This window comes from Gadus macrocephalus, chromosome 7, assembly GCF_031168955.1.
Source record: "Gadus macrocephalus chromosome 7, ASM3116895v1".
NCBI lineage: Eukaryota > Metazoa > Chordata > Actinopteri > Gadiformes > Gadidae > Gadus > Gadus macrocephalus.
Window position 1 is genome coordinate 2,640,080 of NC_082388.1, and position 288,358 is coordinate 2,928,437.

At 43.8% G+C, this 288,358-nt stretch overlaps 7 protein-coding genes, 5 long non-coding RNA genes and 5 other non-coding genes across 27 annotated transcripts in view; 5 read left to right on the plus strand and 12 right to left on the minus strand.

Annotated features, from left to right (window-relative positions):
* Positions 1–4,893: 4,893 nt before the first annotated feature.
* On the minus strand, positions 4,894–4,999 carry LOC132462191 (U6 spliceosomal RNA). The gene has a single exon (XR_009526752.1). It is a non-coding gene; the product is annotated as a U6 spliceosomal RNA (small nuclear RNA).
* A 5,125-nt stretch (positions 5,000–10,124) lies between these two features.
* On the minus strand, positions 10,125–10,230 carry LOC132462192 (U6 spliceosomal RNA). The gene has a single exon (XR_009526753.1). It is a non-coding gene; the product is annotated as a U6 spliceosomal RNA (small nuclear RNA).
* A 5,125-nt stretch (positions 10,231–15,355) lies between these two features.
* Positions 15,356–15,462, minus strand: LOC132462218 (U6 spliceosomal RNA). Its single transcript, XR_009526778.1, has one exon. It is a non-coding gene; the product is annotated as a U6 spliceosomal RNA (small nuclear RNA).
* Positions 15,463–17,844: 2,382 nt separating this feature from the next.
* Positions 17,845–17,951, minus strand: LOC132462211 (U6 spliceosomal RNA). Its single transcript, XR_009526771.1, has one exon. It is a non-coding gene; the product is annotated as a U6 spliceosomal RNA (small nuclear RNA).
* A 5,137-nt stretch (positions 17,952–23,088) lies between these two features.
* Positions 23,089–23,195, minus strand: LOC132462212 (U6 spliceosomal RNA). The gene has a single exon (XR_009526772.1). It is a non-coding gene; the product is annotated as a U6 spliceosomal RNA (small nuclear RNA).
* Positions 23,196–38,291: 15,096 nt separating this feature from the next.
* Positions 38,292–40,097, plus strand: LOC132460763 (uncharacterized). The gene is made up of 2 exons (XR_009526416.1): positions 38,292–38,520; positions 39,258–40,097. It is a non-coding gene; the product is annotated as an uncharacterized LOC132460763 (long non-coding RNA).
* Positions 40,098–52,750: 12,653 nt separating this feature from the next.
* LOC132460631 (zinc finger protein 431-like) lies at positions 52,751–206,640 on the minus strand. Of its 10 annotated transcripts, XM_060055371.1 has the most exons (19): positions 206,517–206,640; positions 205,543–205,676; positions 202,092–202,375; positions 200,377–200,440; positions 199,491–199,774; positions 199,199–199,265; positions 186,987–187,270; positions 172,421–172,487; positions 166,615–166,898; positions 163,673–163,736; positions 162,956–163,068; positions 162,612–162,678; positions 159,760–159,872; positions 159,416–159,482; positions 84,375–84,658; positions 60,140–60,203; positions 58,346–58,629; positions 57,569–57,632; positions 52,751–54,574 (listed from the first exon to the last, which is right to left on the minus strand). In XM_060055371.1, the coding sequence occupies exons 1-19, from the start codon at positions 206,534–206,536 to the stop codon at positions 52,830–52,832; spliced, it is 4,353 nt and encodes a 1,450-aa protein (XP_059911354.1). In that variant the 5' UTR covers positions 206,537–206,640; the 3' UTR covers positions 52,751–52,829. The 10 variants fall into 10 exon arrangements, with proteins under 10 accessions (XP_059911354.1, XP_059911357.1, XP_059911356.1 ...); XM_060055374.1 differs by lacking the exons at positions 84,375–84,658; positions 159,416–159,482; positions 159,760–159,872; ... (10 more) ...; positions 205,543–205,676; positions 206,517–206,640 and adding exons at positions 64,525–64,549; positions 67,652–67,790; XM_060055373.1 differs by lacking the exons at positions 84,375–84,658; positions 159,416–159,482; positions 159,760–159,872; ... (10 more) ...; positions 205,543–205,676; positions 206,517–206,640 and adding exons at positions 64,525–64,549; positions 67,652–67,790 and having other exon boundaries at positions 60,140–60,206.
* On the minus strand, positions 65,184–67,649 carry LOC132460769 (uncharacterized). Of its 2 annotated transcripts, XR_009526425.1 has the most exons (4): positions 67,524–67,649; positions 66,701–66,758; positions 65,946–66,429; positions 65,184–65,731 (listed from the first exon to the last, which is right to left on the minus strand). It is a non-coding gene; the product is annotated as an uncharacterized LOC132460769 (long non-coding RNA). The 2 variants fall into 2 exon arrangements; XR_009526424.1 differs by lacking the exon at positions 65,184–65,731 and having other exon boundaries at positions 65,756–66,429.
* Positions 80,317–83,329, minus strand: LOC132460748 (zinc finger protein 271-like). Its single transcript, XM_060055634.1, has 2 exons — positions 81,751–83,329; positions 80,317–81,277 (listed from the first exon to the last, which is right to left on the minus strand). The coding sequence occupies exons 1-2, from the start codon at positions 83,240–83,242 to the stop codon at positions 80,460–80,462; spliced, it is 2,310 nt and encodes a 769-aa protein (XP_059911617.1). The 5' UTR covers positions 83,243–83,329; the 3' UTR covers positions 80,317–80,459.
* Positions 126,764–131,128, minus strand: LOC132460772 (uncharacterized). The gene is made up of 5 exons (XR_009526428.1): positions 130,737–131,128; positions 128,726–128,936; positions 127,928–128,376; positions 127,522–127,654; positions 126,764–127,400 (listed from the first exon to the last, which is right to left on the minus strand). It is a non-coding gene; the product is annotated as an uncharacterized LOC132460772 (long non-coding RNA).
* Positions 148,208–149,902, plus strand: LOC132460775 (uncharacterized). The gene is made up of 7 exons (XR_009526431.1): positions 148,208–148,448; positions 148,659–148,793; positions 148,888–149,022; positions 149,126–149,194; positions 149,297–149,391; positions 149,522–149,648; positions 149,787–149,902. It is a non-coding gene; the product is annotated as an uncharacterized LOC132460775 (long non-coding RNA).
* LOC132460690 (zinc finger protein 431-like) lies at positions 170,501–172,137 on the minus strand. Its single transcript, XM_060055535.1, has one exon. It carries the CDS (start codon positions 171,807–171,809, stop codon positions 170,580–170,582), a length of 1,230 nt encoding a protein of 409 aa, XP_059911518.1. The 5' UTR covers positions 171,810–172,137; the 3' UTR covers positions 170,501–170,579.
* Positions 206,641–209,661: 3,021 nt separating the features above from the next.
* On the minus strand, positions 209,662–210,811 carry LOC132460726 (zinc finger protein 782-like). Its single transcript, XM_060055597.1, is given in 2 exon segments — positions 209,662–210,637; positions 210,640–210,811. Coding segments are annotated over 2 exon segments (627 nt in total). The 3' UTR covers positions 209,662–210,182.
* Positions 210,812–210,819: 8 nt separating this feature from the next.
* Positions 210,820–211,541, minus strand: LOC132460721 (gastrula zinc finger protein XlCGF49.1-like). The gene has a single exon (XM_060055588.1). It carries the CDS (start codon positions 211,468–211,470, stop codon positions 210,820–210,822), a length of 651 nt encoding a protein of 216 aa, XP_059911571.1. The 5' UTR covers positions 211,471–211,541.
* A 23,482-nt stretch (positions 211,542–235,023) lies between these two features.
* LOC132460751 (uncharacterized) lies at positions 235,024–236,820 on the plus strand. Its single transcript, XR_009526403.1, has 3 exons — positions 235,024–235,179; positions 235,708–235,785; positions 235,935–236,820. It is a non-coding gene; the product is annotated as an uncharacterized LOC132460751 (long non-coding RNA).
* A 30,028-nt stretch (positions 236,821–266,848) lies between these two features.
* The window catches only part of LOC132461143 (NACHT, LRR and PYD domains-containing protein 12-like), a 22,060-nt gene continuing 550 nt past the window's right edge, over positions 266,849–288,358 (plus strand). Inside the window, exons 1-8 of the mRNA XM_060056189.1 lie at positions 266,849–266,870; positions 267,716–268,442; positions 280,295–280,468; positions 281,685–281,858; positions 283,135–283,308; positions 283,449–283,622; positions 283,799–283,851; positions 286,570–287,214. Of these exons, the coding sequence (XP_059912172.1) occupies positions 266,849–266,870; positions 267,716–268,442; positions 280,295–280,468; positions 281,685–281,858; positions 283,135–283,308; positions 283,449–283,622; positions 283,799–283,851; positions 286,570–287,214 (2,143 nt within the window). The remainder of the gene's footprint in view (positions 266,871–267,715; positions 268,443–280,294; positions 280,469–281,684; positions 281,859–283,134; positions 283,309–283,448; positions 283,623–283,798; positions 283,852–286,569; positions 287,215–288,358) is intronic.
* LOC132461116 (uncharacterized) lies at positions 272,438–275,503 on the plus strand. Its single transcript, XM_060056162.1, has 7 exons — positions 272,438–272,662; positions 272,761–273,091; positions 273,412–274,157; positions 274,285–274,370; positions 274,462–274,566; positions 274,796–274,989; positions 275,287–275,503. The coding sequence occupies exons 3-7, from the start codon at positions 273,935–273,937 to the stop codon at positions 275,501–275,503; spliced, it is 825 nt and encodes a 274-aa protein (XP_059912145.1). The 5' UTR covers positions 272,438–272,662; positions 272,761–273,091; positions 273,412–273,934.

Below are 288,358 nucleotides of genomic sequence, written 5' to 3' on the forward strand. Positions count from 1 at the left end.
TGGTTTAATATAGGACCGACCAAGCGTTGAGTTAGGATAACCCAACCAAATGGGTCGACGTTTTAACCAAACATGTTGGGTTAAAACAAAGCTTTTGGTTATATTTACACCACAGTTGAGTTACTTTGCTAACCCAGTATTTTTGTTGTATTGACTACAGAATTGGGTTAACTAGTCAACAAGGTTGGGTTAAATTAATTGAATTTATGAGTTAAAACAAATTGGCTATTTCTTCTTTATTTAATGTTATCACAATTCAGTGATGATCCTGAATACACTTATTTAATTTACCAAATATGAAATATATTCTTAATATTTCATATTCTTTTTTAATCTGGCCTATGCACAGGTATGGAGCAATGAATAATGATCAGACCAAAAGATGGGGAAAACATTTTTTTTTAATAACAAAAGTGCAATGATCATGTGCAAAGCGCAATAGTAACAATAGCAATATCAATAGCAACAATAACTGAACAAATATAGCTGCGAGCAGTAACGTTGGTGGCAAGCATAATGGGACTCGATAAACTAATTCTGCCGGACGGACGTAATCGGCCAGGGGGCAACATGACGACCGTCTCGGTAATCGGTAATACCGACAGCTGGTGGGATGAGCATTATGCGAGTACGCGTCAATGTTTACCAAATGGGAAAATGACCCCCCCTAGAGGTAAGGGCGCAATACAGTCTGCCTGACAGAACAAATGTCACAAATACATAGGGGTATTCGGAACATCTCATCTCATCTCATTTTCTTCCGCTTATCCGGGGTCGGGTCGCGGGGGGAGCAGCTCAAGCAGGGGGCCCCAGACTTCCCTTTCCCGGGCCACATTGACCAACTCTGACGGGGGGATCCCGAGGCGTTCCCAGGCCAGTGTTGAGATATAATCTCTCCACCTAGTCCTGGGTCTTCCCCGAGGTCTCCTCCCCACTGGACGTGCCTGAAACACCTCCCAAGGAAGGCGCCCAGTGGGCATCCTTACCAGATGCCCGAACCACCTCAGCTGACTCCTTTCTAAGTAAAGGAGCAGCGGCTCTAATCCGAGTTCCTCACGGATGGCTGAGCTTCTCACCCTATCCCTAAGGGAGACGCCCACCACCCTTCTGAGAAAACTCATCTCGGCCGCTTGTACCCGCGATCTCGTCCTTTCGGTCATCACCCAGCCCTCATGACCATAGGTGAGGATAGGAACGAAGATCGACCGGTAGATCGAGAGCTTTGCCTTGCGGCTCAGCTCTCTTTTCGTTACAACGGTGCGGTAAAGCGAACGCAATACCGCCCCCGCTGCTCCGATTCTCCGGCCAATCTCACGTTCCATAGTACCCTCACTCGCGAAACAGACCCCGAGGTACTTGAACTCCTTCACTTGGGCTAAGGACTCATTTCCTACCCGGAGTAAGCAATCCATCGGTTTCCTGCTAAGAGTCATGGCCTCAGATTTAGCGGTGCTGATCCTCATCCCAGCCGCTTCACACTCGGCCGCCAGCCGATCCAGTGAGTGCTGAAGGTCACAGGCCGATGATCCCATGAGGACCACATCATCTGCAAAAAGCAGTGACGAGATCCTCAGACCACCGAACTGCAACCCCTCCCCACCACGACTACGCCTCGATATCCTGTCCATGTATATCACAAACAGGATTGGTGACAAGGCGCAGCCCTGGCGGAGCCCAGCACCCACCGAGAACGAAACTGACTGGCTGCCGAGGACGCAAACACAGCTCTCGCTTTGGGAGTACAGGGATTGGATGGCCCTGAGGATAGGCCCCCTTATCCCATACTCCCGCAGCACCTCCCACAGTTTCTCCCGGGGGACCCGGTCATACGCCTTCTCCAGATCCACAAAACACATGTAGACCGGATGGGCATACTCCCAGGCCCCCTCCAGGATCCTTGCGAGAGTGAAGAGCTGGTCCGTAGTTCCACGTCCGGGGCGAAAACCGCATTGTTCCTCTTCAATCTGAGGTTCGACGATCGGCCGAACCCTCCTTTCCAGCACCTTGGAGTAGACTTTACCAGGGAGGCTGAGAAGTGTGATACCCCGGTAATTGGCACACACTCTCTGGTCCCCCTTTTTGAACAGGGGAACCACCACCCCGGTTTGCCACTCCTTTGGCACTGTACCCGACTCCCACGCGATGTTGAATAGGCGTGTCAACCATGACAGCCCCTCAACACCCAGAGCCTTTAGCATTTCTGGCTGGATCTCATCAATCCCTGGGGCTTTGCCACTGCGGAGATGTTTGACTACCTCAGTGACCTCCACCAGGGAAATTGACGACGAAACACCATCAACCTCGAGCTCTGCCTCCAACATAGAGGGCGTGTTATTCGGATTCAGGAGTTCCTCAAAGTGTTCCTTCCAACGTCCGACGACCTCCTCAGTTGAGGTCAACAGAGTCCCATCCTTACTGTACACAGCTTGGACGGTTCCCCGTTTCCCCCTCCTGAGGTGCCGGATAGTCTTCCAGAAACACTTTGGTGCCGACCGAAAGTCCTTCTCCATGGCCTCTCCGAACTTCTCCCACACCCGCTGCTTAGCCTCCGACACGGCAGCAGCTGCAGCCCTTCGGGCCTGTCGGTACCCTGCAACCGAGTCAGGAGTCCTCCAGGATATCATATCCCGGAAGGCCTCCTTCTTCAATCGGACGGCTTCCCTGACCACCGGTGTCCACCACGGTGTCCGAGGGTTACCGCCCCTTGAGGAGCCTAAGACCCTGAGGCCACAGCTAGCCACCGCAGCTTCAGCAATGGAGGCTTTGAACACCGCCCACTCCGGCTCAATGCCCCCAACCTCCACAGGAATGCTAGAAAAACTCCGCCGGAAGTGTGAGTTGAAGATACCTAGGATGGGGGCCTCCTCCAGACGTTCCCAGTTCACCCGCACTACGCGTTTGGGCTTACCAGGTCTATCCGGAAATTTCCCCCATTCCCTGATCCAACTCACAACCAGATGGTGGTCGGTTGACAGTTCCGCCCCTCTCTTTACCCGAGTGTCCAAAACATGCGGCCTCAGATCAGATGACACGATCACAAAATCGATCATTGATCTTCGGCCTAGGGTACTCTGGTACCAGGTACACTTATGAGCACCCTTATGTTCGAACATGGTGTTTGTTATGGATAATCCATGACTAGCACAGAAGTCCAATAACAAACGACCGCTCGGGTTTAGATCAGGGAGGCCGTTCCTCCCCACCACGCCTCTCCAGGTGTCTCCATCGTTGCCCACGTGGGCGTTGAAGTCACCCAGCAGAACTACGGAGTCCCCTACTGGAGCCCCATACAGGACTCCATTCAGGGTCTCCAAGAAGGCCGAGTACTCTGAGCTGCTGTTTGGTGCATACGCACAAACAACAGTCAGAGTTTTCCCCCCTACAACCCTTAGGCGCAGGGAGGCGACCCTCTCGTCTACCGGGGTAAACTCCAACACTGCGGCACTCAGCCGGGGATTTATGAGTATCCCCACACCCGCCCGGCGCCTCACGCCCTTGGCAACTCCGGAGAAGAATAGAGTCCAACCCTTATCCAGGAGTACGGTACCAGAGCTGAGACTGTGCGTGGAGGTAAGCCCCACCAGATCTAACTGATAGCGCTCCACCTCCCTCACAAGCTCTGGTTCCTTTCCCCACAGCGAGGTGACGTTCCACGTCCCCAGAGCCAGCTTCTGCCGCCCGGGTCTGGTCCGTCGAGACCCCTGACCTTCGCTGCCACCCATGTGGCTGCGCACCCGACCCCAACGGGTCTTCCCACAGGTGGTGGGCCCATGAGATGACGAGAGGGGGGGTGCCACGTACTTTGTTCGGGCTTTGCCCGACCGGGCTCCGTGGCAAACCCGGCCACCGGGCGCTCGCCATCGAGCCCTCCGTCTGGGCCTAGCTCCAGACGGGGGCCCCGGGCTTCCTCCGGGCCGGGTCACATCTCCTCTATTTCCGTTATTCATTGAGGATTTTTGAACCATTCTTAGTCTGGCCCCTCGCCTGAGACCACTCTGCCATGAGAGACCCTACCAGGAGCACAAGGCTCCAGACAACACAGCCCTCAGGTTCACAGGGACACGCAAACCTCTCCACCACGATAAGGTGACGGTTCCAGGAGAGGACTTTGCGGTCGATTATCCTTGGCTGTCGCGGATATTTCTGCAGGAAATAATATACTAGCTATATGGGGAGGTCTGATAGTATCACCTGACATTGAAAGTAAGTTTTAAATATACTCATGTGAAGAGAGAGGAGTCAAAACACATCGACATTAATAACAGTGCCCCTTAAAGGTCAAAGGTCACCAGATTCATTCAGTGTCACCATGATGGGGTCATGGGTCTATGTACCAAGGTTGGTTTTAATATGGCAAAGGGCTGCTGAGATATGGGCTTACTTCCTGATTGGCGACTTGGCTGTCAAATTTGATTGGCTTTAGCGGGCAAACGGTTTTGAATTTGAAAAGTCTATTCAATGTTTTTTATCAAGCATGGGCTGAAGATCTAAATGAAACTAAAACTGTGATTCTGAATAAAGTTTAAAGGATATCGAGGCAGAGGACCTCACCCTCCACGTTCCTGGCGACCTTGCGCTGGGACACCAGAGGTTGATGGCCCGGGCGCCCAGCTCTATGAGTTGAACAGCAGGACACTCTCGCTGTGGTATGTTTGATGCTTTGGACAGTGTTACGGTGACATGCTTGAATCCCACGCTCTCAATGGTGTACATGGAACTAAAATACTATCTCGTAATCCGTTCTCGGGTTCACCAGGACGCAGCGAGAGAAGGAGAGGACTGTGTTGGCTGCATCGCACAACTCCGCCACTAGGGGGCGGTGTCTCAACAGAAAGAATACCCAACCCATGAGTTATTATTAAAATTATTAGAATAGAGATATTAATAAGAAACTAAAATTTAGAACGCTTCACGAGTTTGCGTGTCATCTCTGCGCGAGGGCCATGCTAATCTTCTCTGTATCGTTCCAATTTTAGTATATGTGAAACACGAGAAACACATTTACGGAATGATCCTGGTTTTTATATGTACCTCTACTCACACAATGAATCTCTCTCTAATGGTTCGGTTTAATAAAAAACACTGCAATACAATAAAATACATAGCAATAATAGATCAATACACCGGTCCAGTTATGGTGTCATTAGGATATTATGTACAAGAAATGCTCCGTTAAAAACAACCCAATCTTAAACCAACTGCTGGTTTAATATAGGACCGACCAAGCGTTGAGTTAGGATAACCCAACCAAATGGGTCGACGTTTTAACCAAACATGTTGGGTTACCCGTTTACCCAGACTGCTGGGTTATTTAAAACAAAGCTTTTGGTTATATTTACACCACAGTTGAGTTACTTTGCTAACCCAGTATTTTTGTTGTATTGACTACAGAATTGGGTTAACTAGTCAACAAGGTTGGGTTAAATTAATTGAATATATGAGTTAAAACAAATTGGCTATTTCTTCTTTATTTAATGTTATCACAATTCAGTGATGATCCTGAATACACTTATTTAATTTACCAAATATGAAATATATTCTTAATATTTCATATTCTTTTTTAATCTGGCCTATGCACAGGTATGGAGCAATGAATAATGATCAGACCAAAAGATGGGGAAAACATTTTTTTTTAATAACAAAAGTGCAATGATCATGTGCAAAGCGCAATAGTAACAATAGCAATATCAATAGCAACAATAACTGAACAAATATAGCTGCGAGCAGTAACGTTGGTGGCAAGCATAATGGGACTCGATAAACTAATTCTGCCGGACGGACGTAATCGGCCAGGGGGCAACATGACGACCGTCTCGGTAATCGGTAATACCGACAGCTGGTGGGATGAGCATTATGCGAGTACGCGTCAATGTTTACCAAATGGGAAAATGACCCCCCCTAGAGGTAAGGGCGCAATACAGTCTGCCTGACAGAACAAATGTCACAAATACATAGGGGTATTCGGAACATCTCATCTCATCTAATTTTCTTCCGCTTATCCGGGGTCGGGTCGCGGGGGGAGCAGCTCAAGCAGGGGGCCCCAGACTTCCCTTTCCCGGGCCACATTGACCAACTCTGACGGGGGGATCCCGAGGCGTTCCCAGGCCAGTGTTGAGATATAATCTCTCCACCTAGTCCTGGGTCTTCCCCGAGGTCTCCTCCCCACTGGACGTGCCTGAAACACCTCCCAAGGAAGGCGCCCAGTGGGCATCCTTACCAGATGCCCGAACCACCTCAGCTGACTCCTTTCTAAGTAAAGGAGCAGCGGCTCTAATCCGAGTTCCTCACGGATGGCTGAGCTTCTCACCCTATCCCTAAGGGAGACGCCAACCACCCTTCTGAGAAAACTCATCTCGGCCGCTTGTACCCGCAATCTCGTCCTTTCGGTCATCACCCAGCCCTCATGACCATAGGTGAGGATAGGAACGAAGATCGACCGGTAGATCGAGAGCTTTGCCTTGCGGCTCAGCTCTCTTTTCGTTACAACGGTGCGGTAAAGCGAACGCAATACCGCCCCCGCTGCTCCGATTCTCCGGCCAATCTCACGTTCCATAGTACCCTCACTCGCGAAACAGACCCCGAGGTACTTGAACTCCTTCACTTGGGCTAAGGACTCATTTCCTACCCGGAGTAAGCAATCCATCGGTTTCCTGCTAAGAGTCATGGCCTCAGATTTAGCGGTGCTGATCCTCATCCCAGCCGCTTCACACTCGGCCGCCAGCCGATCCAGTGAGTGCTGAAGGTCACAGGCCGATGATCCCATGAGGACCACATCATCTGCAAAAAGCAGTGACGAGATCCTCAGACCACCGAACTGCAACCCCTCCCCACCACGACTACGCCTCGATATCCTGTCCATGTATATCACAAACAGGATTGGTGACAAGGCGCAGCCCTGGCGGAGCCCAGCACCCACCGAGAACGAAACTGACTGGCTGCCGAGGACGCGAACACAGCTCTCGCTTTGGGAGTACAGGGATTGGATGGCCCTGAGGATAGGCCCCCTTATCCCATACTCCCGCAGCACCTCCCACAGTTTCTCCCGGGGGACCCGGTCATACGCCTTCTCCAGATCCACAAAACACATGTAGACCGGATGGGCATACTCCCAGGCCCCCTCCAGGATCCTTGCGAGAGTGAAGAGCTGGTCCGTAGTTCCACGTCCGGGGCGAAAACCGCATTGTTCCTCTTCAATCTGAGGTTCGACGATCGGCCGAACCCTCCTTTCCAGCACCTTGGAGTAGACTTTACCAGGGAGGCTGAGAAGTGTGATACCCCGGTAATTGGCACACACTCTCTGGTCCCCCTTTTTGAACAGGGGAACCACCACCCCGGTTTGCCACTCCTTTGGCACTGTACCCGACTCCCACGCGATGTTGAATAGGCGTGTCAACCATGACAGCCCCTCAACACCCAGAGCCTTTAGCATTTCTGGCTGGATCTCATCAATCCCTGGGGCTTTGCCACTGCGGAGATGTTTGACTACCTCAGTGACCTCCACCAGGGAAATTGACGACGAAACACCATCAACCTCGAGCTCTGCCTCCAACATAGAGGGCGTGTTATTCGGATTCAGGAGTTCCTCAAAGTGTTCCTTCCAACGTCCGACGACCTCCTCAGTTGAGGTCAACAGAGTCCCATCCTTACTGTACACAGCTTGGACGGTTCCCCGTTTCCCCCTCCTGAGGTGCCGGATAGTCTTCCAGAAACACTTTGGTGCCGACCGAAAGTCCTTCTCCATGGCCTCTCCGAACTTCTCCCACACCCGCTGCTTAGCCTCCGACACGGCAGCAGCTGCAGCCCTTCGGGCCTGTCGGTACCCTGCAACCGAGTCAGGAGTCCTCCAGGATATCATATCCCGGAAGGCCTCCTTCTTCAATCGGACGGCTTCCCTGACCACCGGTGTCCACCACGGTGTCCGAGGGTTACCGCCCCTTGAGGAGCCTAAGACCCTGAGGCCACAGCTAGCCACCGCAGCTTCAGCAATGGAGGCTTTGAACACCGCCCACTCCGGCTCAATGCCCCCAACCTCCACAGGAATGCTAGAAAAACTCCGCCGGAAGTGTGAGTTGAAGATACCTAGGATGGGGGCCTCCTCCAGACGTTCCCAGTTCACCCGCACTACGCGTTTGGGCTTACCAGGTCTATCCGGAAATTTCCCCCATTCCCTGATCCAACTCACAACCAGATGGTGGTCGGTTGACAGTTCCGCCCCTCTCTTTACCCGAGTGTCCAAAACATGCGGCCTCAGATCAGATGACACGATCACAAAATCGATCATTGATCTTCGGCCTAGGGTACTCTGGTACCAGGTACACTTATGAGCACCCTTATGTTCGAACATGGTGTTTGTTATGGATAATCCATGACTAGCACAGAAGTCCAATAACAAACGACCGCTCGGGTTTAGATCAGGGAGGCCGTTCCTCCCCACCACGCCTCTCCAGGTGTCTCCATCGTTGCCCACGTGGGCGTTGAAGTCACCCAGCAGAACTACGGAGTCCCCTACTGGAGCCCCATACAGGACTCCATTCAGGGTCTCCAAGAAGGCCGAGTACTCTGAGCTGCTGTTTGGTGCATACGCACAAACAACAGTCAGAGTTTTCCCCCCTACAACCCTTAGGCGCAGGGAGGCGACCCTCTCGTCTACCGGGGTAAACTCCAACACTGCGGCACTCAGCCGGGGATTTATGAGTATCCCCACACCCGCCCGGCGCCTCACGCCCTTGGCAACTCCGGAGAAGAATAGAGTCCAACCCTTATCCAGGAGTACGGTACCAGAGCTGAGACTGTGCGTGGAGGTAAGCCCCACCAGATCTAACTGATAGCGCTCCACCTCCCTCACAAGCTCTGGTTCCTTTCCCCACAGCGAGGTGACGTTCCACGTCCCCAGAGCCAGCTTCTGCCGCCCGGGTCTGGTCCGTCGAGACCCCTGACCTTCGCTGCCACCCATGTGGCTGCGCACCCGACCCCAACGGGTCTTCCCACAGGTGGTGGGCCCATGAGATGACGAGAGGGGGGGTGCCACGTACTTTGTTCGGGCTTTGCCCGACCGGGCTCCGTGGCAAACCCGGCCACCGGGCGCTCGCCATCGAGCCCTCCGTCTGGGCCTAGCTCCAGACGGGGGCCCCGGGCTTCCTCCGGGCCGGGTCACATCTCCTCTATTTCCGTTATTCATTGAGGATTTTTGAACCATTCTTAGTCTGGCCCCTCGCCTGAGACCACTCTGCCATGAGAGACCCTACCAGGAGCACAAGGCTCCAGACAACACAGCCCTCAGGTTCACAGGGACACGCAAACCTCTCCACCACGATAAGGTGACGGTTCCAGGAGAGGACTTTGCGGTCGATTATCCTTGGCTGTCGCGGATATTTCTGCAGGAAATAATATACTAGCTATATGGGGAGGTCTGATAGTATCACCTGACATTGAAAGTAAGTTTTAAATATACTCATGTGAAGAGAGAGGAGTCAAAACACATCGACATTAATAACAGTGCCCCTTAAAGGTCAAAGGTCACCAGATTCATTCAGTGTCACCATGATGGGGTCATGGGTCTATGTACCAAGGTTGGTTTTAATATGGCAAAGGGCTGCTGAGATATGGGCTTACTTCCTGATTGGCGACTTGGCTGTCAAATTTGATTGGCTTTAGCGGGCAAACGGTTTTGAATTTGAAAAGTCTATTCAATGTTTTTTATCAAGCATGGGCTGAAGATCTAAATGAAACTAAAACTGTGATTCTGAATAAAGTTTAAAGGATATCGAGGCAGAGGACCTCACCCTCCACGTTCCTGGCGACCTTGCGCTGGGACACCAGAGGTTGATGGCCCGGGCGCCCAGCTCTATGAGTTGAACAGCAGGACACTCTCGCTGTGGTATGTTTGATGCTTTGGACAGTGTTACGGTGACATGCTTGAATCCCACGCTCTCAATGGTGTACATGGAACTAAAATACTATCTCGTAATCCGTTCTCGGGTTCACCAGGACGCAGCGAGAGAAGGAGAGGACTGTGTTGGCTGCATCGCACAACTCCGCCACTAGGGGGCGGTGTCTCAACAGAAAGAATACCCAACCCATGAGTTATTATTAAAATTATTAGAATAGAGATATTAATAAGAAACTAAAATTTAGAACGCTTCACGAGTTTGCGTGTCATCTCTGCGCGAGGGCCATGCTAATCTTCTCTGTATCGTTCCAATTTTAGTATATGTGAAACACGAGAAACACATTTACGGAATGATCCTGGTTTTTATATGTACCTCTACTCACACAATGAATCTCTCTCTAATGGTTCGGTTTAATAAAAAACACTGCAATACAATAAAATACATAGCAATAATAGATCAATACACCGGTCCAGTTATGGTGTCATTAGGATATTATGTACAAGAAATGCTCCGTTAAAAACAACCCAATCTTAAACCAACTGCTGGTTTAATATAGGACCGACCAAGCGTTGAGTTAGGATAACCCAACCAAATGGGTCGACGTTTTAACCAAACATGTTGGGTTACCCGTTTACCCAGACTGCTGGGTTATTTAAAACAAAGCTTTTGGTTATATTTACACCACAGTTGAGTTACTTTGCTAACCCAGTATTTTTGTTGTATTGACTACAGAATTGGGTTAACTAGTCAACAAGGTTGGGTTAAATTAATTGAATATATGAGTTAAAACAAATTGGCTATTTCTTCTTTATTTAATGTTATCACAATTCAGTGATGATCCTGAATACACTTATTTAATTTACCAAATATGAAATATATTCTTAATATTTCATATTCTTTTTTAATCTGGCCTATGCACAGGTATGGAGCAATGAATAATGATCAGACCAAAAGATGGGGAAAACATTTTTTTTTAATAACAAAAGTGCAATGATCATGTGCAAAGCGCAATAGTAACAATAGCAATATCAATAGCAACAATAACTGAACAAATATAGCTGCGAGCAGTAACGTTGGTGGCAAGCATAATGGGACTCGATAAACTAATTCTGCCGGACGGACGTAATCGGCCAGGGGGCAACATGACGACCGTCTCGGTAATCGGTAATACCGACAGCTGGTGGGATGAGCATTATGCGAGTACGCGTCAATGTTTACCAAATGGGAAAATGACCCCCCCTAGAGGTAAGGGCGCAATACAGTCTGCCTGACAGAACAAATGTCACAAATACATAGGGGTATTCGGAACATCTCATCTCATCTAATTTTCTTCCGCTTATCCGGGGTCGGGTCGCGGGGGGAGCAGCTCAAGCAGGGGGCCCCAGACTTCCCTTTCCCGGGCCACATTGACCAACTCTGACGGGGGGATCCCGAGGCGTTCCCAGGCCAGTGTTGAGATATAATCTCTCCACCTAGTCCTGGGTCTTCCCCGAGGTCTCCTCCCCACTGGACGTGCCTGAAACACCTCCCAAGGAAGGCGCCCAGTGGGCATCCTTACCAGATGCCCGAACCACCTCAGCTGACTCCTTTCTAAGTAAAGGAGCAGCGGCTCTAATCCGAGTTCCTCACGGATGGCTGAGCTTCTCACCCTATCCCTAAGGGAGACGCCAACCACCCTTCTGAGAAAACTCATCTCGGCCGCTTGTACCTGCAATCTCGTCCTTTCGGTCATCACCCAGCCCTCATGACCATAGGTGAGGATAGGAACGAAGATCGACCGGTAGATCGAGAGCTTTGCCTTGCGGCTCAGCTCTCTTTTCGTTACAACGGTGCGGTAAAGCGAACGCAATACCGCCCCCGCTGCTCCGATTCTCCGGCCAATCTCACGTTCCATAGTACCCTCACTCGCGAAACAGACCCCGAGGTACTTGAACTCCTTCACTTGGGCTAAGGACTCATTTCCTACCCGGAGTAAGCAATCCATCGGTTTCCTGCTAAGAGTCATGGCCTCAGATTTAGCGGTGCTGATCCTCATCCCAGCCGCTTCACACTCGGCCGCCAGCCGATCCAGTGAGTGCTGAAGGTCACAGGCCGATGATCCCATGAGGACCACATCATCTGCAAAAAGCAGTGACGAGATCCTCAGACCACCGAACTGCAACCCCTCCCCACCACGACTACGCCTCGATATCCTGTCCATGTATATCACAAACAGGATTGGTGACAAGGCGCAGCCCTGGCGGAGCCCAGCACCCACCGAGAACGAAACTGACTGGCTGCCGAGGACGCGAACACAGCTCTCGCTTTGGGAGTACAGGGATTGGATGGCCCTGAGGATAGGCCCCCTTATCCCATACTCCCGCAGCACCTCCCACAGTTTCTCCCGGGGGACCCGGTCATACGCCTTCTCCAGATCCACAAAACACATGTAGACCGGATGGGCATACTCCCAGGCCCCCTCCAGGATCCTTGCGAGAGTGAAGAGCTGGTCCGTAGTTCCACGTCCGGGGCGAAAACCGCATTGTTCCTCTTCAATCTGAGGTTCGACGATCGGCCGAACCCTCCTTTCCAGCACCTTGGAGTAGACTTTACCAGGGAGGCTGAGAAGTGTGATACCCCGGTAATTGGCACACACTCTCTGGTCCCCCTTTTTGAACAGGGGAACCACCACCCCGGTTTGCCACTCCTTTGGCACTGTACCCGACTCCCACGCGATGTTGAATAGGCGTGTCAACCATGACAGCCCCTCAACACCCAGAGCCTTTAGCATTTCTGGCTGGATCTCATCAATCCCTGGGGCTTTGCCACTGCGGAGATGTTTGACTACCTCAGTGACCTCCACCAGGGAAATTGACGACGAAACACCATCAACCTCGAGCTCTGCCTCCAACATAGAGGGCGTGTTATTCGGATTCAGGAGTTCCTCAAAGTGTTCCTTCCAACGTCCGACGACCTCCTCAGTTGAGGTCAACAGAGTCCCATCCTTACTGTACACAGCTTGGACGGTTCCCCGTTTCCCCCTCCTGAGGTGCCGGATAGTCTTCCAGAAACACTTTGGTGCCGACCGAAAGTCCTTCTCCATGGCCTCTCCGAACTTCTCCCACACCCGCTGCTTAGCCTCCGACACGGCAGCAGCTGCAGCCCTTCGGGCCTGTCGGTACCCTGCAACCGAGTCAGGAGTCCTCCAGGATATCATATCCCGGAAGGCCTCCTTCTTCAATCGGACGGCTTCCCTGACCACCGGTGTCCACCACGGTGTCCGAGGGTTACCGCCCCTTGAGGAGCCTAAGACCCTGAGGCCACAGCTAGCCACCGCAGCTTCAGCAATGGAGGCTTTGAACACCGCCCACTCCGGCTCAATGCCCCCAACCTCCACAGGAATGCTAGAAAAACTCCGCCGGAAGTGTGAGTTGAAGATACCTAGGATGGGGGCCTCCTCCAGACGTTCCCAGTTCACCCGCACTACGCGTTTGGGCTTACCAGGTCTATCCGGAAATTTCCCCCATTCCCTGATCCAACTCACAACCAGATGGTGGTCGGTTGACAGTTCCGCCCCTCTCTTTACCCGAGTGTCCAAAACATGCGGCCTCAGATCAGATGACACGATCACAAAATCGATCATTGATCTTCGGCCTAGGGTACTCTGGTACCAGGTACACTTATGAGCACCCTTATGTTCGAACATGGTGTTTGTTATGGATAATCCATGACTAGCACAGAAGTCCAATAACAAACGACCGCTCGGGTTTAGATCAGGGAGGCCGTTCCTCCCCACCACGCCTCTCCAGGTGTCTCCATCGTTGCCCACGTGGGCGTTGAAGTCACCCAGCAGAACTACGGAGTCCCCTACTGGAGCCCCATACAGGACTCCATTCAGGGTCTCCAAGAAGGCCGAGTACTCTGAGCTGCTGTTTGGTGCATACGCACAAACAACAGTCAGAGTTTTCCCCCCTACAACCCTTAGGCGCAGGGAGGCGACCCTCTCGTCTACCGGGGTAAACTCCAACACTGCGGCACTCAGCCGGGGATTTATGAGTATCCCCACACCCGCCCGGCGCCTCACGCCCTTGGCAACTCCGGAGAAGAATAGAGTCCAACCCTTATCCAGGAGTACGGTACCAGAGCTGAGACTGTGCGTGGAGGTAAGCCCCACCAGATCTAACTGATAGCGCTCCACCTCCCTCACAAGCTCTGGTTCCTTTCCCCACAGCGAGGTGACGTTCCACGTCCCCAGAGCCAGCTTCTGCCGCCCGGGTCTGGTCCGTCGAGACCCCTGACCTTCGCTGCCACCCATGTGGCTGCGCACCCGACCCCAACGGGTCTTCCCACAGGTGGTGGGCCCATGAGATGACGAGAGGGGGGGTGCCACGTACTTTGTTCGGGCTTTGCCCGACCGGGCTCCGTGGCAAACCCGGCCACCGGGCGCTCGCCATCGAGCCCTCCGTCTGGGCCTAGCTCCAGACGGGGGCCCCGGGCTTCCTCCGGGCCGGGTCACATCTCCTCTATTTCCGTTATTCATTGAGGATTTTTGAACCATTCTTAGTCTGGCCCCTCGCCTGAGACCACTCTGCCATGAGAGACCCTACCAGGAGCACAAGGCTCCAGACAACACAGCCCTCAGGTTCACAGGGACACGCAAACCTCTCCACCACGATAAGGTGACGGTTCCAGGAGAGGACTTTGCGGTCGATTATCCTTGGCTGTCGCGGATATTTCTGCAGGAAATAATATACTAGCTATATGGGGAGGTCTGATAGTATCACCTGACATTGAAAGTAAGTTTTAAATATACTCATGTGAAGAGAGAGGAGTCAAAACACATCGACATTAATAACAGTGCCCCTTAAAGGTCAAAGGTCACCAGATTCATTCAGTGTCACCATGATGGGGTCATGGGTCTATGTACCAAGGTTGGTTTTAATATGGCAAAGGGCTGCTGAGATATGGGCTTACTTCCTGATTGGCGACTTGGCTGTCAAATTTGATTGGCTTTAGCGGGCAAACGGTTTTGAATTTGAAAAGTCTATTCAATGTTTTTTATCAAGCATGGGCTGAAGATCTAAATGAAACTAAAACTGTGATTCTGAATAAAGTTTAAAGGATATCGAGGCAGAGGACCTCACCCTCCACGTTCCTGGCGACCTTGCGCTGGGACACCAGAGGTTGATGGCCCGGGCGCCCAGCTCTATGAGTTGAACAGCAGGACACTCTCGCTGTGGTATGTTTGATGCTTTGGACAGTGTTACGGTGACATGCTTGAATCCCACGCTCTCAATGGTGTACATGGAACTAAAATACTATCTCGTAATCCGTTCTCGGGTTCACCAGGACGCAGCGAGAGAAGGAGAGGACTGTGTTGGCTGCATCGCACAACTCCGCCACTAGGGGGCGGTGTCTCAACAGAAAGAATACCCAACCCATGAGTTATTATTACAATTATTAGAATAGAGATATTAATAAGAAACTAAAATTTAGAACGCTTCACGAGTTTGCGTGTCATCTCTGCGCGAGGGCCATACTAATCTTCTCTGTATCGTTCCAATTTTAGTATATGTGAAACACGAGGTAACACATTTACGGAATGATCCTGGTTTTTATATGTACCTCTACTCACACAATGAATCTCTCTCTAATGGTTCGGTTTAATAAAAAACACTGCAATACAATAAAATACATAGCAATAATAGATCAATACACCGGTCCAGTTATGGTGTCATTAGGATATTATGTACAAGAAATGCTCGGTTAAAAACAACCCAATCTTAAACCAACTGCTGGTTTAATATAGGACCGACCAAGCGTTGAGTTAGGATAACCCAACCAAATGGGTCGACGTTTTAACCAAACATGTTGGGTTACCCGTTTACCCAGACTGCTGGGTTATTTAAAACAAAGCTTTTGGTTATATTTACACCACAGTTGAGTTACTTTGCTAACCCAGTATTTTTGTTGTATTGACTACAGAATTGGGTTAACTAGTCAACAAGGTTGGGTTAAATTAATTGAATATATGAGTTAAAACAAATTGGCTATTTCTTCTTTATTTAATGTTATCACAATTCAGTGATGATCCTGAATACACTTATTTAATTTACCAAATATGAAATATATTCTTAATATTTCATATTCTTTTTTAATCTGGCCTATGCACAGGTATGGAGCAATGAATAATGATCAGACCAAAAGATGGGGAAAACCTTTTTTTTTAATAACAAAAGTGCAATGATCATGTGCAAAGCGCAATAGTAACAATAGCAATATCAATAGCAACAATAACTGAACAAATATAGCTGCGAGCAGTAACGTGGGTGGCAAGCATAATGGGACTCGATAAACTAATTCTGCCGGACGGACGTAATCGGCCAGGGGGCAACATGACGACCGTCTCGGTAATCGGTAATACCGACAGCTGGTGGGATGAGCATTATGCGAGTACGCGTCAATGTTTACCAAATGGGAAAATGACCCCCCCTAGAGGTAAGGGCGCAATACAGTCTGCCTGACAGAACAAATGTCACAAATACATAGGGGTATTCGGAACAATATCCCTAAAAGAGACACAATATAAACAAGCATCCGTTCTGGAGGTGGTTCGTGAAGCATCTAATCCAGTGGGAATTGCAGTTAATATTGTAAGTGGGCGGAATGGTAAATATAGTCATTGTTGCATTATACATTAAGTACCGCTTATCGCCACACGAGTGCAGTGTCTACCCATTAATGAGCGCCGCCATGTTTGATTGGCTGTCACGGCCAAACGGTTTTGAATTTGAGAAAGCTGCTTGACGTATTTGTTCAACTTGGTTTGAAGATCATATCTGCCAAGTTTCATGAAGATTGGACATAATTTGTGGCCTGTGGAAATGTACAACTGATTTTGACAACTTTCAACATGGTGGCCAAGTTCTGATGTTGCCATGAGAAATAATTTATAAGCTATATGGGGAGGTCTGACAGTATCATCAGACATTGAAAATAAGTTTGAAATGTACTCATGTGAAGAGAAAGGAGTTAAAACACGTCTTCATTAATTATAGCGCCCCCTAGAGGTCAATGGTCACCAAATTCATTGAGTGTCCCCATGATGATGTTGTGGGTCTATTTATCAAGATTGGTTATGATATGTCAAAGTGCTGCAGAGATATTGGTGTGTTTCAGGTTTGGCGGCTTTGCAGTCGATTATCCTTGGCTGTCGCGGATATTTCTGCAGAAAATAATATACTAGCTATATGGGGAGGTCTGATAGTATCACCTGACATTGAAAGTAAGTTTTAAATATACTCATGTGAAGAGAGAGGAGTCAAAACACATCGACATTAATAACAGTGCCCCTTAAAGGTCAAAGGTCACCAGATTCATTCAGTGTCACCATGATGGGGTCATGGGTCTATGTACCAAGGTTGGTTTTAATATGGCAAAGGGCTGCTGAGATATGGGCTTACTTCCTGATTGGCGACTTGGCTGTCAAATTTGATTGGCTTTAGCGGGCAAACGGTTTTGAAATTGAAAAGTCTATTCAATGTTTTTTATCAAGCATGGGCTGAAGATCTAAATGAAACTAAAACTGTGATTCTGAATAAAGTTTAAAGGATATCGAGGCAGAGGACCTCACCCTCCACGTTCCTGGCGACCTTGCGCTGGGACACCAGAGGTTGATGGCCCGGGCGCCCAGCTCTATGAGTTGAACAGCAGGACACTCTCGCTGTGGTATGTTTGATGCTTTGGACAGTGTTACGGTGACATGCTTGAATCCCACGCTCTCAATGGTGTACATGGAACTAAAATACTATCTCGTAATCCGTTCTCGGGTTCACCAGGACGCAGCGAGAGAAGGAGAGGACTGTGTTGGCTGCATCGCACAACTCCGCCACTAGGGGGCGGTGTCTCAACAGAAAGAATACCCAACCCATGAGTTATTATTACAATTATTAGAATAGAGATATTAATAAGAAACTAAAATTTAGAACGCTTCACGAGTTTGCGTGTCATCTCTGCGCGAGGGCCATGCTAATCTTCTCTGTATCGTTCCAATTTTAGTATATGTGAAACACGAGGTAACACAATTACGGAATGATCCTGGTTTTTATATTTACCTCTACTCACACAATGAATCTCTCTCTAATGGTTCGGTTTAATAAAAAACACTGCAATACAATAAAATACATAGCAATAATAGATCAATACACCGGTCAATACACCGGTCCAGTTATGGTGTCATTAGGATATTATGTACAAGAAATGCTTGGTTAAAAACAACCCAATCTTAAACCAACTGCTGGTTTAATATAGGACCGACCAAGCGTTGAGTTAGGATAACCCCACCAAATGGGTCGACGTTTTAACCAAACATGTTGGGTTACCCGTTTACCCAGACTGCTGGGTTATTTAAAACAAAGCTTTTGGTTATATTTACACCACAGTTGAGTTACTTTGCTAACCCAGTATTTTTGTTGTATTGACTACAGAATTGGGTTAACTAGTCAACAAGGTTTGGTTAAATTAATTGAATATATGAGTTAAAACAAATTGGCTATTTCTTCTTTATTTAATGTTATCACAATTCAGTGATGATCCTGAATACACTTATTTAATTTACCAAATATGAAATATATTCTTAATATTTCATATTCTTTTTTAATCTGGCCTATGCACAGGTATGGAGCAATGAATAATGATCAGACCAAAAGATGGGGAAAACATTTTTTTTTAATAACAAAAGTGCAATGATCATGTGCAAAGCGCAATAGTAACAATAGCAATATCAATAGCAACAATAACTGAACAAATATAGCTGCGAGCAGTAACGTTGGTGGCAAGCATAATGGGACTCGATAAACTAATTCTGCCGGACGGACGTAATCGGCCAGGGGGCAACATGACGACCGTCTCGGTAATCGGTAATACCGACAGCTGGTGGGATGAGCATTATGCGAGTACGCGTCAATGTTTACCAAATGGGAAAATGACCCCCCCTAGAGGTAAGGGCGCAATACAGTCTGCCTGACAGAACAAATGTCACAAATACATAGGGGTATTCGGAACATCTCATCTCATCTCATTTTCTTCCGCTTATCCGGGGTCGGGTCGCGGGGGGAGCAGCTCAAGCAGGGGGCCCCAGACTTCCCTTTCCCGGGCCACATTGACCAACTCTGACGGGGGGATCCCGAGGCGTTCCCAGGCCAGTGTTGAGATATAATCTCTCCACCTAGTCCTGGGTCTTCCCCGAGGTCTCCTCCCCACTGGACGTGCCTGAAACACCTCCCAAGGAAGGCGCCCAGTGGGCATCCTTACCAGATGCCCGAACCACCTCAGCTGACTCCTTTCTAAGTAAAGGAGCAGCGGCTCTATTCCGAGTTCCTCACGGATGGCTGAGCTTCTCACCCTATCCCTAAGGGAGACGCCAACCACCCTTCTGAGAAAACTCATCTCGGCCGCTTGTACCCGCAATCTCGTCCTTTCGGTCATCACCCAGCCCTCATGACCATAGGTGAGGATAGGAACGAAGATCGACCGGTAGATCGAGAGCTTTGCCTTGCGGCTCAGCTCTCTTTTCGTTACAACGGTGCGGTAAAGCGAACGCAATACCGCCCCCGCTGCTCCGATTCTCCGGCCAATCTCACGTTCCATAGTACCCTCACTCGCGAAACAGACCCCGAGGTACTTGAACTCCTTCACTTGGGCTAAGGACTCATTTCCTACCCGGAGTAAGCAATCCATCGGTTTCCTGCTAAGAGTCATGGCCTCAGATTTAGCGGTGCTGATCCTCATCCCAGCCGCTTCACACTCGGCCGCCAGCCGATCCAGTGAGTGCTGAAGGTCACAGGCCGATGATCCCATGAGGACCACATCATCTGCAAAAAGCAGTGACGAGATCCTCAGACCACCGAACTGCAACCCCTCCCCACCACGACTACGCCTCGATATCCTGTCCATGTATATCACAAACAGGATTGGTGACAAGGCGCAGCCCTGGCGGAGCCCAGCACCCACCGAGAACGAAACTGACTGGCTGCCGAGGACGCGAACACAGCTCTCGCTTTGGGAGTACAGGGATTGGATGGCCCTGAGGATAGGCCCCCTTATCCCATACTCCCGCAGCACCTCCCACAGTTTCTCCCGGGGGACCCGGTCATACGCCTTCTCCAGATCCACAAAACACATGTAGACCGGATGGGCATACTCCCAGGCCCCCTCCAGGATCCTTGCGAGAGTGAAGAGCTGGTCCGTAGTTCCACGTCCGGGGCGAAAACCGCATTGTTCCTCTTCAATCTGAGGTTCGACGATCGGCCGAACCCTCCTTTCCAGCACCTTGGAGTAGACTTTACCAGGGAGGCTGAGAAGTGTGATACCCCGGTAATTGGCACACACTCTCTGGTCCCCCTTTTTGAACAGGGGAACCACCACCCCGGTTTGCCACTCCTTTGGCACTGTACCCGACTCCCACGCGATGTTGAATAGGCGTGTCAACCATGACAGCCCCTCAACACCCAGAGCCTTTAGCATTTCTGGCTGGATCTCATCAATCCCTGGGGCTTTGCCACTGCGGAGATGTTTGACTACCTCAGTGACCTCCACCAGGGAAATTGACGACGAAACACCATCAACCTCGAGCTCTGCCTCCAACATAGAGGGCGTGTTATTCGGATTCAGGAGTTCCTCAAAGTGTTCCTTCCAACGTCCGACGACCTCCTCAGTTGAGGTCAACAGAGTCCCGTCCTTACTGTACACAGCTTGGACGGTTCCCCGTTTCCCCCTCCTGAGGTGCCGGATAGTCTTCCAGAAACACTTTGGTGCCGACCGAAAGTCCTTCTCCATGGCCTCTCCGAACTTCTCCCACACCCGCTGCTTAGCCTCCGACACGGCAGCAGCTGCAGCCCTTCGGGCCTGTCGGTACCCTGCAACCGAGTCAGGAGTCCTCCAGGATATCATATCCCGGAAGGCCTCCTTCTTCAATCGGACGGCTTCCCTGACCACCGGTGTCCACCACGGTGTCCGAGGGTTACCGCCCCTTGAGGAGCCTAAGACCCTGAGGCCACAGCTAGCCACCGCAGCTTCAGCAATGGAGGCTTTGAACACCGCCCACTCCGGCTCAATGCCCCCAACCTCCACAGGAATGCTAGAAAAACTCCGCCGGAAGTGTGAGTTGAAGATACCTAGGATGGGGGCCTCCTCCAGACGTTCCCAGTTCACCCGCACTACGCGTTTGGGCTTACCAGGTCTATCCGGAAATTTCCCCCATTCCCTGATCCAACTCACAACCAGATGGTGGTCGGTTGACAGTTCCGCCCCTCTCTTTACCCGAGTGTCCAAAACATGCGGCCTCAGATCAGATGACACGATCACAAAATCGATCATTGATCTTCGGCCTAGGGTACTCTGGTACCAGGTACACTTATGAGCACCCTTATGTTCGAACATGGTGTTTGTTATGGATAATCCATGACTAGCACAGAAGTCCAATAACAAACGACCGCTCGGGTTTAGATCAGGGAGGCCGTTCCTCCCCACCACGCCTCTCCAGGTGTCTCCATCGTTGCCCACGTGGGCGTTGAAGTCACCCAGCAGAACTACGGAGTCCCCTACTGGAGCCCCATACAGGACTCCATTCAGGGTCTCCAAGAAGGCCGAGTACTCTGAGCTGCTGTTTGGTGCATACGCACAAACAACAGTCAGAGTTTTCCCCCCTACAACCCTTAGGCGCAGGGAGGCGACCCTCTCGTCTACCGGGGTAAACTCCAACACTGCGGCACTCAGCCGGGGATTTATGAGTATCCCCACACCCGCCCGGCGCCTCACGCCCTTGGCAACTCCGGAGAAGAATAGAGTCCAACCCTTATCCAGGAGTACGGTACCAGAGCTGAGACTGTGCGTGGAGGTAAGCCCCACCAGATCTAACTGATAGCGCTCCACCTCCCTCACAAGCTCTGGTTCCTTTCCCCACAGCGAGGTGACGTTCCACGTCCCCAGAGCCAGCTTCTGCCGCCCGGGTCTGGTCCGTCGAGACCCCTGACCTTCGCTGCCACCCATGTGGCTGCGCACCCGACCCCAACGGGTCTTCCCACAGGTGGTGGGCCCACGAGATGACAAGGGGGGGGGTGCCACGTACTTTGTTCGGGCTTTGCCCGACCGGGCTCCGTGGCAAACCCGGCCACCGGGCGCTCGCCATCGAGCCCTCCGTCTGGGCCTAGCTCCAGACGGGGGCCCCGGGCTTCCTCCGGGCCGGGTCACATCTCCTCTATTTCCGTTATTCATTGAGGATTTTTGAACCATTCTTAGTCTGGCCCCTCGCCTGAGACCACTCTGCCATGAGAGACCCTACCAGGAGCACAAGGCTCCAGACAACACAGCCCTCAGGTTCACAGGGACATGCAAACCTCTCCACCACGATAAGGTGACGGTTCCAGGAGAGGACTTTGCGGTCGATTATCCTTGGCTGTCGCGGATATTTCTGCAGGAAATAATATACTAGCTATATGGGGAGGTCTGATAGTATCACCTGACATTGAAAGTAAGTTTTAAATATACTCATGTGAAGAGAGAGGAGTCAAAACACATCGACATTAATAACAGTGCCCCTTAAAGGTCAAAGGTCACCAGATTCATTCAGTGTCACCATGATGGGGTCATGGGTCTATGTACCAAGGTTGGTTTTAATATGGCAAAGGGCTGCTGAGATATGGGCTTACTTCCTGATTGGCGACTTGGCTGTCAAATTTGATTGGCTTTAGCGGGCAAACGGTTTTGAATTTGAAAAGTCTATTCAATGTTTTTTATCAAGCATGGGCTGAAGATCTAAATGAAACTAAAACTGTGATTCTGAATAAAGTTTAAAGGATATCGAGGCAGAGGACCTCACCCTCCACGTTCCTGGCGACCTTGCGCTGGGACACCAGAGGTTGATGGCCCGGGCGCCCAGCTCTATGAGTTGAACAGCAGGACACTCTCGCTGTGGTATGTTTGATGCTTTGGACAGTGTTACGGTGACATGCTTGAATCCCACGCTCTCAATGGTGTACATGGAACTAAAATACTATCTCGTAATCCGTTCTCGGGTTCACCAGGACGCAGCGAGAGAAGGAGAGGACTGTGTTGGCTGCATCGCACAACTCCGCCACTAGGGGGCGGTGTCTCAACAGAAAGAATACCCAACCCATGAGTTATTATTAAAATTATTAGAATAGAGATATTAATAAGAAACTAAAATTTAGAACGCTTCACGAGTTTGCGTGTCATCTCTGCGCGAGGGCCATGCTAATCTTCTCTGTATCGTTCCAATTTTAGTATATGTGAAACACGAGGTAACACAATTACGGAATGATCCTGGTTTTTATATGTACCTCTACTCACACAATGAATCTCTCTCTAATGGTTCGGTTTAATAAAAAACACTGCAATACAATAAAATACATAGCAATAATAGATCAATACACCGGTCCAGTTATGGTGTCATTAGGATATTATGTACAAGAAATGCTCGGTTAAAAACAACCCAATCTTAAACCAACTGCTGGTTTAATATAGGACCGACCAAGTGTTGAGTTAGGATAACCCAACCAAATGGGTCGACGTTTTAACCAAACATGTTGGGTTACCCATTTACCCAGACTGCTGGGTTATTTTAACAAAGCTTTTGGTTATATTTACACCACAGTTGAGTTACTTTGCTAACCCAGTATTGTTGTTGTATTGACTACAGAATTGGGTTAACTAGTCAACAAGGTTGGGTTAAATTAATTGAATTTATGAGTTAAAACAAATTGGCTATTTCTTCTTTATTTAATGTTATCACAATTCAGTGATGATCCTGAATACACTTATTTAATTTACCAAATATGAAATATATTCTTAATATTTCATATTCTTTTTTTAATCTGGCCTATGCACAGGTATGGAGCAATGAATAATGATCAGACCAAAAGATGGGGAATTTTTTTTTTTTTAATAACAAAAGTGCAATGATCATGTGCAAATCGCAATAGTAACAATAGCAATATCAATAGCAACAATAACTGAACAAATATAGCTGCGAGCAGTAACGTGGGTGTCAAGCATAATGGAACTCGATAAACTAATTCTGCCGGACGGACGTAATCGGCCAGGGGGCAACATGACGACCGTCTCGGTAATCGGTAATACCGACAGCTGGTGGGATGAGCATTATGCGAGTACGCGTCAATGTTTACCAAATGGGAAAATGACCCCCCCTAGAGGTAAGGGCGCAATACAGTCTGCCTGACAGAACAAATGTCACAAACGCATAGGGGTATTCTGAACAATATCCCTAAAAGAGACACAATATGAACAAGCATCCGTTCTGGAGGTGGTTCGTGAAGCATCTAATCCAGTGGGAATTGCAGTTTATATTGTAAGTGGGCGGAATGGTAAATATAGTCATTGTTGCATTGTACATTAAGTACCGCTTATCGCCACACGAGTGCAGTGTCTACCCATTAATGAGCGCCGTCATGTTTGATTGGCTGTCACGGCCAAACGGTTTTGAATTTGAGAAAGCTGTTTGAAGAATTTGTTCAACTTGGTTTGAAGTTCATATCTGCCAAGTTTCATGAAGATTGGACATAATTTGTGGCCTGTGGAAATGTACAACTGATTTTGACAACTTTCAACATGGTGGCCAAGTTCTGATGTTGCCATGAGAAATAATTTATAAGCTATATGGGGAGGTCTGACAGTATCATCAGACATTGAAAATAAGTTTGAAATGTACTCATGTGAAGAGAAAGGAGTTAAAACACGTCTTCATTAATTATAGCGCCCCCTAGAGGTCAATGGTCACCAAATTCATTGAGTGTCCCCATGATGATGTTATGGGTCTATTTATCAAGGTTGGTTATGATATGTCAAAGTGCTGCAGAGATATTGGTGTGTTTCCGGTTTGGCGGCTTCGCGGTCGATTATCATTGGCTGTCGCGGATATTTCTGCAGGAAATAATATACTTGCTATATGGGGAGGTCTGATAGTATCACCTGACATTGAAAGTAAGTTTTAAATATACTCATGTGAAGAGAGAGGAGTCAAAACACATCGACATTAATAACAGTGCCCCTTAAAGGTCAAAGGTCACCAGATTCATTCAGTGTCACCATGATGGGGTCATGGGTCTATGTACCAAGGTTGGTTTTAATATGGCAAAGGGCTGCTGAGATATGGGCTTACTTCCTGTTTGGCGACTTGGCGGTCAAATTTGATTGGCTTTAGCGGGCAAACGGTTTTGAATTTGAAAAGTCTATTCAATGTTTTTTATCAAGCATGGGCTGAAGATCTAAATGAAACTAAAACTGTGATTCTGAATAAAGTTTAAAGGATATCGAGGCAGAGGACCTCACCCTCCACGTTCCTGGCGACCTTGCGCTGGGACACCAGAGGTTGATGGCCCGGGCGCCCAGCTCTATGAGTTGAACAGCAGGACACTCTCGCTGTGGTATGTTTGATGCTTTGGACAGTGTTATGGTGACATGCTTGAATCCCACGCTCTCAATGGTGTACATGGAACTAAAATACTATCTCGTAATCCGTTCTCGGGTTCACCAGGACGCAGCGAGAGAAGGAGAGGACTGTGTTGGCTGCATCGCACAACTCCACCACTAGGGGGCGGTGTCTCAACAGAAAGAATACCCAACCCATAAGTTATTATTACAATTATTAGAATAGAGATATTAATAAGAAACTAAAATTTAGAACGCTTCACGAGTTTGCGTGTCATCTCTGCGCCACCGGAATGCTGTTGTGCTCTACACCTGTGTTTCACTTGTTTCACTTGCTCCCCCGCCCTCCCCCGCCCTGGCAGAAAAAACACTCCTGTCTGATTTGTCTGTTTCATTTACTGGGCCAAAACCACGCATGGTTTGATTGGACTGTTTCACTTGAGTGTTGAGACGTTATTGGCTGCCGGCGGGGAGCGCAAGTTATCATAAGCTCCTCCAGCCGAAAAATGCCCACTACTTTGAAAGTTTTCAACCGTCACTAGTGTTCTACCATCACGTAAGTAAATGACTAGAATCGTGGAAACTGCATTAAAATGCGATCAGACGCCTCGGTTATATGCTAATCGGTAACACCGACAGCTGGTGGGATGAGCATTATATAGTACGCGTCAATGTTTACCAAATGGGAAAATGACCCCCCCTAGAGGTAAGGGCGCAATACAGTCTGCCTGACAGAACAAATGTCACAAATACATAGGGGTATTCGGAACAATATCCCTAAAAGACACACAATATAAACAAGCATCCGTTCTGGGGTTCCCAGTTGAAAAACTCCGGTTGACCGTGAATAATCCCCGAATCTCTTATGTTCAACAGTGTCTCTCGGTCATATGTATTACAGCCCGCAACTTTACAGGGTAAAATCACGCATAAAAACACTAAAATAAGTCAAATACTGCTATGTTGTTGAGGAGTCCCCTTAACCGGCGCCGCCACCATGACAACCCATATATATATATATATATATATATATATATATATACTATATATTTAAGCAATAGATCACGCCAGGCTGTGGTATGGCTGTGGTATTATACCACTGTTAAGGGGCGTTGTCCGGCCCCGACGCGCAGCGGAGGGCCGGCGACCCCCTTCACAGTGGTATAATGAGCACATGCCACTGACTGAAGTGATCTATTGCTTTTATACAACGGTTACTGTTATGGCGAAACGAAAGTCATAGACACACTACATTTAAAAAGAAACCAAGAAAGTCAAAGTAGCCGTTTTATTAAAGACTGCCAAAAAGTAGTCCCTCCTGGCTGCCTTCAAAATGCACGACGGTCGCTATGCAACACACTTTAGCGTCCCTCCGAGAGAACGGTTGTAACGGTTTCCACTTCAAGGCGCGGAGTGATACTTTCACAAAATGATCGGGCGTCATAGCAGTTATGAATACGCTCATTATACAACAGTTAGGAACCAATCAGATCGCTGGATTTAGGCCCCCCGTTGTATAAATATATATATATGTATAGTAGATATATATACTATATATATAACTAGTCAACAAGGTTGGGTTAAATTAATTTAATTCATGAGTTAAAACAAATTGGCTATTTCTTCTTTATTTAATGTTATCACAATTCAGTGATGATCCTGAATACACTTATTTAATTTATCAAATATTAAATATATTCTTAATATTTCATATTATTTTTTAATCTGGCCTGTGCACAGGTATGGAGCAATGAATAATGATCTGACCAAAAGATGGGGAAAACAATTTTTTTTAATAAAAAAAGTGCAATGATCATGTGCAAATCACAATAGTAACAATAGCAATATCAATAGCAACAATAACTGAACAATAACTCAAAAATCCCCAAATCTATAACATTTTCTAAATTTGCCCAAACGGGCACATTTGGACCAGTATGTAGGGGTATGCCCTCGCTGCCCCAGCGTCCAATAAATAGTCGGCCACGTTCGTTCCAATCTAGAGTAAAGAAAAGAATGGGGGAAAGGCCTCATATTAAAAAAGTGTGTGTGTGTGTGTGTGTGTGTGTGTGTGTGTGTGTGTGTGTGTGTGTGTGTGTGTGTGTGTGTGTGTCTCACCCTCCACGTTCCTGGCGACCTTGTGCTGGGACACCAGAGGTTGATGGCCCGGGCGCCCAGCTCTATGAGTTGAACAGCAGGACACTCTCGCTGTGGTATGTTTGATGCTTTGGACAGTGTTACGGTGACACGTATATACACGATGAATTTCTCTCTAATGGTTCGGTTTAATAAAAAAAGCACTGCAATACAATAAAATACATAGCAGTATTAGATCAATACACCGGTCCAGTTATGGTGTCATTAGGGTATTATGTATATTTTCTATTAAACTATTCTGTAATACCATCGCTAGGACTTCTGGGTAGAGCAGGGCTTTCTCTCTCCGGCGTGGGAATGGTGGAGCCCATAGATATATACATCTATGGTAACCAGAGTGCCCACAGAAAATCTGTTCACAGACGCTGCCCCTATCGTTATGATTATGAAGGTATAAACACTGCCTCCCTGATAATCTCACCTGTCAATCAAACAGACTAGGGCCTTTGTTTAATAATAAAATAATCAAACATCCCAAACAACTAATGTTTTTTCCTCAAATAGAATCTCTACTAGATCTGCATTAATGTTGTACTGCTCTCATTATAAAGGAGGAATACAGTAAGATAATAACCCTGACCCTAAATATAAACCAGGATACATATATAACATATTCTCTATTCCATATTTTTTATTTCAATAAAAATTTACAAAAAGTAGAATGGTGTCATTTCTGTGGAATAGGTATATTCTAAGGACAATATATATTCTGCAGAATAGCTACATTCTCCCCCTCTCGCTCTCTCTCTCACGCTTTGTCCTCCCCTCTCCCTTGTGTCTCATACAGTAGGAAGTGGTCTTCTGTCTCCCTCTCCTGGGTACAGAATGGACCCAGCCGGTCTCCTCTGGGCAGCCAGCTCTGCCTGTGACGGCCTGGCTCTACGGCCAGGCTGTGTCCACTGTGCCTGGACGTTGGCACTGTCATTCTTTGTGTCTCTCATGTCCTCCCTCTCCCTTGTGTCTCCTGTGTTCCCTGCTGTCTTCCTCTCTCTGTGTGTGTGTGTGTGTGTGTGTGTGTGTGTGTGTGTGTGTGTGTGTGTGTGTGTGTGTGTGTGTGTGTGTGTGTTGGGTGTAACAATCCATTAATTCCCCCAGCTCCCTGAATGCTATCACTCCCCTTCACCGGCTCCAAGCCCCCCCACCCCCACCTGCTATCCACCCCCATCTCATCAGCTCTGCAGTACATCCACCCTGGTTCTTCACTCTCTCACCCCCAGATCGGTGTTTCAACCACTGTGGTTCGATCCTTAGCACCGGCTCCTTGACTTCTGCACTCAGGTTGGTTTCTTACAATGTTTCCCCCGACGGCGACTACCTATGTGGTTGGAGTCTCCAGTCTAACCTCCGTTTGTCTAGCGTTTATGTGCAACAACACACAGCAGCGTTTAGCCCTCTGAGCCGCCTTGGCCCAGGTTCCGTCGCCGATGCGTCTGCAGACTGACGTAGTGAGATCCACCAGTGTGCTCTCTGCGCTGGTGATCTCTGTTGTCTCTTGATAGTGAACACATCGGTCTGGTTTCCACCAGTGTGCTCTCTGCGCTGGTGATCTCCGTTGTCTCTTGATAGTGAACACATCGGTCTGGTTTCCACCAGTGTGCTCTCTGTGCTGGTGATCTCCGTTGTCTCTTGATAGTGAACGCATTGGTCTGGTTTGGCAGTCCCACCCCGAGTCACATGACGGTTGAGCTGCCCCGTTTTTGAAAAATAATGGGATACCCTGACAGTGTTATTTTTATTTCAATGTTGATTGCTCAACGTTATTGACCAATCAGGATCAAGTATTTCACAATGCTGTGGTATAAGACCATATTGTGTTACAGTCTTTGGCCGGGGTCAGCAGCCTTTTCAACATGCAGTCCCAGTTTGACATCTCGTTAATGAGTGTGTCTTAAGCAACAATATGTTAAAAATTAAGCTGACTTATGCACTGCGACCAAAAACATTTCCAGAAGACCTGGAATTGCACTATTTCCATATAGTCCACAATCATGCATTAACATTTTAATATTTTTTTGGTTGTTATGTTTGCAACATGGGCTTACAAATTATAATTACTTATTACACGGGTCTTTTCAACGTTCCGTTCACTTGCATGGGCACTTCACAACTTCCAGCGGTCAATTATTTACTTAGGCGGACTATTTCTTTGCTGATCAACACTATGAATGCTGGTAACAAATACATTGTAAATAAATTGTTTCGTTTTGGCAAGTAGCCGTGTAATAAGCGGGATAATGTATGGAACTTTGCCGGTCAATATCGTAAAATAAGCCCGTTCATGGCGAAGCAAGACACCTCCGCTGCTCGTCGGTGTCCTGTTCGCCCTGTCGGGGCTTATTTTCTCGATAATGACCGGCGTTCTATACATTATCCCTTACATATGTCCCATCTTAAAACACCATTTTCAGAAACTCATTCAAAAATATATTTGCACTGTGAGAAATGTAAAAAACGAGAATATATGGGAATTTTGGAAACATCCACATATCTTAAAGACATGTACTGCGTAGCAATACCATGTGAAGGAGATGCATACAGGCCACTTGCAACAATATTTGAAATATTTTCTTCTCTATTACACACACCATAGGTTTAAAAACTATAAATTGATCCCATTTCAGAACACTGCTTTCTGTAACTAATTTAAACATATTTGCACTAAAAAAATCGGTAGTAATGATTATGCTGCCGCATAGTGCTGTGAATTTTTTTAATAATAATAATACAATTAAAATATACATATACCGTATATATTAATTTTTTTAAAGTGTGTCAATGATTATGCTGCCCCGTGCCGTGCCAAGGGTTGCCGACCCCTGGTCTATGGGTTCTAGCTGATAGGTGTTCATGGTTCTTCATGCTCTAGAACAGTGGATCACAGCCTTTGATTTGAGGTGTACCAGTAAATGTTCATCAAGGCCTTTCTTCTTATACAAACAGTAAAAAACGGATAAATATACATGCAGTGGCTGAGCCAAGAGTGCCAGTGAACCCTTTATCTATATATATATATATATATATATAGGCCTATATATATATATATATATATTCACATGCACACACACACAGACTCACATGGCCAGTGGCAAACAGTGGAAAGAAAGTCAGCAGCCCTGCTTAACCAGTAACCAGTGTGGTTATTTAGTCAACACAACGTTAACTTAAGTGTATTCCTTAAAGCACAGGAATTGAGACTGAACCTCGATTTGAATAAAAATGATTTATTCAGTAATCGTTGATTCATATAAACTCTTCATGTACTTTTAATGACAACAATATTCTTCATTCCTTTACGCATCACGTCTGTCTGCGCTCTGACGTCATCTATTGCCCTCCTCCCGTGACGTCTCTCCTGAAAGTTGTGCAGAAAACCATCATTGACACCCTCCACAAGAAGGGAAAGCCTCAGAAGGTAATTGCAAAAGAAGTTGGATGTTCGCCAAGTGCTGTATCAAAGCACATTAATAGAAAGTTAAGTGGAAGAGCAAAGTGTGGAAGAAAAAGGTGCACAAGCAGCAGGGATGACCGCAGCCTGGAGAGGATTGTGCGCAAAAGGCCTTTCAAAAGTGTTGGAGAGCTTCACAAGGACTGGACTGAGGCTGGGGTGACTGCATCAAAAGCCACCACACACAGACGAATCTGTGAAATGGGCTTTAAATGTCATATTCCTCTTGTCAAGCCGCTCCTGAACAAAAAACAACGTCAGAAGCGTCTTACCTGGGCTAAAGAAAAAAATAACTGATCTGTTGCTCAATGGTCCAAAGTCCTCTTTTCGGAAACCAAGGTCCCAGAGTCTGGAGAAAGATTGGAGAGGCACAGAATGCAAGATGCTTGAAGTCCAGTGTGAAGTTTCCACTGTCTGTTGGTTTGGGGAGCCATGTCATCTGCTGGTGTTGGTCAACTGTGCTTTATTAAGACCGGAGTCAACGCAGCCGTCTTCCAGGACATTTTAGAGCACCTCATGCTTTCTTCAGCGGACCATCTTTATGGGGATGCTGACTTCATTTCCCAGCAGGACTTGGCACCTGCCCACACTGCCAAAACTACAAAAACCTGGTTCAATGACCATGGGATTACTGTCCTTGATTGGCCAGCAAACTCGCCTGACCTGAACCCCATAGAGAATCTATGGGGCATTGCCAAGAGAAAGATGAAAGACACGAGACCGAACAATGCCAAAGAGCTGAAGGCCGCTATTGAAGCACCCTGGTCTTCCATAACACCTCAGCAGTGCCACAGGCTGATAGCATCCATGCCACGCCGCATTAGTAATTCATGCAAAAGGGGCCCAAACCAAGTACTGAGTACATATGCATGATTATACTTTTCATAGGGCCAACATTTCCTTATTTAAAATCCTTTTTTTATTGATTGCATGTAATATTCTAATTTTCTAAGATTTTGAATTTTGGGTTTTCATAAGGTGGAAGCCATAATCTTAAAAATTTTAACAAATAAAGGCTTGGAATATCTCACTTGACATGTAATGAGTCTACATAAAGTATTAGTATGACCTTTTAAGTTGAATTACTGAAATAAATGAACTTTTGCACGATATTCAGATTTTCTGAGTATGACCTGTACACTTTACACTGACTTTTCCTCCAAGCTAGTTCATACAACCGATGGAAAGTTAATGCACATAACGATTGGTTACCAGACATAACAGTAAACATAATTTTTATCGGTTTTGCGGTGGTATCTGAGCATACAAGACTCTTCTCTCTTCCTTTTTAACTATTCCTGAATGTGTCGGGCTGGATTGTCCTGTGTTTCTCTTACGCTTCCTTCAGTACCAGCTCCTGATTCCTGGCTGTTCCAGGTCTGTGTTGTCTCTGTAGTTTCATCCTTCCTCAGGATCTGTCCATGAGCCAGCGGAATCTGGCCCAACCCGTCAGGGCTGGACTGGCCATCGGGCGTACCGGGCAATGCCCGGTGGGCTGACAGGCCTTTTTGGGTCGACGAGGTTTACTTGAGGTTTACTTTTTATTTATTTTTTATTTATTTTTTTAATGGACCCGGCCCGGCCCAGCCATGTCACACAGCTGAGGGCCGAGGTCCGTTCCTTCCCTCTTGGTCGTGCGGGCTGTCAACTTAACCTGAAAGTTCAATAAAACTTTGGCCCAGGCCATAACTCATTATGATTGGTTCTGGGCTGGCCCTGGCCCTATCACACACACAGCAGAGGGCCGAGGTCCCGCCCCTTGGGCCTCGGCTGTCAATCAGTCACGTCACTAACTGACAGAAAAATGGAGAAGAAACGTAAATCAATCTCTCAATCTCTCTCTCAATCTCTCTCTCAATCTCTCTCTCTCTCTCTCTCTCTCTCTCTCTCTCTCTCTCTCTCTCTCTCTCTCTCTCTCTCTCTCTCTCTCTCTCTCTCTCTCTCTCTCTCTCTCTCTCTCTCTCTCTCTCTCTCTCTCTCTCTCTCTCTCTCTCTCTCTCTCTCTCTCTCTCTCTCTCTCTCTCTCTCTCTCTCTCATAATCATAGTGGGCTGCCATGGCCAAAAATGCCAGGGCCATTTTTTGGTCCCAGTCCAGCCCTGCAACCCGTAGAGGGTCAGGAGTAGGCTCGCCATTTTCAGCATTGTCGTGTGTCTGTTGCTCCTTGCTCGGCTGGGTCTGGTCCTAGGGTAGTTGGTCAGCCCCAGGCGTGTCTGCATCTGGCTCCTCCTCACGCTCTTCCCTTGTTTAAGGTTGAGCGGCTTTTGTGCAGTGGTTGAGGTGATACCAGGTGGCACTGCCTTCCACCTGGATGGCTGTTGGTGTTGCGTTGGTGACTTTGTATGGTCCTTCTCTCCTGGGCTGGTTCCACCCCCTCCTGAACTCCCCTTAGGTACACCTGGTCACCTGGCTCCGACTCTCTTGGTGCTCCTACTCCTACTCTGGAATTCAGCCTTTTTCCTGTTGAAATATAAGCCTGTGTATGCCAGTTAGCTGTCCTATATACCGTCTTAATTCCGTTTCCAGCTGTTCTAATGGAGGTCCCTTATGGGGCCCTCGAATGATAGGTGAAGGCATGGGTCGACCCGTAAGCATTTCATGCGGTGTATGATGCGTCGTTCTGTTAGCTTGCATTCGATTGCTCATTAGTGCCAGTGGTAGTGCATCAATCCAATTCAATTTAGATCTTGCACAAATTTTTATGGATTTTTGTCTTGAGCGTCCCATTCACTCTTTCCACCATACCTTATGATTGAGGATGCTAGACGCAAACTAGTCTTTGTTTGACATGCAAATGCTGAATCCCTTGTTTGAGTGTTTTCTGAATAAACGCTGTCCCATTGTCTCACTTCTCTAGTCAGAAACTTAGATTACTGTAGCTGCACTTTGGTCTTTTGATGGGACTGCTTCTACCCATCTGCTGAACCTGTCAATGATATCTAAAATGTACCTTTTACCACCTACACTTTTAATCATGTCAACATAGTCCATGACCAAATGTCTAAGTGGTCATTCAGGTGTGGGAATGTGTCCCAATGGAGTACTGATTATTTTTTCCTACATTGTTTTTTGCACATACCTCACTAATTTAGCTGGTTATCAATCATTGTTTGCAAGTATGGTGAAGAAAAACCTTGTTTTCTAATTCTCCTCAATAATAGCAATGGTTGGTGGAACGACCCTAAAATGGCCATAAAGTAGTTCTGTATATGCAGTGTAAGCTTGTCCAGGCCCTGCAAGTCAGGATGTAGGCTATGAGTCTGAATGATTTTTTAGCTATTGGGCATCCCAGAAATGCACCAGAATACAGGAAATCAAAATTGCCTACCCCGTTCATTACTGCACCCATCCCACAAATTTGATCACCAGCCGCCACGGCAAACAAGGAGTGAAGGGGGACCAATGCTAGGAATCTTCTGACTCTGTCCCCTGAGAATAATGAACTGATGAACTGACTCAAGCATCACTGAGATCTAGACATTTAACCAGGGACCGTTTTAAGTGGATCCTCTTCAACCACGATTGCCTATTGTGATAAAAGCCTAGGTATGAACTAGAAAATAATGGCAGTAGAAAGACAGCAATTAGAAAGTCAAAACAAGAGGTAGTTGGCATTAATGACATGCCAAAAGGTAAGTGAAACTAACACAATCATGTGGGGTTTAATTGCAGTCTATTTCACAAGTAAACTTTGCAGGCTTTTCTAATAGCAAAGGAGGGAATGACAAAGTTGTGGAAATATCGAACGTAACTCCAATATACAATTGTATACAAATGATATAAACCCTGTTTATATAATTAGTCAATTTAAAGTAATTTATATACATTCTCCTTGGACCTAGAGCTACCTTCCGTCCCCTTTAATTGAAAGAAAATGAAATCAAATGTTTTGCAGTCAGAAGTGTCCTAGAACTAAGTCATTCGTCATCACGCAGATATAATTTCTCAAAAATAAAAACATGGCGAATCAAAAGTTGGAAAGCGTTTAATCATGATGAAAAAAAAAAGCAGCACCTGGATACAGGTGTCAAAGCATCCCTTTAAAGGGGTAGTTCAGAATTTTGCACAAAGGGCCTGATTCTCATAATGTTAGAAATAAAACTGACCTTGCGTTAGAAATTAAACTTCTCGCCGGTGTGAGTCTTCATGTGGATCTTCAGCTTGCCTTTCGAACTGAAGCGCTTCGTGCATTGGTCACACCGGTAGGGCTTCTCCCCGGTGTGAGTCCTCATGTGGCTCTTCAGGTGTTCACTTTGACTGAAGCTCTTCGTGCATTGGTCACACCTGTAGGGCTTCTCCCCGGAGTGCGTTCTCATGTGGATCTTCAGACAGGAGCTCTGACTGAAGCTCTTCGTGCATTGGTCACACCTGTAGGGCTTCTCCCCGGTGTGAGTCCTCATGTGTTTCTTCAGTTCGTTTTGCTGACTGAAGCTCTTCGTGCATTGGTCACAGCTGTAGGGCTTCTCCCCGGTGTGAGTCCTCATGTGGCTCTTCAGGCGTTCACTTTGACTGAAGCTCTTCGTGCATTGGTCACACCTGTAGGGCTTCCCCCCAGAGCAAGTCCTCATGTGGATCTTCAGGAAGTCTTCCCGTATGTAGCGCTTCTTGCATTGGTCGCACCCGTACGGCTTCTCGTTTGGTCGGGTCCTCATGTGGACGATCATATTGGTATTGTTGGGAGAAACCTTCCACCAACCATCCACCGCCAGTGGGCCCTCCCCTTTTCCGTAGACGCTCAGGATCCGCAGCTCCCCGTTGTGACTGGCCATGTGGGAGGAGCCAGGGGCGTCCACGCGCAGACTCTCTGAGGCGTCGCCGTGCTGCGTGCTACAGTCTCTGATGTCATTGCCGTCTTCTTCAGAGAGGAAAACAAAGACAGAGAAAGTAATGGTATTAATTAATTATTTGCACAAAGGGATACAGCATGTACTTGCACACACTGTATATTTTGTAAGTATATTTTGACACTTTCTTCCTAACGTCTTTTTGTTTATTATGCATTTCCCTTGTTCCCCTTGGGGGGGTCAAGGGTCAAAGGCTCCAGCTGAAAAGACACCGCTACGTCTCCGCCTTTTAAGGATGTGGGGAGGTCATAAAGACACAACCCAGGTCATCTGTTGTTTCCGATCACCTGCTTTACCAATACTGTAGTTATACTGGGAATCAGAGCAGATTCAGCATTCCTGACACCTGCCATGAAGAAGATGTAAATCATTCTACTATAAACTGTATAGTAGTCCTTGTGTTTTTGCAGGGTGCCGGTCATGATGCTTTTCAAAAGAGGACCAACACAGTTAGAATCGAATACATTCTCAGTTGGTAGGTCAGTTTGCTTGCATGGATGCAATGTGTATTACTAACCTACAGCGGGAATGCCTCTGTCACGTTAAAATTGTACCGGGGGCGAAAATTGTACCGGCCTACGTCATCTGTTGTTTACATCTTGACAACCTGCCTGGTAACAGACGACGCGATCGTCTGTTCCCGGGAAACGGGCGATCGCGTCAAATGACGTAGGAAGGTTCTTGAACATTCGCAAACTTTCATGCTCGTTCATTGCACTCCTTCATTGAGCGTGACAAGACAGAACACTTATTTTACCATTAACATTCATTGGCGTTGCTAACTTTATATTTGTATTGTATTTAATTGTTTAATCGCATTTATGAATGTTCAAGAACCTTCCTACATTTGACGCGATCGCCCGTTTCCCGGCAACAGACGATCGCGTCGTCTTTTGCTATTCGATTAAACAATTAAATACAATACAAATATAAAGTAAAAACAAGTGTTATCTAGCGATCCGTTATCTGTATTATGTTATTTCGTCTTTTGGAAACATGAGCCGAATGTTTTTTGCAACCTGCCCGGCAACAGACGATCGCGTCGTCTGTTACCAGGCAGGTTGTCAAGATGTAAACAACAGATGATGTAGGCCGGTACAATTTTCGCCCCCGGTACAATTTTAACGTGACACTTCCACCAATATCCTCTTCAACCTTGATTGAAATTGTGTCTGGGGTCTCCTGATTTCCACATAAAGAGGGAAACACATTTTCATTTCCTTTCATTTGCACAGAATAGTTGTAAATCCCCCCTTACGATAGACTGGGTTCCCCCAACCTGTTCTGACGGCGATTTGAATTCGCCCCGTAGAAGGGTCTGGAGAAGAGCAATTCATATCTTTCTGCTTCCGATACGTTTTTGGAGAAGCTGTCACACCTAAATTGTGTCAGGGGCAAAACTTGTAGCGCCTACGTAATCTGCGTTCGAAATTTCCAAACCTGCCTGGCAACGGACAATCGCGTCGAACGTTGCCTTGCAACGGATGATCGCGTCGAACGATGACGTAGGAAGGTTCATGAATATTCATAAACATTTGCGCTCATTCATTGAGCGTCACAAGACGAAATAACATTAAGCAGATAACACTTATTTTACAAATGAAATTTATTAGCGTTGCTAACTTTATATTTGCATTGGATGTAATTGTTTAATGGCATTTAGCTAGTAAACTGAGTGTATTAACAAAAGCTAGCTAGACTATGATACACTTTAAAACACTCAATTTACTAGCTATATTCAATACAATACAAAAAAAAAAAGTGTTGGCTGTATTATTTACTGTATTATTATACTGTTATTTCTTCTTTGGCAACATCAGCGCAAACGTTTTTTGAAACCTGCCCAGCAACGGACAATCGTGTCGAACGATGACGTAATGTTTCGAACACGAATTACGTAGGTGGTACCATTTTCGCCCCCGGTACAATTTTGGTGCGACAGCGGCAATCACCAAGTTGGCCTCTCCCCCTGGCACCCTATTGGCTGGTTAAACACAATGACGACAGGGAAGCGACGGCAAGCAGCAATTTGCGTACAGAGTCAGTTGAACTAGGCCCGTTGATCAAGCCTCTTGTGCTGAAGGACCAACGAGTCTGGCAATAGCCAGGCTACACTTACGACCAGGGGCGGACTGGCCGTCGGGCATACCGGGCGTTTGCCCGGTGGGCCGAGGTGCAATATGGGCCGATAGTCCAGATTTTTTATTTTTTATTTTATTTTTATTTTTTATTTTTTATTTTTTTCATATAATGGTCTGACCGGCTGGCCCACGAAAGTAGTTCATCAGCGGCCCTATTGACACTGGGCTGGCCCAATCACATCCCCTGGGCTGACCCAACACCAACCCCTTTCGATTTGGACCTGCCTACATAATGCATTAGGACGGTAAACAAACTCAGCGTGGCCCATGGCCTTGACATTCTTGACACGCGCACGCTAGTCTGTGGCCCATTGGCTGTCTTCTGTACTGACTAGGGGCTCTTCCAATCATATCACAAAACACCCTCTACCTTTAGCTTGGTCGGTGCACAGAAACGCACGTTTCGTGAGAATCCTCCAGTCCAAAATGGAGAGAAAGAGAAAAGGGGGTGCAGAGAAACTGCGAGACAAGAAGAGGCTTGCTCTTCAAGCCAATGCTGCCAAATGTGGCAAAATATCAGAAATGTTTGCCACGGCAGGGCCATCCTCAGCTCCCGTGGATGACAGTGATGCTGGTGGCGATACGATACAACGACCTACGGTAAGCTTACTGATCATGAATTAAAACGTCTCTAAAATATGTTTGACTTAGGACCTATGTTCTATGGCCAAGTTCGTTTGCATTGTAAATACAAGACAAGTCTGTAGCTGTTGCTAGCCCTCAGCCTACTCTACTCTGAAACAGCCAGCCGTTAGCCTACACTCTAATGTTGTGTGTTTGAGTGGTGGGCTAGCCCGTTAGCCTATTGGTGCGCGGTCCAGATACCGAATTATGATAGCCCTATACTCCGTCCAGGGGTATTTTTCGGTAAATCACATTCAATAGTTTAATATTATAAATGAGATTCACACTGTCATAATTTAGCCTTGCACATATCCAGTCTATGGTAGCCTGTGAAGTGCTAATGTTAATGCATTGCGCCCTAACGTCATGCCATGCATTATTCAGAATGTACAGTCCCGTGCGTGAAGTTGACAAGCATTTGCAGTTAAGCATAGCCTCTGTGTACTTTTGAAGTTAAATTGAAAAAATAGTCTAATGGTGGTCGCTGGGACAAAACCAGTTGAAAACCCCTGTGCTAGAGAATAGCTTCTAACGCCAAATGCCAACCCTATGTTTGTGGGATGAGTAGTAGGCTCCCTTTTGACTGGGTAAGTTCACAATTTAGTGGGTACTACTCTTGATACAGTAGAGTAACATCTGATCCATCATTTATTCTCTTCTCTATTCTTTGTCTTTGTCTTCTATTTTTCGTCTTTGTCTTCTATTAAACGCAGGTACACACCCAGTCGGATGAACTCTACCCATTACTGTGATGGACGTGGAGTATACTTTTTTTGTTAATAAATAACACCTTTTGGAAGTGTATAATGCGTCCACTCTCACTGATTGATTTTAACTCATTGCATGGCTTAAGGTATGTGGAAAATAGTTGCACAGTTGGAGTCAGGCTTTTAGCTAGGATTTTTTGTACAGCACTTGATAGTTTTTAGGTAATATTACAATTACACTGATTTATTTATATGTTTAGTAATTTAATACATAATAACAGTGAGTGTAACTGAAACTAGGCAACAAGGTACAAAATTCAAGTAACAACTTTAACAAAAAGAAACAACTTTCTACACAACTTTAAAGTGTATGATGTATATTGTATTGTATTGAATTTAGATTAACTAAGACCACCACCTTAACACACAAACTCTTGTTGAACTCATAAAGTAGTAGGTTCAGTGACGTGCGGTGAGACAGCTGTCTTCTGTAGCTTATGCGAGCCCGTGAATCAATGTTTCGTTGGAATCATGATGTAACGTTGTTGTAGCGGGAATACAGCAATGCTATTTTCTAATTGGCAGGGCATATGTATGATTCTAGACTTCGCTAGGGCACTGAAGCGACTGAAACGGTGAACTTTGATCACATTCAGCCAAGTTAACAGGTAAAACGGGAGAAAAATAGGGCGTCTTTAGGCCGTCCTGCCTAAAAGTAGGGCGTCCCATTTCTTCTTATTTTTTAGTAGACTATAGGGCAGACGCCCTGCTAGCTAAAAGCCTGGTTGGTGTAGACATTCGAGAGACCAAAAAGACTGAAAAGGTGTGTTATCGAATTTAGTGGGCCGGTCTGGTTCAAATTGCCCGGGCCGATTTTTTGTCCCAGTCCGCCCCTGCTTACGACTCATTGAATCATAAAGGAGTGTGCTTTATAAGGGTGTGTGCTGGAGTTGTAGCAGAGGAAGACTCTCATTTGGATGCTGAATAAGAAGATGATTTCCAACCTGCACACTCAGCTCCTCGTGGCAGACCAGCCGCTCGCCGCACTCCAGGCTCTTGGCCACGCTGTGGTCCGCAGACTGCGAGTTCAGGGCCTCCACTTCTGACGCGGTGAAGAGGGTGTCATGGCCGTCCACCGCCAGTGGGCCCTCCCCTTTACCGTAGACGCTCAGAATCTTCAGCTCCTCGCTGTGACTGGACATGTGGGAGGAGCCAGGGCCGCCCACACCCAGACTCTCCGAGGTGGCGCCGCACTGTGTGCTACGGTCTCCAAAGGCATCACAGTCTTCTGCAGAGGGAGAAAAGACAGTAGGTAATTGTCTTAATACACTGTTTGCATAAAAGGAGGAAGTGTGTATTTGTACACATGAAAGAAACTCTTTAAATGTATATAACTTTGACACAGAGGGTTTAAAATGTGTACTGCAGACGAAGATTCAGTTTTCGGGAGAGGGATGTTTCCTCCAGCACCCTCCCCCCTAGACTCAAAGCTCAAGCGAGGGCCAGGTGGAGGACACTGAACGAACACCAGCGCATAATGATCTGAGCACAACATGACATGCGAGACAAGCGCAATTATTCTATTTTGACAATAACAAGTGACAACGTGTCCTTCCCTGTAAGCTGATCAGCTAACATTTATACATTTTGAATTCATTGATGTTTGAGAATAATAAACCACCTCATGTGATATCGGTCATGAAACCCTTCTGGGCTCTTGACTGATTCCATCTTTGAAATACAACTCCCAAGTTTGACTCGTGTTTAACAGGGCGCTGGTCATGATGCTTTTCCAAAGAGGACCAGGCTTTTCAGCACAGTTAGAATCTAGTACATTCTCAGTTGGTAGGTCGTTTGCTTCCATGGATGCAATGTGTATCACTAACCTACAGCGGACATGCCTCCACCAATATCCTCTTCAACCTTGATTGAAATGGTGTCCGGGGTCTGCTGCTTTCCACATAAAGAAGGAAACACACACAAGACATATTCTTTCATTTGCACAGAATAGTTGTCAATCCCCACTAAGGACACATCATGCATTTTTACTCTGCCAAGCCGCTTTGTTCGCGGCTTTGCATGCCCTGCAAATTCATTGTCTTGCCTGTGTAAAACCGAGGGGGTAAAATCCCCCTTCGTCACGGAGCCAGCTTTCTTGGTTCACTGGAGATGGCGGGGCTATGCACGGAGAGTACACGTCTTATCAATAAATTTCATTCTCCGAATGTCTTTTTTCTTTCGATTCACTCATTCTCGCATGCAAGAATAAGTTGACATCTGAGTGTACACTAAAACGCGATTCACTATTTACAAGCGCAAAATAAACAACATATTCTTTATTTGGCTGACCACTTTGCTGACCAAGCATCGTAAGGAAAGTTCTTCTGGTATTTTCTCGTAGATCGCACTCTCTCCCCGTCTTTGTTAAATGCGACTGCATCACCTTCCCCCCCATGACGGTCAGCAGCTTGCAGATATCAGTATCCCTCCAGTTATAACTACTCATGTGGAAATCACTGCGTTGTCTCTGTTGTAGAGACAATGCAGCAACACCTCTACCTAAGTCCCTTCCCTGGAACCGCAAAGCGTTCTAATCACATTTACCGTAATTTTCGGACTGTAAGCCGCGCCTTTTTTTTCCCATTTTTCGATTCTGCGGCTTATATAACGGTGCGGTAATCTATGGATTTTTACATATAACGGCCACTCGGAAAATTAGTATTCGAAACTTAAATCAGTATTCGGAGCTTCGTTGTTTTTTTCCCACGTACGTGACGTTACCAGAGCGAGGGAGGCAAACTATAAGCGTCAGCGACACCAAGCAGAGAAGCGAGAGAGGTGGAGGAAAAATAGATATCTTGTTTCCCTTTACTTTATAACACAACATTAGCGGGAACTCGGGAGGAAAAGTAATACTTTCCCAAATGGGGGTCATCCCTATGTTCCCCGGGTCACATGTTCCCCTGTAGCCATACATACCAGGGGACCCTTTTTGGGAAAAGGGGGGAACATAGGACCCTTTTCTGGGAAAAGGGTCCTATGTTCCCCGCAATCTATCAATCTTTAAAAATATTTAAACTTTGACGCGACATTCGCGTGATGACAGCCAATCGGCGTTCAACAGCGTGGCCACTGAGTGACATGTGTAACGTAACAGCCAATCAGCGTTCAACCGGCCAACTCAGTGCAATGCAGTCCGGGGTGAACTAAAAAAGCAATGTCCAAACATGATCCAGTTTAAAAAAAGGTTAAAAGCAAGGATTTTCAAAAGGTACAGGGATGAGGGACAGAAGTAAGAAGGAAAATATAAAAAAATAAATAATAATAATAATATTAATATATATATGAAATAATATATCAAATATAGTACAAAGAGAGATCATGAGGAATACAGGAAGTATATACAGTATTAAATAAATATTAATTATTGAACTGTGGAAAAGGGGTAGGATTAAATAAGTGTTACACTTCTTCCTACTCCTTTTCAGACATATCAATTGAATGTATGCAATTTTTTTCTTTAGTGAAATAATTGGCACATCGCTTTTGTTTATTGTAGTGTCATGCTTTTTATTTTGTTTGGTGTTATTTGCGATGCTTGATTTGTATTTTGATGTGTCTGAAATAAATGAAATCAATCAATCAATCAAATCAAAACTGCAGCATGGAGGAGAAAGTTATTGTTGCCGTTTGCGACTCCCGGAGCTCTTTATATAATAGTAGGCCTATATAATATTATATAATTGTATAATAATATCACGGCCAAAAGCTCTGTGCGCCTCCGGATGGCCGTAGCGCGGGGAGCTCTCGTAAGGATTGGGCTTCTCGGGGTTTGTTTACCGGCGTATGAATAGACTGCGTCAGGTTCTCCGACGTCTCTCCCTCTTCCACAAAAGGTAAAGACATGCAATGGTAGTTATCTCGGCCGGAATTTGGAAGTAATGGTGGAAAAAGTAACAGACCGGGGAACATAGAACCCTTTTTTGGAAAAAGGGTCCTGGTCACATACATATCGGGGAACATAGGACCCTTTTTGGGAAAAGCGGGGAACATAGGACCCTTTTTTTTAAAAAAGGGTCCTATGTTCCCCAGTCTCATACAAAGAGGGGAACATAGGACCCGGGGAACATAGACACGCTTCCACGAAATGCTAACCTTAGCTTAGTTGTTTGTTTACGTTCGCTGTACAGCGCCGCGCCAATCAACTGTGACTGGCTTGCTGCAGACCGTGAGCGCCTTGGGAATACCCAGGACAATATAATGGATATAATATGGACACATAAGACAATCAATATTTTGTATTTGTTATGGATTTATTCGAAAAATTCCCTGAAAAGTTGCACGTTCCAGGATGAATTGAAAAGCTCCCGTAAGGGCTGAGATGGCAGAGGACAGCTGATTTGGAACGGAACAACAGCTGTTCGCTTTCACAGGGAAAAACTAAGGAACTCCAACCTACTTAGGCCTACTAATTAACGTTCAAAAGCTATTAAATATTCAACAAAATATGCAGATACTGTCAAAATCGGTTCCGGGGAGTATATAGGGATTATTAATGTTGTTTTTGATGGTGTTTTTTTCTGGAACGAGTATTCGAATATTCGCTTGGAAAAACCAACAAGTATTCAAAGCCAGAAAAATGGCATTCGGGCCAGCCCTAATGGTAATTAAACATTAAAACACCTGTGGCTTATAGTCCAGTGCGGCTTATATATGTACACATCATTCAATTTAGCTGCTGCGGCTTATACTCCGGTGCGCCTTATAGTGCGGAAAATACGGTACATGAAAAGCGCCAATATGTGTAGGGTCTGAGAGGGTAAATTGGGGTGCGAAATCAAGCCGGTAAAATTACCACAGTCAGTGTAAACGCGCGGACCATGCAAGGAAAAAGGTGGGCATAATACGGGCATATTTGGCAGCGTTTACTGAATCATAAAGGGGTGCGCTTTCTAAGGGACTCTCTAAATCGACGCCACTTCGACCTGGGCGGGACTTTACGTCCTACGTCACTCGCTATGGGTTTGCATGTGTGCGCGTAGCCGTTTGTCTCAGGGATCTGTGCACGAACTCCCTTGCACTACAGATTACGAGCGTCAGTGTCGTACGCGATGGAGGGTGGGTGACATTCCTACAGTCTGTGATGATAGGCTATATTTCTACAAATGACTTACTATTACCAGCGATTAACATGACGAAACAACACGAACTAAGCTAACATTAGACTACAGCCATACCAGATAACGCCATACCAGCTAACCCTAACTATTTCTATTAAACTGAACCATTTTGCAACAGGCAACTGTGTGTTGGTGCGTCTTATTGCTTCCCACGTCTGCGTCTGCGTCTGCATCTTTCCCACTCCTGGCTAATAGTTTCAGCTTTTGTACTGTATATCAGAAATGATCACCCTGTACCACACTGCTGACTTGATGATGTTTTGTGAGCACTCACGCAAGTTTCCTACTGGAGTCATCAAAACTTTGGACTTTGTACGACCGCTGGACAACTTCTGGGACTATATACTATATATAAGAAATATTGTGTTGCAAAAACACTTTGTGTCTTACCCTTAGCGTTACCCTAACCTTAACCCCAGTAACATTTCTTCATCATAAACTACAAGTTACGCAAAATGGCATACAAACATCCAGTCCAATATGAAAGAAAAAAGCTAGCTTCATTAAGGATTCGAACCCCTTATCCCCGCGTTGATGAGTTGCTCTCTGACCACTAACCCATCAGGTCTTAGTACATGCGATTCAAGAGTTAACCACTTGACAATCTTTAAACTTCGGTTGCCTAGAAATTGTAAAGACAGTGATGTGTGTACATTGTGCGAGTATCCGTCACTCGCGATGTGTGTGCAGTCCAAAATGAAAGAAAAAACCTTGCATCACTAGGGAATCGAACCCCCAATCATCAGTTGGTCGTTGGTAACTGTCAACAAAGAGATCGCATTTTGTTTAACTGCTAACTAACAAACGGGTTTATGCGTTCACTGAACAAAGATTATGGAAATAAAAGACCACTTTTCCATCAGAAAAATCATCAGAACCGTTATTACCAACCCATAGACAGGCTCTTGGCCACGCTGTGGTCCGCAGACAGCGAGTTCAGGGCCTCCACTTCTGACGCGGTGAAGAGGGTGTCATGGCCGCCCACCGTGAGTGGGCCCTCCCCTTTCCCGTAGACGCTCAGGATCTTCAGCTCCCCACTGTGACTGGACATGTGGTAGGAGCCAGGGCCGTCCACACCCAGACTCTCCGAGGTGGCGTCGCGCTGCGTGCTACGGTCTCCAAAGGCATCACTGTCTTCTGCAGAGGGAGAAAAAAAAAGACAAAAAGTAATTGTTTCGGTACACTGTTTGCATAAAAGGAGGAAGTGTGTATTTGTACGTTTGAAACTATTTAAATGTATGTGTATGTACCATTGACACAGAGGGTTTAAAATGTGTACTGCAGACAACGATTCAGAGTTTTGGAGAGGGATGTCTCCTCCAGCACCCTCCCCCCTCGACTCAAAGCTCAAGCTGGAGGACACTGAACGAACACCAGCGCCAAATTATCGGAGCACAACATGAGAGACAAGCCCAATCATTCTATTTTTGACAATAACAAGCGACAACGTGTCCTTTCCTTTAAGCTAATCAGCTAACATTTATACATTTTTAATTCATTGATGATTGATGATTCATTGACAATGATAAACAGCTCATGTGATATCGGTCTTGAAACCCTTCTGGGTTCTTTACTGATTCCATCTTTGAAATACAACTCCCAAGTTTGTCTTGTGTTTTGGCAGGGCGCTGGTCATGATGCTTTTCCAAAGAGGACCAGGCTTTTTAGGTAGGATCTAGCATCAGCCTAGAGTCTATGCAGCCTAGAATCTACTACATCAAAAGTAAATGTACTCAAGGTGGAAAGTACATACCTTTACTTGTGAAGTAAGTCTTTAAGGATAGCCGTGTGGCTACAATATGTGTTTCCAGGTAGTCTGTATGGTAGGCAACTTCCCTTGAGAGAAGAGGCTGAATGTTACCAATTGATGGGCTGGCCTGTGTAGAGACAACAAGGTCAAATTAGTACTCAATGTATTGCTTTAAATGTATTCCAGGTGCAAGTTGTAAGAACATATAAGGTACGCATGTTTAGTTAATTACATTAGCCACATACTTAAAATTAGATCTATGAAGAGATCAAATGATGTTACATTCATTTGTTTGTATATTTCATGCAACTTAAAAGATCATCTCATCATCTCAATACAATTACATCAAGCTCTGCAGAAACCTGTAAATAACCCATTGATTTGAATCAGTTGCGAAGGGGAAAATATGAGTGGGCCCTGGAATGGCAGTCGAACCCGCAACTCACTACCTGTGAACTCGTACCAGATCGATGTATAACATTATGCTGCGTTCCGGGGACATATTTTAGTCCGTAAGTTACGAGCTGTAACAAGGTCATAGATCTGGTAGAGGGTTGTGAAAACACGGGTTACGGGTTGCCTGGAACGCACCATATGTATGATTATCTCCTCATCAGTAAAACGCTAGAACTACTGCGGTCACGTCGCTGGTAAAATACAGCTGTATTAGTTTGTAGTATGGTGACGAGTGTAGTAGAAAATAACCAAATTCTATCACTTCAACTAAATAAGAGCGCTTGAGGAATCGAGGAGTCCTGAGCAAGTATGACAGAAGACTTTATTGTTACCAGTGAATAGTGTTGACTCGTTCGCGAACAAATCAGTTTGAATGAACAAATCTTTAAGACGATCGAACCAAACTGATTCCACTCACTCGTTCGTCTCGTTCGTCTCATTTGACTCGTTCGTTCTCAGACTCGATTCCTCCCAGACCCACTAGTCGCTGACTCGCTGACAGTTTTACCTTTTCATCGGCCCACACGTAAGCTATCTATTATTTATTCACATTGGCCATCTGTTGCATGGACGAATTTGAAGGATACATTGTACATATTTATAATTCGAAATTCGTCCCTGCCTGTATACCAGATACTCTAGGGCAGGCATATCCAAACGGCGGACCGCGTTAAGGGTCCGGACCAAGTGACGGTCCTATCCGTACCCATGACCAATTTAAAATAGTAATAATAAAATAAAAAAAGCATGATTTGGAATGAGAAAATGGCTTGCTCGAAAACAAGGAAAGTTTATCCCGAAAACAGACATTTTAAAGATGAATGGACTGACCAATACATGTTCATTCTCCCGCAAGGCAATACTTCACCTTTGTTGTGTCTTTTATGTGTCGAAACCTAGGCGCTGATAAAAAGCGGGAATATTAAGCGGCACTACGAATCCAAACACAGATCCTTCGAGGAAAAGTATCCCCAGAAGTCAGAAGTAAGAGTGTGGAAAATATCCTAGCTGAGAGCTCAGTATGAGAGGTCTTCACACACTAATTTACAGGCCAGCAACTTGCAAATGAATGCTCACTAAGCTCACTTAAGATTGCATGGATTTTGGGGCAACATCAAAAAAACTTTCAGTGACACGACTGTTGTGAAGGAGTGCTTGAACGCCGCTGCCGATACGTTACTTGAAGGTAAACAAAGGGATGAATTGCGAGAAAAAATAAAGCAAATCCCAATGTGAGCTGCAACGACAACCAGAAAATCTGAAATGTTTTCAGATGACGCACTGTCACAGCTTGATGCGGCTGTTCAGAGTGCCCCATCCTTAGCCATTGATGAGTCTTCAGATGTAATGGATCATGCCCAGCTTTTGGTTTATGTGCGATTGTTTCATCAAGACAAGAAAGAGATCTGTGAGGACCTGTTGGGTCTAACACTACTTGAGACACACACAAGACGAGAAGATATTTATAAGGCTATTAAGGAGATGCTGTCAAAGAGGGAGATTGATCTAACAAAGGTTGTCTCAGTCACTACAGATGGGGTACCTGGTTTGCTTGCTTGAAATGTAGGCCTGGTGTACCTGTTTTGCTTACTTGAAATGAAGGCCTAATGCTCTTTTTGTGTTTATTTGAAGTGTAGGCCTAGTGTTCCTGTTCTGCTTACTTGACATGTAGGCCTTATGCACTTTTTATGTTTACTTGAAATGCAGGCCTAATGTACCTGTTTTGTTTACTTGAAATGTTAATATGGGTTACTTTGTCTTACTAGTTTCATGGTTAAAAGTAAGCTATTTGGAAATGGAAAACAATACATCTGAAATTATAAGGTAATATGCCGTGTTGATTGTATTTGACAAAAGAAGGCTATTAGGACGTGGTAGGTTCGGACCTTTCTTGGAAGGAATTTTTAGTTACTGGACCTTTTTATAGGAGCGTTTTCTTTTTACAGTTTAATAACATTTTTACAACCCGCCAGCTCTCGTTGTAAAGACAAGTCACCATGCCATTCATTTCAATGGGAATAGTGACGGTCTATAATTTCAATATAAAGTGTACACATTTGTAATTTGAAAGTCGTACCAGCCTTAATACCACAGAAACGATAGGGTCTATAGCATATAACCCCGTTTTCCAGTTTAATGCATTTTTCACAATTGACCAGCTCTCATTTTGAAGGCAGTGTTAATTTTGGCATCCATTGTAGATTTTGTCTTGGGCTGCACAGGGTTGTTTATGAGAGCCTAAAACACCCGGGACCCCCACCATCATTGCTAAATCAAGTCTATTATCTTGCTGATATGTTAAACATTCAATAATCAACTACACTCCCAATCCCGCTGTGTTTGGTTAAAGTTATAATGTTGACGATTGAGAATGAGAACGAGGGAGGAGCTGAGTTTGAGAACCGTGCATTCCATGATCGATTCACCGCTACCGGAAACTCGACTGAACGAACAAACGATTCCCGATCGACTCGTCTTGGCGAACAGACCGAAGCGAACTGAATCACGAAAACGAATCAATACAAAATCCCCCACTACCCGTGAACAGGCAGGCACCACAAAGCCTCCGAGTGGTTTGCAAATTCACTGCCGATGTTCTCAACTTCGGCTCCTTATATATCCAATCCTTACATAACATATTGATTTACAGAACATGATTTTTTCCAGGTCAGAGCGTACATTGATCCCAATGCATACAGAACACACGAACAGCGTTGGTGTGTAGTGTGTGCTTGTCAGCACATTTTTCAAAGTGCAGCCGAAGTTTGACGTCTATTTGGATTCCTCTTTGGATTCCTCTTTGGATTCCGTTTTGGATTCCGTTTTGCGGATTGAAATGTCATTTGAATATCGCAACACACAGAGCGTGGCGAAGTGGATTGCAATCACGGGGACGCTATAGCTTTTCAATTTGTATAAAGGATCTCAAAGAATTTGACAAAATGTTATTCTATTTGTATTGTTATAACTTTTGCAAATTTAATTGAGGATTGCATTGTCACTTTGCATGTTAAAATACACTTTGAATAACGTATTTACAAATTACATTATAAAATTGCATCATGAATTGTCAAATGCATAATGTAATTCCAAATTGCATTGCCATTTGAATTTTGCTACATATATGCTTCCATACGACTTCGCCATGTGAAGGTATCTACACCAACAATTACGAAGTTCAGTAGTGAATCTAACTTAACTTATTTAGTTAGTTATTTATGTTGGATTACTAAGATCATTTAGGTTGATTTAAGGGTGTGGTAGAAATTAATGATTATATTCTATGGTAAACTATGATTATTATTAGGCCTGTATATCTAATGGTAGAAAACATGTAAAGCGTCTTGGATTCTTATCCAGGGCTGGCCACGAGGCCTGGGAGTCTTGGGTCAGAGCAGGGGGTTGGGGCCCAACCCCCCAGGAGCAGGAAGCTACTGAGACAATGCATGCTGACTCCACTTCCTGGGTCCTAGACTATCTCAGTGACCATCTGTTTAGAAGAATTTGTGTTTGATTATGTGTGGACACCTAAAAAACAAGAAACTGCTGAGTACTGTGCTATTGTGTGTTTAAGAAGAGGCTGGAATCTGTTGACGAGAAGTGACTCTGCAGACCCACCCGGCTGTTATCGTTGTTGTTGTACTTCACGATAAAGTATTTTGTCAATACTTGCTCCGGACCCCTCGATTTATTTTAATCTCTCTCTCTTGAATTAGTCTAAGTGTTTTATATCTCAGTTATAATCTACTACAAGGACGGGTTTTATGATGCGATAGCTAGTAGAAATAACAGTGTTTGTTTAATTATATCCTGGAAAGGGTGATGTTCAGCACATTAAGCCCTACATATGCCGCCGCTTCAACAATTCTGATTATGATGGGCGGTGAATTGAACCTGTATGGCTTTTTCGTTTAACTTCTTGTTGACTGAATTGTTTCTCTTTCTTTGTGCCAAATTGATTATTTTTTGTTTTACAAGAGCCCTCTCTGCTCTCCTTCTCATTAATTTTTCATTTTCTAGTTGCCTTATTAGGTCCTCCACAGTTGCCCCATCAGTCCCTAGCAGTCTGGTCCCTGGAGCAGCTGGCCCTGAAACACCTGCCCCAGGCAAAATGGCCTCTTGATTGCTCTCTCCGTCTGCTGTCATGTCCTTTTCATCGCTCTTGAAATCCACCGCAATTTCTCCCTCAATCTCTGTAATAATCACAAGGTAATGTTGCTGTTATATGTAAACTGCTCAAAAAAATAAAGGGAACACTAAAATAACACATCCTAGAACTGAATGAATGAAATATTTTTATTAAATACTTTGTTCTTTACATAGTTGAATGTGCTGACAACAAAATCACACAAAAAATATCAATGGAAATCAAATTCATTAACCCATGGAGGTCTGGATTTGGAGTCACACTCAAAATTAAAGTGGAAAAACACACTACAGGCTGATCCAACTTTGATGTAATGTCCTTAAAACAAAATGAGGCTCAGTAGTGTGTGTGGCCTCCACGTGCCCGTATGACCTCCCTACAACGCCTGGGCATGCTCCTGATGAGGTGGTGGATAGTCTCCTGAGGGATCTCCTCCCAGACCTGGACTAAAGCATCCGCCAACTCCTGGACAGTCTGTGGTGCGACGTGGCGTTGGTGGATGGAGCGAGACATGGTGTCCCAGATGTGCTCAATTGGATTCAGGTCTGGAGAACGGGCGGGCCAGTCCATAGCATCAATGCCTTCATCTTGCAGGAACTGCAGACACACTCCAGCCACATGAGGTCTAGCATTGTCTTGCATTAGGAGGAACCCAGGGCCAACCGCACCAGCAAATGGTCTCACAAGGGGTCTGAAGATCTCTTCTCGGTACCTAATGGCAGTCATGGTACCTCTTGCGAGCACATGGAGGGCTGTGCGGCCCCCCAAAGAAATGCCACCCCACACCATTACTGACCCACCGCCAAACCGGTCGTGCTGGAGGATGTTGCAGGCAGCAGAACGTTCTCCACGGCGTCTCCAGACTGTCGCGTCTGTCACATGTGCTCAGTGTGAACCTGCTTTCATCTGTGAAGAGCACGGGGCGCCAGTGGCGAATTTGCCAATCTTGGTGTTCTCTGGCAAATGCCAAACGTCCTGCACGGTGTTGGGCTGTAAGCACAACCCCCACCTGTGGACGTCGGGCCCTCATACCACCCTCATGGAGTCTGTTTCTGACCGTTTGAGCAGACACATGCACATTTGTGGCCTGCTGGAGGTCATTTTGCAGGGCTCTGGCAGTGCTCCTCCTGTTCCTCCTTGCACAAAGGTGGAGGTAGCGGTCCTGCTGCTGGGTTGTTGCCCTCCTACGGCCTCCTCCACGTCTCCTGATGTACTGGCCTGTCTCCTGGTAGCGCCTCCATGCTCTGGACACTACGCTGACAGACACAGCAAACCTTCTTGCCACAGCTCGTATTGATGTGCCATCCTGGATGAGCTGCACTATCTGAGCCACTTGTGTGGGTTGTAGACTCCGTCTCATGCTACCACTAGAGTGAAAGCACCGCCAGCATTCAAAAGTGACCAAAACATCAGCCAGAAAGCATAGGAACTGAGAAGTGGTCTGTGGTCACCACCTGCAGAACCACTCCTTTATTGGGGGTGTCTTTCTAATTGCCTATCATTTCCAACTGTTGTCTATTCCAGTTGCACAATCTGGCAATCAGTGTTGCTTCCTAAGTGGACAGTTTGATTTCACAGAAGTGTGATTGACTTGGAGTTACATTGTGTTGTTTAAGTGTTGCCTTTATTTTTTTGAGCAGTGTATTTTGCCTTTGCAACTACTGTCATCTCCAATGTAAGGCAATGTAAGAAAATTAATTAAAGCAAAACATTTCTGTAATGTGAATTAAATCATCTGCCACAATCAGAAACCAATAAAATTTATAAATGGATCTACCGGCAATTGTTAATTGGGTAGAAATGTGTTGATTATCTACATTGTGTGCAAATCCTCAGAGAAACCCTGACCGCTGGTTGTTTTTTTAAACTGAATGTACAAATATGAATTATGTTATCTCAATAGGAGTGTAGTCTATCCTTGAATTACATGAAATGGGGAATATTGCTAGCTGCATGGATCATACCATCCTGCTCCCTTGTGGCTGTGTGGGGGTAATGCAGCTTTTGTGTTCGATCCTGCTTCCTAGTGGCTATGTGGGGGCAGCTTATGTGCTTAAAATACATAACACATGTGGTCCTCCAGGCGCCTTTTCTGACTGAAGAGCTTCGTGCATTTGTTCAGACCTGTAGGGCTTCTCTCCGGTGTGAGTCTTCATGTGGCTCTTCAGGCAGGCTTTATAAATGAAGCGCTCCGTGCATTGGTCACACTTGTAGGGCTTCTCCCCGGTGTGAGTCCTCATGTGGATCTTCAGGTCGTTACTTTGACTGAAGCGCTTTGCGCATTGGTCACACTTGTAGGGCTTCTCCCCGGTGTGAGTCCTCATGTGGATCTTCAGCTTGTCTTTCCGAATGAAGAGCTTCGTACATTGGTCACACTTGTAGAGCTTCTCCCCGGTGTGAGACCTCATGTGGATCTGGATCTGAAGGGTGCTTGTCTGTTCGAAGCGCATTGCGCATTTGTCACACTTGTAGGGCTTCTCCCTGGTATGAGTCCACATGTGGCTCTTAAGGTGGCTTGTCGTTAAGAAGCGCTTTGCGCATTGGTCACACTTGTAGGGCTTCTCCCCGGTGTGAGTCCACATGTGACTCTTAAGCTGGCTTGACTCTCTGAAGCGCTCTGCGCATTGGTCACACTTGTAGGGTATCTCGCCGGTGTGAGTCCTTATGTGGCTCTTAAGATGGCATGTCTGCCCGAAGCTCTTTGCGCAATGGTCACACTTGTAGGGCTTCTCCCCAGTGTGAGTCCACATGTGCCTCTTAAGCTGGCTTGGCTGTCCGAAGCGCTTTGCGCATTGGTCACACTTGTAGGGCATCTCGCCGGTGTGAGTCCTCATGTGGCTCTTAAGATGGCTTGAATGTCCAAAGCCCTTTGCGCAATGGTCACACTTGTAGGGCTTCTCCCCGGTGTGAGTCCTCATGTGGCCCGTAAGCTGGCTTGTCTGTCTGAAGCGCTTTGCGCAATGGTCACACTTGTAGGGCTTCTCCCCGGTGTGAGTCCTAATATGGATCTGAAGGGCGTATGTTTGTCCAAAGCACTTTGCGCAATGGTCACACTTGTAGGGCTTGCAGGGCTTCACCCCGGTGTGAGTCCACATGTGGCTCTTCAAGTGCGTTTTCGATATGAAGAGCTTCATGCATTGGTCGCACCTGTAGGGCTTCTCCCCGGTGTGAGTCCTCATGTGGCTCTTCAAGTGACAGTTCAGACTGAAGAGCTTCATGCATTGGTCGCACTTGTAGGGTTTCTCGCCGGTGTGAGTCCTCATGTGTCTCTTCAGGTGTCCACTTTGACTGAAGCACTTTGCGCATTGGTCACACTTGTAGGGCTTCTCTCCGGTGTGAGTCCTCATGTGGATCTCCAAGTGTACTTTCCCAATGAAGCTCTTCGTGCATTGGTCACACCCGTACGGCTTCTCGTCTGGTTTTGTCCTCATGGGAACGATCATATTCTCATTATTGGGAAAAACCTTGCCACACAAGACCCCGGGCCGGCCCTTGCGGCCGCCCCGATGCCAGGTCAGTTCCTCGAGGCGGACCAACCGCACGCTGCAGTTCAGGCTCTTGGCCACGCTGCAGTCCGCCGACAGCGAGCTCAAGGCCTCCACTTCTGACGTGGTGAAGAGGGTGTCATGGCCGTACACCGCCAGTGGGCCCTCCCCTTTTCCGTAGACGCTCAGGATCCGCAGCTCCCCGTTGTGACTGGCCATGTGGGAGGAGCCAGGGGCGTCCACACGCAGACTCTCTGAGGTGTCGCCGCGCTGCGTGCTACGGTCTCTGATGTCATTGCCGTCTTCTTCAGAGAGGAAAAACAAAGACAGAGAAAGTAATGGTTTGAATTCATTATTTGCACAAAGGGATACAGCATGTACTTTTACACACTGATGTATTGGAAGAAGTATATTTTGACACTTTCTTTCTGATGTCTTTTTGTTTATTATGCATTTCCCTTGTTCCCCTCGGGGGGGGTCAAGGATCAAAGGCTCCAGCTGAGAAGGCACCGCTACGTCTCCGCCGTTTAAGGATGTGGGGAGGTCATCAAGACACAACCCAGGTCAACTGTTGTTTCCGATCACCTGCTTTACCAATACTGTAGTTATACTGGGAATCAGAGCGGATTAAGCATTCCTGACATCTGCCATGAAGAAGATGTAAATCATTCGACGATAAACTGTATAATTGTCCTTGCGTTTTAGGAGGGCTTTGGTCATGATTATTTTCAAAAGAGGACCAGGCTTTTTAGCGTAGGTAGAATCGAGTACATTCTCAGTTGGTAGGTCGTTTGCTTGCATGGATGCAATGTGTATAACTAACCTACAGCGGGAATGCCTCCACCAATATCCTCTTCAATCTTGATTGAAATTGTGTCTGGGGTCTGCTGCTTTCCAAACAGAAGGAAACACACACAAGACAAAATTCTTTCATTTGCCCAGAATTGTTGTTAATCCCCACCTACGATAGAATGGGTGCCCCCAGCCTGTTCTGCCGGCGATTTGAATTTACCCTGTAGAAGGGTCTGGAGAAGAGCAATTAATTTCTTTCTGCTTCCGATATGTTTTTGGAGGAGCCAATCACCAAGTTGGTTAGTTCTCCCCCTGGCGCCCTATTGGCTGGTTTAACACAGTGACGACAGGGAAGCGACAGCAAGCAGCCATTTGCGTACAGAGTCAGTTTAACAAGTTGATCAAGCCTCTTGTGCTGAAGACAATGACAGCAGCTTCCCCAGACCAAAGTGCAATCTACGATTGAGCTTGGTCTGGCAATAGGCAGGCTACATTTACGGAACATTAAATCATAAAGGAGTGTGCTTTATAAGGGTGTGTGCTGGAGTTGTAGCAGAGGAAGCCTCTCATTAGGATGCTGAATAAGAAGATGATTTCCAACCTGCACACTCAGCTCCTCGTGGCAGAGCAGCCCCTCGCCGCACTCCAGGCTCTTGGCAGTGCTGTGGTCCGCAGACAGCGAGTTCAGGGCCTCCACTTCTGACGCCGTGAAGAGGGTGTCATGGCCGCCCACCGCCAGTGGGCCCTCCCCCTTACCGTAAACGCTCAGGATCTTCAGCTCCCCGCTGTGACTGGACATGTGGGAGGAGCCAGGGCCGTCCACACCCAGACTCTCCGAGGTGGAGCCGCGCTGCGTGCTACGGTCTCCAAAGGCATCGCAGTCTTCTGCAGAGGGTGAAAAAAAAGACAGTCATTGTTTTGATACACTGTTTGCATAGAAGGAGGAAGTGTGTATTTGTTAGGGCTGTAACGATACGCGTATCAAACCGAAAATCGCGATACTCAAAGCCACAAACCTGTCTCGCGGTGTGAGAAGGCAGAAGCGCGATATGCCCTTTCTCACTCTTCGGTCAAATTGTCCGATTGAAATTTGCTAATAATTTGTCTAAATAATAGTCTGCTGACAGCGCCCCCTCCTATCGATGCCGTAAATATGTGACGAGATGCCCTCTCTGTGATCACAGCTCTCCGTGGCTACGGAGGATTGCATTTCTCCACAGCCGTCGAAGTCCTCATATGCGATATGAACGACATTTCTCCAGAGTGGGCAAAGCGTGAAAAAAATTGCCTGTGTGATCCTGTCTCTATTGTTTTGTGTGATTTGACTGGCAGTTTGTCTGCTTATAGGTCGGAATGAAGCGGCCACCGATTATTGACAGGATGGGTACTTTATTCTACCGGACTCGTTCGCTTCTTCACTAGACACACGCGCTACCGCTCGCTCTCCTCGCTCGTCCACTCACTCGCTGACGTCACTCACACACGCATACGCACACTGCCATTCTCCCGCACACACATATGCTACTCGTAACACTATGCCTCGTTATTGCGACGTTCATGTTTTTCCTCATCTATTGAAAGTTAGGCTATTAAACATGTTGCATTCTATACGGCCTGATTATGTCATTATTTAAGCTACATAGCCTAATAAGAAGCGCTAATAAGGATATTTGAATAAACCAACCAAACAGTTAAAGGGGCCCTATTATGCCTACCAGCAAAAAGCATCCTCCAACTGCAATCTTTGGTTATTTCTTTATTAATTTAGCTATACTTTAATAGTATTCTTTCGGTTCAAATCTGTTCAGTGTTCCAAATTATTTGTTATTAAATGTTACATTAAGATAATTGGTATTTAAGTGTTGTTTAAATAAAATGCTTTTTAAATTTAAAAGAATCGTGGGATGTATCGAACCGTGGGTCAAAAATCGTGATACAAACCGAATCGTGAATTTGTGTATCGTTACAGCCCTAGTATTTGTACACATGAAATAAACTATTAAAATGTACCATTGACATAGAGGGTTTAAAATGTGTACTGCAGACAAAGATTCAGAGTTTTGGAGAGGGATGTCTCCTCCAGCACCCTCCCCCCTAGACTCAAAGCTCAAGCAGGGCCAGGTGGAGGACACTGAACGAACACCAGCGCAAAATGTTCTGAGCAGCACAACACGACATGCGAGAAAAGCGCAATTATTCTATTTTGACCATAACAAGCGACAACGTGTCCTTCCCTGTAAGCTGATCACCTAACATTTTAACATTTTGAATTCATTGATGTTTGAGAATGATAAACCAGCTTATGGGGAATCTGTCTTGAAACCCTTCTGGGTTCTTGACTGATTCCATCTTTGAAATGCTACTCCCAAATTTGACTCGTGTTTTAACAGGGCGATGGTATTGATGCTTTTCCCAAGAAGACCAGGTTTTTCAGCGCAGTTAACACCGAGTACATTCTCAGTTGATCCAGGTTGTTTGCTTGCATGGATGCAATGTGTATTACTAACCTACAGCGGGCATGCCTCCACCAATATCCTCTTCAACCTTGATTGAAATGGTGTCTGGGGTCTGCTGCTTTCCACATAAAGAAGGAAACACACACAAGACATATTCTTTCATTTGCACAGAATATTTGTCATTCCCCACTAAGGACACATTATGCATTTTTACACTGCCAAGCCGGTTCGTTCGCGGCTTTGCACGCCCTGCAAATTCATTGTCTTGCCTGTGTAAAACCGAGGGGGTAAAATCCCCCTTCATCACGGAGCCAGCTTTCTTGGTTCACTGGAGAAGGCGGGGCTATGCACGGAGAGTACACGTCTTATCAATAAATTGCATACTCCGAATGTTTTTTTTTTAATTCAAGACACTCATGCAAGAATGAGTTTACATCTTAGTGTAGGATAAAACAACAAGTGCAAAAACGACAACATATGCTTTATTTTGCTGACAAAGCATCGTTAGGAAAGTTCTACACCCCTAACCTCTACCCAAGTCCCTCCCCTGGAACCGCAAAGCTGTTGAATCACATTTACATCTGAATGAAAAGCAGCAATATGGGTAGGGTCTGAGAGGGTAAATTGGGGTGCGATATCAAGCCGGTAAATTACCACGGTCAGTGTAAACGCGCGGACCATGCAAGGAAAAAGGTGGGCGTAAGAAGGGCATATTTTACTTGCAGCTTTTACTGAATCATAAAGGGGTGTGCTTTCTATGGGTGTGTGCTGGAGATGTAACAGAGGAAGCCTCTCATTTGGATGCTGAATAAGAAGATGATTTCCAACCTGCACAATCAGCTCTTCAGGGCGGACCAGCCGCTCGCCGCGCTCCAGGCTCTTGGCTGCGCTGCGGTCCGCAGACATCGAGTTCAGGGCCTCCACTTCTGACGTGGTGAAGAGGGTGTCATGGCCGTCCAACGCCAGTGGGCCCTCCCCTTTACCGTAGACGCTCAGGATCTTCAGCTCCCCGCTGTGACTGGACATGTGGGAGGAGCCAGGGCCGTCCACACCCAGACTCTCCGAGGTGGCGCCGCGCTGCGTGCTACGGTCTCCAAAGGCATCACAGTCTTCTACAGAGGGAGAAAGAAAATGACATAAAGTAATTGTTTCAGAACACTGTTGGCATAAAAGGAGGAACTGTGTATTTGTGCATTTGAAACTATTTAAATGTATGTGTATGTACTAGAGCCCGACCGATATATCGGCAGGCCAATATTATCGACCGATATAAGGCATTTTTCAAACTATTCGGTATCGGCATGTATAATGGCAGATAAATGATTATTTTTTAAAAAAAAACACCAGAGGGCGCTCTAACGCCCCAAACCCGCTGATTCAGGCAGAGTGAATGACGGAGATCGACGGAGATCATCGGTGTTGTTCATAGCCGTGTTCGAAATAATTCACTATCACGGATATAGTGCACTATATAGGGTGCTCGCCATTTTGTAGTGGTGTTCGAATTCTCAGTGGTTAATTTCATGCACTATATAGTGCATGAAAGGGAGGTGTGCCCGGGGAGTGCCCGGTTTGTTTACATGATGTGGGCGCATCTGTCTGCGTCACATAAATACCCGGCGCATTTACTGACGCAAATGACATTTATGTTCAGCATAGTGTCCGAATTCTCGTTTGTTCGTTCCCTTTATAGTGCAATGTATCAAAAACACACTATATAGGGAATAGTGAGGGAGTGAATAGGGAATGATTTCGAACACAGCTCACATGTGCAAGTGTGTTCATGGTAAGTTGGCAATTGTCACGAGACATAGGCTACATTGCTTGAATAACAATTAAAAGAACATCCCTATCAATTCACTAAAGTCGATAAGCATGACTTAATTCATGACTACCATGTCCAGTTTTGCTGTTGTTACGTGTTAGCTGAGAGTGAATAGGATTTAAAGGATAACTACAAATAACCAATGTTAGGGAATTCTGTTTGTTTTGTTGCGCGTTTCTGGATTTTTTAAAAAAAATATATATCGGCCGATATATCGGCATATCGGATTTTTAAATCACAAAATATTCGTATCCGTATCGGCCTTATAAATCCTATATCGGTCGGGCTCTAGTATGTACCATTGACACAGAGGGTTTAAAATGTGTACTGCAGACAAAGATTCAGAGTTTTGGAGAGCGATGTCTCCTCCAACAAACTCCCCCCTAGACTCAAAGCTCAAGCGGGGGCCAGGTGGAGGACACACTGAACGAACACCAGCGCAAAATGATCTGATCACAACATGACATGCGAGACAGGGGCAATTATTCTATTTTTGACAATATCAAGCGACAATGTATCCTTCCCTGTAAGCTGATCAGCTAACATTTATACATTTTGAATTCATTGATGTTGGAGAATAATAAACCAGCTCATGTGGCATCCGTCTTGAAACCCTTCTGGGCTCTTTACTGATTCCATCTTTGAAATGCTACTCCCAAGTTTGACTCGTGTTTTAGCAGGGAGCCGGTCATGATGCTTTTCCAAAGAGGACCAGGCTTTTCAGCGCAGTTAGAATCGAGTACATTCTCAGTTGATCCAGGTCGTTTGCTTCCATGGATGCAATGTGTATTACTAACCTACAGCGGGCATGCCTCCACCAATATCCTCTTCAACCTTGATTGAAATGGTGTCCGGGGTCTGCTGCTTTCCACATAAAGAAGGAAACACACTCAAGACATATTCTTTCATTTGCACAGAATAGTTGTCAATCCCCACGAAGGACACATTATGCATTTTTATGTTTGTTTTTTTTAATTGAAGACACTCATGCAAGAATGAGTTTACATCTCAGTGTAGGATAAAACAACAAGTGCAAAAACGACAACATATGCTTTATTTTGCTGCAGTTCTTCTGGTACTTTCTCGTAGATCGTACCAGCTTTCCCCGTCTTCATTATTAGCAACTGCATCACCTTCTCTCCCATGATGGTCAGCTGCTTGCGGATATCAGTATCCCTCCAGTTAGAACAACTCATGTTGATATCGCTGCGTTGTCTCTGTTGTAGAGACAATGCAGCAGCACCTCTCTACTACGGGTGTAGCGGTACACGGATTTATACCGAACCTTCACGGTACAGGCACTTCGATGCGGTTACAGAGGTGTACCGCCAGGGACGGCTGGTATTAATGGGCTAACAGGGCTAAGCCCTCCCTAGCTTTTACAGTAAAAATGAAAAAATATTATTAAAAAACTTAGAACATATTGTTTAAATTTTGGTAGAACCTAAAGCAGCAACAGCAGCAAAAAGTGACAGAAAAACCCAGGATATATGACATATTGTCGGTTTTTTCCTGTGAACGGGCTAAATGTATTCAGCCCAAGCGGAGTAGTGTAAGCTTCCATTCAATTTTGATTGACAGGTATCGTGACACGCCCCCTTCATATGCTTCCCATTTGGGCTAGTCATTCAGCCCAAGCACAGTAGCGTAAGCGGCCATTTTATTGTGATTGACAGGTGTCGCGACACGCCCCCATTTGGGCTAATTTCATTGAGCCCAAGCGCAGTAGCATAAGCTTCCATTGACGTTTGATTGACAGGTGCCCTGACACGCCCCCTTCATATGCTTCCCATTTGGGCTAAATTAGTTTAGCCCAAAGGCTGACCTAGCACAGTAGCTACAGTACAGTGACCTTCGACCAATCACAGCACAGTAGCGCAAGTGCAGTATTGCGGGCGTTAGCATGAAAACGAACGAAGTGGATTATTTACTTTCTAATCGGTTTTCTTAAATGTCTTTGGAGGAAAAATTGGAAGTGAAGAGATTGGGGACACATCAACCAAACGATGTACAGATTTACTGTCAGGAGTGCGGTCAGAATATGGCCGGTAATAGTGCATTTGTAAGCGGGTCAACAACGTTTCGTATCGAAACATTAAAAAAGCTGTCTGAATAACCCAACATAACGTGACAAGTGTGTAGAGATAGTGGCCCCTCTCCCAGCTGCATTTCAGCGACAGGCAATAACAATAAGGTTCTCTAAGGAATCGGAAATGATCTAATTTAATGTTGCATACAACATTGCCAAAGAGGAGTTGCCATTCTCAATTTAAATCCGAAATTATTCTCATGAAGAAAAATGGATTAAACGTCAACCCGACGTATAGCAATGGGATGGCATGTGCACAATACATTGCAGTACTAGGCGACACCTTAAAGCAAAAGACAGCTGCGGACGTCGGAAACGCCCCATAGGCCTACATGTCCTTCATGATTGACGGCGACACAGACGTCTCTACCAAAGAGTGTGTGATCGTCTACAGCCGCATTTTACGCAAAGGGAGACCGGTCAACATTTTAATTGTGTAATACTTTAAAAACCAAAAAAGTCTTATTTTGCTTAATGGTTTAGTTCGAAATGTTCAATTACAGCTCAGTGAAGCACTTTAAACACCTTATTTTTCTTTTTATTTATAATTGTGCTTCAAATAAAGACACGCCTTATTCTTGTTTAAAAATCATTCACATTATATGAAAGTTATGAACAGAGATATAAAGGTGACCTCATGGCGTCTGGAGCCTTGTGAAGTATTGATAAATGTAATGCATTCGTTAGCCCACCCACCCAAAATCACCACCAGCCGTCACTGTGTACCGCGGTTTGTAAATGCGGCGTACATAGCGTGAATATGGTCGGAGTTCCACCCGGACCGTTTAGCCAAAGTATACAACTCCGACTCCGTAATACGACTCCGTAACTACGGAGACCCCTCAGCAGTTCTCCGTCGGGGTGTCGGATACGCAATGCAATACGCCGCCCAATCTATTTTATATGTTGACTACAGACCAGGTTAGGCCTAAAAAAAAATATTGTTTGGTTCCGGTTTCCGACCGACCCTGTCAATTTATGTGCGACCCAAATTATTTTATGAGCTTTAAAAAAAAAAAAAAAAACGTTTTGGTACAGCTCCCCTTCATTCTGTACAAGGATGAGCGAATTTTCTCGTTTTTAAATGAAAACAACCTACCTATCATTCGCTGCCGCTGGAAAAAATAAATAAATAATAATAATTAATTCCCTACCTACCCATGACCTCAACTGACAACCAACAGGATGTTTTTTTTAGGCCTAAGCAGTAACTTCTGACCTTTCTTGGAAGGAATTTTTAGTTACTGGACCTTGTTCAATTTTATAGGCGCGTTGTGTTCTTACAGTTTAATAACATTTTTACAACCTGCCAGCTCTCGCCATTCGTTCAAATGGGAATAGTGATGGTCTATAATTTCAACATAAAGTGTACATATTTGTAATTTCAAAGTCGTACCAGCCTTTATTCCACAGATACTATAGGGTCTACAGCATATAACCGCATTTTCTGATTACAGTTTAATGCATTTTTCACAATTTACCAGCTCTCATTTTGAAGGCAGTGTTAATTTTCGCATTGATGCGAAAATTAATAATCTACAATAGATCTATTGTAGATTTAGTCTTGGGCTGCACAGGGTTCTGTTTATGAGAGCCTAAAACACCCGGGACCCCCACCATCATTGCTAAATCAAGTCTATTATCTTGCTGATATGTTAAACATTCAATAATCAACTACACTCCCAATCCCGCTGTGTTTGGTTAAAGTTATAATGTTGACGATTAAGAATGAGAACGAGGGAGGAGCCGAGTTTGAGAACCGTGCATTCCTTGATTCGATTCACCACTACCGGAAACTCGACTGAACGACTGAACGATTCCCGATCGACTCGTCTTGGCGAACTGACCAAAGCGAACTGAATCACGGAAACGAATCAATACTAAATCCCCCACTACCCGTGAACAGGCAACACAAAGCCTGCCGATATTCTCGACTTCGGCTCCTTATATATCCAATCCTTACATAACATATTGATTTACATAACATGATTTTTTCCAGGTCAGAGCGTACATTGATCCCAATGCATACAGAACACACGAGGAGCGTTGGTGTGTGTAGTGTGTGCATGTCAGCACATTTTTCAAAGTGCAGCCGAAGTTTGACGTCTGTTCATCTTGACCCCTTGGACCCTACACCTGGCAGTACACAAGATACGAACAGAGGGACCCGACTCCGCTGCGCTGTGTCAAAACCTTGTTTCCACTGTTAATGTATTTATATGATATATAGGCCTGAAATAATCATAGTTTGTTAATTTCTTCCATATGAGCAGACATTCTTAAAGATTCTGGACATTCCCTTGGTATCCAAGCAGCAGAGATCATGATAGAAATTAACCTTACATTTTATGTTAAACTATGACTATTATTAGGCCTATATATCATATAGATACTTTAATGGTGGAAGATAGCTGATCACCTTTCACCTATATGTTAGGTGTTATGTGGCGCCAGTGAGTGGGTTCACGCTATTCTTATCTGATGTACTCTCTGAAGACAATGCTGACATTCACACATGTGCATCATCATCTGTTTGCATAGAGGTTAATATATGTTCAGAAGATACAGTATGACCCAAAAAAAAACATGCTATGCAAATCAATATTTGATGAAAGTCCAACTTTGTATTGTGTAATGATTGGGGATATAAGGAGCAGGACGTGAATCATTCTGCAGCGTCTTTTTCAAACCTCACTGGGCTTTGTTGTTGCTTGCTCAGGGGTAGCAATAAAGTCTCTGCCAATACTTGATCCGGACTCTCCGATTCCTCATGTTTTTAGTTAGTTGAAGTTAAAGTCGTTAATAGATTCCACGACAAAATCAGTGTCTGTACCCCCTTTGCTGAACTTTGCCCATTCTCGTGTGATCCCCCTGGTTTGCAGAGGTGCACGCTCAGTCAGAACGGTTATCCAAATAACAAAGAAGTGTACAACACTCGCATTACAGTGTGTGTATTCACACACATACCTGATGCCATCTACCTTTACGTTAGACACAGTAACTGGGCTGGTAGCTGTAGAGCAAATGCTAGGGTAACAACAAGGTAACCATAAACAGTAAAGCAACACAATGATATAGCGGTAGTTCACTTACTTGTCCGAGATTTGTCGCTGAGCCGAGGAGTGTCAATATCATCCGACTGCAGACACAAATGGGCGTTCCCGTTCACGCAGACTAAAACGCCCCCCCGGCGTTCTCGTTTACGCAGGCTGGAACGCCCAGTTCTTCTTCGTCGATCTAGTAGTATGGGCAGCATAGAACTGACGTTAGCACCCCCTTCTTCGATCTCGTAATACGGGTACGTTAGCCAGCTAGGCCTACAGAATGTTAACTTACATTTATGTGTCGGATCTCGACCCAAACTTTGCATCAAACTTGATGCAACACGATCATTACAGGGAGGCTCCATGATCTCATGTTCATTATCGTCTGGGTTAGTATAGGTAGGGTATTAGGTATAAGTGAGATGTTTGATATAGTTGTTTAAGAATATGCCCAAATTAAATAATGAATAGATTAAAATAACACTTGGGACATTATGCAGTTCAAATCCAGTTACCAGACACTATGAAGGCTCAAACAGTAGGCCATTTGACTCCAAGTGTTCACTTACTTTTCCAAATGAATGTTTTCAATAAAGACAAAAAAAACAGTAATTGCTCTGTAACAATTAACCTTACAACATACATCGTAGGCACAAATGCATGTTATACATAGTATAGCATTTGTCACAAAAACAAAAGAAAGGAGTAATAAAATACCAGCATTTCTGGGCAGATACATTTACTACAGTAGTATGCACATTTACAAATGAAAGGGATTGCAAAAAAAGACGTCCCAAATAAAACGAAAAAGGAGTAATAAAAGAACATTATCCTAGGCAGACATCTTTTATGACAAACCTGCCATATGCAACGTGCCTCAGTACCAGGGGTGCTCTTGGCCAATTCTTCTTTTTTAAGAAGCCTTTGAGGCGTAGCGCCACTGCCACAGCCTGCATTGTTGTAAATCTTTCTAACCGTTATGCATATGAGATTGTCTTTATTAAGCTTAATGTCCCCTGCCAAACTCATTTATATATATGGAAGGATGGAGAGGCTTGATTAGTTCTCGGAATGTGTTTGAAACCCTGTTGAACACGCCAAGCATCGCCATGTCCAGTCTCAGCGTCTCTTGAACAATTTGCTGAAGGACTTCGGGTGGTAAGAATGGCCTGTCCTCTGTTGTGCCAGATTGGAGCGTGTGGCTGAGATGGGGAGATAGAGAGGGTGAGCTTGGTGTGCCAGCTAGCCCTGCAGGGCTAGAGAGAGCGAGAGATCCGAAAAAGAGTGAAGGAGAGCGAGAGAGAGGGAGAGAAACAGGGATTATAATCAACCTTCAATTCAATCACACAAGCCCAGACCAACACTACCCACACCATTAAACAAAAAGGGAATCACTGATCGATCAAAAGTCTGAGAAAGAGCAAGAGAGAATATACGTAAATAGAAAAGTATGGACATAGTATGTAATACCTTTCACTGCTTAGTGATTGGAAGGTGTGACTGAGATGGGGAGATGGAGAGGGGGAGAAGGAGCCAGCTAGTTCTGCAGGGCTAGAGACAGAGAGACAAGTGTATTGGCTACGATCTTCGTGAGCACCAAAAATAAGTAAATAGCAACATGGACACAGTATATAAACCTTTCAAGCATAAAGGTCTCCAACAGCTGTCCAACCACCACCTCCTGATAGAGAGCATGTCCCCCTGAAAAGTAAAGTTATGCTTTAAATGACTTCATAGCCTAATACAAATCCATGTTACAGTACTGTTTAGCAGTGTACTATGGCACTGAAATCATATTGCTTTTGAGGGTAGAATACATTGCGTACTGAAATTAACATACAAATGAGTTAGTTGTTTTGCAAACTAGTCATCGGTCATCATTTCTGAAAATAATGCATCTCACCAGCAGCATAAACACCCCACAGCTGTTGCTCTGATACTGGTGAGGTGCGTCCTGTGGTGGTATAAGGGGAATGTGATTTGTCAATGATTCTTATTAGTACATAATGCCTAAAAACTATAAAGTGATATCCACCCTCATTTTGTAGCTACATACAAAAAGTGCACAATGCACTTTCAACAAGCATTTAGCAGCAACCAGGGCCCATCAGCGTCACATAGGAACACTTCATTAAATCATAATAAACAATCTAGAGGCCTGCCTGTCTACCAGTGAATGCTACTCTACTAGATGCAATGAATCGTGCGCCAGCCACACGTTTTACCACGTCAGCCAAGTAAAGTCCCTTCCATGGTCCATTGGACAAAGCATGTGCCAGGGTACTGAAAAGGTTTGGAAGACGTGTAAGTTGCAATTCATATGCATCATCATCAACACGCATTCAGTACACACTACGCTTCGATTTCACCCAAGGGTGAATTAAAAGTACATGTTTTCCTAAACGTTGGTCATCAGCGAGGTAATAAAGTAGTAACTTCGGGCACATCTGTCATCTGTTTTTCAGAGTGCTAACGATCTTTATTCATTCGTTGCGCAGCGACCGAACAGACAGAATTATCTGATATGCCATGCATGTAAACATACTAGTTAGTTAGACGTACTAGTACGATGCACAGTTTTATCAGATGTGTGTGTCACCACAACGAAGCAGAGTGGCCGCGATGTCATGCCTCTTACCATGCCAGGCTGCCAGCTGACACCTTAACATCCAACTTAACAATGTACTTTGGTAATGTTAACCTCACAGTAAAATAATCGGCAAAGCCTTCGCTGCAAACTTTACCCTCTACCTACAAACCGTCTTAAACGTTGCTGATTTCTGAATAGTATATGCAACGTTTATGGACGAGATAGCATAGCATTCGCTGCTACCGAACCATGCTTGTCACGAGTATTTATATCGGATTCGAATACAACGATACCACAGCTAAATCAGTGATTTAAATGAGAATACTTCACAGCCAATGTTGTCAAATAAACAATATCATACTTACTGACATAATCTCTCATCATAACTCTTTCGTTTTTCTGGAAAGTTACTACGAGGTAAAACCGCCAAAAAAGCAAGCCTTGCGAAACTCACTCACCTCTTCTTGATTGATCGATGAAACGCTACAGGAACGCCTGATGGGCGTTTTTGTGTCATGACGGGAACGCCCGATGGGCGTTTTTGTGTCATGACGGGAACGCCCAAGCCTGCAGCTGGACCCTTCTCAGGAGTGTTGGTACAGATCCAGACTCCATTTCAAGACGTTCCGCAAGTCCAGCTTTGTATTGGACCAAGTTGAGAAAGCAGTCGTCGGTGAAACTTACTATATGTAGTGATGTTATGGTTGGCGTCGAGGCATCGGGGCGTGTGTGTATGGCAAGCCGAATTGACATTTATTAACTAAGTTTGACTATCCGGAATTTACATTGTAGATATCAACAACTTCATTCAAGATATCTGTTACGTAGTTGTGACTAGTCGAAACGTATGGCAAGCCGAATTGTCATTTATTAACTAAGTTTGACTATCCGGAATTTACATTGTAGATATCAACAACTTCATTCAAGATATCTGTAATGTAGTTGTGACTAGTCGAAACGACAGTTAGTATGGCAAGCCGAATTGACATTTATTAACTAAGTTTGACTATCCGGAATTTACATTGTAGATATCAACAACTTCATTCAAGATATCTGTTACGTAGTTGTGACTAGTCTAAACGACAGTTAGAGATATCTGTGACGTAGTTTTGACTAGTCGAAATATGGCAAGCCGAATTGTCATTTATTAACTAAGTTTGACTATCCGGAATTTACATTGTAGATATCAACAACTTCATTCAAGATATCTGTAATGTAGTTGTGACTAGTCGAAACGACAGTTAGAGATATCTGTAATGTAGTTTTGACTAGTCGAAACGACTGTTAGAGATATCTGTAATTCAGTTTTGACTAGGCGAAACTGAATTACAGATATCTGCAATGACTTCACGGAAAACGACATTCAACTCGTCACACATTTTAAATGACAATTGCAGATATCTGTAATTCAGTTTCGCCTAGGCAGAATGAAAGTTAAAGATATCTCAAACGTCATTTGAGTGTTGGGCATTACGTTTTAGATATCCAGAAATACGTAATTTCCCCTTGCCGCCATAATCAAAGAAGAAGTGGGTTCATTTCCGAATGGAATAAGAAAGGAGCAGTCATGGCGTTGGCTGTGATCGAAAAGATCACGAGAAAATATGGAGCGATGTAATCAGTGAATTGTGTGAATGATGATTGAACAAGGAGCTGCTCCGCTCCCGCTTAAAGTAAACGGTCCTATAATTTGTCATTACAGATATCTGAAACGTCATTACAGATATCTGAAACGTCATTTCGCCTAGTCAAAACTCGAATTCAAGATATCTATAATTCAGTTTCGCCTAGGCAGAATGAAAGTTAAAGATATCTACAATTGTAGATATCTCTAATCAAAATTCCTTTCAAGATATCTATAACTTGATAATAGATATCTACAACGTCATTTTGACTAGTCGTAACTCCAGTTAGAGATATCTACAACGTCATTTTGACTAGTCGTAACTCCAGTTAGAGATATCTACAACTTCATTTCGCCTAGTCAAAACTTAATTTAAGATATCTGAAAAGGGACATGTAGATATCTTGAATTGAGGTGAATTAAAGATATCTTCAACTGGAATTATGACTAGTCAGAATCAAATTGTAGATATCTCAAACTAGAATTACAGATATCTACAATTCAGTTGCAGATATCGGTAATTCACAAAGTGGATATCCGCAACTGAATTGTAGATATCCGCAATGAGAAACCCCATAGACATGAATGGCGAAAATGACGTAATTTCACCTAGGAGGAATGTCTTTGTGGATATCTGAAATGACAATTGCGGATAGGAGGAATGTAGTTGCGGATATCCGAAATGTTAGTTTTGACTAGGCGAAACTGAATTGCAGATATCTGCAATGTAATTTCCGGATAGTCAAACTTAGTTAATAAATGACAATTCGGCTTGCCATAAATTAGAGATATCTGTAATGTAGTTTTGACTAGTCGAAACGACTGTTAGAGATATCTGTAATTCAGTTTTGACTAGGCGAAACGGAATTACAGATATCTGCAATGACTTCACGGAAAACGACATTCAACTCGTCACACATCTTAAATGACAATTGCAGATATCTGTAATTCAGTTTCGCCTAGGCAGAATGAAAGTTAGATATCTCAAACGTCATTTGAGTGTTGGGCATTACGTTTTAGATATCCAGAAATACGTAATTTCCCCTTGCCGCCATAATCAAAGAAGAAGTGGGTTCATTTCCGAATGGAATAAGAAAGGAGCAGTCATGGCGTTGGCTGTGATCGAAAAGATCACGAGAAAATATGGAGCGATGTAATCAGTGAATTGTGTGAATGATGATTGAACAAGGAGCTGCTCCGCTCCCGCTTAAAGTAAACGGTCCTATAATTTGTCATTACAGATATCTGAAACGTCATTACAGATATCTGAAACGTCATTTCGCCTAGTCAAAACTCGAATTCAAGATATCTATAATTCAGTTTCGCCTAGGCAGAATGAAAGTTAAAGATATCTACAATTGTAGATATCTCTAATCAAAATTCCTTTCAAGATATCTATAACTTGATAATAGATATCTACAACGTCATTTTGACTAGTCGTAACTCCAGTTAGAGATATCTACAACGTCATTTTGACTAGTCGTAACTCCAGTTAGACATATCTACAACTTCATTTTGCCTAGTCAAAACTTAATTTAAGATATCTGAAAAGGGACATGTAGATATCTTGAATTGAGGTGAATTAAAGATATCTTGAACTGGAATTATGACTAGTCAGAATCAAATTGTAGATATCTCAAACTGGAATTACAGATATCTACAATTCAGTTGCAGATATCCGTAATTCACAAAGTGGATATCCGCAACTGAATTGTAGATATCCGCAATGAGAAACCCCATAGACATGAATGGCGAAAATGACGCAATTTCGCCTAGGAGGAATGTCTTTGTGGATATCTGAAATGACAATTGCGGATAGGAGGAATGTAGTTGCGGATATCCGAAATGTTAGTTTTGACTAGGCGAAACTGAATTGCAGATATCTGCAATGTAAATTCCGGATAGTCAAACTTAGTTAATAAATGACAATTCGGCTTGCCATAGAAACGACAGTTAGAGATATCTGTGACGTAGTTTTGACTAGTCGAAACGATAGTTAGAGATATCTGTAATTCAGTTTTGACTAGGCGAAACTGAATTACAGATATCTGCAATGACTTCACGGAAAACGACATTCAACTCGTCACACATCTTAAATGACAATTGCAGATATCTATGGCAAGCCGAATTGACATTTATTAACTAAGTTTGACTATCCGGAATTTACATTGTAGATATCAACAACTTCATTCAAGATATCTGTTACGTAGTTGTGACTAGTCGAAACGACAGTTAGAGATATCTGTGACGTAGTTTTGACTAGTCGAAACGATAGTTAGAGATATCTGTAATTCAGTTTTGACTAGGCGAAACTGAATTACAGATATCTGCAATGACTTCACGGAAAACGACATTCAACACACATCTTAAATGACAATTGCAGATATCTATGGCAAGCCGAATTGTCATTTATTAACTAAGTTTGACTATCCGGAATTTACATTGCAGATATCTGCAATTCAGTTTCGCCTAGTCAAAACTAACATTTCGGATATCCGCAACTACATTCCTCCTATCCGCAATTGTCATTTCAGATATCCACAAAGACATTCCTCCTAGGCGAAATTACGTAATTTTCGCCATTCATGTCTATGGGGTTTCTCATTGCGGATATCTACAATTCAGTTGCGGATATCCACTTTGTGAATTACGGATATCTGCAACTGAATTGTAGATATCTGTAATTCCAGTTTGAGATATCTACAATTTGATTCTGACTAGTCATAATTCCAGTTCAAGATATCTTTAATTCACCTCAATTCAAGATATCTACATGTCCCTTTTCAGATATCTTAAATTAAGTTTTGACTAGGCGAAATGAAGTTGTAGATATCTCTAACTGGAGTTACGACTAGTCAAAATGACGTTGTAGATATCTCTAACTGGAGTTACGACTAGTCAAAATGACGTTGTAGATATCTATTATCAAGTTATAGATATCTTGAAAGGAATTTTGATTAGAGATATCTACAATTGTAGATATCTTTAACTTTCATTCTGCCTAGGCGAAACTGAATTATAGATATCTTGAATTCGAGTTTTGACTAGGCGAAATGACGTTTCAGATATCTGTAATGACGTTTCAGATATCTGTAATGACAAATTATAGGACCGTTTACTTTAAGCGGGAGCGCTCCATATTTTCTCGTGATCTTTTCGATCACAGCCAACGCCATGACTGCTCCTTTCTTATTCCATTCGGAAATGAACCCACTTCTTCTTTGATTATGGCGGCAAGGGGAAATTACGTATTTCTGGATATCTAAAACGTAATGCCCAACACTCAAATGACGTTTGAGATATCTTTAACTTTCATTCTGCCTAGGCGAAACTGAATTACAGATATCTGCAATTGTCATTTAAGATGTGTGACGAGTTGAATGTCGTTTTCCGTGAAGTCATTGCAGATATCTGTAATTCAGTTTCGCCTAGTCAAAACTGAATTACAGATATCTCTAACAGTCGTTTCGACTAGTCAAAACTACATTACAGATATCTCTAACTGTCGTTTCGACTAGTCACAACTACATTACAGATATCTTGAATGAAGTTGTTGATATCTACAATGTAAATTCCGGATAGTCAAACTTAGTTAATAAATGACAATTCGGCTTGCCATAGATATCTGTAATTCAGTTTCGCCTAGGCAGAATGAAAGTTAAAGATATCTCAAACGTCATTTGAGTGTTGGGCATTACGTTTTAGATATCCAGAAATACGTAATTTCCCCTTGCCGCCATAATCAAAGAAGAAGTGGGTTCATTTCCGAATGGAATAAGAAAGGAGCAGTCATGGCGTTGGCTGTGATCGAAAAGATCACGAGAAAATATGGAGCGATGTAATCAGTGAATTGTGTGAATGCTGATTGAACAAGGAGCTGCTCCGCTCCCGCTTAAAGTAAACGGTCCTATAATTTGTCATTACAGATATCTGAAACGTCATTACAGATATCTGAAACGTCATTTCGCCTAGTCAAAACTCGAATTCAAGATATCTATAATTCAGTTTCGCCTAGGCAGAATGAAAGTTAAAGATATCTACAATTGTAGATATCTCTAATCAAAATTCCTTTCAAGATATCTATAATTTGATAATAGATATCTACAACGTCATTTTGACTAGTCGTAACTCCAGTTAGAGATATCTACAACGTCATTTTGACTAGTCGTAACTCCAGTTAGACATATATACAACTTCATTTCGCCTAGTCAAAACTTAATTTAAGATATCTGAAAAGGGACATGTAGATATCTTGAATTGAGGTGAATTAAAGATATCTTGAACTGGAATTATGACTAGTCAGAATCAAATTGTAGATATCTCAAACTGGAATTACAGATATCTACAATTCAGTTGCAGATATCCGTAATTCACAAAGTGGATATCCGCAACTGAATTGTAGATATCCGCAATGAGAAACCCCATAGACATGAATGGCGAAAATGACTTAATTTCGCCTAGGAGGAATGTCTTTGTGGATATCTGAAATGACAATTGCGGATAGGAGGAATGTAGTTGCGGATATCCGAAATGTTAGTTTTGACTAGGCGAAACTGAATTGCAGATATCAGCAATGTAAATTCCGGATAGTCAAACTTAGTTAATAAATGACAATTCGGCTTGCCATAGATATCTGTAATTCAGTTTCGCCTAGGCAGAATGAAAGTTAAAGATATCTCAAACGTCATTTGAGTGTTGGGCATTACGTTTTAGATATCCAGAAATGTCATTTCCCCTTGCCGCCATAATCAAAGAAGAAGTGGGTTCATTTCCGAATGGAATAAGAAAGGAGCAGTCATGGCGTTGGCTGTGATCGAAAAGATCACGAGAAAATGCCATGAAATTGAACAAGCCCACACACAGGGGATGTGTGGAGAGAGAGCTGCTCCGCTCCCACCTAAAGTAAACGGTCCTATAATTTATGGCAAGCCGAATTGACATTTATTAACTAAGTTTGACTATCCGGAATTTACATTGTAGATATCAACAACTTCATTCAAGATATCTGTTACGTAGTTGTGACTAGTCGAAACGACAGTTAGAGATATCTGTGACGTAGTTTTGACTAGTCGAAACGATAGTTAGAGATATCTGTAATTCAGTTTTGACTAGGCGAAACTGAATTACAGATATCTGCAATGACTTCACGGAAAACGACATTCAACTCGTCACACATCTTAAATGACAATTGCAGATATCTGTAATTCAGTTTCGCCTAGGCAGAATGAAAGTTAAAGATATCTCAAACGTCATTTGAGTGTTGGGCATTACGTTTTAGATATCCAGAAATACGTAATTTCCCCTTGCCGCCATAATCAAAGAAGAAGTGGGTTCATTTCCGAATGGAATAAGAAAGGAGCAGTCATGGCGTTGGCTGTGATCGAAAAGATCACGAGAAAATATGGAGCGATGTAATCAGTGAATTGTGTGAATGATGATTGAACAAGGAGCTGCTCCGCTCCCGCTTAAAGTAAACGGTCCTATAATTTGCCATTACAGATATCTGAAACGTCATTACAGATATCTGAAACGTCATTTCGCCTAGTCAAAACTCGAATTCAAGATATCTTTAATTCAGTTTCGCCTAGGCAGAATGAAAGTTAAAGATATCTACAATTGTAGATATCTCTAATCAAAATTCCTTTCAAGATATCTATAACTTGATATTAGATATCTACAACGTCATTTCGCCTAGTCGTAACTCCAGTTAGAGATATCTACAACGTCATTTTGACTAGTCGTAACTCCAGTTAGAGATATCTACAACTTCATTTCGCCTAGTCAAAACTTAATTTAAGATATCTGAAAAGGGACATGTAGATATCTTGAATTGAGGTGAATTAAAGATATCTTGAACTGGAATTATGACTAGTCAGAATCAAATTGTAGATATCTCAAACTGGAATTACAGATATCTACAATTCAGTTGCAGATATCCGTAATTCACAAAGTGGATATCCGCAACTGAATTGTAGATATCCGCAATGAGAAACCCCATAGACATGAATGGCGAAAATGACGTCATTTCGCCTAGGAGGAATGTCTTTGTGGATATCTGAAATGACAATTGCGGATAGGAGGAATGTAGTTGCGGATATCCGAAATGTTAGTTTTGACTAGGCGAAACCGAATTGCAGATATCTGCAATGTAAATTCCGGATAGTCAAACTGAGTTAATAAATGACAATTCGGCTTGCCATATGTGTGTACCTCGGCTCCTCCCCCCAGCGAAGCTCCCTATCGAGTAGGCTTCACGTAGGCGAAATGACGTAGCGTGTGACGTTCGAGGCTTCATCTCGGGCTGTGCCGCGATATGGGTTCACAATTGGCAGAAAGAAGACACTACACTACCCAGTTCCAATATCACTTGAATGGCTATGTAGCCTAATTAATGACACTCATTCTCAGTCATCATGCAGTTCTATTATTACAATTATTAGTAGGCTACTGTAGACAGTTGATAAGACATTCTATTTTGCCCCGGATGACATAAAATCTTTGTCAAATGATTTGTTTTCTACCATGAGCTCGGGAGATATTTATGAACGGCACACTCACACGTAGGCAGTGTGAGTGAATTAAAGTCATTCAGTGAAATGACTTTAATTCTCAAATGTTTTGATGCTGTACGAAGCAAACATCACATCATCACAGGAAACTCTTTCTTTCATCAACATTTCATTCACCAATGTCCCTAGCGTACTCATTTGAAGCTTCGAGGTTGAACCACTTTGATGGTTCATCTGGCTGCGAGGCTTTGACGTTTCATGAGGCATCATCTCGGCACCACTAACTATATGTGCTGAGCTCACGTTGTCGTAGCTCATTTTCTCATGGGCGGTCGGGACAAAATCTCTGGGCGGGCAAAGTAGAGAAAGGGGAGGTAATCTCTCCCTGTATTTTTCTTATTCTTTTTTATTGAACATGTTTATAGATAATACAAACAAAAGAATGAGCGATAAAATGCAAGAAATAAAATAAAAACTAACAAATGAGATCCTCAGGATCCTTAGCTTAGGTAGCCTAATACAGTTCAAATATTACTTTCTTTTTTTCTCTTATTTCCTCTTTGAATAGTTTTGTTAGATTTGATATAGTGGTACATTTTAACCCTTGGCATTCGTTCTTATTGGTAGTTGGTTGAAGGAACCACTAGGGGGCACACACACACGTCTTGACAGAGGCATAGGCCGCGGCCGCTTGTGGCCCCGTAGTGGGGGGGGCCCTACCAACCTACCCCCCAAACAATACACAAACAGAGACAAAGCAAGACAAATCTAAATGCAAAATAAAATTAAGGTTTAGGAAAAGGGTTAGGAATTAAAGTTAACCTAAAAAGCTAAATAAGGCTGGTAAGTATTTGGCAACACAGCCAAAGATGACACAGTTCTACGGCTACTGTTGGGGATACAGACAGGAACAGCAACGTCCAAAGCGTTGAACATGCCGCTGCAGCAGCAGCAGCTAGCTGGGAAGTGGCGCTAGGTGAAGACCTGTAAGAAGACGTCAATAACATAGGACTCTGTGTTATTGGCGAAATTATTGGCGACCCCCTTCACAGTGGTATAATGAGCACATACCACAGACTGAAGTGAGCTATTGCTTTTATACAACGGTTACTATTATGGCAAAACGAAAGTGACACGGTACATTAAACCGCTTGGCTAGAGCGGTTCCCCGGCAATTTATCCTATGGAGCAGTTCCCTCGCCGTGAGCCTAAGCTTTCGTTAGTCTCTCCATCGCCTTGCTCACTCCCGGAGTAACAACATTTACATCCTCTCCATCATTCAACATATGTTTTACTTTGTAACTACTTCCAGGCGCGGAGTGATATGCAAACTTGCACAAAATGATTGGGCGTCATAGCAGTTATCCTATACGCTCATTACACAACAGTTAGGAACCAATCAGATCGCTGGATTTAAGCCACCCGTTGTATAAAGGCCTAATAATAATCGTAGTTAACCATAAAAGGTAGGGTTATATTCTTCCGTACTATTACCACAGTTATCTGTATTCACTGTCTAACCCCTACCTGCTGCTTAATCACATGGAGCTGTATTCACCGTCTATCCCCTACCTGCTCTTTGAATCACATGTATCTGTATTAACTGTCTACCCCTACCAACTGCTTCATCACATGTATCCTTATTCACCGTCTTATCCCTACCTACTGCTTCATCACATGTATCCTTATTCACTGTCTAACCCCTACCTACTCCTTGAATCACATGTATCTATGTAGTGTATGTAGTTTTATGGTGAACGGGTCTGAAGGGTATCAACCACCATAGAAACGATAGAAAACGTTAAATTCAAACAATTTTCTGTTGAGATCTGAAAGAAATTAACTGCCTATTGTGATTCAAGGTATGCACTAGAAAATAATGGCAATAGAAAGAGAGCAATTAGAAAGTCAAAAAATAGGTAGTTGGCATTAAGGACATGCCTAAAGTTAAGTGAAACAAACACAATCATGTATAATGTGGGGTTTAATTGCAGTCTATTTCACAGCTGTACTTTGCAGGCTTTTTCTAATAACAAAGGTAGAGGTAATGACAGTGTCGAAATATCAAGCGTAAGTTTAATATATACAATTTACAAATGATATAAACCCTGTTTTTAGAATAGAATACTTTGTTATTATACAATGTAGAACTATGGCTATGGCGTCCTCTGTTGAACGATAGGCAAACTGGTGGGGGTCGAAGCTGGGGGGGAGGCGGGCTATAAAGATGAACTGAACTGAGATCTGAAGTTTAGTTGATATAACAGATGTATTGTCTGCCTTCTCATTGGCACAATAAATAAAAAGGGCTGAACTTGCTAAAAGGGATTAAATTGTACGGTGAAGGGGTGAAAGTGTTACAGGGCGCCGCCATGTTGGATTTCAACAATCAGCTACGTCACTGGCATGGTAACCTACTCCTACTCTGTGGCTCTAACAGCCATAGCAGGTAATGAGTCAGGCTCTGAGGCTCGCTGAAATGGCTACGGAAAAGCAAAGAACCAGGTCTACAGGAGGATCATACTGCATTGCCCCTGGCTTCTTTAATGAATTATATAGGGCCAAGGCAGCTGGGGTATTCAAATATTTCCACAGGCTACCTTTGAATAGGAAACCAGCCCTAAATACATGGCTGGCAGCCTTAAAAATTACTAACCCTCCGATGTAAATCAGCCCCTGTCATGTCAATCTCCACAAGCTAGCACTCCGACCATAAAGTGAATAAACTATTACTCTGACGATATCACAGATCTATGTTTCCAAGCTGCTAATTAAACTACGGCGGGTAAGTAAACAGAAGTTCCACAAATGTCCCTTTCTACTCACCCTGTTGTTCGCCGACTACCCGATTGCCGATGCAGAGGGAGTTATACTCAAAGAAGTAGTTTCATAGTAAGATTTATCTGTGCAATATCCATCTGTGCAATACATCCATCAACATCAACCAGAAAGTAACCCTCCAACATCCACCTAAAGTAAACGTGACACTCGTGAATCCGCCTCGCATCTATGCTCATCCGCGGGTGTATCTCCCAAAGTGCATCTGACGTGTCTTTCGGGTCCCGTCCACCCGGAGCCGATATTTTTGTGAATCCATGTCTTTAATAATCATGTTATTAGGCAGATAATAAACCACGTTCTTTAATAGGTCCATGGTCCCATGGTGGTTTCAAATAAAACCGAACCTATGCGGTTTCGTGTTAGGATTCGTGTGGACGCCTGAAGCGACGTTAGAGTTGCGTGGAAAGTTCTTTTTTTTTTATTATTATTTTTGTAGCTTTAAATACAGCCCCTTGGTCAACTTAATTACTAACTGTACATTAAAAAGTATTTCTACTCAATCTAAAAGGCTAAACAACAACAACTATCTCTGCCTCGACTTTTATACAGCGCGCAGGCTGGATGCGCGCAGGCTTGATGCGCTCCTCTTATTTTTGTGGAGAACCAGCGCCTTGAATATGTAGGTACTACAGCGTTTGTACAGCTCGTTGCGTTTCCGCAATGAGTCCGTCTTTACGGAGATATTCCTGAAGCATCAAAGGAAAACGGAGGGGGAAAGATTGTTTTCGCCTTGCTACTTGGTTGCTATTTATGGGGCGCAACAGTGTCTCCGCTCGGACGTCCCGTAGAGAGAGCATGGCCACTTCCAAAACCTCTCTCGCCGCACAGCACCCGAAATGCCCGATGCATGGTTATGCAACCTAATCCAACGATTAGATGGTCAAGGTTGACCGGGACCTCTCGGCAGCAGACCGATTCAATGGCAGTGTCCATGCTCCGGCAGCACCCAAACGCACACCAGTCACACCCACACGATCCGAAGGTGGAGCTGGAGCCTGAAATTGATCCCTCTCCACCGGGTGGCAGTCGGACACTACAGGCATGTCCCTCACAGGCCCAAACTCGTAACCAGCCATATTAAAATCACTATTTTCAACAGTGGAGTGACATTCGCGAGTCTGCAGCAACGACCTAGTTCTTCCATAAAGACTTGATCACCGATAAGTATGAACAGGATTTATTTAAATAACGACATGGGAATATTTTGCATGGTAAATCTTTGGCATGAGCCCCGTCACTGATCCAGGATGACGTGCGGACCTGGTGGTGGTGGGGTGGATGGAGGTGCGTTGAACGAAGACCTGAGCAGCAAAAACATACATTAGACTGCTCTTTATAGAGCAGGTGTAGGAAGGTGATTGGTAGCTGGTGATTGGTGATTGGCGGCCAGCCGCGCGTGATTTGAGTCCTCATGGTAGAACTACCAGCAAGTTTAACATTTGTACCATGCAAGTGAGGTCATCGGCGCTCTAATACTAAAAGACGCATTATCTTTTGTTGCTAAAAAAAAGCTATATATTGACTTTTTAAATACTTTTTTTTGTGTCATTTTTTTATTTTTATAATGGTCATAACTAAAACGTTAACGATGTTTATTATTTCAGTTCAGTTCATCTTTAATGTGGTGAAAGACCAGCCTTTCAAAGCATTTCATGATCACAGGTGTTCAAGCTACTGGGCGGTAGTAGACACACGCAGGGCTTCTCCCCGGTTGTGAGTCCGGGGAGAAGCCCGGACTCACGCAGGGCTGTGAGTCCTCACGTGGATCTGCAGCTTGGAGCCATGACTGAAGCGCCTTGCGCATTGGTCACCCATGTAGGGCTTCTCCCCGGAGTGAGTCCTCATGTGGCAATTGTCGTGCTCTTGTTGAAAGTAGTATGAAACGGGTGGCTTTTAACTCACTTTATTTCTTTAAGTATTTCGGTATGGTAACTATGAATCAAAAGGGAGGGAATTGTATCCAACACTAGTAGAGAGTAATACCGTGGGCTACTTCGAGCCCCGGGCTTAGGCCCGAGGCTCTCTGCGGGGCGCCTATGATTCTCTGACCTCCGCTGGCTCCGGTCGCTGAAAATGGACCAAGTAGGCGTGGCTTATGTGAAGTGGGCAATGGTCTAGCTCTTAGCTGCAGCTTCCACGTCTGTCTTAAAGATGCTGCCTTCTGTGGCTGGGGTAGATATTACAGCTTGTGTGTTCGATCCTGCTTCCTAGTGGCTATGTGGGGGCAGCTTATGTGCTTAAAATACATAACACATGTGGTCCTCCAGGTGCCTTTTCTGACTGAAGAGCTTCGTGCATTTGTTCACACTTGTAGGGCTTCTCGCCGGTGTGAGTCCTCATGTGTCTCTTCAGGCTGCCTCTCTGTCTGAAGCGCTTTGCGCATTGGTCACACTTGAAGGGCTTCTCCCCGGTGTGAGACCTCATGTGGATCTGGATCTGAAGGGTACTCGTCTGTTCAAAGCGCATTGGTCACACTTGTAGGGCTTCTCCCTGGTGTGAGTCAACATGTGGGTCTTAAGGTGACTTGTCGTTAAGAAGCGCTTTGCGCATTGGTCACACTTGTAGGGCATCTCGCCGGTGTGAGTCCACATGTGACTCTTAAGCTGCCTTGACTCTCTGAAGCGCTCTGCGCATTGGTCACACTTGTAGGGCATCTCGCCGGTGTGAGTCCTCATGTGGCCCGTAAGCTGGCTTGTCTGTCTGAAGCGCTTTGCGCAATGGTCACACTTGTAGGGCTTGCAGGGCTTCTCCCCGGTGTGAGTCCACATGTGGCTCTTCAAGTGCGTTTTCGATATGAAGAGCTTCATGTATTGGTCGCACCTGTAGGGCTTCTCCCCGGTGTGAGTCCACATGTGGCTCTTCAAGTGCGTTTTCGATATGAAGAGCTTCATGCATTGGTCGCACCTGTAGGGCTTCTCCCCGGTGTGAGTCCTCATGTGGATCTTCAGGTGAAATTTCAGACTGAAGAGCTTCATGCATTGGTCGCACTTGTAGGGTTTCTCGCCGGTGTGAGTCCTCATGTGTCTCTTCAGGTGTCCACTTTGACTGAAGCACTTTGCGCATTGGTCACACTTGTAGGGCTTCTCTCTGGTGTGAGTCCTCATGTGGATCTCCAAGTTTACTTTCCCACTGAAGCGCTTCGTGCATTGGTCGCACCTGTAGGGCTTCTCCCCGGTGTGAGTCCTCATGTGGCTCTTCAGATAGCAGCTCTGACTGAAGCTCTTCGTGCATTGGTCACCCATGTAGGGCTTCTCCCCGGAGTGAGTCCTCATGTGGCAATTGTCGTGCTCCTAACTCTTTTAACTCATTTTATTTGTTTAAGTATTTCGGTATGGTAACTATGAAGCAAAAGGGAGGGAATTGTATCCAACACTAGTAGAGAGTAATACCGTGAGCTACTTCGAGCCCCGGGCTTAGGCCCGAGTCTCTCTGCGGGGCGCCTATGATTCTCTGACCTCCGCTGGCTCCGGTCGCTGAAATTGGACCAAGTAGGCCTGGCTTATGTGAAGTGGGCTTGGTCTAGCTCTCAAATGCAGCTTCCGCGTCTGTCTTAAAGATGCTGCCTTATGTAGCTGGGGTAGATATTACAGCTTGTGTGTTCGATCCTGCTTCCTAATTGCTATGTGGGGGCAGCTTATGTGCTTGAAATACATAACACATCTGGTCCTCCAGGTGCGCTTTCTGACTGAAGAGCTTCGTGCATTTGTTCAGACCTGTAGGGCTTCTCTCCGGTGTGAGTCTTCATGTGGCTCTTCAGGCAGGCTTTATAAATGAAGCGCTCCGTGCATTGGTCACACTTGTAGGGCTTCTCCCCGGTGTGAGTCCTCATGTGGACATTCAGGCTGCCTCTTTGTCTGAAGCGCTTTGCGCATCGGTCACACTTGAAGGGCTTCTCCCCGGTGTGAGTCCTCATGTGGATCTGAAGGGTGCTTGTCTGTTCGAAGCGCTTTGCGCATTGGTCACACTTGTAGGGCTTCTCCCCGGTGTGAGTCCACATGTGGCTCTTAAGCTGGCTTGTCTGTACGAAGCGCTTTGCGCATTGGTCACACTTGTAGGGCATCTCGCCGGTGTGAGTCCACATGTGCCTCTTAAGCTGGCTTGAATATCCGAAGCTCTTTGCGCAATGGTCACACTTGTAGGGCATTTCGCCGGTGTGAGTCCTCATGTGGCTCTTAAGATGGCTTGGCTGTCCGAAGCTCTTTGCGCAATGGTCACACTTGTAGGGCATTTCGCCGGTGTGAGTCCTCATGTGGCTCTTAAGATGGCTTGTCTGTCCGAAGCTCTTCGTGCATTGGTCACACTTGTAGGGCATTTCGCCGGTGTGAGTCCTCATGTGGTTCTTAAGATGGCTTGAATGTCCAAAGCCCTTTGCGCAATGGTCACACTTGTAGGGCTTCTCCCCGGTGTGAGTCCTCATGTGGCCCGTAAGCTGGCTTGTCTGTCTGAAGCGCTTTGCGCAATGGTCACACTTGTAGGGCTTTTCCCCGGTGTGAGTCCTAATGTGGATCTGAAGGGCGGCTGTTTGTCCAAAGCCCTTTGCGCAATGGTCACACTTGTAGGGCTTGCAGGGCTTCTCCCCGGTGTGAGTCCACATGTGGCTCTTCAAGTGCGTTTTCGATTTGAAGAGCTTCATGCATTGGTCGCACCTGTAGGGCTTCTCCCCGGTGTGATTCCTCATGTGGCTCTTCAAGTGACAGTTCAGACTGAAGAGCTTCATGCATTGGTCGCACTTGTAGGGTTTCTCGCCGGTGTGAGTCCTCATGTGGCTCTTCAGGTGTCCACTTTGACTGAAGCACTTTGCGCATTGGTCACACTTGTAGGGCTTCTCTCCGGTGTGAGTCCTCATGTGGATCTCCAAGTGTACTTTCCCAATGAAGCTCTTCGTGCATTGGTCACACCCGTACGGCTTCTCGTTGGGTTTTGTCCTCATGTGAACGATCATATTGTCATTATTGGGAAAAACCTTGCCACACAAGACCCCGGGCCGGCCCTTGCGGCGGCCCTGATGCCCAGTCAGCTCCTCAAGGCGGACCAACCACACGCTGCAGTTCAGGCCCTTGGCCACGCTGCGGTCCACGGACAGCGAGCTCAAGGCCTCCGGTTCTGACGTGGTGAAGAGGGCGTCATGGCCGTCCACCGCCAGTGGGCCCTCCCCTTTTCCGTAGACGCTCAGGATCCGCAGCTCCCCGTTGTGACTGGCCATGTGGGAGGAGCCAGGGGCGTCCACACCCAGACTCTCTGAGGTGTCGCCGTGCTGCGTGCTACAGTCTCTGATGTCATTGCCGTCTTCATCAGAGAGGAAAACAAAGACAGAGAAAGTAATGGTTTGAATTCATTATTTGCACATAGGGATACAGCCTGTACTTGCACACACTAATGTATTGGAAGAAGTATATTTTGACACTTTCTTTCTAACGTCTTTTTGTTTATTATGCATTTCCCTTGTTCCCCTTGGGGGGGGTCAAGGGTCAAAGGCTCCAGCTGAAAAGGCACCGCTACGTCTCCGCCTTTTAAGGATGTGGGGAGGTCATAAAGACACAACCCAGGTCATCTGTTGTTTCCGATCACCTGCCTTACCAATACTGTAGTTATACTGGGAATCAGAGCGGATTCAGCATTCCTGACACCTGCCATGAAGAAGATGTAAACCATTCTACTATAAACTGTATAATATTCCTTGTGTTTTAGGAGGGCTTTGGTCATGATTCTTTTCAAAAGAGGACCAGGCTTTTTAGCGTAGGTAGAATCGAGTACATTCTCAGTTGGTAGGTCGTTTGCTTGCATGGATGCAATGTGTATTACTAACCTACAGCGGGCATGCCTCCACCAATATCCTCTTCAACCTTTATTGAAATGGTGTCTGGGGTCTGCTGCTTTCCAAAAAGAGGGAAACACACGCAAGACAAATTCTTTCATTTGCACAGAATAGTTGTTAATCCCCACCTACGATAGACTGGGTGCCCCCAGCCTGTTCTGCCGGCGATTTGAATTCGCCCTGTAGAAGGGTCTGGAGAAGCGCAATTCAGTTCTTCCTGCTTCCGATACGTTTTTGGAGGAGCCAATCACCAAGTTGATTAGTTCTCCCCCTGGCGCCCTATTGGCTGGTTTAACACAATGACGACAGGGAAGCGACGGCAAGCAGCCATTTGGGTACAGAGTCAGTTGAACAAGTTGATCAAACCTCTTGTGCTGAAGACAATGACAGCAGCTTCCCCAGACCAAAGTACAATCTACGATTGAGCTTGGTCTGGCAGTGTGCTTTATAAGGGTGTGTGCTGGAGTTGTAGCAGAGGAAGCCTCTCATTTGGATGCTGAATAAGAAGATGATTTCCAACCTGCACACTCAGCTCCTCGTGGCAGACCAGCCGCTCGCCGCGCTCCAGGCTCTTGGCGGCGCTGTGGTCCGCAGACAGCGAGTTCAGGGCCTCCACTTCTGACGCGGTGAAGAGGGTGTCATGGCCGTCCACCGCCAGTGGGCCCTCCCCTTTACCGTAGACGCTCAGGATCTTCAGCTCCCCGCTGTGACTGGACATGTGGGAGGAGCCAGGGCCGTCCACACCCAGACTCTCCGAGGTGGCGACGCGCTGCGTGCTACGGTCTCCAAAGGCATCACAGTCTTCTGCAGAGGGAGAAAAAAAAGACCAAGTAATTGTTTTGATACACTGTTTGCATAAAAGGAGGAAGTGTGTTATTGTGGCATCCAACGCGATTTCGCATGGATCCACTTTGACGAGTGTAGATAGATGTTCAGTACGCAAGTTCAGTATTTCGAGTTTCAGCCTTTATTGTACACAACTTAGGGTTTGCAACAAACACGATATAGACCACGGTCAAAAACTGTGTCCTTCTACACCCGCCAACTCATTCAAACAACCCACCACCTGTTACCTGTAAGTAAAGGTGAATCACCAAAAAGGGCGAGGCTTAGACACCCAATCTGTGGCCAACACTAAGCACCCTGTGACACAGGCTACACCAAACATCACATCAGAGTCTAGATCGCGATACTTACAATATTCCAAAATAACAGAAATTACCAAACAATATAAATATCACAAATAAATCATAAACAGCAGAAATGGCTCCAACATCCCGGCCCCTAATTGTCCATAATATCCAATTGACAATTATACAATAATAAACATGGAGCATTTCGCAATTCTTAAATGTTAAGAGTCCACACATTTTGCATAATAAAGTCCAATGAAAAATTATTAATTCTTCTTCGAAAAAAGGCTTTCAAAATCCAAAAATAATGTTCATTTCCTGTAAAGTGCAAAGAAAAGATTAATTAAATGTCGGCGTCTACGTAAGGGTCAGTCAGAGTCAAATCAACTCAGGCCTCCAGGAGAAGGCATAGTTTAGTTATGGGCCTCTCCAAGATGTTGCTCTTTGTTTTGACCTTCACTCGTCTGACATGTCCTCTGCTGTCCGGGATTGTCTCTCCCCATAGGCCATGAATTGCGTGGTGATGTTTCATCCACAATCAGGACCAGGTCATCTGGCTTGAGATTCTTTCTGGCTACGTTCCACTTCTGTCTTTCCTGCATGAGAGAGAGGTACTCTTTGACAAAGCGTTTCCAGAACAGATCAGCAATGTACTGCACCTGTCTCCATCTCCGTCTGGAATAGCAGTCATCCTTCCACTTTATCCCTCTTGCTGACAAGCGCTGCTGGATCGTGTCATTATTCAAAAGAGCAAGTGACTCTCAGCTCACGTTCTGCTCCTACAAAGTTTGTGCCATTGTCGGAGAACATTTCTTTTACCTGACCCCTTCTGCACATGAATCTTCGGAGAGCACAGATACAAGAGTCAGTGTCCAAAGAATGTGCCAGCTCTAGATGGACGGCTCTACTGACAAGGCAGGTGAATATGACGCCGTACCTTTTCACCACACTCCGGCCCCTCTTTGCTTCTATTGGGCCAAAGTAATCAACGCCCACGTAGGTGAAGGGAGGGTGGTCCGGCTGTGTGCGGCTGAGAGGCAAGTCAGACATTTTCTGCACACTAGGGGGAGTGTGCCAACGTCTGCAGAATATGCAGTTTTTCATGATTGTTCTGGCGGCAGAATTGGCTTTTATGACCCAGTATTTCTGGTGAAGTTTTGAAAGCATCTGGTTTCTGCCACCATGGTCTACCGAAATATGGATGTGATGGAGGAGCAGTCTGGTCAGATGGCTGTCTTTGGGTAGAATGGCAGGATGCTTGAACTCTTCCGGCATTGCCATCCTACTCAGTCTTCCGCCTACTCTCAGTACTCCATCACAGAGGTAAGGGTCAAGTTTGAAAAGCTTGCTGCTAGCTTTAACAGTAATCTTTCCTGCTTCCAGTGCTGAGATCTCCTCCCGGAAGTGTAGTTGTTGAACACAGCACAAGAGAGTCTCTTCAGCACGTGCAAGATCTTCAACAGACAGATGTTCCGGTGTCTGTATCTTTGGATCTTTTCCAGATACCTCAGACTGTTGGTGAGCGAGTGCTGCGGCCTTTCTCTGTCTGCTCAAATGCATGAGCAGATCCCTGAATTGCAGGAGCCTTGCTGTTGCTCTTTTGAGGCGATCCCATGAAGAGAAGTGCTGTATGAATTCAATGACCGGATCTCGTGTTTCTGTTGCAGCTGTGCCAAAGACTGCAACAGTCTTTTTGATCTCCGGGTCATCAGCAGCAAGAGAGATGGAATTCTCTGGGTATTTGGGCCAGGTTTCCTCTGGCTGTTTCAGAAAGGCTGGACCATGTAGCCATTGTTCAGACTTCAGAAATGTTTCAGCCGTCAGGCCCCGAGAGGCGTCATCCGCCGGGTTGAGGACACTGCTCACGTATCGCCACTGAGACTTCTCTGACAGATCCCTGATGGTGGATACTCTGTTCGCCACATATGTCTGAAAGCGGATGGTGTCGCTGAAGATGTATTTCATGACAGTGGTGCTGTCAGTCCAGTAGACTGGTGGCTGAAGAGAGTATTCAAGCTCCTTTTCCAGCATTCTGTTAATTCGAACGGCCAGGACTGCGGCTGCTAGTTCCAGTCTGGGAATGGTGATCGGTTTCAGCGGGGCTACTCTTCCTTTGCCAATCACAAAGGCAATGTGAATGAGACCTCTGGTGTTGGTGAGTCTCAAGTAGCTCGCTGTGCCATATCCCACCTCACTGGCATCACAGAAATGATGTAGCTGGGCATCAGAAACTTCTCCGAAGTCCTGTGGCCGGTAACATCTTCTGATGTTATGGGTTGTCAACTGGCTCAGACCACCGATCCATGTCTCCCATCTCTTGGCAACGGCGGGCGGAATCTCTGGGCGGAGTCCCATCCATAGCTTCCTCTGCAGAGTTCTTGCATTATCCTCTATGCTGGAAGGACCATAGGTGCAAGAAATCCAAGAGGATCGAAAACAGAGTTGGCCACTGAGAGAATGCCCCACCGTGTGTAAGGCTGTTGTTTTAGAGAGAGATTAAAGCCAAAGGTGTCTGATGCAACGTTCCACTGCACACCAAGAGCGCGCTCTAATGGTAGCTCACTCTTCTCCAGGTTGACATCTGCAATTTCCTTCAAAGCTCGGTCTTCTTCTGGGATTGAGGCTAACACATATCTGCTGTTGCTCACCCACTTAGTTAGTTTAAAGCCTCCTGTTGCACATGCCGCTCTGAGTTCACTGACCATACGTATGGCTTGTCAGTCAGAGGTAACGGATTTAAGACAGTCGTCGACATAAAAGTTGTTTCTAATGGTATTTAGAACGTCTCTGTGCACCTGGCCCTCATTATCAATGGCAGTTCTCTTCAAAGCGTAGTTGGCGCAGCTTGGTGAGGAGACAGCGCCAAAAAGATGTACTACCATTCTGTACTCAACTAGGGGTTGGTCGACATTGCCGTGAGGCCACCATAGGAACCTCAAGAAGTCAGCATCATTTTCAGGGACTCGGACTTGATGAAACATCCCCTCAATATCTGCCATAATGGCCACTGGTTCCTGTCTAAATCTGAGTATGCCGCCCAGGAGTGTGTTTGTCAGATCAGGTCCTTGCAGTAACTGATGATTGAGTGAGGTGCCCTGAAATGATGCAGCGCAGTCGAATACTACACGGATTTTGTTTTTCTTCTTATGGTATACTCCATGGTGGGGTATGTACCACACCCTACCATCGCTTCTTGACAGTTGGTCATCTGGTACCTGCTCAGCATGGCCTTTGTCAAACATTGCATTCATGAACTTATTGTAGTCTGAACGAAATGACTCATTCTTCATGAGCTTCCTCCGCAGCGCCATGGCTCTGAGCTCTGCTACAGTCTTGTTGTTTGGCATGGTCAAGTTCTCATCCCGGAAGGGCAGTCGCATCATATAATGGCCATCTTTCTTCACAGTTGACTCATCAGCAATTTTCAAGAATTTCTTGTCTTCAAAAGACAGTTCAGGTTGCTCCTCACAAGCCCTTTCCGGGAAGTCCAGGTTGTACTGCTTGACCAGCAGTTCCTCTAATCTTGCCACAGAGATTCTGTTGGAAGAGACACACGGTCGGCCACGTTCATCAGTAAGTGCACCACCACTCAATGGTCCGTTGATGATCCATCCTAAGTGGGTCTTGACAGCATAAGGCCCGTCTCCTTGGCTGTGAATGATTCTCCAAGGCTCCAGTGCCCATGGGGCATTGGCACCGATAAGCAGACCTATATCTGCTTTAATGGCTGCAAGTTGAACGTCTTTTAAGTATGGCCACTTCTGCAAGTCCTTCTGTGCAACAATGTTCTCATGGCTCACTGGGATTCTGGATTGCGTGAATACTTCAGGTAAGTGCATAAAGTCTGTTCCATCAATGCTGCTCACCTCTAATCCATTCACATGGTAAGTATTCACAACTCTTTCTTGTCCCATTGTTCGTAGTAGGATTTCAGTTCTTCTGCCCTCAACATGCAGATCTTCCATCAGCTTCTCTGTGCAGAAACATGCATTGCTCCCAGGATCGAGGAATGCGTAGGTTTGTATGAATTGGTTGCTTTTCACACTCCACACATACCTTCACAGGCACAATGGCAAGCTTACAGTCAGACTTACCGGCCCCAGTATGCTTCGTAGCCAATGCAACAGCAACTGAATTACTTCTGGTTTTGGTGATGGTGGACTGCTCCACTTGGCCACTATGGCTAGTGTGGCCCCGATATGCAGAAGGCCTTTGGATTGAGGCTTGTTGTACATGGATATGCAGAATTGTCGGGTGTTTTTACTGAAATGTTTGGCAGGTCAGATGTTTCTTGCATGCGCTACTTGTGTGACCTTTAATAAGACAAGCAAAGTACATTCCATTTTCTTTTAAGAACTGAACCTTTTCTGTATGTTGCTTTGCTGCAATCTTGTGGCAGGATTCCATAAAGTGGTTTCCTTTGCAGAAGATGCATGGCTTTGTGAACGCCACTCTTGAGAGGTTCTCTGGTTCCCTCCTCGCTCAACGGTGCATGAGTTACTACTGGAGTGATTGTGGTAGCAAAACCTTTCCTGCTCACAGTCCTCCTCTGTTCAGGTGTTTTTATGCTTCTAGCAGGTGACTGTTGGAGAGAGCCGAACACTGGGTCCAACAACATTCTTGACTGCCTTTCAACAAATTCCACAACATGATAAAATCTTGCTCTTCTCTGCGTGTCTTCCTGTATGTTCCATGCTTTGACTCTCCATCTTTCCTGTAGCTTGAATGGTAATTTTGACAGGATCAGCTTTAATTTGGATGGGGTGTCAAGCTCAGACATCTCCGACAAGTCTCTGGCTATGTTACAACAGCTTCGTAAATACAGGGCATAGCTGTGCAGCTCTTTTCCGTCCTCAGCTCTAATGACATTCCATGCCAGGGCCTTCTCAATGTAGGCATTTGTGAGGCGATACGGATCTCCAAAGTGAGCATTCAGCAGACGCTTAGCTTCTACTAGGGCTGTCAACGAATATTCGAAGTTCGAATATTCGTTCGAAATGTATCCAAAAACGCGAATTCAAACGTGAAAATTAATATTCGAATGTGAAAAAACACTCCCGCGGTACAAGCACCTCTATCTGCTTTGTGAATGAGCCTCTGTCTGTTTGCGATGTCCCTCATAATATTTGAATGTGAAAAAACACTCCCGCGGTACAAGTGTAACAGACTAGTATTGTGAAGAGCGAATGTATTTTATCCCCTCGGGGTTTCCGTACTTGGATATAGGTATTCCAGCTCTCACGCTGTGACTGGGTGACTTCTGATATGTACTAAGTAAACAAGACTATTTTCCCTTCCACGCTTGTGTCATTCTTGTCATATAAATATCTAAGTGCCAACGCTCGGTTACACAAGCGCCTATCTGCTTTGTGAGTGAGCCTCTGTCTGTTCGCGATGTCCCTCATAATATTTGAATGTGAAAAAACACTCCCGCGGTACAAGCGCCTAACTGCTTTGTGAATGAGCCTCTGTCTGTTCGCGATGTCCCTCGTTTTAAAGTAAGGAAATGCCCAGCAGGAAGCCGCCGTCCTATAGATAGGATATATATATATCCCACTAATTTGAACCATGGTTTTGTCGCATTATTGACATATTGACGGCAACTACGTAAAATAGGCAACCAGATATTCGAATAGTTCGAATTCGTGATTTTTTTCCAAACGAACATTCAAATGTCATTTTTGAGCAATTTTGACAGCCGTACCCATAATTTGCATCCATATGTAGACAGCTACGTACAAGCTCTCTTGACTGACCAGATGTGTATTGCTCCAGGAAATAAAGACGGTCGAGGTCACTGTCTGTCTTTCTTTCCACACAATGTTCAAAAGCCTGAATAAATGGACCGTAGCTTAAAAGATCACCATTAAAAACAGGCATTTCTCTTATTGGCAGAGAGGCTTGTCTTTGTTGTTGAATGATTAAATTTGCAAGATAATTCTGTGTGTTTAGTGGACTGTGTGGCAGTCCAGGTTGCAGATCGAGAGGGGGGGGTCACATGTTCATGTTCTATCCGATTACGAATCCTTGCTGGCTGGTCCACATTAACGGTGGTTGAAGTCTGTGCTTGTGCTTCTGTTTGAACCGTTAATCCAGTATTGAGATACATTGCTTTTGGTGCCTCTTTAATCATTCTCTGGAGAGGTGTTTTAGGAACAGCACCCAGTCCTGTGAATTCAGCTGGAGATTTCTCCACATAGCTTTCCAAATATGCATTCATTCCGTCACCTGGAATGTGTGATGTAAAGTCACTAGTGGATTGAAGGTGAACACTTGAATCGTAACTTTCTAAAGCTTTCAATTTGGCATCAGCTGCAGCCATTTTAGTTTGAATATCGATCATCTCCATTCTGGTTTGGAGTAGGGATGTTAAACGACTTGTTTTCTGTGAGTCGACGTGTAGGAGGCATAAATCGAAAAATCGATAGATTTCTTCTCTTTTTTCGGCCCGCGGCTGCAGCAGTTGCAGAGCTCAAAGGATCTGCGCATTCCTTTAAGACAGCGGCCCAGTTGGCCCACCCGTCCTATTTCAAAGGTTGCTATCAGGAGCACACCAATAATGCATTTTTTTTATGAAGTTAAGTTGATATAAAAATGATGATAAACAAAATATCAAAGAGCAGGATTGTGAACCTGTAAATTCCCAATAGGCAAAATGTGTCAGCGTTGTTTTAATTAGGAACGGCAGTTGATGAAGCGCGCCTCCTCTTTGCAACAAAATTGTTTAAGTCGGACATAAAACCATTTAATTTAACAGAGGCTACACCCACTAAATCAGATATTTTCGTTTTCAAGTAAATATTTGTAAACGAAAATTCACGTATGAATCAGTCGTCAAAGCTGTCCAGGCATCAGTGTTGATAGCAACTTTGTCAGCTGAGGACAGGATCTCGCGGAGGGAGGCTGCTGCTTCACGGTACATTTTCTCCAGCCTCACAGTCATCGTTTGGCGACATGGCACTGTGTAGGTTGGCTCGAGAAATGAAATCAGATTGCGTAACCCAGTCCCCTCTACTACGCTCATGGGCAGCATATCTCCGGCTATCATCTTAGCTAGCAACCCGCTGATTCTTTCAGCCCGCCGGCTATCACAGGATCTCACCGTAAAGTTTGCGATGCTGCCTTGCTGGCTGGAAGGCTTGGGATGCCTCCTTGCCAGGTGATTCAACATCACGGTTGTGGACGAATGGTACGCAAACTTCATGAGGCATAATTTACACTGAACTGTTCCGTCATCAATCTTCATGAAACTAGCCCACACCGGACTTTTAAGTGAAGATGCCATTGTCATGAAAGGACAAAGGAAGAGATCGCTCTTGGGAGATGTAGCGGTGTAGCAGAACAGAAGTGACCGTTAGAAAAACAACACAGCTACGTCTCCCATTTGAAAAAAAAGAGAAGGATTTATTGTATTTTGATCATTTGAAAAAAAAGAAAAAAAAAAAGAACGATTCATCGATTTCTATTTTTAGAGTCGTTTAGAGCACGAGTCGAGAATCGACTGTTGAGTCGACACATTCTTCACATCCCTAGTTTGGAGTTGTGCTTGCTCAAGTTCGAGAGCGTGCTTTTGCTGCAGCCCTGCTGCACTGGCCGCAAGGGCTGCTTTCTCCGCAGCTGCTTGTGCGCGCATGGATGAGAGAGAGGAGGAGGAGGCCTTTGATCCAATCCTAGACGCACTGTCTCCGGGAGTAATTTCACTCCGTAGAGCGGTTTCTGTTTGTAAATCCAATCGTTGTGGTTCTACTTTAGAATGTGTCCACTCATCCATATGATTTACGTAGCTTTCAAAGTCATTTCTTTTAGGTTCATACCATTCAGTATGATCCGTCTCCTTCTCTTCCTCGGATATCAAAGCTTGAACGGATGCGTGCGCCTCCTTAAATCCACTCATTGCACATTTTAACGCAGCAATGCTCTCGCTTATTATTTCAACACCTGAATGTCCATCAAAAATAACCTTAGTTTCCTTCATTTTTCTCGTGCATATTCCCAGTTTTGCACGTCGGGACGCAATTAAATCCTTTAGTTGCTTCATTTTTCAATCTACGTCTTTTTCCAGGTTAAAGTTCCACAGTTAGATTTAACTCTGTTTTAGTTATTATTTGTCGCTACTTTCAGCGATCCATTTTCAGCATTTGCAGTCAGTTTGTTAGGACAATATTTACAATCTCCTTCGGAATAGTTGGCTGTGGTTTGAATAAGGTATTTTATTTCTCTGTAACAAACGTTTTACTCACGGACTGCTGTAGGATGCGTCAAACAATCCTTTTAATGCGTTGTCTTTGTATCGGCAATCCAAAATAGGCAAAGTCCTTTGTTTGCGAAAGTTTGTTTCCTTGGCTCAAATCCACAGACTGACACGGAGGCTTGTTGAATGAGTTGGCGGGTGTAGAAGGACACAGTTTTTGACTTATATTGTGGCATCCAACGTGATTTCGCATGGATCCACTTTGACGAGGGTAGATAGATGTTCAGTACGCGAGTTCAGTATTTCGAGTTTCAGCTTTTATTGTACACAACTTAGGGTTTACAACAAACACGATATAGACCACGGTCAAAAACTGTGTCCTTCTACACCCGCCAACTCATTCAAACAACCCACCACCTGTTACCTGTAAGTAAAGGTGAATCACCAAAAAGGGCGGGGCCCAACACTAAGCACCCTGTGACACAGGCTACACCAAACATCACATCAGAGTCTAGATCGCGATACTTACAATATTCCAAAATAACAGAAATTACCAAACAATATAAATATCACAAATAAATCATAAACAGCAGAAATGGCTCCAACATGTGTATTTGTACACGTGAAATAAACTTTTTAAATGCATGTTTATTAGGGCTGTAACGATATGCATATCGAAACCGGAATCACGACACTCAAAACCACAAACCTGTCTTGCGGTGTGAGAAGGCAGAAGCGCGATACGCCCTTTCTAACTCTCCGGTCAAATTGTCGGAAATTGGCCAGATGACGCGACACATGATTTTTTTTATAATTAGTCATAAATGTTCAATTAAATGCATTTTCCCATTAAACCATCAAATGGCAGTTTAACATATAACAGTATTTTACTTAAAAAATATGATTTTGAATGCAAAATTTGTTTTGTGTTTTTATTTGAAGGTGAACATGAAAAATGTCCTGCGGTGTGACAGTAACATTGATGACTCAAATGTAAATATTAATTAAATAAAGCAGAGACCTTTGGAGAAACTAATGAATGCCGTGGCATTATTTTGTATGTATTTACTTAATTAACTTAAGTTTTCAAAATGGTAAAAAGTACAAAAATAATATTTACAGTAAATTTAGTTTTGAAACACAAATGCCGTCCTGCGGTGTGACATAGGATATCAGTTTTTTTGACTGGCAGTTACTTGGACAGCCATAACCCCTTTGGTTAAACTTTTAGTCAAGCCCCCTACCAGGATATCCCCCAGAAGTTTGGATGTGGCAAGAAGGTCAAAGGTGAGTGTTAATCTCTTATCAATTTGATCAATTTCATAGTTTCTGTCAGAACATGAACGTGTCCATTTTTGATAGTCCTGTGGTGTGACGGCTTTAGTTCGAGAAAAAATCGAAATATTTTTAAAAATGAATCATATGTAGGTATAAAACAATGAACTTATTCAGTTACTGTAATGTAAAGTATATGTAAAATATATCTGACGTCATTGTTTGTTGTATGTGGTATGTTAACAGTCACCGATCATTAATCTGTGATTTTTGTCAGTTTTTAGGCATGAGCAAAGAAAGGACAAAGAGGTACCGGGAAAGGTTAGCGCAGGATGAAGCCAAACATAAGGAGATCCTTAGGGAGAGAAGAAAGTAAATACTTTTATAATAGGGAAATTAAGTTGGTTAAACATTCTCTAAGACGTACACTTGTGTAGAAAACATGTAAAAGCTGTCTCTGTTCCATCAACGGATATCAAAAAAGAAAGCTAAAGGAGAAATCCAACCAAGAAACATAACCAGCCTCCCAAAACAAAAGAGAGCAAAGCTTCGTGAGGAATGGAAGAATACAAAGACAAGGAACAGGAAGAAGAAGAAGGATCTGGCAGCCATTTTGGACATTACTCCCCCATCACATGAAGAACATGATGAGTCCTTTAGTCCATTTCATCTTTCTCCTGCTCATCTTACCCCAATTCCAAGTCCCCCCAAAAAGTTTTTTCAATCCAAGTTGACAGCCAAAATGAAGAGGCTTGAAGAGAAAACAAGGAGCTAAAAGCAATACTCGATGGCATGAAAAAAGCCAATAGTAAGATGAGGGTTCAAAAGCATCGCTGGAATAAAGCTAAGAAAGTACGTTAACCTACCATCAGACCTTCGCCGAAAAGAGCCGCGACACAAAAAAAACAGCAAGTCACCAACTTTCTTTCCAGGGATGAAAACAGCAGGCTCTTGGCAGGAAAAAGGGATACTGTAGGCCGGAAAAATAACAAAATGCAGCGGCGGGTTTTAACCAAAACCTTGAGTGAGCTACACTCCAAATACAACCAAGCATCTAGCGTCCCACAGCAAATGTCTTACCGGCAGTTAGCTCGCTACAGGCCCAAGCACATAACAGAGGCCAGGCCAAGAGATAGAAATACCTGTGCATGCTACCAGCATGACAACATGCGCCTGCTGATTGACTCTTTGGTTTTTAAAGGCATGATTTCAACCAAAAGTCTGTCTAATCTTCTTTCTTCCATTACTTGTAACACAGAGGAACAATAATGTATGCACAGGCAGTGCACCAACTGCTGCTTTGATGAGGTGCGTCTCAACACTCACGATCCTGTTGAATTCGCTAAGTGGGAGCAGTGGGAGCGGGTGAAGGTGACTGCAGTGGAAAAGGTGTTCACCAACTGGGCTAAGAAAGGGGTTGAGGGAACGCTGGGAGAGCTGGCCGAGACCTTCCAGCATCATCTGGAGACAATTGCATCCCATCAATTCAATTGGATGCACCAATCAGCCAAAATGAGGGAGTTAAAAGAGAAATTGAAAGAAAATGATTTGGTGTTGCATGTAGATTTCTCTGAAAATTATGGATGCAAACTGAATACCGAAATTCAATCTTTCCACTTTGGTGGAAATATAAACCATTCATACAGTGGTTGCCTACACCAAAACGGCCATTCAGAGTTTTGCAACCGTTTCAAAATCACTGAGGCATGATGAGCGTGCTGTATGGGCTCACTTACAGCCAGTCATTGAAGACCTCCAAATGCAGCACAACACACCGTTTGAGTCACTCCACCTTATCAGTGATGGTCCTGTGACACAGTATCGCAACAAGACAAATTGTTTCTTGTGTCTCACATGGAATTACAGTGAACGGGGCAATGGAAAAGGAGCTCCTAATGGGGTTGGAGCTTGTGTGAAGTGGATGGCAGATCAGGCTGTCCAAAGGGGAGCTGATCTGCAAACTGCAGAGGCCCTCTTTGACTTCTTGTCCAGCAAAGAGGAGATGAAAAACCAAATGAAATGGATAGAGGAAAAGGACATAGAAAAATTTGACAAACTGCTCCCAGCTGTGAAAGGCATACTAGGTACACACCAGATTTACTGTACAGCACCAGGGGAGGTGTTTCATAGAGCAGTAAGTTGCTTCTGCAGCTATCCAAAGGTCTGTGGCTGCTTCAAGGTCACAAAAGTCACAATGACCGCTGACAGTCCAGCTCAAGAGATGACCCCTATCCCGTCCTTAGATGAAGACATTGAAAGTGACCAAGACGTGTTGGAAGTGGGAAAGTTCATCATTGTGAAATATGATGAGAAGCAATGTGGGCCAAGTGCTGAATATTCAGGGAGACGAAATATAGGTAAACTGTATGGTTCAACACGGAAAGAATGCCTTTCAGTGGCCTGACAAAGAGGATAGCATTTACTACTCTCAGAGTGACATAATTGGTACAATTTCAGAGCCTGAGCCCTATGGTCGAGTGAGTTGCCAAATTAACCAAACTGGACTGGCTCATGTTTAACACATAAGTTTGCCATTTCTCCTAAATCATTCAAATAATTAAATCATTTCTACCTCCTATTTTAAATATTGGCTTATTGACAGTTTGTCATTATGGTCTGATCATTTGTTCTGTAAGTGATGCCTCCACAATGTCCAATTTCTCTTGTTGTTACAAAAATATAATACATTTCACGTTAAATGTTCATAGAGTGTCTCATTTCGTCCTGTGGTGTGACGGCACGTCCTGTGGTGTGACATTACTTCAAACACAATTAAATAACGTTTACTATGTTAACTAGCTTTAACAATTATGTTCATTGGAAAACATTGCATAATATAACTATCAAAAGAAAGAAAATCTACATTTTCAAATATCTTTTCTCATTTTACACAATATTTCCACGGGACCGAGTGATAAAAGATTGCACAAGTAAGGAATAGAATCCCAAAACAGCTGTGAAAATCATTCCTCAAGAAAAGTGTCGCGATTTCGGTTACCTTAAAACATACCTGATTTGTATTTGAAATCAATAATATTAAAATATTAGAATTGTATTGTAATGTCATGTCACACCGCAGGACATATTTTGTCTGGAGCTGTGAGAAAAGCTTAATAAATTACATAATGAGTAAAAAATCGGCTAGCCTCTAGCAGTTTCAAAAACTACAGTATTTGAACATTACAAATTCATACAATTCTCAAGAAATTTGGAACTTTGTTTTAAAAAATGCTGTTTCACCCCCATTTATCATCTACCCAATTTGCTAATAAACTGTCTAAATAATAGTCTGCTGACACCGCTCCTCTTATCGATGCCATAAATCTGCGACGCGATGCCCCATCTGTGATGACCGCTCTCCGTGGCTACGGAGGATTGCATTTCTCATTAGCCTACGAAGTCCTCATATGCGATATGAACGACATTTATCCAGAGTTGGACAAATGCGAAAAAATAGCCTGTGTGATCCCTGTCTCTAGTGTTTTGTGTGCTTTGAACGGCAGTTGGTCTGCTTATAGGTCGGAATGAAGCGGCCACCGATTGACAGGATGGGTACTTTATTCTACCGGACTTGTTTGTTTCTTCACTACACACACACACACACACACACACACACACACACACACACACACACACACACACACACACACACACACACACACACACACACACACACACACACACACACACACACACACACACACACACACACACACACACACACGCTACCGCTCGCTCTCCTCGCTCGTCCATTCACTCGCTGACGTCACTCACACACACATACATACGCTACTCGTAACACTGCCTCGTTATCGCGAATCAGACGTTCATGTTTTTTCCCCATCTATTTGAAAGTTAGGCTATTAAACATGTTGCATTCTATACGGCCTGATTATGTCATTATTTAAGCTACATAGCCTAATAAGAATCCATAATAGGATATTTGACTAAACCACAAAACTAGTTGAGGGTTTTTGCCTACCTGCAAGCATCCTCCAACTGCAATCTTTGGTTAATTATTTATTAATTTAGCGATACATTAATAATATTCTTTCTGTTCAAATCTGATAAGTGTTCCAAAATATTTTTTATTAAATGTTACATTAAGTTTGTTACATAAGTGATGTTTAAATAAAAAGCTTTTTAGATTAAAATAATCGTGGGATGTATCGAACCGTGGGTCAAAAATCTTGGCACAAACCGAATCGTGAGTTGGTTTATTGTTACAGCCCTAATGTTTATGTAATATTGAGACCGAGGGTTTAAAATGTGTACTGCAGACAAAGATTCAGAGTTCTGGAGAGGGATGTCTCTTCCAGCACACTCCCCCCTAGACTCAAAGCTCAAGCGGAGGCCAGGTGGAGGACACTGAACGAACACCAGCGCAAAATGATCTGAGCATGACATGCGAGAGAAGCGCAATTATTCTATCTTGACAATACCAAGTGACAACGTGTCCTTCCCTGTAAGCTGATCAGCTAACATTTATACATTTTGAGTTCATTGATCTTTGAGAATAATAAACCAGCTCATGTGATATTTATCTTGAAACCCTTCTGGGCCCCTGACTGATTCCAACTTTGAAATACAACTCCCAAGTTTGACTCGTGTTTTAACAGGGAGATGGTCATGATTCTTTTCCAAAGAGGACCAGGCTTTTCAGCGCAGTTAGAATCGAGTACATTCTCAGTTGATCCAGGTTCTTTGCTTGCATGGATGCAATGTGTATTACTAACCTACAGCGGGGATGCCTCCACCAATATCTTCTTCAACCTTGATTGAAATGGTGTCTGGGGTCTGTTGCTTTCCACATAGAGAAGGAAACACACACAAGACATTATTTCATTTGAACAGAATCGTTTTTAATCCCCACTTACGACTCATTAAATCATAAAGGAGTGTGCTTTCTATGGATGTGTGCTGGAGTTGTAGCAGAGTTAGCCTCTCATTTGGATGCTGAAAAAGAAGATGATTTCCAACCTGCACACTCAGCTCCTCGCGGCAGACCAGCCGCTCGCCGCGCTCCAGGCTCTTGGCCGCGCTGTGGTCCGCAGACAGCGAGTTCAGGGCCTCCACTTCTGACGCGGTGAAGAGGGTGCCATGGCCGTCTAACGCCAGTGGGCCCTCCCCTTTACCGTAGACGCTCAGGATCTTCAGCTCCCCGCTGTGACTGGACATGTGGGAGGAGCCAGGGGCGTCCACACCCAGACACTCCGAGGTGGCGCCGCGCTGCGTGCTACGGTCTCCAAAGGCTTCGCAATCTTCAGCAGAGGGAGAAAAAAAATTACAGAAAGTAATTGTTTCGGTACACTGTTTGCATAAAAGGAGGAACTGTGTATTTGTACATTTGAAACTATTTCAATGTATGTACCATTGACGCAGAGGGTTTAAAATGTGTACTGCAGACAAAGATTCAGAGTTTTGGAGAGGGATGTCTTCTCCAACACACTCCCCCCTAGACTCAAAGCTCAAGCGGGGGCCAGGTGGAGGACATTGAACGAAAACCAGAGCAAAATGATCTGATCACAACATTACATGCGAGACAAGCGCAATTATTCTATTTTTGACAATAACAAGCGACAACGTGTCCTTCCCTGTAAGCTGTTCAGCTAACATTTATACATTTTGAATTCATTGATGTTTGAGAATAATAAACCAGCTCATGTGGCATCCGTCTTGAAACCCTTCTGGGCTCTTGACTGATTCCATCTTTGAAATGCTACTCCCAAGTTTGACTCGTGTTTTAGCAGGGCACTTGTCATGATGCTTTTCCAAAGAGGACCAGGCTTTTCAGCGCAGTTAGAATCGAGTACATTCTCAGTTGATCCAGGTCGTTTGCTTCCATGGATGCAATGTGTATTACTAACCTACAGCGGGAATGCCTCCACCAATATCCTCTTCAACCTTGATTGAAATGGTGTCCGGGGTCTGCTGCTATCCACATAAAGAAGGAAACACACACAAGACATATTCTTTCATTTGCACAGAATAGTTGTCAATCCCCACTAAGGACACATTATGCATTGTTACACTGCCAAGCCGGTTCGTTCGCGGCTTTGCACGCCCTGCAAATTCATTGTCTTGCCTGTGTAAAACTGAGGGGGTAAAATCCCCCTTCATCACGGAGCCAGCTTTCTTGGTTCACTGGAGAAGGCGGGGCTATGCACGGAGAGTACACGTCTTATCAATAAATTGCATACTCCGAATGTTTTTTTTTTTTAATTCAAGACACTGATGCACGAATGAGTTTACATCTCAGTGCAGGGCTCCAGAGTGCGCCTAATTTGGGCGCACATGCAACTAGAATTCGGGGTAGTGCGACCAAATATTTTATTTGGGCGCACCGGTGCGACTGAAAATTTATCTGGTATAATTATTATTATTTATTTTTTTTACAGAGCAGTCTATTCATAATATTGTAATGACCACGGAAGAGGCAGTGAATGAAGTATTGGTTAGACAGGGATTTATTAGATACCTAATAAGACCGGTAACAATAGCAACGCTGGTAAACAAACCCGCGAAGCCCAATCCAGGGCCCTTTACTACGAAGCTCGATTAGAGGGTTAGCGAGGTATGTTGAGCTGAAAGCCTGGGTTAGCTGTTCCATGAAAGTCGATCTCTTTAAGCGTCGCTGTATCACCATGGTGACTTACGCTCGCAACCAAACCTGGTCGGGAGCAGCTTTTCAGCGAGTCTACCCGGAGATCGGCAGCTTCCTAGCCCCTCCTCCGATAATTGCGTCACCATTTGTGGGTGTTCCCATGGACCTCTGCGCACTTATCGTACAGGCGTCTCTCCGGAGACAGAGGGTTTTTCGGGACAGAACCGATCCCTTGGCATTGTTTGACGATATTCTTTAAGAGAGATACTGATTCGGCATTTATTTAATGGTCAAAATATTATTAATCAATGGCGTAAATATCGACGGTGCAACCGGTGCAGCTGCCCGGTTGCCCCCCCCCGTCAACAACTCAGTGCAAGGCAGGCACGGTCCAACGCCCCCCCCCCCCCCCCCCCCCCCCCCCAATAAACAACTCAAAACTTGGGTGCACCATAAATACGTGCTGGTGCACCCAAATTAAAAACTTAGGCGCACCAGTGCACCCAAGGAAAAAGTTAGTCTGGAGCCCTGCAGTGTAGGATAAAACAACAAGTGCAAAAACAACAACATATGCTTTATTTTGCTGACCATGCATCGTAAGAAAAGTTCTTCTGGTACTTTCCCGTAGATCGTACCAGCTTTCCCCGTCTTCATTAAATGCAACTGCATCACCTTCTCTCCCATGATGGTCAGCAGCTTGCGGATATTAGTATCCCTCTAGTTAGAACAACGCATGTTGATATCGCTGCATTGTCTCTGTTGTAGAGACAATGCAGCAACACCTCTCTAATACGGGTGTAGCGGTACATGTATTTGTACCGAACCGTCACGCTACAGGCACCTTACAGAGGTTTACTGCGGTTTGTTAATGCGGCGTACAGAGGTTTACTGCGGTTTGTTAATGCGGCGTACATAGCGTTAATATGGTCGGAGTTCCACCCGGACCGTTTAGCCAAAGTATACAACTCCGACTCCGTAACTACAGAGACCCCTCAGCAGTTCTCCGTCGGGAAGTCGGATACGCAATGCAATACGCCGCCCGATCCATCTTATATGTTGACTACAGACCATGTAAGCAGTAACTTCGGACCTTTCTTGGAAGGAATTTTTAGTTACTGGACCTTGTTCAATTTTATAGGCGCATTGTCTTTTTACAGTTTAATAACATTTTTACAACCCGCCAGCTCTTGTTGTGAAGACAAGTCACTAGGGCTGTAACGATACACAAATTCACGATTCGGTTTGTATCACGATTTTTGACCCACGGTTCGATACATCCCACGATTCTTTTAAATTTAAAAAGCATTTTATTTAAACAACACTTAAATACCAATTATCTTAATGTAACATTTAATAACAAATAATTTGGAACACTGAACAGATTTGAACCGAAAGAATACTATTAAAGTATAGCTAAATTAATAAAGAAATAACCAAAGATTGCAGTTGGAGGATGCTTTTTGCTGGTAGGCATAATAGGGCCCCTTTAACTGTTTGCTTGGTTTATTCAAATATCCTTATTAGCGCTTCTTATTAGGCTATGTAGCTTAAATAATGACATAATCAGGCCGTATAGAATGCAACATGTTCAGTGGCGTTTCTACATTAGGGGCAGGTGGGGCAGTGCCCCACCAGACCCACGAGATGGTGCTGATGAGCAGAAGGCTCAATCCATTCCTACTTCGTGGCAAACTATATATATTTTTTTATATGCAAAGTAGCGTACATATTTGTGTGAATAAACTTGACTCACAAGCATTATAGCCTTGTTTTGGAGTAATTTGATTTGTGTGTTCTACTGCCTGTGTGCTTGCTTGAATGAACGTTATGTCTATATTTCCGTTTCCTGTTTCCGGAGGGGCAAAGACCCACGCTGCCCCACCGTTACCATAGAAACACCAATGAGCGCGAACCACACCGGCCAAAGTTAACATTGAGGCTAGGGGCAATTTCAAATTTGCCCCTAGACGTTAACTGCGTAATCTACGTAATGTAGACTGGGATAATGCGAAACCCGCAAGAACTCTACCCCGAGGCTAAGCAAAAAAAACATACAGTGAGAGTGAGATCAGGAGTTACAGGAGACTTACAGAAGAGTTCTCTATCGGTAGATTTTACACAATTTTGAAAGAGTTTTTTAATTAATGAATAACAATGAATAACGTAGATTATTTGCTGAGGGTGCAATTCAGCACATTGCCGCAGGAAGAAAAATGAGAAATAAAACGTTTGGGACCACACAGACCAGACGACTTCATTCTGAACCAGCCTGGTGAGAAAACCAACCGAAAGTGGTTTGAAAGAAAGACATGGCTAACTGCGAGCACAACAAAAAGAGCACTGTTTTGCTTTCCATGCCTTCTTTTTGGAAATACCTCTAACGCAGACTCAGTTTGGACCACTGATGGCTTTAAAGACCTGAAGCATCTGGCGGAAAGAACGGTAAAGCATGAAAGTAGCAGGAGATGGAGCTGAAGGAGATCGTCTTTTTTGTTAAATAAATTATGGAAGTTATTGAAGCTATGTGTCTGTCTAATTGTTTTACTTTAATGCTATATTATAGTGCGTACCATGTTGGCGCTCTGAGATTCTTTGGAAGGAATAGTGCGTTTAAAATATAATGCAATATTATTATTATTATTATTATTACTATTATAGGCAACATCTTTGTGTCGTACTGAGCGCTAAAGCATGTGAAATGTATTTGAAATAGGATGTCTGCTCCCTGCTGGCACTCAAAATGCAGCCCATAGTATACCTGACTGGTCTACGTAGGCCTACTGTTATATTAATCAGCTCCCTCTGTTTTTGTGACGTAATATGACGTCATATAAATTTGCCCCACCAGAAATCGCAGGCTAAAATCGCCACTGAACATGTTTAATAGCCTAACTTTCAATAGATGAGGAAAAACATGAACGTCGCAATAACGAGGCATAGTGTTACGAGTAGCATATGTGTGTGCGGGAGAATGGCAGTGTGCGTATGCGTGTGTGAGTGACGTCAGCGAGTGAGTGGACGAGCGAGGAGAGTGAGCGGTAGCGCGTGTGTCTAGTGAAGAAGCGAACGAGTCCGGTAGAATAAAGTACCCATCCTGTCAATAATCGGTGGCCGCTTCATTCCGACCTATAAGCAGACAAACTGCCAGTCAAATCACACAAAACAATAGAGACAGGATCACACAGGCAATTTTTTTCACGCTTGGCCCTCTCTGGAGAAATGTCGTTCATATCGCATATGAGGACTTCGACGGCTGTGGAGAAATGCAATCCTCCGTAGCCACGGAGAGCTGTGATCACAGAGAGGGCATCTCGTCACATATTTACGGCATCGATAGGAGGGGGCGCTGTCAGCAGACTATTATTTAGACAAATTATTAGCAAATTTCAATCGGACAATTTGACCGAAGAGTTAGAAAGGGCATATCGCGCTTCTGCCTTCTCACACCGCGAGACAGGTTCGTGGCTTTGAGTATTGCGATTTTTCGGTTTTTTACAGCCCTACAAGTCACCACGCCATTCATTCCAATGGGAATAGTGACTGTCTATAATTTCAACATAAAGTGTACATATTTGTAATTTCCAAGTCGTACCAGCCTTTATACCACAGATACTATAGGGTCTATAGTAGGGCTTTAACGATGCGTATCGAAACCGAAATCGCGACACTCAAAGCCACAAACCTGTCTCGCGGTGTGAGAAGGCAGAAGCGCGATATGCCCTTTCTAACTCTCCGGTCAAATTGTCGGATTGAAATTTGCTAATAATTTGTCTAAATAATAGTCTGCTGACAGCGCCCCCTCCTATCGATGCCGTAAGTATGCGACGAGATGACCTCTCTGTGATGACAGCTCTCCGTGGCTACGGAGGATTGCATTTCTCCACAGCCGTCAAAGTCCTCATATGCGATATGAACGACATTTATCCAGAGTGGGCCAAGCGCGGAAAAAACTGCCTGTGTGATCCTGTCTCTATTGTTTTGTGTGATTTGACTGGCAGTTTGTCTGCTTATAGGTCGGAATGAAGCGGCCACCGATTATTGACAGGATGGGTACTTTATTCTACCGGACTCGTTCGCTTCTTCACTAGACACACGCGCTACCGCTCGCTCTCCTCGCTCGTCCACTCATTCGCTGACCGCACTCACACACGCATACGCACACTGCCATTCTCGCGCACACACGTATGCCACTCGTAACACTATGGGCCCTTACATAGTCGACGCAACGCTACGCTTACGCGTCCAAAAGGCTACGCGACGCGACGCTTCGGCCGCCATTAACCGTCGAAGCGTAGCAAAACGCGTCCTCCAAATTTTTGATACGCGACGCGCCGATCCATGCAATACCAAGCGTTGTCGGTGGGGGCGATACTGCAAATATTGTACATTATTACTACTATAGTTTATATTTACAGAAGAACATATGAGAGGATGCGGGAACGTGATAAGAATAAGAATCTCTTTTACTAATTATCTGTGCCAATTTATGCGAACCCTTCCACAGGGTCAAAGTGCTATTTTGATGCGCGACATCAGACAGCTGATGCGGGATTGTAAGCCATTTTAATGATCTTCTTGTCACCCGATATTCGTTCTATTGCTGGCCTTATTTGTTTTAGAATTAGCCTATTTGAATTAATTACGTAATGTTTTGTGTTCACGTTCTATGTGAAACATAAATGTTCATGTTCTGTGTGAAACATAAGTTCAGTAGCCTCTTTGAGTGAATGAAATTTGAAAGCGTGAGTGTGTAGTGAATGAAAAATTTGTGCGTGTATGGTGGGACTATTTTCTGTATTTGATAAATAAACCCCTTTTCTCTAATAATGTTGCCTACCATATAATTTCTGTGGACATTATGCGCTATAGCTTAAAGCCTTTGGCTGTAGGCCTACACTTAAATAATTCATTCATCTGTCAAGGCAATAGCTCGTTGTATAAACATTTTATATGGATATGAATTAATGAGTTTGACGTAAACCAAATTAGGTAACTTGTGTAACATGATAACTAATGAATCAAAAGTCATGCTTCCAAGTGACCAACGTCTATACATTTATTGGTCAGTGCGCATACCCAATCGTAGCACATTGTACTGGTGGGGAAACACGCCAGCATCTGACAAAAAATAATCTGCCAGCTGCTCCCTGACAAGGGCCGGTTTTGGTGAGTCGGGAAGATATCGGATGACTCGCGAAAGGAGATCATCAAACTTTGGCGCCGACATCCGAAAATACTGGAAATGCCTCTCCTCGTCCATGCTTCGCATTGGAAGCACCAGAGAAACAAATTCCCCATCATCATCTCGTGTGGTATTTAAAGGGCGCACATACCACCGCCTATCTCTGCGCTTCATCACTCTTCTTCCGTAGCCACTTTGATCGGAACGTCACCTGGAACGTCCCCCCGCGAAAACACCGGTGACTCTGCTGCCACCCATGGCGTGAGTGGTGTATTGCATGTCATGCATTGCCCGCGACGTTCGCGTATGCTGTGTAGACTATGAAAGGAAGCGCGACGCTCGCGTCACTCACGTCGTTTACGCGCGTCGCTCGCGTCGACTATGTAAGGGCCCTATGCCTCGTTATTGCGACGTTCATGTTTTTCCCCATTTATTGAAAGTTAGGCTATTAAACATGTTGCATTCTATACGGCCTGATTATGTCATTATTTAAGCTACATAGCCTAATAATAAGCCCTAATAAGGTTGGATATTCGCCGGATATTCAGTTTTGCAATCGGATTCATCCGGCTTAATCAACACAATTGCTCTATATTACGGGTGTGGTATGTTGAGGACAGTATAGGACAGCGTATTGACAAAGAATCACACCGAAATTAGTTGTTGCTATCGATATCTGTGCAAGAACAGCGCTGTAATCTACGGTACGGCTGCAATCTGTTTTAGGGGCCGTCCACAAATTACACCCCACGGACTGGTGACATAGACGTTACCATGGAATTGTTTCAGGAAAGAAAAGTAGTAAGTAAAAGCCCACCTTTGGCAAGTACTACAGCAATCAGAATCGGAAAATGTAGTTTTATTGATTTTTGGTGAACATTTTAAACTAATAATTGCATTGTGTTTCACTATTATGCAAGATGTCAACAAATAATGACCCGTAGTAAGTAAAAGCCAACCATTGGCAAGTAGGCTACTACAGCAATCAGAATGAGAAAATGTAGTTTTATTGATTTTTGGTGAATATTTTAAACTATTAATTGCATCTTGTTTCACTATTATGCAAAATATCAACAAATAATTACCAGTAGTAAGTAAAAGCCCACCATTGGCAAGTACTACAGCAATCAGAATGAGAAAATATGTTTCAAGTGATTTGTGGTGATTTCTTTCCTGAAACAATTCCATGGTTTCGTTTATGCCACCAGTCTGTGGGGTGTAATTTGTAGACGGTCCCTAAAACAGATAGCAGGCAGGACGTTGATTTAAGAGCATTTCTCCCACAGATATCATAGGAGAAACATGTCACTGTGATTTTTGTGTCCTATGCTGTCCTCAACATACTACAGCCGTAATGAAGTGCAAATGTGTTGATGAAGCCGATTGCGGGGTAAATGAAAACCGAATATCCAGCGAATATCGAACATGCGGCTGACTTGTACCCGCTGCATAACCGCGTTTTCTGATTACAGTTTAATGCATTTTTCCCAATTTACCAGCTACCGGAAACTCGACTGAACGAACGATTGCCGATCGACTCGTCTTGGCGAACTGACCGAAGCGAACTGAATCACGGAAACAAATCAATACTAAATCCCCCACTACCCGTGAACAGGCAACACAAAGCCTCCGAGTGGTTTACAAAGTCACTGCCGATGTTCTCGACTTTTGCTCCTTATATATCCAATCCTTACATAACATATTGATTTACATAACATGATTTTTTCCAGGTCAGAGCGTACATTGATCCCTATGCATACAGAACACACGAGCAGCGTTGGTGTGTGTAGTGTGTGCATGTCAGCACATTTTTCAAAGTGCAGCCGAAGTTTGACGTCTGTTCATCTTGACCCCTTGGACCCTACACCTGGCAGTACACAAGATAGGAACAGAGGGACCCGACTCCGCTGCGCCGTGTCAAAACCTTGTTTCCACTGTTAATGAATTTATATGATATATAGGCCTGAAATAATCATAGTTTGTTAATTTCTTCCATATGAGCAGACATTCTTAAAGATTCAGGGCATTCCCTTGGTATCTAAGCAGCAGAGATCATTGCCTGTACTGTACCCCCTTTGCTGAACTTTGCCCATTCTCGTGTGATCCCCCTGGTTTGCAGAGGTGCACGCTCAGTCAGAACGTTTATCCAAATAACAAAGAAGTGTACAACACTTGCATTACAGTGCGTGTATTCACACACATACCTGATACCATCTACCTTTACATTAGACACAGTAGCTGGGATGTTAGCTGTAGAGCTAATGCTACAGCAACATTATAAGGGTAACAACGTAACATACAGTAAAGCAACACAATGATATAGCGGTAGTTCACTTACTTGTCCGAGGTTTGTAGCTGAGCAGAGGAGAGTTGATACTGAACGGGACTCCATTTCCAGACGTTCCGCAAGTCCAGCTTTGTATTGGACCAAGTTGAGGAAGCACTCGTCGGTGAAACTTACTATATTATGTGCTGAGCTCACGCGGTCGTAGCTCATTTTCTCATGGGCGGTCGGGACAAATTCTCTGGGCGGGCAAAGTAGATAAAGGGGAGGTAACCTCTCCCCGTATATTTCTTTTCTTTTTTATTGAACATTTTTATGATAATACAAACAAAAGAATGAGCGATAAAATGCAAGAAATAAAATAACAAATGTAATGAGGATCAATGAGATCCTCAGGATCCTTAGCAACAAATATAGGGTTAGGTAATACAGTTCAAATAATACATTTCTCTTTCATTATTTCCTTTTTGATGAGTTTTGTTAAATTTGATATAGTGGTTGGTTGAAGCAACCAACCACATGACCAACCACCTACATATGGGGACGTGCCTTTCTGAAGGTTGTAGAGACAAGTTAAAAACAGTTTTCTTTTTTAAAAAAAATCCTTATAATAGCCATCTGTTTATATTTTACTTAAGTCCTTTTTTTCAATTAAATGAAATGTACCTACATATGGGGACATTGTCAGATTTATATGACTTTTTGGGACTAGCATACACACACACAATTTTTTCCTATTCAAACTAACAAATCAGGACAAAAATGAAATCTGGGTACTATGGGTAGAATTTAATCAAACCATGTCGCAAAGAGGTTAATCCCAATGAATGTTTTATTCAAGGTCTCATTTCATTTTGTGCTATGTATATAGCGGCTTTCAAGTTAATTATCTATACACTTGTATACATATACAAATGTATAAAAAGTCACGGTTGTCCGTGAATTAACCAAACTAATTTAGAACATAACATGCGTTGAGCAAAAAAAGAATGGCAAGAACAGCCTTGCTCTGCTCCGACCTACTGGCTCATTTTTCTTTTCAGGGCAACAATACGGTTGTTGACGTGATACTTTATGCTAGATCAATTCCGACATTTCAGTGCGACAGGTTCACTCAACAGACAAGACATGCAATGCCTCTTTCCAGGAACTTCACATCCCCTTATGTAGTCCATTAAATGTCTTTCCATTGTTTGGACTTCAGCTGTCTCCCACTTCCTCCTCAAGTTTACATTTGCACCTGGTAAGGAATATACATACAACAAACAAGAATGTTTTCACTGGAATTGTATAGATGCCTCAATTGACCATGATCATTCAAAGTCATAATATACAATTGACCTCTTTCAATTTCTAAATCAACTGTCACTGTTACTCTGAATGTATTTTATTACTTGGTTTTGTGTGGCTCATGGTGATTTGCAGGGTGGAATCAGGACTTTCCTCAAGTCTTTTCTGGGACCCTGTGAATAGATAAGGAAGTACATTTCCTTACCCTAAATATGGACCAGTTTCAATCTTTAACTGAAGATGTGCATTAGTGAATGTTAAACATACAATTGTTTCAACATAACTTTTGAACCTTGTACCCTGTTTGCATGTATATTCATGTTAGAAACACATGCAATAAAAATACAGAATACATCACAAATAATATATAAATACAAATATCAAGTATCAAACGGCCACAATGTTGGACAGAATGTGTCTAGGATCTAAGAATAACATGGGGGGAGCAGTGAAATAATGTGTGTACTCCTATATAGTCCTACTTATTAGGAGATCATACCTGTACATTTGCCGGAGGTTCACCGATCAGGGATCCATGGGTCTCGAAAGACGTGCTGGACGCAGGTTGAGGCCAAGGGCTTGGCAGCTTTTTGTGAGGAAAATATGATGATTTAGTGCAATAGACACCAGCTTTACACAGTTGATCATTGTGGACCAAGTGATTGGATTGTGTAATCTTTTCATCAACATTATTCAATGGAGGTTGCTCCTCTTTATAAAATCTTGTATTCCTTCACAAAATCCAGATCACTTCCACCATGTGATCCCACACACACTGATGAAGCCTGTATGCAATCTCAGCATCAAACACAAGATAGAGGCATCAAAATTAAGATGGCATTCAAACCACAGAACCACCATTCTCAAATCAATCCTTACCTGTACTTTCATGATGTGTGGTGTGCTAACGACTTCACAAAAAGAGGTACGATGCTCCTCTCCAACCTTGCTGTTGGCTGGATGAAGAGGGGAGCTTGCAATCTATTTAGCAAAAGATGAATCCAATTAAGGGAGTACACACCAACTATTCAAACAGCAAATACTCAGTTCAATAATAAATACACTTTTAAACTTGAAGTCAGACCAACGTGAATAACTAGGACTCCATGCCATAGACATTTCATGGCAAAACAATTTCAGGACATGAACTTGCATGCTCACACAATCCTTGAGGTAACAATATTTGGACATCAGAATCAAATTTGGCACCGGTAGCCGTAGTAGCAGTAACATCAAATGTAGTAGAAGTAGTAGGAACAGTAGTAGTATTAATAGCATAGCAGTAGAAGTACTACACTACTAGTTATTCACAGTAGTAGTAGTCAGGACAACGTGAATAACTAGGACTCTATGCCATAAACATTTGATGCCCAAATGATATGAGGCATAAACTTGCATATCTCACACTCACACAATCCTCGGTTGAACAATATTGGGACATGGAAGTGGAGTAGCAACAATATTAGTGCAGTATAGTAGAAGTATAGTAATAGTAGCAATAGTAGTAGTCAGACCATTGTGAATAACTAGGACTCCATGCCATAGACATTTCATTGCAAAACAATTTCAGGACATAAACATAAATATCTCACACTATCCTTGGTTAAACATTGCTGGAAAAATGTGTCTAGGATCTAAGAATAACATGGGGAGAGAAGTGAAATAATGTGTGTACTCCTATATAGTCCTACTTATTAGGAGATCATACCTGTACATTTGCTGGAGGTTCGGAGATCAGGGATCCATGGGTCTCGACAGACGGGCTGGACGCAGGTTGAGGCAAAGGGCTTGGCAGCTTTTGTGTGTTTAATTTATTGCCAAGTCCACTAGCATGCAAAAAATGCAGTCACAGTTTTATACTGTGAAAGTAGCTGTATTTAGGTTTTTGATAACAGCCCATCAACCCACTCTCTTTAACATTAACACTTCATTACACTTCAAACACTCACTTCAGTGAGTTCAATCTCAATATTAGGCCCTGCCAAGCCCTCCTTCTGGAGAACCACCATCCTTCAAATTCTCACTAGTGTTAGGGTTAGAGTGAAAACTAGCAGGATGGTGGCCCTCCAGAAGGGTAGCTCTAAGGCTGATCCCTAAAGATTGATATAATTCGAGAAATAGTCATATTTGTGTATAAATACAATTGCTGTATGTATATAACATTTACTTACAAGTGTACGCCATGGCCAGTTGCAATCCCCATAGCTATATCGGATCTCTGACCCTGAGGCTATATTGTCAATCGCAAATAAACAGAGATGAGGTTTGCCTCCAACAAGGATTATTCTCATTCTGCCATTGGGCGATTTATGGTCATCATTGAACAGCCGTCCCATTGATCCGTCTTCCTTTGATGCATCAATGCTAACAGGGAGATTATATATAGAAAAATGTTCAGTGAGACAAATTCCCTAAATGCCTGATAGAATACATATTGCCCTTTTTTGTATTCCCAAGGTCTAATGTAAGTCAATTCATCTTTCACGATCCATTCCAGGGCTCCAGACTAACTTTTTCACTAGTAGCACTGTAGCCCCTAACTGAATAATGTAGGGGCATTACCAGAAGTTTTAGGGGTACACACCATAAAACATCAATTTTTTTCACTGTATTACAAATAAATATTTTGATAATGAATGCAGACATTTCAATGTGCGGTTTCATATTCAGTGTTACATTTTATTGTGTTTCTCATCTATACCAACTGTTTCCACGTGTGCGCGCATATGCGTTCGACGAGTACGGAAGCGACAGTTTCACGGGAGTGCGCCCGCTTGCCATGCCGCTGGACGCTGCGCCTCCTCTCTGCCCACTCGCCTCTTCATTGAGAATGCCTTAGCAGGCGCCTCCCTTTATGGCACATGAAGTCCTGACCGGGTTCGGGTACCCGCTGGTAACCGACGGGTGACCCGCACAATTTGGATGAAATGGGTGAACGAATCAATAGTTTGCGTATTGTTCAAACACATGTAGCAGGTCTCACAGAGACTTTTAAGCGCGCTCGAAATTTAAGCCCTAGGACCCTCCCCCTTTAGCCACTAACGGTGGCAATTCCCTATCCTTCTCACACCCATTGGCCTGCCACAGATTCCGGATTCGTTGACGCGCCCCTTCCCCGTTTAACGTGTAAAATAAAAAAAAACTCTCAAATTGTGGTCGCAGTCTGGAGCCCTGATCACAGTTCTTCCTTCTAGGTAACATTTGAACATCAAAGTTATTGAAATTCTTGCGCTGTAGGCCTAATGGCTGCTCTACCAATTACAGAGGATAGGCCTATAAGATCTAACCTAATCTATTTCTTATATTTTCAGAAAATTGTTTTAGCTGATGATGTCCAACTTACCACCAGTAACCACCGTTCCACTGAAAATCAAACAAAAAGGTTTTCTCTTTGTCCGAGAATTTATTTTGTCTTGCACTGCACTCATGCTGTGAGATAAGTTCCCTTCGATATTCGGCTAGAAAACACCCACTTTCAATGGGTACACGTGCAAAAACACCTCTTCCTATTAAAAGGGCATACAAGTATTCACTAGTTTAGTATAAAACAAGTCCCTGACATGCACGTTTTTTATATCAAACCATTTTTAAATTTACATTTATGTTTACAAGTAATTGTCTGTTATGCACACAATGACTTGTTTTACAGATAATTTCCATGGCATTATAACTTCCCGAAATTCCTTACAATTGCTAAGGCTAAAATAGGATAAGGTATAGAGGATCTATAGATATATCAATAGGATATAGAGCACAGCTCAATAGCACAAGTACTGAAATCCATTTCTGATCCCTACAGATAAGAGAACAGTAATAGAAAATGTTAAATTATGAATGTCACCAACCTTTCTGGATGTCAATGAACCTCTCCTCCAAGAAAGGTTTATCAATGGCAGATCTGACATGTTCGGAAGCATCCTTCTCCGGAGTAAGACGTTGTCTTCTTTTTGCCATATTAGGTACAGAATTTCTAGCGGGAAGAAATAATATGCCAAATTAAATTGCAGAACAGGCAAAATATTCAGCCTAATATAATGTCACTATTTTTCTAACAATTAGGCCTACTTCGCAGCTACAAAGCGCTCGTTAGTATGATATACTATATATCATCTATTTATCAAGTCACCTATCAGCTACGACCCGAACTATAAGTAACGCAGAGTTTAGATCGCAGCCTACTCTCTGAGTAGTGTCCGATAAAACACCTTTTTATAATCAGACTATCGTCAAAATTGATTGGTTTAAGAGATATTTAATGTATCACATCCGTTAAAGAAAAAGGGAAGTTATAGGCCTACACATTATATCCGCAACGATTAATTGAGTTTGACGTTCAATATTCCCCTTTTATTTACCTCCTTAACTCAAAAGCTCATCAATTACTTACGACGGAGCATTAGGGCCACACATGAATGAAATAAAATATTTTTGCCGTGACGAGATTAAAGTAGACACGTCGACTTTAAAGTCAACATGTCAAGAATAAACTCGAAATGTCGAGAATAAAGTTGAAATCTCGACATAATCTCGATTTGTCGATTTTAAAGTCGACATTAAACTCGAAATGTCGAAATATCACAACCGCTCCACAGGGCCTGCACTGAATCCAATGGCTTGTGTGGATAATTTGGTAAAATTGTATTTCAGAATCGGGTTTAACAATAAAGAGATCCTCGCTGTTTTAGCGCAGAGGCACAGTATGGTGATTAGTGTAAGGACGCTGAAAAGGTTGTGCGGAAAAATTTGTGGTGCAGAGTTACAGCCACTCCGAGCCAGTCACACATTGAGCTTCCCCCAAATGCGCTATTTTGGTGTCTGTAGCTGTAATGCAAATGAGGAGGAGCGAGGCGGGACAAGGAGGAGGGTGGGGGTGTGGCCCTGAGCAGCTTGCAGCCACGGTGCATGCGCTCTGTTTACAGTGGATGTATCAGGCGCACACAGCCATTAGCCGTGTTCTGTAAATATTCTAGATATTCACACGTGAGTCCTGGAGCTCTATATCTAAATATTATCATATAGCCTACATAGATATCTATATCATATAATATATATTATCACGGCCAAAAGCTGTGTGCGCTAGGGCTGGGCGATATATCGATATTTAAAATATATCGATATTTTTTCAAACGCCATATGAAACGAGACCATATCGTCAATATCGATATTATTTAATTTGCGTTGAAATTACACAATAGTATCTGTCTGCGTCCTGCAAGACGGAGGCGTAACTTGTAGTAGGAGGCGTAACTTGTACTAGGAGGCGTAACTTGTTATTTTCTAAATCGCGGTAAACAAAAAGCATTGTAAATCATGGTTCACACGAGATCTTCATTGAAGTCGGGTCTTCCGATATTCATGACGGTAAGTAAATTTAAGGCCTAATATTTTAGGTCCGAGTTGCGGTCATTTATGTACCCGCGCACCACTGCTACATACAGATCACTTCCGCGATTTAGAAAAGTAGCCTACTAGACACGCCTCCGACTACAAGTTACGCCTCCGACTACATGTTACGCCTCCTAGTGCAAGTTACGCCTCCTCCGACTACATGTTACGCCTCCTACTACAAGTTACGCCTCCGTCTTGCAGGACGCAGACAGACCCACCTCAAATTACAGCACATTTGTTCCAAATAACACCAGTTTCGAACCGCGCCTGCCGCCTGCTATTTCGTTACTCTGCTTTATATGTCTCTCCCGCTCTGCCTCCGGCTCCCACACACAGTCTCTGCCTGCCCCCCCCCCCCCCTCCACTGACTCACGTCACTTTTTGAAATCGCGAAACATGAGCAGTGTTCGAAATCGTTCACTATTCATTGGGTATTTCAAGTGCATTATATTGTCCATGAAATTAACCACTGAGAATTCGAACTCACTACAAAATGGCGAGCACCCTATATTTAAGCAATAGATCACGCCAGGCTGTGGTATGTGCTCATTATACCACTGTTAAGGGGCGTTGTCCGGACCCGACGCGCAGCGGTTACAGCTCTCTGTAACCTTACAGAGAGACACAGCGGAATACAATGTGCCTATGGTACCCCAGTGGCTAAAACTTGCGTTTGGTGTAAAACGAGCCCTATAGCTGTTCTGCTCGCCTTTGAAAAAACGGAGGCTCAAGCCCGCTGATTTGGAATGTCTTTAGGTTAGTCACAAAGCATCTAAGCTCCTCCCCTTACTCTGCCTGGCCCGCCCAGAGACGTTGGCCCACCAATGAGACACGACCATGCGAGCACCACATGTGTGTGTGAATACACACACTGTAACGCAAGTGTTTTTTGTCGGTTCTTTGACGTCTCTTGTATTTCCACAACGAGACTGTAGTGGGGGTTATCTGAGCCATGGTTGAGAAGGAATTGGGGGAAAGGAACTTTGGCTTTGACTCGCTGAAGTAGGCTACATGAACTGCGACATGCCTCCCGTGTGTTCTAGAATATTTACAGAACACGGCTAAAGGCTGTGTGCGCCTCGCCATTGCGATACATCCACTGTAAACAGAGCGCATGGTACCGTGGCTGCAAGCTGCTCAGGGCCACACCGCCACCCGCCTCGCTCCTCCTCATTTGCATTATAGACACCAAAACAGCGCATTTGGGGGAAGCTCAATGTGCGACTGGCTCGGAGTGGCTGTAACTCTGCACCACGGCCGAATTTCGGGAACGTCTTTGAATACTGTGTTAGTTGCCCACTAATACCTATATTAAAGAATACATAAAATAGCATGTCATGGGACATGACATGCAACGCCCCCCCCGAACGCAGTCATTACGGTTCATAATATTTCGGAAGGCGCACAAAGCTTTTGGCCGTGATGTTATATGTTATAATGTTCTCAAATACGAGACGGAGGCACTGTCTAGTCCACGGTTTATTCAACCATCAAACTGAATTCAATTCCGAATGGTAGAAATAGTAATATCAAATCTACGCGCAGAGCGCGCCCCCCCCCCCCCCCCCCCCCCCGCGGCATGTCGCAGTTCATACGTCGTATATTAGATTATTCGTTCCCGAGTCAAGATCGATTTTTAACATTTGGACCGTCAACATTGTTTGTTTGACCGGTTGCCATGGTTATCTCTACGACGGAGTACGGAGTATTAGGGCCACACATGAAAAAAAAATATTTTTGCCGTGACGAGATTAATGTCGACACGTCGACTAGTTAATTATCACGTCTGTTCAGGTCCTCCTCCTGAACAGACGAATTTTTCCGCACCTTTTCAGCGTCCTTACACTAACCACCACAATGTGGCTCTGCGCCAAAACAGCGAGGATCTCTTTATTGTTAAACCCGATTCTGAAATACAATTTTACCAAATTATCCACACCAGCCATAGGATTCAGTGCATGCCCTGTGGAGCGGTTGCTATCTCTCCCAACTGATTTCAACTGTATCCTGAACATTTCGAGTTTAATGTCGACTTTGATCTGGCGTCTGCTTCTCCCCTAAGGCAAGGTCAAGGTGTAGTCTTGTCGTCTATGCGGCCCGGGAAATGTAAGGCAAGTCAATTTCCCCGCGAACATATTCCCGGGGAATTGTCCTAAAATCAGCCTCGCGCAAATGTGAAAATGCAAGACGCCTATGCGCGGGAATCAAACAGAATAATAATAATACATTTAATTTAGAGGCGCCTTTCAAGGCACCCAAGGTCACCTTACAGAGAGACATTTCGAGTTTAATGTCGACTTTAAAGTCGACAAATCAAGATTAAAGTCAACATAATATTTCGACTTTATTGTCGACATTTCGAGTTTAATGTCGACATGTTGACTTTAAAGTCGACGGGTCGACTTTAATCTCGTCACGGCAAAAAAAAAAAAAAGTTCTTCATGTGTGGCCCTAATAGCCTACTCGGTCGTATTATCTCCGTGTGGTTAATTTGCAGTTGCGGTTTTAATTACATTAAACTGTAATCAGAAAACGCGGTTATATGCTCTAGACCCATCTGCGGTATAACAGCTGGGACGAATTTCGAATTAGGCTATAATGTAGGCCTACACTTTATGTTGAAAGTATAGAACGTCGAGATTCCCATTGAAACGAATGGCGCGGTGACTATAGGCTACTTCACAACGAGAGCTGGTAGGCCTACATTGTGAAAAAATAATTAAACTGTAATCAGACAACGCGGTAGGCTAATACATACAAATTGCGGTTGAGGTGACGAAATATTGGACCAACGTATTGCTTGCATAGTTACATCAACACAAGTATAATGATAATAATAATAATAATAATAATAATAATAATAGGCTACATTTAATTTAGAGGCGCCTTTCAAGGCACCCAAAGTCACCTTACATACCTCCACTTGTTCTGGCGTCTGCTTCTCCCCTAAGGCAAGGTCAAGGTGTAGTCTTGTCGTCTATGCGGCCCGGGAAATGTAAGGCAAGTCAATTTCCCCGCGAACATATTCCCGGGGAATTTTCCTAAAATCAGCCTCGCGCAAATGTGAAAATGCAAGACGCCTATGCGCAGGAATCAAACAGAATAATAATAATAATAATAATAATAATACATTTAATTTAGAGGCGCCTTTCAAGGCACCCAAGGTCACCTTACAGAGAGACATTTCAAGTTTAATGTCGACTTTAAAGTCGACAAATCAAGATTAAAGTCGACATAATATTTCGACTTTATTGTCGACATTTCGAGTTTAATGTCGACATGTTGACTTTAAAGTCGACGGGTCGACTTTAATCTCGTCACGGCAAAAAAAAAAAAAGTTCTTCATGTGTGGCCCTAATAGCCTACTCGGTCGTATTATCTCCGTGTGGTTAATTTGCAGTTGCGGTTTTAATTACATTAAACTGTAATCAGAAAACGCGGTTATATGCTATAGACCCATCTGCGGTATAACAGCTGGGACGAATTTCGAATTAGGCTATAATGTAGGCCTACACTTTATGTTGAAAGTAGGCCTATAGAACGTCGAGATTCCCATTGAAACGAATGGCGCGGTGACTATACTTCACAACGAGAGCTGGTACATTGTGAAAGAATAATTAAACTGTAATCAGACAACGCGGTAATACATACAAATTGCGGTTGAGGTGACGAAATATTGGACCAACGTATTGCTTGCATAGTTACATCAACACAAGTATAATGATAATAATAATAATAATAATAATAATAATAATAATAATAATAATAATAATTAGGGCTGTAACGATACGCGTATCAAACCGAAAATCGCGATACTCAAAGCCACGAACCTGTCTCGCGGTGTGAGAAGGCAGAAGCGCGATATGCCCTTTCTAACTCTTCGGTCAAATTGTCCGATTGAAATTTGCTAATAATTTGTCTAAATAATAGTCTGCTGACAGCGCCCCCTCCTATCGATGCCGTAAATATGTGACGAGATGCCCTCTCTGTGATCACAGCTCTCCGTGGCTACGGAGGATTGCATTTCTCCACAGCCGTCGAAGTCCTCATATGCGATATGAACGACATTTCTCCAGAGTGGGCCAAGCGTGAAAAAAATTGCCTGTGTGATCCTGTCTCTATTGTTTTGTGTGATTTGACTGGCAGTTTGTCTGCTTATAGGTCGGAATGAAGCGGCCACCGATTATTGACAGGATGGGTACTTTATTCTACCGGACTCGTTCGCTTCTTCACTAGACACACGCGCTACCGCTCGCTCTCCTCGCTCGTCCACTCACTCGCTGACGTCACTCACACACGCATACGCACACTTGCATTCTCCCGCACACACATATGCTACTCGTAACACTATGCCTCGTTATTGCGACGTTCATGTTTTTCCTCATCTATTGAAAGTTAGGCTATTAAACATGTTGCATTCTATACGGCCTGATTATGTCATTATTTAAGCTACATACCCTAATAAGAAGCGCTAATAAGGATATTTGAATAAACCAACCAAACAGTTAAAGGGGCCCTATTATGCCTACCAGCAAAAAGCATCCTCCAACTGCAATCTTTGGTTATTTCTTTATTAATTTAGCTATACTTTAATAGTATTCTTTCGGTTCAAATCTGTTCAGTGTTCCAAATTATTTGTTATTAAATGTTACATTAAGATAATTGGTATTTAAGTGTTGTTTAAATAAAATGCTTTTTAAATTTAAAAGAATCGTGGGATGTATCGAACCGTGGGTCAAAAATCGTGATACAAACCGAATCGTGAATTTGTGTATCGTTACAGCCCTAATAATAATACATTTAATTTAGAGGCGCCTTTCAAGGCACCCAAAGTCACCTTACATACCTCCACTTGTTCTGGCGTCTGCTTCTCCCCAAAGGCAAAGTCAAGGATGCTAGTCTTGTCGTCTATGCGGCCCGGGAAATGTAAGGCAAGTCAATTTCCCCGCGAACATATTCCCGGGGAATTTTCCTAAAATCAGCCTCGCGCAAATGTGAAAATGCAAGACGCCTATGCGCGGGAATCAAACAGAATAATAATAATACATTTAATTTAGAGCCGCCTTTCAAGGCACCCAAGGTCACCTTACAGAGCATTAAGTCATCATAAATCGAGTAGCCGCGTTAACATGGACACATCTATTCCGCATAGATTTCTATGCGGAAGAGAAAATGATCATGTATACACCTCATTCGGAACACAATTATCTGTTCGGCATAGATTCTATGCCGAATAGAAGATGTGGTGTAGTCCGTTTTAATCGCCATATGGCCTACACTTATTCCGAATAGATTGGGGTTTAACTTAGAGCAGCCGCAGTAGTTCGCAATTGGTCCACTGAGCTCCGTCTGTACTTTTAAGCACACCGAACTTCACCGCTGTCAAGGAAAGTGGATTTATTGCCTGATTCACGTCTTTGTTATCACTCCGTAAAAGTAGTCCGGTAAGCGTGTCCGGTTGCTAAGCGACTGGACATGGGTGTTTATTAATGACGTGTCCGCGCGCGTCCGAGATAACTGTAAATGAGTCGGCTACTACTAGTACTTTTGCAGGCTGAACGTTCAAATACTTCTTAACTTAGAGAGATGGCAGCTGCAGTAGTGCGCAATTGGACCCTCGAGGACTCCTGGGGCCGTATTACAGAAACTTCCTATCTTAAGTCCTAAGTTAAGATAGGAGAAGTGGAGATAGGATTTTTCTCAATTTGGTATTACAGAAACATATCCTATCTTAATTTAGGAATCCTATCTTATCTCAGGTTAAGATATCCTAAGTAGGCGATCTAGCATCGACATCCAGCTTTTATGTCTGTTACCTAGCAACTTGTTGTCGGATCACATCACTTCACAGCTGACAGCTGTCATAATCCTAAAATATCCAAAGACAACTGCTAGCTATGGATGTGATTGGGAAAAAACAACGTTGTGCCGAAATTTTTAAAGTGGACGAAATAGAAAAGTTGGTGAGTTTAGTAGAAAGCTCAAAGGAAATATTGTATGGGAAATTTTCTATGAGTCTGACCAAAGAAAAGAAAGACCAAGAATGGCTGAAAATAGCCGAAAAGGTGAGCACCGTATCAGGGATCAGTAGAAACGTTGAAAACGTCAAGAAAAAAATGACCACACTGACAAGTGAGGTTAAGAAAAAAGCAACGTTCATTTATAAAGACCGGAGAATTACCGGTGGTGGCAACTCTTCCGCTACCCCCCTGACACCGGCGGAGGACCGGATTGTGGGACTCCTCAGCAAGGTAAGGCCAGTTTATAGACCTCCGTAAAGTGCTGTTGGTAGACACGGAGAGCCTGTGGAGATCTTTTTTTTTTTTTTTTTTTTTTCGGAATCACTTCTCCCGTTTGACTCTGCACATTGTTTACTTTGCACATTAAGGACCAATAAAACACCAAATAAGATTTGCAAAGCTTTGGAAGTTTATTTACAACCCTATTTACATGGTTTGTAGTCAACATATAAGATCGATCGGACGGCGAATTGCATTGCGTATCGGACATCCCGACGGAGAACTTCGAAGAGTGAAGCTTATGTCTATCTTATAATGTTTGACGTTCTCGTTCTCCCTGCTAGTGATTATGTTTCTTGACTTTATATTATAGCTGCTATGATATGATATAAGAAAGACATACTAGTTAACATTCTGGCTGTCCATGCAGGCATCGATGGAGGCTTTGAGACTGGGTTGCCAGTAGACTCCACTGGGTTGCCAGTGGACTTCAGTCAGTGAAGTTGTTGAAGTCGATGCTACACAACCGCCTCCTGGTAAGATGTTAGGCTACTTGTAAGACGTTGTGATGATGATGACTTGGGGTCATATGTCAGCTAAACTGTCATTGATCTCGTCATTCATAATCTGTTATCTTAAATTACATTACATGAATGTGCATACATACATCATCTAACATATCTGGCACCAGGATTATTTCCCTTTTATTGGTATGCTAATCAGAATTCTCATTTTTTTTGCAGAAAAGAAAACACGTCCGTTGAAGTCATCACCAGAAACCCTTGCTCTGCTAGAAATGGAGAGGGAGAAGCTTAAATTAGACAGAGAGAGAGTCGCCATTGAAAGAGAGCGACTCCTCATTGAGAGGGAAAAATTTGAATGGGAGAAGCGTAGGGCCAGAGTGTGCAAACAATGTTTAACTGAAATATAAATGAATGAATTGTAATCTTGACCATTGTGTTGCTTCTATTTTTAATTTAGGTTAAAAAAAATCTAATATTAGTCGATTTATTGTGTTAATTCCATTGAAATGGACATCCTGTGCCTCTTCGGGGTGCTCCATATCCTGATCTGGTATGTCTGGATCTGGGAGGTTTGCCAGTCTACAGATGTTGTGCAGCACAGCTGTCGCTTTGATGAACAGAACGACCTTCTCTGGAGAATATTGGAGATATCCACCACTCATGTCATGGCACCTCCATCTAACATGAGGAAAATATGCAGTTTTAGAAAGATCTTGCAATATGTCATTTTTTTAGACCCAAGTATGCCTTGAGCTAGAGGGCCTTACAATGCACTCACACCTTCCAAATGAAACACACCATGCACAGGCCTTTGAATACTTTATGAATATACCTGCTCTTCCAGACTCCGAACAGACGTTCCACTCTTGCCCTGCATTTTTTGTGTGCTTGGTTGTATCTGATAATACAAAGCAAATATCATAAACTGAGTGTCTTAACAACACAAATGTAAGAATACTTATATATAAGCTATGCTTTTTTATTTAGCATACCGCATGTCTTGTGGTGTGCGCTCACTGGCGTCAAAAGAAAGGGTTTTAATGGGTAGCCAGAATCCCCAAGCAGCCATCCACTCAAACCCCTTTCCTCCAGATACGTATTGATGTCACTGCAAATAGACTAGTTGTTACAACAAGTAAAACCACATTTCTAACAATATAGGCCTAGGGAAATAGTCTTAATCATATACGCCACCTTGTGTTGAAGACGAAGGTGTCATGACTTGGCCCAGGCCACTTCGCTACTGAATGTCGGATGAGCATGTTATGGTCTCCTATTGCCTGAATATTGATCGCATGGTATCCTTTACGGCAAACATAGGTAGCTTCATCCTCTTTGGGCGCTTTAATTGGAAATAAGGATCCGTCCACCAGTCCTATTACACCCGGCATCCTTGCGTGTTCATAGAAGGCTTCCTTGATGATGTTGAGTTCATCACCCGTTGGAAACTTAATGTAACGTCGGGCTAATCTGCCAATGGCTTTTGCCACCTCAGTTAAATTACGCGACACTGCAGGTTGTGAAAGTTTACCTATATCGGCTACTTCGCTCTGAAAGTCACCTTTTGCAAAAAGTCTCAGCGCATTTGTCAGCTGTACGACAACAGGCAGAGCCCCATGACGGCGTGTCGGTCTCTCCAGAAAAGATCGTAGCTCATCGGCCAAACCCAGGATCATGGCCCGGGGAAGCCTGTACCGGCTTCCCCGTGTGTTGTATCGCCGAAACGTAAAACATTGTTGGGATCACTCAAAAGCCTTTCCACAAACATATTTCGTAGATCCCCATTAGGCCTACGTCTACGATTTTGCTGCTCTATATGTAATAAAAGAGCAGCCATCTCGCTCATTTGTAACCGTAAATGACAGTTATGACAGTTGTGAGAGCTGATGGGTCATCCTAAAGTTAGGACCGTTTATTTGGGATTTTGGTGATTTAGGATATTTCTGTAATACACATTTCCTACCTGGAGTTAGGATAAGAACACTGACTTTAGGATCGGACGTTCTGCAATGACTTTTTTCCTAAATCCGATCCTAACCCTTGTTACCATAGTTACCAAACAGATAAGATAGGATTTACGAGTTAGGAAGTTTCTGTAATACGGCCCCGCCGGTCACTAAATTCAGACCACTCTCTCCCACCAGTCTATTCGGCTGTTAAGCGTGACGTAACACTCTTTCGAAATAAAACTTCCGGGTCCAACTGCTCCGTCGAACATCAAAACAAACGTATTTCTACAATGCCGCAGTGCTGTGTTCCCAGATCTTTGAACAGGTCTGATTCCAAAAAAACGACAGAATTGTCTTTTTACAGCTTTCCCATGGATGAAAAGGAGAAGAGGAAATTGCTGCAGTTGATACGGTAAGTTACACTTCCTAAACAAATGAAAAACTTTTAGCGCTATCTTATTTAACGTTAACGGCTTACTCTTGGCTGTTAAAGTTAACTGGAATTACTCGCAAAAGCTAAACCCGATGACATAGGCCTATAGGGGTTTATATTTATACTGTGTTTTTGTCCTAACCACCCAAGATCACAGTTGATCGGCTATTACTGTCTACAGCCAGCCAGTTAACTTCACCTGTGTACATTACACTCGGCGGCTCAGGTTACCGCAGTTCCATACCGTTTCTCATTATGCACACATGGGTCGTGAATCTTTATGCTCTCCGTGGCCTCATTTATCTTGTCCTCAATGGACATAACCTGCTTATATTGTGGTTTGTTATCACTACTCACATGCTACTACAGTAGGCCTAGGCTTTTATATTTTTACCATTTTATTATATTCTGATTGTGCACATGTCTTATGAAGAACTTAGGTAATGATGATCATTTTCTCTCTTTCCTTTTGTAAAATAGGCGCAAGAACTTCACCCCAAACTGCAACTCCAGGGTTTGCAGTTGGCATTTCCAATATGGCAAAGCTGCTGGGCCATCACGATTTGCTTGGAACGAGGGGAAGACTTTCCAAACAGAAAACCTCATCAATACCCGCAAACATAAGAAACAAATGGTTCCCACCAGTGATGAAACTGAAGCCACAGATCAGCCACACAATGCTAAAATTACAACTGCACAGACCCCTAGCACTTCTTAAAGTATTGTTGTGCTTGAAATAGAAAATGATATGCTGAGAAAAGAGAATGAGAAACTGAAAAAACAATTGGACATACAAAAGCAAACTTTCTCCTTCCATCAGATTTCATCCAACCCCCAGAGTTCAGTATTTCACCGGATTGCCCGATGCTGCCACTGTTCTGTTTTTGGAAGCACTTCTTTCTAAATTTGAGCTTCAATATCATTCTGATTGGACTGTCCAATTTATGCCCCTAATTGATCAGTTGTTCCTGACCTTAATAAAACTTTGACTTAATTCTGGCCATGAAGACCTTGCAACAAGATTCAATTGTAGCACAGCCACAGTAACAAATATCTTTACCACCATTGTTAGTGCGCTTTATCAAATTCTGTATGTCGGTATGCTTGAGAACAACATCCCCTCCACAGCAAAAAAATCAAACATCAATGCCAGTCTGCTTCAGACCCTTCCCAAATTGCAGAATAGTGCTTGACTGCACAGAGCAGTGTTGTTTTCGTCAGGCAAGACGAAAACGAAAATGACGTCGTCAGACCCCTTTTTTCCATGACGAAAATGAGACTAAGACGAACGTCACCAAAGCCATATAAAGACTAAAATGTGACGAAAAATGTAGACATTTTCGTCAGACGAGAACTAGACGAGACTAAATTGTTAGTGAGTGGACGAACAAAGTTTCAAAACATGCTTTTTTCCCGCCAACTATAATATGCGGAAAAGAAATGGAGAAATGGAGCCAGCTGCTTGTCCTAACAGTCACGCCCCCATCACACACTAAAAGCCTCGCTCGCGCGCAGCTGCGCCTGCACGCACACGGCACACACGAGTGTGCCGTGTGCGACGAGTGCGACAGTCCGACGAGTTTTCGTCGGACTAAAACTAGACTAAAACCTTTTGAGTTTTCGTCAGACTAAAACTAGACTAAAACTTTCAAAGATAGAAATGACTAAAATGGGACTAAAACTAAGAAGCATTTCGTCAAAAAGACTAAGACTAAAACTAAATCTAAAATGCCTGCCAAAAACAACACTGGCACAGAGGTTGCTGTCTCCAACACAGAGAGACTTGACACACAAAGTCATCTGTACAGCCAGTACAAAGGGCGGACCACACTGAAAGCCTTGATTGGTGTTGCTCCCAATGGATTCATTACCTTCACCAGTGACCTGTATGGTGGGAGTGCCTCAGACAAGGCAATAACAGCTGATTGTGGACTTCTCCAACATCTACAGCCAGGTGACATGGTTATGGCAGACAAGGGCTTCACCATACAAGACATTTTGCCGGAGGGAGTTCTGCTGAACATCCCATCTTTCCTTGTCAACGGACAGTTCACACATGAGGAAGCGAAGAACAACCGACTAATCTCCTGTGCAAGGATACATGTGGAGCGTTCTATCCAGAGACTGAAACTGTTTAACATTTTGCGACACATTCCACACCAGTTCAGACCAAACATCAACAAGGTACTGAAAGTATGTGTGTGTCTTACTAACCTGCAAACACCCATTCTCCGTGAAATTGAATGAGTCAATGTGTTAAAAAGAAAATGTGGATGACTATGCTGTATGGGTGTCAAACCCTGCTACTGCACTGAATGTTTTAGGTTGAGTTAAATATATCAATGTCTCAACTGAAAAAATCCTCCTGTTCTTGATTTTTGCTGTAATACAGTATACATTTTTTACTGTTTGTATAAATAAACATTTTATTTGTCAAACATATTGTGTTACTTAATTTATCATAACTGTACATAAGCATCAAATTAAGCTTCAGTAGTGAAAATGTAGATAAAATGTACGTACTATTTACAAATTATTAATTAATCTCTATACAAATTTAGAACTACAAATCATTAATGAACCCGTCATTGCTCTATATGTGATGGTTGACTTGACAGAACATATGGAAGGAAACACTCTTTATAAAATGTCTCCAGAGTGTTGATAACCCATAATGGGTCTTTGAGGATGGGAAGGATGACAAGATCCAAAGGAGTCCATACAATTAGGTGACAGCTGCTAGTTCCAGTCAGATGTAGGTTGCCCTGGATTTGATGCCAATAGTTGTGTCGGTTTTAGTGTCAGGGTATCAGTTACTTCGTCCAAGTAAAGATAAAAGTCCCTACTCTCTGCTGCCTGTCGGATAGTCTTTGTTCTGGCTGACCATGGACATTTCACTTCCACAATGCAGTTGTCAGACACTGCCCCATCTGGAGATCCACCAAGCATACCACTGTCCGAAAGGAACAAACCGCTCTCCTGGATAACGACACCAGTGCTCTCCGTATACTGCTGCTTTGCTCTTGGCTCATGGAGAATTCCCCAATCACATGCCTTGGAAAAGAAGAAACAAAAAAAACTATTATATAGTCACCAAACCTGCTGTTTTATTAAGTGTATTCTTAGGAACACAGATGCTGTCAATTTAAATAATCCCCTACTACCTAAAACTTACTTTCGATCCTTGTTTGAGGTTGTACTGGCCAAGCAGTGTTTTAAATAAGGATGGAGGGTAGGACTTCCGCTTGACTGCTGCCAACACCAAACCAAAGTTGCTTGCTGTGATCCTTTTTTGCCGATATGCTGACCTGTTATAAAGAAAAACAAAATAAGAGATAGTTCATGTAGACTGGGGTCTGTTTCAGAAAGCAGGTTATGTGGAAACTCTGAGTCAGTTACTGCAGCAACAGACTCAGCAAACCTAACCTGCTCGCTGGCAGGTTTGCTTCAACATACTCTGAGTATGTTTTCATCTTAATGTGAAGAGTGAATGAAGGAAGTGTCAGAACAGTGAGTTGTAAATAACTAGTTTTGTATTGTTTCAGGTTGTATCTCTTGTTTTTGTTAATGCAGTTTCATACCATAATGCATTCTTTGCTTGCCCAACAGTGGCTCTTTCGATCTGCTGCTTCTCCCTATTGGTGACCACAAATGATGACAGCAAATGAAGAGCCTTGTCCTCAGCTTCAGCGTAGTCGGGGTTGGTCACTAACCCCTCAAATGTCTTGATAGGGAGAGTCTAGATTCAAAGTAAAGTAAACAGTTTTAGGAATGCACATACTTTAATTCCTTTCTAGACAATTACCTTTCAGTAAGGTGGACATATGGATTGTGAACTCTATATCGCGAATCGAATTAAATTGTGAGTTCAGTGTATCATTCCATCCCTAAACAAACCACCTAACACATAAGTCTTACCCGAGGAGTTTCTGGACACAGAATCCATCCAATCCCGTTAAACGTCCAAGCTGGGACAGGGTTGCTTGCACCCAGTCTTTGTCTTCCTGAGTAACAGGCCTTTTGATTCCAGCTGAAATTAGAACATGACATGATAAAGCATGAGTGTAAGGTGGCACTGTTTGATAAATATGATTCATTGCATCAGAGAAGCCAGTTCGAAAGATATTTTTAAAGGAAAACTTAAAGGTACATCTTTAGCCTAGCATTTAAATAGCTTTGAAATGTTCTCTGCTGCTTTTAATTTGATAAATATAATTACCTTGTTTGACTGACATTTACCTTCTCATTGTTTTAATTGTTTTATTTACTTATTTATCAGTTTCTTTCTGCTCTCTGGTTTGAAAAGTGCTACACACATTATTATTAATATTACACCGCATAACGTAACAGAAAGCATCACTTGCAAATTAATGACTAACCTTGTGTTGTGGATGGTGTCATCTCAGACACTCTCTTTGCTGCTATCTGGTCGGTGCTCGGTGTCTTCGCCCTCTTCCAAGCACACTCTACGTCGGTGCGGGACACATTTTTCTCCACCCATATGAGCACTGCCGCCATATGGTGGCACTTGTCCCGACCGATCGGGCACTGGCAGCTGCTGTACTTCACTGTCTGTCCCTCAGCATGAACCTATATTGAACACAATTCGCTCCTCACACTAACTCATCTCAAAGATACTAATGTTAGCCTAACAATACTAGGGGCTGGCAGATTCATGTCAACTTTCCTAAATTACATTGCAAAACATGACATATATTTTTAGTTTCATCTTCATTTAAAGGCCCACTATGCAACTTTTTTAGCCAAAATTACATTAAGTATGCAGGTTGAGAGTTATGCTGATGGTTCTGCATCCATTTCTGGGTCGATTGGTGGGTGTGTCATTTTCACAAGTCGCCTCTACAGTGAAAAAGCGCATATGCAACTTGATCTGCTCGGACCGGGACATTCCGGATGTGACGCAGCGGAAGTATCCTCGAAAATGTAGTCAGATTGTAGTTTCGAAAATGCTTTACGGCACAGACACACACCCAAACATGGCACCGGCTAGATATAAACAGCCAGTTGCGAGGCAATTGTTGCATTCATCATGGATCAATCGACTGATAAGGAACCCAAGAGGCGACTGTCGGTGGAACAAAAGAAGAATGGACCAGAAAAGAGATCAGACACGAGTGAAAGGGGAACTATGCAACTTTTTTGGCTTGATTTACCTTAATATAACAGGCTAGGAGTCATTGCGATGGTTCCATTATACATTTTTGTTCGATTGTTCGTTGTTTCAACTCCCCCTTGCGCATCTTGGCGGAGAAAAGGAATATGTTTCTGCCGGCGACCCGCCGCCCACTCTCGCGGGAGTCTCGGGTCTCGCGAAGTAACGAATTGCTTTACGGCACAGACCCCCAAACACGGAACCGGCTCGATATAAACACAAGTAACTAAGGGATTGTTACATTCATCATAGATCAGCCGACTAAAAAGAGACAGAGAAACCCAATGTCGGAGGAACAGAAGAAGAGAAAGGGGAGACTGACCGACAGAGAGGCCAGACACGAGTAAACGTTGGGCAAGCTTTTCAGGAATAGCGTGAACTGAAAGAAAAAGACTGCAAATCAGACTCCGACTTGGCCGTGTTGCTTTTGAAATTGAAAGTACCCTTGGGTGAACTTTGTCCTCGTGGTATTCTTGATGTTGATAGTCTCTGTACACATGTGTTTGATCAAACCATTTTGTTGTGAGCCCTGTAAAAATTGTTTTCTCGACCGTTTTGTTGTGAGCCCTGTATGTTTCTAGCTTGCTTGGTTGCAACCATATAAACACCTTTGTTTCCATTGGTGTTTTGCTGTTCGTCTGTCTCGTCCCCCTGATACAGACTGAATCCCCGAATCCAGATTCTTGTTTATTTAGATTATTATGTTGGCCAACACTCTCACACTGATTGTTCTGTTCAACCTAAGATAAAACAATTATAATCTAGGATATAAATTCTCCCCGTCAACTATAAAAAAGGATGGCTTTATGTTTATTGCAATACAAATACACCATTTTAAAAATGTATAACCTTGCCTACACTTCATGAACATTTACTTCGGACATGGCTCCACGCATTCGCCGGCTTCTTTGAAAACAAATGCACATGGCTCGCGTAGAAGTGCATGTGGAAGGGTCGTCAACGAGTTGTTACGACAGTGTTGTAAAATATATACTACGAAGCTGTAGGGGGCGCTGTGTAGAGAAATGTGCGTGCCAAAACCAAGAAAACAGCGAAGAAATTCCCGAAGTTGCATAGTGGGCCTTTAAGTTCAACGTTTTACCAGTCCTGTAATGTTGTTGAGCATTACTTAATTTAGAACATGGAATAACGTATAATCTTTAACGTTAACTTAGATGTCAACTAGCCTAGATGTCAACGGCTAACTTCCAACTCACCTCAACCTCGTAAACTTTCTTTTTCTGTGATGCCTGGACCGGACGCTACCCTTGATAACTCCCCGAGGCGAAACAGCTACACTGACCACTCTGTTGGAGTGAAACGAATTCAACCCTTTCTTTACTCTTTCAGGTGTCTCACTGAAGAAAGAAGTAATCGTAAAAAGATTCACTGGTTCAGCCATTGTGGTTTGTTTTTATGTTCGACGGAGCGGTTGGACCCGGAAGTTTTATTTTGAAAGGGTGTTACGTCACGACTTAACAGCCGATATAACGTACACACAATAATATATAGCTTAGATATTGATAGACAATATAATCAATATAAATGTGTACACATCACTGTATTACAAAGTTAATTTAAAATTAATTAAACATAGATGGATAGACCAATAGGCATATTTAGCCTTTGTATAATTTGTAATATAATCTATCTATAATAGGGATGGGCGTGAGGAATCGATTACTCGAGTACTACTCGTTACAAATGAACTCGGTTGGTGGACAGGCAAACTCGAGTTTGCATATACACACACAAACAAAGTTTTCTGAAGCAAATGTATAAATTTTCTGTCGGCGCCACTAACGCATGACGTTGGCACAAAGAAAATTAAATGCATCCATTTCCATGGCGCGTTCCGTGGCGTGTGCAGGCACGCCAGAATTCAAAAAGTTAAGAGATGGCGGTTAAAGCAAACCGCAGCGAAGAATTGAAATACTTTAAAGAAATAGGAGATCATAAGGTGAAATGTAAAATATGCCAAGCGAAATCGAGCTACCAGAAAGTACTATGCGGCAACATATGCTCCTGAAACACAACAGTGAGTTCGGGAAAGCAGACCCGCAGCAACGGTGAAAGTGAAAGTGTGTCGGCTATATTTTCACCGCCGCAAGACGCAGCTGTAATCCCGGGCGTGTAGAGAAGATCACAACGCTGAGTATTTCCATAGTCCATTTGCTGCCGTTTTATTTGCAGCTTTAAGCATTTATTTGCAATGGTTAGGCTACTTGTTTCGTTTTTTTTAAACTGTTACAGGCCTTGGTTCGACGTGATTTAAATTGTGAGACGCATATTTATTTTTGTAAGGGAAATGTGTTTTGAACGTTTGCAAAAATAAATACTCTGATAACTCTGACTGTTTTGATGGAGAATAAGCATTAGGCCTACATGTTTGGTTGGTAATATTGCCGTTCATCATCAGGCCTATTCCTGCTGCAGATGCGTTGCATTCTAAAAATAGATTTGATTTAACGAGTACTCGATTGATCCTCGAGGAATTCCTTCGATCACTCGAGTTTGGAATTTACTACTCGTGCCCATCCCTAATGTATAATATATTATTTCATTTAATTTATATATATATATCTATATAGATATATATGTGACGGTTCTCCTGGAACCGTCACCTTATCGTGGTGGAGAGGTTTGCGTGTCCCTGTGAACCTGAGAGCTGTGTTGTCTGGAGCCTTGTGCTCCTGGTAGGGTCTCTCATGGCAGAGTGGTCTCAGGTGAGGGGCCAGACTAAGAATGGTTCACAAAACTCCAATGAAGAACGAAAAAAGAGGAGATGTGACCCGGCCCGGAGGAAGCCCGGGGCCCCCGTCTGGAGCCAGGCCCAGACGGAGGGCTCGATGGCGAGCGCCTGGTGGCCGGGTTTGCCACGGAGCCCGGTCGGGCACAGCCCGAACAAACTACGTGGCACCCCCCCTCTCTTCATCCCATGGGCCCACCACCTGTGGGAAGACCCGTTGGGGTCGGGTGCGCAGCCACATGGGTGGCAGCGAAGGTCAGGGGTCTCGACGGACCAGACCCGGGCGGCAGAAGCTGGCTCTGGGGACGTGGAACGTCACCTCGCTGTGGGGAAAGGAACCGGAGCTTGTGAGGGAGGTGGAGCGCTATCAGTTAGATCTGGTGGGGCTTACCTCCACGCACAGTCTCAGCTCTGGTACCGTACTCCTGGATAAGGGTTGGACTCTATTCTTCTCCGGAGTTGCCAAGGGCGTGAGGCGCCGGGCGGGTGTGGGGATACTCATAAATCCCCGGCTGAGCGCCGCGGTGTTGGAGTTTACCCCGGTAGACGAGAGGGTCGCCTCCCTGCGCCTAAGGGTTGTAGGGGGGAAAACTCTGACTGTTGTTTGTGCGTATGCACCAAACAGCAGCTCAGAGTACTCGGCCTTCTTGGAGACCCTGAATGGAGTCCTGTATGGGGCTCCAGTAGGGGACTCCGTAGTTCTGCTGGGAGACTTCAACGCCCACGTGGGCAACGATGGAGACACCTGGAGAGGCGTGGTGGGGAGGAACGGCCTCCCTGATCTAAACCCGAGCGGTCGTTTGTTATTGGACTTCTGTGCTAGTCATGGATTATCCATAACAAACACCATGTTCGAACATAAGGGTGCTCATAAGTGTACCTGGTACCAGAGTACCCTAGGCCGAAGATCGATGATCGATTTCGTGATCGTGTCATCTGATCTGAGGCCGCATGTTTTGGACACTCGGGTAAAGAGAGGGGCGGAACTGTCAACCGACCACCATCTGGTTGTGAGTTGGATCAGGGAATGGGGGAAATTTCCGGATAGACCTGGTAAGCCCAAACGAGTAGTGCGGGTGAACTGGGAACGTCTGGAGGAGGCCCCCGGAGGTATCTTCAACTCACACCTCCGGCGGAGCTTTTCTGGCATTCCTGTGGAGGTTGGGGGCATTGAGCCGGAGTGGGCGGTGTTCAAAGCCTCCATTGCTGAAGCTGCGGTGGCTAGCTGTGGCCTCAGGGTCTTAGGCTCCTCAAGGGGCGGTAACCCTCGGACACCGTGGTGGACTACGGTGGTCAGGGAAGCCGTCCGACTGAAGAAGGAGGCCTTCCGGGATATGATATCCTGGAGGACTCCTGACTCGGTTGCAGGGTACCGACAGGCTCGAAGGGCTGCAGCGGCTGCCGTGTCGGAGGCTAAGCAGCGGGTGTGGGAGAAGTTAGGAGAGGCCATGGAGAAGGACTTTCGGTCGGCACCAAAGTGTTTCTGGAAGACTATCCGGCACCTCAGGAGGGGGAAACGGGGAACCATCCAAGCTGTGTACAGTAAGGATGGGACTCTGTTGACCTCAACTGAGGAGGTCGTCGGACGTTGGAAGGAACACTTTGAGGAACTCCTGAATCCGAATAACACGCCCTCTATGTTGGAGGCAGAGCTCGAGGTTGATGGTGTTTCGTCGTCAATTTCCCTGGTGGAGGTCACTGAGGTAGTCAAACATCTCCGCAGTGGCAAAGCCCCAGGGATTGATGAGATCCAGCCAGAAATGCTAAAGGCTCTGGGTGTTGAGGGGCTGTCATGGTTGACACGCCTATTCAACATCGCGTGGGAGTCGGGTACAGTGCCAAAGGAGTGGCAAACCGGGGTGGTGGTTCCCCTGTTCAAAAAGGGGGACCAGAGAGTGTGTGCCAATTACCGGGGTATCACACTTCTCAGCCTCCCTGGTAAAGTCTACTCCAAGGTGCTGGAAAGGAGGGTTCGGCCGATCGTCGAACCTCAGATTGAAGAGGAACAATGCGGTTTTCGCCCCGGACGTGGAACTACGGACCAGCTCTTCACTCTCGCAAGGATCCTGGAGGGGGCCTGGGAGTATGCCCATCCGGTCTACATGTGTTTTGTGGATCTGGAGAAGGCGTATGACCGGGTCCCCCGGGAGAAACTGTGGGAGGTGCTGCGGGAGTATGGGGTAAGGGGGTCTATCCTCAGGGCCATCCAATCTTTGTACTCCCAAAGCGAGAGCTGTGTTCGTGTTCTCGGCAGCCAGTCAGTTTCGTTCTCAGTGGGTGCTGGTCTCCGCCAGGGCTGCGCCTTGTCACCAATCCTGTTTGTGATATACATGGACAGGATATCGAGGCGTAGTCGTGGTGGGGAGGGGTTGCAGTTCGGTGGTCTGAGGATCTCGTCACTGCTTTTTGCAGATGATGTGGTCCTCATTGGATCATCGGCCTGTGACCTTCAGCACTCACTTGATCGGCTGGCGGCCGAGTGTGAATCGGCTGGGATGAGGATCAGCACCGCTAAATCTGAGGCCATGACTCTTAGCAGGAAACCGGTGGATTGCTTACTCCGGGTAGGAAATGAGTCCTTAGCCCAAGTGAAGGAGTTGAAGTACCTCGGGGTCTTGTTCGCGAGTGAGGGTACTATGGAGCGTGAGATTGGCCGGAGAATCGGAGCAGCGGGGGCGGTATTGCGTTCGCTTTACCGCACCGTTGTAACGAAAAGAGAGCTGAGCCGCAAGGCAAAGCTCTCGATCTACCGGTCGATCTTCGTTCCTACCCTCACCTATGGTCATGAGGGCTGGGTGATGACCGAAAGGACGAGATCGCGGGTACAAGCGGCCGAGATGAGTTTTCTCAGAAGGGTGGCTGGCGTCTCCCTTAGGGATAGGGTGAGAAGCTCAGCCATCCGTGAGGAACTCGGATTAGAGCCGCTGCTCCTTTACTTAGAAAGGAGTCAGCTGAGGTGGTTCGGGCATCTGGTAAGGATGCCCACTGGGCGCCTTCCTTGGGAGGTGTTTCAGGCACGTCCAGTGGGGAGGAGACCTCGGGGAAGACCCAGGACTAGGTGGAGAGATTATATCTCAACACTGGCCTGGGAACGCCTCGGGATCCCCCCGTCAGAGCTGGTCAATGTGGCCCGGGAAAGGGAAGTCTGGGGCCCCCTGCTTGAGCTGCTCCCCCCGCGACCCAACCCCGGATAAGCGGATGACGATGAGGATGAGGATGAGGATCTATATATACAAATAAATTAAATGAAATAATAATAATAATAAATCTATTTATTATTATTATTATTATAAAAGGAGTGTGTGATCTGGAAAACATGAAATGGCAGGACATAAAGTCACGTGACCGCAAAGTGTTTGAAAGTTCTAAATGTCACCGCTAGTTGGTGTTCACACAGTTGAGCAAAAACCTACACACAATTACACAAATATTTCCGGAAATCATGAAAATTTAGGACAAGTGAGATTCTTACTCTAGATGCCTTATTTAAGAGTCTTAAATAATGCATCTAGTGTAAGAATCTCACTTGTCCTAAGTGTTCATGATTTCCGGAAATATTTTGTATCTGCAGTTGAAATTAAGACTGCAGATCACTTTAGCGTGGTCAGAAAAGTCAGGACCATGATTTTGTCCTGACTTTTCCACACGTCCTGACTTTGTTGGTGTTTGTCCAGACATTTGTCCCAACTTTTCATGGAAACACACACACACACACACACACACACACACACACACACACACACACACACACACACACACACACACACACACACACACACACACACACACACACACACACACACACACACTTTTTTGCCAAGCAGAGCCGGATGAGCCGACAGTCCTGGGCCCCGTTTCCTGATATCGATGGATCTTCGCTCGTAAGATGGTTCGAAAGATGGATCTTTCGAACCATCGATAATTTCTTTGGAGCGTTTCCCGAAACTCCTCTTAACGTGAACGCGCATTCGCTGCACTCAAGACGATCATACCTGTCCACTGACATGGTGCTGAAACGGGCAATGACGCAGGGGGAGACGCAGGAATGTCGGAGGAAAATGGGGTTAAAAAGGGTTAAAATATCTCCCCATCAAGGCCAACCGCAGATTAGCCTACGAAAATAATAGATTGCAATAATATGAATGCTAAAGATATTAAAACACAATTGATTAAGCCTAGGCCGACATTCGACATATATATCATACCTAATCCTGAGCGCACGATCGGGAGGTGGAAGTTCCGCTTTAGATGCCTTCACAAGTCCAGCGGAGGGCTCCAGTTTTCGCCGGCCAAGTCATGCGCTGTGATAAGTGTGACAGCTATGTTGCACAACATTGCAGCTAAGGCTGGGGTAGCTTTGGTTGAACCGGAGGACATTGAGGACGATGACGACGAGGAAGACCGGTGTAAGGACGGCCTCCCTAATAACTACGCGGCTGGTTTTCATGCACGTCGAAGAGTGATTGAGACTTTTTTTAACCCCCTCCACCCTCCCACATGTCACTAAACACTAAAATCACTTTTTATTTTATTTTTTTATTTTATTATTTTTTACATTATTTTATGCTACGTTTTATGAGTAGCCTATGTCAGTCTGCACAAATCCCCCCCACTTCCTCTCACACATTTTAAGTGCCCTGCCTGCTCAAACATTTCCTGGACTGTCTCTCTCAAACTAAGAACATAACGGCCCACATTAGGCTCAGACGCACGTGATACACCATTACCAATGTGTTATAATAAAATGCATCCAATACTAGGAATGTCCGCTGGTTACGCCACTGAGGCTATAGTAGGCTAACGAGGCTCTTAGCGTCCTACGAGTACCCTGGAGCACTCGTTAGCTACTCGTGAATCGTTTAACAGCTACTCGTGACTCGTGAGCGTTTTCAAGACGTTCGTTACCAAAGATGCTTTCGGGAAACGGTGTGAAAACTGTACGATGCTCGTACGACCCACTCTGCGATCCACTTAGGCTAAAGATGCTTTCGGGAAACGGGGCCCTGTGCTAGACTAGTATGCAAATTAGCCATGTGCGGCAAACAGAAGATAGATGCAATGTATAGAACTGATTGTTGTGCATTGTTGTGGATATGTAGGCTGTTTAGTTGTGGTTGTTTGTGGTCTTAGTGAAACAGCCTTGCCTTGGAGTTGGAGAAGTTGGAGTGATTGTGTGAATGTGCGAGAGAGAGCGCACCTGCCGTGGTGATGTTGGGCTTGTTGTGGGCTTATATGTGATCAATGATGTATCTGTCTGATCGTATTAGCTGTAGATGGATGGTTAAATAATGTCAAAAGATCCGTTATACTGCAGGCTCTCATTTGCAAGTGCACTGATTGTGTGCCTGTCTCCGATATGCTATATACCTGGCATTTATTCAGTTCATGTTCTTCTGAGTGCGCAAGAATGTTGCCAATTATTGTCGTGTTTGCATTGTAATGCACAACTTTGCCTCTCCCTGTGTTATAAAATAACGTGCATCCCAACAACTTTAGCCAATGCAGGCTCCTATTGCTTAACCAGTGTGTTTAAAGTCTGTGTGCGTGCGTGTGTTTAAAGTGTGTGCGTGTGCGCGTGCGTCTCCAAACTTGACTCCGATTATCTTGTTCGCCACCTACAGAGCTGCTATGTACGATGAGGGAACCGGAGCCTCGGATGCGGGACTTACTCTTCAGAGGTCTATTGTTTTTCATATTTTATTATCACCACATGATTGGACCATTCAGCGAATCAATCAAATAAGCTACCTCCCTCAGCAGCAATCGCGCGACACAACTGCATGCAGAGAAAAGAGATAGATAACTAGCAGAGAGTTGAAAATTACAACTCAGCTAGAGTTGTAGCAGAGAGTTGTAAATTCTCTGCAGGGTGGAAAGGAGCTTTTCCACCCATTTCAGTGGAGGAATTGGACTCCCAAAGCAATGTTGCACTTCAAACGGGCAAGTAAGTTACATATTAATTTAGTCTTTTGGCCCATAGCCTATAAACAAATGCCGCTTTTCCACCGCACATGTAGCTCGACTCGACTTGACTCGACACGGTAGCAGCACAGGTCGTTTTCCACCGCAAATAGTACCTCCTGGACGTGGGCGGGGTCGGCTGCGCGAAAGCGCCGTGACGTATTTTTGTACGCGACGCAAACAACACCTACGCAACCCACACATGGGCCGTGTTCCAATACCCGTACTGTCCGTACTGCGTACTCAAAATTAGAGTACGCAGTACGTTCCAATTCAGATCCGGCGAAAAGAAGTATACTTCAAGGACCCGGATGCCGTACTCAAAATGGGCTAATCGTGAAGTGTGGATCGAAGGACACTCTCCGTACTCAACGGCAGCCATCTTAGCTACGTAGCGGAAGAGGCGGAGCCAGGCTGAGCCAAAGTCGGCGCATTTATTGCGGGGGAGGAGCCGCGGCTCGACGATCACGAGGAGTCGTGATCGTCATTTCCGGTAAGTGCACCACAGAGTACTCGATTTGGAACAGCACTCACATCTGAAAAATTTGCGTACTCAAGTGAGTACGGATAGTGCAGATAGTGTACTTCCTTTAAGTGTACTCATGGAAGTACGGGTATTGGAACACAGCCATGGGCTGTGTCCCAATTCCTAGGACGCATCCTTCGAAGGCTGCATTCGAAGGATGCGTCGATGCCGATTGCGTCACAGCGACGCGCCAAGTGCTGTCCCAATTCCAAGGGTCCTTCAAATGCGGCCTACGAATGCAGCCTTCTTTTCCCGGATTTGAAGGATGCATCGGCTGTATCCTTCACGGCCCAACGTATCCCAAGATCCTTCACGGCCCAACGTATCCCTCCCAAGATTCATTGCGCACTCAATCAATGGAGTTGGCGGAGAATGGCGATTTAAGTTTTGCATTTAAATGTAAGTATTTGGTTTCTAGTTACTGGAGTATTTAACGATACAAATGTTAAAAAAAAAACAAGGGCCCTTAAAACTTTTTTCATTAAAGTAATAGGCAATATAAGTAAGGTAACGTTAGTTAGTGACGCTGTAACGTTAACTAAGAACACCCATTAATATCCCGAGCCAATACCCTGGTGTTTCCAACGCCGTTTTGCAAAACAAGCCAAAACACAAACTGTGGTTTTCAACTTTTATTGTACGAATAGGATTTTCATAGGGCTGGCCCGAATGCCATTTTTCAGGCTTCGAATACTCGTTGGTTTTTACGAGCGAATATTCGAATACTCGTTCCAGAAAAAAACACCATCAAAAACAACATTAATAATCCTTATATACTCCCTGGAACCGATTTTGACAGTATCTGCATATTTTGTTGAAGATTTAATAGCTTTTGAACATTAATTAGTAGGCCTAAGTAGGTTGAAGTTCCTTCGTTTTTCCCCGTGAAAGCGAACAGCTGTTGCTCCGTTACAAATCAGCTGTTCTCTGCCATCTCAGCCCTTACGGGAGCTTTTCAATTCATCCTGGAACGTGCATCTTTTCAGGGAATTTTTACAATAAATCCATAACAAATACCGAATATTGATTGTCTTATGTGTCCATATTATATCCATTATATTGACCGGGTATTCCCAAGACGCTCACGCTCTGCAGCAAGCCAGTCACAGTTGATTGGCGCGGCGCTGTACAGCGAACGTAAACAAGCGGGTAAAAGTTAGCAGCAGGTTGGATATTCGCCGGATATTCAGTTTTGCAATCTGATTAATCCAGCAATCGGCTTAATCAACACAATTGCACTATATTACGGGTGTAGTATGTTGAGGACAGTATAGGACAGCGTATTGACAAAAAATCACACCGAAATTAGTTGTTGCTATCGATATCTGTGCAAGAACAGCGCTGTAATCTACGGTCCGGCTGCAATCTGTTTTAGGGACCGTCCACAAATTACACCCCACGGACTGGTGACATAGACGTTAGCATGGAATTGTTTCAGGAAAGAAATCACCAATAATCAATAAAAACACATATTCTGATTCTGATTGCTGTAGTACTTGCCAGTGGGAGGCTTTTATTTACTACAGGTCATTATTTGTTGACATTTTTCATTATAGCGAATGAGGATGCAATTAATAGTTTCCAATATTCACCAAAAATCAATAGAAATACATTTTCTCATTCTGATTGCTGTAGTACTTGCCAATGGTGGGCTTTTACTTACTACGGGTCAGTATTTGTTCATATTTTACATAATAGTGAAACAGAATGCAATTAATAGTTTTAAATATTCACCAAAAATCAATAAGACTACATTTTTTCATTCTGATTGCAGTAGTACTTGCCAATGGTGGACTTTTACTTACTACGGGTCAGTATTTGTTCATATTTTACATAATAGTGAAACAGGATGCAATTAAAAGTTTCAAATATTCACCAAAAATCAATGGAAATACGTTTTCGCATTCTGATTGCTGTAGTACTTGCCGATGGTTGGCTTTTACTTACTACGGGTCATTATTTGTTGAAATTTTGCATTATAGCGAATGAGGATGTAATTAATAGTTTCAAATATTCACCAAAAATCAATGGAAATACATTTTTGCATTCTGATTGCTGTAGTACTTGCAAATGGTGGGCTTTTACTTACTACGGGTCATTATTTGTTGAAATTGTGCATTATAGCGAATGAGGATGTAATTAATAGTTTCAAATATTCACCAAAAATCAATGGAAATACATTTTTGCATTCAGATTGCTGAAGTACTTGCAAATGGTGGGCTTTTACTTACTACGGGTCATTATTTGTTGAAATTGTGCATTATAGCGAATGAGGATGTAATTAATAGTTTCAAATATTCACCAAAAATCAATGGAAATACATTTTTGCATTCTGATTGCTGTAGTACTTGCAAATGGTGGGCTTTTACTTACTACGGGTCATTATTTTTTGAAATTGTGCATTATAGCGAATGAGGATGTAATTAATAGTTTCAAATATTCACCAAAAATCAATAAAACTACATTTTTTCAATCTGATTGCTGTAGTACTTGCCGATGGTTGGCTTTTACTTACTACGGGTCATTCTTTGATGAAATTTTGCATTATAGCGAATGAGGATGCAATTAATAGTTTCAAATATTCACCAAAAATCAATGGAAATACATTTTCGCATTCTGATTGCTGTAGTACTTGCCAATGGTGGACTTTTACTTACTACGGGTCATTATTTGTTGAAATTTTGCATTATAGCGAATGAGGATGTAATTAATAGTTTCAAATATTCACCAAAAATCAATGGAAATACATTTTTGCATTCTGATTGCTGTAGTACTTGCAAATGGTGGGCTTTTATTTACTACGGGTCATTATTTGTTAAAATTGTGCATTATAGCGAATGAGGATGTAATTAATAGTTTCAAATATTCACCAAAAATCAATAAAACTAAATTTTTTCAATCTGATTGCTGTAGTACTTGCCGATGGTTGGCTTTTACTTACTACGGGTCATTATTTGTTGAAATTCTGCATTATAGCGAATGAGGATGCAATTAATAGTTTCAAATATTCACCAAAAATCAATGGAAATACATTTTCGCATTCTGATTGCTGTAGTACTTGCCAATGGTGGACTTTTACTTACTACGGGTCAGTATTTGTTCATATTTTACATAATAGTGAAACAGGATGCAATTAATAGTTTCAAATATTCACCAAAAATCAATGGAAATACATTTTCGCATTCTGATTGCTGTAGTACTTGCAAATGGTGGGCTTTTACTTACTACGGGTCATTATTTGTTGAAATTGTGCATTATAGCGAATGAGGATGTAATTAATAGTTTCAAATATTCACCAAAAATCAATGGAAATACATTTTTGCATTCTGATTGCTGTAGTACTTGCAAATGGTGGGCTTTTACTTACTACGGGTCATTAATTGTTGAGATTGTGCATTATAGCGAATGAGGATGTAATTAATAGTTTCAAATATTCACCAAAAATCAATAAAACTAAATTTTTTCAATCTGATTGCTGTAGTACTTGCCAATGGTGGACTTTTACTTACTACGGGTCAGTATTTTTTCATATTTTACATAATAGTGAAACAGGATGCAATTAATAGTTTCAAATATTCACCAAAAATCAATGGAAATACATTTTCGCATTCTGATTGCTGTAGTACTTGCCAATGGTGGACTTTTACTTACTACGGGTCAGTATTTGTTCATATTTTACATAATAGTGAAACAGGATGCAATTAATAGTTTCAAATATTCACCAAAAATCAATGGAAATACATTTTCGCATTCTGATTGCTGTAGTACTTGCAAATGGTGGGCTTTTACTTACTACGGGTCATTATTTGTTGAAATTGTGCATTATAGCGAATGAGGATGTAATTAATAGTTTCAAATATTCACCAAAAATCAATGGAAATACATTTTTGCATTCTGATTGCTGTAGTACTTGCAAATGGTGGGCTTTTACTTACTACGGGTCATTATTTGTTGAAATTGTGCATTATAGCGAATGAGGATGCAATTAATAGTTTCAAATATTCACCAAAAATCAATAAAACTACATTTTTTCAATCTGATTGCTGTAGTACTTGCCGATGGTTGGCTTTTACTTACTACGGGTCATTATTTGTTGAAATTTTGCATTATAGCAAATGAGGATGCAATTAATAGTTTCAAATATTCACCAAAAATCAATGGAAATACATTTTCGCATTCTGATTGCTGTAGTACTTGCCAATGGTGGACTTTTACTTACTACGGGTCAGTATTTGTTCATATTTTACAGAATAGTGAAACAGGATGCAATTAAAAGTTTCAAATATTCACCAAAAATCTATGGAAATACGTTTTCGCATTCTGATTGCTGTAGTACTTGCCGATGGTTGGCTTTTACTTACTACGGGTCATTATTTGTTGACATTTTGCATTATAGCGAATGAGGATGTAATGAATAGTTTCAAATATTCACCAAAAATCAATGGAAATACATTTTTGCATTCTGATTGCTGTAGTACTTGCAAATGGTGGGCTTTTACTTACTACGGGTCATTATTTGTTGAAATTGTGCATTATAGCGAATGAGGATGTAATTAATAGTTTCAAATATTCACCAAAAATCAATGGAAATACATTTTTGCATTCTGATTGCTGTAGTACTTGCAAATGGTGGGCTTTTATTTACTACAGGTCATTATTTGTTGAAATTGTGCATTATAGCGAATGAGGATGTAATTAATAGTTTCACATATTCACCAAAAATCAATAAAACTACATTTTTTCATTATGATCGCTGTAGTACTTGCCAATGGCGGGCTTTTACCTACTACGGGTCATTATTTGTTGACATTTGGCATTATAGCAAATGAGGATGAAATTAATAGTTTTGAATATTCACCAAATTTAATGATTCTAAACAATTAGTCAAGGGAATTTCAATAGAAAGATTAAAATACATCTGTCTTTGGAACGCATCATGATAGAGACATGCCGTTTTTTTGCGTTTCAAACCTCTAAAGAAAACTAGGGATAGGTTCAATCATAACCTTTGAAACCTACACCACATACCTGCATTTTGGAGCCCTATCAAGACTTCACCTTGAACAGCAACTCCAATTTGAGGGGAAAGAAGGTCATAGCTAAGGTAAGGACTTATATTGGATACTGTCATATCAGTGCCTTTGTTAATCTTTCAATGTGACTATTGTGTCTGTGTTTTTGAATTTTTTAACTCACTTGAGTCCAAGCTTGGTCAGGGATAACACAGATATTCATAAGTTGAATTTAATACCTTTTTAGGGAAGCTTATTGCATTCACTTGAGTGAAAAAAATATTAATTTTATCTCATAATTATGCGATACTTATCTTGTAATTACGAGAAAAGCATTGCATAATTACGTGATAGTATGTCATTATCATGAGATAGTACCTCATAATTACGAGAAAGTCACTCATAAATATCACTGCAAGATAATTACGTGATAATATAAATGACAAAATAGTATCTCGTTATTGTGAAATAATTACAAGATAATATTAATTATGACATGTTACCTCATTAGTATTTACGAGATAATAGTAATTATGAGATATTGTCTCATACTTATGAGATTATTATTAAATATTTGTTATACTCATGTGAATGCAATGAGCTTCCGTACCTTTTATTACCTTCACACCCCCCTCACCGCCCATCAGGACCACTTGTTTAGAGGGCCCAGAATTTGGTGTTACGGCCCTGCCCACGCATTGGTTAATTGACGACGGTTTTGGCGCGCCAACCCCAGGGCACATCGTTGGTTGTTGGTCTTCTTGTGGTTCTAGTCGTCGCTATGATTCATTACTCTAGCAAAATTCCGAGCAAAGAACATTACCTCCTCACTGCTAATCAATCAACCCAATCATAGCAAGTAAGTTTTCAACCAAGTTTGTTGTAGGGTGATTTTCAAACAGTGACGGATTGGGATTAAAAACGGCCCTGGCATTTTCACCCACCAGCGTGTGCCGTGTGGGCCCACACGACATGCACGGAAATAACACGCACTCTTGTAGCCCCATTGGTGATGAACCCTCTAACTTTAATATGCATGAAGACTGACTGTCCTCACTGTTTCTCACTGTCCTCCTGTCTTACTCCCTGCACTTGGCAGCTTAAAAAACAAATCGGTCAGTTTCGCGCATTTTTCACAGTCAGCAAACAGTAATTTCCTGGATTTCGCTCTCTTTTATCCGATCCTCCCTTCTGTCGCTTAATTCCTCGATTCATAGTTCATACTCATAGTAACCTCAGCAGACTGGTGGTATCTTCCAACTTTCAACAACCCCCTATACGCAGACGCGGTCTGATTCGGTTTTGAAATTCCTAGAAGTCATTGCTTCATATAACTTTTGTAAACCAATAATATATTTAAAAATACAGGCAGATTTGTTGTATTTCAATTTCAAACCATGCACTTTTTAAACATCCGATTGAATAAGGCTACAAAATAATGTAGACCGATGTAAATATTAAGGGCAACCATGACTGTAGTATATAGACACTCATATCTGGTATAAATACTGATTCGTTTCCTATTATATAGCATGGATAGGGATTTAGTGACAAAGGGCTAATTTGAAGCTTTGATAGTGGGCCAAGATAATGTGGGGCCGCGTTGCGACGAAGCGGACGCGCGAACACGACAAGCATGCCGCCCCGTGATTGGCCGGCCCGGCCCAAACGGCCAACGAGAGGCCGCGGCCCCTCTGGCATCTGCCCGAATGCCAGACCGTCCAGTCCGTCACTGGTGTCAAATGAGTGTTCTTAGGAAACTTGAAATAATTGATCATTGTTTTGCTTTAGGTAAAGGCGTCATGCAAATGAATAATCTTTAATAATGCAGTATTCTTTCAATTTAGAAAATGACGAAACAAAAAAAGAGAAAGATAGCATCCCAAAGAGACTTATGGGAGGTAGCAGGCGGCTTGGAGGCCGTGGTGAGTGAATTTTCCCTGGTTAACCTGCACGGGGCCACCTACAGTTCAGATGTTTGGTCAGAGTTATGCCTAACACTCTTTGGAAATGAAGATAAATCCCCAAAACACTGGTTGTGGGTGATATGGAACAACAATAGAAGGGGACTCAGAGATAGAGTCCGTGATCATACCAATATGAAAGGCCTAGATTCAACTGCCAAAGATCCAAAGACGGAAAACAAAGAGGTAGCATCACATGGGTCGCATGGGTTTGAGGCAGTGATTCAAACATCCAGGGCAATATCGGAATTGGACAATCTGGATGAGGCAATAGATCTGCCTGAGCCCAACCACAATATTTCCTCTCCGTCTGCCTCCCCATCCTCCAATCCAACGTCCCGATTTGACCATCCTGGGAGAGAAAGGGAAATCCAGTTTGTGGCCGAGATTTTTTCTGGTCATTCAGATACAGAAATGCACGGACACCTAGAAGACAGGATTGTAGGCAGTAATCATAGTTCAGAAGATTCTTCTGAGTCTGTGGTTAAAACATCAAAGGCAATGACTGACTTCAGCAATCTGGAAGAGGAGCCCAAATGCAATGCTGCCTCTCCATCGTCTTCTGAAAGACAGAGGAAAATCCGAAGGGTCGGCACTGTCCCGAGAAGATTTCGAATCTGTTTGGATAACAAATCCTGGAAAAAAATTAGACCACAGAAAGGGTATCACAAATTGAAACAGTCTTGGACACATGTCTTGTATGATAAATTCCACAAACAAAATCATTGCTGTGTACCTGCTTTCAAATACCAACACATTAGACCGGCAAATAGCAGAAAAATAAATTGTCCATACTTTCATGCAAAAGCGGTGTGCACATTTCCTTCCTGCAAAGCAGTTTATACTTTCACAATGGCTAAAAAACCCTCAATAAAAGAAAATAAAGTGTTTTTGACAGTGTGCCGCCATGGAAATGTGTGTCACCTGAAACAACACACCAGGAAAAGACAGGCGTCAAACGTTAGGAGAGGGAAAATTGCTCAAAAAATCAAAGGTGGGCTCAGTAACACCTATTACAAACTCCTTAGCCAAACCCCTCACGAGGATATAAGGGCTGGGAACATGACTAGATGTCTGAATAGAGGCATCTTAAATGCAATTTCTTGTGAAGTCAGGAAAAGTCTGACCTTACATGATAATGTTGTGATGGAGGTGCTTCTCACTCAGAACATTATGAGAGAATGTGACACAGACTTTGTTAATTTCCCTGGATACATCCAGAACTTTCAAGCCGACCCATTTGCCACTCATATGTACAGTGAGACAGGGTTAGGGATTTTGGTTGCACATATGAGGAGGAAGGAACCAGTAAAACTGTACCTGGACACCACAGGGAGTGTGGTATCCAAGATCCCAGACCAGAAGAAGCGTGTTTTATACTATGCACTTGTTTTACCTGGACATGGTCGTGGTGCACCCCCCTTGCCTGTGGCAGAGATGCTAAGCAACGACCACACTGTACCCTCGATTGCCTACTGGCTCTTGCAGTTTCTCCACACTGTTCGTAAATTCACTGTGCTGACAGTTCGCCAAGTGGAGACAGACTTCAGCTGGGCGCTGATGCAGGCTGTTCTCCTATCCTTTAACAAGGAAAATATTTGCACCTATTTGAGGAGATGCTTCGCCATCAGCCAGGGCAAACGGCAGATGAAGGCCATCCAGAAGTATACTGTGCTCCACCTTTGCTCGGCGCATGTGCTCAAGGCCATTAGTGGAATCATTGCTAAGCACGTGACTGATAGAGGTCACAGAGAATTTTTGACTTTTGTGTTTGCCAGGCTGCAGAACACACAAAGTCTGAATGAGGCCATCCAGGTTGAACACCTGGATGGCCCTGTGCATCATTTTGTTTGCAAAAAGGAATTTACCTGTTGTAATAAACAGTGTGGAGGAGCTGAAAGAGATGATAGTCAGTTAACTTTGATGTATTGTCAGAGGACCAGGTCGATGCAAAGACCTTCATGAACTTTGAAGACCTTGAAGCTGTCGATTCCAGGACGATTGTCGGCACGTCTCCGTTTTCGTCTGTCTTCCGACGCATCTCTGATGATGCTGCCGAAGCAGTGGATTCAGAGCCAAATGAAGAGGAGGACAATCTCTACTACTGCCCTGCCATAGTCCAAACACTCCTGGACAAATACATGTCCATATATCCACTCTGGAGTGGGCTGATGTTGGGGGATCTGTCACGCCATGCACCACTCCCAAACAATCCAGGGACAAAGGAGAAGGAGACGAGGGACACAAATTGCCACGTGGAGGCATGGTTCGGGATTGTGAAGAACCACATCCGCTTAAAAAAGAAACGAATGGGTCCTGGAGCGTTCCTCAGAAAAATGCACACATCCCTTCATGGCAGGTATGTGGAGCACAGGCTAGGAAATGAACTGCCAGATCAGCTGATTTCCATGAAGGGCAAAATAAACGACATCAGCCTTTCAGAAGAGGCATGGGCCAAAATAAATCACATGGAAGCAAGTACCAGCTCTAAATCCAGGTCAAAATATTATGCTGCCCCTACCTCAATGCCTACACCAAGAAAAACAAAAAAAAGAGGTTGCAGAATAGGTCCAGTTCCAGGAGGTCCAGTTCCAGGACCTGGTGAAAACTCGGACAAGGAACTCTCTGGCAATGCTGAGGAGCCATCAGAAGAGGCCAGTGAAGATGGTGATGGCAGTCATGAAGCCACATCAAGCACAAAAGCACAAGAGTCAGGGGTATGTTTTTAAAATATATGTATCTTTTTAAATCATCTTAATTTATATTTATTTTGATGTATTTCTCCACACTGTGTGTGTAATTTCCACTCATGAAGTAATTTGCTTCGTTGATTTTATGGGAGTAATTTGTGATTAGTGCTTGCAAAATAGTTTGATTGTATTTAATGAATAAGTGGTTTGTTGACATTGTCCTATTACCTGACCTAGACACAGACTCTTTGGAAAAGGAAGGGGACTGAGGTTGTCATTGCAACTGTTAGGACAAACAATGGTAACTCAATAATTTGCCTGAGGCATAATGACCTCATCTCACTAAGGCCACACAATCTGCTTAATGGTGAGGTAGGTGAACATGCTTTTTTCACACACATTAATATGCAAAAAAAATATTCCTACTGTCCATAAAAGGGAATTTATTTCTCAAATGCATTTCTAGGCAATGGAGTTTTTCATTCAAGCCACTCTTTCAAGGATGGGGGGTGTGCGCCGACTGTATGTGTTACATCACTTCGTCATTGGTGTAATTTTGTTCGGAGAAACCTCACAAATCTCAAGGCAAAGTTTAAAGACCGTAAGTACAGAATGACTATGAATATGTGAACTCAGAACAATGATAACATTGTTCTGAAGAATTTCAAAATTTGAAACTAATTTGTTATCAAATAATGTCATAGGTGGACTTTGATCAGTACGATGGTGTGATTGGATTTGTTAATGTAAACAACAACCACTGGAAGTTTGTGGTGAGTAAAATAAGTTGACAAACCAAAGTTAAATGTAATAGGCGGGTCATTCTTTCATCATGTATGTATTGTGAATGATTTTTTATGTGTATCCCTTGGCAGTACCTTCATGCTCCAACAAGCCAAATATTCATCATTGATCCTGCTGACCCTGGGATTGATCTGGAAGAGACCAGGAAAGCAGCAAAACGCTTCCGGTAAAATATTTGTATTTACATCTTCCTCTCTCCGTTGACAGTACCCATAGTATTATTTTCAGATAATTACGGCACCCATTTTATCAGTCACTATGGCCCACACAATGGTCACACTTCTGTTTTTTAACAGCAAATACTTTAGGACAAGGTTTAATCTAAACGGACAAAAGGATTGGTTGACCTTGGCATGGAAACCTGCCACCATTTCCCACACAACACAGAGAGATGGAACTAGCTGTGGAGTCTTTGTCATGGAGGTGAAGTAAACCATCTCAAACCACCACCTTTTGTTTTATCCCCATGAACCTTCATGTGTCAGATTCTTCCATTTCAATAATCATGACTGTCTTTAAAGGCTGTTAATATATTCACAAATATTGTTATTTTCTGTTAAGATGGCAAGACAAACAATCCATAGCTTTCCAGCAATTCCAGAGGAACTCAACATTGATTCTCAATGCAAAAACATTGCACGTTTAAGAGAAGATATGGCAGAGGAGATGCTTCTTGCCGCAGGTAATGTAAAGAAGTTGTTACTATACAATGTCTAATTGATGATACATTTAAAATGTATCAATGTGTAAATTACACACGCTATCTGTTCACATAGGTTAGTTTCTGCTCTTTTATAATGTGAAAAAAATGTCAGAGTCCAAAATGGATTTCTGCTGTCAATGCGGAATGAAAGTTCCTTCGGCCTTTGAAATCCAAACAAAAGACATTCTTTGGGTAAGTATCACAAGTTCAGTGATAAAATATCAATTGCATGAAAAAACCGTGGAGTTAATGTGACTGGGTTTGTGGTTTCTACAGATCGAATGCGGAAAATGCAACAGATGGTTCCATGCATCTTGCCTTGGAATGACAGCTGCCAGTGTTCCAGAGAAAGACACTGCATGGTATTGTGAAATTTGCCTCTAAGATAATAGGGGTATACATATTGGAATAGTCATGAATGTTTGAAGATTCAATCAAAAAAAGTCTATTGGTCATATGCTATTCATGACAGTTCTTGTTCTATATTGTTCATGTTTATCCTACAAAGTTGGATCATTTTGGGGCCATACTACCCTCTATGGTTTGAAAAAACGAAAGAAAGCGAATAAGAAAATTAAGCTCAACAAAATTAAAGGGGAAAAAATACAAAGTAAGGGGACATTATTTAACCACGGACATGGGGTTACCAAAACAGGGGAATGTCTATTTTGACAACGAATTTTTGAGAAATTATACCATAATGTTATAAGAAATACGGTCACTGGCAGCTACATCAAAGCATAAGAAAATGTATTTTTATTCATCACTGGGCTTTGTTTTTGTTTAAGAGATAGCCTACAGCCATATTTACTAATCTGTTATTAAAAAAATTCTTGTTAACAATGCCTTTTGTGTGTTATTATTAATAAACTATTAATTGCATCCTGTATCACTATTATGTAAAATATGAACAAATACTGACCCGTAGTAAGTAAAAGCCCACCATTGGCAAGTACTACAGCAATCAGAATGCGAAAATGTCGTTTTATTGATTTTTGGGGAATATTTGAAACAATTAATTACATCCTCATTCGCTATAATGCAAAATTTCAACAAATAATGACCCGTAGTAAGTAAAAGCCCACCATTTGCAAGTACTACAGCAATCAGAATGCGAAAATGTAGTTGTATTGATTTTTGGTGAATATTTGAAACTATTAATTACATCCTCATTCGCTATAATGCAAAATTTCAACATATAATGACCCGTAGTAAGTAAAAGTCCACCATTGGCAAGTACTACAGCAATCAGAATGCGAAAATGTATTTCCATTGATTTTTGGTGAATATTTGAAACTAGTAATTACATCCTCATTCGCTATAATGCACAATTTCAACAAATAATGACCCGTAGTAAGTAAAAGCCCACCATTTGCAAGTACTACAGCAATCAGAATGAAAAAATTTCGTTGTATTGATTTTTGGTGAATATTTGAAACTATTAATTACATCCTCATTCGCTATAATGCACAATTTCAACAAATAATGACCCGTAGTAAGTAAAAGCCAACCATTGGCAAGTACTACAGCATTCAGAATGAAAAAATGTCGTTTTATTGATTTTTGGTGAATATTTGAAACGATTAATTACATCCTCATTCGCTATAATGCACAATTTCAACAAATAATGACCCGTAGTAAGTAAAAGCCAACCATTTGCAAGTACTACAGCAATCAGATTGAAAAAAATGTACTTTTATTGATTTTTGGTGAATATTTGAAACTATTAATTACATCCTCATTCGCTATAATGCACAATTTCAACAAATAATGACCCGTAGTAAGTAAAAGCCCACCATTTGCAAGTACTACAGCAATCAGAATGCGAAAATGTATTTCCATAGATTTTTGGTGAATATTTGAAGCTATTAATTTCATCCTGTTCCACCATTATGCAAAATATCAACAAATAATGACCCGTAGTAAGCCCACCATTGGCAAGTACTACAGCAATCAGAATGAGAAAATATGTTTCAAGTGATTTGTGGTGATTTCTTTCCTGAAACAATTCCATGGAAACGTTTATGCCACCAGTCTGTGGGGTGTAATTTGTAGACGGTCCCTAAAACAGACAGCAGCCAGGACGTTGATTTAAGAGCTTTTCTCGCACAGATATCGATAGGAGCAACATGTCACTGTGATTTTTGTTGATACGGTGTCCTATGCTGTCCTCAACAAACTACAGCCGTAATGAAATGCAATTGGGTTGATTAAGCTGATTGCGGGGTAAATGAAAACCGAATATCGAACCTGCGGCTGACTTTTACCCGCTACGTAAACAAACAACTAAGGTTTTAAGTATTACTTTTCCTCCAGAGATCCCGCTAATGTTGTGTTATAAAGCAAAGGGAAACAAGATATCTATTCTTCCTCCACCTCTCTCGCTTCTCTTCTCTCTCGCTGGTAAAGTCACGTACGTGGAAAAAAATAAATAACGGAAGCTCCGAATACTGATTTAAGCTTCAAATAATAATTTTCCGAACCAGTATTTGAATAATTTCAACACCTGACAATACACTGTACAGCATATTGTAATGCAGCGTTGAATGGATGAATAGCTTACATAAGGGTACCCAGCACTTTTCAGACCACACTCAAGCTTATGGTTAGTGTCCCCACCACTTCTAAAAACAAACTGACGCCCTTGGGTCCATGGTATTTACACACATAACTGATGCTATCTACCGTAGCATTAGCGACAGTAGCTTGGCTGTTAGCTGTAGTGCTAATGCTAAAGCAACATTATAATGCTAACCAGGTAACCATATACAGTGCAGCAACACAATGATATGGCGTTAGTAAACTTACTTCTCGGAGGTTTTTTGTACATCCAAACACAGAGCAACTGCGATGCTTCGCTCGTTTGCAAACCACGGTGTCTCTCAAGGAAAGAACTATGTGTACACGTTCGTGACTCATTTTCTCATGGGCGGTCGGGACAAATTATCTGGGGAGGTAACCTTTCCCCGTCATTTTTATTTTTTTATAGGACTTGGTTAAAAATGATTCAAACCAAAATAACGAGCATTAAAAAAATCCTAAGCAATAAATTATACAGTTTAAATGATAGTTTTTTTTAATTATGATGATGATGTTCAGCTCGTATGTTAAAAGAAATCAAAGCTTTTTGGAGCAAACAATAACACAATATTTGAACAGATTAACCGAAACCATCAAACAAGAAAAGAAAAACAGAAATTCCCTGCAGCAGCTCATAACAATTCATTATTTTTTTTCTGAAGGTTCTTTTTAGTTTTGATATAGTGGTACATTTTAAGCCTTTTGCCTTGGTTCAAAGTTTCCCTCTGGCTTAGGAACTTTACACACACACACACACACACACACACACACACACACACACACACACACACACACACACACACACACACACACACACACACACACACACACAGTATACAGTATACAGAAAAAGAAGAGACCCACCCGACAGCCGACACAAACCCAACCCCTGTACATGACCACACGACATAAGGAACGATTAATCATGGTAGGTTTGTTATCCTACCAAGTGTATTAAAGAAACACTTGACACTACACTGTGTCTTGTGTTTCAACTCATTGTGGTAATTTGGAGCTGATTGGACAATTCAGCCAATGAATCTAATAGGCTACCTCCCTCAGCAGCATTCGTGCATTGCGCAACATGACTACATGCAGAGGGAAGTGATAGTTTGTTAATTAGCAGAGAGCCGTAAAAGCACTTTCTACCCATTTCAGTGGAGGAATTGGACTCCTCATGCAATGTTATACTTAAAAGGAACAAGTAAATTACATATTAATTAAGTCTTTTGGCATGTAGCATATAAAATATACATATACAACGGTCCCAAACTGCATTTGAAATAGACCTTGAGACTCCGGTAAAACACTATAGGACATTGATCATGATATGCCTCAATATCAGAATAACAACCATGGGTCAAATAGCAATGGCTAGTGGAATGAAAGTGAAAGCAGTGTAAGCTTGCCAGGCCCTGCAAGTCAGGATGTAGGCTATGAATCAGAATGCATTTTTAGCTAGTTGGCATCCCAGAAACCTATTCTATATTTTCTTGGGGAGGACCCCCGTCCATTACTGCACCCCATCCACGAATTGGATGACCAGCCACCGTTGCAAACAGAGAGTAAAGGGTGAAATGCTAGGAATCTTCTGACTTTGTCCCGTTAGAATAATGCTGCCTTCAGGAGGGAGGACCGGCCTAAACTGAGCATCACTGAGATCTAGACATTTAACCAGGGACCTTTTAAAATGGATCATCTTCAATCATCTTTGTCCTAGAAATAAGTTAACCATTAACCATTAACCAAGTAACCATTATCGCCCATTATGATACAATCCATCCAAGGTAGTTGGCATTAAGCGCACGGAATGGAAAGGTAAGTGGAATGAACACAATAATGTGGGTTTCAATCGCAGTCTATTTCACAAGTGAACTTTATAGGCTTTTTCTAATAACAAAAGGTAGAGGTAATGACATAGTTGTGGAAATATCAAGCGTAGCTTCAATATACAATTGTATACAAATGATATGAACCCTGTTTACATAATTTGTCAATTTGAAGTAATTTATATACATTCTCCTTGGCCCTAGAGATACCTCCTTGCATCCCTTTAAAGGGGTAGTTCGGAATTTTGGACAAAGGGCCTGATTCTCATAATGTTAGAAATAAAACAAACCTTGCGTTAGAAATTAAGCTTCTCGCCGGTGTGTGTCTTCATGTGGACGTTCAGGTTGCCATGCCGAGCGAAGCGCTTTGTGCAATGGTCGCAACTGTAGGGCTTTTCCCCCGTGTGAGTCTTCATGTGGCTCCTCAGGGACGAGCTCTGACCGAAGCGCTTCGTGCATTGGTCACACCTGTAGGGCTTCTCGCCGGTGTGGGTCCTCATGTGGCTCTTCAGGTGTCCACTTACACTGAAGCGCTTCGTGCATTGGTCACACCGGTAGGGCTTCTCGCCGGTGTGGGTCCTCATGTGGATCTTGAGGTTGGAGCTGTGACTGTAGCGCTTTGCGCATTGGTCACACCTGTAGGGCTTCTCCCCGGAGTGAATCCTCATGTGGATGTCCAGGTTGCCTTTGTGACTGTAGCGCTTGATGCATTGGTCGCACCCGTAGGGCTTCTCGCCGGTGTGAGTCCTCATGTGGATCTTCAGGGTAGAGCTGTTACAGAAGCGCTTTGTGCATTGGTCACACCTGTAGGGCTTCTCGCCGGTGTGAGTCCTCATGTGGTTCTTCAGCTTGCCTTTCTCACTGAAGCGCTTCGTGCATTGGTCACACCTGTAGGGCTTCTCCCCGGTGTGAGTCTTCATGTGGGTCTTCAGGTGTTCACTTTGACTGAAGCGCTTCGTGCATTGGTCACACCTGTAGGGCTTCCCCCCAGAGTGAGTCCTCATGTGGTTCTTCAGGATGTTATTCTGACTGAAGCGCTTCGTGCATTGGTCACACCTGTAGGGCTTCTCCCCGGAGTGAGTCCTCATGTGGACGATCATATTGGCATTGTTGGGAATAACCTTTCCACACAAGACACCGGGCCGGCCCTTGCGGCCGCCCTGATGCCCAGTCAGCTCCTCAAGGCGGACGAGCCTCACGCTGCAGTTCAGGCTCTTGGCCACGCTGTGGTCAGCGGACAGCGAGCTCAAGACCTCCAGTTCTGACGCGGCAAAGAGGGTGACATGGCCGTCCACCGCCAGTGGGCCCTCCCCTTGTCCGTAGACGCTCAGGTTGCGCAGCTCCCCGCTGTGACTTGACATGTGGGAGGAGCCAGGGGCGTCCACACGCAGACTCTCCGAGGTGGCGCCGCGCTGCGTGCTGCAGTCTCTGATGTCATTGTCTTCTTCAGAGAGGAAAACAGAGAAAGAGAGAAAGTAATGTTTTTAATAAATCATTTTCATAAAGGTATACAGTATGTACTTTGTACACACTTGTGTATTGGAAGAATTATATTTTGACATTCTATCCAACTTCTATTTGTTGATTATGCATTTTCGTTGTCGCCCCTTTGGATGGTCAAGGGTTAAAGGTCCCATGACATGCTATTTTATGTATTCTTTAATATAGGTATTAGTGGGCAACTAACACAGTATTCAAAGACGTTCCCTAAATTCAGCCGTGGTGCAGAGTTACAGCCACTCCGAGCCAGTCGCACATTGAGCTTCCCCCAAATGCGCTGTTTCGGTGGGCGTGTCAAGGAGGAGGGTGGGGGTGTGGCCCTGAGCAGCTTGCAGCCACCATGCGCTCTGTTTACAGTGGATGTATCGCAATGGCGAGGCGCACACAGCCTTTAGCCGTGTTCTGTAAATATTCTAGAACACACGGGAGTCCTGGAGCTCTATATCTAAATATTATCATATAGCCTACACAGATATCTATATCATATAATATATATTATCACGGCCAAAAGCTGTGTGAGCCGATATTATGAATCTCAAACGACCGCGTTGGGTTCTCCGACGTTCCTGGTTCTTCAACGTCCACATCAATGTGAATACACACACTGTAACGCAAGTGTTTCTTGTCGGTTCTTTGACGTGTCTTGTATTTCCACAACGAGACTGTCGTGGGGGTTATCTGAGCCATGGTTGAGAAGGAATTGGGGGAAAGGAACTTTGGTTTGACTCGCTGAAGTACATGAACTGCGACATGCCGCCGGTTGCCGCGAGGCACCATCGACGGCAGCGGGCAGCAGGCAGCGCGCGGTTCAGTCGACTTCAGGTTGATGTGAAAGTGGAAGAACCAGAGACGTCGCAGAACTCGACAAAGTCGTTTGTGATTCATAATATCGTCTGGAGGCGCACACAATGTTATATGATATAGATATCTATGTATATGATATTATTTAGATATAGAGCTCCAGGACTGTAACGCAAGTGTTGTACACTTCCTTGTTATTTGGATAACCGTTCTGCTGTTGGTGTGATGGCGCATAACATGTCGGACTCTCGTATCTGGTATTTCTACAACGAGACTCGTATTGGGGGTTATCTCAGCCAAGGTTGAGAATGAATTGGGGGGAAGGAACTTTGGCTTTGACTCCCTCAAGAACATGAACCACGACATGGAGGAGAAAGGGATTGTTGGCGGCGAATGTCTCCCGCTTGAGCCCCGCTGAGGGACCACCGCCGGAGGCGGAGGTGCATAAGCGCTGCCCAGCAAAGATCCCTTTCTCCTCCTTGTCGTGGTTCATGTTCTTGAGGGAGTCAAAGCCAAAGTTCCTTCCCCCCAATTCATTCAAACCTCCCAAAGTGAGATTTTCATGTCATGGGACCTTTAAAGGCTCCTACTGAGAAGGCAGAATCGAGTACATTCTCAGTTTATCACGGTTGTTTTCTTGCATAGATGCAATGTGTATTACTGACCTACAGCGGACATGCCTCCACCAATATCCTCTTCAACCTTGATTGAAATGGTTTCTGGTGTCTGCTGCTTTCCACATAAAGAAGGAAACACACACAAGACATTGTCTTTAATTTTTACAGAATAGTTGTTAATCCCCACCAACGACAGATTAGGCATTTTTACCTGCCAGCTGATAAAATCCCCCTTCGTCTCGGAGCTGGCTTTCTTGGTTCACAGGAGAAGGCGAGGCTACACACTGGAGGTCTTTTTACAATGAATTGCAAAAAAATATATACATAATTTTTTTGATTCAAGACCCTTGCATGCAAGAATGAGTTCACATCTGAGTGTAGGCTAAAACACGATTAACTATTTACAAGTGCAATAATCCCAACATATTCTTTATTTTGCCAACCACTTTGCTGACGAAGCATTGTAACAAACGTTTTTCTGGTACTTTCTCTTAGATCAACCATTTTTCGTCTTCTTTAAATGCGACTGCCTCACCTTCTCTCCCATGATTGTCAGCAGCTTGCGGATTTCACCTTCTCTCCAGTTACAACTATTCATGTTGATATCGCTGCATCGTCTCAGTTGTAGAGACAATGCAGCAACACCTCTACCCAAGCCTCGCCCCTAGAACCGCAAAGCTGTCTTATCGCATTTACATCAACATGAAACCGCCAATATGGGTAAGGTCAGAGAGGGTTAGTTACCTCGGTCAGTGTAAACGTGCGGATCACACAGGGGAAAAATTGTGCATAAGACGGGCATAATTGGCGGTGTAAAAACATTTACTGAATCATAAAGGTGTGGGCTTTCTATGGGTTTGTTTTAGAGTTGTAACAGAGGAAGCCTCTCTTTTGGATGGTGAATGATACGATGATTTCCAACCTGCACACTCAGCTCCTCGTGGCAGACCAGCCGCGCGCCGCGCTCCAGGCTCTTGGCCGCGCTGTGGTCCGCAGACAGCGAGTTCAGGGCCTCCACTTCTGACGCAGTGAAGAGGGTGTCATGGCCGTCCTCCGCCAGTGGGCCCTCCCCTTTTCCGTAGACGCTCAGAATCTTCAGCTCCTCGCTGTGACTGGACATGTGGGAGGAGCCAGGGGCGTCCACACCCAGACTCTCTGAGGTGGCCTTGCGCTGATTGCTACGGTCTCCAAAGGCATCACAGTCTTCTGCAGAGGGAGAAAAAAAAAGGTAAAAAAGTAATTGTTTTGATACATTATTTGCATAAAGGGAGGCATTGTGTATTTTTACACGTGAAAGAAACTTTTTAAATGCATGCAACATTGACACAGGGGGTTTAAAATGTGTACTGCTGACAAAGATTCACAGTTTTGGAGAGGGACGTCTCCTCCAGCACCCTCCTCCCTAGACTCAAAGCTCAAGTGGTTGGCCAGGTAAAGGACACTCAACGAACACCAGCGCAAAGTGATCTGAGCACAACATGACAAGCGAGGCAAGCACAATGTGGGGGGACGTGCGACGTCTGGCCTGCAGGGGGAGTATGGGCAGGTTGGGAGAGCACCGGATTGGCTGGGGGGATTGGACCTGAGTGGGGCAGGTGTCGGCACTCAGGCCAATCAGGGAGTGTTTGTACTTATGTGCCTGCTTTTGTCTTGTAGTGAGGGGGGGAATCCAGGAAGGATTGGCAGCAGAAAGGAGCCGATCGCCAACGGAGATCGCGTTGAGCAGAATATAATTTACATTTTGTCCAATTGTCTTTGGTTGCACGTTTTTGAAAGACAATAAAATAACTTCCTGGTGGAAGAAGCCAAGCCTGTGTCCAGCGCTCGTTGAACTTGTTACACACAATAATTCTATTTTGACACTAAAAAGCAACAACGTGTCCTTCCGTCTAAGCTGATCAACTAACATTCATACATTATGAATTTAGTGATGTTTGAGAATGATGAACCAGCACATGTGGAATCTGTCTTGAAACCCTTCTGGGCTCTTGACTGATTCCATCTTTGAAATGCAACCCCGAAGTTTGACTCGTGTTTTAGAAGGGCGCTGGTCATTATGCTTTTCAAAAGAGGACCAGGCATTTTAGCGCAGGTAGAATCAAGTACATTCTCAGTTGATCAAGGTTGTTTTCTTGCATAGATGCAATGTGTATTACTAACCTACGGCGGGCAAGCCTCCACCAATATCCTCTTCAACCTTGATTGAAATGGTGTCTGGGGTCTGCTGCTTTCCACATAAAGAAGGAAACACACACAAGACATATTCTTTCATTTTCACACAATAGTTGTCAATCCCCACTACCGACAGAATAGGCGTTTTCACACTGCCAAGCGGCTTGGCACGCCCTGCAATTTCAATGTCGTTGAAATTTCAACCTGCGTTTTTTTTTTTTTTTCATTCAAGACCCTCGCATGCAAGAATGAGTTCACATCTGAGTGTAGGCTAAAACGCGATTAACTATTTACAAGTGCGAAAGTGGCAACATATTCTTTATTTTGCTAACCACCAATTCCTCGCAGCGACTGGACCAGTGGGAGGAGCCAGGGGCGACAACACCCAGAATCTCTGAGGTGGCGCCACACTGAGTGCCACGGTCTCCAAAGGCATCGCAGTCTTCTGCAGAGGGAGAAAAAAAAGTAAAAAAGTAATTGTTTTGATACATTATTTGCATAAAGGGAGGCATTGTGTATTTGTACACGTGAAAGAAACTCTTTAAATGTATGTAACATTGACAGAGGGTTTAAAATGTGTACTGCTGACAAAGATTCACAGTTTTGGAGAGGGACGTCCCTCCTCCCTAGACTCAAAGCTCAAGTGGTTGGCCAAGTCAAGGACACTCAACGAACACCAGCGCAAAATGACCTGATCACAACATGACATGCCAGGCAAGCGCAATAATTCTATTGTGACACTAAAAAGCAACAATGTGTCCTTCCCTCTAAGCCAGTGCTTTCAAACTCACGGCCCGCGGGCCAATTGCGGCCCGCCGGACGATATTTTGTGGCCCCCTACATGACAAAGTTTAGTCACTTTTTCTTTTTTTTGCTGAGTCGCTGCGCTTGCCCAGGGGCCTCATTTATAAAGCTTGCTGCGCACAAAAACCTTGCATAAGACGGAGGTGAAATGTATAGCCAATGGTATGGCTTCTCCCAAGTCTGTGTTAGTTGGAGATACGCCCTTTCTGTGTGTATCTCTTTCCAAACACTATGCACCTGACCGGGTTCTCTCCTGTGTGACTCCTCTGATGTATTTCGAGCTTACTGAAGCATCTGAAACTAACCGCTTAGCAACCGAGTTCCTCAAGTTGTGGAGCTTCATATCGTGTTTTGTGTTTTGTATTGACAAAACACAAATTGTATTGTGTTTTGTATAGTGTTTTGACGACACACAGGTCTACATCTCCACCAAACCCACCGCTGCCATCCCCCCCACTTCCCTCATCACGTGCCTGGAAGAGATCCGGAGCTGGTTGAGCAGGAACTTCCTGAAACTCAATGGAAACAAGACCGAGGCCCTGCTCATCGGATCCAAATCCACCCTCACTAAATCACAACACACCCCAGCTCCACTCATAATTATCGATGGATTCCCAGTACCCTTCTCCTCCAAAGTCAAGAGCCTTGGCGTCATCCTGGACAACACCCTCTCATTCGCACCCCATATTCACAACATCACCCGGACTGCATTCTTCCACCTCCGCAACATCGCCAGACTCCGCCCATCACTGACCCAATCCAGCACTGAAATCCTAGTTCACTCATTTGTCACATCACGCATAGACTACTGCAACGCCCTCCTCACCGGACTCCCCACCAAACTCATCAACAGACTGCAGATCATTCAGAACTCAGCCGCCCGGATCATCACCCGCACCAAATCATCTGACCACATCACCCCTGTCCTCATTCAACTTCACTGGCTCCCAGTACACTACCGCATCCAATACAAAACCCTACTCCTCACCTACAAAGCTCTCCACAACCTAGCCCCCAGTTATCTCTGCGACCTCCTCCAAGAATACACTCCCTCCCGCTCCCTCCGCTCAACCTCTGCTGGACTACTATGTATCCCCACATCACGACTCACTTCAATGGGTGCCCGGTCATTCAGCTGTTCAGCACCCAGGCTCTGGAACTCCCTCCCCCCACACATAAAACAGTCAGACACCATTACAACCTTCAAGTCACAACTCAAAACTCACCTGTTCAAACTCGCACACAACGTCTAACTGATCACTGTTTTGATTGTTTTTTTTTGTTTTGTCTTGTTTTTGTTTTATTTATTTATTATTGCTTATGTTTATTTATTTATCTGTTTCCACAATGTCTTGTTTTTTTTAAAAAAAAAATGTATGATGACTATATGCTCTGTAAGGTGACCTTGGGTGTTTTGAAAGGCGCCTCTAAATTATATGTATTATTATTATTATTATCCCTGAGCATGAAATGTGTGTCAGTTTTTCTCACTGCAAACATCGGTAGGCTATTTATAGAAAATGTCTATGTTTTGACATGTTTGATTGCATTTTATAACTGCATTGGCCTGGGTACGTTGGTAGGTGTGTGTGTGTGTGTGTGCTTGTCTTCCTGTGTGTCCAGTGGGAGAGGAAAAATCGACGGTGTGAAAGTGTTTTGTATCAAGTTGAGGCCGACACATATTGATTGAAATGTATCTATCATGAGATAAAATCATGTAATACATTTAGGAAATTATTACATGCATCTCTTCTCAAAAATATTTAAACGAATCAGTTTCTCTGCCGCAATCATCTGCGCGCCTAGGGCTTTTTTTTTTTTTTTTTTTTTTCTCTTTTCGTGTTAAAATGATGATCAGATGAAGAGCAGCAGTGATCAGGAGGAGTAGGCAAGAAAAGCCATATGTTCAGAAAGACGGTTCATGTTCTGAAAAAGGTTCATGTTTTAAAGAGCCATTCATGTTCAAAAATGCATTCATGTTGCAGAACTGTCAATAGCAAAGCCTGAGAAGACTGCATATTTGTTCTTTATTGTGGAATACTTGATGCGGCCCTCACCCAGACTCTACCTCCAGCGGCCCCCAGGTAAATTGAGTTTGAGACCCCTGCTCTAAGCTGATCAGCTAACATTCATGCATTATGAATTCATTGAAGTTTGAGAATGATAAACCAGCTCATGTGGCATCTGTCTTGAAACCCTTCTGGGCTCTTGACTGATTCCATCTTCGAAATGCAACTCCCAAGTTTGACTCGTGTCTTAACAGGGCGCTGGTCATGATGCTTTTCCAAAGAGGACCAGGCTTTTTAGCGCAGGTAGAATCAAGTACATTCTCAGTTTATCAAGGTTGTTTTCTTGCATAGATGCAATGTGTATTACTAACCTGTGGCGGGCATGCCTCCACCAATATCCTCTTCAAGCTTGATTGAAATGGTGTCTGGGGTCTGTTGCTTTCCACATAAAGAAGGAAACACACACAAGACATATTCTTTCATTTTCACAGAATAGTTGTCAATCCCCACTACTGACAGATTAGGCGTTTTCACACTGCCAAGCTGGTTCGGTCGTGGCTTGGCACGCCCTGCAATTTCAATGGCTTGCCTGCGTATTTTCTTTTTGGATTCAAGACCCTCGCATGCAAGAATGAGTTCACATCTGAGTGTAGGCTAAAACGCGATTAACTATTTACAAGTGCAAAAAGGGCACCATATTCTTTATTTTGCTAACCACCAGTTCCTCGCTGTGACTGGACCAGTGGGAGGAGCCAGGGGCGACAACACCCAGAATCTTTGAGGTGGCGCCGCGCTGAGTGCTACGGTCTCCAAAGGCATCGCAGTCTTCTGCAGAGGGAGAAAAAAAGGAAAAATCAATTGTTTTGATACATTATTTGCATAAAGGGAGGCATTGTGTATTTGTACACGTGAAAGAAACTCTTTAAATGTATGTAACATTGACACAGAGGGTTTAAAATGTGTACTGCTGACAAAGATTCACAGTTTTGGAGAGGGCCGTCTCCTCCAGCACCCTCCTCCCTAGACTCAAAGCTCAAGTGGTTGGCCAGGTTAAGGACACTCAACGAACACCAGCGCAAAGTGATCTGATCACAATATGACATGCGAGACAAGCGCAATAATTCTATTTTGACACTAAAAAGCAACAACGTGTCCTTCCCTCTAAGCTGATCAGCTAACATTCATGCATTATGAATTTATTGATGTTTGAGAATGATAAACCAGCTCATGTGGCATCTGTCTTGAAACCCTTCTGGGCTCTTAACTGATTCCATCTTTGAAATGCAACTCCCAAGTTTGACTTGTGTCTTAGCAGGGCGCTGGTCATGATGCTTTTCCAAAGAGGACCAGGCTTTTTAGCGCAGGTAGAATCAAGTACATTCTCAGTTGATCAAGGTTGTTTTCTTGCATAGATGCAATGTGTATTACTAACCTACGGCGGGCATGCCTCCACCAATATCCTCTTCAACCTTGATTGAAATGGTGTCTGGGGTCTGCTGCTATCCACATAAAGAAGGAAACACACACAAGACATATTCATTCTTTGTCAGCAGTACACATTTTAACCTGGCCGACTGAATATTCATTCAGTCATTTTCACAGAATAGTTGTCAATCCCCACTAACGACACATTATGCCTTTTTATACTGCCAAACTGGTTCGGTCGCAGCTTGGCACGCCCTGCAATTTCAATGTCTTGCCCGTGTTAAACCGAGGGGGTAAAATCCCCCTTCCCCCTTGAAGACTTTTATGGTTGCTTTAGCTTTCTGCTAAATCTTAAATATATTGCACTTTCTAAAAAGCTTTTTTAACTTTGCCTTTATTTTATTTTAATACTAAAATGCCTTTTTAACTTTGTTATGTTTTCTTTTACTTATCAGTTATTTTATTTCATGACAATGTTTAGATGTGAATCACTGAGTCTGCCTTGTGTATGAAAAGTGCTAGATAAATAAAATTGCCTTGCCTTGGCCTGCCTTGCCTTTGTCTCTGAGCTGGCTTTCTTGGTTCACCGGAGAAGGCGGGGCTACACACCGAGTGTAGGACTCTTTACAATGAATTGCAAATAAATATTAACATATTTTTGATTCAAGACCCTCGCATGCAAGAATGAGTTCAAATCTGAGTGTAGGATAAAACGCGATTAACTATTCGAAAAAGTGCAAAAAAGCCGAAATATTATTTTTTTTGCAAACCACTTTGCTGACGAAGCATTGTAAAGAAAGTTTGCCAGGTACCGTATTGGTCCGAATATAAGACGGCCTTTTTACCCCTCGAAATAGGTCCGTCTTATATTCGGGGTCTAGTATTCAGAGCGCAGTTTCTCTTCTTCGCCTCTCCATTTAAATGTCAATACACATTCGCGGCCGCAGGTGGCGCCAGGAATTGGTTCCGGGAAGAAGTAGTCCAGCGTCCTTAACAACCAGACCGTTACCGGTGTTTAATAATAATAATAATAATACATTTAATTTAGAGGCGCCTTTCAAGACACCCAAGGTCACCTTACAGAGCATATAGTCATCATTCAAAACTATGTAAAACAGACTAGGAACAAAAGGAAAACAGAGGTTAAACATGAAGAATAATAATAATTAATAACACTCAAAGACGCCTAAAGTGAAGGGGGGACCTCACTAACCACCACCAATATGTAGCACCCACTTGGGTGATGCACGGCAGCCAATCGGCGCCAGAACGCTCACTACACACCAGCTTGAGGTGGAGAGTTAGGGATGAGGTGGAGAGTGAGGGAAAAGAACATATTTAAACACTATCGACCATATTTAAACACTGTCGATCACATTTAAACAATATCGACCACATGTAAACACTATCGACCATATTTAAACACTATGGACCACATGTAAACCCTATCGACCACATGTAAACACTATCGCCCACATTTAAACACTATCACCCACATTTAAACACTATGGACCACACGTAAACCCTATCGACCACATTTAAACTCTATCGCCCACATTTAAACACTATGGACCACATTTAAACACTATGGACCACATTTAAACACTATGGACCACATGTAAACCCTATCGACCACATGTAAACCCTATCGACCATATATAAACACTATCGACCACATTTAAACATGTAAACCCTATCGACCACAATTAAACACTATCGACCACAATTAAACACACAGGCATTAATTAAAGACAGGCATTTAGAGACAAGTGGCTCAAAAGTGGGTCAGGTCAATCAACAACAGCGGAGGAGCTATGATGCCAATTTTTAAATAATGGTCGTCAATAAGGCAGAGTCAAGTAACAACTGCCAAGCTGCCAAGAAGTTCGGGGTCATGGAGTGTAACCTAAGAAGATGGCGAGCACCAAAACAACGTCTCAAAGATGCCAACAGTCAGCGCAAATCGTACCGTGGTCCTCAAAGTGGTTGTTTCAGTGAGGTTGACCGGAGAGTTTTTGAATAGGCCTACGTCAGAGAAAACGCGCTTTGGGAGGAGCCGCTGGAAGCGGAGCAGCTGGGGAGCAATGACAGCGAGAGCGAACACAGCGGGGCAGAGGACGTGTGTGAGCGATAGAGAGAGATCTGAGGAGAAGTTTGGCGAATTTTAGAAAAATATGTGGCCTGTATTTTCTCTGTTATTTAAAAATATTCACAATGTTGCTTGATTATTGCTTGATATTCATTATGAATCATCCTGTACATATTTTGCGTTTGAAAGTGCCGTGGCCTTTACTGGCATTATTATTATTGTCATTAAAATAACAAGTGTTTAATTCACTGTGTTTTTAATATTGTTATTAAGAAAAAAAAATGAAGTTCTTTGTTCTGCAAATGTGTTCTGCAAATCTTTTTTTCTAAATGTTTGTGTTGGAAAACGGGGGTCGTCTTATAATCAGGGTCGTCTTATATTCGGACCAATATGGTACTTTCTCTTAGATCGACCATCTTTCGTCTTCTTTAAATGCGACTGCATCACCTTCTCTCCCATGATGGTCAGCAGCTTGCGGATTTCACTGTCTCTCCAGTTACAACTATTCATGTTGATATCGCTGCATCGTCTCTGTTGTAGAGACAATGCAGCAACACCTCTACCCAAGCCTCGCCCCTAGAACCGCAAAGCTGTCTTATTGCATTTACATCAAAATGAAACCCCCAATATGTGTAGGGTCAGAGAGGGTAAATAGGGGTGCGAAATACAGCCCGTAAATTACCTCGGTCAGTGTAAACGCACGGATCACACAGGGCAAAAGTTGGGCATAAGACGGGCATATTTGGCGGTGTAAAAACGTTTACTGAATCATAAAGGTGTGGGCTTTCTATGGGTTTGTTTTGGAGTTGTAACAGAGGAAGCCTCTCTTTTGGATGTTGAATGAGAAGATGATTTCCAACCTGCAGACTCAGCTCCTCGCGGCAGACCAGCCGCTCGCCGCGCACCAGGCTCTTGGCCACGCTGTGGTCCGCAGGCAGCGAGTTCAGGGCCTCCACTTCTGACTCGGTGAAGAGGGTGTCATGGCCGTCCTCCGCCAGTGGGCCCTCCCCTTTTCCGTAGACGCTCAGAATCTTCAGCTCCTCGCTGTGACTGGACATGTGGGAGGAGCCAGGGGCGTTCACACCCAGAATCTCTGAGGTAGCGTTGCGCTGAGTGCTACGGTCTCCAAAGGCATCGCAGTCTTCTGCAGAGGGAGAAAAAAAGGAAAAGGTAATTGTTTTGATACATTATTTGCATAAAGGGAGGCATTGTGTATTTGTACAAGTTAAAGAAACTCTTTAAATGTATGTAACATTGACACGGAGGGTTTAAAATGTGTACTGCTGACAAAGATTCACAGTTTTGGGGAGGGACGTCTCCTCCAGCACCCTCCTCCCTAGACTCAAAGCTCAAGTGGTTGGCCAGGTTAAGGACGCTCAACGAACACCAGCGCCAAGTGATCTGATCATAACATGATATCCGAGGCAAGCACAATAATTCTATTGGACACTAAAAGGCAACAATGTGTCCTTCCCTCTAAGCTGATCAGCTAACATTCATGCATTATGAATTCATTGATGTTTGAGAATGATAAACCAGCTCATGTGGCATCGGGCTTGAAACCCTTCTGGGCTCTTGACTGATTCCATCTATGAAATGCAACTCCCAAGTTTGATTCGTGTTTTAGCAGGGCGCTGGTCATGATGCTTTTCCAAAGAGGACCAGGCTTTTTAGCGCAGATAGAATCTAGCATCAGCCGAGAATCTATGCTGCCAAGAATCTACTACATCAAAGAACAAAAATACTCAATGAGGAAAGTACACACCTTCACTTTTAAAATGGGGCTGCAAAGTCTTTAAGGATAGCTGTGTGTCTACAAATACGCGTTTCCAGGTGCTCTGTCTGGCAGGCAACATCCCTTGAGAGAAGCTGCTGAATGTAAGCACTTGATGAGCTGGCCTGCGTAGAGACAAAGTAAAATCAGTACTCAATTTTTTACGTTGTATATAGTCCCGCAGCAAGTTGTAAGAAGATATAAGATAAGCATGTTTAGTGAATTACATTAGCCCAATACTTAAAATTTGTTATATGAAATGATATTACATCATTGATTTGTTTACATGTTTTATAGTTCATCTCATCAACTCAATACCATGACATCAAGCTCTGCAGAAATCTGCTAATAACCCTTTGATTTGAATCAGGTGTGAAGGGGAAAACATGCCTATAATAGTGCGTTCCAGGTACACTTTTTTCCCGTAAATAACCAGCTAAAACTGGGAGTACAAGTGGGTCGAAGGGATTGAAAACACGGGATGCCTGGAACGCACCATTAGGGTGAGTTTAACAGGTCATAAACGATCTCCTCATCAGTAAAACAATAGAACTACTGCGGTCCAGTGGCCGGTAAAATACAGTTGTATTCGTTTGTTTTATGGTGAGCAGACATTGTAAAACATTGCATTCCCTTGGTATCCAAGCAGTAGAGAGCAGTGCCTGTACCCCCTTTGTTGAATTGTGTCCATTCTCGTGTGATGCCCCATGCTTGCTGAGGTGCACAATCGAGTACAGTGTGTGCATTATAAGAATGAATGGGCGGCAATGTATTAGTCCGCTGTCCTTTCTTTAATAGGTCCATGGTATTTACACACATAACTGATTCTATCGACCTTTACATTAGCGATAGTAACTTGGCTGTTAGCTGTAGCGCTAATGCTAAAGCAACATTATAATGCTAACAAGGTAACCATATACAGTACAGCAACACAATGATATGGCGTTCGTTAACTTACTTTTTCGAGGTTTTGTACATCCAAACACTGAGCGACTGCGATGCTTCGCTCGTTTGCAAGCCACGGTGTCTCTCAAGGAGAGAACTATGTGTACACAGTACACGTTCGTAACTCATTTTCTCATGGGCGGTCGGGACAAATAATCTGGGCGGGCAAAATAAGATAAAGGGGAGGTAACCTTTCCCCGTAATTTCATTTTTTTTTCATTGAACATGGTTAAAAATAATTCAAACAAAATAAACGACGCTGAACAACAAGAAAAGAAAAACAGAACTTCACTGCTCCAACTCATAACAATTCATTATTTTTGTCAGAAGATTTTTTTTTGTTTTGATATTGTGGTACATTTTAAGCCTTTTGCATTGGTTCAAAGTGTCCCTCTGGCTTAGGAACTTTCCACACACACACACACACACACACACACACACACACACACACACACACACACACACACACACACACACACACACACACACACACACACCAAAATAATTAGTAAATGAAAAAGAAGAGACCCGACACAAACCCAACCCCTGTACATGACCACACGACATAAGGAACGATTAATCATGGTAGGTTTGTTATCCTACCAAGTGTATTAAAGAAACACTTGACACTACACTGTGTCTTGTGTTTCAACTCATTGTGGTAATTTGGAGCTGATTGGACAATTCAGCCAATGAATCTAATAGGCTACCTAGAAGTGATAGATTGTTAATTAGTAGAGAGCCGTAAAAGCACTTTCCACCCATTTCAGTGGAGGAATTGGACTCCTCAAACATGCAATGTTATACTTAAAAGGAACAAGTAAGTTACAGATTAATTAAGTCATTTGGCATGTAGCATATAAAAAATATATACACAACGGCCCCAAACTGCATTTGAAATACACCTTGAGACTCCGGTAAAACACTACAGGACATTGATCATGATATGCCTCAATATCAGAATAACAACCATGGGTCAAATAGCAATGGCTAGGGGAATGAAAGTGAAAGCAGTGTAAGCTTGTCCAGGCCCTGCAAGTCAGGATGTAGGCTATGAATCAGAATACATTTTTAGCTAGTGGGCATCCCAGAAACCAATTCTATATTTTCTTGGGGAGGACCCCCGTTCATTACTGCACCCCACCCACGAATTGGATGACCAGCCGCCGCTGCAAACAGGGAGTGAAGGGGGACCAATGCTAGGAATCTTCTGACTTTGTCCCGTTAGAATAATGCTGCATTCTAGAGGGAGGACCGGCCTAAACTGAGCATCACTGAGATCTAGACATTTAACCAGGGACCTTTTAAAATGGATCATCTTCAACCGTTATCCCCTATTATGATACAATCCATCCAAGGTAGTTAGCATTAAGCGCACAGAATGGAAAGGTAAGTGGAATCAACAATCATGTATAATGTGGGGTTCAATCGCAGTCTATTTCACAAGTGAACTTTGCAGGCTTTTTGTAATAACAAAGATAACAGTAATGACAATATTGTGGCAATATCAAGCATAACTTTAATGTACAAATTATATGAACCCTGTTTGTATAATTAGTCAATTTCAATGAATTTCTATGCATTCTCCATGGACCTAGAGATACCTCCCGCCCTCTCTAATTGAAAGGCGTTAAGATAGTTTGAATTTGCAACTGTGGGCACCAAGTTTGATACTGAGGGCAATCCAGACTTCTTTGTTGTGTAGATTCCTTTAACTGTCTTGCAGCCATGTCCACTTCACCCATATTGTGAATTGCAATTTATCTTGGTCTCTCCTCTGGCCAATCCTAAACTCCATGAAGGCCCCTCCCCCTGACCTTTGTTTCCATTGTATTTACCCATGATGTCAACGTTTCCTATAAGAATCATGTACACCCATCGCCTCATAGACTGTATGCTTGGTAACTTTGCTGCCTGTATCTTCCCCTGATCAAGCTCTACATTAAATCAAATATTTTGTTGTCAGAAGAATCCTAGAAATGAGTTATTCAACACAGACATCGATCAATAAAAACAGAAAGCGAATGAAAAGTTGAAAGCGTTTAATCGTGATGAAAAGAAAAACTAAAAGCAGTAATTTAAACGAATACCAGACAGAGGTCTCAATCAAAGCGTCCCGCTACCCCGTGTCAAAGTGTGCTTGAGCATGTGCAAACGCAAAGAGCTTGGGGCGCTGTAGCTGGCGTTGCACTGCAGACACACGGAGGGCTTCTCCCCAGAGTGAGTCCTCATGTGGATCTTCAGGTTGCCTTTCAGACTGAAGCACTTCGTGCATTGGTCACACTTGTAGGGCTTCTCCCCGGAGTGAGTCGTCATGTGGTTCTTGAGGATGTTATTCTGACTGAAGCGCATCGTGCATTGGTCACACTTGTTGAGCTTCTCCTCAGAGTGAGTCCTCATGTGGATCTTCAGGTTGCCTTTCAGACTGAAGCACTTCGTGCATTGGTCACACTTGTAGGGCTTCTCCCCAGAGTGAGTCGTCATGTGGTTCTTGAGGATGTTATTCTGACTGAAGCGCATCGTGCATTGGTCACACTTGTAGGGCTTCTCCCCAGAGTGAGTCCTCATGTGGATCTTCAGGTTGCATTTCAGACTGAAGCACTTCGTGCATTGGTCACACTTGTAGGGCTTCTCCCCGGAGTGAGTAGTCATGTGGTTCTTGAGGATGTTATTCAGACTGAAGCACTTCGTGCATTGGTCACACCTGTAGGGCTTCTCACCGGTGTGAGTCGACAAGTGTAACTTCAGGGTGCAGCCTTGACTGAAGCGCTTCGGGCATTGGTCGCACCTGTAGGGCTTCTCATCGGAGTGAGTCCTCATGTGGTTCTTCAGGGTGCCTTTCTGACTGAAGCACTTCGTGCATTGGTCAAACCTGTATGGCTTCTCGCCGGAGTGAGTCCTCAGGTGGATCTTCAGGGTGCGGCCTTCACTGAAGCACTTCGGGCATTGGTCGCACCTGTAGGGCTTCTCCCCAGAGTGAGTCCTCATGTGGCCCTTCAGGGTGCCTTTCTCACTGAAGCACTTCGCGCATTGGTCACACCTGTTGGGCTTCACGCCGGTGTGAGTCGACATGTGGCGCTTCAGGGTGGAGCCAAGACTGAAGCACTTCATGCATTGGTCACACCTGTAGGGCTTCTCATCGGAGTGAGTCGACATGTGGCGCTTCAGGATGGAGCCAAGACTGAAGCACTTCATGCATTGGTCACACCTGTAGGGCTTCTCCTCGGAGTGAGTCCTCATGTGGCGCTTCAGCCGGCCTTTCAGACTGAACCGCTTCGTGCATTGGTCACACTTGTAGGGCTTCTCCCCAGAGTGAGTCCTCATGTGGACGATCATATTGGCATTGTTGGGAATAACCTTTCCACACAAGAGACCGGGCCGGCCCTAGCGGCCGCCCTGGTGCCCAGTCAGCTCCTCAAGGCGGATCAGCCTCACGCTGCAGTTCAGGCTCTTGGCCACGCTGTGGTCAGCGGACAGCGAGCTCAAGGCCTCCGGTTCTGACGCGGCAAAGAGGGTGTCATGGCCGTCCACCGCCAGCGGGCCCTCCCCTTGTCCGTAGACGCTCAGGATGTGCAGCTCCCCGCTGTGACTTGACATGTGAGAGGAGCCAGGGGCGTCCACACGCAGACTCTCCGAGGAGGCGCCACGCTGCGTGCTGCAGTCTCTGATGTCATTGTCTTCTTCAGAGAGGAAAACAGAGAACAGAGAGAGTAATGTTTTAATTAATCATTTTCATAAAGGTATACAGTATGTACTTTGTAAACACTTGTGTATTGGAAGAATTATATTTTGACATTATTTCTAACTTCTATTTGTTGATTATGCATTTTCCTTGTCGCCTCTTTGGACGGTCGAGGGTTAAAGGCTCCTACTGAGAAGGCAGATTCGAGTACATTCTCAGTTGAACAAGGTTGTTTTCTTGCATAGATGCAATGTGTATTACTAACCTACGGCGGGCATGCCTCCACCAATATCCTCTTCAACCTTGATTGAAATGGTGTCTGGGGTCTGCTGCTTTCCACATAAGAAGAAAACACACACAAGACGTATTCTTTCATTTTCACAGAATAGATGTCAATCCCCACTACTGACAGATTAGTTGGGCATAAGACGGACATAATTGGCAGTGTAAGAACGTTTACTGAATCATTAAGGTGTGGGCTTTCAATGGGTTTGTTTCAGAGTTGTAACAGAGGAAGCCTCTCTTTTGGATGGTGAATGATAAGATGATTTCCAACCTGCACACTCAGCTCCTCGCGGCAGACCAGCCGCTCGCCGCGCTCCTGGCTCTTGGCCACGCTGTGGTCCGCAGACAGCGAGTTCAGGGCCTCCACTTCTGACGGGACTCTCTAAATCGACGCCACTTCGACCTGGGCGGGACTTTACGTCCTACGTCACTCGCTATGGGTGTGCATGTGTGCGCGTAGCCGTCACTCGCGATGGGTGTGCATGTGAGAAAGGTTTTGGCTTTTAGTGTCTATGGGTTGGTAATAACGGTTCTGATGATTTTTCTGATGGAAAAGTGGTCATTTATTTCCATAATCTTTGTTCAGTGAACGCATAAACCCGTTTGTTAGTTAGCAGTTAAACAAAATGCGATCTCTTTGTTTACAGTTACCAACGACCAACTGATGATTGGGGGTTCGATTCCCTAGTGATGCAAGGTTTTTTCTTTCATTTTGGACTGCACACACATCGCGAGTGACGGATGGTCGCACAATGTACACACATCACTGTCTTTACAATTTCTAGGCAACCGAAGTTTAAAGATTGTCAAGTGGTTAACTCTTGAATCGCATGTACTAAGACCCGATGGGTTAGTGGTCAGAGAACAACTCATTAACGCGGGGATAAGGGGTTCGATTCCTTAATGAAACCAGCTTTTTTCTTTCATATTGGACTGGATGTTTGTATGCCATTTTGCGTAACTTGTAGTTTATGATGAAGAAATGTTACTGGGGTTAAGGTTAGGGTAACGGTAAGACACAAAGTGTTTTTGCAACACAATATTTCTTACAATAACAAAGTCCAAAGTTTTGATGACTCCAGTAGGAAACTTAAAGGACAATTCCGGTATTTTGAACATTGAGCCCCCTTTCTGGTTTGTTTAGGATGAAATAGAGTGGGTGACACCGAAATTTGAACTATTAGTCCTTTCTCGGGTATTTGGCTCATTTTGAATCGCTCCTGCCTGCTTCACAATGGTTGTCTGTGTGCATACACAAACCTGTCAACCCAGCAACCCTAAACGTTCGTTTTCAAAAATGTAGAAGTAACCGAGTGGTTAGTGGCATTCGTGAAGTTTAAAAAAAAAATATCGGCGCAATATATGGTTTCTGTCGTGTTTTATTGCACATTTATCGCCAGTTGATTTCAGTTGGAAGACTCATTACTGCACGATGATATTACTCCGCCGAACCGGAAAGGTGGGCTGTTTACGTTGGTTTGAAGTCTTGTACCGTGAGCACTTCGGATTAGGGAAAATCACATAGAAAATCACTGAAAATGGATTATGAAAGGTGGCTTCTGGAGGACGCACTCGATTTTGACGGCAGAGGATATCGTTTTGAACCAGAATTCACCCAAGAGGAGCTACGTGAGATGGAGGCTAGGGCTACGGAGGCGCCTGAAGCTCCGGCTGAAGCGGTCCCCCCAGGATCACGGGCGGGTGGTGTGCCTGTGGGAAGTGCAGGCAGATGCCGACGGAAGTCGAAAGTAGGTGCTGCACGGAGTGGGACCATGTGCGGAAGTTTCTATGCGGTTGTGAGGTATCTGAAAAAATAGTTCAATTTAGCAACTAACACGGATGGAAAACATATATTGCGCCGATATTTTTTTTTTTAACTTCACGAATGCCACTAACCACTCGGTTACTTGCAGATTTTTGAAAACGAACGTTTAGGGTTGCTGGGTTGACAGGTTTGTGTATGCACACAGACAACCATTGTGAAGCAGGCAGGAGCGATTCAAAATTAGCCAAATACCCGAGAAAGGACTAATAGTTCAAATTTCGGTGTCACCCACTCTATTTCATCCTAAACAAACCAGAAAGGGGGCTCAATGTTCAAAATACCGGAATTGTCCTTTAAGATACCTAGAGAAATGCGTGAGTGCTCACAAAACATCAACAAGTCAGCAGTGTGGTACAGGGTGATCATTTCTGATATACAGTACAAAAGCTGAAACTATTAGCCAGGAGTGGGAAAGATGCAGACGCAGACGTGGGAAGCAATAAGACGCACCAACACACAGTTGCCTGTTGCAAAATGGTTCAGAGTTTAATAGAAATAGTTAGGGTTAGCTGGTATGGCGTTATCTGGTATGGCTATTAGTCTAATGTTAGCTTAGTTCGTGTTGTTTCGTCATGTTAATCGCTAGAAATAGTAAGTCATTTGTAGAAATATAGCCTATCAATGATAGGCTATCATCACAGACTGTAGGAATGTCACCCACCCTCCATCGCGTACCACTAGGGTTGCCAACTTTCAGAAATTAAAATAAGGGACGCCCATCACGGGCCCGACTCCTGTGGGGCGGGGCGCCCGCAGCAGTGGTATGTTTTATTTTGTGCTGGTGTTTTTAGTAAAGGGTTGATCAAGAAAGGAATTAGTCATACTTAAATCTTGAAATGCTTTATTACCACATAACATTCTCTTATAAAGTGCAGTCAATTAAATCTTGAATGAAATCTCTTTGTGTGGCGTGTGCAGCAATGAACTTTTAAAATATAAACTAAATAAACGGAATGGCCCACTCCATTTGTTGGCCATTCTGGAGAAGATCCTTTCCACACATCCAGTGGATGCTGGGATGCTCAGGATGTGTCTGGTGATAGACAGCATGTTTGGCAGGTCAGCTACTCGAAAGAGAGCCACCCACCTGGCAGCCACACCTTTGGACTTCCATTCATCTTCAGCATCTTCTTTGAGCCTCTTCAGAATGGGTTTTGCTGTGGAGCATTCATCATAAAGTTCATCCATGTTGACTTTATGGATGAGGTTGAGCTTGGTGGTCACCCTCTCAATGTCAGTAAAGGTCATGGTGCCATGGTGCAGAGAGAGAGGTTGCAGTGAGAACAACCAGTAGTCTTCAGAAAAGTTGAACCATTTCTCAACATATGAGAGTGCTGTGTTGAGGAATGCAGTAAAATCTGCCCTTGCCATGTCAGCATCAAGTGGACGGAGACGCTGCAGCTTCAATTTAGTTAAGTAGCCATAGAACTGTTAATCTCGTCTCTGTGTGAGCTTTTGCTTGAAGTTTTCCATGATGGAATATAACTCAACACAGGTGGTTTCATCACTCTCCAGCTTCTTTACAACATCCTCAAAGAGAGAGAGGATATTATTGCAGAGAAGAAGGTTGCATGCTGTCCTGTTGCATGCTGTCTGATGTCAGACAGCCCACCGTGCGCCACTGAAAACACTTGCCGACATATTTTACAACTTGCCTTGTAAACATCTCCACTGACGCTGTCCAGCCAAGGATGTGCGTCTTCCCACTCACGTCCGTACTTCTGCAAGCGTTTACGCTTTTGAGGACGTGGTGGAGTATCGGGTGTAGCGGACATTTTTAAAAGGCGCAGGTTTTGTGAGCAGCGCCGGTGTGTGGTGTCTGTCGCTAGGCAACCGTGACCACCACACGCATGCGCAGACACACAGATGACCGGAGCCGGTCTTGCGTAGATCCCGCCGCGACAATTTTGCTGACCGTAGTATTCCCTGTGTTTTGTTTTGATCATTATTGTTAGATTTAGAATTTGTGTGTGTGACAGACATGTGTATTGGACATTTATGGAAATACGGAACAAATTGCGTCCCGTATTGGTTCAATACGGGACGCAACATTTAATTGCCAAATAAGGGACGATTCCGTATTTTACGGGACGGTTGGCAACCCTACGTACCACCCTGACGCTCGTAATCCTGTAGTGCAAGGGAGTTCGTGCACAGATCCCTGAGACAAACGGCTACGCACACACATGCACACCCATAGCGAGTGACGTAGGACGTAAAGTCCCGCCCAGGTCGAAGTGGCGTCGATTTAGAGAGTCCCTGGGTAACATCATGGACATAATAAAGGATGGACCACGGACTGGAAAATGGCCGCCCATTCATTCCTATGCAAACTGCTCAGTGGCGCATGGTAACATACAGGAGCAATTTGCTTCCGTGGTATGTGGCCAGGACACGTGACCTAGTCCGTGACGTACCAGATGCAGAGATCTTCTTCTTCTTCTAGTTTAGTGGCGGATCATAGTTTTTCCCCATATACAGCGACCTACTGGACTACTACACAGGAGTTTGTGACAAGGACGTTGACAAGGACAAGGACGTTGGCAAATCATACTTTAAATCATACAAATAAATTCAAAGAAAAAACCAAACTAACGAAACAAAATAAACAAAATAAAACAAACTAACAAAAGAAATGAATAAATAAAAATAAAAAATATATATACTTAAGGTTAAATTCTTCTAATTAGGTTAGTATCTTTTAGCTAATTTATCAGCAATTTCATTGCCATATATTCCATGGTGGGCTGGAATCCAACAGAACTGAATAACTAAACCAAGGCTTATAATATTTAAAAGAAGATGCTTTACCTCTATCACCAAATCTTCACGTATTGAATTATTTGTTATAAAACTTAGAGAGACGCTGGTGGAGGGCTGACCATCCGGGGAAGCTAAATCACGCTAGGAAATGGGTGAACAGTGTGATGAACGCATTTGTTAGTGTAGAGCTAGGAGGCAACAGCGTACATCCTGGAATAAGGTTTAACTGCTGTGGTTTATACCTAAAAGACAAGGTTCATTTCACCAATAGGGGAAATTACATTTTTTTAAAAAGCATTTCACAGTCTCTTGAAGCGATAATCCAGAGTGGGTGAAACTGACACTTTTAGGGCCAATGCCTTCAGCCTTCTCCACTCTGAATTGTAATTTCAACAGTTTTCAATACTGTAAGATATAATCCAGGTCCTTAATCTTTATTCGATTCAAATTCAAATTCAAATTCAAAAAAACTTTATTTGTCCCCAGGGGGCAATTGAGGTGATGCTCGATGATGCTCTTCTCTGCGTATTTGATAAATCAGTAATTATAACCTTTTTGGTAATCATTTGCGTTTATCACACTGTTCATTCATTTCACTGTTCTTCCTCTCATTCCTTTCCTTACTTCTTAGGCTTCTTAGGCTACCTGTCTTTGTTTCCCCTTCCACTCTTCTGCCCCAGCCAAACAGCCAAAAAATGTGTTTTGTTCAAATTTGGGGTGGGGGGTCTTTTAATAAAAGCTTTTTTTTATTGTAACACTTGGTTCAAATCCTATTTCTTACACATGCAGCCATTTGGACACCATTCTATGATAGCTGATAACCAAGGTACACACTGTAATACTATAATCAAGAGGACATACAGGCAGTTCAAATAAAAAGAGATAGAACTTTATTGATCTGGAAACTTCATAAATATGTAAGATTGCTCCATATAATACCATAGTAACATAGTAAACGTATGTAGGCCTAAAAAATTCAGTTCAATGTTATTGCTTAAGAAACAGATTCCTTCCAAGTAACTATTTTACGAAGAATGCAATCAATAATTTATATAAAAGTAAATGTTTACATGTCGACCAGCAACGAAGTTGGAGTAGCCTACCCAAATATTGAATTGTAATACACCAACATTGTCAACTGTCATACATAGCTAACCATAACCCTGTCATACATAGCTAAACAAGCAAATGAAAATGAAATACCTACCAACGCAACTGAAATGTTAATATCAGACAATTTACAATATTATGAAAATTACGTAGGTCTCCCATAATCATTCAGGTAATCAATACGTGCGTGCCTGTTCCAGCTATTTCAATGATATGTGTGTTATATATCCGTGTTCAACGCCATTCATGTCAAGTAAAGGACAAATCTCAGACTTTGGAAGTTAATGGAGTTAATGGAAGTTAATTCGGAATTTAATTTAATTCGGAAGTTAATGGAGCCGTGCACTTCAAAATAGGATCATAGCAAGGAGCCGTTTGTTTCAGTACGGCTCCTTTCAGCTGCGTACCCAACGTAAACTGCTAATAAAACGCTTGAGGAGGCGTTTTGAAAAGAAAAAAATTACATTTTTTTAGAACAGGGTAGAAATATAATTATGAGCCTTTGATTGATATCCAGACATTTCTTGCGGAGACACAATCCTGTTCCCCACTTGTATTGGAGTGGACGGCGATATCTACTTGTGGGCCGCATGAAATGACGGACCCCCGTCCACTCCCAGCTAAACAGCTGCAATACCAGGCTTGGCCTCTGAGCACGGGTGGATTGCGGAAGTATATGCCTGTCCCGGGGGCCTGGGTAACATCATGGACATAATAAAGGAGGGCAGGTTGCGACCATAGGTTGCGACACTCTCTGATCTCGCCGGCAGGGTGGTCACGTGGTTCATGTAAACCTGTATAGTTCAAAAACAGGCCGCGCTGCCGTGTTCTTCAATGGGACTGCCAGCAGCGTTTGCAATATTGAATGGTAAATATAAATTAATAAACACAAGTACTTTTCTGACCATTGTTGCATATTTGTAAACGTCAGTGTTACATTTGGAGTGGTAGGGTGACAACTGCAAGCTACTTGATACGTTTTTAAGTTTGAGGTAAAGCTTCACGTTCGTGTAAGCATGGGTAGCACTAGGCTACTGACTTTAGTGGCTTAACCTTACTACATCTGTTCTGAAATCAAAGACGATTCAAGATGTTCATTTTAGCGCAACTCCGATTAAGCCCCTAATTCCGATTCACGTACCCGTGGTCAGAGAGCGATTGAGAAAGCAGAGTAGCAACAGTCCATTTAGCATTTAGTTTCCAGGCAACTTCTTCTGATGAGGCAGGAGCTGACCACACAACCATGATACTTTTAAGACTAAGCCGAACACATAGTATCACATATATTAAAGAATAACAAATTAGTATTTTTTTATTAAACAATGGGTCAGACAACAAGAATATATGTGTGTGTGTGTGTGTGTGTGTCCAACTTCAAAAACAACAAAGTGAAGGAACAGGGATGAATATTGTATATATAAGTGTTGACAAGAGAGGAATACGGTGAGGAAAGGAGACAATTAAAAAAGCAATACAAGTAAAATGGACCACTGGTTATGAAACACTGCAGCAAATGCAGATTCCACTGCCCAACATCTGCACGCTGCAAAGGAGTAGGCGCCAGGTAAAGCTGGACCCAGTGTTTGAGATGCCAGATATATCAGGCTGAGGTTTGTGGAACCAAAAACAAGTGGGAACAAGGACTAAGAACAACAAAGCAAACACAGTAAGTGAACAAGAACAGCAAAGTAGAGCCAGGGGGTATCAATAAATAAAACAATGTTAGTCATGTGTGCAACAAGAACAACAAATGTGTAAACAGGTGTGCGTGTATGTAACTTGTAAAACAAGAACAAAGTGAAGGAACAGGGAGGAATATTATAAGTTATTAATAAACAAAGAAAATACTCCACAAACATCAGGCTGAGGTTAAGGATAGTAAAGTGCATCAGGTCGAAAGGAAGGACAGCAATCGCAGCAGTCGCCGCCGCCACCACCACCAACAGCCGTCGCCAGCACAAGCCGCCACCACTAGCAGCAGAAGGCGGCACCACCATCCTTCGCCACCACCAGCCAGCTCAAGCAGCCATTGCCTCAAGCAGCAGCGACCTGCAGCAGCAGCAGCGACCTGCAGCAGCAGCAGCAGCAGCAGCAGCAGCAGCAGCAGACACCATCAGCAGACACCATCAGCAGCATTCACATTCAGCAGCATCCACCACCATCAGCAGCATTCACCTTCAGCAGCATCCACCATCAGCCACATACACATAACCGCTATGTGTGCGACACAATTAGGCCTAGGCATTTTTTATTCTACAAATTCATACTATAGCTGTGAGAATTGTTCAGAAAAATCACCTCCATAGTCGCCCTGGAGTCACAGGCCGAGTCTCCTGCAAGAATCAGGGAAACCTATTATAGGACATTCTGTCCAGAAATTAAACATTTAGAAGAATACGTGACACTTTGCTTTGATAGTTATATACCTCTGATTGGAGATTGATTGTCGGCAGCTTCTCCAAAAGAATGTTTGTACCTTCAACTAAAAATTACAATTAATTTACACTCAATCATTTCACAACAATGTGATTAGCAAGACAATTATTGATGTCCATTGCCAATACATGAATACATACTCATTACAAAGGCCTTGGAAGTCGAGGCAGTGGGGTCAGAGGACACCCCCCCTTCCACTCCTACCATCATCGGCCGACCTTCGTTATTGGCGAGAGCCAGCTCCTCCGAAGTAGTGAAGGGCGGTGGAGCGGTCCCCCTCCCAGTCGTATTAAATTTGTTTTTATTTTTATTTGCTGCAGGTAATCATCATGTGACAAAAGGTTGGAGCCTAGGCCATTGCAAATCACAGGCTAGATTCACCTGAAATTATTCAAATGGATGCTTACAACTTACCACATTGAATATTATTTTCATATTTATTTTTGACTTGGCCCCATGTTCATAGGAGCGTGCTGGCACCACATCTATGGGGGTAAAAGGCATGAGGATACATGATATTTTTTAGACAATATGCAGAATCTATTCACTTACGAATTAACACGGACGGCAATTTTTTTGCCAGCACGCTACCCTAGCCATATTATGGGCAACCCTGTTCCCCTTGGCTGTGATTTGGACCTTGAATTCCTCGTAGGAATTCATAATAATACACCACGCACGCTCGATTCACTTTGCATAAGGGGGAGTCAAATGACGTGATAAACACACCTTTTATGTGAACGCGCATTGAACCTAAAGCGGAAAACCAGGTTCGACTAATTGAATCTAAAGTGAGTGTCTTGGAACCATTTAACTCTGACTGCGAGTTGCGTCTGTCGAACCAGGTTTTCCCAAGAGAGCCTGGGTTTGTTCAGCGAGGTTCGTGGTATACTCCCCAAATGTTTCCTTTGTATTTACCAACGATGTGAACATTTCCTAATATTTTGCTGTAAGAATCAGAGAAATAAGTTCTTTATCACACAGACATAAATTACTAAAATGAAAACAAAGCAAAACAAAGCGAATCAAAAGCTGGAAAGTGTTTAATCCTGATGAAAAGAAAAACTAAAAGCAGTAATTTCGACAAATACCAGACAGAGCTCTAAATCAAAGCGCCCCGTTACCCTGTGTGAAAGCACCCCATTGCCCGTGTGCTTGAGCATGTGCACCAGCGATGGAAATTAACTTTTTTACCCACCAGCCACTCATCTTTTTAACCAGCCACTTTTTATACGCTATATATATTTTTTAATATATGCAAACATTTTAAACAATATAATATTGACAATAGATAAGATGAGTTGGTGTTACAATGACACGTTTGGGGATAATTCATCGATACAAAGTATTTATTAAAAAACGAATTGACATATTAATAATAAAACAACATTCATGGCTACACCATCATAAGTCAATGGGAACATTTGGTTTTTTATATTTACATGTGACTGCATACAAATGTGTCCACACAGACATGGTAACAAACGTATGATAGTAAGCATTATATGCCCTTAACACTAATATTCAGAAAAAAAACACGTGTGGCATTCAGTCCAATGCTGAAAATATATCTGTGGCATTCAGTAGGCCAATGCTGTGGTAAAGTGTGTAAAGTATGACCAAGTGTTTCTTTCTGTTCAATAGATAGAACTTTATCAATCCCCTGTAGGAGAAATTTGTTAATGTTTGTCCCTATAAAACATTAATGGTAAAATAATGAATACAAAACACGACGGTAACCGAGTAGGTCAAACCGTCCAATCTGAAGGCTCTACTTACCCACTCCCCCTACTCACTTCCACCAATGCAAAGCGAACAGAACTGAGTAGGGGAGGGCGTAGCCTAACTAGTCTGTGAACGACCCAGAGAAACGCAACTCAAATTCAATGTGAACATATATGAGGCTTTAATAAAGTCCCGGACGATTTTGAAATTCCGCCACACATTTTTTAAAAGTGTGTCAAAAAGAGGGCATGTCCGGGCAATAGAGGACGTCTGGTTACCCTACGTACGGGAAACCCATTTGATTCCTACCTGTAACACTGTTAAATAGCGGCCCAAATTGGTCGGCACTATCCTGGTCATTTCTCTGCGTGAGAAATGCGAAGTGTGGCGTGTAATTTCCATCCCTGATGTGCACACTCAAATTGCTTGGGTCGCTGTAGCTGGCGTTCCAATGCACTAACAGGCAGGGCTTCTAACCGGAGTGAGTCCTCATGTGGATCTTCAGGTTGCTTTTCACAATGAAGCCCTTCGTTCATTGGTCACACTTGTAGGGCTTCTCGCCGGAGTGAGTTCTCATGTGGATCTTCAGGGCGTAGCTATCACTGAAGCGCTTCATGCATTGGTTGCACCTGTAGGGCTTCTCACCGGAGTGAGTCCTCAGGTGGAACTCCAGGTCGCATTTCCGATGGTAGCGCTTGGTGCATTGGTCACACCTGTAGGGCTTATCCCCAGAGTGAGTCGACATGTGGAACTTCAGGGTGCCTTTCAGACTGAAGCACTTTGTGCATTGGTCACACCTGTAGGGCTTCTCGCCGGTGTGAGTTCTCATGTGGATCTTCAGGTGGCTTGTCTGACTGAAGCGCTTCGTGCATTGGTCACACTTGTAGGGCTTCACCCCGGAGTGAGTCCTCATGTGAAGATTCAGGCTGCCTTTCCGACTGAAGCACTTCGTGCATTGGTCACACCTGTAGGGCTTCTCCCCAGAGTGAGTCGACATGTGGAACTTCAGGGTGGAGCCAAGACTGAAGCACTTCGTGCATTGGTCACACCTGTAGGGCTTCTCGCCGGTGTGTGTTCTCATGTGGATCTTCAGGTGGCTTGTCTGAATGAAGCGCTTCGTGCATTGGTCACACTTGTAGGGCTTCTCACCGGAGTGAGTCCTCAGGTGGATCTCCAGGTCGCATTTCCGATGGTAGCGCTTCGTGCATTGGTCACACCTGTAGGGCTTCCCCACAGAGTGAGTCGACTTGTGGAACTTCAGGGAGGAGCCATGACGGAAGCACTTCATGCATTGGTCACACTTGTAGGGCTTCTCCCCGGAGTGAGTCCTCATGTGGCGCTTCAGGGGGCCTCTCTGACGGAAGCACTTCATGCATTGGTCACACTTGTAGGGCTTCTCCCCAGAGTGAGTCTTCATGTGGACGATCATATTGGCATCGTTGGGAATAACCTTTCCACACAAGACACCGGGCCTGCCCTTGCGGCAGCCCTGATGCCCAGTCAGCTCCTCAAGGCGGACGAGCCGCACGCTGCAGTTCAGGCTCTTGGCCACGCTGTGGTCAGCGGACAGCGAGCTCAAGGCCTCCAGTTCTGACGTGGCAAAGAGGGTGTCATGGCCGTCCACCGCCAGAGGGCCCTCCCCTTGTCCGTAGACGCTCAGGATGCGCAGCTCCCCGCTGTGACTTGACATGTGGGAGGAGCCAGGGGCGTCCACACGCAGAGTTTCCGAGGTGGCGCTGCGCTGCGTGCTGCAGTCTCTGATGTCATTGTCTTCTTCAGAGAGGAAAACAGAGAAAGTAATGTTTTTAATTAATCATTTTCAATAAAGGTATACAGTATGAACTTTGTACACACTTGTATATTGGAAGAATTATATTTTGACATTCTTTCTAACTTCTATTTGTTGATTATACATTTTCCCTGTCGCCCTTTGGATGGTCAAGGGTTAAAGGCTCCTGCTGAGAAGGCAGAATCGAGTACATTCTCAGTTCATCAAGGTTGTTTTCTTGCATAGATGCACTGGCCCTCATTTATCAAACGAGCGTACGACAGAAAACGTGCGTAAAATGGACGTACGCTCATTTCAACGTTGAGCTTGGCATTTATCAATTTGAACGTGAGCGCAGGCTGCGATGAAATCTCACGTCAGGTCTGAGCTCGTGTACGCAAGTTTTTTTGGCGCAACATACGGGTATTTCAATGATGAATAGTGCAGCACAAGTAGCCCATGTTCAACATCTGTATTAATTACTAAATAAATTGGAATTAGCCCAGCCGTTCAAACAATTACAATCAAGTCAGGCCTAATTAAAAACAGTATTGCTATGAAAATAATTAGAATGTGACAGGTGAAATGTTTATTCAGCTGTCTATATTAACAGGAGCTTTGCCAAATAGGTGGTCGTGTCTCAGCGATGGCAGATCTGGCTCTGTTAAGGACCTCAACGCACAGACGAGAGAGTTTTTCGAGACCGCGCCGATTTTTTTAAGGAGGGCGATGAATGGCTCTTGAGTCGTTTTCGTCTCCCAAGGCATCTCCTGATGGAGCTATGCAATGCTTTGGAGCCACAGTTAAGGCAAGAAACTAGGCGATCAAACGCAATACCTGTGCAGGTTTGCTCTACCTTGGGATTTTTGGCCACCGGGATCTTGCAGCGGGAGATCGGGGACAGGTCTGCTATTTCCCAGCCAAGTATTAGCCGAACCATGCCAGCAGTTGCAGCTATAATGTCCCTCTCCGAACGTTATATTAAATTCCCATATAATAACGATCAGCAAACTGGAATCAAACGGGATTTGTATGCTATTGCTAGGTTTCCAAATGTGATTGGTGCGGTTGATTGTACCCATGTGCGTATGAACCATATATTAATGATTACGCGTACATCAACCGCAAAAGCTACCATTCAGTTAATGTTCCGATTATTTGCGATGCCAGAATGTCAATCCTGAACATGGTAGCCCGATGGCCTGGGGGCACGCACGATTCTTTTATTTTCCAAAATAGCAACGTTGGGCATCGTCTACATCAGGGCGCACTACATGGTCAGAGTAATCTCGGTGAGTTACGCTGCAGTCGCACTGCACCGGCCTCCTCCCGTTTCTTGCTTGGCCGGCTTCACAGCCGCAACACGATTATTTTGGTGCTGAGCTTCATGTCGGACCATTTCTTCTTCACCTTATTCGGAATTAAATAACTTTAACGGAATGCAAACAATAGCATACATGTGAAATGTTTTAAGCTGGATAACAGAAGTTGTACATTTAATTTATTATTTAATTAATTTAATTAACAAACCTCTTCCGTAGCCCGACGAACATTGGAAACACTATTCACTGCAACAGTTATTTCCTTCCATATAGCATTCTTTTGCTGGCCTTTAATGCCAGCTATAGGCTACCAAATAAAACCAGACAGTTCGCATCCACCAGTGACCCGAGCGTCTCCATTTGGGTCTCGGAAAAATTCCTCTATTTTACCGTTGGACGTTTCTCCATGTCGTAAAAGTTAGGGGCGAGACTTCTGAAGACGTGCTTTTATATGGGCGTGTTACGTTAATTACGATCGATCTCAGCCGCCGTATTTATCAACACCAAGATCCTTCGTACGCTGGGATTGGTGTGATACGAAGGTTTCGTAAATCTCACGTGGGTCCTATCGTAAGATGAATCATGCGTTCAGATTTGCGCTCATTTCTACGTTCGTTTGATAAATGAGGGCCACTGTGTGTACTAACCTACGGCGGGCATGCTTCCACCAATATCCTCTTCAACCTTGATTGAAATGGTGTCTGATGTCTGCTGCTTTCCACATAAAGAAGGAAACACACAAAATACATATTTTTTCATTTTCACAGAATAGATGTCAATCCCCAATAACGACAGATTAGGCACTTTTACACTGCCAATCTGGTTCGGTCGCGGCTTGGCACGCCCTGCAATTTGCAACACTGCCAAGCTGATAAAATCCCCCTTCGTCTCGGAGCTGGCTTTCTTGGTTCACAGGAGAAGGCGAGGCTACACACTGGAGGACTTTATACAATGAATTGCAAAAAAATAAATATAATATTTTTGATTCAAGACCCTCACATGCAAGAATGAGTTCACATCCGAGTGTAGGCTAAAACGCGATGAACTATTTACAAGTGCAAAAATCCCAACATATTCTTTTATTTTGCTAACCACTTTGCTGACGAAGCATTGTAAGGAAAGTTTGCCAGGTACTTTCTCTTAGATCGACCATCTTTCGTCTTCTTTAAATGCGACTGCATCACCTTCCCTCCCATGATGGTCAGCAGCTTACGGATTTCACCTTCTCTCCAGTTACAACTATTCATGTTGATATCGCTGCATCGTCTCTGTTGTAGAGACAATGCAGCAACACCTCTACCCAAGCCTCGCCCCTAGAACCGCAAAGCTGTCTTATCGCATTTACATCAACATGAAACCGGCAATATGTGTAGGGTCAGAGAGGATTAATAGGAGTGCGAAATAAAGCCTGTAAATTACCTCGGTCAGTGTAAACGTGCGGATCACACAGGGGATAAGTTGTGCATAAGACGGGCATATTTGGCAGTGTAAAAACATTTACTGAACCATAAAGGTGTGGGCTTTCCATGGGTTTGTTTTAGAGTTGTAACAGAGGAAGCCTCTCTTTTGGAGGGTGAATAAGAAGATGATTTCCAACCTGCACACTCAGCTCCTCACGGCAGAACAGCCGCTCGCCGCGCTCCAGGCTCTTGGCCGCACTTTGGTCCGCAGACAGCGAGTTCAGGGCCTCCACTTCTGACGCCGTGAAGAGGGTGTCATGGCCGTCCTCCGCCAGTGGGCCCTCCCCTTTTCCGTAGACGCTCAGAATCTTCAGCTCCTCGCTGTGACTGGACATGTGGGAGGAGCCAGGGGCGTCCACACCCAGAATCTCTGAGGTGCCGTTGCGCTGAGTGCTACGGTCTCCAAAGGCATCGCAGTCTTCTGCAGAGGGAGAAAAAAAGGAAAAAGTATATTTACATTTAGATATTGCATAAAGGGAGGCATTGTGTATTTATACACGTGAAAGAAACTCTTTAAAAGTATGCAACATTGACACAGAGGGTTTAAAATTTGTACTGCTGACAAAGATTCACAGTTTTGGCGAGGGACGTCTCCTCCAGCACCCTCCTCCCTAGACTCAAAGCTCAAGTGGTTGGCCAGGTTAAGGACACTAAACGAACACCAGCGCAAAATGATCTGAGCACCACATGACATGCGAGGCAAGGGCAATAATTCTATTTTGACACTAAAAAGCAACAACGTGTCCTTCCCTGTAAGCTGCTCAGCTAACATTTATTCATTTTGAACCCTTCTGGGCTCTTGACTGATTCCATCTTTGAATTGCAACTCCAAGTTTAACTTTTAGCAGGGCGCTGGGCATGATGCTTTTTCAAAGAGGACCAGGCTTTTTAGCGCAGGTAGAATCTAGCATCAGCCTAGAATCTATGCTGCCTAGAATCTACTACATCAAGGGAAAAAAATACTCAATGTAGAAAGTACACACCGTCACTTTTAAAATGGGGCTGCAAAGTCTTTAAGGATAGCTGTGTGCCTACAGTACGTGTTTCCAGGTGCTCTGTCTGGCAGGCAACATCCCTTGAGAGAAGCTGCTGAATGTAAGCACTTGATGAGCTGGCCTGTGTAGAGACAACAAAGGAAAATCAGTACTCAATTTATTACATTGTATATATTCCAGGTGCAAGTTGTAAGAAGATACAAGATAAGCATGTTTAGTGAATAACATTAGCCTAATACTTAAAATTAGTTATATGAAATGATATTACATCTTCGATTTGTTTACATATTTTATAGTTGATCTCATCAACTCATGATACCATTCTGATTGGTGGAGGGCTGGTGTTTCAGTGCCTGTACCCCCTTTGTTGAATTGTGCCCATTCTCGTGTGATGCCCCTGGCTTGCTGAGGTGCACACTCGACTTACAGTGTGGGTATTTATAGGAATGAACGGGCGGTGTAGCACCCGATTTGGTTCCCCATTGGAATTGCTGTTCCCCCTCGAAACGCCATGTTAAATGACTCCGCCCACCGGACCAAGCCAGAACAACGGGATCCACGGAAAGCCAAGTGGTACAAAATGATTGACGACTTGCGTGAGATAGAACGCAAAAAGGCGATTTCCCTATTGTTTCGATTTCTCTGTTCTCAGTGTTGTTAGTCATTCTTTTTAATGTCAATTAGTCAATTGCATTTGTAATATATCAGATCTGAGGATCTGTTGATTTGTTTATAATGTTGAATAAATAAATACCATGCTTTGTTGTTGAATGTGTTCGGTGAATATCATCGGATCATTGATTTGTGTGAAATCATGAATGAAGGCATTCTGTGCTGCTCAGTTTTTTCTTATAAAATCAATAAATAAATCTTATAAATCATGCATTTCTTTGGAACTATTAAAGAAATTACTCTGAAATCTTGGTGGAGAAAACTAGGTGTCAACGTGTCACGATGGAAATGTAACACTGTGGCTCATCCACTCCAAGAGGACACCACATCTTGCGGAGTGTTTGATTTAAAAGTAGGCCTAGGCTATGTGACATGGCAAAAATTACATATCGATATGCTATATCACGTATTGGGGGACCTGTGAATTATGGGCTCAATCTCACACTTTGGGTTTGCTGAACACCTCCTGTTAGGGTCAAGCTCATTACATTTCCCGACATCAAACATAGATGACCTGAGTAGGGAAATAGCCACCACCATCATGACTGGATCTGGTAAGCACTTCAAACCTTAAATCGACGCGCATTCCTCATAAGAGGATTGAACCCGTCTCATCAGCGTGTTGGTCGCGAGTGCTACCGCTACACCAAGTGGCTGGATTAGGGATAATATAACCTAACCCTATTATTCTAGACTTTGCATCCCTTCCCGTGTCTGTCCAATTATTTTAAAAAGTTATCTTAATTCGTAGATGACTTGAGTGACTTGTGTCATTTCTGTGGGGAGGAAGATACCTTTGATAAAACGGAAAACTTTACTTGGGTAAGTAGCATTATAGGCCTACTGTAATAATGGCGCGCAGCCCCTATGAACCTGCACATATTTATAAGTCAGCCTAATGCTGCCTTCTTTTTTATTCAGATTGCGTGTGATGCCTGTCTGAGGTGGTTTCACACAGGGTGTGTAGGAAATCCAGCCATGGAGAGCAATTATGCCTGTTATGCATGCATTCATGCCTGCGTCCAATAGGGTTGGGCAATCGTCTACAAGCTTCCATCGTCCGATAGCGCCCCCTAGCGATCGCCGATAGTCGATGCTATCGGGGGGCAACTTTATAATAATTTTATAATATTAATTATTTATAATAATTTATCACTTTGAAAAAAATCCAGTTTTTATTTTTCTATTTTTTTCTTAAAAACGATTACGATGGTCTTCCCCTTGGACCAGCGTGAGCCTCCGCTGATTTAAGTTTCGATGCGTCGGCGCTGTCATGATGACACCCTGATGACACACAGCTCGTAGCTGTGTTCGAAATCGTTCACGGATATACTAGTGCACTGCACTATATAGGGTGCTCGCCATTTTGTAGTGTTGTTCGAACTTAAAATACCCAAAATTTGAGTGTACATATGTTCCCTACGTGTTACTCCCATATACCACAATGCAATGCGGTCGTGTTTTTCCGGGGAGAAGAAGAGGTCTCCGGCTTTCGTTTAGAAATATCCACATTTATTTGGGATTTAACAAGAAAATGCAATATTCAAAATTAATAAGAAAAACCTTGTTCAAGGAAATGTAACATTCAACATCAATACAACCTCCAGCTTTCCTCGAGAGTGCCCGGTTTGTTTACATGATCTGGGTGCATCTGTCTGCGTCACACAAATACCAGGCGCATTTACTGACGCAAATGACGTTTAGAAATGTTCAGCGTAGTGTCCGAATTCTCGTTTGTTCGTTCCCTATGTAGTGCACTATATCATGAACACTACAGGGAATAGTGAGTGAGTGAATAGGGAACGATTTCGAACACAGCTCATGTACCTCAACTGTGACCCGGAAATGGTGCAGCGGGGTGTGATGTCATTTCGCCGTGCGAGCAAACCGGTAGGTTTCAAGCCCCTCCCCTCTCCTCTCGCAGCAGTGAGTGAATACGGCAGGTCAGCGCTAAATAGTACGTTTTCCACCGGTGCCAGTTATTTCAATTGCAATTTGTGGGGCTTTTTAAGTTGTAAAAATAGCTACCACAGCGCTTTAAAAAAATAAAATAATAATAATAATTAAATATTTATTATTAAAATATAATTATCGCCTTTTTATCGGCAACTTGAGACGATCGAATCCATCTATCGTCGATAGTCGATAGAATTGACTATCGGCCCATCCCTAGCGTCCAATAAATAGGATACTAGGGCTGGGCAAGTTGGCGCCTAATTAAGCGTTAAAAGGTCCCATGACATGAAAATCTCAATTTATGAGGTTTTCTAACATAAATATGAGTTCTCCTAGCCTGCCTATGGTCCCCCAGTGGCTAAAACTTGCGTTTGGTGTAAAACGAGCACTAGCTGTTCTGCTCGCCTTTGAAAAAACGGAGGCTCAAGCGCACTGATTCGGAATGTCTGTATTCATGACTCTTCATACTCTGCCTGGCCCGACCAGAGACGTTGGCCCGCCAATGAGACTCGACCGTGCGAGCGCCACGTACGCTCGCGCGCGCGTGCGTGCGTGCGCGCGTGCGTGCGTGCGTGCGTGCGTGCGTGCGTGCGTGCGTGTGTGTGCACACACTAACGCAAGTGTTTCTTGCCGGTTATTTGACGTGTCTTGTATTTCCACAACGAGACTGTTGTGGGGGTTATCTGAGCCATGGTTGAGAAGGAATTGGGGGAAAGGAACTTTGGCTTTGACTCGCTGAAGTTCATGAACTGCGACATGCCGCGAGGCACCATCGCCCGGCAGCGGGCAGCCGGCAGCAGGCGGTTCAGTCGACTTCAGGTTGATGTGAAAGTGGAAGAACCAGAAACGTCGCAGAACCCGACAGTCGTTTGTGATTCATAATATCGTCTGGAGGCGCACACAGCTTTTGGCCGTGATAATATGCATTAAATTATAGATTTCTATGTATTATATGATATTATTTAGATATAGATCTCCAGGACTGTAACGCAAGTGTTGTACACTTCCTTATTATTTGGATAACCGTTCTGCTTTTGGTGTTATATGGCGCATAACACGTCGGACTCGTCTCTGGTATTTCTACAACGAGACTCGTATTGGGGGTTATCTCAGCCAAGGTTGAGAATGAATTGGGGGGGAAGGAACTTTGGCTTTGACTCCCTCAAACACATGAACCACGACATGGAGGAGAAAGGGATTGTTGGCGGCGAATGTCTCCCGCTTGAGCCCCGCTGAAGGACCACCGCCGGAGGCGGAGGTTCCCAAGACCGGCAACGATCCCTTTCTCCTCCTTGTCGCGGTTCAGTCTACTTCACATTGATGAGGACGTTGAAAAACCAGGAACGTCGGAGAACCCAACGCGGTCGTTTGAGATTCATAATATCGGCTCGCACAGCTTTTGGCCGTGATAATATATATATGATATGATATATCTATGTAGGCTATATGATAATATTTAGATATAGAGCTCCAGGACTCCCGTGTGTTCTAGAATATTTACAGAACACGGCTAAAGGCTGTGTTCGCCTCGCCATTGCGATACATCCACTGTAAACAGAGCGCATGGTTCCGTGGCTGCAAGCTGCTCAGGGCCACACCCCCACCCTCCTCCTTGACCCGCCTCGCTCCTCCTCATTTGCATTATAGCTACAGACACCAAAACAGCACATTTGGGGGAAGCTCAATGTGCGACTGGCTCGGAGTGGCTGTAACTCTGCACCACGGCTGAATTTCGGGAACGTCATTGAATACTGCGTTAGCTGCCCACTAATACCTATATTAAAGAATACATAAAATAGCATGTCATGGGACCTTTAACGCAATCTTGTTTTTTTACAAATGGACGCATTAAAGCGCGTTATTCTTTTTTTTCTTTTTTTTGGCCTACTTTGATTTTGAAAAGGTTTTGCCCACAGAATGTCAACATTCTATTTTGTTTTTAGTTCCGCTTACTTTACATTCAATTACAATTGCAGTAAGTGACAGCCTGTTTACAATTCCCAAATCTGTGGCGCTACTTATTTGAATTTAACTCCACTAGTTACTGTTTATTTACAATTGCAGCAAGTGACAGCCTGTTTACAATTCCCAAATCTGTGGTGTTCCGTAATTGTAATATTCAAACCACACTGGGTGAGTCAATAAAACTCCCTCAAGAAAACTTGGCCAAGTTCTTGATAAGTACATTTGGTATAAATGATAATGTGTCATTCAATTTGATATCTCATTCAACTTAAGGCGAGACACGGCAGGCAAAATCATCGATTTTTCAGTCACTGGTCAATTTTGATATTTTGGGCTATTTTGCACCATTAACATGTAATGTTTCGCACAAAAGAAAAAAATATGTCAAAACGAAACATTTAGGTGTTTGTTTTATTATAGTTTGTCAACTTGCGCCTCAGAATTTTACAGAAGATTCACCAAACGTTTGCTTTAATATTACGCACCGTTTCAAATTACAGCCGGTCTCTGTCATATGTGTTCCGTGGTATCATTGGAAAGCACTCGATCTGCTGCACAACATAAAACTGATATCTGATTGGCTGGACTCGATTTCCGACCGGACGATTGGTTCGAATGTATCACGTGGTATGCTCTCAAGCTTGGTTGGCTTTTGCCATAAGAATCTTTAAATGCCGTTTTCTCAAAATGAGTGTTTTTCCATTTTTAGGTGCACATTTCTCAGCCTATGTAGAACCTAGGTACACCACACTTCCCAGTTTCACACATAGCATTGTTATGAAGACATCTACACATGGATTTATTTATAAATGGTTCCTGGCCAGATTTATGGGTCATTTTACCTGGAAATCATGGCGAAAATAGGGTTTTTAAGGCCATGGATAGTATATTTTGATTTCCCAGGTCATAAAAGCAGATAACCTAAAATCCATGTGAGGATTTTTCGTCATTTGATATATAAACAAAATAAAAAAAGAATTTTGGTCCTGGCTTTATCACAGTTTAAGATTCATGCACCGGAAATATATGCAAAAACGTGCATATTTAATGAGATTCAGCCTAATTAGCATAATTAAATATGCAAAATTCAAAAACTTGTAATACATTTTTTTCTTATAATGATGTATCTAATCAACTGGTAAAGTTTCATGGTGATCCCTTGTATTTAAAAATTTTACCCTATTCACCTGCCATGTCTGGCCTTAAATTGGAGTGGATAAAAGTGATTAATCGCGAGTTGTCTCACCAAACGATGCGATTAAAACTTGTAATCTTTGTCCAGCCGTAATAAATACATTATTGATGGATATGGTTTCCCCTATTTTTGTCCTTTAATCGTATTCCTTTGCAAAGATTGACAATGAATGGTCTAACAAATACCTTCATGAATAACGTGTGTGTGTTATAGTTGTGTTGTGACGCTAAAATCAACGTAGCAGACTAGTAGACGACTACTGCCGCACAGCCTGGTGTGAAGTTTGTCACATTTCGCTCTCCGTACATCCATCTGTTTTCGATTTGCGTTTCTTCCTCAAGTACGTAGGGTACCATAGCAACTACGCACGGCTCATCAGTAAATCAGCGTAAGGGGGAACAGGAACTGGGGGGGAACCAAATCGGGTGCTACAGCGGCCATGATTTAGCCCGCTGTCCTTTCTTATAGGTCCATGGTATTTACACACATCACTGATGCTATCTACCGTAGCATTAGCGACAGTAACTTGGCTGTTAGCTGTAGCGCTAATGCTAAAGTAACATTATAATGTAACAACGGAACAATATACAGTAAAGCAACATGGCGTTAGTTAACTTACTTTTTCGAGGTTTGTAGCTGAGCCATGGAGAGTTGGTACTGATCCAGACTTGATTCTCAGACGTTGAGCAAGTCCAGCTCTGTATTGGCCCAAGTTGAGGAAGCAGTCGTCAGTGAAATGTTTGGCGCAGACTGGCGCATTTCCAGAGACAATAAAATTAACCCACTGGTTCTTCAGCGGCTCGGAGGAAGGAACAAAATATAGACTTTTGTGTTCATTTGTACATCCAAACACTAAGCAACTGCTATGCTTCGCTCGTTTGCGAGCCATGGTGTCTCTCAAAGAAAGAACTACGCGTACACGATCGTAGAGTATGGTCTGTCTGCGTCCTGCAAGACGGAGGCATAACTTGTAGTGGGCGTAACTTCTTCTTCTTCATCTTTTATTTAGGCAGCCTTGACGCAGCTATGGCGTATTACTGCCCCCCACTGTTTGTTATTTCCCCCTAAACTTTAAATCCTTTTATATACTCCAATGATGTAGGTAGTCCATCAATTCCTTTGTTTTATCCACTGAATCCAGATTTAAAAGGGTGCGCATACTAAAAACTGATTCCCCAGCTGATCCAAGCCTCCGGTACAGAGTCCTCCTTTGCCTGGAATAGCGCCCGCACTGGAGAAGTACATGTTTTACAGTCTCTCTTTCTCCACACTCACACCTGCCATCTTTGTGTTTGCCAATCAGAGCCAGCCCACTCCTCAGCCCACAGTGTCCAAGCCTCAGTCTTGTGATTGCTACATCATCTTTTCTTATGCACCTAAAAGTGCACCTATCTTTATTTACATTTTCCTGTATTTAAAAGTACGCCCTTCCCTTCCTTTCCTTCTCCCAAGAATTTTGCCACCTTTCTTTTAGAGCCCTGTTTATTTTTTCCATGTACCCCATATTGCAAATGAATTTGAAGTTTCCTCCTTCACCGCCTTCTTTACCTCCTCATCCGCCTCCTCGTTCCCTTTCACACCCACATGAGCCGGCACCCAGAGAAACCCCACCTCCCTCCCCGCCTTGTAAATTCTGAACACAGACTGTAGCATTTCCACAATTAAATCCGGTCTGGACTTGGATTTTCCTTCTTTTATTGAAATTAAAGCAGCAGCTGAATCACTACATATTATTGAATACCCCTGTTTATTATCCTCCACCCATCGTAAGGCCCATAAGACTGCCACCATCTCTGCTGTGAATACTGACATGATCTGAGATTCTATACCCTATTCTGTACCCGATTTCAGGAATGCTAATACACACTGCTACTTCACTCTCATGCTCCTTTGACCCATCAGCGTAAATGAGTAGATGGTCTCCCCATACTTGTTGCTGCCAGACTTCTCTCTCTTTTACTACACCCTCTGACATCCTTGCTTTGCTTGTAGGCCTACTCATAAACTTTAGGTCAACACTGGGATCTGGGATCAGCCATGACGGAGCAACTGAGCGACACACTGGAGAACAAACACTAACATCCCTAATACCAATTTCCTGCACCACAGATTTAAGATTTTCTGCAAAGTTAGTTTTAGTTTTTCTTATTCCCATAAACTCCCAATGATCACTGAGTAGGTCTTTTGTTGGTAACACTTCCCTTTGTCCTTTGAGCTTCATTAGGTATTTCAAGCCAAGTTTATATCTTCTTAATACTAGCTGCATCTCACCCATTTCTATTAGTAATGCTGATATTGGAGTTGTACAGAATGCTCCACAGCACACTCTTAAGGCTTTTGCTTGGACTATGTCTAATTTGATTAACACTGAAAAAGCTGCTGATCCATAAACCATGCATCCATAATCAATTGCTGATCTTATCATTGCTCTGTAAATCATCATTATTGATTCTCTATCAGCCCCCCAGTCTGAACCAGCCACACACCTAAGGACATTATTTATTTTCCCACACTTCAAAGCTAACATCTCAATATGCTTTTTCCCTGTCATTCTTTCGTCCAACCACATTCCAAGTACTTGACTTTCTGAAGATTGTTGTTGTACAATTTAATTGTCTGTGATGGCATCTTTTTCTTATTTCCAAACACCATACACTTAGTTTTTTCTGAATGACACATCAAAGACGTATCAAAGTAAATGCATGTGGAACCATTTGGGGGCGGTGAATCCTCCTCGGTGCAGTTCACCTTCTGAACCACACACACACACACACACACACACACACACACACAATAAGCAAGTAAAAAAGAAGAAGGAACGAACACAAACCCTACCCCTGTTACTGAACACACAACATGATGAAGGATTCATTAAGATAGGCTTGTTCTCCTTTCCCAACAGTAACTGAATTACTCAGAGTATTGAAGAAACACTTGTCACTACACTGTCTTGTGTTTCAACACATTGTAGTAATTTGGAGCTGATTGGACAATTCAGCCAATGAATCTAATAGGCTACCTCCCTCAGCAGCATTCGTGCATTGCGCAACATAACTACATGCAGAGAGAAGTGATAGTTTGTTAATTAGCAGAGAGCCGTAAAAGCACTTTCTACCCATTTCAGTGGAGGAATTGGACTCCTCAATCACGCAATGTTATACTTAAAAGGAACAAGTAAGTTACACATTAATTAAGTCTTTCGGCATGTATTTAGAAAAAAAAAAATGATACAACGGTCCCAAACTGCATTTGAAATAGATCTTGAGACTCAGGTAAACACTATAGGACATTGATCATGATATGCCTCAATATCAGAATAACAACCATGGGTCAAATAGCAATGGCTAGTGGAATGAAAGTGAAAGCAGTGTAAGTTTGTCCAGGCCCTGCAAGTCAGGATGTAGGCTATGAATCAGAATACATTTTTAGCTAGTGGCATCCCAGAAAACCTATTCTATATTCTCTTGCGGAGGACCCCCGTCCATTACTGCACCCCACCCACGAATTGGATCACCAGGCGCCGCTGCAAACAGGGAGTGAAGGGGGACCAATGCTAGGAATCTTCTGACTTTGTCCCGTTAGAATAATGCTGCCTTCTAAGCATCACTGAGATCTAGACATTTAACCAGGGACCTTTTTAAAATGGATCATCTTCAATCATCTTTGTCTTAGAAATAAGTTATTCAACAGACATCAATTATTAATAAAAACAGAAATCGATTCAAAATAGGAAAGCATTTAATCGTAACGAAAAGAAAAACAAAAAGCAGTCATTTCAACCAATACAGGACAGAGGTCTCAATCAAAGCGTCCCGTTACCCCGTGCCAAAGTGTGCTTGAGCATGTGCACACGCAAATTGCTTGGGTCGCTGTAGCTGGCATTGCACTGCAGACACACGCAGGGCATCTCCCCGGTGTGAGTCCTCATGTGGATCTTCAGGTCGCCGCCACGACTGAAGCCCTTCATGCATTGGTCACACTTGTAGGGCTTCTCGCCGGAGTGAGTCCTCATATGGATCTTCAGGTTGCAAACAAGACTGAAGCGCATCGTGCATTCATCACACCTGTAGGGCTTCTCGCCGGAGTGAGTCCTCATATGGATCTTCAGGGCGTAGACACGACTGAAGCGCAACGTGCATTGGTCACACCAGTAGGGCTTCTCGCCGGAGTGAGTTCTCATGTGGCACTTCAGGGCGGAGCTTTGAATGAAAAACTTCGTGCATTGGTCACACCTGTAGGGCTTTTCGCCGGTGTGAGTCAACATGTGGAACTTCAGGGCGGAACCATGACTGAAGCACTTCGGGCATTGGTCACACCTGTAGGGCTTCTCCCCCGAGTGAGTCGACATGTGGAACTTCAGGCTGCGGCCAAGACTGAAGCACTTCATGCATTGGTCACACTTGTAGGGCTTCTCACCGGAGTGAGTTCTCATGTGTCTATTCAGGTAGGCTTTCTGACAGAAAGACTTCGTGCATTGGTCACACTTGTAGGGCTTCTCCCCGGAGTGAGTCCTCATGTGGATCTTCAGGGTGCCTTTCAGACTGAAGCACTTTGTGCATTGGTCACACTTGTAGGGCTTCTCGCCGGAGTGAGTCCTCATGTGGATCTTCAGGTTATTTTTCACAATGAAGCCCTTCGTACATTGGTCACACTTGTAGGGCTTCTCCCCGGAGTGTTTCTTCATGTGGTTCTTCAGGATGTAATTCTGACTGAAGCGCATCTTGCATTGGTCACACCTGTAGGGCTTCTCACCGGAGTGAGTCATCATGTGGGTCTTCAGGTGGCCTTTCTGACTGAAGCACTTCGTGCATTGGTCACACCTGTAGGGCTTCTCCCCAGAATGAGTCCTCATGTGGCTCTTCAGGTGGCCTTTCTGACTGAAGCGCATCATGCATTGGTCACACTTGAAGGGCTTCTCCCCAGAGTGAGTCCTCATGTGGACGATCATATTGGCATTGTTGGGAATAACCTTTCCACACAAGACACCAGGCCGGCCCTTGCGGCCACCCCGATGCCCAGTCAGCTCCTCAAGGCGGACCAGCCGCACGCTGCAGTTCAGGCTCTTGGCCATGCTGTGGTCAGCGGACAGCGAGATCAAGGCCTCCAGTTCTGACGCGGCAAAGAGGATGTCATGGCCGTCCACCGCCAGAGGGCCCTCCCCTTGTCCGTAGACGCTCAGGATGCGCAGCCTCCCGCTGTGACTTGACATGTGGGAGGAGCTAGGGGCGTCCACACGCAGACTCTCCGAGGTGGCGCCGCGCTGCGTGCTGCGGTCTCTGATGTCATTGCCGTCTTCTTCAGAGAGGAAAACAGAGAGAGAGAGAGAAAGTAATGTTTTTAATTAATCATTTCCACAAAGGTATACAGTATGTACTTTGTACACACTTGTGTATTGGAAGAATTGTATTTTGACATTCTTTCTAACTTCTATTTGTAGATTATGCATTTTCCTCGTCGCCCCTTTGGATGGTCAAGGGTTAAAGGCTCCTGCTGAAAAGGCAGATTCGAGTACATTCTCAGTTGATCAAGGTTGTTTTCTTGCATAGATGCAATGCGTATTACTAACCTACGGCGGGCATGCCTCCACCAATATCCTCTTCAACCTTGATTGAAATGGTGTCCGGGGTCTGCTGCTTTCCACATAAAGAAGGAAACACACACAAGACATATTCTTTCATTTTCACAGAATAGATGACAATCCCCACTAACGACAGATTAGTTGGGCATATGACGGACATAATTGGCAGTGTAAGAACGTTTACTGAATCATAAAGGTGTGGGCTTTCTATGGGTTTGTTTTGGAGTTGTAACAGAGGAAGCCTCTCTTTTGGAGGGTGAATGAGAAGATGATTTCCAACCTGCACACTCAGCTCCTCGTGGCAGACCAGCCGCTCGCCGCGCTCCAGGCTCTTGGCCGCGCTGTGGTCCGCAGACAGCGAGTTCAGGGCCTTCACTTCTGACGCGGTAAAGAGGGTGTCATGGCCGTCCCCCGCCAGTGGTCCCTCCCCTTTTCCGTAGACACTCAGAATCTTCAGCTCCTCGCTGTGGCTGGACATGTGGGAGGAGCCAGGGGCGTCCACACCCAGAATCTCTGAGGTGGCGTTGCGCTGAGTGCTACGGTCTCCAAAAGCATCGCAGTCTTCTGCAGAGAGAGAAAAAAAGGAAAAATTAATTGTTTTGATACATTATTTGCATAAAGGGAGGCATTGTGTATTTGTACACATGAGGGAAACTCTTTAAAATGTATGTAACATTGACACAGAGGGTTTAAAATGTGTACTGCTGACAAAGATTCACAGTTTTGGAGAGGGACGTCTCCTCCAGCACCCTCCTCCCTAGACTCAAAGCTCAAGTGGTTGGCCAGGTTAAGGACGCTCAACGAACACCAGCGCAAAGTGATCTGAGCACAACATGACATGCGAGGCAAGCACAATAATTATATTTTGACACTAAAAAGCAACGTGTCCTTCCCTCTAAGCTGATCAGCCAGCTTTCATACATTATGAATTCAGTGATGTTTGAGAATGATAAACAAGCTCATGTGGCACCCGTCTTCAAACCCTTCTAGGCTCTTGACTGATTCCATCTTTGAAATGCGACTCCCAAGTTTGACTCGTGATTTAGCAGGGCGCTTGTCATGATGCTTTTCAAAAGAGGACCAGGCTTTTTAGCGCAGGCAGAATAGAGTACATTCTCAGTTGATCAAGGTCGTTTGCTTGCATTGATGCAATGTGTATTACTAACCTGCGGCGGGCAAGCCTCCACCAATATCCTCTTCAACCTTTATTGAAATGGTGTCTGGGGTCTGCTGCATTCCAAATAAAGAAGGAAACACACACAAAACATATTCTTTCATTTTCACAGAATAGTTGTCAATCCCCACTAACGACACATTATGCCTTTTTACACTGCCAAGCTGGTTCGGTCGCGGCTTGGAACGCCCTGCAATTTCAATGTCTTGCCCGTGTTAAACCGAGGGGGTAAAATCCCCCTTCCCCCTTGAAGCCTTTTATGTTTGCTTTGGCTTTCTGCTAAATCTTAAATACATTGCATTTTCTAAAAAGCTTTTTTAACTTTGCATTTATTTTATTTTTTAATACTAAAATGCCTTTTTAACTTTGTTATGTTTTCTTTTACTCAGTTATTTTATTTTATGACAATGTTTATATGTGAATCATTGAGTCTGCCTTGTGTATGAAAAGTGCTATATAAATAAAGTTGCCTTGCCTTCGTTTCTGAGCTGGCTTTCTTGGTTCACCGGAGAAGGCGGGGCTACACACCGAGTGTAGGACTCTTTACAATGAATTGCAAATAAATATTAACATATTTTTTGATTCAAGACCCTCGCATGCAAGAATGAGTTCAAATCTAAGTGTACGATAAAACGCGATGAACTATTTACAAGTGCAAAAATGCCGAAATATAATTTTTTTGGCAAACCACTTTGCTGACAAAGCATTATAAAGAAAGTTTGCCAGGTACTTTCTCTTATGCCGCTTTTCCACTGCATGGTACCAGCTCGACTCGACTCAGCTCGCATTTTTGGCGTTTCCACCGCGAAAACATGGTATCTGGTACCTGAAGTGGCTGCTTTTTTTAGTACCGCCTCGCTCTAGGTTCCAAGCAAGCTGAGCCGATGCTAAAAGGTGACGTCGGCAGACGGCCGGCCACTGATCGGCCAGAGAGTGTGACGAAGTCACGAGAGCGACATGGCAGCCATGCTGGTAACAGCCAGCATGGTCTGACTCTCTTCTCTTTTGCGTCTGACAAAAAGCACCAGACCGAGCAGCACGAATACCATCGCATCGATGTCCTCCATTGTCGTTATGTGGGTTCTGTCCATGTGTGGGTTGCGTAGGTGTTGTTTGCGTCGAATACAAAAATACGTCACGGCCCTTTCGCGCAGCCGACCCTGCCCAGGAGGTACTATTTGCGGTGGAAAACGACCCGTGCTGCTACCGTGTCGAGTCGAGTCGAGCTACATGTGCGGTGGAAAAGCGGCATTAGATCGACCATCTTTCGTCTTCTTTAAATGCGACTGCATCACCTTCTCTCCCATGTTGGTAAGCAGCTTGCGGATTTCCCCGTCCCTCCAGTTACAACTATTCATGTTGATATCGCTGCATCGTCTCTGTTGTAGAGACAATGCAGCATACACCTCTACCCAAGCCTCGCCCCTAGAACCGCAAAGTTGTGTTATTGCATTTACATCAAAATGAAACCCCCAATATGTGTAGGGTCAGAGAGGGTTAATAGGGGTGCGAAATAAAGCCCATCAATTACCTCGGCCAGTGTAAACGCGCGGATCACACAGGGGAAAAGTTGGGCATAAGACGGGCATATTTGGCGGTGCAAAAACGTTTACTGGATCATAAAGGTGTGGGCTTTCAAAGGGTTTGTTTTAGAGTTGTAACAGAGGAAGCCTCTCTTTGAGGGTGAATGAGAAGATGATTTCCAACCAGCACACTCAGCTCCTCGCGGCAGACCAGCCGCTCGCCGCGCTCCAAGCTCTTGGCCACGCTGTGGACCGCAGACAGCGAGTTCAGGGCCTCCACTTCTGACGCGGTGAAGAGGGTGTCATGGCCGTCCTCCGCCAGTGGGCCCTCCCCTTTTCCGTAGACGCTCAGAATCTTCAGTTCCTCGCTGTGACTGGACATGTGGGAGGAGCCAGGGGCGTCCACACACAGAATCTCTGAGGTGGCGCCACGCTGAGTGCTACGGTCTCCAAAGGCATCGCAGTCTTCTGCAGACGGAGAAAAAAAGGTAAAGGTAACCGTTTTGATACATTATTTGCATAAAGGGAGGCATTGTGTATCTGTACAAGTGAAAGAAACTCTTTAAATGTATGCAACATTGACACAGAGGGTTTAAAATGTGTACTGCTGACAAAGATTCACAGTTTTGGAGAGGGACGTCTCCTCCAACACCCTCCTCCCTAGACTCAAAGCTCAAGTGGTGGGCCAGGTTAAGGACACTCAACGAACACCAGCGCAAAGTGATCTGATCACAACATGACATGCGAGTAGGCCTGTCGCGATATGCAATAAATCAATTAATTGCGCGATAAATTAAAATGAGCGATAATTTTTTGCCAGCCGCAATCATTTCCATTCGCATTCTTTTTTTTAAATCATTGCTTTATTGGCCTAATCTGAAAAGAAATCTATGCCATAAACAGAAATATTATAGGCCTTTATTACACGGGTCTTCTGAATGCCGTGGAACGCTCCGTTCACTTGCATGGGTAGTAGTCCGGTAACTTGTCAACCCCAGCGTCTTCGGTTGTTAAGCAACGTCAACGTCTTTGGCGGACTATTTCTCTAACGAATAAATTGTAAAAAGACACACCATGTGAAGTTATTTTTTCGTCTTGGCAAGTAGCCTTGTAATAAGCGGGATAATGTATAGAACGTCGCCGGTCATTCAGGGCGAAGCAAGACACCTCCGCTGCACGTCGGTCGCCTGTTCGCCCTGTCGGGGCTTATTTTCCCGATAATGACCGGCGTTCCATGCATTATATATCATCTCATCTCATCGTCATCCGCTTATCCGGGGTCGGGTCGCGGGGGGGGAGCAGCTCAAGCAGGGGGCCCAGACTTCCCTTTCCCGGGCCACATTGACCAGCTCTGACGGGGGGATCCCGAGGCGTTCCCAGGCCAGTGTTGAGATATAATCTCTCCACCTAGTCCTGGGTCTTCCCCGAGGTCTCCTCCCCACTGGACGTGCCTGAAACACCTCCCAAGGGAGGCGCCCAGTGGGCATCCTTGCCAGATGCCCGAACCACCTCAGCTGACTCCTTTCTAAGTAAAGGAGCAGCGGCTCTAATCCGAGTTCCTCACGGATGGCTGAGCTTCTCACCCTATCCCTATGGGAGACGCCAGCCACCCTTCTGAGAAAACTCATCTCGGACGCTTTTACCCGCAATCTCGTCCTTTCGGTCATCACCCAACCCTCATGACCATAGGTGAGGATAGGAACGAAGATCGACCGGTAGATCGAGAGCTTTGCCTTGCGGCTCAGCTCTCTTTTCGTAACAACGGTGCTGTAAAGCGAACGCAATACCGCCCCCGCTGCTCAGATTCTCCGGCCAATCTCACGCTCCATAGTACCCTCACTCGCGAACAAGACCCCGAGGTACTTGAACTCCTTCACTTGGGCTAAGGACTCATCATCACATGCATTATATATATTTATATATATTATATATATTTAGCAGGGTAGGCCTAAGTAACAAATGTCGGGTTGAAATCGGGCTCCGGCTCATAATTACAGGGCACAACGAATAAACCCCCTCGTCAAGTGTCAGTCACTTGTTGCATGGTCTGTGTGGGAGGCGGAGCCCTGGCGCGTGTTTATTATTTTTTGAAGCGCAATCGCGTTTACATCCTTAGTGTTTCAATTTTATTTATTAGGGGTCCAAGCCAACAGGTTGGATCCCTATTGTTTTTGTAGTGTTTGTTATTATTCCCCCCTAGAAGTGGTACCACAGCCCAAACCGTAAATGGTGCCGACACGCCAATTGCATGTCTAGATCCAGGTCCTTGAGTTCTAGGCAGACGACAAAATCCAGACACGCCGGCCACTAGGTGGCGCTATACCAAGGAATACGCGTTTGGGGCTATAACTCCCACACCGAACCTCCCACAGTCAAAAACTTGTACCCACATATGCACTGGAGTCTGCTGCATCTTTTGGCATAGGCCACGCCAATTTGCGTCGATAATTCTTTTCCGCAAAATCGCGAAAACCGCAAAACTGTCTTTTCCCTACTCCTCCCACATTTCTTGACCAATCAACACCAAACTTTGCACACAACATCTTCAGACGCACACGCAAAGAAATCCTGCATTACTTTTTTGATCCGACCTTCGACGACGAAACTGTAGCGTTTTGAATATTGGTTTATTAGCTAAATTAGACGTAGAAAATCAAAAAACCAAAGAAATCCAAAATTAGACATCGGATCGAGTCCAAGTTTCACACATGTTGGTGCTAACCTTAATGTCGTTCGATAAAAATTTCGGAAAATTTCGCCATTAGGGGGCGCAATAAACGAGGAAATTGTATATCTTCTACAAAACTTCGCCATTAGGGGCCGCCATAAACGAGGGAATTGTTCATCTCCTAACTGGCCAAAGGAATGTTCTGAAAACGCGTTTGGGGATATATCTCCCACACCGAACCTCCCACAGTCAAAACCTTTACCGTTCACGGTAGCGTTTTGAACACATGCTTCGCGTTGTGCCGGCGAAATGCACATTTCTTGGACCCCTGCATAACTGCTTGCAGTTCTAGTTGTTTTTGGTGGTGTTTCGTTTTTATTCAAAAGCATTTTTTGTTAATAATAGATTGTTTTTGGTTGTTTTGTTAATTTATTCTGGATATTTTAAATGTCTTCCAGACGTCCAGTCCCAGTGTTCTTTAAAAATAAAAGTTTATTGATCTTCGGAAGGGTGTACTTTATCATTATATTAGTTGAAAAACTGCAATATTATCGCTTATCGCAATAATTTCTGGGGCAATTAATCGCCCAGAAAAATGTGTTATCGTGACAGGCCTACATGCGAGGCAAGCACAATAATTCTATTTTGACACTAAAAAGCAACAATGTGTCCTTCCCTCTAACCTGATCAGCTAACATTCATACATTATGAATTCAGTGATGTTTGAGAATGATAAACCAGCTCATGTGGCATCTGTCTTGAAATCCTTCTGGGCTCTTGACTGATTCCATCTTTGAAATGCAACTCCCAAGTTTGACTCGTGTTTTAGCAGGGCGCTGGTCATGATGCTTTTCCAACGAGGACCAGGCTTTTTAGCGCAGGAAGAATCTAGCATCTGCCTAGAATTTATGCTGCCTAGAATCTACCAAATCAAAGAAAAAAAATACTCAATGAGTAATGTACACACCTTCACTTTTAAAATGGGGCTGCATAGACTTTAAGGATAGCTGTGTGCCTACAAATATGCGTTTCCAGGTTTTCTGTCTGGCAGGCAACATCCCTTGAGAGAAGCTGCTGAATGTAAGCACTTGATGAGCTGGCCTGCGTAGAGACAAAGAAAAATTAATACAACATTTTTACCTTGTATGTATTCCAGGTGCAAGTTGTAAGAAGATATGAGAAGCATGTTTAGTGAATTACATTAGCCTAATACTTAAAATGAGTTCTATGAAATGATATTACATCCTTGATTTGTTTAGATATTTTATAGTTCATCTCAACAACTCAATACCATGACATCAGGCTCTGCAGAAATCGGCTAATAACCCTTTGATTCGAATCAGGTGTGAAGGGGAAAACATGCCTATAATGGTGCGTTCCAGGTACACTTCTTTGCCCCTAAATAACCAGCTATAACTGGGAGTACAAGAGGGTAGAAGGGTGCGAAAACTCGTGTTGCTAGGAACGCACCATATGTACTATTTAGGATGAGTTTAACAGGTCAATCATCTCCTCATCAGTAAAACGCTAAAACGACTGTGGTCCAGTGGCCGGTAAAATACAGTTGTATTCGTTTGTAGTATGGTGAGCAGACATTGTTAAACATTGCATTCCCTTGGTATCCAAGCAGTAGAGTTCAGTGCCTGTAGCCCCTTTGTTGAATTGTGCCCATTCTCGTGTGATGCCCCTTGCTTGCTGAGGTGCACACTCGAGTTACAGTGCGTGTATTTATAGTTATGAATGGGCGGCAATGTATTAGTCCGCTGTCCTTTCTTTAATAGGTCCATGGTATTTACACACATAGCTGATGCTATCTACCGTTACATTAGCGACAGTAACTTGGCTGTTAGCTGTAGCGCTAATGCTAAAGCAACATTATAATGCTAACAAGGTAACCATATACAGTACAGCAACACAATGATATGACGTTTGTTAACTTACTTTTTCGAGGTTTTGTACATCCAAACACTGAGCAACTGCGATGATTCGCTCGTTTGCAAGCCACGGTGTCTCTCAAGGAAAGAACTCTGTGTACACGTTCTTAACTCATTTTCTCATGGGCGGTCGGGACATATAATCTGGGCGGGCCAAATAAGAGAAAGGGGAGGTAACCTTTCCCGTAATTTCCTCTTTTTTTTTTATTAAACATGGTTAAAAATAATACAAACAGAATAAATGCAAGAAGTTCAAATGATACCGTTTTTTATAATTATGATGATGTTCAGCTCGTTAGTTAAAATAAATCAAAGCTTTTGGACCAAACAATAACACAATATTTGAACAGATTAACCGAAACCATCAAACAAGAAAAGAAAAACAGAAATTCACTGCTCCAGCTCATAACAATTTTTTTCTCAAGATTCGTTTTAGTTTTGATATAGTGGTAAATTTTAAGCCTATTGCATTGGTTCAAAGTTTCCCTCTGGTTTAGGAACTTTCTACACACACACAAACACACCGGACAAACACACACACACACACACACACACACACACACACACACACACACACACACACACACACACACACACACACACACACACACACACACACACACACACACACACACCAAAATAATTAGTAAACAGAAAAAGAAGAGACCCACCCGACACAAACCCAACCCCTGTACATGACCATACGACATAAGGAACGATTAATCATGGTCGGTTTGTTATCCTACCAAGTGTGTTAAAGAAACACTTGACACTACACTGTGTCTTGTGTTTCAACTCATTGTGGTAATTTGGAGCTGATTGGACAATTCAGCCAATGAATCTAATAGGCTACCTCCCTCAGCAGCATTTGTGCATTGCGCAACATGACTACAAGCAGAGAGAAGTGATAGATAGTTAGCAGAGAGTCGTAAAAGCACTTTCTACCCATATCAGTTGAGGAATTGGAATCCTCATGCAATGTTATGCTTAAAAGGAACAAGTAAATTACATATTAAGTCTTTCGGCATGTATTAAAAAAAAAATTATACAACGGTCCCAAACTGCATTTGAAACAGACCTTGAGACTCGGGTAAAACCCTATAGGACAGGGGTTTTCAAAGTGTGAGAGAGTGAGCCCCCCCTCAGAGAGCTGATGCCAAAGCTATTTTAATTATTTTACACATTTTAAACATCTCTGATCATAATTTTAAAACATTTGAAACATATTTTTTAAACATTTGAAACATATTTTGTAAACATTTGAAACATATTTCTGAAACATTACATCTTTGTGCGTTTTTAAACACATTTCTTAACACAATTTAACAACTTTATCCAAGCATGTTTTAGCTTAACCTTTTTAAAATACATTTGAACATCTTAATCTGTGTGAACTGCCAGTTTACACAGATTAATTCAGGGTCCCCGACTCTGAATTTTCTGATTCGAATCAGATCTGCCTTTTCAGTCCAGAGATTCGACTATTCGGCGGGGTTTGTTTACCGTTGTGGCTATGGTGACCTAAATTATTAAAAACAACTGAAAACGATGCCGGTTTGAAAGTAAAACTGATTCTGAAAAAAGTATAAATGCTATCAAAATTCCGTTTAGATAGTATTGAAGATACAAGTGTGTAGATTTGTTAAATAGTTTGAATGATGGTAAACGGTTGAAAAAGGAATGAGTTAGAAGTAGGGCCAGATACCTGAGAGTGCTGAGAGTGCATCGGTCTACGTGTTATTCATGTATCCCCTTTTTGTATAATACTCGCCCCAACCCTTTGGTTCGACGAGAAGAGGGTTCGACAGCCAAGGAACAAGTCATCGACCACCGGGTCCACTATAGATTATTCAACCTAAGTCTGTATCTCGCTGTATTACATCCTGGAATAAACCATCTATTCAACCCTCTGATCCAACCTGTCAAGCTGCTTTGATTTCGACTTCAAGAATTACTACTACGACTGAAAAATACACAACGCAGAGTCTGTCCGAACAGTTTAGAAATAAGCTGAAATCTAACATTTCACTCAACATACTTATCTTATATCTTCTTACACCTACTTCTGGCCCAATGTCTAGAAGTAGGTGTATCAGAATGGGCAGACGTCTTCAATGAAAACAGCCGAAAACGAAGCGGTATGAAACTAAAACTGTGATTCTGAAGAAATTTTAAATGATATCGAAATTCTGTTTCGATATTATTGAAGATACAAGTGTGTAGATTTGTTAAATGGTTTGCACGAAGATAAACGGTTGAAAATTGATTTAGTTATGTTACTTCTACAGTTGAAGTACGACTGATGATTTGAATCATCGACTTTCAGGTTTTTTTTCGGGTTTATTTTTTTCTCACGTCGCGCCCCCCCTGAAGAATTCAGGCGGGGGCCCCACAGTTTGAAAACCACTGCTATAGAGTGGCGAAGTCACGCCCCTTCCGGTAGGGCTCATGGGACCTATGAGATCGAAAAATATGAATGGGTGTCAATGGAGAGAAAATAATTATTTTCTGGTCCCGGTCTTTATATGCACTGGATTACACATATGTTGTTTGTGGATTTGAAGGATAATTGTTCATGCAAAGAGTTCGACCGTTTATTGTGCAATTGTTCAGATAAAGGCTGTAGAGAAAACACAAGACTACACGGCTCGTATGTGACGTCACGCTCCCTGCGACTGCCGTGGAGAAGACCGACAATCTTCCCATCGGCATAACTGAAACTCTGCACGTGCCCCGATTTATAATGGTTTTCACCTCTTTCGATGCTTTTATCCTCCCCTTGGAAAAAGCGGTGAAGTGAGGCAGAGAGATCGCCATCTCTGTGCCGAGTTCCAAGGGCGGGTGTGGTGACGTATATCATATGCGTCGAGAGCAGCGAAGAGCTGTAGTTCACAAAGCGGCCTCACATAAAACCTAAAATTATCAAACTTCTTCACGAACATTTTTAGTTTTCTTTGCATGAAAAATTATCATTTCAATCCACAAACAACATATGTGTAATTCAGGGCATATAAAGACTCGGACCAGAAAATAATTATTTTCTCTTCATTGACACCCATTCATATTTTTCGATCTCATAGGTCCCATGAGCCCTACCGGAAGGGGCGTGACTTCGCCACTCTATAGGACATTGATCATGATATGCCTCAATATCAGAATAACAACCATGTGTCAAATAGCAATGGCTAGTGGAATGAAAGTGAAAGCAGTGTAAGCTTGTCCAGGCCCTGCAAGTCAGGATGTAGGCTATGAATCAGAATACATTTTTAGCTAGTGGGCACTGGGCATTCCAGAAACCTATTCTATATTTTCTTGGGGAGGACCCCCGTCCATTACTGCACCCCACCCACGAATTGGATCACCAGCCGCCGCTGCAAACAGGGAGTGAAGGGGGACCAATGCTAGGAATCTTCTGACTTTGTACCGTTAGAATAATGCTGCATTCTAGAGGGAGGACCGGCCTACACTGAGCATCACTGAGATCTAGACATTTAACCAGGGACCTTTTAAAATGGATCTTCTTCAATCATCTTTGTCCTAGAAATAAGTTATTCAACACAGACATCAATTATTACTAAAAACAGAAAGCAAATCAAAATTGGAAAGCATTTACTCGTGATGAAAAGAAAAACAAAAAGCAGTAATTTCAACCAATACGGGACAAAGGTCTCAATCAAAGTGTCCCGTTACCCCGTGCCAAAGTGTGCTTGAGCATGTGCACACGCAAATTGCTTGGGTCGCTGTAGCTGGCGTTGCACTGCAGACACACGCAGGGCTTCTCCCCGGTGTGAGTCCTCAGGTGGATCTTCAGGTCGCCGCCACGACTGAAGCACTTCATGCATTGGTCACACTTGTAGGGCTTCTCGCCGGAGTGAGTCCTCATATGCATCTTCAGGGTGCAAACATGACTGAAGCGCATCGTGCATTGGTCACACCTGAAGGGCTTCTCGCCGGAGTGAGTTCTCATGTGGCACTTCAGGGCGGAGCTTTGAATGAAACACTTTGTGCATTGGTCACACCTGTAGGGCTTCACGCCGGTGTGAGTCAACATGTGGAACTTCAGGGCGGAACCATGACTGAAGCACTTCGGGCATTGGTCACACCTGTAGGGCATCTCCCCCGAGTGAGTCGACTGTGGAACTTCAGGCTGCGGCCAAGATTGAAGCACTTCATGCATTGGTCACACTTGTAGGGCTTCTCGCCGGAATGAGTTCTCATGTGTCTATTCAGGTAGTCTTTCTGACAGAAAGACTTCGTGCATTGGTCACACTTGTAGGGCTTCTCCCCGGAGTGAGTCCCCATGTGGGTCTTCAGGGCGGAGCTTTAACTGACACCTGCACGTGAGTCCTCATGTGGGTCTTCAGGTGGCCTTTCTGACTGAAGCGCTTTGTGCATTGGACACACCTGTAGGGCTTCTCGCCGGTGTGAGTCGACATGTGGATCTTTAGGACATCTCTCCGACTGAAGCGCTTACTGCATCGGTCACACTGGTAGGGCTTCTCGCCGGTGTGAGTCGACATGTGGATCTTTAGGGAATCACTCCGACTGAAGCGCTTACTGCATTGGTCACACCTGTAGGGCTTCTCGCCGGTGTGAGTCGAAATGTGGATCTTTAGGGCATCTCTCCGACTGAAGCGCTTACTGCATTGGTCACACTGGTAGGGCTTCTCCCCAGAGTGAGTCATCATGTGGACGATCATATTGGCATTGTTGGGAATAACCTTTACACACAAGACACCGGGCCGGCCCTTGCAGCCGCCCTGATGCCCAGTCAGCTCCTCAAGGCGGACCAGCCGTACGCTGCAGTTCAGGCTCTTGGCCACGCTGTGGTCAGCGGACAGCGAGCTCAAGGCCTCCAGTTCTGACGCGGCAAAGAGGGTGTCATGGCCGTCCACCGCCAGTGGGCCCTCCCCTTGTCCGTAGACGCTCAGGATGCGCAGCTCCCCGCTGTGACTTGACATGTGGGAGGAGCCAGGGGCGTCCACACGCAGACTCTTCGAGGTGGCGCCGCGCTGCGTGCTGCAGTCTCTAATGTCATTGTCTTCTTCAGAGAGGAAACCAGAGAAAGAGAAAGTGACGTTTTTAATTAATTGTTTTCACAAAAGGTATAAAGTATGTACTTTGTACACACTTGTGTGTTGGAAGAATTATATTTTGACATTCTTTCTAACTTCTATTTGTTGATTATGCATTTTCCTTGTCGCCCTTTGGATGGTCAAGGGTTAAAAGCTCCTGCTGAGAAGGCAGATTCGAGTACATTCTCAGTTTATCAAGATTGTTTTCTTGCATAGATGCAATGTGTATTACTAACCTACAGCGGGGATGCCTCCACCAATATCCCATTCAACCTTGATTGAAATGGTGTCTGGGGTCTGCTGCTTTCCACATAAGAAGGAAACACACGTAAGACATATTCTTTCATTTTCACAGAATAGATGTCAATCCCCACTACCGACAGATTAGTTGGGCATAAGACGGGCATAATTGGCAGTGTAAAAACATTTACTGAATCATAAAGGTGTGGGCTTTCCATAGGTTTGTTTTGGAGTTGTAACAGAGGAAGCCTCTCATTTGAATGCTGAATAAGAAGATGATTTCCAACCTGCACACTCAACTCCTCGCGGCAGACCAGCCGCTCGCCGCGCTCCAGGCTCTTGGCCGCGCTGTGGTCCGCAGACAGCGAGTTCAGGGCCTTCACTTCTGACGCGGTGAGGGTGACATGGCCGTCCATCGCCAGTGGGCCCTCCCCTTTTCCGTAGACGCTCAGAATCTTCAGTTCCTCGCTGTGACTGGACATGTGGGACGAGCCAGGGGCGTCCACACCCACTCTCTGAGGTGGCGTGCTACGGTCTCCAAAGGCATGGCAATCTTCTGCAGAGGGAGAAAAAAAGGAAAAATCAATTGTTTTGATACATTATTTGCATAAAGGGAGGCATTGTTTATTTGTACACGTGAAAGAAACTCTTTAAATGTATGCAACATTGACACAGAGGATTTAAAATGTGAACGGCTGACAAAGATTCATAGTTTTGGAGAGGGACGTCTCCTCCAGCACCCTCCTCCCTAGACTCAAAGCTCAAGTGGTTGGCCAGGTTAAGGACACTCAAGGAATACCAGCGCAAAGTGAACTGATCACAATATGACATGCGAGACAAGCGCAATAATTCTATTTTGACACTAAAAAGCAACAACGTGTCCTTCCCTTTAAGCTGATCAGCTAACATTCATGCATTATGAGTTTATTGATGTTTGAGAATGATAAACCAGCTCATGTGGCATCTGTCTTGAAACCCTTCTGGGCTCTTGACTAGGGGTGGGTATCGTTCAAAATATTTCGATACGGTGCTAATTTCGATACCTTGGTTTCGATACCGGTTCGATACGATACTTTTTTCGATACCTGAGGCCTGTTTCCGGTAGCTGGTTTAACATACTCTGAGTTTAATCCTGCGCTCTGAGTTGGTTGACTCAGAGTTCAGGGTTGAAAAGCAACTCTGGGTTTTCGGTTTCAGAACAGGTGATCAGCGTTGGGTTAATCAACTCTGAGTATGTTCACTCTGGGTTGAGGGCGTGCCTGTTGACTATAAAGAGCCATCATCAATGGATCTCTGATAACATGATCAAACATGGAACAAAAGCGTAGATCCACTTACTTTTCCCCCACGGAATTGGAAATTCTAATGAACGCGTATGCCGAACAGTTACCCATTTTAACAAAAAAAAGCAATTCCGCCGCGGCAGTGAGAGCGCGAGAGAGAGCTTGGCAGTAAATAGCTGAACAAGTCAATGCGTCAGTAAAATAAATTAGTAAAATAAAATAAGAGGAAAGTTTAATATCTTCCACTTATTCAATATGTAAAGTGTGTGTGTGTGTGTGTGTGTGTGTGTGTGTGTGTGTGTGTGTGTGTGTGTGTGTGTGTGTGTGTGTATTTACGCAACCCCGAGTTGCCCCACGAGGACTTGGCAGCAAATGAAGATGAAGTACAAAAATATAGTTTAAACAGGTAAACTAATGTTTAATTGAAATCAAATCAATTGTGCTGTTTTGCCTGCTCTACCTAATTTAACAGATATTCAACATGTGATGGGCCTATATTTAAGCAGTAAATGTAAGTAGTACATTTCCCAGCCACCCCAACACTGCCAATATTGAATAGGATTTAGATATATTAGAAGGCTACACCTAGGCAAAATGCAATATATATATATATATATATATATATGTCTTCAAAATAGCGCTTACTGAATATTAGGGTAACATTTTCCTCCATGTTAGCAAATCGAAAAAAAGCAGAGGCCCGGCAGACTGGAGGGGGTCCACCTCTGCAGCCCTCACAGAGGCTGAGGAGATGGCCCTCAGCCAACAGAGTATGCGTCCTGTGGATGAGGGCATCACTGGGGGGAGCTCCTCTGATCCCCCCACCCCCCAGGATAGAAGTGCCTTTATAAGAGGTTGGTTATTCAAAATAATTAAATATGTACACGCAACCCAGCGCGTTGCAAATTAGATGGGGCAATATTCTGGCTCAAGTAGGTAATTGCACTGTCTAATCATCTGATGGCGTCATCGCCCTACTTGAACCAGATGCCCTCACCAACTTCCATGCAATTGTAACAATTCAAAAGATGCAAAAGGATGCTTTGGAGATCCAAATTTTGGAACATAAGTTAAAGGTGGGGGAGGTGCAAACTGGGATACTGTTCCCTGCTCTAAAAACATACCCAATATAAATTACTTAATTTTTTTTGTGCTTTCAGGAAATAAAGGAATCCTTATAATAAGTAGATTGTCTTTATTAGAACACGGGCTGTGGTGGGACAAGTTATTTTGTTGAACAGTTTACTCAAAGGGTTTTATTTCAGTGAACAATGCAGACGATTATGCTGAGCATGTGCATGTAGAGAAGAACAGCATCTGGTTAAAAGCAGTACCAGGGTCTTTTCTGCCTTGCATTCTTAAAATGAGTTTCTTGACTTGCAGCAGTTATAGGTCCGTGGTTAGTCAGCTACTCTGATCATGGGAAAGCCACAACGTTGAAGTGACTGTACAGAGCGGGTGGGATACTCGGGGCGGATCATTCTGCAAGCGTTAATTGCGATAAAAAAACAAAACTTAAAGCATGCCCCCGGTGCGTTTGACAGTTAACATGGGGGCTGAGAAGGTGGTCTAAATAAATGGTAGATTGCGCTGAAAAACGATAGCGCTCGGGAAGAAAATTATCAGGAAAATAAATTATATCCAACAAGGGTCTTAATAATCGTTCCTCACGGAGATTCCTTCTGAGGATCGCAGCAGCCTCTACGTCCACAGGCTCTCGTAGAAAAGGACATGCCATTTCTAACACTTCCTTCTGTCGGAGAGCTGCCTTCAGCCTTATAGACAACAAACTCAGAGTAGGTCTAACCACCTCCCGAGCAGGTTAGACCCACGGCGTATGTTGCCGCAGCAACTGACTCTCGGTTGCGCTGAACCTGCTACCTGAAACGGAAAACCCAGAGTTTCCACTAACTCAGAGCGAACAAACTCGGGGTTGCCTCAAAACCAGCTACCTGAAACAGGGCTCTGGTGACTGAAGTCCCGTCGTCCTTCTTAGCTTTCTTAGCTTTACAGTCAAACACGGAGCAGCTGTCCGACCGGAGGTTAATCTTGTGCATTATTAAATGTTTCGCAAGATTTGATGTGTTGCCGTCTTTCGCCAGCACGACTTTTTGGCAAATAGAGCATCTGGCTCTATTGGTGTCCACCTGAGCGAAGTGGAGCCACACTTTGGACCTTTTAGGCATTATGACAACGTCAAGAGTGACGTTACGCTACAGCTGACAAAAATAGTGACTGTCAAGTAGACAAACGTGTCTCGCGCTCCGAAAATGGGACAGCCAATCACCAGCGACTTAAGATTCGGAACCACTAATACCACATGATTATTGGCTCACAGACGTAGCATTTACCCAGAAACAGTTGAAAAGGATATTACTATTGGCAGACAGGCTGGGATTAATTTCATTGAGTATCGAAATACGGCACCGGAAAACTATTAATGTTTTGATATTCGATAGGATCGGAGCATTTCGGTCGGTGCCATAACCGGATCGAAATTCGATACCCAGCCCAGACTGATTCCATCTTTGAAATGCAACTACCAAGTTTGACTCGTGTTTTAGCAGGTCGCTGGTCATGATGCTTTTCCAAAGAGGACCAGGCTTTTTAGCGCAGGTAGAATCAAGTACATTCTCAGTTGATCAAGTTGTTTTCTTGCATAGATGCAATGTGTATAACTAACCTACGGCAGGCAATTCTCCACCAATATCCTCTTCAACCTTGATTGAAATGGTGTCTGGGGTCTGCTGCTATCCACATAAAGAAGGAAACACACACAAGACAAATTCTTTCATTTTCACAGTATAGTTGTCAATCCCCACTACCGACAGATTAGGCGTTTTTACACTGCCAAGCTGGTTCGATCGTGGCTTGGCACGCCCTGCAATTTTAATGTCTTGCCTGTGTATTTTTTTTTGTGGATTCAAGACCCTCGCATGCAAGAATGAGTTCACATCTGAGTGTAGGTTAAAACGCGATTAACTATTTACAAGTGCAAAAATGCCAAAATATTCTTTATTTTGCTAACCACCAGTTCCTCGCTGTGACTGGACCAGTGGGAGGAGCCAGGGGCGACCACACCCAGAATCTTTGAGGTGGTGCCACGCTGAGTGCTACGGTCTCCAAAGGCATCGAAGTCTTCTGCAGAAGGAGAAAAAAAGGAAAAAGTAATTGTTTTGATACATTATTTGCATAAAGGGAAGCATTGTGTATCTGTACAAGTTAAAGAAACTCTTTAAATGTACTCAACATTGACACAGAGGGTTTAAAATGTGTAATGCTGACAAAGATTCACAGTTTTGGAGAGGGACGTCTCCTCCAGCACCCTCCTCCCTAGACTCAAAGCTCAAGTGGTTGGCCAGGTTAAGGACGCTCAACGAACACCAGCGCAAAGTGATCTGATCACAACATGACATGCGAGGCAAGCACAATAATTATATTTGGACACTAAAAGGCAACAACGTGTCATTCCCTCTAAGCTGTTCAGCTAACATTCATACATTATGAATTCATTGATGTTTGAGAATTATAAACCAGCTCATGTGGCATCGGGCTTGAAACCCTTCTGGGCTCTTGACTGATTCCATCTATGAAATGCAACTCCCAAGTTTGACTCATGTTTTAGCAGGGCGCTGGTCATGATGCTTTCCCAAAGAGGACCAGGCTTTTTAGCGCAGATAGAATCTAGCATCAGCCTAGAATCTATGCTGCCAAGAATCTACTACATCAAAGAACAAAAATACTCAATGAGGAAAGTACACACCTTCACTTTTAAAATGGGGCTGCAAAGTCTTTAAGGATAGCTGTGTGTCTACAAATACGTGTTTCCAGGTTTTCTGTCTGGCAGGCAACATCCTTTGAGAGAAGCTGCTGAATGTAAGCACTTGATGAGCTGGCCTGCGTAGAGAGAACAAAGTAAAATCAGTACTCAATTTTTTATATTGTATATAGTCCAGCAGCAAGTTGTAAGAAGATATAAGATAAGTATGTTGAGTGAATTACATTAGCCTAATACTTAAAATTAGTTATATGAAATGATATTACATCATTGATTTGTTTACATATTTTAAATTTCATCTCATCAACTCAATACCATGACATCAAGCTCTGAAGAAATCTGCTAAGAACCCTTTGATTTGAATCAGGTGTGAAGGGGAAATCATGCCTATAATAGTGCGTTCCAGGTACACTTTTTTGCCCGTAAATAACCAGCTATAACTGGGAGTACAAGAGGGTAGAAGGGGGCGAAAACACGGGTTCCCAGGAACGCACCATATGTATTTAGGATGAGTTTAAAAGGTCAATCTCCTCATCAGTGAAACGCTAGAACTACTGCGGTCCAGTGGCCGGTAAAATACAGTTGTATTCGTTTGTAGTATGGTGAGCAGACATTGTAAAACATTGCATTCCCTTGGTATCCAAGCAGCAGAGATCAGTGCCTGTACCCCCTTTGTTGAATTGTGCCCATTCTCGTGTGATGCCCCTGGCTTGCTGAGGTGCACACTCGAGTTACAGTGTGTGTATTTATAGTTATGAATGAGCGGCAATGTATTAGTCCGCTGTCCTTTCTTTAATAGGTCCATGATATTTACACACATAACTGATGCTATCTACCGTTACATTAGCGACAGTAACTTGGCTGTTAGCTGTAGCGCTAATGCTAAAGCAACATTATAATGCTAACTTGGTAACCATATACAGTACAGCAACACAATGATATGGCGTTCGTTAACTTACTTGTTCGAGGTTTTGTACATCCAAACACTGAGCAACTGCGATGATTCGCTCGTTTGCAAGCCACGGGCTGTTTCCCAAAGTGAAGGCTGCAGCCTTGCTAGGACGCGGCGTCCTTGCTAGTCGCGTCCTAGAGACTAGAGTGCTAGCTCGAGTGCTTCCTAGCGTTTGTAACGTTCAGACTTTGGAACGACTTGGTAGTGTGGAAGCGCTTCCGTTTCCGCTTTTTAATACTGCGTGTCCGCTTGTAAACACATGTGCGCTTATGAATAAAACATGGCAGCAATCAAGCTGATCATTAGTTATTTGACTTTTGTCTGTTATGAATGCGGTCATGTCTCCTTCGCATGGAGCCTCTTTGGGGAAGTCACAAAAGCTTTGTTGCGGTTGATCGAATCGTCTTTACTAAAAGGAAAATCCATTAAAAATATTTATAAAACTAAGTGAAATTGTCTGAGAACTTAATTCATGCATCACATTTACAGTAGGCCTACGGTTGATTACTATTATGCAGGGGGAAAAAGACAAAGAAAGAGATGATAAACGTGTATTTATTTGGATATATTATTTAACTGATCTGATTCATTCATTCATATATGCCTACAATCTACCAGTGCTTTGAACACATAAGTATATCATATAAAATACAATTATATACGTTCATTCAAAATTACAAACATTGCAAATGATCGGTTGTGCATTAATTTTACAACATTGGATAGTGGCACTATGGTTGAATTCCATTACTTGGCTCGCTTCAAAATCTCAGCCCTAACCCTCGCTGTTGCGCGTTCATGCGCCGTGGAGCCATGTCCCAATACCAGTTTAAAGGTAGCTTAAGGGGTAGGGGGAGGGCTAACATCCCCTCAAAATTGAGATTTTCGATGGGCACCCTCAAAGCGCTTCAGTTCTGACTTGCTCCCACAATACCTTGCGAGAAAACGGAAAATCAAGAAATATCCTAGACAAGATGGAGGGCGAAAAGATGCGACAGGATTGGAAAAACACAAATGTAAGTGTTTTCTCTGTAATTAACTAGTAATTATTTTATTAATTATACTCTGCAGCCCGGCCGCGGACTCTCGGAAGATTGCGAAAGTCTGCGGCCGACTTTCGCGGGCCGCCCGACCCCGGTTCTCGGCCGGGCTGCAGACCGGGCTGCATACGAAATATTATATTATATTAGTAATATTCTATAAGTAATATTATATATACTAATATATTATATTATATTAGTAATATTCTATAAGTATTATTACACTAATATATTATATTATATTAGTAATATTACATGGTAAATCAATGTATTTTTTGGCAGTACTATATTGTGTACATTAGGGCTGTAACGATACACAAATTCACGATTCGGTTTGTATCACGATTTTTGACCCACGGTTCGATACATCCCACGATTCTTTTAAATTTAAAAAGCATTTTATTTAAACAACACTCAAATACCAATTATCTTAATGTAACATTTAATAACAAATAATTTGGAACACTGAACAGATTTGAACCGAAAGAATACTATTAAAGTATAGCTAAATAAATAAATAAATAACCAAAGATTGCAGTTGAAGGATGCTTTTTGCTGGTAGGCATAATAGGGCCCCTTTAACTGTTTGGTTGGTTTATTCAAATATCCTTATTAGCGCTTCTTATTAGGCTATGTAGCTTAAATAATGACATAATCAGGCCGTATAGAATGCAACATGTTTAATAGCCTAACTTTCAATAGATGAGGAAAAACATGAACGTCGCAATAACGAGGCATAGTGTTACGAGTAGCATATGTGTGTGCGGGAGAATGGCAGTGTGCGTCTGCGTGTGTGAGTGACGTCAGCGAGTGAGTGGACGAGCGAGGAGAGCGAGCGGTAGCGCGTGTGTCTAGTGAAGAAGCGAACGAGTCCGGTAGAATAAAGTACCCATCCTGTCAATAATCGGTGGCCGCTTCATTCCTACCTATAAGCAGACAAACTGCCAGTCAAATCACACAAAACAATAGAGACAGGATCACACAGGCAATTTTTTTCGCGCTTGGCCCACTCTGGATAAATGTCGTTCATATCGCATATGAGGACTTCGACGGCTGTGGAGAAATGCAATCCTCCGTAGCCACGGAGAGCTGTGATCACAGAGAGGGCATCTCGTCACATATTTACGGCATCGATAGGAGGGGGCGCTGTCAGCAGACTATTATTTAGACAAATTATTAGCAAATTTCAATCGGACAATTTGACCGAAGAGTTAGAAAGGGCATATCGCGCTTCTGCCTTCTCACACCGCGAGACAGGATCGTGGCTTTGAGTATCGCGATTTTCGGTTTGATACGCGTATCGTTACAGCCCTAGTGTACACGTACACTATGTTATGTACAATATATAATAGCTATGTATAGCTATTATATATTGTACATAACATATGGCCATATCAACCAGTTCTGGCATATAATTCCTATTTCCTTCTTATTCGTTTTCTTTCAGGACTTCGTTGAGTCCACTGCCACCAGCCCCCCCCACCTCTCCCTCATGCTCCTCCACCCCAGGCACCTCTTCCACCACCCCAGACACCCCTTCCAAGAGGAGAGTGCCAGGGGGCAGGCGAGGCATGAGGAGAGCGAGGCAAAGTTGGCGGAATGGTGGAGAAGATGTGATTCTCCACCATTCTCTCAAAAGCTGAGAGAGAGTGTGTGTGTTTGTGTATTTTTAGGTGTGCGTGTGTGTGTATTTTTAGATGCGTGTGTGTGTATTTTTAGATGTGTGGTTCAGTGTTTCTAATTTAAGGCCAGACATGGCAGGTGAATAGGGTAAAAATTTTAAATACAAGGGATCACCATGACACTTTACCAGTTGATTACATACATCATTATAAGAAAAAAATGTATTACAAGTTTTTGAATTTTGCATATTTAATTATGCTAATTAGGCTGAATCTCATTAAATATGCACGTTTTTGCATATATTTCCGGTGCATGAATCTTAAACTGTGATAAAGCCAGGACCAAAATTCTTTTTTTATTTTGTTTATATATCAAATGACAAAAAATCCTCACATGGATTTTAGGATATCTGCTTTTATGACCTGGGAAATCAAAATATACTATCCATGGCCTTAAAAAACCTATTTTCGCCATGATTTCCAGGTAAAATGACCCATAAATCTGGCCAGGAACAATTTATAAATAAATCCATGTGTAGATGTCTTCATAACAATGCTATCTGTGAAACTGAGAAGTGTGGTGTACCTAGGTTCTACATAGGCTGAGAAATGTGCACCTAAAAATGGAAAAACACTCATTTTGAGAAAACGGCATTTAAAGATTCTTATGGAAAAAGCCAACCAAGCATGAGAGCATACCACGTGATACATTCGAACCAATCGTCCGGTCGGAAATCGAGTCCAGCCAATCAGATATCAGTTTTATGTTGTGCAGCAGATCGAGTGCTTTCCAATGATACCACGGAACACATATGACAGAGACCGGCTGTAATTTGAAACGGTGCGTAATGAAGCAAACGTTTGGTGAATCTTCTGTAAAATTCAGAGGCGCAAGTTGACAAACTATAATAAAACAAACACCTAAATGTTTCGTTTTGACTTTTTTTTTTCTTTTGTGCGAAACATTACGGGCCCTATTTTAACGGTCTGAAACGCAAGTGGGAAGCGCAAAGCGCAAGTAGCTTTGTGGGCGGTTCTACGGCGCTATCGCTATTTTACAGGCGGATAAATGACACTTGCGTCGCGGCGCAAGTGTCAAAAGGGTTGGTCTGAAGCAGCCTAATTACCCGTAGGTGTGGTTTGGGCGTAACGTCCAACAAACCAATGAGAGTGCCAGCTCCCATCTCCTTTAAGAGCCATGAGCGCATTTGAATCGGACGAGTTGATATTTTGACAGCGCGTCTGCAGTCTCCGATGAGACAGATGCACATGAATTTCAAACTGCAAATGGCTCAGTTTATTGCCAAATAATATGGCCTAATTCACACATGGAATAAGGGGTTTTCTTCCACAACTTCAGAAATACTGAGTCTTCAAATAAATTTCGCCAAAGAAAACGTATATGATATAACATATGATATGCGGTAACTGTGGTTCTATTTAATGATATACGCAATACATTATAAACATTGTTTCTCATCAGTATTGTATGCTATCCTAATATGCATGTGTCCCCGCGGTAATAGACATTGCCATTGATTGTATTATGCGTTACGTGTTTAGTTTGCGTGTGTTTAAACAGAGCACACACGCGCGCCCGCATTCATTCATTCTTTTTAACACTCACTCGCGGTAAAACCATGTTTTTCACGATCAAATACTCATCAATCCTAAAAGTTATGGGCATGTAGGCCTACACGATGTCTGTGTCAAGAAAATATGTTTTTGCTGTACGGTGTTTGCAGATGCATTGATTTAAAAGTACAACTTATTACCGCTGCATCAGCTGTTCTTTCCCAAATAATTTACCAAGAATGTGCGGCTAGGTAGATGAGAGAAGCAAAGTGTATGCGCGAGGTGCACAAGCAATCCGTATGCATCGCATGCGCATGTATGCATCCGCCCTTAAAATAGCATCTGAACAACGCGCCACTGACTTTAAACCAGGTATTTCGATGTCAGTAGCGCAATGGTATTCAGCAACGGCAAAATAGCGTTTGCGCCAGAACACGCCTCCTCCTTCCGCCGAACCGCCCCTTGGGGCGCATGATCAATCCCTAATTTACCGGCGAGTGGCACTGGTGGGAAAAGAACGCTCTGCGCCAGTTGTAAACTAGCAACGACACATGCGCCAGTGACTAAGTCACTTGCGCCGGATGCAAGATAGGGCCCTACATGTTAATGGTGCAAAATAGCCCAAAATATCAAAGTTGACCAGTGACTGAAAAATCGATGATTTTGCCTGCCGTGTCTCGCCTTAAATAAAGTGTTTCTTCTAAAGTGTTCTCATTCATAACCGATTATTATCTAAGGGTGCACTTACACTAGGCCATCTGGCCGTGGCCGTGGCCGTTTTACCACCTAACCGTGCTCAAATCTGCCAGTGTGAGTGTGGCCAGTATGGCCAGGCCGGGCCAATTTGGCCACTTGGGAGAGGTGTGCTGCTACGGCACGGGCCGCTACGGTACAGATGCTAATGAGCCGACACGCGCTACGCAACCTGAGCTGGATGACGTATAGTCAATGCGACGACCACGGACATAATAAAGGCGACGAGCCTTCTTTCCCATTAAACGGTAAACATCGCGTCAAGCGGTTCAACTGTTGGTGTGTTCTCTGTGTTGTTGTCCATTGTTGTTAAAACTCTGACTGGCGGCAGACTTTATTATGGTCCATGCAGCGGATGCTTGGTGATGACGTGTTACGACGTGATGACGTATGTACAAGAGCCTTCCGTGGCCAGGCCACAGCTGCGACGGCCACGGCCAGATGGCCTAGTGTGAGTGCAGGCCAGAGAACAATGGGGCCATTTGAGCACGGTTAGGTGTGAAAACGGCCAACGGCCACGGCCAGATGGCCTAGTGTGAGTGCACCCTAATACCACCTTTAACATGTAGCTAAGTGACATTCAAAATAAAGGTATATTACGAGGGACAAATAGTATTATTTTTTTTTTAACACTTTATTTAAACATGCCAATTACAAAATATAAATACCATTTCAGGTTAAACATCTTTACAATGGGTCTTGCTCGTTGCCCGAGACAATGGCAGCCAGTCTGTCTCTTGTAACATTACCAGGGGTCTGGTTATCTGCTAGGGGGCACGGGGAGGCCATGATGACGTCACAGGGTAGGGTTGTCCCATTTGGTAGGGGATCGGTTAGGGGTAGCAATGAGGGGTAGCAATGAGCATGAGCAATGAGGGTTAGGGTTGAGATGTAGGGTTGAGACAGTGAGCAAAGAAACGGGATTGGGCCTATCCCTTCCACCGGTAAACAAATGTTTGTGCGCCACCCTAAGGCGCACAAAAGCCTCCGTTTGCTGGGCTGAATCTAAAAAAACCGATTCAACACAAACATAAATAGACATACATAAATAATGTAATCTTGTGAGCGAGTAAATTGACATTGGTGACAGTGGTGTTTAACACCAGCTACGTCCATGCAAAATATAGCAACGTATCATTAAGTTGCAAAAACGTTTGAAAAGTGGCACAGGTCTTTAGGCTTGATTATTTGCATTAACATGATGAATCTATAAAAAGCAATACGGCACAAAATATTTCTGAAAACTAATATAACTTCACTTCATTTGAACGTGTACTGCTCTGCCATTTTCAAGAACCCGCCCAGTGAACGCAGAGGATTGTGGGTAGTTTTGGCTCGTCTAGGATGCAGCGATGCATCCTTGAAAAATCTCAGAATTCTCAAAAACAAAGGACGCAAAAATGGCGCGGCTTTCTAGTGTCCTCAACATTGGAACAGTGCTTGTCCGCGTTCTATGACGTAGCGTCCTTAAAAGGGCGGCCGTTGAGCATGCTTCCTTGACATTGGGAAACAGCCGATGTTTACCGTTTAATGGGAAAGAAGGCTCGTCGCCTTTATTATGTCCGTGGTCGTCGCATTGACTATACGTCATCCAGCTCAGGTTGCGTAGCCATGCGTATGCGCGTGTCGGCTCATTAGCATCTGTACCGTAGCGGCCCGTGCCGTAGCAGCACACCTCTCCCAAGTGGCCAAATTGGCCCGGCCTGGCCAGACTGGCCACACTCACACTGGCAGATTTGAGCACGGTTAGGTGCTAAAACGGCCACGGCCACGGCCAGATGGCCTAGTGTGAGTGTACCCCAAGTCTTAAGGGCTCTTATATCATCATTTTTGTCATAATCCATTTGCGACCTGATTTAAAGCAGATGTTATTTTTTATTCATAATAACCAAGATGGGATAATGTTGCATGTTGTAAATGACTTTAAACTGAATCTTGATTTTTTTTTTTCTTGTTGGGAAGCAAGCGGCCGCAGAACATGTTCAGTTATTAAGGATGCGTGCTCACCTGTTGATGATTTGTAAAGTCTGCTGCTATTGTTTTAGTCCCCGTGTTTATTGTGTACATGTAAGGGACTACTACATGTAAGACTACTATTCTGTGTTTTTTGTTAATGAAGCATAATTGTAATAAACAACTCAGTGGATCCAACTGAATGTTCTCGTGTGTTCAGCCGATGATTCCTTGTTTTATTAGTGAATAATGCTTCCTAAGTGCCTTAAGAATAATAAGATATTCATCAGAAATTATAAATAAAACAATAAATGTTATTCCGATTTTATTCTGGGACCTCCTCCCTGGGTTTTGGTTGGGGGGGGGGGAGTGCCTCAGTAGCTGTGTTCGAAATCGTTCCCTATCATGGATGTAGTGCACTAAATAGGGTGCACGCCATTTTGTAGGGTGTTCGAATTCTCAGTGGTCCACTATATAGGGCACTATATAGTGGACTTAAAATAGGGTACATACCATGTTCCCTACATGTTACTCCCGTATACCACAATGCAATGCGGTTGTATTTTTCCAGGGGAGAAGAAGAAGCCGAATGACCGTGAAAACTAATACATTTAATGATGGAGTCTCCGGCTTTCGTTTAGAAATGTCAACAATTTATTTGGGATTTGACATAGAATATTTAACATTAAAAATTAATTAAACAAGGAAATGTAACATTCAACATCAATACAACCTCCAGCTTTCGTCGTGAGTGCCAGGTTTGTTTACATGATGTGGGCGCATCTGTCTGCGTCACACAAATACCCGGCGCATTTACTGACGCAAATGACGTTTAGAAATGTTCAGCATAGTGTCCGAATTCTCGTTCCCTATTCCCTATATAGTGCACTATATCATGTACACTATATAGGGAATAGGGAACGAGTGTATAGGGAACGATTTCGAACACAGCTAGTGTCTCTGTGTCGGTTGTAGAAAGAAACCACAGACAGACGGCAGGACACACTCTCTCTGTCTCTCTCTATCTGTCTCTCTCTGTCTCTCTCTCTCCCCGTCTCTCTCTCTCTCTCTCTCTCTCTCTCTCTCTCTCTCCCCGTCTCCCTCTCTCTCTCTCTCCCTCCTCTCTCTCTCTCTCTCTCTCCCTCCTCTCTCTCTCTCTCTCCCCGTCTTCCCATCCCTCCCCCCTGTTTCCCTCTCCCCCTCCCTTTCATCCCCCTCTCCCCCCCTTCTCTCTCTCCCCCCCGTCTCCCTCCCCCCGTCTCCCTCTTGTCTCCCTCCCCCCCCCCCCACCCGTCTCCCTCTCCCCCACTCTCCCTCTCCCCCCCTCTCACAAATACTATTTCGATATACTATTACTATTTATTTTATTTATTTAGATTCATAATACCGTCTTTTGGCCGTGATAATATATATTATATGACATACATATCTTTGTATAATGTTTATTATTGAGATATAGAGCTCCAGGACTCCCCTGGAGTGTTCTAGAATATTTACAGAACACGGCTAAAGGCTGTGTGCGCCTCACCATTGTGAGCACTGTAAACAGAGCTCATGGTACCGTGGCCGCAAGCTGCTCAGGGCCACACCCCCACCCTCCTCCTTGACCCGCCTATAAAAAGTGGGACTGGCTCGTAGTGGCTGTAATTCTGCACCAAGGCTGAATTTCTTGAACGTCTTCAAATCCTGTATTAAGGGCCCACTAACGCCGATATATAAGCTTCCATGAAGTACCATGCCATGGGACCTTTAATGTCTTCTCTTTCCTGCGCTTCTGAACTTTGCTGCGACATTTACATTTTACATTTAGGGCATTTAGCAGACGCCTACAATAAGTCAAAGAAGAAAGACACAAGAATATATTTCTGCTGGTACAGTAAGGATGTTCATAGAACCAAGTGCGATTAACGCTCTTTTTGCTTTGGAAACGTCTTAGTTTTTTCAGTTGTTTAGCAACAACCAGTCACGTTAGAAAAACTACAACACCATACCAGATCTGGCTACACCGGAAACAAAACAACGAGCACGCTGCAAAAACTTGTTGGGGCAAGCAAGGATACGGAGCAGGTGAAAAACTCCTTAAAAGTGTGTGTGAGTGTGTTTGTCTGCCACTCTGTTCGAGCCTGCACGAGAGTTCAATGTTTCCATCAGGTGTTACGCCTGAACACATTACACATGATCATATTATGAAGCAATTATATACACACAAGGAGAGAGAGAGAGAGAGAGAGAGAGAGAGAGAGAGAGAGAGAGAGAGAGAGAGAGAGAGAGAGAGAGAGAGAGACGCTCCTTTGGTTCAACCCAAACGGGTTTGGGTTGTATGTTCGGTTTAACTTAAATTATGGGTTGTGGGGTGTTGTTACTGTGTGAAGTGTTGTTGGCAACCATTACCCGGAGTCGCATGTCCGTTGGTGGGGTGTGCGGTGCACTGTGTGTTGTGTGTCTTGGTTCAAATAAAGTTTCTGCTGTCGTGCGGTGTATGGGACGCAGAATTACCTCAGGACCTGACTCTGTGTCCTTCTTGGCCGACGCTACAATACCTAAACAGCTGTCACTGAGCGTTCAAAACACTGGACCAAAAACAAAGAGTAACTCAAACCAATGCAAAACCATCTTGCATTTGAACAAATAAATCAAACATTATATCAACACATTCCCACAGCGACGGCAGAATCGACCCCTCAGGGCGACAGCCAGCTGGTCAGGAGCAGTCAGTGTGAGGCGCCTCGCTCAGGGACACCTCTTCCTCCAAAGCTGCTGCTGCCCCATGTATGATGTTATTTGGGATGGGAGTGACTATGTTTTCAGGGTTGCTTAATAAGTGGGTGGTTATGAACGAATCATCGGTCATTCTACGATTTTCTGGGATTAATCCTCGAGAATTTCTTCTGGTTAATACTTTAAAGTGTAATGCAGCAAATATTCAACCCAGGGTTTTTTTACGGCATGAAAACCCCAAAATTAAGCCCTCCAGACCATTTTATTCATTGATAATCGAGTTTGAGCTTGCCCAGAGAATCTCCTTCAGCTAACGCTAACCAAATAGCTTCCATGTGGCTTGGGGCGTTGAGAAACACAATCGAGAAACTCAAAATCGTGCTTGCTACAATCAAGCACGTTGTTGACAGAAGACGCACTGCACGCGTGATTGACGCATAGAGTGAAGGACAGCTCAAGCACCTGAGAAGACGAACCGCTTACAGCTTGAAGGTCAACGTAGAGGTCGTTAAGAAGCACTTTAACCAGACGGGAGGTATGTTCATACATTATATATGCACGCACACACACACACACACACACACACACACACACACACACACACACACACACACACACACACACACCAACCCGGTATCACGCCAAGGCGTAAAATAGATACGTTTGTCCACATCGCAAGGCGTGTTCAGGGTCACACTTTGCCTGACCAAAGCGTCACCCTGAACACGCGTCCTTCTCCATTCAAAATGAATGGGGGAATAGCACCAACAGGGGGCGATACGTTCTCCTAGCATTTGGTGAAATTGTTACGTAGCCATATTAATCTTTATTATCTGAATGGGAAATGCAATATTTTAGGATCGATTCACCGTTAAACGTGTTTCTAATAACATTTCTAGCGAGAAATATACTTTTTACTTGCATAATCTTCAGTCAGTGATTGTGTCTGATCTTTAGTTTTATAGTTATTAGGAAGATTTAATCGGCTCGCTCGCATGTTTCAATGACGTCAGGTTGCTAGGGACGCTGCTTTCGCTAAACTAGCAGCTCACGTGTTTCCTGCGTTTGTGTTATTAAACCGTTACTTTATGTAACTTTTAATGATATTGTAATAACCACAGGCGAGGTATTGAGCGAAGTAAGCTTGATAGCAGGTTTATTGGATTCCACAATCGGACAGGCAGGCACAGCTCCACCGGAAAACTACAACAACCAAAACTCCTGCCCGGAAGGAAACCCCCGGAACCCCCTCTCAGAAGGCCCGCCCCTTCCTCCCAAACCCTGTGACGTGAAAATCGTTTATCTGAGAGCCAACCCAGTCGCCAAAAGCATACGTTGACAGTGTACGTTTTCATTGTAACACTGGATTACGTCGCATTTCAACATAAAATAGCGTGTTAGCACACACGCACGCGCGCACACACACACACACACACACACACACACACACACACACACACACACACACACACACACACACACACACACACACACACACACACACACAATGCATTTCGCTGCTAAAACAACAACTTGGGCTGCTTCTAGGACATTTTGGGTGGATTTTGAACGGTATGTGGGCAGGACGTTTTTTGCAGGCAGGACCTGGCAACCCTGCGCTGTTGCCCGAGGTGCAGAAATGCTCCGGAACAGATCTGGATCCACCATGGCCAAAATAATTGTCATGAATAGTATGAATAGATTCATGCATTATCATTCAACTTGAACATGTGTTTTTACAGTATAGAGTGGTGGAGGGATGACGTATGTTGGCCAACCCGGAAGTGAGCGTCGACCTGGGTTTCCCTTGACAAAAAGCCAACGGGTTTTTCCATTGGATTTTGGATTATTGCAGAAAAATTAGCATCTTTGAAGCACCTCCACAAAAACTGAAAATAAATAAATAAATAAAAAATAACTGTGCTCCAAAGAACGAAATGTAAACCAATGCATTCTGAATGGGAGTGTTTCTCCGATTTTTCCATGCTACACAGAACGAAATGTAAACCCATGCAAATAAAGACTTCATGGTCATAATAATTTAAATATCATTATTCTCCTCAGTGTGTAGGGTGGTATTCTATTTTTTTCAACGGGGCTGCATCCAGTCACTTGACCGTCATGGTTGCTATGGTGGTTGCTATCGACCAGCCCCTCTAATCCTTACATGGCTCTAAAAACCACGCGGCAAAGGAGCTGCCGTCCATTGTGTTGTTTTTGTTGTAAACTAGGGTCCGATGGTTAACAAATAGACAGATATTCCAAGGTATCCTTAAAAGGCAGCTTGGATGTTTTTATTTTCTGCAGTTTAGACTTCTTCTATAACCAATTTTTGAAAGCAAAACACCAAGCTCAATGATTTAACAAGGCAGGGTTATTTGAAAGAATTTATTAAATATATATTTGTGAGAGGTCATTCCTTCTCCTGAGTTTGCTTCCTATTTATGTCTAGTGTACAACCCTACTGTCCACAAGCATCACCCACCCCCCCCTCTCCCCATATGGATTTGGAGAATTGTTGCCACGTCCCAGTGGTGGAGGTATCATATATATGAAAGAGGGCATTCAATTATACTACAATGATCAATTAGGAGGCCGAAGCCCTAAAGGAAGTGATACAATAGGTGACTGGGTCGACAACATTTAAGTAAACTGTACTTTGAGGTCTCTTATGTATCAAAGGGGGTTTCAAAGGACGCATACGCTTCAACCTGTGGCTCCAGCCCTACAGGAAATGACTCAGCAAGTGCTCCATCTCGTTGCACCTGCACCCAGCGGCTCGCTTGCAAGATTTTGGCCTGAAGTTCTTCCCAGACCTACACCCTAGCCATCCAACCTGCATATCTGAGAATCAGGCCTCTCTTTAATAATGACAAAAAGTTATGAGAGAAATACACATTGACTTTTTGTTATCTCATAAGCGGCGTGGTGCCGGCTCCTTTTGACCTTTTGACCCCAGACTTCAAAAACGTGGCCACAGGCCAGCTGTGTCGACACACCTTAAGCCACAAATGTACACCCAAAAAATGGGGACTAGAAACTAACCTCTGTCTTATGTACATTTACTGTACTGTTGGAGGTCACGCCCCTTTTCCGGCCTTTTCGAGATAGCTAGGGAGGCTAAAATGTTTACACACATTTCCCGGGGCCCCGAGAACGACATATCCGAGATTTGGAGTTCTAGCCCTTAGAGAAAAAAAGTTTTCCCAAATGGACTGTCATTTGGACAAAGCCCCTCAGAAGTGTTACCTGCAAGACCTAATGGTTCAGAATGTGGTGGAAAAACTTTTTTGAGATAGGAACGTCCTACCGCCCTGAAATTTGAATACCTTAGTTATTCTAAGGCCTAACTGGGACCCCCGCACCGAAATTTGGCCCGGTCGGACCCCGAGGACAGGAAGGGGTGGCCCTTCCTGCCCGAAACTTGGCCCAGTCGGACCCCGAGTGCAGGAAGGGGGGGCCTGGACTTTCATAATCCTCGCTCGGTGACTGTAAAGGATGTTTGGTCGGATGTTATGACGAAGAATCATAATGTGAATGGGAATATTCTATAAATGTCTTTCGTCTCAACACTTCTGCTGCAGCCGCTTAAAGTCTCACTCCGAGAACCTTAAAATATGAATCAATCCATTAAAAGTATGAGAATATCTTCCCGGTGTCGTAACGGGGCAAACAAGGTGTCCTTTGACATCTACGTTTCGAGGCAATTGCAACAGTGCCACACATGATCATATTTGAATATGTTTCGGGGTAGTAATTAGCTGTCGATTTTGGAGGCCTTTATCAATAATGACCAGCTATAGATTTGCTTCCCGATGGAGATTTTTGACAAATTACATGTTATTTAGCATCTACACGTTAAGCTGAGTCCAATGAGATCAAGCTCGCCCTCTTGCTACACCGAGATCATGTCCTAGACCTAGGTGTACCATGTAAAATACATGTTACCATTTGCTAGAGTGTCATGCTGGGTGTCATTGGACTCAGCTCAACGTGTAGATGCTAAATAACATGTCATTTGTCACAAATTTCTATCGGGAAGCAAATCAATAGCTGCTTATTATTGATTAAGGCCTCCAATTTCGACAGCTAATTACTACCATTAAACATGTTCGAATATGCTCAGGTTTGGCACCGTTGCAATCGCCTGGAAGTGTAGATGTTGAAGGACACCTTGTTCGCCCTCTTACGCCACCGGGAAGATATTTACATGCTTCTGATTGACTAATGAATTGATTCAGCTATTCCCCCAGAAGTCCGGGCGGGAGTTTTGGTTGTTGTAGTTTTCCGGTGGAGCTGTGCCTGCCTGTCCGATTGTGGAATCCAATAAACCTGCTATCAAGCTTACTTCGCTCAATACCTCGCCTGTGGTTATTACAATATCATTAAAAGTTACATAAAGTAACAGTTTAAAGGCACCCAGTGCAACTTTCGAGGCAAAAATGAACATTCAATTTCTAGTCTTTTTTACACGTAGTATATTTCAATAACTCCCTACCATTACATATCGACATTCAAGGAGCGAAGATGAGACGTCGTTGTGTGGTGAGAACTGATAGAAAATCGTAAACAAAAACAATGGGCACCATCTTCTTTATTTATTGCGATCTCACAAAAACAAACAGGATTCCAGTCGTCAATCCTCGGAACAAGACCGATGAGTCCCGAACGCTTCCGGAGATTCTAAAATGTGATCCGCCATCTTGTAGATAAAACCATGCGCTCCCAAATAGCGACGTCACGTGTTCGGAAAAGGCTTGCCGACTGGAATACTTCTAGTGTGGTTGCCCTGACAGCGGGGAGCTGAGGGGGGGTGTCACACTGTGATGGCTCCACTGTCTCCCAGAGGTCACACTGTGGGGGGGGGGGGGGGGGTGTCACACTGTGACGGCTCCACTGTCTCCCAGAGGTCACACTGTGGGGGGGGGGGGTCACTGGGTACAGAGTCTGGGGGTTCTGTTGGGCCCGATGCTTCCTTATGATCAACATGTAAGAAGGATCCCCAGAACCGCCTTCTCTCCTCTGAGAGACGTTGCTCGAGTCAGACCAAAGTCGACCGCAGCGGGAGCCGAGACGCCCTCCCACGCATCCTCAGCGCTAGACGGCGTGATGCGCTGAACTCTGGTTCAACCGACTCACCACGAAAAGCCCCCAGCTTGTGCAGAACGCCACTGCTCGACTCCCAACTCGTGTGTGTGTGCGTGTGGGTGTGTGTGTGTGTGTGAGTGTTAGTGTGTGTCTGTGTGTGTGCATGTCCCCGGTGTTTGCATGTGTGTGTGCATCAGTGTGTTTACGATCATGCATGTGTGCGTGTCTGAGGTGTCAAACCTTCACCTTACATGAAATCACGGTGATGAGTTGCATCACTTCCTCCCTGAGACGTTCAATCAACTTCCTCATCTGAACTTCATTCTTCCTCAGTGAGCGGCCATGAAGAGCAATCATTCTCTAGATCCGTTCTTATCCCATTCACCTGATTAATTTGTTTTGGGAACACTTCAACCTCCGTTTCTTCCCTTACATTTATATCTGTATTACTTTATACAGTATGGACGCATTTTAATCCCAGAATAGATAAGGTAGGCCGACAGTTTACTACCGTTTATATTGTCTTTAGGTTACTGGTATATAATAATGAACAACCAGTTCACTACCGTTTATATTGTTTGTAGGTTACTGGCATAGGCGTAATTTACGGGGGGGTTAGAGGGGTTATAACCCCCTCAATAATCAGATCCAGCTAATATAACCCCCTCAATATCATCACACATAATTCAGATGAACAAAAAAATGAAATATTCTGAATTAATACCTTGTTTGTTTTCTTTATTAATTTAATTTGTCAGCAAGATAGTATCATGTTTTGATCATCTGTAATGTACCCCCCCCCCCCCAGCCCACCGACTACTTGGTATTACCCGAACTATTTCGCAAGGTCGCTGGGATGAATAGTAAGAGAAGACTAATGCTAACTGTACATGAATGGATATGAAAAGGACACTGAAAGGCAGCCAGGGCCAGACAACAATTTTTAATTGTTGGTCGTCAAAGGAGCCAAAAGCCAAAAGGAGTAAAAATCCTGACGATAAGGAGGTAAATACCCGTATTGTTAAGTTAGGTGTTATCATCCACTCTATATTTTTTCACTACCTGGATAGTTTACGCCTCCATTTAAAGTGGAGAGGGACCTTCACTTTCCCCATACAAACCCTCAGAATAAAGAGGTATCAGTGGAGAAACAAAATAATTTTCGATTGAGAGCATAATTTCACATTCAAACAGTATCGTTGGTGTGCTATGTGCAGTAAAACCAGACGATCTGAATAATTCCTGATTCATGCCAGATATTTATTTCCCGCTTTGTAAGAGCTAGCTAGCTAACTATGTGAACTTTATATGATTAGCATAGGCTACGTTGTAATGGCAGCGATAGACGTCCTCAAACTAAGATTCTAGAACCCACTGCCTCAAACGTACTCGGTTACGGGTGGGTAAAATGCAATGTGAGTACAGAGACCAAATGTTTGTCCAAAAATCCTCTGAGGCAGAGAGGAGCTTTAGTGCTCTTCGACGATTAAAAACTTGGTTACGCACAAGTATGTCACAGCAGAGGCTGAACCATGTTGCAGTGTGCAACATCCATCAGGACAAATTGGACCTCTTAACTAAGAAGTCAATTTGTGCACAGTTCATTTCTTTTACACCAAGACGCAAACAGGTGTTTGGTGCTTTTATGTGAAATGCTTTTATACTTCTTTTGTATTTACCTGCTTTTGTTTAGATGTTGATAGTTTGAGCTGGTGATGCCCGACAATATGTTTATTGAATTGTGCATTTGTATTGAATTGTGTGAATTTGCTGGATGTAGGTGTCAATAATACAGTGATGCAATTGATTAATCTTCTTGCGTGTTTTTTTCATAAGATAGACACACACAAAATCAATTAAGTGGAAGCTGCCACTGCTGACTAATGCTTAAACACTGAATTTTACTACTGTGTCATTATGGCATAAATAGTCAAAAAGAAGCCAAAATCAGTAAAGGTATCGCAATGTATTTATAATACAGGAACGGCAAATTGGCATGTTACCTTTTACACAAGAAGATGATTGATTAAATAAATAAATAAATATGCCGCGAGTTTAACCCCCCCAATGGTAGACCCAAAGTTACGCCCTTGGTTACTGGTATATAATAATGAACAACCAGTTTACTACCATTTATATTGTCTTTAGGTTCCTGGTATATAATAATGAACAACCAGTTTACTACCATTTATATTGTCTTTAGGTTACTGGTATATAATAATGAACAACCAGTTTGCTACCGTTTATATTGTCTTTAGGTTACTGGTATATAATAATGAGTGACTCATACTGAGCAGTATCCTGTGTAAAACTCATACTGAGCCAGTATCCTGTCTACTTATACACATACTGAGCCAGTATCCTGTGTACTTATACTCATACTGAGCCAGTATCCTGTGTACTTATACACATGCTGAGCCATTATCTTGTATACTCATACTCAGAGCTATAGAGAGAGAGAGTTGCGACACTTCCATTGGACTCCGTTGTAGCGCCTACTTCCGGGGTATGGAGCCTCGAATAGTTCCAAACAACCATTTTACGGCGTAGGAGACCGTTCATTTCCATTGCTGGCCGCCGAGTAACTTCTGAGGTAAATTGATTAAATAGCTACCTCTTTTGAATTGTCAACTGTCTATATTGTATCAGAGGCCCTTTATGATGCATATACTGATCTTTATTTGTAAATGCACAGCGTAATTATATATTTATCTTGGTAGACGACCGATTGCTTGCTAGTTTGTTAGCTCGATTTCACCATCTGTGAAGGTATCTCCAGGGGTAAATTGATTAAATAGCTACCTCTTTTGAATTGTCAACTGTCTATATTGTATCAGGACCTTTATGATGCATATATTGATATTTATTTGTATATGCACAGCGTAATTATATATATTTAATCTTGGTAGACGACCGATTGCCTGCTAGTTTGTTAGCTCGACTGCACCATGTGATGGTATCTACACCAACAGTTACAAAGTTCAGTACTAGTGAATCTAACTTTTATTTAGTTAGTTATTTATGTTGGATTACTAGGATAATTTAGGTTGATTTAAGGACGGGTTTTATGATGCGATAGCTAGTAGAAATAACAGTGTTTGTTTAATTATATCCTGGAAAGGGTGATGTTCAGCACATGAAGCCCTACAGATGCCGCCGATTCAACAATGCTGATTATGATGGGCGGTCAATTTAACCTGTATGGCTTTTTCGTTTTAACTTCTTGTTGACTGAATTGTTTCTCTTTCTTAGTGCCAAATTGATTCTCTTTCTTAGGGCCAAATTGATTCTTTTTTGTTTTGCAATAGCCCTCTCTGCTCTCCTTCTCATTAATTTTTCCTTTTCTAGTTGCCTTATTAGGTCCTCCACAGTCGCCCCATCAGTCCCTGGCAGTCTGGTCCCTGGAGCAGCTGGCCCTGGCAAAAGTTATTCCTTCACTGTTGACCCCTGACTGACTGGCCCTCGGCACACAAATCCCTGGATCACCCGCCACTGGATCACCTGCCCCTGGATCACCTGCCCCTGAATCACCTGCCCCTGGCAATGTGGCCTCTTGATTGCTCTCTCTGTCTCCTGTGATGTCCTTTTCAACGCTCTTGAAATCCACCTAAATTTCTCCCTCAATCTCTGTAACAATTACAAAGTAATGTTGCTGTTATATGTATTTTGCCTTTGCATTTGCAACTACTGTCATCTCCAATGTAAGAAAATGAATTAAAGCAAAACATTTCTGTAATGTGAATTAAATCATCTGCCACAATCAGAAACCAATACAATTTATAAATGGATCTACCGGCAATTGTTAATTGGGTAGAAATGTGTCGATTATCTACATTGTGTGCAAATCCTCAGAGAATCCCTGCCTTCTGGTTGTTTTTTAAACTGAATGTACAAATATGAATCATGTAATCTCATTAGGAGTGTAGTCTATCCTTGAATTACATAAAATGGGGAATATTGTTAGCTGCATGGATCATACCGAAGTTTAATTTGGCGCAATATGTGTGGTCCGTTGCACTTGGTTCCGGAGGCACCCTCACAGAAGGGGGGTTTCCTCCTCTTCGGTTTAGGGCGATGGATGAAAACTGTTGGGCCTGCATCGGGCCTCAACTTCAACATCCTATCTACTTTTGTGGCTTTGAATTGGTCATTTTCAAAGTGTACCTGTAGGTAGGCTTGTAAGATCAGTTTCCATTGCACTTCAAATATCATTGGAAAGTCATAATTCTCTACACTTAGAATTATTATGCCCTTTGAAATGCTAGCAAGTGATCTGAACATTACGTTACATCGTTTTTGACTGTTGCTGACTGTCAATAAGTTTTGACGGCTGACCGTTGCCATCCATTTCTCCCTGCGCTCTTGGTCCTTGGGGAAGCCGTGATAACCCTTCTCAGACCGATTGGAGCATCCAAATGCTGCACAGCCAACCATGGTATGACCATTGATCTATAAAATGTTAGTTGTAACCAATGAACCATGACACCATTGAAGATCACAGAGCGGGTAACAACTGTTCCTCAACCACTTATGCCCCGACTTTTGAGAATAGGTTAGAGGTCAGAGTTCATGACAAAACGAGGATCCTCCCTCCTAAACCCATTTTGAATTTGCTCAGGGCTATTCTAAGTATTGTAATGGCATAAAGTATAGTATATTTGCAACGTTATATGTTAATGGTTTGCCCTATATAGTGTTCCCTGCTGTGTCCATTGTTGAATCTGTTCACACAATCGCAATCACTTGTTCTTGTCACACTAATTGTTTAATAAAAAAAAATGCAATTTCATTCATCCAAGCGTAATGAGTTGTTATTCTTTAATATATTTGATACTTTGTGTGGCTTATATCTTTAAATGATCATGGTAGAACATCTTGAATACTTTGATTTCAACACAGATGTAAGGTAAAAGTTAAGGTTAGGCCAGTATGCTAACACGAACGTGAAGCTTTCCCTCAAACTTAAAAACGTATCTAAGTAATAGTAGGCTACTTATAGATAGCTTTCAGTTGCCCCCCTACCGCTCTAAATGTAAAACTGACATTTACAAATATGCAATAATGCAATAACAGTCAGACAAATACTTGTATGTGATTTTTTCATTCATATTTACCATTTAATATTGAAATCTCTACTGTCGTCCCATAGAATAACATTGAAAGCGCGGCGTGTTTGGAACTATTGAGGCTTACATGAACCACGTGACAACCACGTGACCACCCTGTCGGCGAGATCATAGCGTGTCGCAACTCTCTCTCTATAGCTCTGCTCATACTGAGCCAGTACGTGTGTGTGTGTTTGTGTGTGTGTCTATGCGCGCCTTCTTTTTCCCCGAAAACACGTGACACTCGCTGAGAGAGGCGGCTCCTTGAACTTCCTCATCTAACTGTCCGTCGTAGCGATCAGCAGCACTTCTTCCTCATCTTTTAAAAACTTTCACCTGATTAAGGCCCAATCTCAATACTTCCCCTTACCCCTTATCTTCCCCCTTACCCTTGAAGTTGCGCGTTCATGTGAGAGCTAGTGGTGTCTCAATACCCAATTTGATCAAGATTAAGGGATAAGATTGAGTGCTATGTACCCCTTATTTTTAAGATGATTTGAGAGCTCACTTGCTCCTCCAAGGGCTATCCCAGAGCACATGGCGAAACCGGGAATTTTCAAAAAAACATGGCTGCTTGAAGCGAGGAATATTTTACAGCTATCTACACAACTTTTTATATGTTTATAATGACTCGGTTTGATCTGAAATGTGCTACACGAACGATGCATAGTATTGTAGGTCTTAACTGAAGCTTTCAAACTGTAGTTTTAGGATACAATTAGCGCGTATACCACCACTCCATTGGCTTATATGGTAGCTTGCCAGCTAGATGGCCTGCAGCGGATTCGAATTGTATCCGAATCCGTTCGGTTCGTTTACCACAGTTCGGAGCATTCTGGAGATCCGCGGATTTCGGTTTCATGAAGGCATTGCCTTATGTAGCGTATTTTGCCTACTGTAGCCTACGTCCGATACAAAGGGTGTTTAGGACCCAGCGGAATGCATTCTCTCCAGTGCTGCCCGAGCCAATGAGACTTTTCCCGCCCCTCCCTTCAGCCTGTCAGCGTTCAAAACAAACTGGGCTTTAAACTTCGTTGCGCTCGTCGCCAGAGTTCTAAGCCTCGTCGGCCGTTAACCCTTATGTTACACTCAGTGCACCATGTTTTCAAATGCATTTAGGGGAACATTTATTGCACAAAAAAGCCTTGCAAGTTGTCTGATTGCAGTCAATTAACACATTGCAAATAGACTGTGGGTCTCATTCATTTTTGTGTTTCTCCCCCAAACCCTCCGTCAAAAAAAAGTCCGCCTTTTTACTATCACGGACATGATCCTAATCCGAACCGTATCCGAAACCGAGGCCCAAAACGGTTATCTGAACCGAACCGTGGACACACTGATCCGTTTCACCACTATGCTACACACACCCTCAACTCTTCAATGATGGCGGCAGCATCTAAGATATATATATATATATATCGCTCTTCTTCTCTGGCTTTTATTGGCGTTTCGGCGCTCTGGTGACGGGGCAGCCAGCTGGCGACGATGAATGATGACGTACCCGAAACCGAGTGGCGTCTCATTTCATAGGGGAAAGATCTCAGCCCTTGGCCCTTACACTTGCAAGTGCTAGGGTTAAGACAAAGACAAAGACAAAGCAAAAGGGGCAAGGGGAAGAATCGAGATTCGGCCTAACTTGTTTCATGAACACTTTAACCTCCGTTTTTTTCCCTTACATTCATACTTTTAAAACTTTATACCGTATGGACGCATTTTAATCCCGGAGTAGATAAGGTAAGGTAGGTCGACAGTTGACTAGCGTTTATATTGTCTGTGGGTTGCTGGAATATAATGATCAACCAGTTTACCACCGTTTATATTGTCTTTAGGTTACTGGTATATAATAATGAACAACCAGTTTACTACCGTTTATATTGTCTTTAGGTTACTGGTATATAATAATGAACAACCAGTTTACTACAGTTTATATTGTCTTTAGGTTACTGGTATATAATAATGATCAACCAGTTTACTACCGTTTATATTGTCTTTAGTTTACTGGTAGGCTATATAATAATGAACAACCAGTTTACTACCGTTTATATTTTCTTTAGGTTCCTGGTATATAATAATGAACAACCAGTTTACTACCGTTTATATTGTCTTTAGGTTACTGGTATATAATAATGATCAACCAGTTTACTACCGTTTATATTGTCTTTAGGTTACTGGTATATAATAATGAACAACCAGTTTACTACCGTTTATATTGTCTTTAGGTTACTGGTATATAATAATGAACAACCAGTTTACTACCGTTTATATTGTCTTTAGGTTACTGGTATATAAAAATTAGTTTACTGTAGAGAATACAACGTTAGTTCATGTTTCACTGCTTTTCTGACCTGTGTGGTAAATCGAACACTGCGTTCAATATTCAAGTGTTTCATTTGTCTTGATGCTACTCCAAATTAAAAGAAGGTCATGACAGAAGTCATTTTAATGTGCTGATATTTAAGTTAAATATGTGTGCGTAGCGACTGTAGCCTGGTCCTACCAGACCTCTCGTACACATTTCGTTTGTAGCACTGAAGGGAAATTCAAATTGGGCGGGGGAGTACTTAGGCGGGCGGAGCCAGGCTAGCGACTGGGGATCTACAGTTTAATACAGGGGTAGCCAATAGGGGTTATGCGGAGCGCCCAGCGTTCGAACCGGAAAACAGGTGTAAACGGGTCTAATCATTTCCGCTTTTCACTTCCGTACACTGGTTGACTGCAGCGGTAGGTGATCTCCTGGTAACTTCTAAGTTTCGCTTTAGTGTATTCTATTCTATTCTATTCTACAAGATAGTTGAAGTATGTTGCAGTGATATTTTCTATTCTATTCTATTTTTCTACTTGATCAATACCCCCGAAAATTGTATTTTGTGTGGCCCAGACAGTTACTTGATCAATAAAGGATAGAAATCTGCTCATGATGTATGGCTCCAATCCAACATGTTCTTACAATTGCACCCCCCCCCCCCCCCCCCCCCCCCCAGATTTGCCAGCTACCGCCATTTCAATGCATTTTGGTTGCATCAGGTTGAACCTGTCAGTAGGAGAATTGTCCGTGTTGGACAGTCTTCGTCAACCACAGTTCCTGATGAGACTGCTGACCCACCACGTAGACCAGTAAGTAGACCATCTGATTTTCTGTTTGTCTATGTTGTGAATCGCGAGCAACACCAGCCACCCCGCACACAGTCTGTTCTGCCTCCTGCCTTCTAGGAGAAGGTACAGGATCCTCCACAGCTGCTCCACCAGACTCTGTTTCATACACCAAGCGGTTAGAATGATAAATTCTCTCCCCTCACTCCCCAGCCACATGCTTGCACTATTACAGCTAGTCCCCTTGCACTGTACACTGCTGCCCTTCCTCTATACCTACTGTACATACCATGTCCATATTGTACATTGTGTATACTTACTTACTGACTGTCATTCTGCACTGTCAATGTCACAAAGATCTTAGTCTTATGCTGCTATTACGAACTGCATTTTTGCAGAGTGGGAAACATCATCTTGATTCCTTTGTATATCTTGACATGTGAAGTACGACAATAAAGCCACTTTGACTTTGAATATTTTCGATGTAGTGCTATGCTGTTACAAACACATTTGTCTTACACAATGTACTTCTTTCTTTGTACATTCTTACTAACAGAACCGCTGTCTACCGCTGATTGATGAGCTGTTCCTCTTTCTGGTCTATCTGTCTCTGGGTCTGAAGGAGAGGGATCTAGCGGACCGCTTCAACGTACATCAATCAACTGTTAGTAGAACAATTAGGACCTGGGCTAATTTTCTCTACACAGTTTTGGGTGCTGTGGGCATTTGGATGTCCCCTGATGCAGTCCGTGCCATGATGCCTGACGTGTTTGAAAAGTACTCTGACACACAGGTGATAGTAGACTGCACTGAACTAAAATGTCAGACGCCTTCCTCGCTCCTTTTGCAGAGTGAGATGTACTCCCAGTATAAGTCTCATACCACAGTAAAGGGAATGATTGGTGTGTCCCCGCACGGTGCTGTCACCTTTGTGTCAACACTGTACTCTGGTTCCATTAGCGATAAAGAACTGTTCAAGCAATCTGGAATCATCCCTCTACTAGATGAAAACATGGCTGTAATGGTTGATAAAGGCTTTTCAATTGATGATTTAGTACCGGGCAAAGTACACAGACCACCTTTTCTGGGAAGGAACTCTCAGCTGTCTCGTGAAGATGTTTTAGCTACTCAGGAAATTGCCAGGCTGAGAATACACGTGGAGAGAGTGATTAGGCGCATAAAACAAAATAAATTATTCGATTCCATCATCCCTTTGACTATTAATGGTAGTATCAACCAGCTTTTCGCAGTAGCCTGCCTTCTATCTAATTATCAGAACAAACCACTGGTCAAGGCGTGGGCCAAATAGATGATCTAATTTACCCAGGGTTTCCCACAGCACTTTACAGCTTAGGCGGCCGCCTAAGCAACACACGCCTGCCGCCTTAACTACGTTGTCATAATTTTTTTTTTTATATATTAAAGTTCAAGTTGCACAAATTCTTTAACTGTTCTTGTTTCAGTTGTTATTTTGATAATGTTGAGTAGCACTTTTCTTTTAAATATGTGTAGAGTTCAAATTGCACAAATTATTTAACTGTTCTTGTTTCAGTTGTTATTTTGACAATGTTGTTTAGCAGCCCCCCCCCCCCCCAACCCATTCTACCTATTGTAAATACATGAAAAATGATTGAAACAGAAAATGATTTTAATGAAAATGATAGTCAATTAAATGTTGTGCTCAGTACCTAACGTCTGGTCAGGTACTTGGGCATGTAAATCTTGAAAAAGAACTCGTCTGCCTTCTGTCTAATTACTTTTGTGACCTCTGGGTCAACAACTATTCGTTGGACCAGCATGTCTTCTTGGGCACAAATGACAAAATCACACCATGTCATTCCAGTAAGCATAAGTTGCCCCTGCACCTGCCAGTAATATGTGTGTGATTCTTTTAAGAGCAGTGTTCCCTCTTTCATGTTAAGGTACTTGCAATCTACATAGCTGTTAACATTGGGGCACTTGATCTCAACTAGGCCAAAAGGTGGCTGTGCAAGAGGGTCAAATACAAGGCCATCTGGTGAGGTGCCTAGCCATGGGGCATCAGGGTGAATAATTAGGCCTGTAGGCATGTAGTTCACGTTCCTGATTTTGCTGTATTCTTCAGCTGCTGTGAACTCCATATCTGCACCTGTTTGAATAGAAGATGCTTCTAAATTTGAGTTGAATGATCGCAATACAGTGATCATAATGCAAATTATTGTAATTAGGAGATTGATGTCATTGAAAGGTAACGGTTAATTTCATTTAGAAATGGACAGTTATGTGTGTGTGTGTGTGTGTGTGTGCACCTCTTTTCATCTCTGCTGTCTGCCTTGTTCCCTTCAGCATGCGTTCAGCCAGTGACTGTGCTGAGCCTTCTCCCCTCACAAAACACACCTCTCTAAAGTGAGAGGAGGTTATTCTACTCCTGCGCAGCTGATGCCACTCCACATTTCCACCCTGCTCTCTGGTTGCCTCTTCAATCTTTCTGGTCATTTCTAATGTAACAGTCAAACTTTTCAGATGAAAATTTTGTTCGTCTGTTAGTGATAACTCCAGCATGTCTGTCGGGGGAAGCTGATGGTCATCAATGGGTAACTTTGGGAAAGGTGGAGCATCCATGTGGATTGTGATCACTTTAGTGGGTAGTATAGGCTGCTGATAAGACAGAACACTTCCCTTTTGGGCTAAGCCAAATGATGTCTCCACCAGCGTTTTCTCAGGACTTATTGCCATAGTTGCTATGAGGGGCCTCTCTTCTATAGCAAAGTCCTCGTATGTGTCCTCAATGCATAGCAGCCCAATATCAAAAGGGTGCCCATGCACACCCTTGGAGAGTGTACTTCTATGAAACAAAGTGGTAAAGGTAATATTCTACTATGAAAAGGTTCCAATTATAAAAGTAAAATATGTGGTATGCATAGTCTAATGGTTTCAGTAACTGCTCGTGACCTCCAAATACAGTGATATTGTTACAAATCATAACCTGCTGTGCCCCAGCTAATGTTTACATGTATGACCTCAGTGACTACACCTCACCTTATTCCTCCTTCCATGCACCTGTTAAGCCTGGGTCTTGTAACAATCATGCTGTTTACAGGCCCGGGTTTTACTCCCTTATGAAGTAAAGAGTCGCCATTATATTACGCTGCACCTCTAATGCTTCTAACCTTAGATCACTATACTTTATTTTAGCAAATTACTATTTTATTGCAGCACACATAGCCTAACTATTACATACATATACAGTGCATTTGCCTCAACCCTTACTGCAGTTCTGGGCTTGTGCCATTGTTGTTCCATTTCTGTACAGGCATGAACAGGGGGGACAACCTGGATATTGAGCTCGGAGTAATGAGCTGTCTGAAAGAGCAGTGCAGCAGTGTGATTGCATACTGCTGTGCCAGCTTTGCATGAACACTGACTTGAGGTCATGATGACGGGATCTGAATCACGAAGCACTATCTGTATACAATACACAAAGAGACAATTGGACAGTTGGCAGAACAGATACCACTAAATTAAGACAAGGGGCTTCCTACAAGTCTACCACAATAAACATATATTGCTCAGTACTGGAATGCCTGCCACTACAGGGTGTCAATAGTTGCAAGTAGTAGCAATTGCAAAAGGGGAGGAAACCCATATATATAGCTTTTGAATGTAATGTCATGGCAAGTGTCCTAATGATTTTATCGGTATAGTGTGTGTGTGTGTTTAGTATACAAAAATTGTTAACCATACGAGTAGAGGTATACCAAATATGTGTCGATAGAAATATTTACTGTCAATCAACTTTCCACAAATTACCTTATTTCACTAACAGGTAGACTATAGCCATTTATCAAGTGTCTCAGAAGAATGTGTTGTATTTGTGAATATGGTGTTTACATATGTAGCAGGATGGGCCTTTAATTAGTGCTGCAGTACCGGCCTATCACTGTTGGATGCGCTGCCTATAAAGGTGGGTGGTTGTGCACTGGGAGCACTCTTGCCTGGGAGCTCCTGGCTACCCCGCCTCCTGTTGTCACCGAAACCTGATTGCCTCACCTGATCGCCTTTTAGTTGGATCGTGCAGCTCGCCGTTGTTTGGTATGTAGTGGTTGTGTGCATCTGTGTACCTTCTAAACTTTGCACAAGTCCTCAACATTGGCTTCCATCCCTCAGGCAGTTCATTGGCCGGGTCTTCCCTCTCCCGTATCGACCCCAGTTGTAGGGCGTGCGAGTGTTTCCTCCTCTACCTGTTGCAGCGGGGAGCGATCAGCTGTAAATCGAGTTGCACTTGTAATGGTGTTGCTCGGTACAAGTGATCCCCTTCCTCTTTGATGTTCATTCAACTCCTGACGGGTTGACGTGTGTGTGGGCGGTTTCTGCCAGCACGTCCCCCCCCCCTCTTCACGCTGCTGTTGGCCGGCTGCCGTTTTGCCCACTGTTTATATAGCCAACACATCCATTCTACTCTGCATCTCCTGCTGTGCTGTACCTGCCACCGAGTATGGTGATTGCTGCCTCATCCTCAGTCTCATTGTCTTAAGTTATTCATTTAACCGACTTCTAACTGATCTTGTTGATGATATTATTTGTGTTTTGTGGGTTGCATGATACCCCCTTTGCATGTTTGTTTTGGTTTGATTCGTTTTCTTGGTTATTTTGGTTTGGTTTAATTGCTTTACTTATTCATTTGGATGTATCAGTTTGGATAAATCTCCTTTACTTTTGATTTAAACTCCATTTAGTTATTTGTTCTTCCCTTTTAGTGTATTTTGTGTGTGTGTGTGTGTGTGTTCGCTTTAGTGTGTTTGTGTGAACATATTTTATTGAGAAGTCATGTTTAAAGATTATATATATTAATTAAAAGGAATTGAATTTGTATGCTGACCCAGTCTCAAGCTTTCATTAGTGAACGAACTTGTGTGCATTAACTTAAGTTAATCTAACTCTCCAGGTGAAATTCCTGGGGTGGCGTTGTTGGCAACTTGTCACTAGTTCTTTAACCAAACTTTATCTCATTGTTTCCCCGACCGCCGAATGCCACACATAGTTGAGAACATGCTGGTGGCCAAATGAAAGCAGTTGCAGTGTAAATATATTCATTCTGAGAGGCTTGATGAACGCATTCTGTACAGTCATTGAACTGAAACAGACAATTTAACAAACCCATCCCTGAACATAGCCTACGCTCAAGCTGTGTGGTTTTTCATTCTTCTGCATGGACCTGTGACAAGCTGCTCTGACAGTGACAGTACCTCTCAACCTGTCTTTGTTTGAAACTGGTGGAAAAGAAGATACAGCATCATTTCATTCATTCATTCATCACAGTTGTCTTTATACAAATCAATGTTTTAGAAATCTGAAACACCTGCCAGAACGGTAGCAGCTAGTCGACATTAAACCTAGCAGCTATCCTAGTAGAGTCTACTAGGATAGTAGTGTCTGGTCTTATGCGTCTACTAGACACATACGACCAGCGTACCACGTCGACAAAGACCAGCTTAAACACACAGGACATCGTAGTAATTATACTGTTGGTAGTATAAACCCATCGCTAAAATGCAGTCTTCATCTGATTGTCTTAATTGTCTGTGAGCAAAAATACTGCTAAACTAACTGATAGCATACAAGTACACAACTAGGCTACATACAGTTAACTAACGCTAACGAGCGCTATTAGCAAAAGCTACAAATGTAAATACCTTCATAATTATGAATAAATGAGGAGGCGTAAAACTTAAATCCCTTGTCTAACAGAGTCCCCGGGGCTCTGGACGTCCGTTTGGCAATACTGTGCACATCGGTAATAGTTGTTCGGGGTAGCTCCTGTAAACACTGGCTGTAGAAGGTCGCCATAATAAACTCAGCTTATTGAGCAGCGGACGACCGGAAGCCAAGACCACTGTTTTGTAGAACCCGGAAGAATGTTGCGCATAAGGCCTATTAAAATCCTAATGGGTCCAGTTTAAAAAAAAATCCTCAAGCTTGGGTCCGGGGGTCTATCACACATTTTTTATGACCGTTGTTTTCACTGATATAGGACTGCATGTGTTTTATGTACCAACAGTCAAGGTGTGCATTATGATTCAGAGGCATATTTAGCCAATATAAGTACTTAAGGCGCTAGTAGTATCAGTGTCTGTTTGGTCAACAACTGACTATCAGATCAAATGAAGGTCTTCATTTCAATAATATTTCAACAGTGTTTATTAACCTAAAACATATTGTCCAGCAGGGGGCCACATAAGTGTTAAAGTGCATTCAATAATATCCAACAAACAATACCACTTATTTCCACATAACAATTAAACATTGTAATTTAAATTTTTGCTATTCAACTGCACATAAAATAGAAAATAAAAACCTGAGGGCTTAATAAAAAACCTACGCTCCTTTAAAATTAAGAGCTGAACTTAACAATAAAAAAATGATATGACTGTGCTAAACTTATCGCTCTTGCTCAGTGTGAGAAATGAGCTCTAGCTTCTCCTGCCAGGGCTTTAAATCTGGGCTGGAGTGGTGTCAGGGCCATTCTCATGCACATCTGTAGGTGCTCATCAGTGAGCTTGTTACGATATTCATTTTTTATTATGTTCATTGTGGAGAAAGCGGCCTCACAGCTGTATGTTGAGCCAAACATGGTCAGGATGTGCAGGGCTACCTTCCTCAGACCTGGGTAGGCTGTCTCAGATACCAGTTGGAGCCAGAAATTGGCCGGGTCAGTTCTTTGGAAATGCTCTTTCAGCGCCACATCTGCTTGCAGATCTACCAGTTGCATTTGTAGAGGCCCAGCGTTTGCCCACCTGAAGAGCTGTTTGACTTCCTGTGTGAATCCCCTCATATCTGTGATCAGGAATGGGTTCTGGATGAACAGGGTGAGCTGCTGTCCAAAGCTGAAGCTGTCAAAACGCTTGCTGAAATTGACAATCGGCTTGTCAACAAAGTCAACAAAAGGAGTCTGATCTCTCTCACCCTGGACCTCCTTCACTGTTGGGAAGTTTGCACACTCTCCCTGCAGGTCTTCTTTGAACACCTCAAGTTTCCTCTGGAAGGAGCGGACAGCTGTCATGAGGTCACCAATTGAACTGTCCTTGCCCTGTAGCTTCAGGTTCAGTCCATTCAGATGAGAAGTGATATCAACCAAAAAAGCCACAATGTGCATCTTCCTCTCATCTTCTAAAAAAAGAGAAAAGGGTTTTGCTTTCTGGCTCTTCAGCTGTGCCAAGAAAGCTGAGATCTCTTTTCGAATGGACCAAAAGCGCTCCAGCACCCTGCCTTTGCTGAGCCATCTAACATCATTGTGGAGCAGGAGCTCATCATAATCGGCATCAACTTCTCGGAGGAATTCCCTTAGCATGCGATGTTGATAGGATGAAGATGCCCGGAGAAAGTTGGTCATTCTCATCATTGTGGTCATCACCTCAGCATACTCATCTGACAGGGCAGCACACAGGACTGATTGATGTATGATGCAATGGTAAGAGATGAGCTCGGGATTGTCCTCTTTCATTCTTGCCACTGCTCCTTTCTCTCTCCCTACCATGGCAGGAGCTTCATCTGTGGTTATTGAAACCACTTGTTTGGGGTCTATTCCCCTCTTCCTCAGCATCTCCTTTATGGCCAAGTAGATATCCTCTCCTCTTGTGCTGGTCTTCAGGGCTGTTAATCCTAACAGGTCTTCTTGGAACATCTTGTCCTTGTTCAGGAACCTGAATGATGAATGAAATGAAATAATGGTGTATTAAATGAATGATTGAATGAATGAATGGAATGATTTAATTAAATGAATTACATTAATTAAATGAAGGAATGGATGAACTTACACAATTGTACAACTCACCTCACACAAACAAGCAGCTGAGCATTGTCAGTCACATCAGTAGGTGCTTTTTGAATGGCCTCATACAGCTGTGCTAGCACATCCTGGGATAATGCTTCACTCCTTCTTGTGGCTGTTCGTGCTGACAGAGGTATTTGCTTGATTTTCTCACACATGTCCTGCTTTTGTTTTCCCTCTAGCAAAGTTTCAGCCACGGCACTCATGCACTCCTTCACAACCTCTGCATCAGTGAAAGCTTTTTTATTCTGACCCAAAATCCATGCTACTCGGAATGAACACTCGTTTGCTCGTTGTTGGGCAGTGAATGAATAAATCAACATGTTTGTAGATCGGGCATATTGGGCTTTAAGATCCTTAATTTTTTGTGCACGCACTTCGGATTTGAGAGGGTAATTTATGTCGAATTCTTTGTGCTTCGTTTCGTAGTGGCGTTTTACATTGCTGCTTTTGACGAGCGCCACCGTCTCGGAGCAGATCAGGCACACAGGCTTAGAGCTGCATGCAGGCAGAATGAACATAAATAAGTCTGTCCACTCCTCTTTAAAAGCTCTGTTCTCACAATCTACCTTTCTCTTCTTAGAGCACGCCATCTTTCTCTTGAACTGAAATGAAGCTTTCTCTCTCAACTGAAGGCACTCTTTTCTTCTGTCAATTTTGCAGCGCTTGCGTGCACCAGTCGCACAGCTCGTAGGGCAGGCTATCATCTGATTGGCTACTGGCATTATAAGGTTTAAACAAAAACATAGCCTACCATAAAGTTATAGTTAATTTAATGTATTTAACAGGTTTATAAAAGTCACCCAAACATTAGTTGTTAAAATCTCTTGGTCAAAATTATATATATTAAAAAAAAATCGCATTATTAATATTATTGTTGCAATTGTGTCTCGGTCCGGAGAGGACGTCAGTTGGGTCCGGACCCGGACCGCGGTCCGCCTATTGCCGACCCCCGGTTTAATAGATGTGGGTCTAGACTCGACTCCTATGGCTTAAACCACAGCTGGAGCCATAGAGCAAGAGAGAGACTCGTTGGTCATACAAGGATACCATATCGATGTGTTGCGCTTCACCAGTAGATTTTACTATCTATCAGATCTGTAGTTCAGTGAAGTGACAGAACTCAGACTTTGTTCAAGTGGAGAAATTGTTCAAAAGTTCTCTACTTTTTAGGGCTGAACGTTTTGGAGAAATAATCTAATTGCGATAATTTTGACCAATATTTCGATTGCGATTTAATGTGCGATTTTTATAATTTATTAGGTCCCAATGTTGTGTATTATTCAATAAGAAAGAAAGAAATCATTCGTTAGTATGACCAATTGGAAGCAGTCAACATAAAAACTGCTCTTTCCTTTAGGCCAGGCCGATGTGTTGAGATTAATTTAGATTATAATCTTCTTTATTTAACTATTGAATTGTAACACGTTCTATTACAATGCGATTTCGATTTTAATTTGATTAATCGTTCAGCCCTAAATTATGCCACGATGAATTTTTCAAGGCTATTGCATCTACTTTTTTGGGTTGTAGTTTAAGAACTGTTACAGTCTCCAAGGTGTTTAATTCTTATCTCTCAGTTTGCATCTGCTGTACACATCTGTACTGTGGTGAGGGCAGTGTGGTTATATCATGGGGTTCATATTTATGTTCTATGACGTCCATAATGCTTTAGTGTGACGCAGTCACAATGATCTTCTCTCTCAATAAAGTTGTGTTTGTGTCCAGGTCTCCAGTCTTCTATGGATGAGGAGAGAGAGGATGGGGGTTCTACCTCTAAGACCACTCTGTCTGGGGAACATGGCCGCCAGTGCAAAGCTAAGAGGTAAGAAGAGCATCTCTCTGTCTGTGACTGTTGTCCATCTCAGAGTTCAGCAGTGATGACTGCATCATTAGTCTGAGTAACAGCTGTGTGTGTGTGTGTGTGTGTGTGTGTGTGTGTGTGTGTGTGTGTGTGTGTGTGTGTGTGTGTGTGTGTGTGTGTGTGTGTGTGTGTGTGTGTGTGTTGTGTTAAAGCCCAGAGCAGCAGCAGAGAGCAGACTCCCCTGGACCCAGCTGTGTCTCCATGAAGAGTGACCGCTCTATGGGTATACCACCTGAGCTTAAAGATAGACGCCCCTCCAGAGAGGAGGGGCGTATCGGCTATTCTTATTCGTGTTTGTATTCGTGTTTGCATTCGTGTTAGTGTTCTTGTTTGTATTCTTGTTTGCATTCGTGGTCAAAAAGCGATATCGCTCCCGACTGTATGGCGTGTTCCTAATGCGGCCCCCTAATGGGCCTTACATCCTGTTTACCTATATTGAGTTCCAGGAGGCATCTCAAACCAACATAAAAGTGCCAGCAGTGGGAGGTAATTTTCAATAAAATAAAACTAAGAATAAATTGGCCCTAACAACAACAGGAGAATTTCTAATTTTAAGAACAGTATGAGACTATTATTTGTTCTGTGCAGACTAAATTCTAACTTTTTTACTTCAATGTGGAGATATCTTTCCTCTTGGGGGTTAAATGGTTTGATCCCGATACAGTATGTAGGGTTATTGCGTTGGTATTGATCCAGATATGTAGGGTTGTTGTGGGGGTATCAGATTCAATTGTTTGATCCAGATATGAAGGGTTATCGTGGGGTATGAGGTTAAAAGGTTTGATCCAGATTGTGTGGGGGTATCAGGTTAAATGGTTTGATCCAGATATGTAGGGTTATGTTGGGGTATCAGGTTAAATAGTTTGATCCAGAAATATTGGGTTATTGTGGGGGCATCAGGTTAAATGGTTTTATCCAGATGTGTAGGGTTATGTTGGGGTATCAGATTTGTTTGTTAATGTTTTCCACCCGCTTTTAATAGAGGTTACTCCATATAGGGCATGAAGGTAAGTATGCTCCATTGAAAGGGAGACGCTTCTGTATAACTATTACCTCACAGGAAAATTTAATAAGAGGATTCACTATTTTTCAAATTGGTTTTGGGGTAATGCCATAAAGCGGTGGGGGAGAAAGATTTGTCTTGGTTGGTTAAAATTGTTTCCTCAACCCATTCCTAACTCACTCTGGCCTGTATAGGCCCACAACAAAGGAAACCTAGCATTATAAACAAGATAATAAGAATAAATATCTGAGACTCCCAATCCACCTATTTTCCTCGATCTGGATGATCTTTTGTAGCTGATTTTTGTTTTTTATTGCTCCACAAGAAATCAGAGAATAATTTAATAATTTCTTTGAACCAGTAAAGAGGGGATTTAAGAGGAATTGCTGATGTAAGAAATAATAATCTTGGTAAAATATTAATTTTCACCACTTCTGCTCTGGCCCATAATGAAATGGGAAGAACTGTCCATCTTTTACTGTCCTCCCTAATTGTTTTAAGGGGGAGAGGGCCATTTAAATCAAATATGTCCTCTATGGGAGTCTTAATGTTGATTCTTAGATATTTCATACCTTGTGGCTTCCATTGAATGGGGGCTGGACCAAGGTGTGAATAGTAGGTCATAGGAATTAATGGGATGGCTTCCCTCTTATTAAAATTCACCTTATACCATGAAAACTTCACAAAAACCTCAATTAATTTCATCACTTGCGGGATTGACTTATGTGGGTATGATAAAGTTAATAACAAATCATCAGCAAATAGATTATCTTTGAAATCATGACCCCCAATCTGGATACCAGTGATTTCCCCCTCTGCTCGGATAGCACATACTAGAGGTTCTAAGGCCAAAATAAAGAGTGATGGCCAGGCGGGACAACCCTGCCTGGTAGATCTTATGAGTTGGAGAGGTTTGGATATTGGTCCATTAGTTTTAATTGAAGCACTAGGGTTATTATAGAGGGGCTTCACCCAGCTAATAATAACTGGTCCAAAACCAAATTTTGACATAACGTAAAACAAAAAATGCCACTCTACCCTGTCAAAGGCTTTCACAGCGTCCATGATATGGCTATGGCTGGATGCTGTAGAGTACTGGCTGTCGCCATTACCTGGAAGAGTCTTCTCATATTGTTGGAAGCAAGTCAACCTTTAATAAATCTTACTTGATCAAGATGGATCAATGAGGAAATGGCGGTCTCCATAGGCATAGCAAGAATTTTAGCAAACAGCTCATAATCGTTAATTAGCATACTTTTAGGGCAGAAATTGGTCATTTGAGAGTGATCCTTACCGGGCTTAGGTAACGGCAAGATAATTGCTTGGCACATAGTCGGTGGCATTGAGTGGTTAGTTAATATATTGTTGAATAGTAAAGTAAGAAGTGGAGATAAGTTATGTTGGAGGCATTTATAAAGCTCTATGGTAAAGCCATCATTGGTGGTGCTTTCAATGCTGAGAATATTTCCTTTCTGTAAGGGGAGCCTCTAAACTTTCTCTCTCCTCTTCTTTTAAAGTTGGAAGGGAGACATAGTGAAAGAAAGATTCCATCTCTTTCTCGTCTATGGAACCTCTGATACATTTTTGAATAATATTCTCTGAACGCTGTATAGATTTGTGTTTGTTCGTAAATTACCTCACCAGTGCTTTTACATGTATTTGAAATTGAATGCCGATTTCGTAATGGTTTTAATCTTAAGGCTAGCATTTTGCCTGCTTTGTCACCACTTTCAAAGTATTTACGACGAAGTCTAAACAGCGCAAATGCTGTCTCCTCCTGTATGATTGGTTGTAATTCTGCCTTACAGCTAAGACTTTAGAATCACAGCATATGCGGGATCCTAAGAATATACAATTAAAATAAATTAAAACAGTTTTTCTTCATCACCATTCTCTTCTTTTTGGCTGTGGCGTAGCTAATAATCCATCCTCTACAGGTAGCCTTAAATACTGCCCATACTATTTGTAATGAGGGCACTGAAGTTAGATTGATCTGAATAAACTCTTTTGTTTTCTCTTTTAACATGGACACAAATTCTTCATCCTTGAGTAAAGAGTTGTTAAATCTCCACTGTTTATTTGTATGGTTGATTTGGGAAAGAGAGAGGAGGACAGACAGAGGGGCGTGGTCTGAAATAATAATATTGTGTATTTTGCTGTCAATCACATTCTCTACTATATTCTGAGATAAAAGTAAGTAATCAATCCTTGAGTATGAGTTATGAGCATGAGGATGATAATAATAATAATATTAATTGATCCGTTTTTTAAAGCGCTTTTCTAAGTACTGTGGCAACCCCTTTCGTCGGCGGCGGGGATTCGGGAATTAAACAAGGAAGCAGGGTTGCGGTGCAAAGGGTTTTATTACCGGAAACTCACAAAAAGGGAAAGCATACGTAAACTAAGGTTCTTCCGTAATCGGGAAAAAGGGTGCGGGACCTCCGGGTCCAGCCCTTCCTCGGGGTCGGCGGGGAAACAGCTCCCGACGCCTCCGGCTCACTCCTGGGGGGGGAAACGTTCTTTGGTTAACGTGAGGTTGACAACACGTCTCCTCCCGGTCAGCCCTCCTCCCCGTCTTCCCCGTCCCCAGCCCTTAAAGCTCCTCTCTCGTCCCCGTCCCCCAGGTGCCCCCAAGGTCCTTGATTGCCTGGGCCCGCTTGATGCTCCCTCTAGTGCAGCTGGGTGGGGGGGAGGTATCTTCCTTCCACTACCTGTCCACGGGGAGGGTGCTGAAGCGGCTGGCCCCTGGCCAACGGCGTGGGGTTGCCACAGTACTCAAAGACGCTTTACAAATAAGAAAGGAATACATACAGACAATCAAACAAAAGGCAAAAAGTAAACAAATAAATAAACAACACCACAACAATAGGCAACACATTAAGAGAGCGGGAGAGAGTGGAAGATGGCGGAGGATGATTTGTCAAATGTTGTAGGTGGTCCTGAAGAGATAGGTTTTAAGTTGACCTTTGAATGAACAGAGTGTATCAGAGTTTCGGATGGCCAGAGGGAGGGAGTTCCAGAGGGTAGGGGCGGCGATGGCGAAGGCTCTGTCCCCCAGGGTGCGATACTCGGTCTTGGTGATGGAGGTGAGAAGGTTGGCATCAGCGGAGCGTAGGCGGCGAGTGGGGGAGTGGCGATGGAGGAGATCTGTCATGTACGAGGGTGCAAAGTTGTTTAGCGCTTTGTAGGTGGTGAGGAGAATCGTGTTCTCTGGAGGGGGAGTTAGTAAGCAGTCGGGCAGCAGAGATTTGAACATATTGCAATTTTTTAAGAAAAGGTGAGGGGAGGCCAGACAGAATGCTATTGCAATAGTCAAGTCTGCAAGTGATGAAGGTGTGGATTAGTGTTTCGGCAGCTGAGGAGGAAACGGTGGGTCGAAGGCGTGCAATGTTACGGAGGTGGAAGAAGGATGTTTTTCTGACGCTGTTTATGTGTGACTTGAAGGAGAGCGTGGGGTCCATGATGATGGACCCCTCCCCCCAGGTTTCTGACCAGGGGGGAGGTTCTCCCATAAAGACTCGATCACTGATAAGTATGAACAGGATTTATTTAAATAACGACATGGGAATATTTTGCATGGTAAATCTTTGGCATGAGCCCCGTCACTGATCCAGGGTGACGTGCAGACTCGGCGTATCCTGCCAGGACTAGCAGGGGCGGAGCCTTCCCCTGGACAAGTAGACTGAGGCCGACCTGGTGGTGGTGGGGTGGATGGAGGTGCGTCGAACGAAGACCTGAGCAGCAAAGACATATGTTAGACTACTCTTTATAGAGCAGGTGTAGGCAGGTGATTGGTAGCTGGTGATTGTGATTGGCGGCCAGCCGCGCGTGATTTGAGTCCTCCTGGTAGAACTACCAGCAAGCTTAACATTTCTCCCATAAAGACTCGATCACTGATAAGTATGAACAGGATTTATTTAAATAACGACATGGGAATATTTTGCATGGTAAATCTTTGGCATGAGCCCCGTCACTGATCCAGGGTGACGTGCGGACTCGGCGTATCCTGCCAGGACTAGCAGGGGCGGAGCCTTCCCCAAAAGAGAGGACGTAGGCCTACGCCGGAAATAGGTGATAACTCGGCATGTCCTGCCGGGACTGGCAGGGGCGGAGCCGACCCCAAAAATAGAATAGCGAAAGGGGGTAATGAGACCATACATACCTGCGTAGAAGAAGTGGACAAGGATCTATACTGCTTCTGGAAGATAAAAGGCATACCCAATATACGACATATTAAGAGCCAATCATACATACCGTAAAACGATAAGCTTAAAACCGTCAGCGAGATCGATGAATCACGTAAAAGCAGTTGACATGAAATGAAACGAGATCAATTAAAATTTAGAGCACTCTGCAGCTGTTACGCAGCGAGCCACGAGTGCTTTCGTGCTGTACCAACTGCCGTGGTCGATTCACTCTCCGGGGTCGCTGCGTGACCTGAGTGCTTTCGCGTTGAACCACCGACGTGGTCAACGAACTCACGAGTGCCCTTGATGTGCCACCGACGTGGTCACGCACTCACCGGTGTTGTTGCAGCAAGTATTGTGAACTTCTATGTTGAACACCGACGTGGTCAACGAAATCACGAGTGCCCTTGATGTGCCACCGACGTGGTCACGCACTCACCGGTGTTGCTGCAGCAAATATTGTGTACTTCCGTGTTGAACACCGACGTGTTCAATGAACTCTGAGTGCCCTGCACTTGAGTGTTTGATATTATGCCACCGACGTGGTAATTAAATTTGCATGTGCCCGAGTTGTGCCCACCGACGTGGTCAACGCACTACCAGGGTTGCTGCAGCGAACGTGGAGTTCTGTGTTGTACCGCACCGACGTGCGCAACGAACTCACGAGTGCTTGAGTTGTTCCCACCGACGTGGGCAACGCACTCACCGGGGTTGCTGCAACGAACTAGAGTTCTGAGTTGTACCGCACCGACGTGCGCAACGAACTCACGAGTGCTTTAGTTGTTCCCACCGACGTGAGCAACGCACTCACCGGGGTTACTGCAGTCAAACCATGAGTATTAGATAACGTGCCACCGACGTGGTCATACTCACGAGTGCCCGAGTTGTTCCCACCGACGTGGGCAACGCACTCACCGGGGTTGCTGCAACGAACTAGAGTTCTGAGTTGTACCGCACCGACGTGCGCAACGAACTCACGAGTGCTTTAGTTGTTCCCACCGACGTGAGCAACGCACTCACCGGGGTTACTGCAGTCAAACCATGAGTATTAGATAACGTGCCACCGACGTGGTCATACTCACGAGTGCCCGAGTTGTTACCACCGACGTGGTCAACGCACTCACCGGGGTTGCCGCTGCAACCTTGAGTTTTATTTTCCTATTTACGTCACTGACGTGACAGCGAACTCAAGAGTGTTTTCTAGATGATCCACCGACGTGGTCACACTCGCCGGGGTTGCTGCAGGTTAACCTGAGTTATGAAACCGAATTTTGCTTTATGAATTTAGTACCTGATAACCACCACCGCCGGTAGTTGCAAATAGTGTTGCTTTTGGCAATGAAAATTATGACTAAGTCGTCATCAACAAACCTTTATCACGTGAGAAAAACGAGACTGGACGCAACGTGGATGCTGGGCATGTGACAATAGCAGTGATTAAATGCATAGTACAATATAGTTGGCGAATAAACCAAGACTAAAAAGTGTTTTACGAAAATAAGACTGCTAAAATGTCTCTTCATTTTCGTTGACCTAAACTAGGCGATAAAGACTTATAACGTTATTTTGTTCGACTGGAACTTCAACTGTTCCAGACATAACATCAATTTTCAACCATTTACCTTATTTAACAAAACTACGCACTTGTAACTTCGATAATATCTAAATGGAAATACGATAACACTGGAAAGAGTATGAATGTAACTAAAACTAAAATGACAGCTTGACACAAGACTAGACCAACACTAGAAAGGAAACAGGCCACCAAAAACAGCTATGGTTGCAAACGTGTAAAACCTGTCTTAACCGGCGTTAGAGAGCATCGTGTGCGCTTGAAGAAAGAACCTTGAATTCGACCGGATGTAGGACGTCGAGTTCTGTGTTGTACCGCACAGACGTGTGCAACGAACTCACGACTAGTGCCTGAGTTGTGCCCCAGTTGTGCCCCAGTTGTGCGTTGACGTGGTCAACGCACTCACCGGGGTTACTGCAGCGAACCGAGTTTTATTTTTTCCATGATATACCACCAACGTGACACCAAACTCAAAGAGTGTTTACTAGATGATCCACCGACGTGGTCGAACTTGCCGGGGTTGCTGCAGGTTAACCTTGAGTTATATAGCCGAATTTTGCTTTATGAGTTTAGTACCTGATAACCACCACCACCACCAGTAGTTGCAAATAGTGTTGCTTTTGACGCCGAAAATTATGACTAAATGTCATCATCGACAAACCTTTATCGCGTGAGGAAAACAATGCTGGTCATATGACAATAACTATAATTAAATGCGTAGTGCGATGTTGTTGGCGAATACAAACGAGACTGAAAGTGTTTTACAAAGTAAGACTGCTAAAATGTCTTCATTTCCGTTGACCTAAACTAGGTGATAAACTGTAATAACGTTTTGTCCAAACGGAACTTCAACTGTTTAAGACATAACAACATCAATTTTCGACCGTTTACCTTATTTAACAAATCTACGCACTTTTATCTTTGATAATACCTAAACGGAATTTCAATATGTTGAATATTCTTGAAGAAAGTTGTCCAATCCCGGGATGCTTTTAACTGACTTCATTTATTATAAAGTCGGCATGTTTCGGTATGGTAACTGAAGCTTAACGGAGGGAATTGTATCTAACGCGTGTGAGAGGAAAATACCGTGATCTACTTCGAGCCCCCGGGCTTAGGCCCGGGGTGGCTCTCTGGCCTCTCGAGTTCGAAACCACCCGCTAGAGAGGACGTCAAGTGGGCGTGGCCTAGTGGGCGTGGCCGGGGTGACGTAAAGGCTTCGGCTCCTTCTGTGGTGGAGCAGCCTTCAATAAGGTCTTGCTCCCCTTGTGGCTATGTGAGGGAAAATGCAGCTCCTTAAAATACTTACCACATATCACTAGAAAGAGTATGAACGTGTCTAAACTAATAAAAACAAAAGTGACACCTTGACACAAAGACTAAAACTAGAATGGAAACAGGCCGCCAAAAACAGCTGTAGTAGCAAACGTGATAAACCTGCCTTAACCGACGTTAGAGCATCGTGTGCGCTTGAAGGAAGAACCATGAATTCGACCGGATGTAGGATTCGTAAGCTGTGGAAGACCGCCTTCCCAGCCGTTTGATAGACGCGACCGGCAACCCTTGTTCAGCGGCTGTGGTTGCCGCACCAATCCGGAAGGAGTGGCCAATGTAGGGGGGAGATGGTGGGCCGCACCCTTCTACCACCGTCGCGAGATTGACTCTGAACCACCCTTTAGTCATTGGCAGGCCGCAAAAAAACAGGTGATTCGGGGACGTGCGTTGCCGAAGCTTCAGATAAAGGAACATGGAAGCGTAAGGACAGAGAGTTGTTGATTCTTGAAATGATAATAGTAACAGCTGCTCCTAGGCTATCGCTTTTAGATGAAAAATGCCTTGCAGAGAAGGTGACATCAGCGAAAGTCAGGCCCCATGTAGGGGAAAAAGTCTGAGTAGGAGACGTGTACGCATAAACCCAACGCATAAACCCGCGAACGCATAAACCCGTAAAACGCATGAACCCGTAGAACGCATGAACCCGTAGAACGCATGAACCCGTAGAACACATGAACCCGTAGAACACATGAACCCGTAGAACACATGAACCCGTAGAACACATGAACCCGTAGAACACATGAACCCGTAGAACACATGAACCCGTAGAACACATGAACCCGTAGAACACATGAACCCGTAGAACACATTAACCCGTAGAACGCTGTGAGAAACACTGACTCGAGTAATATGTTAAAATAAGGATGAAAACTCCCAGAGAGAGCACACTAATCTATTCAAAATATCGAGTGAGTTGGAGTGGCCAACACACATAAATAATTGTAATACACCAAAATTGTTAACTGACATACATGGCTAAACAAGCAAATGAAAAATTAAATACCCCGTGTAGGGGAAAAGTCTGAGTAGGAGACGTGGACGCATGAATGCATGAACCCGAGAACGCATCCGTAGAACTGTGAGAAAACACTGTCTCGAGTAATATGTTAAAATAAGGATGATATCTCCCAGCTCTGAGAGAGCACACTAATCGTTTTGAAATATCGAGCGAGTTGGAGTGGCCTACACGCGTAAATAATTGTAATAGGCCTACACCAACATTGTTAACTGTCATACGTAGCTAAACGAGCAAATGAAAAATTAAATACCAACGCGACTGAAGCTATTAACAATAAGACTATAAATAATCATATAAAATGATACCATAATGTACCTGTTCTTTGTCTTTGGATCTTTTGAATAAATTGAACGATATGTGAATCGCATTGAGAGTTAGTGAGCAGCAGCTGAATCAATCTAAAAGGCCCTTCGTCAATAAAAACTTTAGTAATAATCAGTTACCACAGTGCCTAAAACCCATCAACTTCATTCATGTTAAAGTGAAGGGAAAAACCTCAGACACAAGGAGTTAACCAAACAGTGCACGGTATAAAGATAATTATGAACCTTTGATTGCGAACGTATAGTTCTGTGTTGTACCACACCGACGTGTGCAACGAACTCAACGAATTCAACCGGATGTAAAATCCGTATGCTGTGGAAGACCACCTTCCCAGCCGTTTTGACGCTTTGTTATCGCAAAACATGGTTAGACGTCAACACCGCCATGCTTTGCCCCACAGAACGCTAGCTGCTGCGATAGGGTAAAGCTCGAACAGCGCAGACGACTCTGACCCGAGGGCGAACGTACCAGCTTCGACTGGCCATCCCTCAGCAAACCATTGCCCTTGGAAGAAACCCCCTAACCCAACCGAGGGAGCCGCATCCTGAAGCTGGACTGGTAGAGCTGTGAGAGAAAATACGCTGCGGGGGCTAACGCGGGAACTGCAGTAGCCATGGTAGCAGGGCACGTGCAAGGTGCGTAGCCTGTGAAGGCGGAGGAAGCAGAGCCTGATGGTTGCTGGAAGTAGAAAGGCGCCGTGGCGACCGACGACAGCGGGTTGGGGCCTGGACCCGTCCGGGAGTTCTGCATGGCGTTTCGACGGCGTCCATCCTGGCGCCAATGCTTTGCACCAACTCGGCGTGGGTTTGTAGAACCGGGCGGATGTCCGTGTTGGGAACTTGTTGGTGGTGTTGTTGAGGATACCGGGGACCGAAAAGAACGGCTTTCTGCACTCGCTTGCCGGGACCAGAAGTAGTAGACCGACCAGCACGAATCCGAAGTTATGACCTCTTGGTGTGTATTAACCGACGTAGCAACTAAGCGACGAGATATGCGAGATAATCAGAAGCACAGTAAAGCAGCAGCATGCGTCGAACGAAGACCTGAGCAGCAAAGACATATGTTAGACTACTCTTTATAGAGCAGGTGTAGGCAGGTGATTGGTAGCTGGTGATTGTGATTGGCGGCCAGCCGCGCGTGATTTGAGTCCTCCTGGTAGAACTACCAGCAAGCTTAACATGAGTGACAGAGTGACCATCTGCAAAGTGAGAAGTTCTGGGAGGTGGGGATGATGGTTTTTGGGCTGAAGATGATAACTTCAGTTTTATTGCCGTTGAGTTTGAGGAGGTTGTGGTCCATCCAGGTTTTGATGTCCGTGAGACAGTTGGTGAGAGTTGATAGGAAGGCAGGAGTAATGGCTCTGGTGGTGATGTATAGTTGAGTATCGTCGGCCTAACAGAATATAATTTATATTCCCGCACACAAGGGTTCAAAACACGCCATATGTCAGACATTGCCAAAGATTTGTTTAATTCTTTAAATGCTACAGAGAGAGACCTATCAGTAGGGAGTGTGGGGCTAGATCTATCTACTGCAGGATCGCTAACCTGGTTAAAGTCTCCCCCAATAACAATTGGATCAGCAGAAAAGTCTAGAAAGAAATTTAGTCTAGGAAGAAATTTGGTCTGCCCTATGTTAGGAGCATTAGCATTCACCAAAGTGCACTTTATGTTGTGTAAGAAACCCGATATAATAATATATCTACCATCTTTGTCCACTTTTTCTTGGGTTAACCTAAAAGATAAGCGTTTAGCTATTAAAGTACGGACACCTCTAGAGGCCCCTGTACCTGGTGCTGAAAATACCTGACCGACCCATCTCTGTCTTAACTTAACAGCTTCTGTATTCTTTAAATGTGTCTCCTGTAACATTGCCACATCACTTTCCATGGATTTCAAATGTGTTATTATTTTATATCTCTTTGTTTTATTGGAAATCCCTTTTACATTCCAACGCAGTAGTTCAATAGTGGTCATAATATCCTCTTCTACATTGAAAAACTTTACCCATTAATTTGCTTACAGGAGCAGATAATAATTAAGAATAGAATTAACAAAAATTTGCCCTGGAATTATAAAGGGTCTGCACGCACATGGATGGGGGATAAGCAACTAACATACAAAGAGATAGCCAAAAGGCAGATACACACATAACATGAAGGAGAACGAATCTTAGTCCATTCCCTGTCCGTGAACTAATATTAAGGCACAACTGGGTGTGTCTTTGTCTGCCATGATTTGTTTGGTAGCTCGCCAACTGGTATCACGCTGCTTTACAGTTTGCCTAGTCTCTTTGCGATTTCCAACACCTGACATTAACGCGTCCTTATCTTAGGCACCTTTTCCGTTGCTTTGAAGTTTGTTTGCAAATATTTAGAGCAACAATAAAGGTGTTAAGGTTACCTTGCAGAGGAAGTTACCGTGCCACGCCTCGTAGTCACGTGACCTCAAGTTGAATTATTGATCTGAATTAGAAACAATGAACAATCAGAGTTGTTCGTTTTAAGGATTTTTTTTATGTTGTGAGTGAACAAGTTGGTGCAACAAACGGTTTTATCTTTACCCCAATAAAGACGAGTTTAATGAATCAAGTATCGTGTTTGCTCATTGTCATGTCATATTGCCTTTTGATTTCTCTTCCAGGGGAACTTCGAAGGATCCGTTCTGAATTTGTGAAGGGAGTTTCAGAACCAGCTATCAAAGGTCTCCTGGATGACCTTTGGCAGCAGAAGGTGTTCAGTTCTGAGGAAAAGGACTACGTGATGGCCGAGAGGACCAAAGCAGACCAAGCACGTCGTCTGATTGACATGGTGATTGGTAAAGGGGAGAGAGCAAGTCAAGCGATGATTGATAGTATGAAGAAGAGGGACCAACACTTATGCTCCACCCTGGGTCTGATGTCTTCTCCTGCTGGTGTGGGTGAGTTGTTACCATTAATCTACTTTTTAAAGAAACGGTCTCTGCCAGCTTTGTTTTAACAAGAGGGGAGCTTCTTTAATGTCCTTTAATCCACTGGGATCCAGTGATCATTATCATCCACTCGGGATTGCATTTGTGTGGCATACCTTTTACCTTTTTTGAGAGGTAGGGGTTTTACTTTGTGCTTCCGTATTCCTTGGCTCAATGGTGTTATTGCTAGTTTGACAGGATACCTTTTATAGTTTGGTAACCCTCACCTTAACCCCTGACACTCATTTTTAAAGTGGTAATACTAAGGGCCCTATTTTAACGGTCTGAAACGCAAGTGGAAAGCGCAAAGCGCAAGTAGCTTTGTGGGCGGTTCTACGGCGCTATCGCTATTTTACAGGCGGATAAATGACACTTGCGTCGCGGCGCAAGTGTCAAAAGGGTTGGTCTGAAGCAGACTAATTACCCGTAGGTGTGGTTTGGGCGTAACGTCCAACAAACCAATGAGAGTGCCAGCTCCCATCCCCTTTAAGAGCCATGAGCGCATTTGAATCGGACAAGTTGATATTTTGACAGCGCGTCTGCAGTCTCCGATGAGACAGATGCACATGAATTTCAAACTGCAAATGGCTCAGTTTATTGCCAAATAATATGGCCTAATTCACACATGGAATAAGGGGTTTTCTTCCACAACTTCAGAAATACTGAGTCCTCAAATAAATTTCGCCAAAGAAAACGTAAATAATATAACATATGATATGCGGTAACTGATCTATTTAATGAAATACGCAATACATTATAAACATTGTTTCTTATCAGTATTGTATGCTATCCTAATATGCATGTGTCTCCGCGGTAATAGACATTGCCATTGATTGTATTATGCGTTACGTGTTTAGTTTGCGTGTGTTTAAACTTTCATTCTTTTTAACACTCACTCGCGGTAAAACAATGTTTTTCACGATCAAATACTCATCAATCCTAAAAGTTATGGGCATGTAGGCCTATACGATGTCTGTGTCAAGAAAATATGTGTTTGCTGTACGGTGTTTGCAGATGCATTGATTTAAAAGTACAACTTATTACCGCTGCATCAGCTGTTCTTTCCCAAATAATTTACCAAGAATGTGCGGCTAGGTAGATGAGAGAAGCAAAGTGTATGCGCGAGGTGCACAAGCAATCCGTATGCATCGCATGCGCATGTAGGCTATGCATCCGCCCTTAAAATAGCATCTGAACAACGCGCCACTGACTTTAAACCAGGTATTTCCTGGTCAGTAGCGCAATGGTATTCAGCAACGGCAAAATAGCGTTTGCGCCAGAACACGCCTCCTCCTTCCGCCGAACCGCCCCTTGGGGCGCATGATCAATCCCTAATTTACCGGCGAGTGGCGCTGGTGGGAAAAGAACGCTCTGCGCCAGTTGTAAACTAGCAACGACACATGCGCCAGTGACTAAGTCACTTGCGCCGGATGCAAGATAGGGCCCTATATCTCTATTTAGTATTACCTCTTCCAGACCCCTTCCAGAAAGCACAAAATGGTGATCGACAAGCACAAAATGGTTTATTCCCCCTCTGCACATGGATTCCCCCAAACAGTAACGGGCTAACTGACTGATTGATGGCCATTAATGATGGAGCGCTAATTTTCACCACGATAGTCACGTCTTTCCCTCGCATAAAAGAAAATAATCTCGGGAAAGGGATGACAACTGTGGACCAACTTCAGTGAAGTCGTAGCAATGTATTACTGGCAGTCAACATAAAGAATATCCCAGAATCCCAAACTGTTGAGATCAATTCGCCTTTTCAACTAATAAATTAACTGGTGGAAGCTGGAAAGAACCAGCTTATGATGGGAATAAAGGTTAGGTACTTCATATGCAAATGCTGAAAAAGTACTTTTTAGCTAAGGTACTTTAGCCGATCAGTGCTCCAGCACCAGGCCCTGTCAACAGGTGCAGCTGCCCTGACTGGGCCATGAGACCACTCACCGTGGGGCCTAGAACACGGGTCCCTCCGAGCTCCGGGCCCCAATGGGCCTGCACTGTAGTTACTAGGGCTGGCCCGAATTATTTGAATATTTGAATACTCGTACGGAAAATTAGTATTCAAAGCTTAAATCCGTATTCGGAGCTTCGTTTTTTTCTACGTGACGTTACCAGAGCGAGGGAGCCAAACTATAAGCGACACCAAGCAGAGAAGCGAGAGAGGTGGAGGAAGAATAGATATCTTGTTTCCCTTAACTTTATAACACAACATTAGCGGGATCTCGGGAGGAAAAGTAATGCTTAGCGAAATGCTAACCGTAGCTTAGCTGTTTGTTTACGTTCGCTGTACAGCACCACGCCCATCAACTGTGACTAGCTTGCTGCAGAGCGTGAGCGTCTTGGGAATACCCGGTCAATATAATGGATATAATATGGACACATAAGACAATCAATATTCAGTATTTGTTATAGATTTATTGTACAAATTCCCTGAAAAGATGCATGTTCCAGGATGAATTGAAAAGCTCCCGTAAGGGCTGAGATGGCAGAGGACAGCTGATTTGGAACTTACTTAGGCCTACTAATTAACGTTCAAAAGCTATTAAATCTTCAACAAAATATGCAGATACTGTCAAAATCGGTTCCAGGGAGTATATAGGGATTATTAATGTTGTTTTTGATGGTGCGTTTTTCTGGAACGAGTATTCGACTACTCGCTCGAAAAACCAACGAGTATTCAAAGCCTGAAAAATGGCATTCGGGCCAGCCCTAGTATCAGGTTAAATGGTTTGATCCAGATATGTAGGGTTATAGTGGGGGTATCAGGTTAAATGGTTTGATCCAGATATGTAGGGTAGTGGGGGTATCAGGTTAAATGGTTTGATCCAGATATGTAGGGTTATAGTGGGGGTATCAGGTTAAATGGTTTGATCCAGATATGTAGGGGTTATAGTGGGGGTATCAGGTTAAATGGTTTGATCCAGATATGTAGGGTAGTGGGGGTATCAGGTTAAATGGTTTGATCCAGATATGTAGGGTAGTGGGGGTATCAGGTTAAATGGTTTGATCCAGATATGTAGGGTAGTGGGGGTATCAGGTTAAATGGTTTGATCCAGATATGTAGGGTAGTGGGGGTATCAGGTTAAATGGTTTGATCCAGATATATATTACTGGTCCGGCACCACGGTGCCCGCGGTACCGGTCCACGAGGGGAGTCGTGACGGCTGGGAGTCGCCGGAGTGCCCGGGCCGCGCTCACGGTGAATGAATGTCCAATCCAAACATTTCTTCCTCAACTCTGCTTTCTTGGCCAAAAGATCTCTCTGTGTCTCTCTCTCCTTCTCCCTCTCTCTGATTCTCTCTGGTAGTTTAATTGTTTGTATTTCTATGACGGACAGTGCTGTTTGGAGTAAGAGCCAAAATCCTGGCATTCCTCCCCACCAACCTCCTCCTCCACACTAGAACAGCGTGAAACAGGAGCACAAGAGCATTTTTTCACCAAAACTGACTCACAGGGGATTTCTTGCTACTAGTGACCACCGCAAAATGAATAAAAAAAACGATGCAATGACACCTTTAGACATTGTACAGCATACCAACAGCAGAATAACTCAGTGGAAGAGATGCAGAACTATCTTGTTACATCAGCATGGTAAGTCACTTCCCCCATCTTCACTGATGAAGATTTTGAATCTGTAACATGAAGTCCTTCTCAAGACCAACTTCTCCGACCACAAGTCATGAAGCCAATAAATATCATGAAGTTTATAATTTAGAGGAAATATTGACCTGTTTCCTCTGTTTCCACTGATCACCATACACTAACTGATGTCTTCTGTTTTTTTCTCATTTAGGATCTGCTGCTGTCGAGTGCCAAAATAAAATAAAATCCAATTTGCAGAAGAAGTTCGGGTGTGTGTTTGAGGGAATCGCTAAAGCAGGACATTCAACACCTCTGAATGAGTTTTACACAGAGATCTTCATCACAGAGAGAGGCAGCGGAGAGGTCTACCAGGAGCATGAGGTCAGACTGATTGAAACAGCTTCCAGGAAACCAGCCATGGAGGAAACACCAATCAGATGTGAGGACATCTTTAACCCCTTACCTGGACAAGATAAACCAATGAAAAAACCAAGGACAATTATGACAACTGGAGTGGCCGGCATTGGTAAAACCGTCTTAACACACAAGTTCACTCTGGACTGGGCTGAAGACAAGGCCAATCAGGACATACACTTCACGTTTTTCTTCACTTTCAGAGAGCTGAATTTACTAGAAGTGAAAGAGTTTAGCTTGGTGGGACTTCTTTGTCACTTCTTCAATGAGACCAAAGAAGCAGGAATCTGTAGATACGACCTGTTCCAGGTTGTCTTCATCTTTGATGGTCTGGATGAGTGTCGACTTCCTCTGGACTTCCAGAGAAACCCGATCTGTACTGATGTCACAGAGGTCACCTCGGTGGATGTGCTGCTGACAAACCTCATCAGGGGCAACCTGCTTACCTCTGCTTGCATCTGGATAACCACACGCCCTGCGGCAGCCAATAGGATCCCTGCTGAGTGTATTGACTTAGTGACAGAGGTGAGAGGGTTCACCGATCCACAGAAAGAGGCGTACTTCAGGAAGAGATTCACAGAGGAGACACTGGCCAAAACAATCATCGCCCACATCAAGAAATCACGAAGCCTCCACATCATGTGTCACATCCCAGTCTTCTGTTGGATCACTGCTACAGTTCTGGACAACTTCTTCAAAACATCCCAGCTGGGAGAAGAGATGCCCAAGACCATGACTCAGATGTACAGCCACTTCCTGAGGGTTCAGTCCATGCTGGGGGACAGGAAGTATCGTTCAATAGCTGAAACAGAGTGGAGTTCACAGAGCAGGGATATCATTGTTTCTCTGGGAAAACTGGCTTTTAACCAGTTGGAGAAAGGCCACCTGATCTTCTACGAGGCGACATCGAGTGTGACATCGATATCGGAGCAGCCTCAGTGTACTCAGGAGTGGTCACCCAGATCTTTAAAGAGGAGTGTGGGCTGTACCAGGACAATGTGTTCTGCTTTGTCCACCTGAGCATCCAGGAGTTTCTAGCTGCCCTTTATGTCTTTATGTCATTCATCGACACTGGGGACAATCTGCTCTCAGGACAACGACAATTCCTCTGGTCTATTTTTTCTAGAAACAAAGGAAATGTCCAACTCTACCAGAGTGCTGTGGACAAGGCCTTACAGAGTGAGGACGGACGCCTGGACTTGTTCCTCCGCTTCCTCCTGGGCCTCTCTCTGGAGACCAATCAGATTGTCCTACGAGGACTGCTGGGAAAGACAGTAAGTAGCTCAAAGACCAGTAAGAAAATGGGTTCTTACATTAAGAAGAAGATAGGTGGAGATCTCTCTACAGAGCAAAGAATCAATCTGTTCCACTGTCTGAATGAGCTAAACGACCGTTCTCTAGTGGAGGAGATCCAACAGTCCCTGACATCAGGAAGACTCTCCAAAGAATCTCTCTCTCCTGCTCAGTGGTCAGCTCTGGTCTTCACCTTACTGTCGTCAGAAGAGGTGCTGGACGTGTTTGACCTGAATAAATACTCTGCTTCAGAGGAGGGTCTTCTGAGGCTGCTGCCAGTGGTCAAAGCCTCCAAAACATCTCTGTAGGTTCACTAATAACATGTATTACAATACACACAACACAATAAACATAATGCTAGAATATAAACGTTATAATAATATATAAAACATCTCTATAGGTTCGCTAATATCATTTATTATAACAACCCAATATACCTCATAGTAGAATATTCAAATTAAAATAACTAAAAAGAATATAGAATAGAATATTCAAATTAAAATAAATAATAATAAAAAAATTGCATCGCAATACACACATTTCTTTGTAACCAGGGTCATCTCATTCTCATCTCATTTCCATCCGCTTATCCGGGGTCGGGTCACGGGGGGAGCAGCTCAAGCAGGGGGCCCCAGACTTCCCTTTCCCGGGCCACATTGACCAGCTCTGACGGGGGGATCCCGAGGCGTTCCCAGGCCAGTGTTGAGATATAATCTCTCCACCTAGTCCTGGGTCTTCCCCGAGGTCTCCTCCCCACTGGACGTGCCTGAAACACCTCCCAAGGAAGGCGCCCAGTGGGCATCCTTACCAGATTGTAACCAGGGTGAAAAGTCAAATTCAAATAATAAATAAGGAAAGCCAAGAATTAACAAAAAAAATTAATAGTTAAAGGTTGCATAGGTGATTTGCTTTTTTGGCCATTTTTGCAAAATTACTTGAAATCCTTATCATAACCCGCTTACAGCCACTGAGTTAGAAGTACTGACATGAAAATTAAACTTGTCAATCATCTGTGGAACGTGCAGGGCTCGAAAAACTCCAGCCAATCATATCCATTGCCACCGAGTTTCATTGGACAGTAAGTACGTCAATCCAACGGTCGTACTGCACTCCCCCTCCCCCCCTCCCCCGCGCCCCGCGCGCGACCCCTTCGTGAAGTACTCGTGACCCAGAGCTCGTGACCCAGAGCAAGCTCCAGTTTGTCGAGCACATGTTAGCAGTAGCAAACAATTTCAATGGCAGACAAGACGCCACCATCCCCACCACCACCACCACCACCACCTGCAAAGAGAAAGAGAACTATTTTTCAGAGAGTAGTTGATAATAAAAATGCTGAAAAAGAAAAAATGAAAACAAGAGTACTCATAGGCGCTTCGTTCGAACGTTGGCGGAAACTGAAGGACGAGAAGGGCCTTAAAACCGATGCTTGTGTGGCATTTCTTCTGCTGGACAGGTAAGCCGATAATTGCTGAATTATTACATGTCATGGAGTATTTTTGTAATTTACACGACAGTAAAACCACATGGCTAACGTGTCTTTATGGGATCTAGCTGTTAGCATATGGATCTGGCTTCGATAACACAAACAATTGCAGTGTTGTGGTCCTGGCGATAGGCTTGTAATCTTTTATAGTTCATAAATCTGTATTTCCCTAAATGTATTTCAAATCAAGCGCCTTCGGGCATTTGTGGAACTACCCGTAGTAGGGCTGTCACTTTATATTAGAATTTCGAATATTCGTTCAAACAGGGGTGGAAATATCCCCAGGGAAACGATACATAGTTGATCATACGACGCTGAAGTTGGCATCCGATTCGCAGCATCCGATTCGGCAGCTGGTCCACTTTAAATCGGTCCTGATTGAAAACCACTACACCTAGACTCTTCAAATCTGGACTAAATTTTCACAGTGAGGCTATACATTATATAAAACATAGTTACAGATTTGTGAAACCTTTTTTCTATTTGTGAAAATGCAATACAGGCTCATTGTAATGCTTTTTAGGGGTCCTGACTGCATTAGAACGGGTCCTGATTGAAAACCACTACACCTAGACTCTTCAAATCTGGACTAAATGATCACAGTGAGGCTATACATTATGTAAAACATAGTTTCAGATTTGTGAAACCTTTACCCTATTTGTGAAAATGCAATAAAGGCACATTTTAATGCTTTTTAGGGGACCAGACCGCATTAGAACTGATCCTGATTAAAAACCACTACACCTAGACTCTTCAAATCTGGACTAAATTATCACAGTGAGGCTATACATTATGTAAAACATATTTTCAGATTTGTGAAACCTTTACCCTATTTGTGAAAATGCAATACAGGCTCATTTAGGGGTCCAGACCGCATTGCTTTTTCACAAATAGGGTAAAGGTTTCAAAAATCTGAGACTATGTTTTACATAATGTATAGCCTCACTGTGATGATGTAGTCCAGATTTGAAGAGTATAGGTGTAGTGGTTTTCAATCAGGACCGATTTGAAGATTCTAAGTGGTTTTCAAGCCGAATCGGATGCTGCGAATCGGATGCCAACTTCAGCGTTGTGTTGATCATAAACTTTGTTTTATTTATATGAATGTATCTCGGTCGTCTGTTAGAAATTTGAATCAAAATTAAAAAAAATAGCGAGGAGTACAGTGCTGAGCGGACCATCACGACACGATCCCATTGATGTGAGCGATTCTGTAGAACAGTTCAGTTGCCAGATAGAACTATGTGTGTATGGAGACTAGAGCTTGTGTAGTCTAGTGCTAGTGGAGTTGTTCCACATTGCTCTGAATCGTGCAGTTTTGAATAGAAGAACGCTGCAAATATACACTTCTTTTTTTTGCAGTTATGAGAAAATCAGCTCAACCCCTTGCAAGAGTGGTATGCGACCCCCTCCTCCTGCTCTGTCAACAATTTGCTCTGAGACATCTGACAGGTGAGTGTACTTTCTGACCAGTGAGTCTAGAACACTTGAAACATGATCAGGAAAGTAAAGACTGCTCTTACTAAACTATACTTTGTATACATTATGCCAATGCCTTGAGTTATTATGGCATTGAACTTGTGAGAATGTTGTGAGAGATTTATCTTGCCAGAAAGCTTGCTCTGATTATGTCTGTTGTACATACGTTTTGGTGGTTGGAATGACCATTTCCTCTGGCATCTCATGCCAGGGCAGGTTGTTTCCTGCTGTCTGGCTCATTGTTGCTAGATGGTAGATGATCCAGCAAGAATACACTTCCTCTGCTGATGTCACAGGGAACAGTCATTCCAACACTCTGGTGGATTGACTCATAAACACACTGTGTTGGTTGACAGTCAAAACGGTTAGGCTATTACCAGGAAAGTTTACCTGTATGTCCCAAAAAAAAGACTCAAAAGTGCTTTGGTGTTAATGTTTTGTAGAACACGTCTAGCCATGTGTTTCTGTGGCATTGACATTGAGGTAATACCAGGCCCTCATTTATTGTCAAGTCCATCTATATGTGCTGCCTACTAGTTCATATAAAAAAAGAAAAAATAACCCATTGCATATTTTTTATATATTTTTTTTTTCTGCTGACCAAATAATATATTTTACAGAAAATTCAAACAAATGTGGTCAAAATGGTATTGTTTTCAGGATCTGTTATTTTATTTTTTTTCTATTTTTTTCATAGTGGTGAGAGAGATTTTGTCTTAGAAGGGATTGAAGAGGTGCACGAGAGCTCCTACCACGAGGTTCCTGTTGGGGAGTTTGATACAAGGTAACCTAACACAAAGACATTGTTGACAGTAGTAAGGTTTTCAAATAACTGTAAGCTTAGATATGTTCATTTTATTACATAAAGACTCAACCTTTCCTGGTCATACCTACACAGTTTTTATTGATTAGAAGTGTCATATGATGCTCTGATTATGTCTGCTCTGATTATGTCTGTTGTATATGCGGTTTGTCGGTTAGAATGAATGTTTCCTCTGGCATCTCCTGTCAAAACGGTCAGGGTACTACCAGGAAAGTTTTAGCCTTTATAAGGTAATGTACATAGACACATTTGATGTCATACCACACCATCCTTATCCCCTTTAGTATGTCGCCGCTGGATCTAAAAACCAATTCAATCAATCCAGAAGAATTCAACGACATTGTCAATTCCACGTAAGTCATAGTCTACTTGTATATATTACTCTTTTAATGCTTGCCCTTTGTTTTCCTGGCTACTGCTTGGTGTTTTCTCCCTGTTGAGGAGGTTCGAACTTATATAGCAAGCACTTTCCAAAAAATATACTAAATTACAGGAAAGAGCAGGACTGAAGTCAAATGGATAGGAACAGGGGAGTACTGAAAAAAGGTGGATTGCTGAAGCACTGTAACCCATTTATTTTACCTGTCCTTACCAGGATTGACTGGGATGATGTCACATGGCAATCAGGAATGGACAGTGCCTCTGTATCAACCTTAGAAGAAGGTGACACTAAGGACCTAGACTCAGACGACGATGATGATGGTGACGATGTAGATTTTGTCCCTCGTATCCGTGTGAGGTACATGTGCATTTCAAAGGACTTTCTAAATGGATATATTTGTCATACATTCAGTATCTAGCACCAATTTATCCTATTTCTACTTTTATCTGATATAGGTATGGTGGCACTCTACAAACCAACATTTGCTTGAAGGAACTGCCAGCTATTAGCCTTGAGGAGGCGGTACATGGAACAGTGCAACACAACAGTGCAGAAGATGTCGATGTCCCATTGCCAGAATCTCTGAGGGTTGTGGTTGAAGAAGACATCATAGGCCGTGGGGCATCCATCGCTTACCATGACTGTCTGAAGCAGCTTACCGACTACCTTATCATCCCTGTCAGTATGTGCAAAGCAAAGGATCCACAAACCAATACAATTTGCGGTGCAGAAAGACCATACGAAGTCAGTGTCAGAACCAGGGGCACAGCTGCCATCATTGAATGGGTAGGTTATTTTCTTTTTTTTACTGACCCATTTCTGAGTTTCATAAATGACTTTTAGCTAAACTCTGTATATCCATGCTTTCTTGCGTGCGATTTAATGATGTCCTGCAAGCAAATCAGGACACACAAGGTTTCAAATCATTAAACGATAGGGGTGTCTATTCTGATTTGCGGAAGCGTGTTGATCGCATTCATTCACTACAAATGAAAAAACACTATTGAAGCTAAATTTCAAATGAGATTGCGATAGTATGTCCTAAAGTTTATGTTATTGACTGCTTTTGCTCTAATTTTCATTTATTTATTTTTATGCTATCATAGATGTGTCCACGTGGCCACACAGTATGGCGGTGGAGCTCCCAGCCATCTATGAAGTATGGAATGTCAAGTGGAGACTTTATGTTGGCCACCAACATACTCTTATCAGGCAATAACTATTCCAAAATTGAACTGTTGTTCAAGTTTTTGAACATGGGTATGGTCGGTCGATCAACGTTCTTTGCCATACAAAACAACTACTGTGTTGACAGTATTACAGAGTTCTGGAATGAGAAAAGATCTGCCATAATTGCCCAGCTACGTTCAAAAGGGCCAGTTGTTGTCTTGGGTGAGTCACAAAGTAGGTTGTAGTCAGTAAATGTCAGTCATGGACAACAAAGTCAACTGAATTTTTCGCAAGACATGTACTCTGTGTGAACTAGACGTCTATTTACTACTCAATAGTTTGTGGTTTCATGACCTTTTGCATTTTCCTACCCCCTTCAGTGGTTGGCTTGTCCTTTATCTCCCTTTTGTGTGTTTACAATTTTTGCCATTGATATTTGTATTCAAAGGTGATGGCCGCATGGACAGTCCGGGATTTTGCGCACAGTACTGCACGTACACGGCAATGGACAATGACTCAAAAAAAATAATGTCAATTGTCAACCTGGACAAAAGGGAGACGAATAGAAATTCTGTTGCCATGGAGAAGGAGGGCTTCATTCGCACCATAGATGCTCTACGTAAAGATGTGGAAGTTCAGGAAGTGTGCACAGATGGCCACCTAGGGATAAAGGCCCTGTTCAGTAAGTTGAAGTGTTATACACCAATACCCTTTTCTGAAAGTTGCTGGCTACACATAAGACATAGTGTTTTTTCAGTGTTAGATTGATTATGTTTTACAGTGGTTGCATTGTAATTTTTCTCTTGTAGGCAAAGGGATGTACAAAGACATCGGGGTGGTGCACTGTCTGGACATCTGGCATGGTTCCAAAAACCTGAGTAAAAAAATTGTAGCGGTAAGTCATTGACCAATAAAAAACTGTATAGAACTACATGTACCAGTAAGTGATGAAATTATCTGTGTTTCTGTATTGCTTCTATGTCCAGGCAGGGCAGCAGAAGTCATGTTCAATCTTGCTCCAGTGGGACCGAGACATTTGCAATCACTTTTGGTATTGCTGTAAGATTGCGGGCACTTACTACGAGTTCTTTGTAAGTACACAGTTATGCACACAAAGTTGGATGTATAATTTGTTGGTTTTACATTCTGTGCTGTAAATTGAGGTGAATGATCTAGAATAAAGCAAGGTTAAAAATAAACTTGGGCCTGGCCCTCACTCAAACTTTGGATAAAATCACAATTCATGCTCATTGCAGATTTGTGCAGTTCTATGAAATCTTTTCTACATTGAAATTGATAATGTTTGAAACTGATATGCAGGATATGTGGGCTGGACTGTTGCACCATGTCACGGGTGAACACGAATGGGCCCTCGGTGCTTGTCGTCATGGTCCTCTGGTGGACAGCCATGAAAAGGACTGGATTGTCAAGAATTCGCCTGCACAACAGAAACTGCGGGAAATCATTATGGACATCCGCTGGCTGAAAAATGTCCACCTGTATCTTCCTTTCAGGTAAATCGACCAACTCAATGTGGGTCAGTAGTAGTCCTTTTCTGTGTAGGAACAAGGATCTCCTGACCACCGGCTGCAGTACGGACTGTACGTCTGGAGCTTTCATTATAATGCATTTGGTCTGTAGACTCGAATAACAGTAGTTGTGTAGTAGTATAAAGCCAGTCTCAGTCCTCCACTTGCATGTCTTGGCACTATTGGCCGATTTCTAAATGTGTGGAGATCTGATCTTTTGATTAAATTTGCTTTGGTGACATTACATCTAAACCCTACTTCTGATTTATTTTTCACCCTCAGGTCAACAGCAGAATTGGAGTCATTCCACAACTCATGTACGCTAGCAAGCGCCACAGCTTCTCACCACAAGGGTATAAAGCTCGGACATTGTTGGCTGGCCTGGATTACAATCACCATCTTCACAGACCGGCCAAGAGAAGACAAGACGGCTCAATACAGTATGTATAGTTCTATCACACTCCTCAGCAAGATTTCAAATATTGAAAGATGCTGTTGAAAATAGTCTTAGCACCAAGGTAATCTGTTCATAGGAGTGAAATGCATGAGTTGGGACTCATGATGGCTTTTCATCCATTCACTAAAAGCTTAGCTGTGTAATGCATTGCTTTCCTACCTTTTATCTACAAGTTCTCGCTCTGCGTCGAGAAACCTTTCTCCTGTGGATATCCCTCATCTGTTTAGGACCTAAAACCATAACTTCAAGACTGGACCCCTCCTTTTCCTGTAAATGTGTAGCTTCATGTGCAGACTTGGGTTGCTGGGTGCCTAGTGCTTTGCATTCTCATATACATGAGACAATGTCATGATAACTCTAATTATTGGAAATATTTGTTGATTTGCTTCCTTCATTTGCCTTGGTGTACACGTGACGTGTCATCAGTTTGTTACTCACCCGTGGTGTGTAACAAATGTTATCACTTGTTACATTCAGCTGAAAACCTTTCTCTGATGAGTCCCATCTCTCTGTTATCAGGTTTGGAAAGAACTACAGTAAGAGGTCGAGGACGTGGCGGCTGTGCACACTTAAAGTGGACAAGGACTTCAGCTACATTCCTCAACTGCAGAGCATCATCCTGCAGCGAAGGCTGACTGCTCCGGGGGGGTTTGCACGGTCCAGACCCTCAAGACCAGAAGATCCACGCAGGCTGGGAGTCCTATCTGGTATCCCTGCCCCAAGTGTTGAGGAACTCTTGCAGAAGCAAGTCAGCAGAGGCTTAGGTTAGTTTCTTCAATGGCATTGAAGTTTGGAATAGTAGCTGTGTATTTGACATTCACTTTTTCTCTATGCCGATATCAGTTCACTTTACTACTTACTGTAAATTTCAGCAGATATGGGAAAGTGACAAGACATGTATTTCTTTGTAAGAAAATAGTCATGGTTTAATTATTGGAATTTGGTGTTTTCTGTGTTCACAGCACAGTCCCCACTTGATCAGAGCTAGCCTGGAGCCATCCTCAAAAAATTGAATAATAAAAAAATCTGATAACTCCCCCAATCGTCTTTTTTAGTATTTTGTGTAAGCTTATTGTTCTTATAGGCTTCTGTCATGGTGTAATTGCAGTAAACATTTTTTGTTTTGGTTGTTATTTGTTTAGTAAAGACGAGACACAAATTATGTTCAGAAACAATAATTTACTTGCAACTTGTGAACCGGTGTAAAAAGACAAACAGTAACATGATCATATAACAGATATAGAACGGAAGCAAAAACTTTTGAGGATACGACCCACTACACCCTGCTAGGGAGGAAGCCTGTGTAATGATTAAAAGGGTCTGGGTATTTGTCCCGAATCCTCCATACACAACAGCTGGGAATGACCACCCTTCGCCCTTCTCCCAAGGCGCCGTGTTGCCAAACCACATACTGTCTGTACGCTGCGTATCTGAACTGTTTATTGGCTTCCCCGGGTTCAGCAGCATCTTCCTCAGCCCGGACATCGTTCCATATACGCCTGGCCAAGCGCAGGACACCTTCCTCCAAGATGAACAAGTCCATGTGTGGCAGCAAGGACATACAGTTCTCTGGGGTCTGCCCACAGCACTTTCTCTCTGCGTCTGTGGGCATATCCTTGCAGTGGGTGCAAACACACCAAGTGGGTTGCTCTGGGGTTGGCAAAGGGGTGCTGTCATGAGGCGGTGTTCCCAAGATGAGGCGGTGTAAATCGAAAATCATGCTTGGTTCCCTATTCAGGCACTGCTCCAGTAACTCATGTGACTGCTCCAAGGTCAACTGTCGAATTGTGGTCTGAAAAATGTTAAAGTTATTTGAAAGCCATTGTTCATTATCATTTTAATACTAACATAAATTTGGCAACTGTTTTAAATACCTGTTCAAGTGTGGTTCGCTGTATTTGGAGCTGTTCAACTCGATGGATGTCCTCTTGAGTGAGGTTTATCAAGCCTCTGCCACGTCCTCTGGTCTGTCCCCTGCCACGTCCTCTGGTCTGTCCCCTGCCACGTCCTCTGGTCTGTCCCCTGCCACGTCCTCTGGTCTGTCCCCTGCCACGTCCTCTTGGCTGTCCTCTGCCTTCTCCCCTGCCACGTCCTCTGCCTCTACCATTTCCTCTTCCACGACTGTCTGTCTGTGGCTGGTGGACAGGTGACTCCGAACCTGCGGTCTCTACCTGCAAGCTCTGAAGTGAAAACGAATAAATAAACATAATAAATCAAAGGAAGGGTAGTGGTGAATAGCACACAAAATGTAATCTTTCACAAATCACCATTGTTAAACAAAATAGCGATGGAGCACAGTAAACTATGCTTACCTAGTGTTGGCCAAAGCATTGCTATGATGACCAGGCTAAGGTCATCTAGCTCATTTTGACAGGCTATGATATTTTGCCATAAACTTGGGTGAAAACTAGGGTTGCCGCGGTATACAGTGTTACCGGTGTTAGTGGGAAGAGGCAGTGAATGAAGTATTGATTAGACAGCGATTTATTATTAACCATAGCAACGCTGGTAAACAAACCTGCAAAGCCCAATCCTTACGAGAGCTCACCGCGCTACGGCCATCTGGAGGCGCAGAGCTTTTTGCCGTGATATTATATACAATTATATTATATACTATTATATATAGAACGTAATAAGACGCTGTCATCGAGAATTGGCGCGCTGCCAGACGCTGTCACAGTGTGAGAGGAGAGTTGACGGAGAAGATGGCGGTTGACCTAGTTTCAAAGTTTATACCGTTTATAGGCCTACTCGGTAATACCGGTGTTGAGACTGTGTGAAAATGTCCACACCGCGGCAACCCTAGTGAAAACCAGGACTTCCAATACAATTATATGAAACAAACATACATTTTCTAAAAATAGTAATGATTTTTTTGACCGTTTAATGTTTATAATATCTGGTGCAACTTACAGCTGAATGTAGTGCCATGTTGTTTAACGAAAACCTACGCTAGCCTGGCTCGCTCTCGCGCATCTGTGTTTGCGCTCGTGCATGATTGCGCGTTCAGGTACTTGGAATGGGTGGAGTCAGAGTCAGCGTTGAAGGAGAGGGGGTAGGACCATTTGAGTTGTGTATTTTCAAAATCTGCTGGTGTTTCGAAAATCGCATACCCAACCTTTAAATTAATTAACTTTATTCAAATATCTAGCTATCAATGTCTACTGTTCAGTACGTTTGCTTATATGGACGCGTTGGGGCAATTGCTCTGTCGCTAGCTTAGCCACTTTTTATAGTTTAACACAGTTTTAAACTCAAGAAGTCACGTGACGTCTTAAACTCCATTGCTGTGTAACATGTACTTGTGGTTTAACCTGCCGCTGTGTTTTACCTTGATCTCCATTGCTGTGTCTTCAGAGAAATTCACATCAGACACTAGAGGGCGTATTTTGTGCGTGTTAGTCTCATCTCGAAACTGACGTGGTTTTAGAGGAGACTAAACCAGTTTGCAGGATGAAACAAGGCTCCATCAACCGACACACACACAGAATTAGTTTTATGGATTATTATTAATAGGTATGATACATTTACATTTATTACACCAGATAGGCCTTCAGTACAATACGGGGTCTTGGTCGCGCTAATCAGCAAGAGCTTTACGCGCTTCTACTTTCAAGCGCTTCCACTGATTTCTTAAATGTGTCGGGCTGCTCGGTCTTCTGCTTGGAAATCTACAGTTTAATGTGTTTGACAGATTATCCCAAATAGCCTTTCTTCGCAGCATGGTGGTGGTGTTTTTCCTTGGATTTTCCACCGTGTCCACAACATCTCGAATGCAGTGCAGCAAATATCATTTTTGCTCCTCGTTGTAATTTATAGGCATGCACCCTTATTACTTGCATAGGCCTATTAGTTTGTCTTCAATTAATTAAGTAATCACGTTTGCAAACACACACCAAGATAAAACAATGACAAGTAATTGATTGACGTAGGTGAGGGCAGATTCCAGACTCAGATTTCCACAAAAAGTAGCCTAGACTATTTCATAATATATGTCAACATTATTAGTGTTTTTGTTTATTATAGTTTTATTATATTAAAGTTCACTTTACATTCCCATTAAGTTTTTGTTGGTAATTATAGCACAAAATGCATCCACCAATAAGTTAAGACTGCATCTGCTGGGGTATACTAGAAATTAGAGTACTTCTGGTTTCCAAGCAGTTTAAACCGAGTCAACTAGGAATCAGCTGATCCTGTACGAGTCGTTTCACAGCAATCACGTTCAACCTCGTGCGCAGCTGCGTGTTAAACTCCAAAACCTCTGTTTTAAGGAGTACGGTTTTAAAGCGCAGCAATGCTAACTGACAGGGCAATTGGCCCGTTGGGTTTAACCAACAGGATGCGTTGATAAATAGACTTCAGGGTCTTCTGTGGGAAGGGTGAGAGGTCACGAGTGAGTGGGAAAAAGGAGAGAGAGGGAAGCGACAGTACTTTATTCTCTCTAGAGATCGCCCAGCTAAATGCTATTTAAACTGGGGCTGTCAAATTAACGCGTTCATTTTGATGAATTAATCACAGAAAAAATAACGCATTAAAAAATTAACGCAGATTTATCGCGCTTCTATAGTGTCCTTTGACCCGGTGGAGGCAGACGAGAAGACGCTGCTCGGCCCCGTGAGCGGAAAATTCAAGTTTAAACAACTCCTGAGCACACCTCTCCCAAGTGTGCTCATGCCACAGAATTGAAGTGGACTTGAGTACGGTTGGCGTGCTCACACTAACCAAACAATCTAGACTTGAGCACGGTACAGGTGTAAAACAGACTTATGACCTAGGGTGAGTGCGCCCTTAATCACAGTTCTTTATGTGTTTTGTCTATTGTATGTTTAGGCTGAATGGCTGTAGTCTGTCAGAGAAATGCTGTGAAGCTCTGGCCTCAGTTCTCAGCTCCACCTCCTCTGGTCTGAGAGAGCTGGACCTGAGTACCAATGATCTGCAGGATTCAGGAGTGAAGATGCTCTCTGCTGGACTGAGGAGTCCACACTGTACTATGGAAAATCTAAGGTCAGTTTCACTCAATGGTCAAACATTTACACCACAAGTACCACATCAGAGGACATTGAACAGATTTGCCTCCAGAATGTTAACAAGTCTAAATAAATATGTAAATTATGTCGTCTCGGTAATCAAGACACATTTTCTACTGGCTACTATCTTACTACTATAATAAAAGGCCAGTCGCACCAGTTACTCAAAGTTACTCATGTGCACATGTGCCAAGAAGCCTGCAGCACACACACAAGCACGCACGCACGCACGAACGCACGCACACGCACGCACACGCACACACTCACAGCACGCGCGAACATATACATACACTGCAAACACGCACATACACACCGCATACACACACCGCAAACACACGCACATGCGCACCACCATACACGGAAACGCACAGACACAAAAACACACACACACACACACACAGACACACACACATGCGCACACACCCCATGTCAAGACAAAGGCAGCGACAAATACACAGAAGCACACACAGGCACACACCACAGCGACACTTGCCCATACACATAACGGCTCCGCCATTGACACACGCACAGGTAAGAACACACACGCACGTGCACACACGCATCCAATTAGGATTTATTTTCTTCCCTGGGTCATCATGAATAGTGCATTTCTTTACATGCTCTTGAATACACTAGTGCTGCGGTGAAATTTCAACGTAACTTTGCACAAAGTTCAAACGTGTTTTTCTAGTTTTCGGATTAAAGCAGAGTGTCTTCAGGGGAATTTAAGTGGGTCGTGTTTCCCATTAGAGCGATCAAGCTGGTGCTGCAATACAGCCGCTATTTAACCCAGCACTGAACTGAACCTTGGCAGTTTGCGTGCATCGCAGCGCCATTACCACTCATCAAACACAATACCTCAATCGCACTCTATTTGTGTTGCCATGACAGTTAAAGGTGTACCTTGGATTCAGTTTGTTAATGATGGTATAAGGTGTTTGTTTTATTATATTCCCATTCTATTCATAATCATGTAGTCAGACAGTAAGGTGGACTTTAGAGTAAAGTTTAAAAAAAAAAATTGACATTTTCTGGAGTTTTCTGAATCTTTAGTTATCTGAATTCTAAATTAGTCAAATTTTCAAGATCTACTGTATTGACATATAGGTAAACTAATAAAACATTTCTAATAACAAATTTCAAATGCAAAATGAATCACAGATCCTAACGTGTTTTATTTATTGTGTGTGCAGCCTCAATGGCTGTGATCTGTCAAAGGGATGCTTTGAAGCTCTGGCCTCAGTTCTCAGCTCCAAGTCCTCTAGTCTGAAAAAGCTGGACCTGAGTACCAATGATCTGCAGGATTCAGGAGTGAAGCTGCTCTCTGCTGGACTGGGGAGTCCACACTGTACACTGGAAACTCTCAGGTCAGTTTCACTCAATGGTCAAACAGTTCCACCACAATTTCCACATCAGAGGACCAGTATTGATCTGCTGTGCCCCAGTATTGATCTGCTGTGCCCCAGTAAAATCTCACGTCAGAGTTTCAACAAGATCCATATTTGGCAGTGGATTAATTTAGATTGATGTTAACGGTAAAACAATGGATTATTTTCTAATCCACAACGTCACCGCGGCGCGCACGCAGCAATCCGTTGATCCTGGTTCATTTAATAGTCTGATGGATAAATGCTGCTTGTGAAATCGATTGTTGCCATGCATTCTTTTATTTTACATTTCCCACCATGCATGTTCTGTAATTAAAATAAACATTTCCCTGATGTACACACAGTGTTGTTTAGGTTTTTTTAGTCAGAGAAGCTACGTAGGCAGTGTATACCGTTATCAACCCCCGTTTTGAGTCACTGGATCCACCCCCCCTCTGCACTCCGGGACGTCCCACTTTACAAATTAACGTAAGCACTGATAGGGGGTCTGTTTCTGTTTTTACCACCAGCGCCGTGACATCGCTTACCTCACCAACCAACTCTTCATCCTCCTCCTCCTCCTCAATCAAATACCTACTTACAATAACCGGCTGCTGATTGGATAAAATACTCCATTTAGGATTAATCTTCTTCTCTTGGTCATCCAGAATAGTGCATTTCTTCACAGGCTCTTGAATAACGCTAGTGCTGCGGTGACATTTAAATGAAACTTTGCACAAAGTACAAACCAGTGTTTTAGTTTTCTGATTAAAGCAGAGTGTCTTCAGGGGAACTTAAGTGGGTCGTGTTTCCCAATAGAGCGATCAAGCTGGCGCTGCAATACAGCCGCTATTTAACCCAGCACTGAACTGAACCTTGGCAGTCTGCGTGCATCACAGCGCCATTACCACTCATCTTATCAAACACAAGACCTCAATCTCACTCTATTTGTGTTGCCATGAGAGTAAAAGTTGTATCTTGGATTCAGTTTGTTAATGATGGTATAAGGTGTTTGTTTTATTTTATTCCTATTCTATTCATAATCATGTAGTCGGACAGTAAGGTGGACTTTAGAGTAGAGTTCTTCTTAGAACTGGATCTTTATATGGACATTTTCTGGAGTTTGCTGAATCTTAAATGATCTGAATTCGAAGTTTTTCATATTTTTAAGATCTACTGTATCGACATTTAGTTGAACTAAAGAAACGTCTAATAACAAATTTCAAATTCAACATTAATCACAGTTTCTAAAGTGTTCCGTTTATTGTGTGTGAAGTTTAAAAGGCTGTCATCTGTCAGAGAGATGCTGTGAAGCTCTGGCCTCAGTTCTCAGCTCAGACTCCTCTATTCTGAGAGAGCTGGACCTGAGTAACAATGATCTGCAGGATCCAGGAGTGAAGCTGCTCTCTGCTGGACTGGGGAGTCCACACTGTACAGTGGAAACTCTCAGGTCAGTTTCACTCAAACAGTTCCAAATCAGAGCAGATTTACTTCCAGAAAAGTAATAATTCTCACTGTGTGTGTGTGTGTGTGTGTGTGTGTGTGTGTGTGTGTGTGTGTGTGTGTGTGTGTGTGTGTGTGTGTGTGCAGGTTGTCTGGCTGCCTGGTCACACAGGAAGGCTGTGCTTCTCTGGCATCAGCTCTGAGCTCCAACCCCTCCCATCTGAGAGAGCTGGACCTGAGCTACAATCACCCAGGAGACTCTGGAGCTGCGCTGCTCTCTGCTGGACTGGAGGATCCACGCTGGAGACTGGACACTCTCAGGTATGGAGAGGACAGCTCACCACTCAGGGACAAAGTCTCCTACTAGGATTCATGTCGCTGCTAGATGAAGTGGTTTGAAGAGGCAGCTGTCACTCATGTTGTGCAGAACGTTATGAGACAGCAGATGATGAAGGTGAATGTTTCAACATGCTGCTCTCACTTTGTTTACCCACCAGTGTGGAGCACGGTGGAGTGTGGAGGCTGAAACCAGCTCTGAAGAAGTGTAAGTGTCTGTTTGATTCATCACAACACACACTCACTATTGAGATGGAAAGTCCATCCACACAGCAGGAAGTGAGATCAGATCCTACTGGAAATGAAGATGATGGCTGACATCATGCATAGACATCTTATAGATAGACGGAGCATTGGCTGCTGGGACGCGAGAAATACGGCCGCCATCTTGGAGTGGTCAACCGGGAGCAGCAACAGCAGCAGAAACAGTATGCCGGGATGTTGTTCAGCGTATTCCTGCTCAAATCGGCGGACAATCCATAATAGGAATCGGGGGATTACTTTTCACAAGCAAGATTTAACATTACCGTACTATTGGTATAATTAGTATTGAATAATAAAACACGCCAAACCATGTGGCCTTTATCATAGCTACACGTATGACAAAAAACCGCATGAAAATCAGTGGTATTTAGTGAGGTATGATTAATTAGTTCATTGCTCCAGCCAAACGGATTACACTGAGTGGAGCGGATGACCACTCCAAGATGGCGGCCCCGCGTCTCGTCAGCGCCAGTAGGCGGTAGCATTCGATGCTCCGTCTATCATATAAGATGTCTATGGACATCATTTATCTAACGTATATTAACACTGTCCACCATCACAATAAACCTGCTTGTATAAAACCCAGCAGGTATTACATTGATATATTATGTATTGGATGGTTAATAGTGTAGTGATTATTATCAGACATAATCATGATAATCATCATGAAGCTAACGTCTGGGCTCGGGGGAGGGGGGGGGGGGGGGGGTGGGTGAGAGGAGGGGTGACGGGGCTGAGGGGGGCGGTGATGGGGCGGTGGGGATGCTGAGTGGGGGCTGAGGGTCCCGTCCTGGATCCCGGACTATAATGAAACTAATGTAACAATAGAGTAACTATAACATCACATGACCCCCCCCCCCCCCCCTCACATTACTGAGGGGGGGGTGCTGGGGGGGTGCTGAGGGTCCCGGTCCTGGGTAAGGGGGGGCTTATGGGGAGGAGGCTGAGGAGGGGGAGGGGGGCTACGGGGGGCGGTGTGGGGGGGGGGGGCCTAGGGGGGGCGGTGAGGGGGAGTGGGCTGAGGAGGGGGAGGGGGGCTACGGGGGGCGGTGAGAGGGAGGGGGCTGAGGTGCGGTGAAGGCGGGGTCTGAAGCAATAGTGTATCTATCATCACATAGTCTCGCAAAGCCAGACCAAACTACAGCAAGTAGAATGGTCTGGAGCCACGCTACCTCGAGCCGTCTATCCGTGGGGAAACTGGGCAGGCCTGTTTTTATTTCTTTAAACCAATCACAATCGTCTAGGGCGGGGCTAAGCCCAGGAAGCAGCAGCGGTGTCCATGCAAAATAGAACATCTTTCTTCTGTAAGCTGTAAGCAAATCTTTTTGCTAAAGATTTGCTGTAAGCAAATCTTTAGCAGTTCTTTGCAATTTTCGACGGAAAGAGCCAAACATGCCAACTTTACAGCGCCGTCAAAGTCCTCTTCAAAACTCGCCATACTGCCTAGTTTCCGAGTATGAGGGGGAGCACAATACGGGAACGCCAGCAACCGGAAGGGGAGGAGTCGCGGCCAAATCCGACGCTAGGCAATAGACGCTGTCCACTTCCGTTCAGCCAGACTAATATCGCGATACTCAAAGCCATGATCCTGTCTCGCGGTGTGAGAAGGCAGAAGCGCGATATGCCCTTTCTAACTCTTCGGTCAAATTGTCAGATTGAAATTTGCTAATAATTTGTCTAAATAATAGTCTGCTGACAGCGCCGCCTCCTATCGATGCCGCAAATATGTGACGAGATGCCCTCTCTGTGATCACAGCTCTCCGTGGCTACGGAGGATTGCATTTCTCCACAGCCGTCGAAGTCCTCATATGCGATATGAACGACATTTATCCAGAGTGGGCCAAGCGCGAAAAAAATTGCCTGTGTGATCCTGTCTCTATTGTTTTGTGTGATTTGACTGGCAGTTTGTCTGCTTATAGGTCGGAATGAAGCGGCCACCGATTATTGACAGGATGGGTACTTTATTCTACCGGACTCGTTCGCTTCTTCACTAGACACACGCGCTACCGCTCGCTCTCCTCGCTCGTCCACTCACTCGCTGACGTCACTCACACACGCAGACGCACACTGCCATTCTCCCGCACACACATATGCTACTCGTAACACTATGCCTCGTTATTGCGACGTTCATGTTTTTCCTCATCTATTGAAAGTTAGGCTATTAAACATGTTGCATTCTATACGGCCTGATTATGTCATTATTTAAGCTACATAGCCTAATAAGAAGCGCTAATAAGGATATTTGAATAAACCAACCAAACAGTTAAAGGGGCCCTATTATGCCTACCAGCAAAAAGCATCCTCCAACTGCAATCTTTGGTTATTTCTTTATTAATTTAGCTATACTTTAATAGTATTCTTTCGGTTCAAATCTGTTCAGTGTTCCAAATTATTTGTTATTAAATGTTACATTAAGATAATTGGTATTTAAGTGTTGTTTAAATAAAATGCTTTTTAAATTTAAAAGAATCGTGGGATGTATCGAACCGTGGGTCAAAAATCGTGATACAAACCGAATCGTGAATTTGTGTATCGTTACAGCCCTAGTACATATGTATAAGTATGTATCTGTTCATATGTACATAGAGCGCAGGAGAACAGTACTAGTGATGATGATGATGAGGATGAAGAGCGGTTCAGCAGCTCATCATGTCTGGTTCTCCCTCAGATGCCTATGACCTGGACCCCAACACGGCCAACAGACGACTCTCTCTGTCTGAGGACAACAGGAAGGTGACGGTGGTTGGAGAGGACCAGTCGTATCCGGATCACCCAGACAGATTTGACTCCCTGTCCCAGGTGTTGGGTAGAGAGGCTCTGACTGGCCGCTGTTACTGGGAGGTAGAGCGGGAAAGATGGGTTAATATAGGAGTGACATACAGAGGAATCACAAGGAGAGGAGGGGGTGCTGACAGCAGGCTTGGACTGAACAACAAGTCCTGGAGTCTTTATTGTTATGATGGTCGTTACTATGCCCGGTACAACGGTATAGAGACAGACCCCCCTCTCCGCCCCGCTGGCTCCACCAGAGTAGGAGTGTATCTGGACCGGCCTGCTGGCTCTCTGTCCTTCTACAGAGTGTCCCCAGGTGGAGGAGGGTCCTCAGACACACTGACACACCTCCACACCTTCTGGTCCTCCTTCACCCAGGAGGACCTCCTCCGGGGGTGGGGTTCTGGGTATGGCGGCGGGGGTCCTCAGCCTCTCTGTGTCGGTTGTAGAAAAACAAAACGGGCGCGGGGCCCCGGGGCGTCTGTGATCCCTCAGAGGGGGCGGGGCAGCGGGGGGCAGACTCAGTGTGGTAAAAAAAAAAGTGCAGCCCCCTCCGCCCCCTCTGCCCCCCCCGGCGCGCACACAAACACACACGCACAGGCACGGACACACACCTACACATACACACATACACGTTCACACACACACATAAAAAAAACACATATGCACACGCACACACACACACTTAGTCCCTCCCTCCCCCCCCCCTCTCTCTCCCCCCCCCCCTCTCTCTCCCCCCCCCCCCCCCCTCTCTCTCTCTCTCCCCCCCCCTCTCTCTCTCTCTCTCTCTCTCCCCCCTCTCTCTCTCTCTCTCTCTCTCTCCCCCTCTCTCTCTCTCTCTCCCTCTCTCTCTCTCTCTCTCTCTCTCTCTCTCTCTCTCTCTCTCTCTCTCTCTCTCTCTCTCTCTCTCTCTCTCTCTCTCTCTCTCTCTCTCTCTCCCCCTCCCCCTCCCTCTCTCTCTCTCCCCCTTCCTCTCTCTCTCTCTCTCCTCTCTCTCTCTCTCTCTCTCTCTCTCCTCTCTCTCTCTCCCCCCCCTCTCTCTCTCCCCCTCTCTCTCCCCCCCCCCCTCTCTCTCTCTCTCTCTCTTCTGGTATAGCATGATAAACCATGAAAAGGCTTTTAAGATCTCCCATAGTTAGATAAGCACATTTATTATTTGAAATGTATATAAAATACCTATTGATGGTAAATCTTTGTATATTTTCAGACTTCACCAGTTTTGGTCTTAAGGGCTCTTATATCATAATTTTTGTCATAATCCTGATTTAGACATACACGTTCACACACGCATAAAAAACCACATACGCACACACACACACACACATAGTCTCTATCTCTGCTCTCTCTCTCTCTCTCTCTCTCTCTCTCTCTCTCTCTCTCTCTCTCTCTCTCTCTTCCCTTGGTTTTGGTTGGGGGGGGGGGGGGGGGTGCCTCAGTGTTTCTGTGTCGGTTGTAGAAAGAAACCACAGACAGACGCCCGGATACACACTCTCTGTCTCTCTCTCTCCCCGGCTCTCTGTCTCTCTCCCCTGCTCTCTCTTTCTCTCTCTCTCTCTCTCTCTCTCTCTCTCTCTCTCTCTCTCTCTCTCTCTCTCTCTCTCTCACTCTCTCTCCGTCTCCATTTTTGTGCAATAGTTCAGTTAAAGGCTGTAGATAAAACATAATGAGATAGACTACATGTCTCG

Excerpts from the sequence above, each read along its gene's own strand:
- LOC132460690 (XM_060055535.1), bottom strand. The coding sequence starts at position 171,809 with ATGATCGTCCACATGAGGACTCACTCTGGGGAGAAGCCCTACAAGTGT.
- LOC132460631 (XM_060055371.1), bottom strand. The coding sequence starts at position 206,536 with ATGTACAAAACCTCGAAAAA. Across the intron at positions 199,775-200,376 it reads TGGAGGCTTGCCCGCCGCAG|AAGACTGCGATGCTTTTGGA; the intron begins GTTAGTAATACA and ends CTCTCTCTGCAG. Across the intron at positions 172,488-186,986 it reads GTGAGGAGCTGAGTGTGCAG|CAGCAGACCCCAGACACCAT; the intron begins GTTGGAAATCAT and ends TTATGTGGAAAG.
- LOC132460748 (XM_060055634.1), bottom strand. The coding sequence starts at position 83,242 with ATGGCCAGTCACAACGGGGAGCTGCGGATCCTGAGCGTCTACGGAAAA. Across the intron at positions 81,278-81,750 it reads CGGAGAGAAGCCCTACAGGT|GTGACCAATGCACGAAGAGC; the intron begins CTGAACAAATGC and ends AGCCCTACATGG.
- LOC132460721 (XM_060055588.1), bottom strand. The coding sequence starts at position 211,470 with ATGTCAAGTCACAGCGGGGAGCTGCGCATCCTGAGCGTCTACGGACAA.
- LOC132461116 (XM_060056162.1), top strand. The coding sequence starts at position 273,935 with ATGGACAGTCCGGGATTTTGCGCACAGTACTGCACGTACACGGCAATG. Across the intron at positions 274,158-274,284 it reads AGGGATAAAGGCCCTGTTCA|GCAAAGGGATGTACAAAGAC; the intron begins GTAAGTTGAAGT and ends TTTCTCTTGTAG. Across the intron at positions 274,371-274,461 it reads TGAGTAAAAAAATTGTAGCG|GCAGGGCAGCAGAAGTCATG; the intron begins GTAAGTCATTGA and ends TTCTATGTCCAG.